At 42.5% G+C, this 223,677-nt stretch overlaps 17 protein-coding genes across 36 annotated transcripts; 7 read left to right on the top strand and 10 right to left on the bottom strand.

The window, feature by feature from the left end:
- The first annotated feature begins 7,189 nt into the window (after nt 1-7,189).
- Nucleotides 7,190-42,897, top strand: gcgra (glucagon receptor a). Its single transcript, XM_080486894.1, has 14 exons — nt 7,190-7,363; nt 31,221-31,369; nt 31,810-31,906; nt 33,767-33,874; nt 34,089-34,183; nt 34,284-34,378; nt 34,459-34,648; nt 36,197-36,356; nt 36,534-36,594; nt 36,990-37,059; nt 38,479-38,567; nt 38,664-38,808; nt 39,746-39,787; nt 39,876-42,897. The coding sequence occupies exons 2-14, from the start codon at nt 31,316-31,318 to the stop codon at nt 40,221-40,223; spliced, it is 1,554 nt and encodes a 517-aa protein (XP_080343020.1). The 5' UTR covers nt 7,190-7,363; nt 31,221-31,315; the 3' UTR covers nt 40,224-42,897.
- A 34,461-nt stretch (nt 42,898-77,358) lies between these two features.
- On the bottom strand, nt 77,359-87,287 carry slc25a10a (solute carrier family 25 member 10a). Of its 2 annotated transcripts, XM_080487109.1 has the most exons (11): nt 86,916-87,284; nt 86,331-86,450; nt 86,118-86,232; nt 85,935-85,983; nt 83,955-83,996; nt 83,802-83,845; nt 83,546-83,616; nt 79,402-79,494; nt 78,495-78,572; nt 78,265-78,321; nt 77,359-78,134 (listed from the first exon to the last, which is right to left on the bottom strand). In XM_080487109.1, the coding sequence occupies exons 1-11, from the start codon at nt 87,003-87,005 to the stop codon at nt 78,033-78,035; spliced, it is 861 nt and encodes a 286-aa protein (XP_080343235.1). In that variant the 5' UTR covers nt 87,006-87,284; the 3' UTR covers nt 77,359-78,032. The 2 variants fall into 2 exon arrangements, with proteins under 2 accessions (XP_080343235.1, XP_080343236.1); XM_080487110.1 differs by lacking the exon at nt 79,402-79,494 and having other exon boundaries at nt 86,916-87,287.
- On the bottom strand, nt 79,859-81,950 carry LOC308124211 (uncharacterized protein). The gene is made up of 2 exons (XM_080487111.1): nt 81,922-81,950; nt 79,859-80,938 (listed from the first exon to the last, which is right to left on the bottom strand). The coding sequence occupies exon 2, from the start codon at nt 80,927-80,929 to the stop codon at nt 80,075-80,077; it is 855 nt and encodes a 284-aa protein (XP_080343237.1). The 5' UTR covers nt 80,930-80,938; nt 81,922-81,950; the 3' UTR covers nt 79,859-80,074.
- Nucleotides 87,288-90,887: 3,600 nt separating the features above from the next.
- mrpl12 (mitochondrial ribosomal protein L12) lies at nt 90,888-94,869 on the bottom strand. The gene is made up of 5 exons (XM_080488211.1): nt 94,668-94,869; nt 93,139-93,337; nt 92,971-93,045; nt 92,696-92,833; nt 90,888-92,612 (listed from the first exon to the last, which is right to left on the bottom strand). The coding sequence occupies exons 1-5, from the start codon at nt 94,724-94,726 to the stop codon at nt 92,496-92,498; spliced, it is 588 nt and encodes a 195-aa protein (XP_080344337.1). The 5' UTR covers nt 94,727-94,869; the 3' UTR covers nt 90,888-92,495.
- Nucleotides 94,870-97,046: 2,177 nt separating this feature from the next.
- Nucleotides 97,047-101,295, top strand: LOC308124857 (cytochrome P450 2K1-like). The gene is made up of 9 exons (XM_080488210.1): nt 97,047-97,265; nt 98,069-98,225; nt 98,311-98,460; nt 98,542-98,702; nt 99,235-99,414; nt 99,497-99,638; nt 99,913-100,094; nt 100,740-100,881; nt 100,958-101,295. The coding sequence occupies exons 1-9, from the start codon at nt 97,089-97,091 to the stop codon at nt 101,143-101,145; spliced, it is 1,479 nt and encodes a 492-aa protein (XP_080344336.1). The 5' UTR covers nt 97,047-97,088; the 3' UTR covers nt 101,146-101,295.
- A 3,019-nt stretch (nt 101,296-104,314) lies between these two features.
- Nucleotides 104,315-114,704, top strand: LOC308125028 (methyltransferase-like 26 B). The gene is made up of 7 exons (XM_080488488.1): nt 104,315-104,436; nt 104,524-104,726; nt 105,741-105,903; nt 105,991-106,050; nt 106,129-106,196; nt 114,327-114,405; nt 114,483-114,704. Exons 2-7 carry the CDS (start codon nt 104,527-104,529, stop codon nt 114,528-114,530), a joined length of 618 nt encoding a protein of 205 aa, XP_080344614.1. The 5' UTR covers nt 104,315-104,436; nt 104,524-104,526; the 3' UTR covers nt 114,531-114,704.
- A 48-nt stretch (nt 114,705-114,752) lies between these two features.
- hgs (hepatocyte growth factor-regulated tyrosine kinase substrate) lies at nt 114,753-124,247 on the bottom strand. 4 transcript variants are annotated; one of them, XM_080488484.1, is made up of 20 exons: nt 124,127-124,247; nt 122,613-122,697; nt 122,450-122,525; nt 122,227-122,319; nt 120,753-120,870; nt 120,526-120,578; nt 120,303-120,371; nt 120,047-120,171; nt 118,711-118,822; nt 118,521-118,619; nt 118,336-118,431; nt 118,211-118,249; nt 117,961-118,125; nt 117,646-117,859; nt 117,294-117,466; nt 117,074-117,214; nt 116,722-116,905; nt 116,451-116,587; nt 116,187-116,369; nt 114,753-116,075 (listed from the first exon to the last, which is right to left on the bottom strand). In XM_080488484.1, exons 1-20 carry the CDS (start codon nt 124,161-124,163, stop codon nt 115,974-115,976), a joined length of 2,301 nt encoding a protein of 766 aa, XP_080344610.1. In that variant the 5' UTR covers nt 124,164-124,247; the 3' UTR covers nt 114,753-115,973. The 4 variants fall into 4 exon arrangements, with proteins under 4 accessions (XP_080344610.1, XP_080344611.1, XP_080344612.1 ...); XM_080488485.1 differs by having other exon boundaries at nt 117,646-117,856; XM_080488486.1 differs by having other exon boundaries at nt 118,521-118,607.
- Nucleotides 124,248-126,384: 2,137 nt separating this feature from the next.
- cldnk (claudin k) lies at nt 126,385-128,775 on the bottom strand. The gene is made up of 2 exons (XM_080487677.1): nt 128,295-128,775; nt 126,385-127,441 (listed from the first exon to the last, which is right to left on the bottom strand). The coding sequence occupies exon 2, from the start codon at nt 127,249-127,251 to the stop codon at nt 126,604-126,606; it is 648 nt and encodes a 215-aa protein (XP_080343803.1). The 5' UTR covers nt 127,252-127,441; nt 128,295-128,775; the 3' UTR covers nt 126,385-126,603.
- Nucleotides 128,776-129,003: 228 nt separating this feature from the next.
- btr02 (bloodthirsty-related gene family, member 2) lies at nt 129,004-132,949 on the bottom strand. 2 transcript variants are annotated; one of them, XM_080487674.1, is made up of 7 exons: nt 132,815-132,949; nt 131,347-131,619; nt 131,188-131,265; nt 130,842-131,090; nt 130,638-130,755; nt 130,531-130,557; nt 129,004-129,609 (listed from the first exon to the last, which is right to left on the bottom strand). In XM_080487674.1, the coding sequence occupies exons 2-7, from the start codon at nt 131,614-131,616 to the stop codon at nt 129,065-129,067; spliced, it is 1,287 nt and encodes a 428-aa protein (XP_080343800.1). In that variant the 5' UTR covers nt 131,617-131,619; nt 132,815-132,949; the 3' UTR covers nt 129,004-129,064. The 2 variants fall into 2 exon arrangements, with proteins under 2 accessions (XP_080343800.1, XP_080343801.1); XM_080487675.1 differs by having other exon boundaries at nt 129,005-129,609; nt 131,347-131,636; nt 132,815-132,928.
- LOC308124593 (GTPase IMAP family member 9) lies at nt 131,679-134,967 on the bottom strand. The gene is made up of 2 exons (XM_080487676.1): nt 134,799-134,967; nt 131,679-134,353 (listed from the first exon to the last, which is right to left on the bottom strand). Exons 1-2 carry the CDS (start codon nt 134,815-134,817, stop codon nt 133,329-133,331), a joined length of 1,044 nt encoding a protein of 347 aa, XP_080343802.1. The 5' UTR covers nt 134,818-134,967; the 3' UTR covers nt 131,679-133,328.
- Nucleotides 134,968-135,951: 984 nt separating this feature from the next.
- rsad1 (radical S-adenosyl methionine domain containing 1) lies at nt 135,952-139,249 on the top strand. 5 transcript variants are annotated; one of them, XR_013936307.1, is made up of 9 exons: nt 135,952-136,234; nt 136,328-136,461; nt 136,568-136,772; nt 136,845-137,210; nt 137,543-137,606; nt 137,684-137,831; nt 138,075-138,177; nt 138,291-138,463; nt 138,831-139,249. XR_013936307.1 is itself a non-coding variant. In XM_080487697.1 (9 exons), exons 1-9 carry the CDS (start codon nt 136,106-136,108, stop codon nt 138,982-138,984), a joined length of 1,359 nt encoding a protein of 452 aa, XP_080343823.1. In that variant the 5' UTR covers nt 135,952-136,105; the 3' UTR covers nt 138,985-139,249. The 5 variants fall into 5 exon arrangements, 4 of the variants coding, with proteins under 4 accessions (XP_080343823.1, XP_080343822.1, XP_080343825.1 ...); XM_080487697.1 differs by having other exon boundaries at nt 138,123-138,177; nt 138,360-138,463; XM_080487696.1 differs by having other exon boundaries at nt 138,360-138,463.
- Nucleotides 139,250-139,991: 742 nt separating this feature from the next.
- On the bottom strand, nt 139,992-141,340 carry rasd2a (RASD family member 2a). The gene is made up of 2 exons (XM_080487127.1): nt 140,765-141,340; nt 139,992-140,651 (listed from the first exon to the last, which is right to left on the bottom strand). The coding sequence occupies exons 1-2, from the start codon at nt 141,276-141,278 to the stop codon at nt 140,146-140,148; spliced, it is 1,020 nt and encodes a 339-aa protein (XP_080343253.1). The 5' UTR covers nt 141,279-141,340; the 3' UTR covers nt 139,992-140,145.
- Nucleotides 141,341-145,002: 3,662 nt separating this feature from the next.
- On the top strand, nt 145,003-157,255 carry epn3a (epsin 3a). 11 transcript variants are annotated; one of them, XM_080488278.1, is made up of 12 exons: nt 145,003-145,066; nt 145,923-146,193; nt 148,077-148,825; nt 150,972-151,090; nt 151,777-151,854; nt 152,267-152,362; nt 154,000-154,083; nt 154,288-154,417; nt 154,569-154,730; nt 154,831-154,914; nt 154,992-155,222; nt 156,067-157,062. In XM_080488278.1, exons 3-12 carry the CDS (start codon nt 148,237-148,239, stop codon nt 156,360-156,362), a joined length of 1,869 nt encoding a protein of 622 aa, XP_080344404.1. In that variant the 5' UTR covers nt 145,003-145,066; nt 145,923-146,193; nt 148,077-148,236; the 3' UTR covers nt 156,363-157,062. The 11 variants fall into 11 exon arrangements, with proteins under 11 accessions (XP_080344404.1, XP_080344409.1, XP_080344411.1 ...); XM_080488279.1 differs by lacking the exon at nt 145,003-145,066 and adding an exon at nt 146,298-146,396 and having other exon boundaries at nt 145,894-146,193; XM_080488283.1 differs by lacking the exon at nt 151,777-151,854.
- A 416-nt stretch (nt 157,256-157,671) lies between these two features.
- arl16 (ADP-ribosylation factor-like 16) lies at nt 157,672-159,162 on the bottom strand (the record flags this gene model as incomplete). The annotated part of the gene is made up of 5 exons (XM_080488286.1): nt 157,672-157,938; nt 158,081-158,196; nt 158,290-158,406; nt 158,493-158,546; nt 159,085-159,162. 5 exons carry the CDS (start codon nt 159,160-159,162, stop codon nt 157,773-157,775), a joined length of 531 nt encoding a protein of 176 aa, XP_080344412.1. The 3' UTR covers nt 157,672-157,772.
- Nucleotides 159,163-159,388: 226 nt separating this feature from the next.
- Nucleotides 159,389-161,738, top strand: fn3krp (fructosamine 3 kinase related protein). The gene is made up of 6 exons (XM_080488127.1): nt 159,389-159,607; nt 159,845-159,996; nt 160,073-160,164; nt 160,316-160,398; nt 160,526-160,648; nt 160,753-161,738. Exons 1-6 carry the CDS (start codon nt 159,467-159,469, stop codon nt 161,089-161,091), a joined length of 930 nt encoding a protein of 309 aa, XP_080344253.1. The 5' UTR covers nt 159,389-159,466; the 3' UTR covers nt 161,092-161,738.
- A 679-nt stretch (nt 161,739-162,417) lies between these two features.
- tbcd (tubulin folding cofactor D) lies at nt 162,418-185,758 on the top strand. Its single transcript, XM_080487865.1, has 39 exons — nt 162,418-162,926; nt 163,021-163,071; nt 163,154-163,251; nt 163,333-163,434; nt 163,569-163,715; nt 164,584-164,639; nt 165,057-165,189; nt 165,995-166,040; nt 166,251-166,383; nt 166,563-166,693; nt 166,780-166,840; nt 166,929-167,003; nt 167,369-167,463; nt 171,980-172,136; nt 174,594-174,651; nt 174,738-174,767; nt 175,157-175,242; nt 175,781-175,861; nt 175,934-176,007; nt 176,108-176,225; nt 176,423-176,483; nt 176,575-176,597; nt 176,681-176,712; nt 176,802-176,864; nt 176,951-177,027; nt 177,177-177,258; nt 177,494-177,612; nt 177,709-177,797; nt 178,068-178,208; nt 178,999-179,082; nt 180,471-180,629; nt 180,744-180,882; nt 182,612-182,733; nt 183,715-183,792; nt 183,891-183,977; nt 184,072-184,159; nt 185,193-185,302; nt 185,391-185,475; nt 185,556-185,758. Exons 1-39 carry the CDS (start codon nt 162,743-162,745, stop codon nt 185,565-185,567), a joined length of 3,567 nt encoding a protein of 1,188 aa, XP_080343991.1. The 5' UTR covers nt 162,418-162,742; the 3' UTR covers nt 185,568-185,758.
- On the bottom strand, nt 167,511-171,303 carry znf750 (zinc finger protein 750). Its single transcript, XM_080487866.1, has 3 exons — nt 171,164-171,303; nt 168,491-169,753; nt 167,511-168,388 (listed from the first exon to the last, which is right to left on the bottom strand). Exons 2-3 carry the CDS (start codon nt 169,735-169,737, stop codon nt 167,839-167,841), a joined length of 1,797 nt encoding a protein of 598 aa, XP_080343992.1. The 5' UTR covers nt 169,738-169,753; nt 171,164-171,303; the 3' UTR covers nt 167,511-167,838.
- Nucleotides 185,759-223,677: the final 37,919 nt, after the last annotated feature.

Here is a 223,677-nt window from a genome sequence, read left to right as displayed (position 1 = left end):
GTTAAAGTCAAAACCTGCTGGAACCGACTTTTTTTTCAGTTCCTCAGACAGAAATGTTTAAAGGCAAGTTTTCACTGGTCAGTAGTTGTGTGAATTTTAAGATAACACCATCAGATAGGTGGCTATTTTTATTCTCAGGGCCTCCGTCCAACTCCGTGACATTAGCTGCTGGGCTCCATTGTGCCTCTGGAGTGCACAGGAATAAACACCTGCTGCCGTTCTCAGAGTAATGATACACACCGCGGGAGCTGCCCCGTCACTGAATACACAACTCCGCATCAACAAGGAAACATTCTCTGGAGTCTGTACAGGGCGACTTTTTAAAAAAGTTTTGTTACAGTACGGTGGCTCATCGAGAAGATAGACGTAGAAACGAAAGAAAAAGCTTGCTTTATTGATCTCCTTGGGGAAATTACTCCTCTACATTTGAGTCATCCTATTCATAGTTGGCCTTAACTTTACTGCCACAGGTCAAGGGTCTTATTCAGGGACTGTCAGTGGTAACCTGTCCGCTGTGGGATTCAAACCAGTTAATCTCAGATGATCCCTATTTCACTCCTGCAACCTGTAGGCCTGCGCTGCTCACATCAGAGATTTGTGATATTTATGCTGTTCTGGTCCTGCAGGTTGGACTGAGTTTACTGTGCATTACTTTTAATTCTCTCTCTCATCAGAATGTCTTATTCGTGTGTAATTTCAGTTGAAGAGTCTGCACTGTGTCGGAGACCAACAACTAATTATTCTTATTAAGTTAAGCTGCTGGTCCACCGGTTGGTTGGAAGACCAACGTGGTGGTGAGCAAATATCATTTTGGTCGATTTGACTACTCATTATTAAAGTACATGTGCACTTTATTCAAATACAAGCTCGCCATTGCAAGTCATGCAAAACATTCTTATCCAAAATCGCAAAATCTGACCAAATGGTGCATTTTAAAGTGAAGATGATTCTTGTGTAGTTTGCTGCAGCATCTGTAACATTTGATAGATGACACAAGATCCAAAATAATTGTTTCTCCCGTTTCTTTCAAAGTTGAAACCTTGACAATGCTGATGGTTCAGATAAGAGAAAACCATGTTCTTGTATGGGATGTTGTTTCTAATGGCAGCAACATTTTCAGCTCCCCCTCCGTTCAAAAGTACATGACATCACACCGCCAAGCGGTTTCAGTCCTTGAAGTCTGGAACTGATTTAAATCCTGATGGATGAGCTGCGAGACGCCAAACACTTTATACAAGATGGCTAGATGTGATACATGCTGACAGAGTGTAGTGTGGTTGGAATTTTAAGTGTTTGTACACAGGTGATTTAAAAAGTCACACTCGCACACACACACACACATGCACACACATAATAATATTAACATTTTCTTAAAAAGTACATAGAAATTGGACATTTTAATCACAAGTTACAGACATTGCTCCATGAACCCAGGCTTCTCCTAGAGAAGCTCCTGGATCGCCACTTCACTCTGTGTAGGTGGAGTTGGCGTCTGATAAGAGGTACCTCTCACTCCGGTATCTGAAGAGGTCTCCCCATACAGACTCATACACCAGAGTCTGTCAGAGGGACCAGGGTGAGAACACAAACGATCGCCTTTCAACATGACCGTACATCCATCAGCTGTGCTCTGAACCGCCTGAGAGCACCGATGGAGTTCTGCTGAAGAACACTGACGTCAGCACAAGAGAGCACGGAGAGTTCTGAATGGAAACACATGATCACGGGCTGCTTGTGTTTCACCTCCATTTGTTCCAGATTTGGGGATATTGTTTCCCTCTTGGCCGTGCAGACGCCAAGGAAGATAACGCAAGACATGTCAGGACTTTATTGATCCTCAAATGAACCATCACAACACCTCGATTTGTACAGTTTGTACAGTCGGTTGTACTAAAGCACTTCGAAATATTATGACTGCTTGCACTGAGAAACATCCTCCCTCAAAATGTTTTTCAACAAGCACCTCTATAACGTTATGCAAGAATGTACTGCGGTATTGAAAATAGTCCAAGTATATATAGCGCTGTTATATATACTCAAATACTCACTACTCCTCAGTGTTAGTACCTTTATAACCATATTTGCATTGCACAGTTAATAACAGGAAATTTGATTTACACTCAAAATACAAGTAAATACTATTGACAACAATAAATGTGAACTGAATTATCCGACAATACTTGCTTGTATAAAAATATGCTCCAATCTGCACTTTGGGATCAGCGAGTGCTGCTTCATTAAAACTTCCTGTCACGACACACAGAAAGACCAATGTGAGCTGAACAGAGTTTTGTTTATATGCATTGAAAATGTAGAGTTATCTACCAATTAGTCAGGCACCATCTGTTACCAGTTTTAAAATACTTTTCCCCTTTCCCCCCCAGTTTGGATTACCATTCTCTTGAATCAATTTCATGCCTATCTAATTTGAACTTTTTATATGTCGTCGTCTATCTTTTGCATTACCCTGCTAGTCCTCATTTTGTTGTGTTTTTATTTTTTTATTATTTTTTTGTATTTAGTGTAAATTTGATTTACAACTGCAGTCAAGAAAGAAAAGTGAAATTTTTCTCATGTGTTTTATAATTTCATTGGATTCAGTCTACTTTTAAAGCTATCCCTCTTTCAATATTGAACTTATTCTATTCAGTCTTAATGTAGTTTTTCTCTTTTTGAAATTATGCAGCGCCCTATGCTGCATTTCATGTGTGAAGGGTTCCGTATTTTTCATATTAATAATAATTATTGTAGTAGTGCCTGCATTAGTTGTAGGAGTAGAAGTATTTCTCAATTACAGTCAGTATTTGTAATTCAAGACTTCTACTCTTCAGTTGTTATGACACAGTTGACCTTCTGTATAAACTACATTGACAGCTGATTATTGTATTGTTTATTTACAGTTCAACTGTGTTCACAGCCCTCATTGGTTGTGGTTCTATGAAAAGCAGTTACAACTTGTGTGGGAGGTAATGGAGAGGAACAAGGAGCGTTATTGTGTTGCCTTGCGTGACCCACATACCTCGCATGTCCACTAATTGGCTCAGAATGAAGCAGGACATGAAACAAGAACCATCAACAAAAACAAGTATGTCATGAAAAGCAGGTTCATAACTCTGAGAGAGGGTTTTTTTTGTATGCCCGTGCACTGATCTCATTGTCTGGTGTTGAAAATAGGACCCTGGCAACTGCCGGCTGAATGGCCAGAGCCAAAGAGCATGACCAGACTCTGCAAACAATCTTGTCTCTGCGGACGGGGCGGATTGGAGTCCAGGCTGTCTCTGACCCAAATAAACAGCACACTGCCAAGCACTCTCACCTGTCATCTGCCAGCATGATTCTTTTGGACATATTTTACTTCGCTTCATCACAATCCCTGCTCAGTTTTCATGGTAAAGATTTAGTGATTTCATATCTTATCTGAGCAAAGGTTTATCCTGAGAGCAGCATGTTCCTGAGGGCAAATCAATCTGCACATGCTTTCTTAACCTGATGTGGACAAAGACCTCTACAACACTTGTGAAATTATTTTTGCCTGAAGTGGTATGTACACTCAAACAGTTGCTGTCGCCGTATTAAACTGTGGAGCCAGTCTGTGATCAAACCTTAGTCTGTATTTATAACACAAGGTCAACTGACCGGTTCAATTCATTCAAATCACACTTTGCCGTGAGGCTAATCTCTGTCTCTAAATGTTTACTTTACATTGTTGCTGACAGGTTAAAACGTGAATGATTTCTCCTTGTATGACACATGTTCAAATATTTCATGGAGGTTTCTATTTGTCTCATGATTAAAGAGATGCGTCTTCTTAAGCCAGTGTCTCTTCACTGGCTCCCTCTGTTGGAGACTTTGGGGATTTTCAATTAGTGCATAAGTGACTATGTTTGAAGTGACATGCTAAATTGTATAGCGCCACACTATAACATTTATAGTTCAAGCTGGTTTGTAATGCACATCTATATCTGGGCTTTAAAATAGAAAAGAATAAACAATTAATCCACAAGTATCAGTGCAAAGTAAAATCAAAATAAAATAAAGAACAGATAGAATGCACAGAACATTAATATTATGTAAACACCAAAGTACTCATGACTGATTTTGCTTTAAAAACTGTTTTTTTTTATTCTGTGAAATGGTGTTTTAAAGCAACGAGCCTTCTGACAGGTGGGTCACAAGTTCTCATGATCGTTCAATTCTACTAAAACAAATCCTCATAAATGCGTACTTATGCATATTTATTAAAGTTGTTTCTTACATGACCTTCAATGCTTTAACAACATATTTTTTCCTCCTCTTTATATTCGAGATCAACTTGCCCAGAGTATCATTGCCGAATCTCAACATTTTGACAGTGAGTTCAGTTGGAGGGCAGCTGAATGATTTCTAAAACATGGGCACCACTTGGAAATTGGGAAATGTACCAATTTGCAGAATATTTAAATAAAAACCCCCAAAAAAAACAACATTTCTGCATGTTGAAAGCCACAGCTCTTTTTTAGAAGGGCTGTGTTGCGAACATATCCTTCTACAAATTTACAAAGTGCCTCTTAAAAAGACACAGTAACATAATTCCGTTAGTCTTTTTTTCTTTATTCAGTCAGAGAGATGCATCAGGGTAATTCGGATGTTACTGAGCCTCAAGGGGAGGGGGAGGGGGAGGGGGGGGGGGGTCAAGAGCTGCATCTGATTTGAAAAGCATTTCAATATAGAAACTCCGGCAGCTGGACACTGACGTTATATTTTGTGCGATGCCATAGCCTCAGGGGGCCCGGGGCAGTTTTAACGTCACACTCAGTCATGTCTTATTCTCGCACCGCCCGTGTTCCGCAGTGGGAGAACAACACTCAGGGAGGCCGCGGCCCCACGTTTCTTACCTCGTGCAAAGAGTGGCGTCTTCAACAAGAGTCACCGCTGCACATGGCTGATAAAATCTGTGTAGGTAGGGCAATTTGATCTGCTGACAGAGTTCACGTACTGTCAATGTACGTCTTTTCTTATCAGTGAGACAACAACAACAAAATAGCGATCACTTGGGAATACAGAAATAAAAGACAAAGGATAAAGGAGGTTAAAAAAAAAGTCAAAAGTAACTGTAGATATGATGAAGGTTGACAAAAGTGATGCAATTTGATGCATAAAGCATTCAACCTCATGGTGTTTACAAATATCACAGCGTTGTGTTTTTGATACTACGTTTGTGGCAGTAACACCAGATCAATGCTTGAGCTTTACAGAACTCATTGACACATGCCAAAGGTCTTCAAAGCTGCTTTCTGGACAAAGTTCAATTGTACTTGTGTGTTTTGCTTGGGGGGGGGGGGGGGGGGGGGGGGGGGGGGGGGGGGGGGGGGGGGGGAGAGAGAAAAGAAAATCGAAATTGTTTTCCACCCAGATTTACTTGTGCAGGAATCCTCTGGCTCTTTTCAATACAAATGTTGTTTGGAGGAAAATTAATTCACAATGGGATATACAATCAATCTCGGTGTAAGGCATTGCAAGTGAGTAAGTTAGTAAAGAGGACAAAAAAATTCCCCGGACTGTTAGAAAATATAAACTGTGACTTCTAAATAAATTCTGAAAATGTTGACGAGCCTTTTAATGTATGTTCAGGTGCTTGCTTAATCTCATTCTCTGTGAACACACAGTCTGTTTCCTATGGTTATGTGAGGGATTCTCTGCTTCAAAACACAGAGATTACTTCCCAAAGAGCAGAACCCAGAACGATCTGAAAGATAGAGGATTATTCACGCTTGGCATTTGCGTGGCAGTCACATCGCGTATAGCACTAATTTGTGGTTAAAATCCTTTTTAAAAGCTGTAATTTCCCCCAGCGATCGCAACAGTTCTACTCTGTAAAGCAAGTGAAATGGCGTTGTGGAGAAACGAGATGTCCAGAGGGAGTGGGGCAAAGGTCACACAGTGGATAAACACTTTATGAAATTGGAGTGAAGTTCATAAACCAAGGACACAAAGAAATTAATGCCAAAAATGTAGTAGTAAAAGAAAAGTCCTTGACGCACTTGCCTTGGAGGGCACATGTATTTATTTTCACTGTGTTGGTGATTAAAGCTCTGTGAGCAGGTGAAAAAAAACAACCCTAACTCTGGATATAACTGCAGCATTTTTTCACATGCTAAAATGTAATTTTTGGATAAAAAAATAGGAAACCTGGCTTTACATCTTTATATGAAACCTCTGCAACCATTGGCTCTGTTTCTCTTCTTGTATTTTCAGATAATGTGATCATGTTACCAAAATGTACCTTCCATTCAGTTCTTAAATGTATATTTTATACTCCACTTATTCTCTCCATTTCTGTGTGAAAGCGTTTCAAGCAAAACAATAGTTTCCCCTCGTTTCAATCATGATTTGAATAAACTATATCCCATTTTCTAATGTTTTCTAATGCACTTTCTTCATGTTAGAATTCATTCTTAGTTGTTTTTTTTTTACTTCATCTGCTCAACTGATGCATTGTGACAGTGTTGGTTCACTTCAATAACTGATACTAATTCACCATCACACGGCTTTGCTGGTCCTCTTCTTCATCACATTATTATACTCAGTTATATGTATTTTACTCACCAGCTTGAAATACTTTCACTCCATCCATCTTTGAGCGCCTTGTCTAGTAAAGGTTTGAAGGGAGCTGGAGCCGATCCCATGCAGAGGGATGTACACAAGTCACATGTCAATTGCAGGACGAAGAGAGAGACAGACAACTACTTTCAGAGCCAAAAGCCTCTCACAATATTACTTAATTGTAGTAATATCAGTATTGGTCACTTCAGCCCCTACAAATGTTATTATAATTATTTGGTTTTGTAATGAGCGTTGCACAGAAACGCATAATGAAAGAAATAGTTAATGGGTGAAAATTCAAGCCTGCCCCGTGTAGCTTAGAGTTTGTCAGGTTGCCAGAGGGAGCTGACCCGGGTTTACACCAGAAGCGGGTCACCAGGCGAAGCGGACCCGGGTTTAAACAGCCCTCCTCCCGCCCCGTGACGTCACGCGGGTACAAAGAGCGCACGAAAGAGTCGCTTGACTCGCGCTCACTTCAGTCATCGGCGCAATTCTGACACACACACTCTCTCACACACACGCACACCCACACACACACACACACACACGCACACAAACTCACACTCTGTCTTGTGCGCACTCCGCCGTGTGTGTGTGAGTGTTCCCTGCTCCTCCAGGAGTGAGGCTGCTGCTGCCGGACAGACGGACGAGTTGCCAGTGAGGTGAAATCTGAGGTGAAAGTTGGATTACAGCGCAGGATTGAGAGGAATTACGCTGCGCAGATGATGAGCAGCTCACACGGACACAGCTGTGAAATCTGCGGACTCCCGAGCTGTCAGCGGTAGGACCATTAACTGTTCTTTTTGTTTTAACGACACGCAGAACGATCCCACTGAACAGTTCTGCACAAATACCGGCTCAAATATGTGCTTTTACTGGAGTTATTCCCCGATCCGTCTTATAAACTCTGTGCACTGGAGTCTTGTTTTTTTTTTGTTTTTGTTTTTTTTCCAGTTAGTTTGCATGTTTGCACAGTTTAATTTTATTTTTGAATTCCAGCAAGCCATGCATGCTGTGACTTATCGCCTCTCTCTGAACCACCTTTTATTTTCAATTTGCCAGCATGCAAGTTTGTTTTCAAGAAACGGAGTGTTTGGAAATTATAAAGCTCAGCTTCCATTTCATAAAAAAAAAACCCATCTCTCAGTGTAACTTTCAGACACTGAAAAAACAACAACAACAACACACATCTGCAGGGGTTCTTGTTGACTGTGTGGTCCAGTGTTTTCAGTCATCTTCAACTTAATCAAAACAAAGTTATTCCAACACCAGAGTGAAATAACCTCAGGCTATGAAAGGGGTCCGACTGAATCTAACAGAATCTAGTAATTTATTGTCGATTGTGCAAGAAGATTCATAAATAAATACAAAATTACGACATTTTATTTAACTTCATTGTTGTAGGGGGGCAATATAAAGACAAAATCTCAATTTCAAAGACATTGCTTTGGACAATAATGCGAGGTCAGTTTGGAGTCCGCATTTTCTCCCTTTGAATGTGTTTTCTCCAGGTACTCTTGCTTCTTCCCGCTTTCCCCCCAAAAATACGCATTTGTGGTAATTTTTAGAAGGATAGAATAAAAAGTGGGCTCTGGACTAGATTATTCAAAAAACAAAAGATTGATTTATATTGACTTTGACATTTTAAGGCAGATGTGAATTAACCATGAGTGTCCTGATGAATATGTCTGCAGTGATTACATGCTCGTCAGTAGACATTCACTGGTGTTCCTGAATTATAGTACTTGCCTTGTTTTGGGAGATAATGTCCAAGATTGAGTCAGATCTCAATGAGACCCACTTTAGCAGCATCATGCCAGTGGGGGGGACAAAATGTGGACCCTTTGTCCGCTGTGCACGTTGTGTTAGACTGCACAGTGTGGCTAATAGGTGTAATTATTGTTAGTTAAACAGCTCTCACACATAACTACACAAACACTACAGCCACATCTGCTGCAGACCTGCACCAGAGAATCTGGCTTCTTGATGAGGAATAAAGCTCGCGTACACAAGTGCTCTCCACAAATGAGTGATGTCTCACTGTATGTTGTCTTTCGGGGTAATTTGCAAACATTAGCAGGCTGTACGGTTGGTTCAGCGCATACAGAATGCACATTAGCTGAATTTTGCAATGCAAAAGGGGAATCTTCTCCTCTGTCAGCGCTGCTACAATCAGCAGGGTGAAGTTTCCAGGGCCACTAGCGCCATTATGCATGCATATGTAAAATGCTGAATGATAATATGGGGTGAGCGGCTGCATTTGTTTACATGTACAGTTGAACCCTCATATGCATACATCACATTGTGTGTTTGAAAGTCTTCCAGTAAAATAAACTGTGATCTGGCCTCTGGGGGCTTTCAGTGCTTTCTTATCTGTTCAAACCCCTTCATGTTGTACGAGATTCAGACTGAGCAGGTTTGTCAGAAAAAGGCTTTTTTTCCCCTCTAAGATCACAAACAAGATCATTTATGAGAGAAACGCTGCCCTGATACTCCATTAACCTCACACTTTTTTTTCTTTCTTACACAGCCACAATGTGCTGCTAAGAATTAATGCTGTGTTGTGGTTTTGCACTTTGTGGTCAGTTCAGTTGTCTCAGCAGTCACAGAGATAAACAATAAAAAGCTGACTGCTGCATTTGTCAAACTTAACCTGAACATATGGCAGAACAGCAAGTCCATCCTTCCAGTCTTTTTTTTTTTTTTTAATCCTATGGTCATCAAGAGTTTTTTGTGTGGAGAAAATACTCGACTGGACAAATTATTGTGTTGGAATCTAATTTAAACAAAACATCAGATTTGGATTTATTTAAAAAAACAAACAACCTTGCATAGCTGGTTTAAGGTGCAGAACAGGGGTGTCCAAAGTTCAACCATAGATTTTATATGTCTCTGTCTCTTATTTCCTATTCTTAAGGCACAAACTAAATAAATAAATGCAACAAGCAATTTCTGTTTTTAATGCAACATGACTGTGTGCAGAGCAGCGTCTGCTTTGCATTACTTTCTATGTTATGCAAATAATTTCCTCAAGCAGAACACAGAGTTTGCTCACATATGGCTGAAGTGCAACACTTTGGTATAAAAACACTGAAAGGCTGTCGTCAGATATTAAGAGACAATCTGCGCTTCAGTTAAAAAGTACCTTGCAAAAAGTGTGCAGTGCATCTTCACCGAACAGTACTTGGTGCTTTTTACCTTGCCTTCTATTTTCAAGACAGAGTTTCAAGTGTTTGTCACTGGAAAGAACAAAGAAATCAGATATTTGTCAGGTTATGACGGAGGATGACTGCAGCTTAAAATATGGTAAATGGAAATTACACTTGATGCCTTAGAAATAATAATATGTCTTTATAGTTTCCTGAATCCGAGCTGTTTATCGAGATACGAGTGAATTAGAGAAGAGAATAGAGACAAAAGCTGAGAGAATCAGGAAAAAAGTCTAAGCGACAAACTTGAAACTACATAAATCCCAGAGTGGAAATGAAAACTTGGGGCTGTAAATAAGAAATATATAAAGTAACAACATGATGGGGGGGGGGGGGGGGAGTCCTCAGCTGGATGGTCCCCTGTGGAAATGCGATGGACAGCCTGTGTGCCTCTACAGTCTCCAATTGACTTGGATCCCCACAATGGGCCCAGGAGGACTAAGAATAGCTTCGACCACAAAGCGCTGTCACTCTGGATCGTAACAGAGAAGTGATAAGGTTTGATACTGCCGCCGGGCTCCTCTGAGCCTCCAGCACCCTGAGAGGCTTCAATCACAAGCACACACAGGTGGACAAACACAAAGTGCCCAAAAGACATAAATATACGGTCTTCATCCTGAACAGTCATCCTGTAGCTGAGAATTACTTTTCACTGTTCTGTTCATTTGGATGGTTTTGAACGATCTTTTTGTTTACATTAATAATGGAATAACAGCACAGTGGTGTAGTGATTAGATGTGGGCTTGAGTGCGCGTGGGCTTTCCCTATCTTTTCCTTCCCATGAAAACATTCACAAGATTTACACAAAATAAACCTTACGAACCCCAATTTGTTTTTTTTAATTCTAAAATCTTTTATTATAACTTTTATAACTTGTCTTCTTCTTCTTTGTGTTGTAATCATATACAAAGTACACAATATACAATATGTGCCCATTTTCTCTCACACACACACACACACACACACACACACACACACACACACACACACACACACACACACACACACACACACACACACACACACACACACACACACACACACACACACACACACACACACACAAACTGCCAATGGGATCATACTCATTGTTAGTTTACACAATTGAAAGAGAAAAATTAGAACCAATCTCTTCCTGTTAGCAGCAGGAAACATCTACCCGCTTATTGAATAAACATCGACTCCCATATGGCTTCGAGCCACCGCTTGATTGGTGATTTCGCTGTCTGACTTTCAGGCACGTGCAGAGTTAAACTGATAAATTAGGAGTTTATTAAATCTTCCAAAGTACACCTCTGCCAATGGCAGATCAACTCCGAGTTCCTTTAATGAATCCTCTTTGAAACAAGCGCTATTCCTGGAGGAAAATGCAATTTCTTATTTGGTTTGCGCAGAGAGAAATGGTGACTCTGTTACTATAGAAAGGGTGTCAAACATGTGGCACAGAATTGGCCCAAACGAGCAGTGAAAAAGCAATGGCATCACAGCCATACCATACGTGCAAAATGCTGCAGGAATTGAGAAAGTGAGAGGCTTTTCTAACATTATTGCACATTGAATATCTCTGTTTGTTTACAATAAAACAAATGAAATGTTCTCAGTTGTCGCTAATTATATGCTATGATGCTTTTTATTGTATTGGTCCGGCCCAGTTGGCATTAACTTGGTCTGTATGTGTCCCCTGGGCTAAAATGAGTTTGTCACCTCGGTGGATTACGAGACACCTTCTCACCTTTTGCTCGTGACTGGACTGATATGATTTGTCATGCTGGCACATTTCTCAAGTTACAGTGCAGAGCGGACAGTGTTCTTGTTTCTTATTACTTCATACTTAATGCCTTTGTCACAAAGCATTTCTCTCTCTGCCGGCCCTGCTGCTGATTTCTGGCCTCCGGGTGACGCCAGCTGCTCCCCCCCCCCCCACGTCGAGCCGAGACCAGTCCCATATAAAGTGCAGCGCATTTCATCACTTACTGTGTTTTGGGTGGCCGCCAGTTATTTACCTTCTTGCCCCTGTGAATAAATCAACATGATGTTTTCGGGTTGTCTGTTCTGTCATTGGAAAATAGCGAGAGTAATCAATCTTACATGCCAGCACGCCGCTCGTGGTCATACTGAATATTTCCTACAGCTTCGGTCAGAAGGGATCCGAGCTCTAAACCACTGAATGAAGCTCAACTGTTTTTCTTTTTCTTTTTTTTTTTAAAAATGTGTCAAGTATTGAATTTGTGCTTTATTGAGTGTGAGCCTCTTTCTCATGCGATGACGATACCAAACCTCTTACAACACAGCAAATACAGCAGAACCAGAGCTGCAGCTCTGAGAAACCCAATGCATCACTTTCCTGTTTCATCCTCAAGACACAGAGATTCACCGCATTCCTCCTGGAAATCGGCCAGACTTTGAAACTCTTAAATCACATTCTTCCCGTCTTCCTTCAATTAGCTCAACAAAGCCTCACAGGGAACGGTTAGAGGATAATGGCGCCCCGTGTGTAAGTGTAAGTTTCAAAGCCATCTAATAGCCGGAGTCAAGAGACTAATTTATAGATTGTTCTATATCGCGACTTGTTCTTTGGGTTTACTGTTGTCATTAAAAATGACCCCTTAAATCAGCCACTTTTTAAAAGAGTATGCTGACCTCTGAATGTTGAGCAGCTGTCACAGAAAATGTGTCTGCAGATGAGTAACTTTTTATGAAGTCAAATGAACGAACATCAATCTCGTATATTATGTTTCACCCTGGCCTTTGAGTGAGCATTTCACAATAATATTAGGCATTTATTATTAGTTTCTGTGACGTGCTGGTAACACATGCTTGACATCTGTCCCACAGCGGAGGTTTTGAAAGAGTGAAAGGTTTGGACGCCCTCACAGAACTTAAATCACATTTTTGGTTGAATGGCAGGCTTGGTAATGTTTTTTTTTTTTTTTTTTACATTATAAGATATTATTGTTAACAGCTGTTGGGGTCCATAAACAGAATTCCTCTCCTGATTTATTCACCAGGATTTGACTTTCTTGGCCAATGGGAACTTATCTTAGGTGACATGATCTCATAAACAGCAAATCTTCAAATGTCAGTTCTGAACTTTTTCGATCCTTTTATGGGCATTGTAACTTATGTTTAAAACAATTTCAGTGCCTGATCGCCCATTATGGAAACTACTTAACTGCCATTTGGATAATAAACATAGATGTCTCACCTAACGTAGCAACGCATTGCCATTTCTAACACATTGCAGCTTTGAAGTGGAAATGGAAATACAAAGTGGAAAAGCTGCAAAGGCAGAGGCTTCGCTGTTTTAATTGTGTAATGTCATCAGACTGTATCAAAGCTGAGTGGCTTTAAAAAAAAACAACCTCAAGAGACCCATGGGATTAATGTCAAGGTACAATAGAAAAGGTGAGTAAACATGAAGCAGTGGCGGATAAAGAAAAAATAATTCATCGAGTAGAGAATGAAATTTGACCATTGAGAGGAAATTAGGGAGATAATAGTCACAGAATTCAGTCATCTTTGGAACAACACTGCGATTCCTTTTTTTGTGATAGATAGATTCTGGCCAATAAACATCCCAAACGAGTTGATAAGCAGAACTAATTTAAAGAAAATAGTGGAGCATCTTTAACATTTGACCCAAAGATGTAAATGGGATGTTTACTTTTTCAATTATGAAATGTCCTGAAGAAACAGGCTGAAATTATGAGAAGCAACTAACAGAAATGCTTTCGTTCAGATAGATAGAAACATAAACTTTCTTTAAGTTTGTGTCAAGTGGTTGTCATGATGAAAAACAGGTGTATCCAGATGAAAGGCTTTTATCTTAATCTCATCGAACACTGCGTATTAAACTCCTGTGATTCTTGTAAATTTATAGTTTCCCACAAGTGATCTGCTTCATCCCATAAACATCCACTATTCTGAAGCCTCACATATTAACCTGTCATCAGCCTTGATTGTTTAACATGGATGGTTGATGTGTTTAAGGCAGCGAGAATGAGAATCCACCAGTCGTTGATATTTGAGCTCAACCGATAAACATCAGTGATATTTCAGGGCTCCCTCTCCATATGTTAAAAGATAACCTAACTTCTTAGGGGGTCTGGTGAATATAACACGACGGAATAATCAGCCCGTCCATTAAATTCAAGCAGAGCTCACACGCTGTAGATGGTCTGAGATATGTGCCCTGAGGCTCCGGAGGTCATGACTGCAATTATGTCTGCAGACTCGCATAAGTCACGCAGTCAGTGGGCTGTGATGATGGAAACACGTCACTTGTGCTCAAACATGAATCACAGAATCAGGCTCAGTGTGGCTGATGTGATTACCCTCTAATGAGCATCCTACATGGTCCAGTGTGGACCATGTAGGATGCTCATTAGAGGGTAATCACATCCTACATGGTCCAGTGTGGAACGAGCGTCGCCCATGTGCACACGACTTCTTGGGGGTCACTACGGGTCAAGTTGTGGATCGGATCTCAGCATTTGAGCGGTGGCAGTTGTGTACATGTCAGACTCACACTGCACTCAGTGGCGGAGATAACGCGGCTGTAAATTCCTCCTCGGTGAGCACGGAGGCATGTCCATGCAGCGTGGACGCGGCAGCAAAGACATTTATCATGGGAGAATCGATACCAGCAGAGGGGCAGCAACGGATGTGAAACGATCAAAGAACACTACAAGGTTTTACTTTTCTTTTAACCGCTTTGTGGTCCCCAAAGGAGGCAGCGGTATCGAGCCATATTCTGTTTTTTTTTCTCAGAGCCACGTTGGTGAGGTGCTAAAAATACCCTCTCCTCCCTCACAATGTGTATAGGTCTTGGGTCAAGTGTGACTGTTTTTGCCCCCCAACACAGCCTATTATCACAGTACAGAGCACAAACAGCAGTCACTCTATCTCATTGTCTGCTCAACTGGAAACTGTTGTAACCATGCCTGTGGTTTGGGCTTCAGGTTGCTCACAGTCCAATTTGACTCCTCCATCCACAAACAAAAGATCTTTGAATTCTGCTTCACTGATCATTTGAGAGGCAAACGTTTTCATCATGACTTGCACTCTTTATTCAATTGTCCATTTTACCCTTTTTAATAATATAATTAAATAACATATTTTTCTCCCGAAATGTTTAATGTGTAATTGCTTATTGATTTTATATCAGATTATTTTTTATATTAAGCCTCCTGCTTCATGGGATTAAACCAACCATGTTTGCTCATTTGTGTCACCACGTGGTGTGAAAAAAAAAGTTACTATAATGGTGTATTAAACACATTAGTTTCCAGCTAATTCTTTTCTCACGGATTTAAACAGATTTTCATCAACTGCCTTAAGGTATGTCAGATCACTGCAGTTCAGTGAAAATGTAATTGAGTTAATGTGTAAACAACACTGACGGCTTCTTTTAGACGAGCCAGTGCCTTGTGCATTTATTATTTTTCAAGATGATGTAAAAAGAGACACTGTCACTGGCTTTGTACATTGAACCTGGATTGTCATGTACTAATAACAGTAAACATTTTACAAATTACAATGACTAGGATCATTTTTCCTTCTTTCTGTAAATGAGGGCATAAAATCAACCCGTTATTGCAGTGACGTTTGCTTGAAAATGTAAAGAAAAAGATCTTTAACAACATGACTGCAGGAATAGCTGCTGATCATCGTAATAATCCACACCTACAAGATGTGCAGAGTTTTAAAATGACGAAACCAAACAGCGAGGGTTGTACGATTTCTCCTTTACAGCTTTGGGGAAAATTGAAAGTCTAAAGAAGATTTAAGATGAGAAAAGTCATAGATGTGACATATGTGGATGAGGATAGAGGATGTATTTCCCTTGACTGCACAGCGAAGGCATTTCATGTGTGATGAGCTCCTGCAGCATTCGGCATACTATTCCCACTACCCTTTTCTGAAAGTCATATACATAAAGAAAGATGTGTTAAATAAGCCAAATCGTATGAATTATTAATACACATCAAAATCCTCTTATATTCTCTTGACTGTTTAACAATGGCATGATGTGATATCGGATGCTTCACACACATGAAGAGGGAAACAAATACCTCACAAATACCACACAGCCAAATATCCTGAGGCGATTGTTGCTCGCTGTGTAAATTGGAATTGGCTTTCAGAAAGTGTCGGACTAATATCTTCCAGGGGAGCTTTTTTTTTCTTCCATACTCCATTTTAATGAATGAGGCCTTTATTGTGGGAATGTTTGTAAGTGGAGAGATGAAAAACAGCATCCCCCCATGCGTCACTGAAGAGAGTGCTGTTGTTTTGACCCACAGGGCTGGACATGGGCCTCCATATGCTGTGTACACAGCGGGACACGTTGACTCGTATCCAGATGTAACACACACTGTCACACACAGCCTGCTGAGCGCTGTCAGACCAGAGTAGAAAATAAACAGGTTTTAGTTAGAGTTGGTTTTTAAGGAATAAATCGGTTCTGTATAAATGTCAACCAACGAGCATCAGAATACTGCGTGGAAGACATGCTGCAAAATATCTTTGTATGTCTTTTTGTCACACCAAATAGAGCACTGTTACATCGTTGCACTGACGTCTCAGAGGAGGGAAGCAAGCTTGAATCCCACTCCAGCGGGGTCACTGTTGTGGGCCCATGAGCAAATCCCTAAACCCTTAATAGATAAACCTTGTGCCAAATCAAACTTGCAGATCACATGCTGCTCTGTGCAACCACTGGAAAAAGATTGGCATTTGTTTTGGCATCCATGTGCATGGTGCTGTCAGATCTCTGAAGTGTATTGCCTTCACGAAAGAAAAAACAATGCAGTTTTTTGAAACTGAGGCCTCAGTTATTTTCATATTATCAGAATTCTCCAAGTATCCTGCATTTTAAGCAATTTCCTGAACTTCTCATGTGTCACCACATACTGTAGTAAACTGCACAAATTGCTGGTGATTAACTCTTTAATAATGTCAATAAATTGTAATTTCAAAATAAAGGGACATCTTGAAAAAGCAACACATATTTTTTAGATATGGAGATAGTGTATGTCATTTAGAATTTATCCATTGCACATAGTTATTAATTCAAAAAGTTGATTCTTGCTCTTATCTTCTTCTTAACCTGGGCTGTTATAGTTTATTTGTTTTTGCAATCCAATCAAGCTGAATGAGGTAATTACCACTGAAGTTAAACCACCAGCCAAGTCATTTCATACATGTTCCATCATTCTAATTGCAGGAAGTGTGCGTGTGTTTGTTTTTCCTCTGTGGTCCTCCTCACCTGTCTGCAGCGGAGTGAGAGATGATTCATACCCCAGCTTTCCCGCTCTCTCCTGTCAAACCTCCTCTGCTTTAAAGCGCTGCCATTAGCTGTGCTCCCTTCTCCTCTCTGTGCCACGTTGTCACAGACTCAGCACATCAAATATTCATTTTACGCCACACGCCGCTGTGCTGGAGTAATACTTGAGCGCTGTATAGGCTGGGACTGAGCCACTGAAGTTCTTTTTAAAGCTCAGAGCAGCATCATGTCGCATCCATCTGATTGCTCTGTTCCCAGCAGAGGTCCTATATGTGCAAACATTCAAACAAATGCGAGAGATTACTTTTAATCTGTGTCTCTCACACTTGTAGTTTTTCCAGCCTGTTACACCGCCAGTGCTGCGGGATGGAGCATGTCTCCAGTGAATCTGTAGCAGCGATAAATTCATCCACAGCGGAGGAAGTGTGGTGCCATCTGTGCTTTATTATGTTCAGTGTGTGACATCTTCTGCTTTTTGTCAAAACCAGTTTAAGACTTCCGGAGTCAAAATACTTTTAGTGGGAACATATTTCTGGCCAGCTCCTAATTTTTCACAGAGAGAAGTTTGGATAAAACCCAATTCTTCTGTAAAATAAGGACGGAGTGAATGTACAGACTCACAGTGTGCACAGATGGGTCAGTGAATGAGGCGGAAATGTGGACAGCAAAGTGTCCCTGTAAAGGTAGAGAGACAAAAATGTGTGTTTGAGTAATTGTATGCGTGTGTGCGCGTGGTTGCGTGTGTCGTCATCTCTTTTACTGCTCAATTACTCTCTGTTTGCTGATTACATTACCTGTATTACATGGCCACCTAATCGCTGCTCACAGGCATGTTTTTGAAGCCTGATATAACTGCAGCTGTGACGCAGCCGTGGTCCGGCTCACTGTACACTGTACTCTTACACTAAAACATGTGATGTTATTGTCACTGTTACTGTCTATAGACACATCTTAGCGTAAACAGATGGAGACCTTTGTGGAGACCTGCTATCATGTGATTGTTTCCAGATTCTCAAACAGGTTTTTTTCTATCATTCACATACTTTGAAGCTGGGAATGCCTCTCGGCCTGCATTGGATGGATGGATCCTATACCAACAGCCCCTCAGTATACTCTGTCTGAAGCTTTTCTTCATCTGCTTTGCACCCTACAAGCTTATTTTCCTATCTTTCAGCGAACTAGCAGACTTATTGCATCACCTTCCTGTAATTTGACACCAGCCTCGTCATATCGCCAGCTGCTGCTGTGTCCAATAACTGACCATAAAAAGAAGTCAATGACATAAGCTTATCTGAACCGAGGTGTCACTACTATCTGAAGTGTGGACTTTGTCTTCAAACCTTTTAAACCTGAAACAAATGAACCTAAACAGCTGGTTAATCTCTTTATTGGACACTTTGGCTGTGTTTGATATAAGTCGCAATGACTGCAACAGGCTTTGTTTACAACTCTGAAATTCACCTGCCCTAAGAGAAATCCCTATCTTTATTGCTTGTGGTTAGATAAATGCTTTACGATTGTCATTTCCACTAATTTGTACGTACAGTCCTACAATACACTGCATGGCAGGGATGTCAAACATATGGCCTGCGGGCCACAGCTGGCACACAAGGGGGTCCATTAGGATGACATAGCATAGTGCAAAAAGTCACAGACGATTCATTTAATTCGACTCTTACGTGTTCAACATTGCATCATTTGAACATATATAAGATTACACACAGTGACTGTTACCTGTTTAAGATGAATAGTGGAAGAGGGTAAGGTGCTCGTAACGTAGCATAAGCATCAAAGCCACATTGTGTGGGTGAAAACATGCCTGCTGGAGGCACGACCTGGCGTCATCATAAAGAATGGTATAATGTAGAAATTGCATTTATTATTTGTTTAAATGTTACATTTGTTCAGATTTTGTACAAATATATTGTTGTATATGTTTTTTAACACTGCTCTAAAGGTTTATACTGTGCTGTATTACAGTGGCATGACTGCATTGCATGGAGAAAGGCTCCAGATTCTTTCATGGCGTTTGTGACCCATGTCACATCAGCAGTGGCTTTCCTCCCCTCGCTCGTTCCGCCGCTTGCTGTAGCGCGGCGTGTTGGTGTCTTGCTTGAGTTTTGCCACATTTTCTCATGACTGACTGGGGATGCTGGGGCTGCATGTCAGTGCTCACTGGTGAGAGGCAGGATGTGTTGTTTTACATTGCCGACGCACGGACATGGGAAATGATAACGCTGTTCGCTGCCTTATTAATTAAAGTGACTGCAGATGAACCCGGCTATATCTTTCGACGACAAAATGCACGGAGCAGCTTTTCCTCTTTGTTTGTACTGTTTTCTACGTCAGTTTGCAGATCAGTGGATCAGTTCTACCGAGACTGTAGGGTTGATTCATTCCTAAGAGGGGTCAATTGCAGTTGAGGAACCTAAAGCTCTTCGTGTGAGAGTAAGTGACACTTGAGGCCTGTTTATGTATCTGTGCAGCTGAGAGGAGAACCAAAGCATCGGCGTACCTGCATGATGAGCCTCCACACGCAGTGTTTGCATTGCAGATGGCTCTTCAAGGCTGAATAACCAACAAGGGCCATCTTTTGTTTGGTGGAGTTGACAACAATTGAAGGAAAGGCCATTGCCTCTCTGCAGGGCATTTTGAGCTAATTCTGGTATCTCGACAGAGCTCTTCAGTTTAGATTTACAGAGCAGAGTGGCAGAGCTTAATGTGTGACTGCATGGATGGAGGTGCAGACCAACAGCTTTGCCTTCTCTGCCAAGCGGTAATAAGGAATCAAGTTTGTTTGGACTGAGTATGACACAGATGCTGAGAAGGGAGACGTGTTGTGTGGCTACACAGACGATGGGCTAAGCGTACTGAGGGAAACAAGGTTCAGAAGTTGCAGGAGCCAAGCGAAGGCGTGACAAAATCATGGCTCACGACTATCTCTTCTATGCGACACTTCGGAACATGATTAAATCATCATCAATGAGCCGGACTGTCGCTCACTGTTGTGGACATCTGCAGCAAAGTTTTCCGGCTCTCGTAATGATTCACTACTCCACCTCCTGGGATGACGTTACTGTCGTCTCCGAGGAGCCTCAACGCCAGATATTTTAAGGAGTGTTGTCTTCAGGCTAGAAAGTAACCAGCTGAAAAAAGTCTTAGCCACGACGCAGCAAGCCATAATTCAAAGCTGCTTGATGGCTGCTGTTATTTTCTCTGTCATGATCAACACACACCACCATCAAAGCAGGGAAAAAAGGGATTTACTGTAAGTTGTTGATTTGTGCCTGTTAAGCCAAAAAACACACAAACATTTTTTAAATCTCTCCGCACTGACCAGATTATCTTTATTGTATCCGACCACAGGCACAAATAGCAAGGCTCTATCTCTCCTGTAAGAGTTTTAGATGTTGGAACACGATGAGTTTTTTTTCCAAACTGACATCAGATAAAGGTACTTCTGCAGTACTTGTGCTGGTTACAGTCTGGTGTGTGTGTTTAGTGTTGAGTACAACAGAACAAACAACACCAGCCTCACCGTCGCTAGTAAAATTGTATTTGAACCCACATTTGTTTCATAAGTACTTTTATGGGCTTTTTTAAGCTCCTGCAATGGTTATTTTGGTAATACTCTTAAAGCGGAGCGTACCTTCCTCCTGTTTCATATGGTTATGAAATTGTGTTTTTGCCTGCAAAAAAACAGAAAATTGGAGAAACATATGAAGCCATGATCTTTTTTTCAGTAATGAATGCTCAGCACGTCCACATATACATCCCTGGGTAAAGGTCAATCACCTCTTTTTAGATATTCAAGCTCTGTTTTTTTTTTGCCAAGCAGCACCTCAACACACATGGTGACCTTTTTCATCTGCAGCTTCTCTTTTATAAATGAATGTTGTTGTTTTTTTGTTTCATGGTTTGAGCTGAACCGCCTTGCTAAATAAGGTGTATCGACACTGTTTAGCTTGACAAACGTCCCTGTCCTGATGTGTCTGATGGATCCCAGGCTGATGGCGGAGTGACGGAGCACCGTAGAGGAGCTCAGAGGATTACTGCACATAAACAGTTTCCTGTTCGCAACCATAACAGCTCAAACTACGATTGATCCTTGTGGGTACGGTGTCGAGGAGACATAGCGTCGGGTTCATTTCAATGCTTTTATAAGTGGGTCTGTTTGGGGTTATAAACATTAAACAATATGGAGACTTGAGAGTTTATGTGTGCCGTATTTATGTACTTTATTTTTTTCTATTCACGAATATCTGCATTAGGTAGATTTTTTTTTCTCCCCTTTGCTTGCTCTTTAAATGTTGTCATTGATGTTATTTCCCAGTACAGATTTAGTCCCCATTGGACCCAATTAGGCTGGCTTATCATGTGGTCCTGGTTCAGATAACAGTGTTTATTTGTCAAACAGCTGCTTCTGTCCCTGAACTCAAGCTTTTATTAACCCTCAGCTAAGTTGCAAAGTTGCACAACGTTGAGTCACAAGATGCACAGATGTAAGGCAGCGTCACTGAATAAATCAGCAGTCCAGTGTTGTCACTGTTATGAGCAGATACAAAGCGGCTTATTTTTTCCACATAGATGGATGTTGACAGTGTAGACTGAACGTCCTCAGTGGAGTTTTTACCAGAGATAATGCTTTTAGTAAATGTCACAGACTTCTCACAGACAGCAGAAACAGTGTTTATCTTGTCATGCTATCTTGCAAGTCTTGACAGGTGAAACTTCTGCGTTGGCTTTGCTCCTTGCTCCCTTGTTTACACCAAACCTGAGACAATTGGCGCAAATGCCAAAGAAAGCTTTATTACGTATCCTGGTTTTTCTTCTTCTTCACTCCAAAAAGCTTTATTAGTTGTGGTGTGTGTGTTACTTTCTGCAAGGCAGTCACAACTTACTGGTTTTCATTTTCTGCCAGGGTGACTCCATCCACAGGGTTTTGACTGGCGCTCGGAGGTTCTGCCACGGCTGCAAAATACTCAAAAACCTCCTGATGCAATGTTTGCTGCAACATGGAGGGCTACGATCAATTCAGTGAATAAAAATCGAAACCCAACAGGTTTTTCAAGTGTTCCTTTTGATGTTCATGGCCTTCGTTTCTTTTAAAAGTGGAACAAATGTTTTGTTTAATGAAATGCATTGTGAAATTGTGATTGGAACAAGACAATTAAGAGCAATGATTCAAGACGCAGGACATTTTTTTAAAGGTTTTGAAGGCCACACGTCTGTGAAGACCAATTTAATCATGGATATCAAAAAGCTGCTAATTGTTTTTTTAATGTCAAAATAATTCAGATATATTTGCACTCAAACTTCTCTCTGTAAACACTACACATTTGTTGATGCACACAGTGTATATATAGGTGGTACTTCTTTGCCTCTTCTGGCTTCACAAACAGTTAATAAAGTTACCAAACATTGAAGACCGCCCCCAGCAGAGGACTTTGACTCCCTTTTAACTGAGTTACACGTTAGTTAGGTAAACTTGCACTATCTAATCTGTGTGCTGTTTTGGTCTGCCTTTATTTACGATCATGAGACGAACTCAATATCGCCGGCACCGTTGAGGACAATCACAGTCCATCGTCTGTGGATGTGAAAATGCTTAAACACTGGATCTGTTCCTTGGCATTACTTTGCGTTTATGGGTGGTTTTCCGCAGAAACAGTAAATGCAAAATCATAAATACCTTTGGCCACAAATTATATTGATATTTCTTCAAATATTTTTTCATTCCCTGCGCCAGCTAGGTCGCCGGATATCAGCTTGTACCCTGGCAGAGACAAACGATGTAAGTGCTGCTTGTGTTTGAAGCGCACAGCAGTATCCTGCCAAGTGGAAACCACGGACAGTGTCTCCAGGATGCTGTTTGGCAACGCTGCCGGCCTGTAATTACACTGTTGGTTCATTTTCAAGTGAGATGCTATAGCAGAGTTGGAAACTTTAAAGTAATAGAAAGTTACTGGCCTGGATCGGCTCTGTGTACGTGTTGTGGAAACGTTTTTCTCAGTCCTGGTTCCGCCACATAATAGGTCCTGGAATAGTTGTGCACAACAATCAATGAACAATCGGTGAAAAGAAGGCGAGAGAAAAACATAGTCTCTCCTTTTAATGGTTGTTTACACAGTTTTACTGTGAACGTATGTCATATGCAAAAGGGGACTGATTAACCACGGATGTAAATGATCATAGTTAATGTATTTATGTATTTTCTGTTGGATATTTATGATAAAAGCAAAGTTGGGGATTTTCTTGTAAGGAGGTGGAGTTCCTTCATCTTTTAGACAAAATCATGATCCAAAAATAAATATTATTTGTTTGTTTTAGTAAAATACAAACATTTAAGAATTGGTCAAACAGAGGAATTGAAATTATATTTCAAAGGCAAAAGTCAAAGAAAAAACACAGTTTTTACTTTGAAAGCAAATGCTTCAAACAAGCACCTGTCAGAATGTCCTCTTATTGCTGGACAATTAGAAAAAAAGGGTTCATGTATTCTGCACAGGAGTGTCACAAACAATGCGGTTGTTTCTAAACCTTACCAGCTGGTTTTGATGTCTGAACCCAGATAGACTATGATAGTAGGATATTTTTTGATATATTTTTTTTTCCCCTGTAATTAAGATGGAAAAATAATCCATATGAAATAATAATGTTATGCTAAGACATTTGTCCTCCTTGTGTAAACAACATTAAAGGCCACTGTAATCAGTGTGATGTATTATGTCATTTCATAATGAATTACCATCCTGTTTGAAATATAAACACTAAAAGGATTATGACTCTACAATCATTTTAAATATTTATTAAGATAATCTTGCTCTCAAAGATGGATTTACCTACAGGTACAGAGTACAAGTCGGTCGAACCACAAATAAAGCACAAAGCCTGTAGGATGGTGAGCGCTGCACGTGATAATCAAAGGCTCCCTGCAGGGTTGTTGTAGCTGTACAGCAGCCACAGTTCACAGGTCTGCTGCACCTCATGAAAGACTGTATGAAACAGCATCCAGCGGGCGCAAACCACTTCCCACACATGCACACGTAGATCACAGAGGAGCTTCGTACACTCGCGCTCTCACAATACAGGTGCATCTCAAATGTTGCACAACCGTTTGTCATAGTCTCTCGCCCACGTTCATCAGATGTGGCTTTTGAGTTGGACGTGTTTATCGAAACAAGTGAAGAATGGGCGAACAAAAGAGGCTCGGAGCGTCGCGGCTCTGTGTGGCTCCGGCCGTGCGCGCGTCCTCTCAGACGGGTCGCGCATCGAGCTGCTCTGCTGCTTTGCAAACAGGGTCAGTGACAGACGTTTTGAGCGGTTCGGAGGTTAAATGCAGTACGCCGCTGTGGGAGCCCGAGCTGCTGTTTGTCATCTCCTGTCCTGGTATTGTAACAGCCTCTTATCTATAGTCGCCTTTAAATAATGAAAGCTGTACTCAAGGCTGCTGGCCCGTAGAAAAACATTTTATATTCTAGAATACTGGTTGAGATGAATAATAAATCTTTTCTGTGACGTTACCATTGATGTTTTCTATTTGTTATTGTGGCTGCTAATGTTTGAAAAGATGAGATCATTTGTATTTGGCTGGATTATTTCTTTAACATTAACGCATAACAATGCCCCTTTCATATAAATCTTGTACTTCTGGAAATGCTGTCCACATTGCGACTGTGAATGGAGCTACATCCACAAGGTGTATGCATTTGTGGGATGAGCAGATGAGCTGATATGTGAGACGTACTGACCTCTTCCTGAAATGTCAAACACTTTATTCTGATAGTGCCTTTTTTGTCTTGATTCTAAAGAAACAAGACATCCTCAGCTCTGCTGCTCATCCCACAAATGCATGTTCCTGTGGCATACATGGCACAACTTCAATCTAAACAAAACAGTCCAGCAGCATAAGCTGGATTCCTCAGAGGATTACTACAAGACCATAATCTGAGAAACACAAATAGATCAGGAAAGCACATGCACAAGACACACATTATTATTCTTTAAATCTCTTAGATGTGAACTTACAAAAATTCTCCTGAGTTTTTGAGCTCACCTTTAAAACTCATGCTTGAGAAAGCAGCACGGGGTTGTGGAATATCTCATGAGGGCAGTGAATACAAAAAAAAAGAAGAAAAAAAAAGGACCCTTTCGCGACCCATTTCACCCAAATCATCAGATTCACCGAGGCATGGAGAAGGTAAAATGACGAGTGTGTTTAAAGTTGGGATGGAGCGCCGAGCGAAACCTTGACACATTTTCCAAACAGCATTCAGCAGATGAACACCAGCAGGCGGCACGGTGATAGCAGAGCATGTCATATCCTCCAACAAATCCTACGGGGCCGATAACAGGCTGACGACTGACCAAATTAGGCCGCGACCATGCAATGGATGGCACCTGAGTAAAGATCGTGTGTGCTACATTGGGGCTACTGCTCCTAGTGAACTGTGTGGGCACATATGGGGGTGGGGGGGGGGGTGGGGTGGGGGGGTGGAGACAGTATAAAAATACTTATTATAAGGATTGTCTTCCTGAAGAAAATACTCAGGTAGGAATTTCTTAATAATAGTCAATCACAGAACAAATCAATGGTTTAATTGAATTATTAATACACAGAGTTGATTGGTCAATAAATGATATTTGCATATATAACTCGCATTATTTACATCCATTCACTTTATGTAATCTAAGTACATCAAGTTGCTCCTATTTCAAGGCCTTTGTTGGGTTTCATTTAGCTGTTGTCATCTGATGATATTAGTATTGTTGCCTTTGCCATATCATTTTTGTTTGTAAAACCCAATTGCAAATTAATCCCACAGATTCTTGTCAAGTCCAAATTCAGATATATCATGACTGTTGACTTATCGCAAATAATAAGTTCTTATCTTGTGCATCACGTATTTTTTCCACAAAGAACGGCACAGTTGTTCCGCTTTTATTTCCCATCTGATATTTCCCTCAAATCCAGTCTTCTACAAATGTTTTCGTTAAATTCTGCTGCTGTGTTTGCGATGACTGGAGCACAGCTGCACTGCAGCTGGAGTCTAAGTCGTGTTTCAGCCAATCGTGGCGTTCACAGTTTCTGAGGTTTTGGCGGCGGTTTGATAAAATCACAGCACTTTTCGTCACAGTAAATTACAAATATTAATCACTCTTGACGAAACACCAGATCCAGGGTAGGAAGAGATGAGAACCTTTTGAATGATGGGACACACATTTCACCCCGGGATACTCTAGATTCTATTTCAAATGTTTGAGAATAAGCCAATGAAAGAAAACTACCCTCATGGTGTTGTTCCATTGATGATGATGATGATGTGGGCTTGGATACTATAACTAGCTAACCAGATAACCAAAGTCTCTGGTCTGTCCTCAGTCCAATGAAAAGTGGCAGGCTGATGAGTTGTTGCAAACTGACAATTAAAAAAACGAAGAAAAAATGTAACTTTAAAGAACTGGACTGGTGATTCACCACTGCAATCTAATACACACACGCGGTAAAATGGGTTCAAAGTACTGATTTAACGTCTTATCTCAAGTTACACACTATAACACCACAAGCTTTAAGATGTACTCAGTGTGAAAAGAGGACGCAGCTCTGGGACAGACATTTCTACCGGCCGTGTCTGTCCTTTGAGTCAACAACCTGAAGCATTTTTCTGAAATAAGGTCACGGGTGGTGAATTTCTTCTGCTCAGAATCTTCCTCGGTGATTTCAGTTTCACTCTCAGTGGTACAATTGCCATGAATGGTTTGATATTGATGAAACACTCTGCACCTCATGGTGCAGTTCAATCAGCCTGATGCTGATGGCTGATCTTACTCGCCGATTGACAAATTCACTTCGGACAAAAAGTCTGTTTTCTGTTACGTCCAATATGCATATCTGAATGAAAGCTGCTTCTTCATTTATTGTATCCATACACATCCTCACGTTTACCGAGCAATTCTGCCCACGACATGATATTCACGCACAGTGAGGAAAATATGTCTTCAATAAAATGAAAGATGAAATAATATTTTATGAACCTGCAATACTATATTTGTAGAAGAAGCAGTTTTGGACGAGAAAATCTTCTCAATGTGATTTTCTACTTTCTGTTAAGACAATCACAGTAAAGTTAGTGAAAGACCGATAACCCATTATTTAATAGGAGATGTCTTTAGATGAAGCCGGACCTCAGCTTCTTTTTTTAAATTCATAATTTAACTAAACAATTTTCACATCCATCTAAAATAAATGTCAGTTTTTTTATATTTCCATATTCATATAACTGGTGAAATGACAGTCAACAGAGTTATATCATTATATAATCATCATTCATAATTATTATCGATGGCCCTTCCATTATAACCTGTTCATTATAAAGAACTCAGACCAAAATGCCAATCGATGGGTCTCATGATAATTTGAATTGTGGACTCTTGATTCTAAATGTAGCAAAGTAGATAATGTGGAGTAAGTTATGGTTTATTATGAGTGACCTGTCCAGGGTCAACTGTAATATAAAGCGACATTAAAGTGGAAGGAAACGGTGAAATCAAGGACTCGCACACTATCCACTTTTAGTGAGGCGCAGCATGATGCCCATTTTGAAGCGAAGTCTCATCTTCGCTGCTGCAGCCAACATGCAGAGCGTGTTTCAGCATGAAGCTCCATCTTCTTCACCCTCTGCTTCACCCCGTTATCAGATAGAGCGGCACTCACCCCGCGCTGTCATGCTCAGTGTAACATCTGCAGCCTGAAGGCCCGAGCTTGTCACGTAAGGCTGCGACTCATTTAGTCAAAGCTTGAGAAGCAGGAATCGCACAAAGTTAAATCAGTAAATGGTTTAATTCATAAAGGGCAGGTAGATTTTGCTTAGATATATGATGTGGGTGGTTTGTGCTTTTCGCTCCCACTGAGACTTCAGAGCTGAATGATGGATTGTGGCTCAGGGGCATTTTCTGAGCCGGACAGTTATTGTCTTTTCAAAGAGGTTTGTTTTTAATCCTTACTGCTTCTCTCTGCCCCGCATTCATGTAGGCATACTCTCCTTTTCGTAATTGTATTTGTTTGACAGCGTAATCAAATAAAAGGTAAGTACTCTCCAGCAAACAACAGCAATTGTTATTGGCCATTGTATTAAGCTGTCCAATGTGCACTTGAACACAGAGCGGTTCTGATGTTGTTTGGGAGATTCAGGGTATTTGCGTCATTCACTTGAGATTTTTTTTTTTTAGAAAAACAAACATTAATAGACGATGAAGTATTATTTAAATGCTTTCTTTCCAAGGGAGTAGCAGCATTTCAGTATTTATCTGAAAAACTAAATTAATTGAGTGTACGTTCTGTCCAAGCATCATTAAACAAGTCCAAGGTAGATCACCAATACTGTCACATCTGTCCAAAAACATTGAATGTTACGTTATTCTCTCAGGTTGAACACACTCCCAGGCAGAGCCGAACCCTTTTGGCTTGTTACGTGATGTCGGTGACCCTCAGTCATTGTTCCAACTCTCCATCAAATGTACAACAATAATGAGAAAAGTTCCAGGTTGCTTCCTTTAGCAGAGGGAGCTGGTGGAGCCCAACACGTTCCAGAGGACCGTAATTGGTCTGTGGCCACAACAGACCGCGAGAGCTATGTGGGAGCCCAGAGCTGCCCTTCTGGCAGACTATCATTACGGCAAAATATACAAGCCTAATTAGCATAACACCTCGAAAACCATTAATTCCACACGATGTCACGGCAAATGGCTGATGTCATTCCTTTGGTCCTGAACAAAACTCATCCAAGCGGACATAATGTAGATGATGAATGTCAACAAATAAAGCGAAGGGCTTTATATACAAACATCCTCAGGGTGTGTCTTCCTTTACAACACATGTGCGCTTTTTAGTACATCATGATCAGAGATTGTTTATTTTAGGCTCTGACCTGCTATAGAACCCCCCCCCCCCCCCCCCCCCCCCCCCCCCCCCCACACACACACACACACACACACACACACACTTTTCCTGGAAAAATACAATCAAGACATGAATAAAATATTTAATTTAATCCATTAAAGTATTATCTTATCATGGTCTCTAAACAAGAAAATGGAATCTGCTTTATTTTTTTATTTACATATTTCACAAAAAGCCTTGATGCCGTTTTTCAGAGCTGTCAACGTTTTTAGCATTTTATCATCTGAACTGACAATCTTCATGTTCACACCTGTAGTTCACTTTACGGTCACAGGAGAATTCCCACAACTTGATCTGAAATCTGCATGTGGAGTAAAAATATAAGTCTTTTAAGACATGAATCAGTCTTAAAAAACACTTAATATCAGTGATATCCTTATGTTTTGTATATTTCCGTTATTTTTCTCCGTTTTTTGTGTGAGATTCATTTGGACACAGACCAGTTTGTGATGACCTCACAGCTTTGTAATGGCCGGTGTAATCTGTGTCAAGACGTGGAAACATAGTGAAGGACCTGGCTGTTGAACCCTTTTTTTTTTTTTTTTTTTCTCGTTCCCCTCGCCTCGACACACCCGTCACTTTCGTCATCCCTCTTCACAGCACTTCACCGAGACCTCACTTTGGTTAATCATTGTTGCCACACAGTGCTAAGTTGTAAAATGTGGCACAGACTGAATGAGGTGTTGGGGGGGGGGAGGTGTCTACATGTTTTTAGAGAGAGGGAGAGGGAGAGGGAGAGGGAGAGGGAGAGGGAGAGGGAGAGGGAGAACGAGAGAGGGAGAGAAGGGGGAAACCCTTGTAAAACTGTCTCACATGGCGTAACCTTTGTGCCATTAGGAAGAGCACGTTCTCACCCACATGTATGTCAACCTTCTTACTCTACCGGAATACATGTTTAAAAACATCATGACGCCCGATTTCTTTCCCTGGTAAGAACTTATTTCTCACATAGTTTAACTGTTTATTTCTTGCTATCCGTGCCACTTTTCCGTGAAGATATTTGGCATTCGCTCAGCTTCCTAATGACTTGTTTGTTTGTTTTCGGCCTCTGGTGTTCCTTTGGAGTTCTGAAAACAGAGTGGTGGGTTACGCTTACACCATGTCTGTTAGCTTGAAGGGTCCAGCCTCCAGAGTGATCTCAGCCTGATCGTTCCTGACCCCATGTCAGGCCAGACAAGAGTAGCTGTGATCCCTGAGGCGCCCGTGGCTATCAGCCAGTCTGTACCACTAATGTTAACTGAATCCAGTCATTATGACAATGAACAGGCCATTTACAAAGCATGGCTTTGAGGTTCAGATATCATCAAGACCTCCTTCCAGGAGATCTTTGAAATAGATGGCGACCAGAAACTGGTAGATGCTGTTTCAGCCCCGATTGTACAAACATATTCTTGCTGAAAACGTCTTTGATTCTACATCAAACTGTCTCGATGTAGAACATTATATATTGTCCATCTTTCATGAAACATTGTGCTCTTATCTCCTGGACAAACAACTGCCCCCACTAAAAAGAGGGAAAAAAAAAAAAGAATAAGAAACTCTAAGCACATCAACTTGAGTCCGTCCTCCCCTCCACCACAGGAGCAGACTAGAACAGAATGGAATTTGAAACGTTTTAGCCAAAAATGTTTCCATGGTCAAGGTGTTTTTTGCAGAAACGTTTCAGATTTCGTTCAGTTCTCCGGCTTCAGCCAAACCTGTCGGGAAGCTTGCGGCAGTCGAGGCTCAGGTGAGTGACCCCTGGCACACTCGGACACACTTCCTGAACTGGAGACTGACTGGCTTCCACGTGAAGGTGGCCTGCAGGCAACCGTGAGTCACTGAGGGGGAGTGCAGGTCTGGTGAGCAAACAGCTTTTCCTGGAGGTTTTCGACCGTGCGCTCGATGTTCTGGACAATGTGATTCTGGGTAATCCTTTATAAATATGATGGCGGACATCACCAGCCGCCACACCACTTCAGGCTAGTTTACGATACAGTTTAAACATTCATAGGACTTTCTCCTTGTTCTACCCTTTTTTAAATGGCTTCTAAATCTGTGGTAATTGTTTGTAATGTAATAGCTATGGCCCAGCCTTTTTCCTGTTTTGGTCCACTTACGCTGTACGGCCAAGCTGAGCCAAGTTAATGAGTAGTGTGTTCTCAATGAGCTTTGATGGATTGTGTGTTTCTGTGTCATCCAGGCTGTGTGGCGAGTGTAGATAAGCCCCCCTTATGAGGTGAAAACCCTTTCCCGTCCTGCAGTACCCCCTCCCAGCACCAACAGCAGGAATAAGGGATGTCACAGCTGTTCCTCTTTTTGGCAATTCTCATTGTCTCCTGCAGCATCCAGGTGGGTCCCAGGAGCATACACAGTCATGCACCCGTTTCTACATATGCAACACACTTTGCTCGGCGCAATCAGACCTCCAGGTTGCATGTAAAGAACAACCTCCTGAAACAAACCAGTAGGAAAGCTTAGTGACAAAGTGTCCATACAGTAGCACGAGCCCTCCCATACTGACACATATTAGAGTGGGACACATCATGATCTTGAGGAATCATATCCCCCGCATGAGGACAGCTTGTTTGGAGCTATTGTATACATTTTTTTTCTTTTCCAAGTGAAGTGAAACAAATGATTGCAAATGTGCCAGATGCTTTGTGCACAGTTTGCATTCTCTGCATTTCTCTCGCTCAGCCGCTTACACTACTGCAGGCCGTCCACACATAACAACGCTCCACATGATGTTTTTGTTGAGTTGACGTTGGTGCGCCTCACCGTTTCTTCAGGTGTCCCCTGCTGTCACCCTGGATAAGCTAAAGGAGAGCTGGAAATTGTACATGGAAGAGTGCGAACGCAACAACAGCCGAGACCCGCTGAGCTCTGGTGAGTTAAACCTAACGCTGAAACAGTGAGGAGGAAAAGCACAAATGACTTTTAAACATTTATACAGTGACTGTTGTGATGGTATCGAGTTGATTTAATATTAATCCAATGCCTTCACTGATTTAGCTCTGTTTTATTTTTGTGTAAATTTTTAGAGGCAGTTAATTTGCTTGTTAGGCCGAAGCAGGCAGTGTAAAGTGTGTTTAGTGAGAATGAACCAGAAGTGTAAAGCTCCATAAAGTTGATTTGTTTTGGAATTTCTTATGCCTGATGACGCTTCATATTTGGTAATAGGATCCACTATGTGAGCTCAGTGACTTTTCTTTTATTCTAAGCTCAGTCCTCAGTCTTTGCTCGACAGCCATCAAGCCTCAGTTGATCAGAATAAATTCGACAAAGAATTGCAAAACAGAGACTCTTATCATTGCACCTGATTTCCTTATCTCAAAGATCAAACAGTGTTTGTGGTCCCTGCATCTCTCAGTTAAGCCGAGCGTGTGTGACCTTTTCGTCAACTTAGGTAATCCTGTGTTTTTAGGTCATGTCAGGCCAGCCGACGTGTTGTTATCTAAGAACGGTTGGCTCCCTAAATCTGCTATCTCCTGCAAGGAAATGGAACTAAATTCTCTATTTATAATCCTGATTGAATTATTACAATCGCTTGTTTCTGTTTTAGCAAATCACAAATACGTCTTTAGTTGTCCCGAATGCTTCTTGACATTTAAAAAGACATTTTTGGAATTGTCGATTAAATCAATATCTCACGTCTTTGCTTTGTCCAGTTCAGGATTGTGAGTTGCTGGAGCTTTATTTGTAGTAAATATTTAATTTATTATTAATTTTTAATCACTACTTTTACACATTAAATTCTGAATGTAATGTAAAAAAGGTTGGATTGTAATAACTTTTCTGAGACTTTATAACACTTTGAGACTTTCTTTCTGTATTTGTTTTTGAATTCTATCTTCTCAAGGAGACTAGTTAACTTGTCTTGCAGTGTGTCTGGTTCAAAATTTGTATTTAAGAATTACTGATTACAACAACTTTAACTGAATTTGGTCATCAAACAGCCAAAATCATAGTTTCCTAGGTTGGTTTGTCATTATTCAAACGGTGCATTTTTATGGCAAAATTATTGCAAGAGATAAATGAGTAATGAGAAAGGAATTTTGAATATGTTTTTGCACGAAAAACTTTTTTTTTGCAATTCTTTTTTTTTTTTTTTTTCCTTTCGATCAACTTGTGGCACAGTTGTAGCTTTTTCTTCAGCGCTGCAGGTAATAACTCGCTTTCTTCAGACCCTTGCGTAAGCACCTTGTGCAGCAGCTCCCATTGTTGTATCTGCTGCGCCACACGCACGTCCTGCTCGCGCTGAGTGGAGGTGGCTCATCTACCCCCATTAACGAGGCGTCTAACTACATGAACGCTGCCCCTCAGCTACTTCAAACCCTGCTGGCATGTCGAACAGAGCAGGGAAAAGAAAGACCAAATCACTCCACTTTGTTCTTCTGCTCTTTAGCACTCGTACATCATGCCTCTTACTCCATATGTGTGAGAGCACATTTACCTGATGTTGGAGGGCACAGAAAGAATTACTTTACAGATATGCACTGTCCATACACTGACTCCCAGCAATGTTTAAAGGGTCCTGCTGGGAAGCATGATGAAAGCTGTCATATGAGTGTTAGATGAGTGAAGGGAGCTGATCTGTAATGAGAATAATCAGTGCCATAGTGGCTACCAGCATAAAGCCACAGTACTTATGTGCTGATATATAAGAGAAAAGTAGGATGTATTAGATATGAGTTACACCTAACGTTCTCCCCCATATGTAACCGTCTACTATATTTTCTACCCGAGGACTTGTATGCAACAGGACTTTCGACAAATATGCGTGTTGGCCCGACGGAGTCCCCAACACCACAGTCAGTGTGGTGTGCCCATGGTATTTGCCCTGGTACCATAAAGGTGAGCGCCGTGCCAGTTTGTAGATACACAATGATTAGTCACAGTTCACACAACTTATAATACACAGCAGGAAAAGACAGCTGTTTGGATTTTCCATTGTGTGTGTGTGTGTGTGTGTGTGTGTGTGTGTGTGTGTGTGTGTGTGTGTGTGTGTGTGTGTGTGTGTGTGTGTGTGTGTGTGTGTGTGTGCGTGTGTGTGTGTGTGTGTGTGTAGTTCAACATGGCATGGTGTACCAGGAATGCGATGCAAATGGACAGTGGGTCGCAACCAAGAACACCAGCGAGTGTGATTCTAATGACCCTGGTCAGGTGAGAAAACATCTCATCTCAGTGAAGTTATTTACAAATCCCATCAAACGAACGGAAGAGAATCCAGCCAATTGCCTATTTGTGTGTGATCTCTTTATAGCAGTACTATGGCCATATTCAGATCATGTACACCGTGGGCTATTCTTTATCCCTGGTGGCTCTGGTGTTGGCTCTTGGCATCCTGATATTCTTCAGGTAAAAATCATTCTTTTGTTGAATTGAATTGTAAAGATTTGAGCAAGTTTGTGGAAAATGTGTTGCTTTTTCTTTATCAGGAAGCTGCACTGCATGAGGAATAACATCCACATGAATCTGTTTGCGTCTTTCATCCTGCGAGCGCTGTCCATCCTCATCAAAGACGCTCTGCTCGAGGCCAACCACACATCACAGGACCTCAGCAGGGACCAGGACCAGGGATTCCCCCGCACGTCAATGCCTCCGGTGGAGTTGCTGGTCAACAACGAGGTCAGGGGTCATCTGCCAGCGTGTAGTGCGTTTCTGTATAGTAATGACATTTATATGTGCATACTTTGAGATTTGCACATGTGTATCTGTTGTGTGTGTGCACACTGAGGTTTGTAGACCTGTAAATGTCCTGAGCTCCACCTCAGGCCAAGCTCTCAGCAGATTTTTCCAAAAGGATTTCACTACTCTTCTGCCTTGACGGAGATTCGTCTCTAAAAAAAACACATTTTTGTGAAGTTCTTGTAAAGTGGTGTTGTACTTTGTCAGCTCTGCTCCAGTTGCACTCTGTGTTATGACGGGCTGCGGAGCCCCGACGACACTGTACAGACTAAAATGCTTTGCTGACGAAGGTGAGCGTGTCATCCTGTATCAAGGTCAAGGAAAGCAGAAAAGCAGCTAAATCCATTTGTAGTCACATGACGACCAACTGAGCGGACTGGAGGTGGAGACAGAGAATTGAGAGTATAATTCATTGTAGGAATGCACACGCCTCACAAGCCAATACATACACACACTTGCAAATTTTGACAAATCTGTGAAATCTAAGAACAAATCTCATTTCAAACCTTTCACACATATAACACACGTACACAAATCGAGATACACACATGCAACTGTCCACGATGATTGCTCCGTAGTTGCATCATGTTCTGTTTGTCTGTAATTCACGAGTTGATTGTTGTGAGTTCAGTGACCTTATCAATCAGATTTGTCTTTTCTTGCAAGTCCTTTGATTTTCTGTACGTTCAATAAATCACACTTGCCTTTGACGCACAGCCGCACGGCACACGTGTGTCTGGCCTGTAGAGTTTATGTTGAAGATCTATTTGGAGAGGGAAGCTATTAACACTGTCGTAGAACTGAAATGTCCCTGTAAACGAAGAGAAAACTTTTATACAAACTACTTGACTGGTTCGAAAAAAGAAACACTAAGCTGTCTTCTCAGATAACAGTACCTCCAGATATATGATGTCAAATTTACTTTCATGTGGCGAGTGCTGTGAACAGCACCAGTTTCTTTATTGTCTATTGTCTATTTTTCTTTTTCTCCTGCATTTCTCTCTGCTTTTTAGAGCTTTGTCGTCGCATTTATCGAAACAAACTAAACATGTGTTTGTTCCATTTTAATTCAATATCACAAACATAATGTTAATCCATTTTTGCAGCAACCAAAAGTATGTTTAATCTCAATACTGTTAATATACAGCCACACCACAAATTACTGTTGCCGCTGCTTGACAGAGCTCATTAATGGATTGTACACAGATTCTCAGCAATGAAAGGGTAAGAGCTGCAGAAATGATTGCAGGGAATAATTATCCGTTAAAAGGGGGGGTTGTTGGGTGTCTCAGCCGGCGGAGCCTGAGGTTGAGGTTGCTGCTGTACAGTGTGATCACTGGGGTCACATCGATTCATGCCTGGCAGCAAAATCTGCTTCCATATGCCGCACTGTTGATCCCACTCTTCACATTGAGCTTTGCGGTGTTGCACGTCGCACAGCGCGATAGGTCAGCATTCACTGAGGAAGCTCCTCTGCTTGTCCTGCAGACAACGGTGAGCTGTCGGGTGGCTGTGGTGATGATGCAGTACAGTATCATGGCCAACAGCTACTGGCTGCTGGTGGAAGGCATCTACCTGCACAACCTCCTGGTAATCACTGTGTTCACAGAGAGGAACTACTTCAAAATCTACCTGTGCATTGGCTGGGGTGAGTGACCCTGTGCATAATTCATACATATGTGTTTTCCAGGAATGCAAATTAATGATGTGCTCTAAAGTACTTTGTTGCTCTAATTAAAATGTATTCATCACCGATAAATTGCTATTGAGGGATGAGGAACTACTGTTTTGCATTTAGACGACCCTCTTTCTTTCTCCCCCACAGGTACCCCATTAATATTCCTTGTGCCGTGGGTGTTTGCAAAGTACTTATATGAAAATCAAGAGTGAGTTCCCACATTGATCTTTTTTTTTTTTTTTTAAACCATCTAGTTTACTTGTGTTGCTGTTCCACATCAGCCAGACACATTTCATAATCTCCTGCAGCATGCTGAATGGGGTCACGACTTTTGTTAGCATGCTCTTAATATTTCATACTCAGCAGACGTGTTTTGCTCCGTTCAGCCTCTTAGGGTCTAATGTACTCTCAAAAGAACTTGAAGGCCACACTTTGCAAAAACATTGTGTTGTTTTATAAAGCAATTGAAATGGTGGCAACACTGTCATCACCAGCCAGGGAGGAGAGTGTGAGCCTTGTTTACAAATGGTTTTATGTAAAACAAATGGAATACTTCAGCTTTTCTCTCCTTCATATCTCCTTCAATGCTTTTCTTGTTTTCAGATGCTGGGGGCAAAATATCAACATGAATTACTGGTGGATAATTCGCTCTCCAATACTGCTGGCCGTTGTGGTAACTTCCTCCTCACTCTCAGTATATTCCCCTATAATATTACGGCCCTCCCTCTTAATTAGAAGGTGTAAGGTTTTGTTTTTTTTGCATTGAACAAGTGTGTTCAGGCTAAACTCCCACTTGTCTAACTAGCTTTCTTGCATTTCCACAGTATTTTAACATTTTTCTCCAAGTCATACACCATGCGATATTAAACACACCTCATTTATTCATGACTTGTAAAAGGCAGGCTGTGCATTAAACCTTGCATATTTAAGAGACGAGATCTCTTAAGGTTTTTTGGATGGAATGAATATGATTATTTTGCACTCTCCTTAGCTCCAAAGTTTAGCCGAACTCAATCCCTCCTGTGAGCAGGCCTTTTCTGTAAAGGTCAGTTGGAGCATGTATGCAGGTCCAATTTGTCAAAGCTCTTGTGCAAAGCCAAACATCCTGGCATTTTCCATGCATTAATCGTCCTGCTAAGTGGCCTGTATCCCGCAGGAATTCCTGTGTTTGAGATCTTGTAGGAATAGGAGCGCTGGTTCCCATTTTGCCATTTCCTGTTATCCTGAATTCACTTTTTTTTTTAAGTTGCACATCAGAGTTGGAAAACTGCATGATGTAGTGCACAGTGTAATGTCTATAAATATGTGTGTGTGTTCGTGTGTTAATAATTCCCACCACTTCAATGAAATCTATGCAAATATGGAAATATATGCAAAGGCAAAATGCACTTTATAGTGTAGATTGTGGAATTAAATCCTCAAAAAGCCATTGAGGTTGAATGTGGGACGCAATAAGCCCGCAGCTGCGCTGCTAGCACACACAGGGGAATGGATTTGGCTGTGAATTGTAATTAAAGTAAATTCAGCTTTAAACATTCAGTATATGAGTGATTAGCTTTCATTTGTTACATTTTTGATTTGTATACACTGGGTTGAGGCTGAGTTGTAATATGCAGAGGATAATTACAAGGACAAATTAAATGCGACTTACTTTCTTCTTCCATGCACCTGCAAATTACCACTAACAGCGTCGTTGTAAATATTAAAAGGTCACATCACGAGTGATTTTTATTGGACAAACACCCGCTGCTTGTTGAAATGCCAACTGCTGATAAAGGGCCTCTTAATACCAATGTGCTTCTGTGTTCATTGAGGTTAAATAGCTGCTTTCTGCACAACTAATGGCATAAATTATTGTTGTGTTGTTGTTGTGACATAAATAGAAAAGTTTTTTTTGCAATTTTATTGGCTATATATTTTTTGATTTAATAACAAAAAGAAACAATACATAGTTATATTCTATTCTGGTCTGGTGATGCATCGGGTTGGTTTTCACACGTCTACTACCTGTTCACTGTGTATGAATTCGAGTAATTTGTTTTCATCTGTGTATAAAACCAATACAATACAAAACACTATCTGTTTCTCACAGATCAACTTTCTCATCTTCATCCATATCATCAAAATCCTCGTGTCAAAACTTCGAGCACATCAAATGCGATACACGGACTATAAGTTCAGGTGAGTTCGCCACTTAAAAGGATCCGTCTGTTGACTTTTCCTTTCTGTTAGTTCTGACTCTCCACTTATTCTGTGTGTTCCGTTTCTTTGTGTCAGGCTGGCAAAGTCCACCCTGACCCTGATCCCGCTGCTGGGCATCCATCAGGTGGTCTTCATCTTCGTGACCGATGAGTCCACGAAGGCCAGCATTGGTTTGCGCCTCACCAAACTCTTCACCGACCTCTTTTTTTCCTCCTTTCAGGTTTGATTCAGTCTTTTTTTAGTTAACCAGACAGAAACCACACTGTTTGTGAAGTGACTCAGCATCGTTGTCGAGTTGAGGGACAGACTGAAGTTACGCTTTCATCTTGCCTGGGCGTTCTTGTCTGCTTCCCTTTACTCCTCTGTTCTCGCCGATACAATCGGGAGTCCCTGTGTTGTTTACTCAAGTGTCAGAAAGGATTACATTACCATAAAACACTGTGTGTGCCGCTAAATGACTGTGTCACACTGTGACATGATGACAGTGACCTTTAAAGCTGAAGGGACACGGATGACAGATGAGCGGAGAGAGCGAGGGGAAGACGCAAAGAGAAAGTCAAAGTGGAAGCAGACAAGTGCAGCTGTGTAACTTTCATCCTCGGGCAGATGTTACTTGTGTACAGATGTTGTCAAGCTCTGGTTTATTTATAAAGTCGTGGCGCGTTTACACTGAAGGCTGACACACAGGATGCAATTCAAGGCAACGCCAGAGGTGGTGCTTCTCAGATGATGGAAGTTACTTTTAGAGATTAAGATGATGTCTATTTAATTAAAGGACACGTTCATGAGCAAAATGTAAAATGAATGTAATTGAGATAAACTACAATATTAAATAGGTTGTTGTACAAACCTACAAGTGAAACAACGTCAGTGGTTGGAAGCATTTATATAAAATACGTTTGCGCTAATGTCGCTTTCCATTTTGTTTGTTTTTTGTTTTTGATGAGTATCGCAATGAAGGACAAACTTTAAGAAACTTAAAAATAATTTACTGTTATGTATGCCGAATCCAGTATGCACAGAAATACCCCTCCTGAAGGCATTCTGTTGATACAACTCTGTTTCTGTGACTTCACACATAAAATGATATTACCAGTGAAAATGCTTGGAGTGATGGGTGAATGAAGGGACTGACGTTGTGTTGGATTTCTCCGCAGGGTCTCCTGGTAGCCATCTTGTACTGCTTTGTCAATAAAGAAGTAAGACTCCTCTGCTGCACAACACTAACCCACCAATTGTCCCTCATCGCTGTATCTTATATCAAATTCCATCTCGTTGCCTCCTCAGGTGCAGTCGGAGATTTTGAAGAAGTGGAAACGCTGGAAACTTGGCCGGAACATCGAGGAGGAGTATCGGCACACCTACAGCAATACGCCCAACACAAAGACAGCCAGCCTGTTGAATCACGTCTCTCGACTGCCTCACCTCCCAGACATTGCCAAAACCTCCACCCCGGTCTGCAACCCTGAAGAGAGGCGCATGCTTGTGGCCGGCTGCCATAACGGCGTGGACTGTCAGGGGGAGCAACTGCACGAGGGGACCGTCGGCAACTGCACCTTGGTGGAGGACATCAGCAGCTCGGACAAGGCAGAGTGCTATGAGACGCAGAGAGAGAGCATGGAGAGCCACTTGTGAGAGAGGTGTGGAGGAAGAAGAGGTCCCGATGAAGAAAGTTTGATGGCTTTGAGCTCTTATCTGGCTCTGACTGACTGCCCTGCTTGGCTGTGAAGAGCTGGTTGATAGAGTCGCTTGTCACAGCGGTCCTCCGAGATCACCGTCCCTGCAAGATGGAGCAGCACTCACAGCTCTCTACCCAGCATGAGAAAGGAGAGTGACATGTCAGACGTCCTCAGTGAGATGTCTAATGTGCTGTGAATCTAGTGACTGGATCTCTAGAGGTTTGTGGGACAGTATAAGAGGCTGCAGCGCTGTGGAACAATTCAGCTTTTTGAAGAAACCGTGTAAATGAATGATGGAAATACCCTAAAACCTCAGAACAGAAGCAAACTACAAAAAGACACAGGGTCCCCACCTGAGCCTCTGCTTTAATTTGTGCTATCTATCGGATGTGTGTTTTGTGGTACTGGAGGTTAAACACAAACTGGACATTGAACTGCGTACACAGAAAACACCAAACAAAGGAGACAAACGGAGACGGTAGAGACAGAGGGAATCGCTTTTTTACAAAAAAATGTTTAACTCTGATGTCTTCAAATGGTTTTCTTGTATGTACTGGGTTTGAGTGTACAGAAAAAAGAAGAAACATACTGTTGACTGTACCTCAGACAGGAAGGCGACCACAGTGTTGTTCAAGCGCCCTCATCCAGGGACCATGGGAAACTGGCAGCTGCTCTCCCCAGGTCCTTCCAGGCTTGAATATAGACATCCAAGGAGGTTCAAGAAACGTTGTGAATTATAAATAAGCTAACATGATCATCACTTTGTGTTAAAACAGAAACAGACCTTTTTTATATGGGTCATACCCTGAGCATGTCCAAGTGCTCGGACTGTAAGGTGTGTTAGCGGCGTTTACAGAGGTAGTAATTGAATTTTCTGGGCTACAAATCGTGTTTCTCTTTCCCCCTCACCACCAAGATGTTATCAGACACACAAGAGAAGGCACACAACCTTTACGCCGTACACTCAGGCCCCCCCATCTGTCCAAAGATCAAGGGTATTATACAGTGCATATGGCCTGACTTTGTAATTGCAGACATACTTAGTGTGATTCCAGCCTCATCAGTCAAAAAAAACAGTAACATGCCACTTCGGACACAACGGTGTTTTTTTTGTGATGTTACATATAGGCTGTCACGCATTGGCGATTATGCGAGTTTAAGCTATAAAATTGAGTGACTCAGTCTTTGAGGATGAGTGCTGCACATTGCCGTCACATTAGTGTCCAAAACAAAAAAAAGACGGATTGTGCTAATGACTGCTTGCTACTCTTTAGACCGTGTTTAATATGCAGCCTTAACCTGTGCCTACAGCAGATGTGGACACGTCGAACAAACCTCCCTATAAGAACAAAACGTATATGGGAAGCATTCGAACGACAAAGGACACTATGGAGGCAGTGATGCAAATCCTTCTGAACACACTGCATTTATCTTTAACGAAGGAAAGCCTCCTGCAGAGCATTAATTCATTCAACTGCGAAAACTTTCCGCGAGAGCTAACTGAACTTGACTTTGTATGTATGATGATTTGCACAATGTTAATTTATAATTGGTAAATACTGTGTGTGTGTATATATATCTATATGTGTTTATACAGGTGATTTTATTTGATTGCAGTCAATATATTTTTTGCATGTCTATGAGTGAGTGTGTGGGAGTGTGTGTTTGTGTGTGTGCATGCTCATATGTGTGTGTGTATCTATCTTTAGGGTATGAATGTGTGTGGTTTCAGTATTGCCGATTAGTGGATTTGTGGGGGGTGAATTGCTGTCACCAGAGGAGCAATGACTTGATGTGAAGCAGTGAATCTGGCTTCACAGAGGTCACAGGTCCTCATGAATCAGAGCGGACACGTACAGAATCACACCGCAGGATGTTCCCCTCTGCCATGTCTATATGAGGGAGACGCAGATGTCTGTTTGATTACAGGATATACAATGTGTGATTCCTCAGCCATTTTGTAGCTTCAGGCCAATTAGAACAGCAACATATCCATTTTTTTTATACATAGTTCTGCGCTTTCACACTTACGCTATTGTTACTGTTGAGTCAGAGAAACAAGGTGCAGGTCAAGGTCGTTTTAGTATTTGCAGAGGATTTTTTCAAGACAGCTTGTGTTTATCTTTTTCTTTTCTGTTTTTGGAAAGAAGGAAAAATATTTGGATACTTACACAGTATTAAAGGAATGTCATGCACTCTGAGTGAAGTAGTGTAGAAGTGTATTGGTAATTTCGTTTCAAACTGCATACCTGTACATTTGAAGCTGTGACCATAACCGTGTATGTGTTTGAAGCCAGCAGCTTGGGTCACTCCCGTTCTTGGACCAAAGTGGTTCTGTCTGAATGTATTCTTTCGAAGGCCCAAAATCAGTATGTTCCTTATTCCTTTTCTTCTCTCAGAGGTTTGTGTACAGTATATATGTGAAGAACCATTCAGGAAAAAAGTGACTGTGTTCAGGTGTATACAGATGATCTTATATTGTGTCCACGTTGTGCAAACAGTGAAAGAATAAATTACAGTGTATGTGAACGATGGTTTTAACTTGCAGTGGCTTTTGTATCTGTGAACATTCATGATGTGGAAATAAAAAGGAGGGAGCATGTGCAAACGGACCCTCTGGATTTGCTGGTAATGTCGGCTGCTGTGGCTGCTTCTTCCTTTTGCTCTGGATGTATTGACCTATTTAAACAGCTGTCTTCCATCTCGCGGTTATCTTGTATGTTCTTAGTATGGATGGGTGAAGATTCAGAGACAATCTTCTAGGACACTTTATCAGAATTAGGAAGGTGATAATTCACAAGGGAGGGATGGGTGTGAATATATAGCTGGCGGGTTCAGACGGCAAAGCAAAAGAAATGGTGATCAGCAGATCATCTTTTTTGAAAGCCTGTGACAAACCTGGAAGCAAAGTGTTGAAAGGAGGAAGCATTGGAACCACATTACTATGTCATGGGTGACTTTTAAATAAAAAAAGGAAAGTTTTGATTTGAGGCACTGAGTCCTGTAGATTTGAAACTCCCTCATTCAGATCACATCATCTTGTTTTCATTTCATGCCTGTGTGAGGACGGACAAGATGTAAATAAATGCGCCTAGAGAAAAAAAACAAACATGAGAATTTCTTGTGAGTTATCCGAGTACATATTTGCCTAAATCATTAGAAAAATAAATCATGCAGTGATGATTTCAAAGGAAAATAATATAAAGTGTAAATAAGTGTAAGTATTCCTGTGACGCAGCATGCACAACTAATGGGACACGTGAAGTCACAGTGACTTTCAAACTTCAGCCAAGAAAAGATTTAGCTGTAAAAATCGACAGCTGGTCCTGCTCTGTGCATTTCGCCTTTAAGTTGTTCCAGCTGTTGTGGTGTCAGAATGTAAACCCCCAATTTTCTCCAGTGTTTTGGAGATGGCTCTGTCAGTCTTAGACATAAGGACAAACTGAGTGCATGGTGCGGACATGGCGTCCAGGGATCCCTCTTCTTCGTCCCAGCAGCTTCTGTGGGTTAAATATGTCCACCATTCCCTCAGCAGCTCAGTCACTGTTTCTCACCCTTGCTACAGGTAAGAACGTTTTTGTCAGCATTTGAGGGAGAGTTTAATTGACCTTCTGTCAAGACCCTTTGTCGGTCTCGGCAACCATATCTCACCTCAGATCTTCATCTCACAAGGCTTCAATTTACAGAGCTGGATTACGTGTTGTTAAAATAGGTTTCTATCTTAGACACGCTTCAGCATAAACACCACTTCAACATACAGCATGAAAATTTGAAATATGTGGAATCCAAATCGTCTCTGACAATCTCAAAGAAAACAGAACATTATTACCTTTGTGAAGGCTGAAATGATGAAAGAACTGCTGCACACAAGATGACATGAGATCCATTTCGAAAGTGATAAATGTGCATAATTGACCATTGTAATGCTGCCAGAAAATTGTTTTCAAACCTCTTAACATGATTGTACCGTGACCTGGTGGGATACGTGTGTTTCACTGTTAAAAAAAGGTGCAGTACTTATAATAAAACACAAAAAAAAAATGTTGTTTCATAGGTTTTATCGGCTTTCTCATACTACAATTCTGTACTTGTTTAGTTTGCAGCAGAGGAATCTATTTAACTGCTTCCTTGGGAGTTTGCGATTTATGCAGGGTGAGCTTTTCTGGTATGGATGAGAAGGATTACACCCTCCCGCCAGTCTATGTATTGCATCTAAATTGTTTGTTTTTTTTCACCATGGGGAAGGATAAAATGTATGTCCTTTTCACTGTACTTAAAGCTAATTCACCAGCAAAACAGAAAAAAGAACTTAAAGCGAGGCTGCTAACTCTTACCTATCGACACTGAACCTTGACACTGGACATGTTATGAACAACTAAATGACCGAAGACAGACAATATTTTGTAAACCTTTGTATTAACAATCCAGTGTATAACCTTGTCATAATAAAGAGCATCAACCGAAGATCTGCTGTTTCCATTAGAAATTGAAAACATATCTTTGTTATCCTCCACAGCCAATTACATGCTGGAGATGGGCTGCCTGTAAAGAAAGACCTCCGGGACTCATTGATACTGGTAAACATCCTTTGGGTATAATGGGAAAGGTTTGATGGACGTCTTATGTGACCTCCCTCAGTGTTCTGGGAGTAAATATATTGGGGGTGAGGGTCAATGCATGCAGGGCTTGTGTTTTCTCCCTGAGGTCTGGGAACTGGGCTTGTGTCCTGATGTGGACAAACGGATTATGTGTGATTGTCCAATAAAGCCAGTGAGTTATTTTCCTCCCCCGGCTCTCTGACAAGCATTTGCGGCTCTCGTGCTATCATCGTTTTCCCAGCATCCTCGGAGTGGCACAGCTGGACAGGCTAAATACACGGAAGGTGTGCATTTATGAATTAATATTTAACGTCCAAACGGCTCGCTGAAGTGCAACTTTGATTCTCGGTGTCTAAAAGCAGAGCGCGCAGATATGTGAGCATCCTGTGAATGGCCATGTGAACTTACGACAACACAGGAAGACAAATGTGTCAACCTGGAAAAGACTTCTGTAGTAAACAATACAGACGGCGGTATTTGTGAATGCCAGGTTCTTTCTGAGTCTATAACTGTAAAAATGGAGTGATAATTTTACCTTTAATCTGCTTATCTGAGTAAAATAAGGATATTGTGTTAGCTCAGAGCACTAACAATTTCCTCTGTCTCATTATCTCTCTCTTTCAAGAGGAGAGAAAAATATAATTGCAAAGTTAAAGTAAGTAACCATTGACAACAGAAAACATGTGAAATGCGTGGTTTATCAAAACTTGACTTTGCCAACTTGGTTCAGAAAGTACCGGTTCTAAACTCTGCAGAGTCATCAGTTATAGTTGTCTTTAAGTACCATATAAATCCTTCAGGCTGCTCTCATCCATCAAAGTCTCCCTGCCCACTCTTGTGTACTTACAGAACTTTTATAGACTAAGAAAATGCAGAAATGGAAGAAGGCCTTTCAATAAAAATGCTTCTAAAACCGAAATTTGCTGTCATTTTTATTAAAATCAAAATATATGTTATACTGCTTGTCTGCTAGAAACGGCTACAAAATATGGAGGCTATTAAAAACATTTAGGGTGGTAGGCAACTATTGGAGCATGGACCTTTTAGGTTGCACACAATTCTTCTATGCTGTGCAGAACTGTGCATCTCCTCGCTTCACTTGCCCCAGACATAGCAGTATCTCTGATAAATGTGTTCTCGGGTGGATCAGGACAAGATTCAGCCTTCGCAAGCATTGCATAAACTGCTGCCTGGGGGAGGGTGCTTCCCTCTTTTAATCGGTTCAGTAGTCGAAACTATTTTGCAGCTGCTCCCTCCTCATGTTTTGCTTATCGGGCATCTGGGCAGGTTTCATGTTGTTCCATATCACAAAAGCCGTGATGTTATGGAAGATGACTCGGCGTGAGCGGGTGGTCAACCTCCTGCAGCTGTATAATTTGGTCTCTTGGTCCTGTTCCTTCATGTCACCTTCATTGTTTTCACTATAGTCCAGCATGGTGACTGGGTTTACGTCCTTGTAAGAGTCAGCTAAAAACCACTGTCTATTCAGGTTTGGGTGGGACTTTTGGGTGGAATCATAGTACATTTTATTTATAAGCACCTCTCAAGCCACTCAAAGACACTTTACATAATGAAATATTAAAAGAAAGTTAAAAACTTAACATTTGAAAATTAAATATTAAAAGGTTCACAGCAGACCAGCACCTTGTTTAAAAAGATATGATTTAAGGTGGAATGTAAAAGTGTCTGTGGATTGAAAGCATTGGGTATCGGGTGGGAGAGATTTCCATAAATGGCTGAAGACTCGAGACCCGATGGTAGTTGAGCTGATTGAGACTCATGAGAAAGTGACTCTGGAAGCAGATCTGAGAGTCCAGCTGGTTGAAAAAGTTTAAGTTTAGGGGTTTCACACAACCTAACGCGACAAATGAATTAACTGATTGCAAAGAAGTGCAGAGACATACTGGAGATAATGTTCTTGCAATACCCAAGCAGCCACAGAATTCATAAGAAAACAATTATACATTATTTCAAATGTCATACACCTCCTGGTACAAACTAAAGGGACATGTCCAAAAATCATTCATTTAAATTAGCCTATATAGGTACTATAAACTCAATGTCTTTTTTGGATTTCCTACAGGAAAAAAGCAACTTCAAGGTCCTTCGTATAGTTTTTGAGATTAACAACAGGCCTGATTTGCGTTCTTAATTTGATTTGCGTGCTTAATTGCGTTCATTATGGAGTGATCAGTTGGAATGTTGAATTACCACAAATGCCAAAATGTCATCCGGTGAAGATGAACTCATCGATGGAGAACATAATCAAACTTATATCAAAGCATTGTGAAGCTGATTTTGAAAATAAACCTCACCAGTGTCTTCTGCTTCAGTCGCGAATCAGTCATCTCCAGGGTTTTGTCTGCCCTCCATTTCCTGCCTGTTCACACCTGGATACCAGCTGATGCCACCTTTGGATCCCTTGACTTCCTGTTCTTCAACACCTCCAGTTTAACGCTGTTGAACCAGAGCTGCAGGATGTTGTTGGTGCATAAGGCAAATGATTGCATGTCTTCTCATGTTTTAAGGCTATAGATTACATCATACTGGGCTCTAGCTGTATTGTATTTTGCATGAATAGGCCTAGATTTTAAATATTTGAAGCATCTCTAACATAACTTGCCAGACTCTGATCCTTTGTCTGCTTTGGTGATTCTCTCATATTCGTTATTGCATTGTGCCAGGAGTCTTTACTGTGCCTATTTTATGAAATTGTTAGTGGCTTTAGGGGCCTATGCAGTCAATTTGCGATATCACCCTCCACTGTAAGTATAATCAGCTGCAATAAACTACATTTCATCCATGGAGAATGTCTAGTCATACTGTAGTTTTGCTGTTATTTTGGTGAAAGCAACTAAAAAGTAATGCAAAAGTATTGTAACACAGTACATTTTGGAGACAGTAATATTGTAATGTAACTAATTACTCTCAAATGACAGTAACTAGTGATATACAATGTGTTAGATTTCGCAAGTAACTTCTCAAACACTTGAGGAGTGTGGTGGAGTGTGTGTGACTGGGTGGAGAGCGTGAGGAGGCGGTTTGAGGGAGGTGCTTAGGAGAGAACCGACACACACACACCTGTGTCAGACTCTATTTAACTTCTACCTGACAGTAGTGGCTGGAAGGTATAAAATAGGAGGAGGAGAAGAGCTGCGAGAAAGGCTGGATAGACAGCAGCCGAATCAGAAGTTGTGCTCATGGGGATAGTCACCGCTGCACTCTGGTAACAGTTGAAATAAAATCTAAGTGGACAAATAACAGAATGAAAGCTGCAGTTCGCTCCTATCTGGTGAACAACCTGATATACGGGACCGATTGGACTGCGAGAGAAGCTGGACACAAAGGGGAAAAGAAGCTGCCAGGAGGCAAAGAAATGTTAAAAAAACCCAAGTTGACTCTGTGTCTGGCTTGTAAACATCGACTGACCAAACGCAAACCCAACAAAAGGTAGAGCCGATTTTTACACATTTAAACAGACATAATTTTAAACAACACAAACATTTTTAGATGTAGGAGATCTCAGTATGTGTTGTGCATTATTATATTAGCATCAGGAACACATGATACGGAATACACGTCCAATCGTCCAGATTTATGAAGACAAACGAGCTGAATAGATACCGTGGGTTTATTCTGCACGTCTGTCAGACTCGTCCTAAGTGCATCCTGTTAGTAGATCAGCTTCCACTGTGTGCGCATGTCAAACTCACACCTGTTTTCATACGTGTACCTTTTTAGTAGATCTGGCCCTGTGTGACCTGTTAACATACATTGTGTTGCAACGTGTCGAGGATTTCTATGAGTTTCAGTAACTCCTGCAGAGAGCTTTGATACAGTGCTGCCTATTTGTATGAAGCAGATAGTCTGTCTTCTTAGGCTTACTGTTCCAGAGACAACAGCTTTGCATTCCTCTGTGAGTTTTGCCGCCATTTTACCTTCAGTGATACTCAGAGACAATAACCTTTTAATATGTAAACATGGACCAAGGAGGTGTCTGCAACCTGAGGCTGGAGGCTTGAGCCCACCTTTGGAGAGAGGAGGGACTATTTGGAAGCGGACAAGCAGTCCTCTGCTGTGATTGGACTGGAGAGGACAGGAAGTGACCAAACGGTCACAGGAGGTGGTTCCCGGGAAAAATGGAATCAAACAGATTTATAAAGGTATATAAAGGTTACTGATTTGTTTGATTCTTTCTCTTCCTCCTGCCGTAAGAAGGAGGAGAGCACACCGGTGTCCTGTGCAAGTTGACCATGTGGTGAGAATGTTCTTGTTAAATAAATAATTGTGTAAACGCTTAACCATCTCAGGTCTGTCTGTGTTCCACAGCCAGCCACAGTTGTGGAACATGCAGAATAGAGATAAAATATCAAACACTATTCTTACAAAAAAACACCTTGATACACAAATTTTGCTCAACTACTTTAAGTTGATATTTGTGTTTAATACCTTTGGACCCTCTAACGACCTGCAGGCCACGTGTTTAAACTCAGTTCAATACGTACGTTTTCCCCTTCTTTCAATGCCAACAGCATTCATGGAAGTTACTGACAGGCTCTATGCTCCTTCATGATTCCCTCCTGTCCTGCTTTTTTGCATCTTCATTGGCACTGTATTATTTGGCTGTACTAATATGTCCAGGTTATACTGTGCCATTCACTCAACGTTATCTTAAATACTATCCCCTTGCAACAGAACTTTGGATTAAGATTGTGATCGGTTTCTAAGCTCAGTGAACAAAGCTTCCATTTTCCAGACTCACCGTCAGAGAAGTCAACAGTAAATTGGAAGTGCAAATATTTGGCACGTGAGTTCAGCCTGTGGAAGTGTGGCACGTAACTGGTGTGCAGTCTGCTGGCACAAAAAACATTTTACTCTTGTTTCAAGGATGACGTGCTACTTTGCTCAATTAGCATGATTTACTTTATTTCATTAGCACCATGGAAAGGAGAGAACGCACATTCATTGGTTTGGTTATCGCATAAAAGTCATTAGTCAGGTTGCAGGGGCTCATTAGCTGTATTTGAGAGGTCGCATTATTGTCTCTCCCAAGCAGAGCAGACTCCCATGGGTACACACACTCCAGGGCGAAATGACCCAATTTACCAAAGCTACTATATCCCCATGTAATATGAAGAAGACTTGACGCAAGCTCACGCTCACGCTCACGCTCACTCACACGCCGCACACACCGTCTCATCTAAGAGCCCCCCCCCACACGAGGCCCGATTGTCTGTCAGCACCCCTACACAGTCTGGTCACAAGCACGGCAAATTAAATCAACTAATCAGATTAGAGCCATCAAACATAGAATAAGCTGAATAAATCCAATATCTCAGACAGTGTGCTGGTTTATAGCGGAAGCATTGAGGCAAAATGACTATCATGGCTCTGGATAAATTCACTGACAAAGTCTGATAACCAAAAGCTTCCCTCAGATTAAAAGAAGAGCTTTCACCGCATGTTGCCATGCTTTGTTCAGCAGCGTGCTTCAAAATGGTGAGTGATATCATCAGGCAACATCAGACGTCCCACAGTTCAGATATCCTTGTATGACAGGACGGACGTCACTCTCCCACATGTAGGTTGGGGAAATTTTAAACTACCGCCAACACAAAGCTTTGTTTGATTTTGCGAGATGAAATGCGGCAGAGAAAAGCCTGCGTCTCTTTCCAAAAGTCACGAATTCTAATAAAAACATTAAACTAATGACAGTTTATATTTATCACCCATGTCCACATTGGGTTTTTTTTTGTTTTTTTTTAAAGAAACACCATAAGTGGTTATTTGCTGCTGCCAAAAATAATTGAAAATATATGCTATCAGCAGGATGTGCTGATGAGCTTCCTCTTTCTTCTAATTCTCTGCTTTTAATAAATCTGCTTCATCAGAATGCAGTTTGCATGTATTAGCAAAAAGCCTTATATGTGCGGTAACATCATAAAAGCACACATTCAGTCTAGATTAGTGAATGACAAGGGTAACATCAGACATACAGATTGCGAAACAAGGAGGCAAAAACAGTGCACAATATCTGACCTTGTATTTGACCAGTCTGGGATTAAGAGACACAACACCAATAAAGTGAATTAGAAAGACCTCTCGCTCAGTGCCTCACTCCTATGACCCCTCTCACCTTTTTGCACTTTTGCAGTACATGAGGAGCTACGAAAGGTGCAAAAGACTCAACAGTACAACAAATCTCTCGGGAGTCAACCTCCTCTCCATCTTATGTAACTTGTTTTCTTGCTGAGATGCCAAAATTGTTGAGAACATTGAGCCAAAGCTCTCCTATTGAAGGACGTCTTTAAACATTGTTGTCTGTTTCAAATGACTGGAGTGTCATATATCAAACTTCAAACACTGAAAACGGCAGAAGGTAGAGCAGGCAGTAAGAGCCTGATGGCCATTTGAACATATAACTCTTAAATCAGACATTATGTATGCTACCCCCTTCTGCATTTTCTCCACTTTACTGAGAAAGGTCTGCTTTTTATATGCAAGAAAAACAGCAATCTTACATGAACTTGAGATGTACTTTCTTTGACTGTGCCCAGTTCATGTAAATCTAACCAGCTTCGCCTTCGTAAAACAAATAAAAAGCCAGACCTGCATGATCACAAACTAAATGTGTATGAAAACAAATTAGGACCCTATTACTATAATAGGAGGCAAACCCCCAGAACAATACTGAAATCAAAATGCACATGGTAAAAGGAAATTGGTTGCTCCTCGCTCTCTTGCACTACTGAGCAGTGCACCGCTCCCCCATGTTGTACTTTAATGGTGGTGGCCTAGTAGCCTTCCCATGTTCCTTGTTTGGGGGTGAACCTTCCCCAAGTGAAGATGGATAGATGGATAAAATAATGTGGGAGGCTGGGCTGAAGATGACCGCGTGCCCATGAGGCAGTGCTACTCACCCTGAGTCCAGTTCACCTCAGTTTAACCGTGGGAGGCACAAACTCCACAACCAATTCTTCAAAGATGTGGTCTCTGATCGTCTTGGACATACACACTGAAATGGCGCTACATGTTGGGTCTGATGATATTTCAAGACTACAGACATGTCTAACTGCTTATACAATTTCTTTGATTCATTCGTATTCATTAGTCATCTAGTCACATGGCAAATCCATTGTCAGATGTTAATTCACTTGTCAGAAAGTGAATATATACATATTTTTGAACTTTCTGAAACGTCCAAAACAATCATTCTTAATTTCAGACGTCCTGTCAATTCAAACATGTGAGACACTCTGCTCCAGCACTCTGCTTGCTTACCATCTCACAAGGAGATTAAAGTGAAAATGGGCTGCCAGGCGCCTCACGGTAATTTACCAAATCAGGATGTAACTTCTGGTAATCTCACAAAGCCCCGACACTGACTGAGAGGCAATTCAATGCTTTCTATAAATGGTTTCTTCAATTGCTGCCGTCTGCTATTATTTAAAAGACACTAATTCACTTCTATTATGTGTCCAAAGTCCACATACAGTTTGACCAATTTGCTCCACGATGGTAAAAATGGCTTGATAACTTTGGATAAGAGCTCATGACAGAGGCTCATCTTACAGCTGATGACACAAGTAATTCAAGGATGTTTTTTTTTTAGCCACTCGCTAATTGATTCACTCCAACTGACAGGATGAATTAGATTGGCGCTGAAAAGACTCTGAAGAGAATAAAAAGACACGGACCAAGCAGATGTTGATGCAGATAATGATGTGAAGATGGCGTACGTAACGCGCCTCACAGCAACATAAATGCACATAAGAAGAAATAAACTCTGAGGTGGCTGCAGGGAACAGAGTGTATGTCAGCTGGAGGAGCTTCATGTTAAACGTGGATGAAGGGTTGAAACACGAGCATGCAACAAACACCCCGAGCTCTCAGTCTGACCAACGAAAAGACAAAGTGGAAGATGCATGCTGACAGGTGGGAAAGTCCTGACTTGCCGTGATGAGGATGTATTGTTTTAACATGCCTGCAGTTCAAAGTGACAGCAAAGCCTCCTGATGCTGAAACTGCCTCTCTGACTCCACATAACTGCCCCGAGTCAACCCTGTTCCTGTTTATCAGTCAACCTCTTGATATCAGCGAAGCTACACCCGAATGTAACAACTCAGGCTGAGGCACAGAGCAGTGGTTTTCCATCATCTGTGGAGGCTGCAAGGTTACAGCCTGCATACTTATTGACATTTGATCTTATAGACAGAATGAAACCAACACCATGATGTTTATTTAAACCAATGTGAAAATTCTAGTTCAAAGTTTTGTTTGATGATGTCGCCCTCTAATGCAAACGATTAAAACGCTGAACTCACACTGCACTGCACGCCATTGACTTCATCCCGAGAAGTGTTGTTGAGATGAAGATTGGATATCTGGCATTTTAAGTTTAAAAGATAGCATTCGTAATGATAAGCAGTTAATATTTGTTGATGGGTGTTAGCTTGAGGCTTTTACTTATTCTGAGAACTCACATCACAACTCCCACCCTGATCTCAGCTCATCAGTACGATCTGTAGCGTTAGTGTGTGTACCGGTGAGGGAAACAACCCGATGGCCAGGAGGTGCCAGACAGCAGAGTCGATGCATCCAGCTCTTTATATCAGGTCGTAGTAGGTGAGATCAGGATCTTGGTTCAGGTGCATCTCATCTGACAACCACACACTTTGCACTGCTCCTGTTCACTAAAAACAATCACCAGAGGGCTCAGACACAACCTGGGGGATCATAACAACATCTTGTTATTTCAGCAGGAGCTCCTCCTGTTTGGATAGATGAATGAAATTAAATCACATTGCTGTCACTGTGAGAGTTAATTTCACTTCATCAGATTGTCTAGTGCAGAAAATGAATGTTAGTTTATTTTTAATTTATTTGGGAAAACACTGAAGCATTAATAAAACGAGGCTGCTGTTTTCATCAGTAAGGCCGATTTTTTGGCAGCTTAGCTAAATACTTACTTAAATTTGAATTACGAAAGCCTTGCTGTGAGGAAATGAGCAATTAGAGTGTGTGGCAAATCTCCCACAGAGCTCGGGAAGCAACTAATGCTGCTGTTTTTCACACTTTAATGGCAGTGGCCATTATCAATTGGGCGGCTGAGCAGAGATTTCCTGGAGAGGCTCGTGTCAAATCTAATGCTGGTGGAGCTGCTTATCAACTGTTCAGCTCCATTCGGCCCCTTTGACTCAGCTTTTTTAGTTTTTATAATTCTCACAATGCCCCAAAGAAGTGTCTGTGCTGATCTCGTAGCTGTCAACATGATGATGAAAAGGTGCGTTGAAGGTGTTCCCACCTTTACATCACTCATGAAGCCATGTCATCTCCTCTATTCTCACCTGTGCTCCTGTCAGGAAGATTAATGTCCTGCAAAAATACAGATTCATGGCAAAGTGAACAGCAGAGTTTCCGCCCACGGTTGGGGTCTGGCGCTGTGCTCCATCGTGACTGGAGGCAAACAGCATAGTGAATCAGAGGCTGTGCAGATGCAGGGTACGGGGATTTTTGCATGGCCTTGAAGCCACATTAGTCTGAGTGCAGACTGAGTGAAAATGTATACGGAAAGACAAATCTTCCTAATTAGCTGGCAGAGGACTCGGTCTATCCAAGGTTTAACATAATATTGTAAGAGGATGTTTCACATTAAAAATGACTTAAGTCAAATGAATGGTTACCCATGGCTTGTCTGTGTAGACTTGCACCTGCAAATAATAACATTTTAGCTCAGGGAATGGACCATTCCACACTAGTCATTAAAATATGAACTGTTTAGGATTCACTAATATTAGAATAGCCTTTGACTATATGGGTACGATCATACGCTCTGTGATGTGATAAATAACACAGAGTAGTGGGAATTAACAAAATGGCCACTTGCCATTATCGCTTTGAAAAAGACTGAAAATGTGCCTATTATGGCTCAGCTGGCATATCATAGCACTCAGCATAGAAATCATGATTAAATATTTCTGCGAAATAGTGAGATAATTCCTGCTTTTATGGTTTACCCATTTGCCTTTGATAACACGAGTCACACCAGTCAGTGCACTTTATCAATTCATTGAATTTGGAATTATAAAAGAAAATAAGAAAAAAGTGTTTGAGCTCATAAAATGAATTCAAGTGTCCCTTTTCAAATATGCTTGTAGAAAGGCTTAGATAGAGTTCATTATTTGCAAATCATCCATACATTCACACAATGGTTCTCAACATTTTTTGGTTTTTACTAAATCATTTTCTGTACACACAGTGGTGAAATGTGTGGCTACTTTCTTCAGTTTGAACCCTTTTTATAAAATATAAATGGCACATAAGAGTGTGTCTCACACTTCAAAGTCCTGAAATATTCCTTAATCACATCGATTGAAACTGACTGTATTTTAATGGGTATGGAAACATTTTGACTGTATCGCCACTGGGACAAAATAGATTTGATATGTAAGAATAAAGTAAATAATTGCTTTGTGACTACTTCGGGTTAATCCTTGAAGTTTAGCCAGTACCATTGAGTCATTTGCAAATCATGTTGTGATTAGTATTTCAAACCAGGTCATACAATGATTCCTATACAAGCTGAGGCTGATGTAGGCTGAAGTTTGTCTGAAAATCAACCAGATTGAAAGTGACGCCATCATACCTGCTGGATATTGAACCTATTTTGTATCAGGATTAAGAGCAGCTTATTCAGTCATTCATTATCTGTATTGAATACGCTGATCTGGATGTTCTGAGGAGCTATGGGATAAAACTCCAAAACTGGGGGGCTTTGTGCTCTGAGGGTGAAAGGGTTTCTTTCACTTCGGAGATCAAAAAGCTTTGTGGAGACACGTGTGCAGCTTGACATCTGTGCGACCTTCCTGATGTGAGTCTCTAATCAGACTGTGACCTTTTGAAATCACCCTTTGCCTGAAGGACTAGTTGTAACTTCCTGTTTAAGGTCTCATGTGCACCTTGATTGGTTTACTAAGGAGGGGGAGGAACGTGTAATGACCATCCACGCTGTCGAGTGTGAGACTCAGCATCACACGGCTCTGCGATCCGCCTGAAGAAACGGGTCCAGAGAACAAGGACATTAGAGCTGCTTCCCGACTTCGCTGCATGTTCGTTTACTGGGTGGGAGAATACTGATGCACGAGGTAACACTGAAGCCACCTGCGGTCGGAGATGTAAACAAACAGGATCGTGATTATCCGTTGGATTATTTCTGTCTGCTAATCAGGAGGTTTCAGGCACAAAGCAGGGAATGCTTTCAATTCACGGCTCCACATTATTCTTCACCAATGTACCCCCTGTGCACAGGGCTGCTCGAAATCCCCACAGCCGGTGACTCCAGCAGGGCAGAGGAGTGTTTCAGAAAGCGATACCTTGACCATGATGCTGCACAGAGACTCAGAGCTCATGAACGTTGCATTTCAGTGTCTGGTCAAGCCGTATTTGCCCTGCTCACTTGAGTGGCAGTCACAGATAGAATGAGTCAGAAACAGTAGAAAGAAGGAGTAACATTTATCTGAATAAAGAAATCTCACTAAATGACCAATTTCAGTCTTTCTCTCCGAGGTGAGGTTCACACCAAAGGTCAGACCTGTCTTGATGCCTTATTAAGTGGACTGAAATATCTGGCACCCTACTGCAGTGGACCTGTTTATTTCGCTTTCACATGTTGCTTCCTACCAGAAAAGAAACGTTATCAGTGAATCCTCTGAAAGAAGCATGAAGCTTTCATCAGTGAAACTCTTTACATTTCAGAGAGCATAAGACCTCTGAAATTACACTCCACTGACCACAGAGCCACAACCACTGACCACAGATTCCTCCGTTTAGTTTAGTGTTCAAAATGTCTGTGCGGTCGATATGTGTAGTCTGACCACAGGTCTATGTAATCCAAGGAAGAGGAAGGATTAGGCTGCTCATCCGAGACGGCTTCAGTTTTATCCAACATCCCAGCTGCAGTTGCAACTGGATTCAAGAACACGTTACTCTCTATCAGCCTTTTGCGCTTGTTGTTATCTCCGCAGAGTTTGCTCCTCAGCCGCCACCTGTGTCATTACTGTTGTAATAAAATGGCTGTTTTCAGCCCAGTTGGACACAATAGCGACCTAACGGTAATCTATATTTCTCAGCTCAGCTCTTCCTGAACCTTGAGAAGGGCGGATGAAGGGAAACCAACGGACACGAGTCTCTCTCGTGTATCGGTTTCAGGCAACTTTCACCTCGGTGGTCTCAAAGCTCTTTACGCTTTCAATCACATTTCAGTTTCAATTAAAAGCGGCATGTCCCAGGGTCATAAACCAAGTGATGACATTTGCTTCTTGACTGCAGCATCAGGGGTTTCCCTTGAAGCCAAGCGTCATCTTCAAACCTCCAGAGGAAGATAAAGCCGCACGCTTCGGCCTGTCCTGAACCGGAGCCCCTTTTAATACAACAGCAGCCACTCAAATTATAATGTACACGTTAAAGTAAACGCACACAGCACAAGTCAAGACAAGTGTGTAGCAACGATGTAACTTAGTGTGAAATAAAATCTGCAGCATATCAAGACCATCAATTAACCAGGGAACCTTCAAAGGAGTGAAAATCTTTTCTTTCATCCATTTTTATTAGGAGTATTAATCTATAGACATTTCAGGAGGAGTTTTGTCATCACAGAGAAAGGCCATCAATCTACCAATATGAAAATTTGAAATGAAGCAGCCAGAGTTATGAAGCTAAATGATGGTACTTTTATTCATACCATATTTTTAAGGGCACTTAGAGAAAGCTTGAAAACGCCTTTTTTTTGTCACGAGGGCGGCTAATGGCAAGAAGGCTCATTGAGTATGTAACTACACGACAAATTACAGCACCATGTGTAAAGTTAAAACAGCTGTATATCTCCAGTAATATGACTCTTATTGCATATTCCCAAGCACCTCTTCTCTGGTTAATGACCCGCGTCCTCACCAAAGCCATGCTTGAGCACTTATCTTCATCTCTGCAGGTGTTCCAGCCCGAGAAGCACAAACAAGCAGGATCCCGGAGTGAAGCGTGAGTCGTTAGACTGTAAGTGGCAGCAGGAAAATGTGCCTGTAACAGGGGTGGGGGGGTGAGGGGGGTGTGGGGGGGTATGTAAGAGCGTATAAGGGACAGCTAAACTCATCTTACATAAGGAGCTTCTTTATTGCTACATCTACTTCAACCACACATTCCTTCATTGCTTGGCTTAAGTCTCACAGTGGTGGTGTGGTTTTAGCGGAGTCATCAAGATGGCTTTTAGGAGGAATCCATCCGCCGTCAACAGGCAGCAGTCACGCACCTTGATGGAGGAAAAGCAAAGCGTAGTAAATCTCCGCTGACAGATTCTCATTTGCTTCTTCACACTACACCATTAGAGCGTCATACATCAGTGAACACTGAATTTACTGAAACTGGAAAGGGAAAACAACAAGGCTCAGTTGTTGTTGAAAACAACACACATCTTGTCTCCTCATTTCAACAATTCATCAGACGTTTCTCTGCCCAAACCCATGAGCCAATTACGAGGGGAAATGCACTCATAGGATGAGATGCAGCGAAGCAACAGTTTGTAGTGAGAAACAATGGACCACAAATGTGTTCATAGTTGGAGTGAGGTTACACAGTTTAGGTCACATTCTCACTCCTATAGGGCCTCAAACAGTTTGTACCCTAGATTTTCTAATCAGTATAATGTTCCAGTGCTGTTTAATGCCACCATAGTCACTTGATTCACAAATTATCAGGACAAGGCCTCAAGATCCAGATCTGACTTTAGCTATTCATCCATCTCACTGATAAAGTCTGATACATTTTAAATGATCAATTATGGATGTGTATGCGTGGGGTTTTTTTTTTCCTCCACATGTCTCACTTTCCCATTCTTCCTCAAACTGTTATCAGATTTTCTCATAACTCTAAACTAATGTTCACTTATTACTGAAAAATGTCTCCTCCCAGGATGTTTAAAATATTCTGAATATGAATTATTGTCGTATGAATTACCGATCGGACACATCGTGGCTCTGGTTGAAGCACTGATCCAGCTTGTTGCCAGTTGTGTCTGTTGTTGTGGTTTAATAGTTGCTATGTTACTGAAAGTGGATTTCTCAAGGTTGAAGATGAAAATGTGTGAAGTGGTGAGAAAAAAAAAATCACAGCAGGGAATTTCACACAAGAATGTCAAAGCAATGAAACGGTGGAGATATTCTGTGCAGATCAAAGAAATGGTAGAATTGACTCTATTGTGAGTTGGTCAAAGCCTTTCGCTAAACACATTCATATTGTTTGGGTTGTTAACTTTTTATTCACATTGACTATATAGTTGGTTGTGTCCACATTTTCTACTGTTGCAGTGGTTTCATTTTCACACTTATTGTCATTTCTGTGATGAGGCACAGTACATAGCAACTGTGGAAAACGTTTAGTGTGAACAGAACATTCTGCATCTCAGTGACAAAGACCAAGGAGCTGGTGGTGAACCCTGAGGGGCAATATTCTGTGGACAATATGGAGGCGTACACATATTCTCGGGTAGACTCGGGTAGAAACACCAACAGCCTCTACAACAAGTGTCTGACTAGAAAGGCCAGTGACATGGTGGAGGTGGAGATGGTCCAAACTGAATTCCATCCTGAACAATGTCTCTCACTCCCTCCATGATGTCCTGGTCAACAGCAGGAGCTCCGTCAGCAACAGACTCATCTCTCCAAGGTGCAGCACAGAGTCACATGAGAGCCCTCACTTCTGCAGACATCAGACTCTATAATTCTTCTTTGTAAATACTATTTCTTTTTTTTCCTGCCAAACCGTTCTCTGTGTACTTATTACATGTATTTACTGTAAAACCTCCACTTGCATATACTGATATTTACTTATTTACTGTAAATTACTAATTCATTCATTTTGGCATGATGAGATATTTAACCCAGTGTTTCATAAAGTACATCTATTCTATTCTTTGTTTAGACTCCCCCTACAGCCCATAAAACATGTGTTTGAAGTATCAAATTTCCTGCATGTGTGATTTAGAGTGTGTATGATCGTCTCTCTCCATGCGTTCGCCATGTAATGGACCGTTGACCTGTTGGGTGTGTACCCTGCCTTCAGTCATCTTGCCTTGACCCTTTGATGGATAAAGCATTATCGAGATGAATGGATGTGTCTCTCCAGCATGAAGCATACGAACTGTGTCCCTATTGCGTTTTTCTCCTTTCCTTTGTGACCGCTCCACCTATCCAACACGTAGCCTAAATGAATGAGAACTATAGAGATGAATGCAGGCACAAATGCACGAAGCTGAAGTGTTCAGTGCCTGGAGTTGTGTCTGCTCTACAGAAGCCCCTGCACTGAGAGGGACTGTCATCACTGGGGCATTTCAAGAGCCATGGGAACCAGGACCACCGTAATGGAGTTGCTCTGATATGATGCATTTAGAGCACTTGATTGCAGACAGAATTAGGCCACTGTTTACCCCCTTCCCCTGACTCGGTTATCTCGCGGTCTCCTAAGCTCTGTTTGAGTGTATGGTTTAATGTTGTGCCCCGAGGTTAAGTATTTCCAATCTGCTCTGCTCCCAGGCGATACAGCATCCAGCAAACTTTGGAGATGCCCTGAAGCTCGTCTCTTACACACTCCAGTGTGCAGACTATCACACTGAGGATCAGTGACTTCAACCTCAGCTGGTGAAGATGGAATCAAAATGTAATTTACAAAAAAATAAAAAGGAGCTTGTGAGTTTACAATTTCTCAGAAATGTGATTGTAAAACAAAATAGGAAAAACCCTCAAGTAAAAAAAAGCAGATAAATGAATTAAATGTCTGAATTGGAGCCAAATTGGCCTCTTATGCTTTACATTCAAACCTTTCCAACATGAGCCATGGAGGTTTTGTTTAAAAGTTACTGTGGTAGAACAACTATTATTACAATCTATGTGTTTCATTATGATAACATTTCAATAAGTCATTCATTAAGAACAGTGTCCAGTGTGACTTCCATCTTTGCTTTATTCATGTGGCACTTTCCATTTCAGGAATAATCAATGATATGCACGCAAGCATACCATAGCTACATTATTTAAATGCAATTTATTCTATATTTAACCGGGACTGGATTGTATAGGGCATTGCAGTGGTGAAGTGGTAAACAGTAAGAATAAAACCCAAGTCTTCTACATGTGTTTTATTCAGAACTTGTGTGTTGAGTTTGCATGTCTCACTTCTGCATCTGTGCTGCATGTATGTAAATATTGATTATGACATGCTGTCATTTTTTAATAGATTGTATAAACGCAACAATGGAATTTAATCCGTTGAAGCGATGTTGAGAAGACTTACAGAGTGATAAGTATAAGATTAAGTCACACAGTTTACTACAAATCTTGTTTTACTTTAATATACTTGAAATCCAGCCAAACCACATCAGCCACAGGGCTCAGCAGTTGTGGAAGCAGATGCAAAGACTCTGCACTGGTGGGGATTTATTGTTTTAGCGAGTAGGACTGATGAGGGACATTGTGAAAAGCCAGCACATCCAAGAGTTTAGCTGTATTAACATGCGACCGAGTGACAGTTATCACTCATTAAAATGGCTTTGGGGGGGTTCTTGGCAATGAATGTGCTTAATGATCCCAAAACCATCATTAAAACAATCCAATGTCACTACACTTAAGGTTTATCAGTGGGTATCTTCAGCACTTTATTTTATTAATGGTTAACTATGGCAATTCTCATTATCTAAAAAAATTGTAATTGCATTTTAATGTAGCAAGAAAGACTCACACATCGGGAACCTTAATTGCAATGAAAGGGAATGATTTCATTAGGAAAATGGTGCATGGAAACAATAAAGGACTGTGCACGAGTGTGGTCGTGAAGATTTCAGGCTGGCAGACAAAATTTGTGTAACCAAAAATGTCAGCAAAGGTTAGAAGTTTAATCTGTCGGATTCCCATCATTAACACAATAATTATCGGTATTTCCCTCAAGTTTTAAACATTTGTGCGGACGAAAATGTGAGTCGCATCACTTTTGTTTGGAATGTGTCTAGAAAATCTTTCCCCTCTTTTCAAAGACTTGACTTTGTGTTTGAGCTGGTTTAAAAACTTCCAAATATAGCGATCAGAGGTGTGTGAGAAGAATGAGATTTTCAGTATGAAATGCTCAAAAATGTTAACAATTCCACGACACTATCCTAAACCCTGAACACAGCTTTTCTGCTCCACAGCTGTGCTTCACTGACATCAATCCTCTGACTTGTAACGTCTTTTCTCCTTGTTCTCTCTGTCAATCTTCTCTGCTCTCATCTGTCTATGTCCTCATAAAAACACAATAAATTGTTTTAGCCTATTTTGACTTTTATTTTCTTATTTTTAAGAAAATGTCTCCATACATGTTGTTTATTTTGTTGTTTATTACGGCGAAATCAGCAAGATCTCAGCCAAGTAAATGATCTTCCCTCACAAGGCCCGAACCACGTTGCAGCTCTAAACTATTACCCTGCACATACTTGATTTTGCACCAAATAGTGACTTCTTTTTTTTCACAACATAACAAATTATTGTGAACAGCTGTTGGGACGCAGAGGCAACATAAGGCATAATTCTCCCAGTGCTAGTTGCACAATCGTAGATTGAAATATCTGTTATATCTGTGTAGTATTCACATGTTGTAACTGTTAAAGGGATTGCTTAGTGCCTGGTGTAACGCCACATACACACATGGAGAATATGCAAAGGCCCCGGAATCTAAATTGTTTTGCTGTGAGGTTTGACTTCTCAACCAAGCAAATAACTCACCAATACGTTATCTCTTAAAACGTTTCTTTTAACAAGTAAATGATTGACTTATAGGATACAAGGCAATATAACAGCACTGTTCTAAATTCCTATCCAATACTATTCTTTTATGTGCAATACACATATGTTATTAATTTATTTTGTGCGATATTAACATCATCTCTGGAATATTACCAATCAATACCAACATCATGTCACAGTCATTGTCTTGATCATATACTTTTACTGTTATTATCGTTGTTATTGTTTTACATACTTAGCATTCATTGTTTGTATTCTTTCATTCAGACATATTTTTTTGCAATTCACATTATTTCCCCCCGCACAATCCAATTAAAAAAACAAAACATTAAATTATAGTAATTTTCAAGAAAACTGAATGCATTAAACACACACAAAAAAAAGGAAAAAGTAAGGTGTTGTGATCCTGCAGGACTGATCAAACATGCCACACAAAACATAAGTCAATGACATACAAAGAGCCACTTTGTTGCAGCAAAAATGCAAAAGAAATCAGAATTTTGATATGTGTTCGAGCGTCTGCTTCGTTTCTCGCTGATCCGAATCTTCTTGACTGTGTCAGTTCCCAGGAATCCTCATCCTTGCAAAACAACCATTTCCTCAGACTCTGTGGTTTCCATGCTCCAACATGAAGCTGACGGCAAAATGGCACACAGCTGTGACGGTTTGACTCTCCATCTTGGATCCTGTGTGGCATGTGAAAGCATTGTGGTGATGGGAACGAGACTGGAGGAGAGAAAGACAGCAGGAGGGTTATGTTTGGAAGGCAGAGTTGTAATATTCAGTGCCAGCACAGGGGTTGGTGCAGTTCGCGCTTTGCTGCAAAGCGAGGAGAAGCAGGTGAGCTGTCCAAGAAGTGTGCGTTGGAAAAGTGGAGAGAGGGATGATGCCCGGCAGCTGATCAAACATGCCCAGTCAGAAAATCAGGGAATGGAGTGCAAACAGATTCTATCAGACGCTGCCAATCTGCCTCAACATTTGTCGTGTAAGGCCCTTCTGACCACAGAAACACATTATACAACTGTGCATTTGTACATGCCATTCATCTAGCTCATATATAGTGCAGATTCAAGTTAGAGAATCGAGTTTAAAGCGCTTGAAGAAGTGATAAAAACAATCAGATCTGACGCAGACATACTGCAAGGGCTTATAAAAGCTGTCGGGATCAGCAGATTATGAGGTTAAGGAGGTTGTATGTTTAGTTTCTTTAAGATTTTCTTCAGGAGAAAGGGATTCCAGATGTGGCTTTGCTGAGACCTTTGTTGTCAATTTAAGCTTCTCCAGCTTGAGCCGACATCACACTTCTGCCCCATTGGGATCATAAATGTGGTTTGGCAGCTTTCTTGAATCAACATTCAAACCACAACTGCCAGTAGTGACAGAAATCCTAAGGAGGTGCTCCGTGCAAGTGTAAGTGCAAAGACCCTTCAAATCATTTGAATGCCAAAAGTTCTGTTTTCTTTCAATATGCAAAATGATGGCTCTCTACTCACCGTTGGTGCCGGGAAGCCACATGCATGCAAAAATAGGAATGTCAACTGCTCTCACAGTTTTGCAGCAAGGATAACTAGGACAGCAGAGTTCACACTCAACACCTCTGGCTGTTGCCACTTTTCCACTTCACACAGAATCAGAGGGCAGAACAATCTTACATAACACCACTTCAAACTTTGCATCGGACTCTTTCTGCCCTTGACATCGCTGAGAAAGAGTACAGTCTTGACAATCTTCCAAACATGATCGAAATGGAAACAAATCGGATTGAAGCATATAATATTTAATGAATCAAAAGAGCTTTGTATCAACAAGAATTGTGATTCACATTGTGAAGTGCATTGTCGCGTTAACATCAGTATGACACAGCAATATGTGTATTTTGATTGAAATCCAGTAGCAAATTCAAAGTAACAAAATATATTTGTCTACAGAAAGCATTACTTTATGTGTTTGTGGATGTATAGGGGCCTGCTCATTTCCAACACATCAGTAAGTAGCGGACGTCTTTTGTAGTTCTCTATACAATTTCCCCTCAAAGGCTTGATCCTGCGCGGTTCAGCTCCGAGTCAGCTTAAATTAGTACCAGAGACGACAAAGCTCTTTACAGACATGTTATATCATTTGTAGGATGGAGATGTCCAAGGCCACAGGGCAGCACTTCAAAGTCACAATGCTCCGACTAAAAGCTAAGTGCAGGACAAAACCAAAAGCAATAGGATGGAACACAAAATCTACAAAAGTAGTGAGTGTTTGAATAGCCTATAAGTCAGACTTGAACGTGGTGAAGGTGAAAGACTTGTTGAAGTAATGTACACACGCACATTTATAATTATCATGTATATCTTTAAATGAGTTTGCTGAGAAATAAATGAATGTTGACATTCATTTCAAAGAATAAACCTTCAGCTTCAGTGTGAAAACCTGCATGCTGGCCTCCTAATTGATCAGTTCATTTATAAGTAAAAAAAAAAAAAGGCTCAATCTTCACCTTTGGGGGCTCAAATTATTCTTCTTATTATTTTTTTTGTGTTTTATATTACTGTATATGTAAACTTCCTTGCATGCAACACATCAGGATTGTCAGAGTGCAGACTGGAGGACATACATACAGGAAGATCATTATTGAAGCTGGTCAATAAACAGTAACAGAACCCACTGTCCCAGCAGATCTAAAGATTGGTAACTGCACAGGCATTTGATAACGCTCGGTATAAATCAACCATCTTTTCACCACGCTTATGAGCTGAAGCTGCTTTATAGAAAGGCAGCCGAAACAAAATGTGATGGCTGAAGCGCTGCACCCTAATAACAGTTTACAGATTCCCAGAGAGGTCAAATGTTGGACCACGTCCACATTCTCTATTGCTCCACATAAATGTTACATCAGCATCTTAATTCTTGGTTAACGTATTGATGTCCTGGGGCATACTCAATATACAGGATAATGTTATTGTTGCATCATAGCTATCAACTTGACTCAGTGCAGAATTTACAATCTGCAGGCAAACTTACCGTCGTACCAAAGTACATGGAATCCAGTAAGTGTCAAAATCACTAAGCACTGAGCAACAAGACACTTCAGATGAGGGCAGAGACAGACACAGAGCATGAGCCCAACTAATTAAAAGAAAGACTTAACAGAGCAGACCAGTTGAGTAAAAATAGCGGACGTACCTTCAAAATATTATTGACGTTGACAAACAGCCAAGCGATAAAGACAAGACATGAAACAGCAAAAGTCAATGAATCAGATACATTAAAAAGAATAAAGTACTTAGATGCAAAACAGGACAGACTGTATCAAAAATATTTCAGGAACGTGACCAATAGATAGTTTGAATTTGTTGGGTTAGCGCTACAGAAATTATTTGTCCTGTTATTGTGTCACTAGGCAAATGACCATCCATGTCTGCTGCATTTCTTCAAATCTAAAAGTTAATGACATTCACAGAGTTCCTGACTTTTCTGAAAATAACACGTAGGATGGAAAGTCCAAACACGCAGAACACAGACTGAGACACTGGAGAGCTACCAACAACCAGAACAAACTGAACTGAGGCCACGTTTACAAGTACCCGAGTATTTGAAAACAACTGTGATATTTCTCCCTGTTTGGGCCACACAGTTACACATAAACGCAGCTCCGACTCACCACAAACGATGATTCCTGAAAACTCGGGCCACAGTGGAGATCTGGATAAAACTCATGTGTCTCCAGTTGAATCTAAAGCGAGGGAGGCGGATATTTACGTCGCAATTAGGAACGTCCTGTTTTTTCCCAGGATTCTGATCAGCTATCATAGCTTCATGCTTTTCGCTACACTGCCCCCTACAGGTTTGGCATGTTCATAGTAGGTCTGAACCAGGCGTATATGTGGTCTGTATCAGTGAAGATTTTTGTTTTCAACTTAGTGGGGGAACTATTTGATTTTATAAAAACCTGAGTAAGTGTAAACGTGGCCTGAAGCCCAACATATACCACAGCCACCACATGAAGACAATCACACAATCAAGCACAAGTAAAACACATCAGGAAAGGGAGCAGCTATCAGACACGGAGAAGGAAGTCAAGGAGCCTGGAAGCAGAGACCATCAAAATTTCAAAAAGAACACAAGAAATTATTTGTGATCCATGACATTTTCCTATTTATAATAAGTGAAATATGATATTTTCGTTAATTCTTCACAGTTTGGTGAAATGGTGAAATGACTTGTGGTGATGTCTCTAAAGGGAACTTGTTCTGTCAGAGTTCTAAAACTGATCAAGAATTCAATAAACACAAAGTAAAAGACAAAATGAAAAGCTTAATATTTCGTTTGTGAAATATTTTCATCCTATAACATTGAAAAAGTAAAAAAAAATATATTATCAGGTATTCTATAGATTAAAAGCTTCCAGCCACCCTCACACGGGGCACCAAATTTTTCTAAAGCACACGCTGTAAATAAGCGCAGCGAACATGCCTGTGAAATGTTAATCCGTCCACATCTCAACAGTGCTGTAAAGTGACCTTTTAATTCTCCCGTGACTACTTGCAGAACTGTTCAGGCTTTCTCATCTGCATTTCATAATGGAAAGGTCAGCTTCTGTGCTTTTTACAAACCTTTTCCCATTACCCCTCTTCAGGCCCTCCGAAGCCCCTTCCTTCAGGTTAAAAGGTTGTTAAAGCAATGTTTTCTCTGCGTTGTTCTGAGCGCTTGGGCTAGCCGTGCTTCTCGTGCCGTGGCACCAACATTATTCCTGATGAGATGATTGCCCTGTCAGCTAGACTACATTTGATTACGCACTTTCTATTCATTCAGCACCGTGCAGGCTGGCTGGCTCGGGGGGAATGTGGGGGTGCTGTTACGCTGTAATTAATCTTTTCTGCCATGCTCTGGTGTAAGGTAAACCTGCTTGGTCACCATTAAAAAGGAGTGCAGAATGATTAGTGAGGTACTGAAAGGCTTCATCCTTTTTATTCAAATGCAAACTGTGGAACGGAAGAGTGTTCTCCAAAAAAATGCACATATAAGTGCATTTTATTAATGATTACGCCAAAGCTAAGTGACACACTGGACTTTTGTTGTAATTTCAACACTGAATTAAATGAAGCATGGGAAAAATTTTCCATCTAGAGAACATTATGATCTCTTGCTGTGATTTAGTGACACATTGGGTGAAGCCAAAAACCCAAAAACAATTTGAAAAACCTGAAAATACAAATTTTCTGTCATCATACAAAGCAAAGCAGCTGTTTACTGGAGCTTCTAATCATGAAGGCTTCAGTGAAAGAAAAAGAACAAAAGCCAGCTATATCTTCGTTTACAATTCAGGAATGAAGCTAGTTTGAGAATACATTAATGATTTCAAGTGATATTTACAGGGAGCCAGCAGGACAATAGTAATAAAAGATGTAATTACAGTAACAATATCAGTAGGCTGAAGGTAAAATAGGAAAATACAGATAGGTACTAAATAATTAAGAAACCAAAAAAAGCAATGTAAAGCGAAAGTTGGTTTGAGCTGCAACCTTCAGGGAGAGCAACACAAAGTGCTTCACATCAGCTCTCGAAAAAGGTTTGTTCCCAAAATGCTCCAGGTTTTTCTGCAGGTCATTTCTGTTGCACTCCAAACAATCTACATGAAGAATTGTGTGCAGATTGGTGAAAAACAATTGTGGCAGGAAAATGGCTGACGGCCCTCAAAATGTCCGCCAAAATGTACAACAGCTCATTTTCTGAGCAGCATGATCCATAATGCGTGTTTCGTGGATATGTGAGGAAGCACTTTTCTGCTGCTGTTCATTCTGCCCACACATGCGGTCGCCACGTGGTGAAAAGTGAGCGATCCCACCTGCTTCTCTGCTCACTGGAGCCACACGGACTGTAAAATACACTGTACTGCGGTGCCTGATGGGAGTCATTATCCAGAGTTAGAAGTTGGAAGAGAGGGTCACCTGAAGTTGACATCCTGCACTCCCTTCACACACTTGCAGTCGACAGCTCTGCTCTGCTCTGGCAGGATATCGGGGAGCACAAGTGTCACATTCACGAGCGGAAGCTCTCGGCGGAGAGATAAGAGCCACTCACGCACACTTATACATATGCAAACAGCCTCCTGTTTGTGTTTTTAATATTTTCACTCATTTGCTGAACGAGCGTCCTTCGTGAGAGCGAATCTCGTCGAGGGTAATTAATCAATCAGGGTTTTTAAGAGGCTTGTTGTCCTCTGCCGGCCTGGATTAATGGGCTCTCTAATGCCATGATGAGGTTAGTGTTTTAACCGGCACTGCATAGAGACAGAATCACAATGAAATAGCGTCCAGACTGCAGTGTTTAAATCAGCCTGTTGTGCTGCGAGTCGGAGTAATCACATTTGACTGGACCTGATAAGTGTCCCCATTCAGGTTCTGTCAGATCTCACAGGTGCCATTTCCCTGGATCATTTACTGGCTCTGTTCTTTCCCCCCGAGATGTTTTCATCCGAGAACCACCGGGTACAAAACGTAAGTGCTGATGCTCGGCAGCAAAGGCAATCATACGTATCCTCCATTCCAACCATACTGTATCTGATTGACTGTCATCGAGAGCCCGCTGTGGGAAACACGCACACAGACTACATGCCTTCACCTTTTTTGGCCACATCTGGCTGCAACAGGAAGGACTTCTCATTAGTTAAGCTCACAAAATCAAACACGAGGCCTGGGTGCCGGATTATAAACCAAACACGGCAATGAATCAGTCCAGTCGCCACACGGAAGTGCATAAAACACACGTTTAGCTTGTTTTATTTCACTCGGATGCAGTGGAAGCTGTGGAGAGCTCGCTGTGTTTCTATGTGCAATAGAAAAACTGTGCGCCTGTGTCAGAGATGATGAATCTGTAAAATCAGTGAAGGAGGGAAAACGGATTCCCTTACAAGGTGAAACTCTTGAAACCTTTGCTCACTAAAAAGATGGAGGATGAAACATGTGTTGGGCTTCTGGGACCACATGTCTGACGTGGATACCCTGACCTTTGGAATCAAAGCTGCATGTCTGCACTTAAAACACGTCTTATTGGTCTGATTTCGTCCCCAATGTGGTTATATAGAAAGCCAAAATGCTCAAATTGAATCAATATCAAATATTCATGGCCATGACTGTATGTCGCGTTCTGGTGTTGAATATTATTGAGAACCTGCTGATTGGCCAGTGATGGTTTCCAGCTCGATAAGCCGGAGCGACCACACATTAGAAAAATGACCAAAAACACAAAATAACTACAAAGTGAATCAGGATGTTCATGTGAAGGCAATGTTTGTCATTTTCATTATATATTTTTTAGCATCTATTGTAAAATGTGTAAAGCAGCGAGGGGCACAGAATTTCATCCCATCAACCAAAGGCAGGTCGCATGAACCCATGTAGAGCAATGACATCAGAATTTGAGTTCCAAATGAACCGTTTACGTTTAACGAATCAGAATGCATGTGTTTGACATTTCCCACCTTGAAATGAATTCATCTGGACATATTTAAGGAATAATTACAAATGATTTTGGGTTCGTATGTGGTTGCGTTGACTTTCCTCTTTGCACAACCATTTTTGGAAACAAACTTGAGGATCACAAAAAAGGTCGGAAGCTGCCACTTGCCCACGTCTGCTTTACAGTGACGAGAAGTGAACTTCTGCTTCTGACCAGTAATATACAATGTACATTGTTTTGACTTGAGAGGTTTGTGATACCAACTACTTGTTAGTCAGTTACACCTTTCCAAATCAGCGTACATTAAAAGAATAGATTACAATGATATTTCTGTGCGTGCAGACAGCGACTAACTGAGTAAAACACCCTGAGATTGCTGAAGTCCTGATTGTTGCCTTGTTGTTGTTTGGTGGGGCTGCTGAGAGGAGTTCAGCTGCGACAAATTAATATGCAAGCTGAATGTTGACCGTATTGTTGGAGCGAGTGCATTATCACAAGAAAAACAAGTCAAATAGTGAAATGGATGCAGAAGAACGCCACAGTTGTATTAGCCGTCACCTTTACACGGCCTGTTGCGGCACACTGTGTCACCCACTCGCTGACCCGTCACTTTTCCCCCCAGAGAATATCCCGTTTTTCATCACTGACACATGGCTCCGCTAATCACCGACATCCGCCTCCCGCAGGATTGCTTCTTTATCAAAGGCCAAAGAGTGAGAAAAACAATATTCCCCTAACTCCGTTCTTTCGCGCTTTAATAGAGGGGGCCTATTAGTTTTGTAATGGTGAGTTTAAAAACATCCGCAACAAGCTGCTGTTTTGTGCCTTCAAAAGAGCGCATTCGCTATCACCTTGGTGTTATTTCCATCAATTGTTGGTGAATTTGCTGCTTATTTTAAAACAAGTCAATTTACCCTGAGGAGAAAAAAACATAAAATGAAAAGAACGGAAAGCGGTTGTTTTTCTATGGTGGTCACAAAATACCATTTGATTGTTTGGAAGACTTGTCTCCAGGTGCATTTGTACAAAGCGTACAGAGAGGGGAAGCCAGCAGATGAGACACTTGATTTTAGAAACACATTTGTAGTAAATGTAAAGCCAGGCGCAGTATTTAACATTAGGCATTATAATAGACGATGGTATTGAGCTACTGTATCACTCAACTCATTTGAATTTCTCTCATGTCTTTAGCAGTTAAAATGTCCAAGAACTCCAGAATCTGTTGCATTTAATTCTAAAAGATTTGCATTGGCTCGAGGAAATACTCCATGATAGATTCTTAAGACTGTACAGGTTTGGGGAAACTACCATAGCAATTCAAAGACAGCACATATAAATTGAATAATATTACAAATGTTGTTTTTTGTCATAAATGATGTTTAAATTAAAAATGTATCTCTAATGTACCCTCAAACAACTAATAATAGGGATTGTTTCCATCACTCAGAATAAAAGAGGCTGGTTGTATAACAACTGTGCATGTTGTTTTCCACGTCTCCGTCCAATTTACCATCGAATGTACTGACTTCACATTACTTAAAGAAGTTACTTCAGATAATAGAGTGGGACTTGGATTAGACTGTTTTTTCCATTGTGGCCATTCCTTCAGTTTAAGCCTTTAGAGTACATGGATAATTCATCTCTCTTTCTCATGCCTGTGTTTTAGTTGCATACTTGTGGCAGCTGAAGAGAAACATTTTGAAAAACCAGTTGAGGATACAAATCTACTAAAGCAGTTCCACATATTAATGGGAAAGGGGATCATGATGAAGCTCAATGTGGTGAAGATATTTGTCATGCTTTATGATTAAATGTTGAGAGGAGTTGAGCTGTTTCTCCCCCTTGTTTTTTTATTTCTGTCATTTTCTCTGCTTTATGAAATAAACTAAATGTAGTGAACAAATATTCACTACTTTTAATTGGTTTGAGTCATTTTCTATGTCAAATATCAGTAGTATGTTCACGCTGAATTACCGACTATTTCCACTTTTTTTTTAATCTATCTATTGTAGCTTGTTGAAGCAGCAGAGATGGTGATATGGTGAAAGTTGGGAGAATTTCTGAATACTACATCATGGAGATGCTCCAGAGAGTTTCAGACCGTTGCCACCGACTCTTATAGTAATGCTATATTCATGTTTCTTGTCAAATGCCTAAAAGATTCTAAAGTGGAAAGTGGTCTTTCGTTTGTGTCGGTGGTGAAAACAAGTATCCCTCAGCAGGAGAGAATTGCTCCTACCACCAAGTAACATGCACCATAATCAGATCTGATGCCGTTGAACTCTCCGGAAGTAACCAACCACTGGAATCAACTCATTTTCCCTCAGTGTCAACATTCGAGTATTGAGATCGTGCCATCAATTACCCCCCAAAAAAAAGCTTCATAAGTGAGGATTAAGAATCGGTTGTTAAGTGGACATAATTTCCTCTTAGATCAGCTGCATTAAAATCCCTGCAGAAAAAAAGCTGTAAAACATCTGCGAGGCGTCATGTGCAAGAATGTGTACGACTGTAAAGTAGTGGGAGATTATGGAGTTTAATTATGTTTAAGTGCTTCAGTGTGTAATGAGGCAGCAGCTGTTTTATATTTTGTTTTGCGGAATTTAATCAAAAAGAGAAGTCCTTTCGCCATTGCACACAAACAAACAACAACAATAAAAAAAAAGCAATGCTAAGTGTGTTCTCATTTTTAAGCAATTATATTGCCTTTTCTGGACAGCGGAGGAAATGTATGTGAGTTGTTGTGACCCTTTATATAATGGTCTGTGCCCTGAGGGAAAACAAGGAGTGAATAAAAAGCATACAGGCTTATTCAGAGGAATTACTTCTCTGCATGAGCGAACTTTCAGTTTTCACAAATTTCTGCTTAAGCTGAAGTGAAATGCAGAGAGAAACCAGTGGATTACCGCACTGCAATTAAGGGTGGTTTTGCTTTCATATTCCCATCGTCTCTAGAGAAAAGCTAAAGGTGGCAGCGTTCATTGCCACTAATTCTGTGCCCGTTTATATTGGGCAACAGCAATATGATCGCCATGGTCCTCTGCGTCCACTGATGTCATTAAGCAGCATGATAAATGCAAACCTCCACAGTTCATGCATTATTTTTGCTTTCCTTCCGAGCCGCATGAGCCAAAATGGACTGTAATTAAAGCAAACATAATATTTTCTGGCAGCGAAAACTCTGAACATTTGGATCTAGCGCCACATTTCTACGATACGGCATCTGCTGACATTTCGGATGTGGGAGTCGTGTCTGACCTCTGTGAGGAGATTGGATGACAGAATCCCAGGAATATCCTTTCCTGCGTTAGTTTCCTCGAAACAAAAACAGGAAAATCTACAGAGCGATCTTTGCTGTAAAACCAAAGCAACTTTGTTTCACAATCTATATCAGTGACATTTCAAAAGTTCTTCTGGAATCATCTCCCTCGACTCTCATGCCACACAGGCCTGAGAGTCGGACTTCTTTAGGTAGTTCAGATTATTTAACACAATTAGTAATGGTTGTTCAAATATTTTGGCAATAAAAACCTTGCCTCATCTTGACTAGTTGTATGTTTTCAAATAAGAAATCATTTGTGTATTTCTTCATGATATTGCATTTTATCATCACTCGACATTTAACTTTAAGTTAAATCAAGTAGCTTTTCATTCAATACACAGCATGTCAAGAGTCGATCATTTGTTTCACGCAAATTTCTTGATCTGGTCTCTGTGATGCCACAGCATGAAAACACTCATTCTTACCACCCTTTGCTCGTCTCCTTTGGCTTCAGCTCTTGTTTACGTGAAGCTCTTCGCTCCGGCTGGTTGCAGAGTACTGCGGGCTGCTGTGGACGGGATCAGAGGCATGTAGGCTGAGCTCCACCGTCAGACCTCCAGAGGAAAACCTGGCTGCCGTTCTGCACCCCACCAACTTTTCCATAATGTGAAACCATCGCTCATCCGATCAGGTCGGCTGTCATTCCAAACCAAGGACACGAGCACTGTTACCGTCCAACAGGAAACTGGCAGCAAAGGATCTAAAGAGACCGACCGTCAGGAGAAAACCAGAGAACAGACACGTTGGTACCGCTCCTTTGGAAATAAATATAAGTCCACAGATTAATGGCCACACTTTTTTAAACACACGCTAGACTCAAGTTGATGCAGGTGGTATCATGATCGGACCTCACATGCGCTACTAAATGCTCTGCTGACATGAAAATGGAATGAAAAGTAAAAAGATCCCCAAGGATACTGGGAATATTAGAGTACAGTTGAGGAAAGACACATTGTGAAGAGTCACAATGACGTTCATTTCACAACAGACTTCACTGATTGCTGTATCAGTTGTTATTATTGTTGTTATCACCGATTACACCGATTCAATAGCTTTTCAACAAAACAGCATGAAAGCCTTACACATGTAATCTATTACACCAGGTTTTTGTTTCTTTAATCTGGACACTCCTTCGCTACTTTTTTGAGGCAACATTTCATTAAGAGGCAAAGCCCTTATCAATGTTTACCTTTCTAAGAAACAGAACAGAAACTTTGTTGATGCTGCTGTCTCGGCGACGTTAAACTGAATGTCTCATCTCTGCATGTTCTTCATCAACGTCCACACTTTTTTTCGTCTCATATTTACAAGCAGACATTTCTCTCTGAGTTCACAAATATGCTTTGTTTGTAGACAGTCCGTGACTGTTTGTGTTTGTGTGAAGTGATCATCCAGCCAGAGAATAAAAGAATGCCTTAATTACTGAATGTGGATCCTTAATATTTGCATTCCCAAAGGTTTTCAAACCGTATCAGTGATGGAGAGTCTGATAAAGAAGAAACTCCAAACAGTGTCTGCATGCCTCTCTGGATAAATTCTATAAAAGGAGTCAGACACAGCAGTGCTCTTTTGCTACGGTTCATTATCTATCATTACCCCCCATGTCATCGCGTCACCTTTTTGGCGTGCTCCATGACAACCAGAGGTGAAAACGGCCTCGCTATCAGAAGACACAGGTTATGTAACCTGTCTATTAGCGACACACCTGCTCAGAATCGTTGGCAGCACTTCATGAAAATGACAGGTGAACCACTCATTTAACTCCTTTAACATCAGAATGCTCAATGAAATAAATGAAGACGATGAGTGCTGTATGAACGAACCTGACTGCTCAGATCCTGGGACTTCTTTTAATAGTCCCAAAATGTCGCGGATCTAAGGAAAACCAGACATGTTGAAACAGAAACTGTGGCAGAGAGTCTGATAAAGAAGAAGCTCCAAACAGCGTCTGCATGCCTCTCTGGCATCACGGCCACACAAACCTTAAAATACTTATATCACCTTGAATATTCCTTTATTATTTATATAAAATGTAAAAAGCTTCAGGCTGTGCCTGGAGTACCTGCAGTGCCTGATTGTGTCGCTTGCAGCCTGTAACAAACTACAACATCCACTAAAGCTCACAGGGCTTCAGTGAGCGACGACTGAGGAGGATACATTCACTCACTGGAAGAAAGGCAGAAGCCATGTCTGCTGAAGCTGCCGTTACGGTGCCACACAGCCTTTCTGGAGTCATGATTGATGGAACGGTGGAACCAGAGTCCAGGTCCCTGGGAATGCAGAGCCTCACCTCCTCACTACGATAAGAGCTGTATACATGAAGACATGGCTGTGGTTGTTTCATGTTCTTGGCTGCTTTGCTTGATACTATTCAGGTAGTGAGTGAAATTCCTTGTGGTATAGATGACTTGGATAATTAAGATTATTCAGATTGTTCGAGGTAAGAAAAGTGGGTTTTAGCTGAAGCACTTTAAACAGGACAACACATCACAATGAAACAACGAATGGTTATCAAAGAAAAGATGAGCTGATTTAAAGCAGGAATCAACTTCAATCCAACACAATCCCTCAGGATAAAGTTGAAATCTACTGCAGGAAGCGCTCGTATGCATTTTCATTTTGAACACAATTCAAGGGATCAGTATCAGAAACTCTGATGAAAGGAAGAGAATGCGATAACAGACGGTGAAATTAACAAATTAGAAATACATCACTGAAAGGAAATTGTATTTAAAGGTACTTTTCTGTATGTAATTTACCCCATTTTTTTATTAACTTAGATTAAATATGTCAGAAAGTACTTCCACAGTTTCGATTAATATTAAAACCTCTTTTTAATGAAGTATCTGCTTTATACTATTTGTTGACCCTTGTGGGATTTCTACTAACTGTGTGAGGAATCCGTGTACATTAAATGTAGATATTTCATACTGGTGAATTTAATCAAGCGCCTGTTATTGATAATGCAATTATATGTTTAACAAATAACATTAAGAGGTTTTGGAGTTGAGTACTTAGTGCATCTACCTAATCTTAGATAGAATTGTCCACAAAAACTGCAACAATAGTATACTTACTTTGCCTGTACTCTTTCTTCTTCTGGTTGTCACTGCAGGAGGTCTTGTAAGCTCATCTGCCAGTTCTTGGTTGTTGTTGTTTAGTCAAATTGTACAGTTCAATAAATAGGTTAGATAAAGGTGCACCAAATACATTCATTAGAAAATCATGGTAGCTTTCTCAGCAAGATATTATGAGAAACTTGAGAGTCCCTCCTCAACCTGTCACACGCGTGTCAAACGACTGGTTTAAGACTTACTCATCTATCTCCTCCTGGGGACGTCTCCTGTTTAGTACCTTGGACTGCAAAAAGAAACTTTATCTGCCTTTTTATATGACTGTTTACGTCAAAGAAAGAAATTTTAAAGCGAAGCTGTGGTGGGTTTGGCCCCGAAGACAATCATCATCACTCAAATAGTGACACTGAAAGAAGAAAACTGTTGGATGTAGAAACACATCTGTTAAAGCAGAATATGGACGATTGCACATGTTGGTTGAAGGTAATACTCAATAAAAATACCACATGGAAGATTTTTAACTAACATGAAGTGAGAACCCACGCACATCAAGACACAGGAATCTTTTCAGAAACCAAATAAAAGTTTCCCCACAGGGATCTACACTCCCGCTCTTTTAAAGACGTTTAATTGTCCTCAGCCGTGTTGCGTTCAAGTGCTCTTCTCTGGGAGCGATTGTTCCCTCTGGAGCAGGCTGAATCAGCCAGGTTAAGCATCCTTGCTGAAAAGATAGGAGGCCTCACACTATGTGCAACCATAAATAAAGGCGCTGTTTTTTTTTTTTTTTTAACAAAGTAGAGGACCACATACAGACAGAAGGTAAATGATTTCATTTCGAAGAATTAGTGGCAGACATTTATTGTCAGTGTATATTTTAGTTATGGATAGAAAAGAGTCTTCACTCTGAACATGACTACTGTTAACATGAAAATATACAACATACAGGCATTCACAAGCATGTCTAAAATAAATATACTCAAATTTGTATCCGCACAAATACACATAAAGTGGAATTAGACGGTGTGTTTTTCTGTGTAACAGTGTCCCCCAGAGGGCAAAGCCAGCCGAGTGTGAGTGTAACAGCCTGGTGTAAGACTTTACATGATTTATGTATTCATTCATGTTCAAGTAAAAGACAACTTTTCTTTTGAGGGAACATTACAGACAGATCTGTTAACTGTGTGTATAGTTTTACAGTTCATGGCACACACAAAGAAAAACTCCACAAGGATGACTGTAAAAAAAATAAAATAAAAGTTGCATCACACACACACACGTCACATTTACTTTTGTCCCACAGCTTTGAGCATTATTGCAAATGTCACTTTTATTCTGTGTTAAAAATCAAAAAACAGTTTGTGTTGTTGATTGGTTTTGTTTGTTTGTTTTGCAAATATTGGTGCATCATTTCATTTTCTAAGAACAGAGGTGCGGTCAATCTGTCTGACGGAGTGGAAACTGAAAAGAGGAACCACGTCTGCCTCGAAGTGTGGCTTTGTTTCGATGCTCTCAGGCGAGGACCACCTGACCGAAATGTTGCCTCAGCTGCTCGAGGAAGACGAAGGTGAAGACTGTGTGAGGGACGAGGCGGATAGCTGCAGGAACAAGGCCCTGCACACAAGAACAGAACATGTTTTTAGGACTATTTGATAGGCAGCGACATCAGAAATTAATGAGGGGATCCGTCGCGACCATATGAAAGTGTAATTTGGTGTAGTTTGAATTCTGGAGGTACATCCACCTTGTAGAAAGCCTTTGGGCCGAGCTTTGCTGTTTCCTTTAGACAGACAAACACGCTCTGCAACAGAGGGACAAAAAAACACAAGAGATACAGCAAACTGTGTTGTTCTTATGGCAAATGAATAAAACAGACATGTCAGCATGATGAAAGGGAAGTTTGGATTCTTCCAGTAACCTCAACCCTCCTTCACCAACAAATGACAAAAACCACGAAGACATCCAAACACTCACCCCATATTCCATTTTTGAGTTCATCAGCCTCGTCTTAACAACATCAAGTGGTTGGCACAGCACTGTGGCACAGCCGCCCTGTTACAGAGAGGAATGAAGGAGGAGGATTGTTCTAGAAAACGATGTGGCTTGTAAAAGTGTTCCTACCCCTGAAACGTATCCACACTTTGTCAGATTACAACCAGGAATGTAACTGTATTTTATTTTGGATTTAGCGTGACGGACCATTAGAGAAGATTTGTGAATGACATCATGAAGACCAAGCTATGTGGGGGACCAGTGTTGCCGCATTACTGATTACTAGTTACTCCTTTAAAAAGTAACTTAGTTACTTTACTGATTACGTGTGTGTGTGTGTGTGTGTGTGTGTGTTTGGAGGAAGGAGGACCCGGTTCTGTTTGATCATAAAGCGGCTTTGCAGACAAGAAACTCATCCTGCGAGACGCTACAATAGTAACGCACAGTGACTTGAAAAAGTGACTTTAATCTGATTACTGGTTTGGAAATAGTAACGCGTTAAGATTACTCGTTACTGAAAACAGTGGTCATACGAGAGTAACGCCTTACTAATTAACGCGTCACCGGCATCACTGGTGGGGAAACAGAGAACATGTGGAGGAAGGTGCTCTGGTCAGATGAGACCAAAACAGAACTTCTTGATCTCAATGCAAAATGTTATGTGTGGCAAAACGAGCACTGCACTTCACCCAGAGCTCACTAAACCCCCTGTGAAACACGGTGGTGGCAGCGTCATGCTGTGGGGATGCATTTCTTCATTTGGAGGCTGATGGGAATATGGATGGAGGCAAATTCGTGGAGATCTTAGAGGAAAACCTGTTAAAGTTTGCAAACGACTGGAGACTGGAGTGGAGGTTCACTCTACAGCAGGACGAGATGAATCACTTACTGCAAACACACTGGCCAGGACGTGAGTGAGGATGTTGTCGGTTAGGTAACCATTAGCCAGAAACAACTGCTTGGACTGGTCATAACACGATAACTGCAGGTGTAAAAGACATAAACATAGTACATTGAATAAATTGCTTAAATGAAAAAAAAAGAAAAAATCGAACCTGAAAAAATGCACAGTGTGCTGTTGGACTCAACGTATTATCACAAAGAAAGAGCATTGTTTTGGTTAATTGCAATGTGTATTGGAGCCGGGGTGTTAAATACACAGCCTGCAGGTCAGAACTGGCTCATCTGATGATGTGATGTGGCCCACGAGATGAGCTTATTTAATATAAAAATTACAAATAAAAACATCATTTTAGTGTGTGCTGTGTAGATGTCCACCACTATGTTATCATTCAATGTTTCACTGAAATGAAGTTGTGGAAATAACTAGATAAAATCATATTTCAGATGCAAACAAGAATTTTATTGACAAAGAGCAGAAAGTCATAAAAGCAATGTGATAAACATTTCATCCTGCGTGGAACATTTTGATTCGTGGCGTGATTGGAAGTTTGGTTCAAACATTTTTGAATCAGGAAGAAAAACTCATTGAATGAAGTGGCTAGAGAGGGATATTTTGGATTGGTTGGCGTGCAGGCTCAGCTCGGTCACCAGCGCAGCTCTCAGCGGTAGAAACACAGGTAGAAGGTATAACTTCCAGTGGAGCTGCTGGCGTGGCACATCTCCGTGGCGATGGCCCCAGCCTGCTGATATGGGATGAAAGCTTTGTCAATGATCAACCCCATGCCTTTGACGGGGTCATTCCCATCTTTGGTGAACCACAGGAACAGCGGGTCTCTTCCGGTCCCCATGTTCACATCCATGTCGACCTTGATGTAGCCCTTCTGATCCTGGCCGGAGAGCGTCAGATCCCCGATAGCCTTCTGGCTGTCGGTGGTATTGCGGTACCAGATGAAGACCCGCTCCTGGTCCATAAATTTGTTGGTGTATTCATCCATTCTGGTGTAACCATTCTGGAGGAGGTCATTATATCCGGACCAGGTGGAGGTGGCCTTGATGTCACTAATGAACACCGGGGATGCTCTCTCCACCCACAGGTAGGCCCAGACTCCTCCAGTGTTCTGGTTCAGATCACAGGTCAGCCTCTCCCAGTGCTTTTGAACCATCTTGGTTTCATCCGGTACACCGTTGGAGACGTGAAGACCTGTCATGGCCACATCAGCATCAGTGGAACCCTTGTAGCACCACACATAGATAGCGGATCCCTTTCCTCCAGTGTTGATGTTCTTCTGGACCTGTAGGTACGATGCTTTACGAAGGGCCTTTGCCATCTCTTTGCTGTATGAAAACTGAATCCTGGTGATGGCCTGGATACCAGTTTCATCTTTGTACCAGAGGTAGACCTTGTTGCCTCCGGGTAGTTGGTTCAGAGGGCCTTCGACCTTTTTGAACCCATCAGCAATGAGCTGATTCTCCTCATCTTCATTCAGGGAAACGTCAATCTGAGTGATGGGCATTTTGGGATTCTGCATCAAAACAAGTGAAAAGATTCATGAGTAAACATCAGGTCGTATAAAATGTGTGTTGACACGAGGAAACGTACAGTACATGATAAAAAAGGATCATTTTACATATCAAAGTTACAACACTGTGTGCCTTGTAGGAACCCTGTCGTTGTTATCCTGTGTGCTTGCATCTTTAAGAGTCGCGGTGGAAGGTTTACTATCCTACGCCCCGTTTAATCTAAATCTTTCTATTTTTCTTTCGCCAGATTTGTGGTGCGTAACTAGTCCAGCACCGTTGGGAGCACCGAGACAACGAGCACATCAAAACATGAAGAAAAATTCTGAACAGTGTGCTTTGAATTTTGTTCACGATTCAGCAAATCATTTCCGCAGAAATCGCAAAAACCAAAATTGCCAATGAAAGTGGATGGGATTTGGGTGAAAGACACCAGTCAGCTCAAGCGGCAGGCACACTCAAAGTCTCATCTGAAATGTTCTAGTTTATGTTTTCCTGCTGGCTGTACCACTTTGAACTTGTTGTGAACATACACACTATAAAAGATCAAGCTGTTTCACTATATAGCAGACAAGGATCCATTTTAAAAATGTCATGTCCCTGAGCAAGATCCTTGATGCTCATCATCTCCCTGGATGTGGCTGCCCAACAAATCCAAAAAAAGAATGAGTCAATGTAGGGGGAAAAGGAATTTCTTCAAGAGTATTAACAAAGCAGGATTCATTTAGTCAGTGAAAGGTTTGATTTGTAAGTGTTTCACTGATAACATCTATTTCCACAGTGTGCATTCTCTCTGAAACACCTGGAAAAATGCTTAAATATTTAGCCATGATAGACTCCTTGAAACATCAACCTTTAATATTTTGCATGAGAATTCTCAGTTGGTCGAGGAGCAGCAGTCAAATTGCATTGAAATGATGGTAAAGAGTATTTTTTTTTTTTAAGTCAGATAAAGAATAAAGTAAAAAGAAAGCAGTTGAACACTTACGTTTGTTGGTCTGAGGTCTGCTGGACGCTGCTGTCCTCTCAAACAATCGCCCGTCCTTATATACAGAACATATCGTTGATGTTGACGTTGAAATCAACAACCCGTATCCCCTTGATATTCTTGAGAAATTCCTGTGAACTGTCAATCATCAATCTTACACACCCATTCGTACTTCATTTATTCTTCCACAGAATCCATCTGTGGTTATACAGTGCCAGAAAGAAGTATCTGCTTCCTCGTTGGATTCTTATTTTTTGGAATATTTCCGCAAGACCATCAAAAATAATTCAATATTAGACGAAGATAACGCAAGCGAACGCAAAAAATGCTGAGTGTGGCCGGACCAGACACACCTTACAACCCACCGTTTCTCTTCGGCCTTTGACACAATGTGAGCTGTTGATGTTTTCACAGTATTTATGTTTTTTACCCATTTTACTCAGTCTTATATTGGCCATGTTCAATCATGGTCATCCATTTGATTTGTTTTAAGTGCATTTGTTTTATTGTGCTGTCTGTATCATTTATCTGTTTGATATGAACGTGTGAACTCTGCACTTTTACATCTTAAATATTCTTTCAATGGTACTTTGCTCCAGTGTGGCGTCACAAATGTTCTTTATAGATAAAGTTGAATTGCTTATTCGGTTCAGGGGGTAAATACTTTTTCACTCCACTTGTGTCTGAGTCAATTTCGCATTTAAGGAGTGGCGGCTCCTTTTCTGTTACTGCTGGACGCTGCTGTCCTCCGACGACTCACCCGTCTTTTTATACAGAACATATCGTTGATGTTGACGTTGAAATCAACAACCCATGTCCCCTTGATATTCTTAAGAAATTTCTGTAAACTCTGTCAATCATCAAGCTTACTCACCCATCCGTACCTAATCTATTCTTCCACAGAATCCATCTGTGTTTATACAGTGCCAGAAAGAAGTATCTGCTTCCTCGTTGGATTAAATTCAGAATTCAAGACCATCAAAAATAATTCAATATTAGACGAAGATAACGCAAGCGAATGCAAAAAAATACCGTTTTTAAATGATGATCTAATGTTTTAAGGGAAAAAAAGCTGCCCAAACTTACCAACCTTAACCAACCCATTTGTAAAGCTTTAGGGCTCCAGTCAACCACAGTGAGCGCCTTGATGCACAAATGGAAATACCTGTGGTGAACCCTCCCAGGGGTGGCTGGCTGACCAGAACTACCCCATGAGCACAACGACGACTCGCCCAGGAGGTCACCAAGGAACCCAGGACAGCGTCTGAAGGACTCTCTTGTCTCAGTTAAGGTCAGAGTTCATGACTCAGCAATAAAGAAGAGACTGGGCAAAAACGGCAGCCATGGCAAGTTAAAAGGTGAAAACCCACTGCTTGTTTGTTGGGTTTAGGGCCCATTACTTTTACAAACTGCATTTTTGGAGCAGTACAGAGATGGGTATTTGTGACGTAACTATGAGAATGACTGCTGAGTGTTGTTGAAATAGTGTGTATAAAGAAGCTGCTGGCTTTATTTAACATCCGTCTGGAGGATTTCAAACCACACAATCTTACCATTCTCACCTTTAAGTCTATGGAAGATGGAAAAACATTTTTCACCATTTCTTTCTCTGTTAGGACTTTACCTGTCCGACTGAGACCAGCGCACCTCGGCTGGAAGCCATTGTAGCACCAGAAAACATTTTCCTGATCCCCTCTACAACAGAAATTTCAGAATCAGGACATAATCTGAAGAATTAATTTCAAATTTTTCACCTTTTTTTTTTTAAATCTATTTTCTTTTACCTCTGACAAAATGTAAAATGTTGTATATTGTAATCTTACTGTCTAACAAACAAACATAATCATGTGAAGAATGTTTTTTTTTTTAATGAATCTTACCATTCTTCCAAACACGTAATAATCCATTGAACACATGAGCGTAACTGAGAGGAGAGAAGAAAAAAAAAATTAATCTTTGGAGCTGTTTTCACAGATTAACTTCAATGTCTTGCAATTACTACAGAAATGATTTTCATATTTCCATGTACTTACTTTCTTCTGAGCTTTGCGGGCAGCTTGACATCATTCTGCATTCTGCATTAGAAGCGGTTGAAAGATTGCAAAGTCAGTTCGATGTCAACACGAATGACCCGATTCTGAATTCAGAGAAAACTGGTCCACCAGATCGGAACAGTGAGCATGAAAAGCCTTCAGGGCATTTTGAGAGCTGTCGGACCACTTCACCTTTCTCTTATTTGTTTATGCTCCTTTTTGGACACAGCTTGGTTTGAATTTTCTTTTCTTTTCTTTTTTTATTGCTGTAACAGCTGCTGTGTGTCTTTCTGAACACATACTTTTCTAATAATTCTATCCAGGACATTAAAAGAGTTCAAAGACAAAGAAATGAAATGGGGAACACCATAACAAAATTCCAGATATTGAAACATTGCAGTTATTTGACCATATGTTTTCAATTATAGATTAGCACGAGCATCGGGGTAATCCTCAACATTACTATTTGGAAAAAAACTGTAAATTGTGAGAATGTGAAGGAGTGTGACATGTGATATTTTGTAAATGAACCAATATAATCAACCATATGTAACAAAATTACATCTTGGTATCGTGTCAAACACAATGTTATGATCCGCTTGCTCCAATTCTTGCAAGACACCACCAGATTTAACCACCAGATGGTGTATTGAGCTGTTAGTTGTTCTGTACTAAACTAGAGGTGTAGCCTACATTATAAGCATTTATACCCTACACCCACCAAAGAATTGCCCCAGATTACCATTTAACCACTGAGACGCTCTATAGCTTGAGAAGATTGAGTTCAGATGGCCAAACTAATGATAAAGCATCAGCTCGGGGACACCAGTTTGAGCCACATCACAATTTGACACATTGTCCCTTAATCTGGACAATGGCAACAACTAGAAAAACAATTAAATAGATTAAACATAATCATTGGCACTCTCAGTAGGCATACTGTTTAAAATCAGCCGTCATACATGGAAGCAGTTTCACAGGCAGTCACAGATCTGCACCACAAAACCGTATGTGGCTTGTCTTGTTGGGTTCGAGCGACAGCGTGAACTCCCACACCGCAGCATCTGACGTAGCCTCTGTATCGCATTTACCACGTATACCTTCATGTGACTGTAACGCCAAAAACCTCAAGTTAATGCACTGCAGCCCTCATGGATAGAGACGTTTGCCTTGGTGTCTCAGAAGAGTGTGGATGTGAATTTGACAGTGATGCTGAGGTACCGTGATTCATCTGGAGGATTTGTTTGTCTGTTACGAATGTTTGTTTTTTTGTTTTGTTCTGTGGTGATATAAGTAGATTCCTCACTGCCTTTTGGAGCTGACATATTAGCACGCCTGCCATATTGGATGAGGACCCGTTTTCCGCTAAGTGTATCTGCTTCTAATGCCAGAGGAAGTCTACTCAATTAAGATGGTCATAACTTATCAACAGCATGAGGAAATATCAAAAGGGGCGGGATAACTCACAAAATGTAAACCCATTTTCACCTGTTTTTTGTGTCTTAAAAATGGTTTTATTTTAGCGATATGGGCCACAAACATCTCTTAACATGAGCCGTTTCTCCACCTCAAATCCGGAGTACAATCAAGCTGTGTGAACAATGGTTGAAAATGAGGAAATTCTTTTATTTGATCATGTAATTGATATTATGTTGTAGTATAACTTAATAGCAAAAACTTGCCTGCATAATTTTTTTCTATTGTATTGTAACTTTTGTTGATTGATTCATAGCATTTCTGCTGAAACAAGGACTATTCAGTAAAACCTTCACTGGTATTTCTTTAAGATTATTACTTTTTAAGCTATGAAAGTCACTGAACACATCCAACTTAAAGAAAAAAACATGGATTTGTAACTATACCAATGTGAATATCTCATAAATACAACGTTTATTGGATTTTACTGGTAGGAAGAGAAAGGGTCATTGAAGGAAATGAGATTCTAAACAATGAAGTATATAATCAGAACAGCTTACTCACCGGACATTCACCAAGTCAGCTGGGGTTCCAATAAAGCCACCTGTAAATCCTGTTGGGGGAAATAACTCGTATCATGAATGAAATCTAACCAGTTTTATGCTTATTTCTCCAACGTGGGAGAAATATAAGAAATTTGTGTCTTGCTTTGTCTCGTAAAACAATCGAATAATGTCAAGATCAAACCTCCGAATGCGCCCAGCAGAACTTTCTGGTAGAAGGGCATGGGAGCCTTGTTTTTTCTGCACATCTTGTCCCTGACAGTCTCATAGATTGCAAACCGTGACATGGAATAAGTCATCTGGGTTAAAAGAAACCAAAAAAAGAAAGGAAAAAAAAAAAAGGATGTCATCACTTTGAAAGAGTGCACTGTAAATGTTTGGTTGTGTTGTTTTCCACCTGTCTGCAGAGGGAAGCACTGAGGCCGCTGTAGAGAGCCAGGTAACCTTCTCTCCTCACTACATTGACCGTCATCCCAATCATCCTCACCCTCACCTCCTGCTGCGTCTGTAAGTGCACCTGGATGTGGACAACGAAGAGGGTCAGTTGCACATGGAGTTCGATCTGCTACCAAATCCATGTGTGTGAAGAGACAGACAGAGTCTGGGCCTGACTTAATTAATTCAACTATTAGTAACTATCTAGCTCATAACTTCAGGGAAGCAATTCGACAACGGGATGATAGCTGTGCCACAGATGTTTCTTCCTTTTTTAAAGCGCCTTAAAGCTTTACAAAAAGCACAATGACAGTCGTTATCAGAGCGATTAAAGCGTATTATCGCCATGTGACAATGTGACAAGTGGGATATTATGAAATTGTTTGAACTGAATGACAGACATAAAAAGCTAGTCCAAATAGGATGATAAGAATACCCCCAGACATTATGGGAAACACTTGGAAAACACGTCATTGTGGACAGTCTGAATATGTTTTTAATGAAAATTGAGGGAAAATTGTAAATGTGAATTAGCTTTATCTTTTACCTTAATCAAATCCAGAGGGTGTGTTAAACAGGCCGCCGCGCTGGAGGACACTCCACCAAAATACCAGCGGGAAATGCGTTTCTGCTGCATGTTGCATGAGAAAAGAACTCCACAAGAAAATAAGGCAAAGGTTCAGCTCCTCGCGGGTCGCCGGAACAACTCTGTCCGAGGTTTGCTTTTCATCTTCTTCTGTCAGTGCTGCCGGAGATTTGGACCGCTGGTCATTGTAAAGTCAATGCAAATCACTTTGGTGTAAATCGGCAGTTTCCTTTCTTATTTACAGCCGGACATTTTAGAGAAAATAAAAAACCTTGAGGTTGAGCTGGTCCGGTCAAGTAAGTGCACTGCCTTCACGCTTGGTGTTCGTGTGCCAACATGCGGGGTGCAGCTGGTTTGAGAGAGGAAGAGTACGTGACCAATATAAAAATAGTAAGTCAGCTTGACTGCTGCTATAGTTTTGTGAATGTGGCATGCCAGCGTCTGAGGATTCAACTGACACTGATCAAAGGTCAGGAAATATATATTTGCCTTGATTCAACAACAGCTTTACCAATTAAAAACAAAACAAAAAAAGGATTTATACGAGGGGTCAAAAGGTCAGTGCCCCTAGATCATGATTGAATATTATTTTAGACAGAAAGAAAGAAAGAAAGAAAGAAAGAAAGAAAGAAAAAGAAAAAGATTATTTCACTCTGTAAAGCCCAAGTGACTTTCTGGCTTGTTGAGCATGACATGATTTTAAATGAGCGGTGCAGCAGTGGTATGAATGGGCAGCCTGGCACTGGAGCATGTGTGCTGACTCAGAGGCAGACCGAGTGGGAGGGACTCCTGACAGATGACAGAAACAGAAACTGGATACCCTCTGCAAGGCAGAGTGCAGGCAAAGACTGGAACAGACTCTCTGGAAATGCAGGATGTGACACTGAAGACACAAGTATTCATCAGTAACAAAAAAAAAAAGAAAAAGAAAAGTGATTGGTCTTGTATTCTGCCAGCACCAGAGATATTAGTTCAAATGCAATTATCATATTTTCCAGACATGAGTCCAGAAAAAAAAAAAAGAAGAAGAAAAAAAGTCACACTGATGTCACTGCACCATCAACCGTCCTCAAACAGCAGCTGCTGTTCGAGAACCATCTGTGATTTTGTTCCTGCAGCTCTGGCCGTCGTGCTTTTAGACTGCTGTGCACCATTTTCTTTCTCTTGACATTGTGCTTGCACTCTTGGTAAACTACGGTATTAATAAAGCAGCATTGTGTAGCCAAGCAGTAACATACCAGATGGTCTGTAAGTCGCTTTTTCATATAAATTGCATGACGCCCACGCCCCCTGCGACTTATAATCCAGAAAATACGATATATGATCAGTTTTCACCTCAATTGTCACCCAATAGAGGCACAACCATAAGGATAGAAAACAGATGCCTGAATAATGAATGCAGCCTCAGTGTGCCGGTTGTTTGAGCAACTTTCCACACAACTAACCTGAATCTATCAGTCCAGAGTGTGTGTGTGTCACCAACGTCTGACTCGCCCAGTTAGTGCAGCTGAAGTGAGATCAGTCAGTCGGAGGAAGTTTCTTTATAATCTGGATGTTAATGGTTCCTGGAGGAAAGAGATTCTTGAATTAATCACAATCAGAAGCAGCTGATGTCGATTCCATCCTGCTGATGCGTTATGGCTGCAGTGGATACGGGATAATGTTTATTGCAGCCTGCAATCTTTCATGTTGCTCAACATATTAAATTACCTTCAGTGATTGGTCAACAATTTTTGAAGGAATTGATTTTAAAATCTTAGTTGGGCTTTGCAGTCTTTTCATCATCACCCATCACCTTCATTACTATCCCTTTTCTTTCTTTCGTTATCCATGCATTCGCTCCAGCAAAACAGTTCACATGCGACAATAAGCCTTGTTCTTTGAAATCTAAACTCAAACGGTAGAAAGCTGAATGAAATAACTCTCATGCTCTTGTAGAAAAAAGTCTGAATCTGTGGCTGCTCTACCTGACTGCAGCCAGATTAGTGATGTCCACACTCCCTCTGGTGCTTAGTTTTATGAAAGACATTGATTGTCACGTTAGTTGTTTCTGTTCATTTCAGTTAGTGGAAAAAACTAAATGAATGGATTTTTTTAAAATTTTATTTATATGTACACTTGAATGCTTGAATCCATGGTAATCTGTATTTTACTGAGAATTGAGTGAGCGCATACAGGATTCCACTTTCTTTTTATTTTCTTCATGACAGTTTGGTTCATCATCTCCCTCGGTGGGTATTTTTCCAACACAGAGGTAGATGAAGGGGGTGTGTGTGCTCTGTTTAATAAAACTAATATTTTGAGCACAGCCTCCCAAAAGAAGTGTACATATTTGCTGTTTTGTTAAACAAACAAACAAAAAAAATCCTCAGTATCAGATTGACGATTGTAATTGCTGACGACATAAATCAAACACTGCCACACCAACCATTTCCCAACAAACCCAGTAGCTTGTGATTACCATCAGGACTCAATATCCTGATTATTGCTGCGCTGCTCCTTGATGGAGCATACCAGAGATAAACTGATCACATTATTATCTTTGTAATCGATCCATCAATAGCTGGAAAAATGAAAAGCGGTGTAAAATAAATCCTGTGGTAATTCATGTGCCATTGATGAAGCCGGCTGGGATTAATGTGTTTATAATCCCATTAGTCTTCCAAAAAAAAAAAAAGAGAGAAAGAGACGGAGCAAAGGCAGAAGCTATACAGAGATGATCTAAAAGAATCATGACCTTTAGCCAAATAGTTACTCCCAAAATAATATCCACAGCTTGGTTCTGGCTGTGGCTGCACATTGTTGTTCCTGCTCTCACCTCACAGTTAGAAAAACCCCTGGTTCAGTCAGTCTGCGCGTGGGTTTTCTCCTTGTGCTCAGTTAGTTTTCCCGCTGACAGACTAAAAACATGTGATCAAGACGAACTGATCTGACTGTGTCTCCCTGTGTTGGTCCAGGGTGCAAACCTGCCTTCACAGTCAAGCGTTTCCCCTTCCACAACATCAAAGATTAAACTGCAGACTCATGCACCACCCAGTGGCATCTATTTGTATTAATCATGTTCCTATTCCGAGAACACTGTCAATCTCACTACAGGGATATCCCCGGTTTGAGTAGTTCTATGCAGAGTTTTCATGTTCCTCCTCTCACGGGCCAACAACATGTGCCTGGGGTCTGAATCCTCAGTATGTGTGCTTGATAAAGCGGTAAAGACGAGGAATAGAAATCAACAAGAGTTGACGACACTGTTAAAACTCCTAGTTCTTATTTAAATGTTGTAATTGCACCCGTTTTTCAGAGCATCTCACCTCGGACTGCGTTGACGTTGAATAAATCTAATTATAATAATTTGTGTGCCTTTACACAGAATGAAATCTATGAAATCGCCCACATCGGGAAAAGAGGACCGACAGCAGACTGCTTGTGGGCTCCAGGGGAAAATGTGAGCTGCAGACTTTGTGAGGGGAAAAAAAAGAAGTGATATTAATCATTTGTATAAAGATATTAAAAAGGTGCGAGTGTTAGTGCATGTGGCAAAAGAGCTGGAGGAAGTTGTTGGTCTCTCCAGGAGCAAAAGATCACTTTAAGATTAAAACATGCACTTTGAGTGGGACATTTTTGTCCTTAAAAGACTTACAATAGAATACATTTTGAAAATGGATGTTTAAGTTAATTCATCCAAGTCCAAAGCTAATCCTTCAGATAACTGAAAGCATGTTATATAGAAAATAGCTAATTTTGTCGTGTGAATATTCTTGAATATAAGCATCACATAATCAAATGGGTATTAAAATGTAGGTTATTTCTCATTATTTACATGTTTTGATCAGGATTAAAGTCTAAAGAACACACAAACTAATCTGTACAATTTTTAATAGCACTTCTACAGAAAGGGTATTGATGACTCAAAGTACCTTTTTTTTTTTTTTTTTTGGAGATGCTACACAGAATCTAATGCATTAACTTGCATGGAAGATGCATTAACTTTATATATAGACAAGCCTTTGACAGAGCAAGACTGATTTAAAAACAAACAAAAAAAAACCCCCATGGTCATCCAAAATGTGTATAGAATTTTTTGTTTTGTGTAACTGGCATTTCAAGGGTGAAATTCATAAAATTAACTTTTTAAAAAAAATTAAGATATATATAGAAAAACCTAATTAAAAGAATCCGTTTTTATAGCAATTTTGGGGGGAAGGGGACATTTTTTAAAGTGGAGTTCAGTCACTGGTCTAGATTTGTTTCCCTGGTGGTCCTCATTTTAACAGCGTGTGTTACATCAGCTAATTTTACTTGTTTTTAATAGATCCGCAAATTGATCCAATTACCTGTGACGGCTGCCGTGAGCCAAGTATCGTTCATGGCCAAAGCGTGGCAGAATCGGTAGTCGATATGCAAGCGCCGTGTTTTTCAACAAGGAAAGCAGAAAAGGCGATTTAACATCAGAGTTTGGTTCAATACAACCGATTTGAAGTAAAAACACTGCAGTGCAGCCGAGTCGGCGTGAAAGCTAAACACTGGCAGAAGCAAGGAAGATTTGATCCGACTTCATCAATGCGGTTTTCTACAACACACAGGAACACTGATGCGTGGGCCGCGTTTAGTGCAGGTTCCACGGAGAGGAGCTTCAATCGCTCTGCAGAGCAACCCGAGTAGAAGCAAAAACATTCTCCATCTGTAACCGAGTAACCACGGTGCTTTTAATGCTTCTGGATTTGTTGTATGTCCGGTTATCTGGACAATATAATTCTCACACACACACACACACCGAGTGACTGGAGCTGTAAAGATTTGCATGTGGCAACGCAAACAGGTGATTCACAACAAGAAGTTACAGCAGGGCGACTGGAATGAATAGTTTAGGGATAAACAAATAAGTGTATGCCATTTGCAAGGCGACAATAATTAATGCATACTCGCTCCTGCAAAAGTTTCATACATGCTGTCCACACACTGAATTCTGAAAAATGGGTTGTGGACCCCAGAATTCTGATCGTGACGTCTCTACTTGCTTCCTCTGTACCAAAGTCCCACCACAAGATCAACGAGAAGACACGAGATGAAACATGGATATTTCAGCTTTAATCATAACACTTCTATCAACAATATAAGGACTCTGAGCTGGATACAGTATCTGATGTTCCTCATAATCTGCATCAGTCGGATGATCGTGCTCCTACACGGCAGGATTTCGTTCTGTGGAGTCTAACACACACACACACACATGCACGCATACACACAGAATTACCAACTGACTTACTTGGCACCCGGGCCAGTCTTTCTGAGACGTGTTTGCCACACGAGTACACAGGAACACACGAGTAGACAAACGGTGTGTGGCGGGCAACGGGGCGGCCATGTTCAGTCTTGGATGGACGGCCCCGCCCCTTTGCTGAGGAGACCGTAACAATGTCAGAAGGCATTCCTTTGTTTCCATTTCTCTTATGATCTTCTTTGTTGTCTTGTAAAAAATAAAATAAAATAACAGAATGAAGGATGAAGTGTGCTGGAGAGCAGGAGGCCACGAGGACACAGATGTTACTCCAACACCACGGTGCCGCCTGCTGCTTCCAGAGCTGCTTTGAGCTTCTCTGCCTCCTCTTTGGATACGTTGGCCCGGATTTCCTGTGGCAGAGACTCCACCAGTTTCTTCGCCTGTGTTGGTGAAGACAGGAAATGGGAGTTATTGAGTGACAAGTCACTGACATGGTGACAGACGCTGGTGAAAAGACTCTTACCTGCACCAGATTCAAGCCTTGGATGCAGTTCTTCACTTCCTTTATAAGCTTTACTTTTTCAGATGCACTTAATTCTGTCAGTTTGACAGTGAAGTGAGTCTTTTCTTTCTTAACTGGCTTCTCCTCTTCCTCCGCAGCCTGGTGTCAAAGGAAAGACAAATGGACGGTTGTAACAAGTCAGCAATCACAACCATCAGCGGCTGAATGACACTCTGAAAAAAAACCTCTAAAATTAGTGATTTAAAACGAGGATCAAGGGCTGATTTGATTCAAACCTGAGCTGCGGGTACAGCTGATCCGACCATCGCCCCCATCGGCATCATGCCCACATCCTGAATGTTCAGAGTTTTCTGTAAATAACCAAAACGAGAACATTACTCAACACCCCTCAAAAGATTCAGCGTGTGTTCATGTCTAGATTTGAAATATTCTTCTCCACAGACCTTCAGCAGCTCGTTGAGGTCCGACACCTCCAACAAGGTGAGGCTGGCTATATCGTTGACAAGCTGTTGGATTTTGGGGGAATACTGTTTGGGGGCCCCATCTAGCGGAGGGGTGGCGATGGCATCTGACGGCGTGGCAGCGCTGGTTTTCAGAAGTCTGAGGGCACAAGAGGCCGGCGTCGGTCGCTGAAGCTGTTGCCTGGAAAACAAGCATGAACTCTTCAGTGTCTTCAGTGAATTGAACTTTATAGGCTTAGTTGAAGTAACTCTCCCTCAGCTGTCACAGAGATCCTTTATTTAATCGCCACATCTGCATGCATCGCAAAGGTCTTGCCTGCGTCCCAAATTCGCACATTTGTAAGATATTTGATGTGGCCGTACTCGGGTTTGTGAATCAAGAACCTGTATATGTCCGTTTCACCTCCATCTTAAGTCGACTTCTCAGCCATTTGACCCCAACAGATGTCAAACCGCTGCTCCCTTTGAGTATACTGGCAACGTGTACTTTTGGTAGGCAATATGTCTACATAAATATATTACCTCAATAACACTCAGTAGCTCTGCGTTAGAATTCATTCATTTGAAACATGAACTTACAGGACCCAGTGACGAGTCTGCGGGTCTGGATCGAGGGAAAATGCAACAGAGTTCAAATATAAGCTGCAGTTAAGCCAGCAAGCCAAAACTATGTACCCACAAATACTACTGCTTATATCAGCCAAACTAAACTAATCATACTTTATAGATCCCCTTGGAGAAATTCCATTTTCCACATTTACCCATCCTACTTCTGGTGGGGGGATCTGGTGGGGAAATGATGGGGAATCCAAGGTTTTGGAGAAGGTGGGCTATACCATTATGATCACATGATGGTATAGCCCACCCAACATAGTGTGTTGTGAACTGCTGCTTAATATTCCCCCTATAAAAACCACCAATAATATGCAAACTCCCTCTTTCTTTTACAACATTTAATCTTTTTCTAGAGTAAAAAAGATTTTGACAGGTAATGCTTATGTGATTTATATTTCAGTGTGTGACAAAAAAAAAAAAAAAAAGATTTGGAAATCAGTCTCGTAAATCACAAATGCAAAACAAAGATTAATTCATTCTTCAGGACTTAACACACGTGATCCACCACCCAGTCAGTGACCTCTGAAGCAGCAACCATACAGCAGGATGGAGGCCACGAACTGTCAAGAGAATAACGACCAACACATTGTCCATTTTACTGGATTTCTGCTCCTTCTGCTGTGACCTTTCCTGCCCAGCATCCAGTCTCTACGACCACGTTTAAAGGGAAAAACTACACGAAGTCAAACTGCTGCAGGTCATCGAGGAAGCTGACGCTCCGTCACCGACATCTCTCTCAGCAGACCCACGGAGCCTCCAGCAGCAGCTGAAGTGGCAGCGTGATGTTCCTGCTTCTCCAGAAGAAGCCGGAGTCTGCCCTTGAAGAGCCCCACATTCACACTCACAGCGAGCGGCAGCTCCGCTGTTACGTGACCGGCGGGCTGCACGTTACGTACCGGTGCGTGCGGGCGGCGGTGCGCAGCGCGGTCCGGAGGCAGCGCGTGGTGCAGAACATGTTGGGGGGGAAGAATATAGCCGCGTGTCTCGGTGTCCTCTTGAATTCCAGCTAAAGGTTTGTCTCTGCTCCGGTCTCCTTCCACAGTCCCGCTGCTTCAAAAGCACATGGCGTCGTCCCCGGTCCTGACCTACCCACAATGCACCGCCTGAACTTTCAGAAGGTCTACGGCAGCCACAGAGGGACAATAGAGGTGAAAACGCCAATTGCTCAGACCCTGGTTCGATACCAATCATAGTTAATTTCAGTTTTGAGTTTGCGTGTTTTCCTTTTGTTTTTGTTTTGTTTAAGGTTGTTCTACACCAGACCTCGGCATCATAATGTCCGGGGGCCTGTACCTTTGCTTGACCGACCCTCAGTTTGGAATCAAACGACAATAACTGTCAATAAAATGGTCAAAGTTTGTGGTCAAAAGATGAGCAGATGTCTGCTCAGCATTATGTCCAATTTACCCCCCAAATTCCCAAACATATCTGTATTTTTTTTCTTAACAATAGGCTAATTCTTAAAATGATTATTATCCAAAGGTAGGTGATATATTATCATATTTTTATGAACACATGATTTTATACAAACACATATTCATCAATTTTCTATGCTGCTTTATTGATGTTAGGGGAGGTGACTAGAGCTGATGAGGAATTTTAAAAAAAATGTGGTGAATGGTATGGATGCAGAATCTATTGGAGTGTGTCACTGCTTTCCTTCCTAGCCAATTTATGTTTAGGCCTTCCTTTGCAAAATGACTGCTGTATATTTTATAATGTATGTGCTTTAATGTTTTTAATGTTTTTAACGTTTGTTACAATGTTTGTATATTTTTTCATGTTAAATGTAGTTGTAACTTGGTGCTGCTGTCATCTTAGCGAGGGCTCCTTTGAAAAAAGAGATCCTGCAATCTCAATGGGACTCACCTGGTTACATAAAGGTTAAATGGCAGGAGACACCCTGGACAGGTCGCTAGTCCATCATGGGGCAAACTCAGAGAGAAAGACAACCACACTGTGGATTTCAAATGAACACAATACACAGGGCCATTTCGAGCCTTGAGAGGCATCTTCATGTTCTTTGGAACAATGGATCCCAACCATGCAGAGATTGAGAAACAACATAGAGGAAGAGGAAGATGGAGAGGGAGAGACAACCACACAAGTTCCGGCCCAAAGGGGGGGCAGCATCACCATGTGTCGAGCCATTAGCAATTGTGGTATCTTCCACCGCCACCGCTTTTTCTGTAAGCATATTCCCCTTTTCTGAATCCAGTCGAGGAATGTTTCTCAGCATGGCGTTGGAGAATCTATGACCGCAACCCATACACACAGCACAATCTCCTGGAGGCAATGGTGAATCTATCCAGGGTTGGATACGACACACAAGTGGATATTTCCCACGCTGCCTGGCGAGAGAGAAATACTTTGAATGAACTCCATTCTTTACATTTTGGTGGCAGTGTGTTGAATAATCCCTCCATGTGTGTAAGAAACACTCCTGTAGTCTGTGTTTTGACAGCTTCTGTGTATTGTCCTAGGGTAAAACTGATTGGGACCCATAAGTTAGATGTTTGTACTGTTGGGTGTGCGGTTTTAAAGTTGTGTGTGAAGATTTGAGAAAATGGTGAGTTGTTCCAGGAACTGTGCTTAAGTAACTGAGGGAAAAACTGTAAAACGTACTTGCTGCAGTGGAACCACGCAACAGAGGTAAGTTTGGGTACACTTTGTCTTACCGTACCGGCACATAATGCGCGGCTTTGGGTGACATATTTGAACGCTTCTTTTTTTTTTTTCCACTTTAGTTTTTATTGATTTTTCTCTTCTTTTTTTCAAAACAAACAGAACCAATGTAATTAATACGGTGGCCCGGAAGGGCCAACAGCACAATGCAACGGCAAATTCCACAGGACAACAGCAAAAAGCCACGACACAACAGCAAAAGTCACTACACAAATGCAAAAAGCCACAACACAATGAACGGAACTGAAGGCTTTTTGAGATAAGGAGTCTTGAATTGAATGCGCAAAAAAACAAAACAAAACAAAAAAACAAAGACAGGAGCCATTCTCGGGTGCTCTTAGAGATTTATGTGCAGACATCACTATAATCTAACAGAGGTATGAAGCTGTTGTTTTTCTTTGTGTTGTTTAAGAAGAAGGTCATATCCCTCTGTAGCTGCGCACTGCATGCAGGTATTCAAGTGCACTGCGTAAAAGTCAACAGTAGGTGTCAGTCACATACCAACGTAAAGACTCTTATCTCAGGTAAGACCTCGTAAAACAAATTCCCATGACACCCTGAAGATAGATAACAGGGTGAGAGGCAGTGGCATTGCAAAAACCTCACTGCTATCCAAATGAATCTCTGTCAGCATGGAAGACACATCTTTCTCTCCTTGGCTCCTGTGCGTCATCCTTTTGGGTGTCACTTATGTCTTTGTTAAGGGCCAATTCTCTCAGAAGAAAGAGCCCCCTGGGCCCGGAGTACTTCAGTTCATCATGAATATGCTATTCAAGAGTCGACAATCACCTGAAAAACATCTAAAAGAAGTAAGATAAGGTTATGGAACTCTTGTTTCGTCTCATAAAGAATGATGTGTAATTTTGCAGTCTGTGTTCAAGGATGACCTGTATCAGCACTGTTCAAACATCTGTGCTGCTTTTGGCGTCCTTCAATGCAGTCTCAAAACAATTCCAGCCTTTAAGAAGGCACTGTCTGACTTCAGAGTTAGACAAACCCCTGGACAATCATGCAGAGGTTGTACTGTGACTTTGTCTCTTCTTGCAAGAATAATGTCTTGAACTTTCTCAAATCGCTCTCAGTCTGATTCCTATGTATTCTGTCTCCATGAGGTTTCCTTACTAGGAAAATTCTCCTGACGGATAATAAAGTTATGGATGGATTAGGAAGCTCCAGGATGGAGCAGCTGTGCCACAAATACCAAATTCTGTTGTCACAGTGTTTAAATGACTATCGTGAACAAGATACATACAAAGTTGTTCATGTATTTCTTTTCAGCAGGCTGGATTATTGTAATGCAGTGTTTACATGGCCTCTGTAAAAAGGTTGGTAAACAGCTGCAGCTCATCCAGAGAACTCTCGATTGAAACTGGGTTATTTAACCCAACAAAAATAGTATAATCTAAAGACTGATTTCAGTGCACTTTTCAGTGCGTCAAAGGAGGGATTGTAATCCACAAATAAGCAATATGATTACAAGGTTGTTTATGTTGTCAAGTCAACCATTTTTTTTTTCTTTATTTCTCTAAGATAATAGAAATCTCACTCTTAACAGTGGTGAAAAAAGAAAAAAAAAACGTCAAACTCAGTGAATTGGTCTGTTTTATTCCAGCTGTCCAGGAAGTATGGATCCGTATTCACAGTTTATTTGGGGCTCCAAAAGTTTGTGGTCGTGACAGGATGGAAGGCTGTCAAAGCAGCGCTCAATCAGGATGAATTATCAGACAAACACCAGTCTCCAATCATCCGAGACTTAAGCTTAACTCATGGTGAGGAACAAGACAGAAGTCATGTCTTCATATCAAATAAACCCCTCTGCTTATTCACCAGAAAAGCAAAATGTCTCATATCCAGGGATTGTTTTTGCCAATGGAGAGTCATGGAAAGACATGAGGAAATTCACTCTGACGAACCTGAAACAGTTCGGCATGGGGAAGAGCATGAGTCTAGAGAGGATAAGGGAGGAGGTGCAGAATCTGCTGGACGTTTTTGAAGAAAAACAAGGTGAAAAATCTTTGATAAAAATGATGTTTATTACCAAAGTTTTCTGGTAGTATTTGAAAAATACCTCTTTCTTTCTTTCAGGCCAAGCCTTCGACACTTCCTTTCCACTGAGCTTTGCTGTGTCAAATGTCATTTGTTCCATCATTTATGGCCTCAGATTTGAATGTGGTGATCAAAATTTCAAAGCTATGGTGGAAAGAATACACACGAATAGTCATCTCCTGGGCTCTCCTTCCATACAGGTATTACAACAACCACTCCGTTACCATGGAACCGTGATGTTACGGTGGTAACTTGCGTTGAGATAGTCATGAATGGAGGTCAGATCTCGGTCATTTTGCAACTTCTTTTACTAGTTTAAACTGTAAACTCTAAGAAATTTGTGAGGCAGCGACGGAACAGAATAAATAAAAATAGGGTCAGTGGAGGTCAGTTTGGAATTAGCCTACTGTTATCAGTTGTTGACCTTTGGATGTGCGTTTTTGGCTTACTTTCGGATTGCTGTTTAATGAGCTTCGGCAACGGCACAATGGCAGTCCTGAATCTGTGTTCTATTTGACATCTTGTCAAATATTACCTCAAGTACTAGGAAGAGGACACATTTTATACTAAAGTCAAACTACTGTCACATTACTTAATTCCTACTCAGAAATTAAATGATTGTTTCAGGAACATAATGCATTTCTAAATTTGAATTTATAAAACAGTTTTCCACTGATTTACCTACTTGAAGTGTTTATCCATGATTAAGCTTGTAATCTGTTATTTTTTCAGCTTTATAACGGCTTTCCAAAGCTGTTCAAGTATATCAAAGAGCGAAAGCAACTGATGAAGAGCTCGCTTGCCATCAGGATTTATGTGACAAAGATAATCAATCATTTAAAGGAAACTCTTGAGCCACACATGTGCAGAGGTCTGGTCGACGCCTTCCTGCTTAAAAAGAAGCAGCTTGAGGTATTCATGTCGGAACACAAAAAACTAACCCATGGAAAATAAACTACACTGACGACTGTTATTCTGTTTACATCATTTCAAGGAATCCGGTATTAGGGATTCTCACTTCCATGAAGACAATCTTGTTTCGGCCACTATCAACCTGCTGGCTGGTGGAACAGATAGTACATCATCTACACTCCAATACGGCTTACTGCTCATGGCCAAGTACCCAGATGTTCAAGGTAACATTATGTAACCATCCAAAAAAAGACCTGGAACACGAATATCAAAACCATTTACTCTTATCGACAGCCTACTCAAAGAGGGTGAAACCAGTCGTGGCCCAGTCATTGATGATTTGTACAGTGGTGTGACAAGTCCTACCTTCAAATGAACATGGCCAAAACAAAATATGTGATTACTGATTTTAGAAAGCAAGACGGGCATGGAGACACTTTTCAATTGAAGGTCGGAAAGTAGAGCAAGTGCAATCATCCTTTATAACACATGTCTCAGACCAGGTCCATGGGGAACTGGACAGGGTCGTGGGGGACCATCCAGTCCGAGCAGATGATGCAAAGTCCATGCCATTCACTCAGGCTGTCATTCACGAGACACAGAGACTGATGAATGTTTTCCCTCTGCTGTATCACTTTGCTTGCAAAGATGTGTCCTTCCAAGGCTATACCATCAAGAAGGTAAAACGATTCTCTCTCTCTCTCTCTGGTATAGACAAAAACGCATGAAAAACACATCTTAAATTACTGAAATCTATTCTGTGCAGAAAAATTGTATCCTGCATAACTCAGTTGCTTCCACTCTACCTTGCAGTTTAGTTTAACCCATCGATGGCACTCTTACTTTTCTCACGTCAAATGTTCTGAAGAGAGTCATCTCATTCAAACGGATTGGCATTACAGTCTGATTATTCTCCCTGTCAAGGTCATTTTTATTTGTATATACTTATATATAATGTTTAATGTATTAATTGTGGAGGCCAATCCTCGGGTGTGAATGGCGTGATGTTCCTGACGCGTGGCCATACAAACAGTCCAGTTCCAAGCATGTTTCTTTGGGTCGCGTTCCCATTTATTTGTCAAAAAGGTCAAACAGATTGTGGTCAAAAATGAACCAGACTAACAAATCTTAAACTAAAATGGGGCTAAAATGGCTGCAACATTAATGTTTAAGTGGTTAATGTTTACATTGACAAACCAATGCAACAGCAGAGGCATTAAATCAAAAGGGCTGTAACGAAGGTGAACTGTATTTGTGTGAGGAATCCTGTATTTGCAGTGTGTTTACTCACACGTCCCCCACCATCTCCTTCCTGTCTGTTTCAGGGAACCTCAATAATGATTCTGATGTCTAGTGTTTTTTGCGATGAAGACGAATGGGAAAAGCCCCATTCTTTTAATCCTGGACATTTTCTTGAGGACGATGGGAATCTAAAACGAAGAGATGCTTTTGTCCCATTTTCTGAGGGTAAATGTGGTTTTGATGATCTCCACGGCATCTGAAAAAATGACCTGATATTGACAGATTTCTGGCCTTGTTGCAGGACCAAGGAGTTGTGTGGGACAAAGTCTGGCCAAGGTGAATCTCTTCATCTTCTTTGCTTCTCTGCTCCAGCGTTTTCGGTTCACTCCTCCACCTGGAGTGAACAAGGAAGACCTGGACCTCACAAGGGTCCCGGGCCTTAGTGTTTCACCCTCACCTCATCAGCTCTGTGCTATTAAAAGGATTTAACCTGAGCATCCACCAGCCTACTCTGGCTGACTGTTACACCTATAGCGGCACGTGGAAGAAAGCAAAAGCATATTCCTATAAATCAATAAAAGACATTCAACCAAAGCAATGACTAATTGTCATACGTGATTTGATGAATAAACACGTTTCAAGAAAACTCCTGTTTAGTTTTTTTAATTGTGTTCAGTCTGTACCTAACTTACTTGTTATGGTGTGACGTAATTGGGACCCAAGCGCCGACTCAGACGCTGAAGTGGATGAAGAAAAAGTCTTATTTCAGAGTCAAAGCACACTGGAGTGGGTGGAGGGTGGGTGGGGGCCAGGCAGCTGGAGTGAAGGGCAGTTGAATCCACACACACTGAGATCTCTGCTGAACCGATAAGCTGCATAATAATTGTAACCTTGACTGGGTTAACAAATGCACAAGGATCAATACTAGGTTCGTAGGAGGGCTTACAAGAAATGCTAACAGTCACAGTGAATAAATGGAGCCACAACATAGTTTAAAATTGAACTATAACGAGCTTTATATGAAAAAATAAAATAAATTAAAGTTCAGTGCACAAACTTGCTCAGTTCAGAGTTTTCAACTCTTTAACAGATAACATAAGCACCATTCAATCCCAAATAATAAGTTGCAAAACAAAATAAAAGTTCTAACTGTGGTGGTATTTTCTTCCAAATGTTACTTTAAATGTTTCTTCTGCTCAAAGACACAGTAAGGACATTGTAACCAGCCCAAACCTGTGGCCACACCAAATTATGAAGCAAATACTGTTCATGATACTTTGTTTTCTATCACTATTAGATCTTTCCTATAGGCTTGGTTTCTTTCTTTCTTTCTTTCTTTCTTGTTAATGATCTTCATTAAGGATAAGGATCCAGGATAAGAGTAAAAGATGTCGCCTCTGTCAACCACATGTATTTATAAAATGTTCCCACGTGAAGTTTTCCTAATCTTTTCTTCCAGTGACACTATGTAACTGTTCTGAACATCGCGTACCTCCATGATCTGCCAGAAGTTTTGAAACACTGTTTTGGTCCAGGACCAGCACAAAAACATATTGTGCAATTGGATGCGTTCCCAAGGTCCAGTGGTTAAAGCTGCAGGCTGATGAACAATGGTGTTGTGTAAGTTGCTTTGAATTTGTTCTTGATCACAGTAATTCTTTAAAAATGTACTTTGGTCACTGAAATAACGACTGTAATAACACCTGAACATAGATTCTGTGATGGACTGACAACCTGTCCAGAGGCATGTTCTATGAAGCTGGAATTTCTCATATGAAGGTAACTTTGGGGGTCAGGTCAGGTCTCTGGACACGTTAATAGATACCCAGGAGGAGGAGGAGGAGGAGGAGGAGGAGGAGGAGGAGGAGGAGGAGGAGCCTGTTGTTTCTCTGGTTCAGTAGGTGGCTGATTTGTTCATGACATTATAGGATGATCTAAACTTTAAAACGGTAAAAATAGTTTGTACCTTTCCTGTCACATGCATGTTGTGTATCGTACCGTGTATAGTACAGTGCTGCTATTACTTCTCACCTCCTATACAGCCTTTACATTTCTATTAATCTCCTCGGAGCTCAGTAACACTAAAAGCAGCTGATCAGAAATGTCCTACTAATACAACAATTATTTTACTGTTTGTTTTACTGAAGGTCCCTGATGCATATTAAATGATTTAGACAGCATTCCACATGCGTGCCTGCTTGTTGTCATCCTTCTGGTCATGTAATTAATATGTACTGTATTACATTTGTCTAATATACATCCTACAGTTAAGCACACCAGGTGTTGTGACACTAGCCTTCAGGGTTTCCAGGGAGAGTGTCGTTATGTCGACACTAATGCTCCTGCTGGCCATCAGGGATTCCGCCGTGCTGCTGGGGCCGTTGACGGTGCCACGTCCTAATTCTTCCTCTTGCAGAGCCACAGAAAACTTTTCCCCTCTGTCGTAGTGCAGGTATTTGTGATACCGAAGGAGGTTTATTGATGTGTACATTGGCAACCGGGGGATCTGTGCATGATGCCCTAGTCTGGCGCAGATCCCCCATGTACCAACAAGTACTGGTACCAGCTGGATACTTTCCGCTGGGTGATGGAGGAAGTACTTGTATCCACCAGGTACTTTCTGCTGGGCTATGGAGGATACCCATGCATGCAGCACCCAGTTGTTATACAACCGTACCAGCAACCTGCTTTAATGTTGCTTTAAAGAAGAAATTACCTCGGGTGAATTTCAACAATTAAAATGTATTTACAAGTTTTTCAAAGAGAAAGTGAAATCTCTCAGTTCCTGCTGCAGTCTCTCTCTCTCTCTCTCTCTCTCTCTCTCTCTCTCTCTCTCCTTTTCCCTGCATTTGTTCTGTCCGTGTTACGTTTCTGCTAATGCAGGCGATCTAAAGCACAAGTAATTTGTTTAAAAGCAATCGCAAGAAGCATCTCTGGTGTAATTCAAAATAGAGAAACAGGTAAATTACCTTGTATTTGGCCTTGAGCCTTTGGGTGGAAGTCCCTCACTGGGTCCATGTTTACATTACAAAACCTATTATTGTCACGGTGAATCCCTGAGGCCAAAATGGCAGAGCAGCACATGAGAGAACGTTCATGTCAGAATAGTTCATCCATTCATCAATTTTCTCCCGCTTATACGTTTCCGGGTGGCAGTCTGAGCACCGTCACCCAGATCACATTGCACCGATTATGAACCTTTCCTGTGGGTGGTGAGCCCACGGGAAGGTGGCGCCCAGCGTGGGACATGAACCCACTACCTTGAGATTGTGAGTCTCATGCTCTACCAACTGAGCGAGCCGGGGGCCCAGAATAGTTCAACACAACAAAAAAGTGATGAGGCAAATTCCAAATGTATTTCTTTATGTGGCGAGTTTATAATTGTACTGACACCCTGCATTATATAATCTTTAAGTGTCTTGCTACACAACATTGGGACTCATATATATTACCTCTGTGTGTGTGTGTGTGTGTGTGTGTGTGTGTGTGTGTGTGTGTGTGTGTGTGTGTGTGTGTGTGTGTGTGTGTGTGTGTGTGTGTGTGTGTGTGTGTGTGTGTGTGTGTGTGTGTGTGTGTGTGTGTGTGTGTGTGTGTGTGTGTGTGTGTGTGTGTGTGTCCTTCCTGCATTGTGCCCGTGCTGGACACTTGGGAGGAGCAGGCCTGGAATCCTCTTAGCCAGATAATCTGTGCACCCATCTGCTGTTACAGTCAACCGCCACCTCCATTCTACAGTAACATGTTATTCTCCCTCAAAGCCTCTGAGATCCTGCATCTGTGACAGTAAGGGGGGGGGGGGGGGGGGGGTCATTGCATATGTTACTGGTTGTAGATGACCAGACGAAATGATGTGACTTTTCTGTCCTCCAGGTCATGCTGCTTTCTCCTCAGGCAGAGAGGAATTGGGAGGCTCTATGTTTGATGCTCGAGGACGTGTTGGAGGAGCAGTCCCACAGACAGCTGTTTGCCTTGGAGTTGGGCTCTGGAACCGGGCAGCATGTCATCCGATTCGCCCAGAAGTTGCCCTTTGTCACATGGCAGCCTTCAGACATCAAGGAGGAGTCCCGGGAAAGGTTTGTGTGTTCAAGGAAATTAATACCGTTTTGCTGTTATGTGTGGCTGAGTCACATCCAACGTCTCTTAGCGCCATTCAAACAAGCCGCCTTGTGAAGGTTTCAGTGACGTCAAGTCAAAAGTTTTCCCCATGACTGTAGGGGTTACAAACAACTATGAGGACATTAATAGAAACGATTCCTCATAAGCTTTAGGCAATAAGTATTTATATAACATAAAACACCTTGAAGTGTTAAAAGCTCACCTGTTAAAATTGAAATTTTCAACGAAGAAGAAATTGCACACTCACAAAACTGTATTTTTGATCAAATGTACTTTTTACTTATTACTTTTAAGAGTATCTTTTCATAGACACTTAACAATCAACCCTTAACTAGGCAAGTGACAATATTTGGTAAGTTCCTGGCATCTTATTGTCCAGCATTAGATTGTAATGTAGCAGTACTTAGTCTTTCACAGAAGTCCAGTCAGACACTGATATCCAATGCAGAATGTCTTAAGCTAGAAATGATGAGATCTTTCCGATTTTGGTCATTTTTAGACTTGACTGATTTTAAATATATAAAACGACGCATAGTAGTGTGTTTAAAGAGTGCTCTATAACGTGAAATAACCTTCAACAATACAATTTATAACAGGTAATAATTTACTTGGAGATTTTTTAACTAATATGTTTTAAGTTTGATTTATTCTTCTAACGTTTTTATTCCTGAATTTCGATTCAATTTAATCTCTGTTCCATCTAGTAGAGACAATTCCTGCCTTATGTGTGAATTTGTTTACAAAACAAATGTAGATGTATTATACAGGTTAATTGATTTAAATACCCTGCTTTTGACAAGCCAATCAGATGTGGTTAGAAAAATATAACACAAACTCTAATTATTATTTTGCCCTTTGCATATTAATCAATGGTAATTGTACATGTGCTCGAGTGCATGTATATTTTTCTGTACTCTCTCCACCATGTCAATCTGTGAATGTGAGATTAGCACTCCTAACCGTGTTTACAGTATCAAAGCGTATATTGCTGCGACTCAAGCGAAGACTGTGCTGCAACCTGTTGACCTGGACGCCGGCGAGCCGTGGGGGGAATGGGCAGGCCTCGGCCGCAGCTCCTGTGACGTCATTGTTGCCATCAACCTGCTGCAGTATAGCTCCTTCAAAACAGCACAGGTCGTGACGAAAGTACAACGGTAACGACAGGTATGACCGGCTTGTTTCCATATCCTCAATGACACGTTGTTCCTTTGGCTTCTGAAGGGTGTCTTCAGTGGAGCGGGTCAGATCCTCAAACAAAACGGCCTTCTGGTGACATATGGGGTACGTCATGCAATTGTGCAAGTGTGAGGGTTTAAAAGCCTGCCAACATCACAACTTCTAATGCAAAACATTTCCCAGGCCTATGCTGTTAATGGCATCATCGCTCCCAGCTGCAATGAACAGCTGGACGAGGAGCTTCGAAAAATGTGAGTCAACTGTAGATAATATAAGAGCTCTATTTGTGTACCTCATGAAATTCGTTTTTTACCGTCATGTATCATTCATGCGGCTTTATCCGACCGGAGCTGAACTCAGCTGACCATGAACAGGTCGCCAGTCCATCACAGAGCGAGCACAAAGACAGACAACCATACAGTCACGCCTATGGACAATCTTCAGTCTGAAATAGTCTTTAACCTGTTGCTAATAGAACACTGGTGCACTTGAATAGTAACCCACACGTAGAAACTTCTTACAATAAAAGTCCCCAAATGTGAAAATGAACCAGGGCGAGTTCACACTGTGAGGCAAGAGTGACATCTATTGCGACACTGTGCTGCAGTCAGAAGAAAACAATCAAGATGAACTCACCATTTTCATTAAAACCATATTGACTTTATCCTGCACATGAAATTCAACTGAAGCATTTAACCATCGTACACAGCGTGCGGAATGAAACTATTTTGATCAGATCTCCTCATTTCAGGTGACGTGTAGTGGTGTAATGTTTCGACAGAAACACATTGAGAAAAAATAAAAACGCTAATCATCAACAGCCAAATATGACTGAAAAGTCTGAGTGAAGCTACTAAGAAAACATTGTCCTCCAGTGCTGGAAAAATTCCAGACCTCGATTAATGTATTCTATCTAAAAGTACAACGTGTCCAGTGCTCTGAAACGGTTGAACTACCGCCACTGCAACTTCTGGGAGGACATTTAAACTGTGTGATTTCCTTTTTTTTTTTTTTTTTTTTTCTTTTTTTCTTTTTTTCTTCCCTTGTCCTGTTCGGCAGCTTGGGCCAACAATATGATGTGATTGTGAGCCTTCGGAGTCAGAACAGATTTTGGTCTTGCAACAGGGAGAGACCTGGAGTCTCCTCCTGTTGCCTTCTCCGTCAGAAGATGGCATGGCTGCCGTACACGACTGGGGGGGAACGCTCAAAGAGAGAGAGAAGAGAAAAGAGAGAAAAAGGTTGAGGGAGGAGGGGGGAGGGGGTAGGGGTATAACATACAATATCCTTGTTGTGCTACATATATTATTTGCAGTTATCACACTGATCCAAATATTTTCCAACTGTTTTTGGATTAAACCAGCCTGAGCTGCTCTATCTAGACAGTAAAATGATTTCTTAGATTAACCAGCCTGAGCAGCTCTATCTAGACAGCAACGTGAAGCAGGAACATGAATTAACAAAGAGGCGACAACAAAAGAGGAACATGACCTCCAAAGTTTGAGCAAATGATGACAGAGAACAAGCAACTTCAGAAGCACCTTTCGTGAGGAGTGGAAGTGTGTGTGTGTGTGTGTGTGTGTGTGTGTGTGTGTGTGTGTGTGTGTGTGTGTGTGTGTGTGTGTGTGTGTGTGTGTGTGTGTGCGTGTGGTTTGTCCACTGGGTGGGACCGGAACTGCTGTGGGGGGACCCGTGGCGAGACCCCGGGGTCCGAGGCCATCGGGCCCGGACACCGCCACCCCGGCAGACGGAAGCCCCCCAGGCCCGGGGAGACCCCAGCGAACCACCCCAGAGAGCCACGTCCCCGCCCAAAAAGCACCCGACGGAGAATGCAGAGAGGAATCCCCCCCAGACAAGAGGGGCCCACAAGAGAAGGATAAAGGGCACAGGGCCCCAGGCCCCGACCCAAGCCGCCAAGCCGAGAAAAGGCCGGAGCAGGGCCCCCGGGCCGAGCGGGTCGAGAGCCCCCCCAACCCCGGCGGCGAGTCCCGCCGCACCCCCGGGAACAGGCCCACCCACCGCCCCCCCCCAACCCGGCAAGGCAGAGACGGCCCCAGCCGCCGCGCCCCGGACTAGCCCCGCCCCCAGACCCAGGAAAGCGAAGGCCGGCGCAGGCCCCGGTCGGAGGACAGTCAACTCTACACCCCCAGGAGCCTCATATCCCACCCGCCCCATGACCCTCCCCCCGGGTTTTAATTGAAATACCCAACCCCTGACCCACCCCCCACAGACACCCACCCCTGACGCAGACGCAGACGCAGACGCACACACACACACACACACACACACACACACACACACACACACACACACACTCGGGACGGTGGGGGAGTGATGACTCTCGCCCCCCCAGGCCGCCGGCCGGGCCCCCACCCGGCCACCGCGGTGTCCCAACCTCCACTAATCCAACAGCAAATGGAGAAGGAGCACCGCGCCCCAGCCCCCCCACGAGCGCCATGCCCGAGGGAGCGCGCCCCCCGCATCCCAGCCGCACTCACCCCGGGCCGGGGCGGGACCCCAGCGGGAGGTGCTGGGGGGAGCCACGTCTCCCGCCCTTCCCCTGCCCTATATGTGTGTTGGATGTATGTAAGGGTGTGTCTTTGTGTTTTGAAGAGGTGGATGCAATGTGTGTGTCTATAGTGCGGTTTAAAATTGGGGGGTAGCGGGGCCCGGGCGTTCTACCGCTGACAAGCGGCAGAACCCCGAAAGCGGCTTACCCCCTCAAGACCCTGCGTGACTAAGTGTGGTTAAAATTGTGGGTGGTGCAAAGTCGGGGGAGGACCCAGACCGCAGTTAAGTAGCCCGGACCCCCCACCTAGGCACCGCCCCACTGTTCCCTATTGTGGAGTAATATAAGGTGAGGTAAGGCAGGGAGGGTTCTGAGGGAGGGGGTCCCCCCGTCGCTAGGACCTTGGCCCAGCTGGACCCCCCGCGCTGCCCCACCCCACCCCCGAGTGGCCGGCCTAGGACCCGGGGAGCCACACCCCCCCCAACAAGGCGCCGTAAGGGGACCTGGGCAGGGAGCCCCCACCCCACCCAACGGCCAGACAGCAGAGTCTGAGACCCGCAGGGCCCAGTGCGAGCCCAGCCGGAGGCCAGTGGTCAGGGCACCCCCCCTCATTCGCCCACACAGCCCCACCCCCCAACACACACACACACACACACACACACACACACACACACACACACCAGGCCCTGGAGGTCACTCTCAGTCAACCGTCCACCCAGAACCCGGAGCCCCCCCGCTCCCCCCCAATCCAGGAATGAGGCAGACCCGGAGCGCGGCAGCAGGGGCCAACCCGCCCCACCGGGGGAGGGGGCCAGAGGGAGGACCCACCCCCAGCGCCGCAGCGGGCACCCCCGCCGGAAAGGGGGAGGCCCCGCACCCCCAGGGCCCGGACGACCCGCCCCCAACCCCCCCCAGCCGACAGCCAAGCCGGGGCCCGACGCCCAGCCCCCCCACCCCACCCCAGCGGGCCCAACCCCCGCCCAGGGCAGAGCCCCCCCCACACCCCCGCCCAGGACTCCCCAGGCCAGGCCGCAGCCCCCCAGCATAGACGCTAGGACCCCCCCGAGCCCACAGAGCCACCAACCACCAAAGCCACGACGCCCCAACCACCAACGGTCCCCAGAGCCCCGGGGTGGAGCCACCACCCCCCCCACAGGGCTACATGGGGTATTTAATTATTGGAGACCATGTGGACTCAAATTGTGTCAAATGATTTTTCCTACAAGCAGACATTCTCTCCAATGTGATGTGGTCTAGAAGTAAGTTTTTAAATAACTTTATATTCAGATTACTTTTGGATTTCCAGTTCATGAGGATCGCCTTTTTTGCGACGCTTAGGGAAACCAGGAGCATGCAGGACTCATTTTTTTCTCTTTTAATTTCTGTGAGATCTCCTAACAAGCAAAGTGAAGGTGAGACCGGAATTGGGTAGCCCAGGCATAACGATAAATCTTCACAAATCTTTTGCCAGAAGGTTTGGACTGGCGTACACAGCCAAAGTGCGTGTAAATAGGTATCGGGGAGATCACCTGTGCAGTTTGAACATATGTTAGTGGGAGTGAGCCCCATCTTGAACATCCTTTGTCCTGTGTAATGAACTCTATGAAGGACCTTGTATTGTATGAGCTGTATATTGGGGTTTTTGCTCATTTTGAATGTATTTGTACAGATTTCTGACCAAAACGTTGGGTCTCTGTTGATGTTGAGATCTTCTTCCCATTTGAAGGTGGGAAGGGATATTGAGATATTTGAACCTGACAGGATTGAGATAATTTTAGAAAGAGGTTTAGGAGCTGAGATCTTCAGGAGATTTGTCACTGTCTGAGGTAAGTTCAGGTTAATCTGTTCTAGTTTGAACTTAGTTTGTATTATTGACTTAAGCTGAAGATATTCCAGATAGTTGCTTTGACTGATGCCATATATTTCTATTAGCTCATTAAATGGAATAAAAGAGTTATTGGAGATAAGTTGTTCTAAGTGTCTTATTCCTTTATTTTGCCATCTTGGGAAGTTTATTGGTTTCTTTCTTTGCAGGATGTCAGGATTGTTCCAGATGGGTGTGAGTTTGCAGGGAATGAGTGAAGATCCATTTATTTTAAGAAATTCCCACCAAGCTGTCAGCGATGTGTTTATATTGATGCTTTTAAAGCAGCTGTGCTTTTTAATGACAGGACTGAAGAAGGGAAGATCTCTGACTTGGAGATCTTCACAGAATGTTTTTTCAACGTCTAGCCAGCCTTCATCTAAGGGTTTCTGATTGATCCATTTTACAACATAAAGTAGTTTATTGGCCAGATAGTAATTATAAAAATTTGGGAGTTCTAAGCCACCTTGGTCCTTGGTGTTCTGTAGTGTTTTTAAACTTATACGTGATGGTTTATTTTTCCATAAGAATTTTGAGACATGAGAATCAAGAGTGTTAAACCAGGTTTTTGGTGGTTTTGCTGGGATCATTGAGAAGATGTAGTTAATTTTAGGCAAGACCATCATTTTGATTGTTGCTACTCTCCCCATAAGTGAAATTGGGAGTGTCCTCCATCGAATGAGGTCCTCCTCTATTGCTTTAATAAGGGGGGTGTAGTTTAAGTGTACCAAGTCTGAGAGTTTGCCTGAAACGTTAATGCCGAGATATTTGATGTTCCCTGGTTTTAGTGGGGTGTTCGGTGTGTGCTGAAATGTAGAGTTGATAGGCAAGACGACTGATTTGTTCCAATTTATAGAATATTCTGAGATTGAGGAGAATCTATCTATTAACCCTATTGTTTCTGGAAGAGAAGTCTGTGCGTTTTGCAGGAAAATTAGCACATCATCTGCATAGAGACATATTTTATGTGTTACATTTGCTGTTCGTATTCCTTTTATGTTATTGTTCTGTCTGATGGCTGCTGCTAGTGGTTCGATAAAGATTGCAAAGAGAGATGGTGAGAGTGGACACCCCTGTCGGGTGCCTCTCTCAAGATTGAACCTTGAGGACATTTGGTCATTGGTTTTAACACAGGCACTGGGTGAGGTATACAGTATTTTTATCCAGGAGAGGTAATTTTCTCTAAATCCAAATTTCCGTAGTGTAGCAAGTAGAAATTTCCAATTTACCCTATCAAAGGCTTTTTCTGCATCTAAGGAGGTGATAATGGCTTTTTGTTTATTGTGGTGGCAGTGGTCTATAAGATTAATTAATCTACGTGTATTGTTAGTGGAGTGTCGTCCTTTAATAAACCCAGTTTGATCTGGGTGTATGATGTGGGGTGTGATTTTTTCCAGTCTGCTTGCTAATGTTTTACTAATTATTTTAAGATCTACATTGATTAGTGATATCGGCCGATAGCTAGATGGTAGTGTGGGATCTTTATCCGGTTTTAGAAGAAGACTGATATTTGCACAGTTCATATGTTGGGGGAGAGTTGAAGATTCTTTAATTTCCTCAATTATTCTGAAAAAAATAGGTGAGAGTAAAGACCATAATTCTTTGTAAAATTCAGTGGGGTATCCATCAGGTCCTGGAGCTTTACCATCAGGCATGTGCTGGAGAGCTTCCTGCAGTTCTTCAATTGAGATGGAAGCTTCTAGACCTTGGATCTGTTCTTCTTTTAATTTTGGTAGGTCAACTGTGCTCAGAAAGCTCTCTATTTCAGATTGTGAAGGGTCAATTTGTGAAGAGTAAAGTTTTTTGTAGAATTCTCTGAAGGTATTGTTTATTTCTTGTGGGTTAAAGGTGATTTTACCATTTTGAGTTTGGACTGAGGGGATCGTACATTTTTCTTTATTTCGTTTTAACTGATTGGCTAAAAGTTTGCTGGATTTATTACCATGTTCAAAGTTCTCCCAGCGTAGTCTCTGCAGTTGAAATTGTGTTTTATGTTCGATTATTTTGTTTAACTCTATTTTAAATTTTCTTAGTTCCATTAATAGGCTGTCGTCTTTGCAGGCAGCATGAGCTGTCTCCATTGTTTTGATTTTACCTTCCAGTTCTTTCTCCTTTATTTTTTCCCTTTTGGTCTTGTATGAGGAATAAGAAATGATTTTACCTCTCATGACAACTTTAGCCGTCTCCCAGAGGACGCAGGGAGAGACACCAGGCAGGTCATTTGTTTCTAAAAAATTTGACCATTGTTTTTTAAAGAATGTGCGGAAGTCTGGATCCTTAAGCAGTGACGTGTTAAATCTCCACTGTCTAATAGGAGGGGTGATTGTTCTATTAGTAACTGTCATAGTGACAGGTGCATGGTCACTGATAGTAATGGGGTGAATCTGTGTGTCCAGGATGTCTTTAATCACTGATTTACTCACCAGAAAGTAATCTAAGCGCGAATAGGATTGGTGCACTGCTGAGTAGAAGGTGTACTCTTTAAGGGTGGGATGAGAGGTGCGCCAGGCGTCACAAAGACCATAGTCACTCATGTACTGCTGGACTATGTCTGTAGATTCCCAGTGTCGGGTGTTTGCTGCTTTACTAACTCTGTCTACTTGTGGATTGAGGGCGATGTTGAGGTCTCCTCCCACTATCAGTGTTTTATCAGAGTGTGTTGAGAGGGTGGTGAAGAAATTATGATAGAAGGAGGGGTCATCAACATTTGGGCCATAGATGTTTGCGATACACATCTCTATGTTCTGCAGAGAGATGTGAATAATTATAAATCTTCCCTCTGGATCTGTGATTGTGTCATTACAAGAGAATTGTATTTTATTGTTCATTAATATAGCTACGCCTCTCTGTTTGGAGTTAAAACAAGCTGAGTATGTGTGAGGGAATTGTGGTGATATCAATTTGTGATGTCCTGTTGTAGGTGTGTGTGTCTCTTGTAACAAGACAATGTCTGCCTGTAGTTTGTTTAAGTATTCAAAAACTTTTTGTCTTTTTATTTGCGTGCCCATTCCTCGTACATTCCAGGTGACAAACTTGAGCGTGTTCCCAGCTACACTCATCTTCTAGGTGGGTTCTCTAATGCTGTATGTGTGGGTGTGTGTGTCCGCGTGCGTGCGTGTACGGGTGTGTTTGTATGTGTGTGTGTGTGTGTGTGTGTGTGCATGCGTGAGTGTGTGCGTGTATATGTGTCCGCATGTGTGCGCGACTATGTGCATGCGTTTGTGGGCATGCGTGCATCTTTGAATGTGTCTGTCCGCATGTGTGTGTGTGAGTGTGTGTGGATGCATATATCTGTGCGTGTGTACTTAGGATCCCTAAGTCTGACTGGCTATTCAAACGTAGGAGTGTGTGTCTGCCAATATATGAGTGTGTGATATCGTAACAGTTGGATTGTGATGTTGAGGTTTTAATGTAGTGAAAACAGTGGAAATGTATTGTTATCTCAAACAAGGGAGGGGGTGTGGAAATAGAAAAGAAAAGTGAGAAACCAAAAACAGAAAAAGAACCAATTCAAACCCATAGGTGACATTTAGCGGTGACGTAACGAGTGCTTTTTTTTTTTTTTTTTAAATAATATCCCAGTGCTTTTTTTTTTTTTTTTTAATATCCCAGTGCTGACAGTGCAAGTCCATAATAATTATTACTACAGCAATATAGCAAACATCGTGTATATTAATGATGTAATATTAATTCGCTTCGCTTTAATATACGTTGTTCATGATGTTCACTGATGTTACTGTTAAACACTTACCTGGACCTGAGTAAACCTGTGAAGTGTGTGTGTTAGAGTGGTTATACTAAGCTTGTGAGGACCATCAGTACAGCCAGGGAGTGACGGCGGGGTCTCGGAACAGCTGGCCGTTGACATAGAGCCTGTCCACGGTGATGACGGCTCGGGATCCCTCAGCGATTAACTTCTTTCTTACCGGAAAAAGCAGGCGGCGGCGGTCCAGGATCTCCTTCGGGAACTGGTCGTTGACGCTGTAGTCCGAAACTGTGTGATTTCCACAGAAATCCAGAGTGGGGTCTCCCGGACCTCGACGTGCTCAGGCAGCTGGCCTTCGGGAACGGGATGCGCATGGAGAGGATAGTAAGTTATAATAGCTCCTTTCAATATGTCACTATATCAGTACCATCCTATTTATAACTGTGATTTTTATTTTTCAGATCGAGATGGAGAATTACTACAAAAGCCTCATCTTCAGAAAACTTTAATGAAGCCAAATCACTTAAAAGATGTATGATTTTTAAATGTGTAAATCAGTTGTACTTCAATCCTTATTTCAAAGGTTATGGCCTTTGCTCTTGTGGAGATTTTGACTTGTGAATGTGATGAATGTGAAATGGTAGTTATGCACATGAATAAAGACGTCAGACCTTTTGCTCTCCAATCTGTCGAATGTGTGTGAAGAAAACACACTCCAGCTGAAGCGAGTGGACAATAAGAACCAGATATTTATTAAATATAATTTTAAAATTACTTTAAAGTCAGACAGATCAGTATGATGGAATAAAGTAGTTCACAGATGGCAACAGAAGGGGTTACAGAGATCACCGATTAGGCGAGTTGGTACATACATGCAGCACGCCGTGTTCGCTCTGCGAGCGTTCCCACACTTCTGGAAGGTGACGTACACTTCAGAAACAGAGCCCACCTGTACAGACCCATGTAGCTCTTTCGTCATAACCATCACGACCACATGGACGTGGGTTGCAGGACCTGGAGTTTGCAGTTGATTACATGTTAAGTTCAGACGTCCTTTACTGAATGTTTGGCAACTCAGGTCACTTTACCAGGAAAACTAGTGAAGTTGCTGGGCTGCCTTCAGTTTGTCTATTTTCTGGCAGCTGGTAGTGAGTTTGAATTATTTTTCATCTATGAATGTAAAATCAGTGGGGATTAAACAACCTCTCACACTCCAATGTCCAAGCGGCACCACACGGATAAATGTCAAAACTTTGACGGCTGTTTGAGACGGGATGACCTGAAAACAACTGGAATGTTCGGCTGGGAACCTGATGAAGATGTGTGTTAATGCCGTTTGCTCTTGGCCTTTCACTTCTAGCATCTCTCGCTCTCTCTCAACATATCCAAAATGTGTCAACATCCGTACAGACGCTTGTCGATCACTCCCCGCACAGTTGGAATAGGCTGCAATTATTCACTTCCATTCCAGAAAAAGAACTTAAAGTTAACATGCAAAATTTGCTTTAGAAAAATATGAGACAAAGGATGGTTGTGTTTTCTTTTTTACTCCTAAATTATTATATTTTCTTATTTGCTTTAACTTTAATATCACTGACTATTTTCTGAGCATCAGTTATGCATTTAATAAGGAAATACTACATACATATCAGCTGTAAAGGAGGAAACAGAGGAGCAGGAGGAAGGTGAAGGGTGGTGGGACCCTCCATTGCGGGCTCTCCCCCATAGTGCCACGATGGTAGCAGTTGGGGGAGGCAAGAAGAGTAAGTTCTGCAACATCATCACAATATTTCACATTGCCACAACATCACAGCAAGGTGGAGGGTGAGAAGTACATCATTGTTTCCAGAGGGTGTCGTCAGAGTCCAGCGGGGGAGTGGGGGGGGGGGGGGGGGGCTGAAGAGACCAGGAGAGAGGGTGTAGTGTGTCAGACCTTGTAGCATTGTGAGCTTTTAGTCAAAGGAGATGAGTTGTGCCTCTGCGCTGCCTGGTGCAGCCTGAGGGATCTGCTGTGGTGCCTGCTGCTGCTGCGGGGGGCCACCAGGGGGAGCAACCTGACAAGGGAAGAAATTAAAACCATGATGTCCAAATAAAAAAGTAGACACATTTTCATGAGACTGCATAGGAAATGTGTTACAACTGGAGGTAAATACAAATGTACAAACCTGCTGGTACATGGGCTGCTGGCCGGGCATGTACTGCTGTTGGGGGGCCATATTGGGGTCCTGTCCTGGCAACGCTGTAATCATGTTCTGCATGTTGTATGGCTGGTAGCTCATGTAAGCCATACCGTTGGTGGGGGCCGCTTGGGACATGGGGGGCATACTCTGCGCCTGGGAGACCACATTCTGCATAAAACAACAACAGTTAGCAACAAAAATAGCTATCGTTGAGCAGATTTTCGCTAACTAAAGTAGAGTGATTCAGACCTGGTAGCCCTGTGTCGGTGTGGGTTGGTAGTTAGAGTAGGGTGGGCTAGTATTGGGAGGGGCCTGGCCAGGAGGAGGAGCGGGCTGCCCATTGGCGGCTGTAGCCTGGTACATGTACGCATTAACCATATTTGGATCTGGAAAAAAAACAATAAGACAGAAATGCGTTTTCATCCAAAACAAATCAAGCATCCACTGCAACAAGACAACCAAAAACACCCTATTTTTTCTGTTCTGAAGCCAACCAAGTCATCTGACAGCAGTTGCTTACCTGTGGCGGCACCGGGCATGGCCTGGTACTGTGGAGGAGCCGCCTGCCCGGGCTGGCTCATGTAGATGTTGTGCATCGGGGAACCTTCTACTGAACCAGCAGGGCTGAAGGTGCCTGGGTAGCTGGGCGGAGCACCGGGTTGGTACACCACCCCTCCCGCAACATTGGGGGGCAAAGACTGCATCTGCATAATGGCAAATATTGTTCATTAGATTTTCTCTAAAAGCGTTTCAGAAAGCCAGCGGGTACCACTAAATCATGCCTTAACCTGGCAGTTTTGTGTCTCGTTCATATCATTCTGAAATCACTGATAGTTTAGCTTGGCCCCCGATGGAGAAAATAAAGTGTGTACCTGAGCATAAGGCAGAGAGAAAGCAGGCATCTGCGCTCTCATCTGGACTGTGTGCTTCTGCTGCTCCAGACGCATCTGCCTCTCCTTCTCCTGCTCTTGGAGGCGCTGGATAGCCAGCTGTCTCTGCATCTCCAGATATTCCTGCAGATCAAACAAACACTCCTGAGCATGGAAAGTGACCCTAGAAGAGTACCGATGTGGATTCTGGCCATTTCGTCACCTGTTTCTTCTGCCTCATGATTTCTAGTTTTTGTGCCAGCTGGATCTGCCGCTGTCTCTCGGCCTCCTCCGCAGCGCGGCGCAGCTTCTCTCTGTGTTCGTCCCGCAGAGCGTTGAGGGCGGCCCGAGCGTCACGCACCTGTGCCAGCTTGTCCTGCAGCCCCTCGTAGTACACTGACGAGACAACACATATGGAAATCAGACAAGATGCGTCGGTAGAAACACATCCCAGCAAGATAATTACAGACTCGGCATGCTCAGGTGATCTTATTGTGACCTTCTCTTAACTTCTGAATGCACCTGTCCAACTGTTCAATGTTTCAGTGAGAGGCACACACTTGGGGGGCACTTACATCTTTTCTCATCGAGCTGGTTGAGGATGTCCAGCAGCTGTGGGTGCATGTTGTTGATGGACTGGAAGAGCGAGAGCACGGCACTGTCGTTGGTGATGCTGCGGCCACGCATGTGGTTGCTCTTCATGCGGTTGAGAAATGTGGTGACGGCGTTCTGCAGAGCCTTCAGGAACTGCTCGTGGTTCTCCTCTGACTCACCGTTCTGGTACTGCTGCTGAAAGTGGAGACGAGTGCTGATGAGGCATCTGTGTATTATCTTGATTGGTTCACCTAGAAAACGTTTTCACTTCTCGTGATCTCCAAGCTTCAGCATACCTCCACTATGTTGACAGGCTGAACAGTGACATGACTTTCGGCAGGCTGACTGATGGGTGGGAGGGGTTCAGCCATTGGCACGGGGGCGGGGGCTGATGGGGTGGGACTCTTACGAGCCTCTTCCTGTTTTTTCTCCCAGTACGTCCTGTTCAGGTAACGCGCCAACTGGAATGACAGAACAGAAGGATGTCCGTAACAAGAGCAAAAATGGATGTTGACTGTGATTTTAAGAGGATTGATAAACACACACCTCGGGATCGACATCTTCAGCTGATGGAGCAGAGGAGTTCTGTAATAAAACACATGAAAGTATTTATAAGAGACTAATCTTGAACCATGTTTGGGGGTTGTCAGCAAAAAAGAATGAAGTCCTACCACAGGGGAGGTGTAGAGGGTGCTGACAGGCGGTGCTGAGGAAGTCACCGGGGTGGGATCAGTTTTGGGATACATCGAGTACGAGCTCTTATGTCTCTGTAAGTGAACACGCAGCTCGGGGTCAGTTGTTGTTCTCTAAACAGGATGTGAAAACAACAAAGTGAAACGTCAGCTGTGAGACCCACCATCCGCTCCTTCTCCTCAGCCTCACTTTGGGAGAGGGCGATGGCCAGCTGCAACTCCTCCTCTTCCTGCAGGGCTGCCTCATCTCTCTTAGGGGGCATCTTGTGAGAGTTAATGAATAGTAACATTCACAAAGCAGAAATGAGGCAGGTAATCACCCACATATTGTTCTTATCGTTTCTGAATGTTTACCTGTGACTGTTGGGACAATGGGCTGGTTAGGTACTCGGGGGGCAGCTCAGCAGAACCGGTGGGAGGAGTTTTTCCTTCAGCCTTCCTCAGGGGTGGAGAAAGGGAGGGGTGGCTGGTAAGGGAAAGGGATCAGGGAGGAGAAACAACTTTGTAAATCAAAAGGAGAGCATGCAGTGTGAAACACCAAGAACTCTCCACAAACAACAGCAAAACATATTAATGAACATGTTAAGGACAATTACAGATAGACCTCTAAGACCACTGTACTCAGATTACTCACAGGAGTTTTAATCTCACCCAAACTATTCAAGTTCCTACACCAGGGTCGTTAAACTCCCAAATAATTCTATGGTAATTATCTACAAGCCATACTGAATGTTAAACGACATGCATGCAGGTTGCTATTTTAACCTTGACATTAAGCCAGTAATGCAGTATTTTAGAGTATTTTCTATTGATACTCGGACTTGAAATTACCATCATTTTACCAATCTGTCTGACTCTGAACTCTGGTTCTCCACTAAAGATAAAAAAAAAAAAAAAAGAACAGCACCTCAACATTAAATGCTTCCATCAAGAAAATAAACAGAAACGGGTCTGTGTGTTCTAAACTTTAAAAAGAAGAAAACAAACATCAATATACAGTGAAAACTGAAGAATTTGATTCAATTATTCCATTACGATCATTTCATGTCTGGATTTACATTTAACCACCAACCATGAAAGACATGAGGAAACAAGTTATTCCTCTAAAACAAGTTTCACTGATTAGAATAAACTTAATTAGCCATTTGAGCAAACTTGTTTCACAAGCATTTCTAGTTGAAACCGTATCCCATGTATAACAGCACTCAATATAATTCTGCTGAAGCCTTTTGGCACAATGGAGTACAGATTTTCACATCCATCATTCGTGAAAGTTTGACAAAAAATGGTTTTAATCCAGCTTTTTTCACATTTAATGAAACACAGTTTTAAGACAATCCAGTCTGCCTTAGGAGCATCACCGAGCTTAAAAACTAGTTTACAGTCCATGTCGATGTGTTCACCCCCTTTGAAAAGGCAACAGCTGAATATATGTAAACATAATATTTGAAACTACTATGAGCAGTAGAGACATTATGCTCACACAGCCTAGTTTGTAATTATGACTGAAAGACAGAAGTTACAAAACTCACGTCAGCCAGTAGTCGACTTTTTTTTTTTTTTAAACTACCAAGAGACAAAAATAGCTGCACCATTCAATCCCACTTAAAACTCTGCGTTTTGGTCTCACACTGACTATGTCATGTGCAGCATCATCATCATCATCATCATCATGATGTCTGGGACTCACTTGTTCAGCAGCTCAAAGCAGGGCTCGCACACACGCACTTCTTTCTCGATGCCAAACTTGGGGATGGTGGAGTACTTGGACGAACACTTGCCACAGAAAATCTGGCCACAAGCTCGACAGTGGTGCTGCAAAACCGCAGAACGCGAATCCAGGTCAATTTCTCCACGTGCTCCGAGCAGAAACCCCACATAAGCACTTGTGAGGAAATAAACCATACAATGTCTGAGTGGCCTAGTTACAGGAAATAGCAGCCTACCTTTCTTGTCATAACTCCAAACTGGACTCTGCACCGGTGGCACTCCTCAGCGTCGACCCAGTCTGGGGCCTGGATGAGGAAGACGTCACACATTACAACGCATGCCGTGCGGATAAGTGTGTGTATAGAGGGTTTCAGCCTCTCTCGTGGCGAACTTTCAACCAGAAAAAGAATGCAATGCTCAATAAATGTATCCCAGATAAAAGCAAGAAAAATATCTTACTCTCTCAGCAGCAAACATGGCATCGCTCTCTTTAAACTCGGGGAAAACATGACCTGTGGTGAAAAATGAAACCAAGTACATCCTCGTTTTAAAAACGTAAACATTACCAAAGAAAAATATGAATGCAAAGTTCTATGCATTTCTCATATATTTCAAAGTACATATAGTTAAAAAAAATGTTTTAATATATATTTTAGTGTTGTAAAACATGGTGTATGCACACTCACCTTCCACTTTCATGATCTGATAAGTGTCTTGAACCACCTTATATTTGGGTTCATTTCGGAAGGCGTGAGCCCAAGCCTGGATCAGATACAGGATCTTGTTTCTGACATTTGGTTCAGTCTGTTTCTGGTAGGAAAAAACCAACAATGAAGAAAAAAACCAAGAAGAAAAAGGCTTTCATTCCTTTTACTCTTTTTATATAATTAAAAGCACTCTCATCAGATGTCAGAAACTGGATTCAGCAGTGCTGTGTTTGATGACACAAAGTCAGGTGGGAAGTACAATCCTTTGGTATGAAAACATGCAGGTCACAAGACTGTGACGCTATCAGGAAGTGGAAAGCAACACAGGGTGCACAGCCTGAGTCACATGACGTAGCAAGGGACCAATGGAATCCTGCTAGCTCATGCTGCTTTGCAGGGGGAGGGCGGGAGAGAAGATAAGGCACCCGGCCAGTGTGTGTTAAAACAACTCAACCAGTCTGTACAGAGGAGAGGAAAAACAATCAATCCAAACTCAACAGGGAGAGATATTGTACTTTATGTAGGGCGATAGAAATCTAGATGCCATTCAACTTTGATCAGTTTATATCTATATATAGTTTATATGAGGTCTTTTAAAAATGCTAATTTCTGTTTCTTAAATACAAAGATCACAGGTGTATTTGCAGATTATTCATCTTAACATCACTAGAAATTATTTTGATTTGTGATTCTTGGGCACAATAAATTAGATGTGAATATATTACCCATGGCTTTCAGAAACTGTTATTGTTCACTTTTTGGCCTCTTGAGGAACAACACTGTAGTAATCAGTAAATGCAGCTTTACATGGAACTAATGTCTTGTAGGTTTCCAAAGATTTATTCTGATACCCTCCTGTTGACTCCAACCTCCAGCTGACTGTTGTTTTTCTCTCCACCAACATAAAAAAGCATGTTCTAAACTAATTGGCATCGGTGTCAGGGTTCATTCTTGCAGATACAAAGCTGGATGAATAAAAGAATGATTAAAAAAAAAGAAACAAGTTGCTCATAGGCGCATCATGAATTGCCATCCCTTTTCCGTGCCCATGTTGCCTTATTTATAGGATGTAAATACTTGAAAGTGGCAAATTAAGGTGTATTAAGGATATTTCAAATGTCACTTTTCACCCAAGATGTTTTAAAAGTTACAAAAGAAAAGAAAAACAACACTACCAGAGTGTACCATTAAACTGACCAAAGGCACTGACCTATATTGCGAGAAGAGGTTATAAAACCTTGTGTGCATGTTTGACACAGTATTCAGAGCGACTGGTCTAAAATCTGTGTAATTTTCACTGTTGTATCATGACTAAAGTGTTTGTCATCAACTCAAAATGGATCACTTGCCCAATAAAAGTTGAGAAAACTAGATTGGCCAAACTAGAGTCGAAAGACAATGAAGACAGCATTCTGAAACCTGAACTAGGGAGTATTAGGTAAGATAACGTCACCTTGAGTAGTTCCTTCAGTTCCTCCATGGTTTGTTTACTGGCCACCTCGTCATGCACCGTCTGCCCACAGTTCTTCACCACTGACTCCAGAACCTGCAGTAAAGGCAATACTTACTATATATGCTTACAAACATGACAGCTGATATTATATAAATGCTATTTAACATGCTTTACTGTCTTAGACCATCATCACTTAAGTAAACATGCACAGTGCATATCTTACCTCAAGTGCATAAAGAGCCACATGTGGATTTTTGTCATTTAACTTCTTCTTAATGGCCCCAATAGCATATTTAGCCCTGAAAGAACAAAAAACAAAAAAGATTTGTTAAGTGTTACCACCTGAGTGGAACGAGCACATCACACAGCTGAACCTGATCACTCACTGTGTGTCTCCCTGTCGAATGAGATCACAGATCTGCAGAATGGATTCCCAGTCAGTCTCCAGGAGCAGCTGGCTGGTGGCTTTATCTGAAATTAGTGCAATGTTTGTGAGTTCTAATGTATTTGGCAAGATATCCACTTCATAGATAACTGCGTTAAAAGTTCTTTAATATCACTTTTAATGACACATTTTTATTGAAGAGTGTCGTTCTAGTTGTTTTTTTATTGGTTGGGATAGGTTTTTTTTATATTTGCTGTTTTGTTTTGACTTGTTCTCTTTTTATGTTATAGGATACAAAATGTTTCTTGTTCAGCATGTTGAATGATTTTTTTTTTTTTTTTTTTTTTTTTTTAAATTGTCACCAGTGTTATCATTGGCTTTGAAGCCCAACCACACCTGCCAGGACAGAAGACATTCTCCTGTTTGTGTGAATGACATGGACAGGTGGGATGTTCATTAAGATCTAATTGCATATGCTTACATTACATTGTACCATAGAGAGAGTCATTTTTTCTCTCACATATACCACTTGTATTACAGTTTGACTTTTTCCTGGCAGATGCATTCATGGAAGTGGATCTGTTGTAGATCACATTGGATTGTAAGGCTGAATTCAAAGAGGTGCAACAAAAGGCGGTTACAACATAAAATCATTCAAGTGCTCTTAAGACCTGCTAAATGCAGCCAATCCTGTTTTACAAGATCCCAATGTCATACCCACATGTCGCAAAAGGCCACATGTTAGAGTTAGAAATTCAAGATTAAAGCACGATGTATCACAAACAGAGAGGTTGTAATATATTTTAATAAAAAGGTGTAAGGTACGTCTATCCATGGGCTTTCTGCTAGAATAATCTATCCAGTTGTGTCAGATCAATTTCGGCTAAGAAAGCTCTTCGTAACATGTCAACATTACTGATCTTTAGGGTCATTTTAACATGAGGAGCCTGTTTCAACTCAAGTGGTATGACACAGCTGTTTCTGTGGAGGTGTTGGAGGGGACCGATGAAACCTTCCCGGCGTGTCTAATTCAGGATACAGAAGATCCATACTGGGCTTACTAATTGCATTAGCAGTTCTATCTGTTTGACAACCATGTCATGGACCTCTCTCGATAAACGATCAAAATCCACCCTGAGAGATGACAAGCCTGTGTTATGCAGCCTGTTTAAAACATGTAAACAGTGAACACAGTAAAGATTACCACTATGTATACGAATCACTACTGCTATTACATTTATACGTGTGAAACTAACAGAAACACAGCTGAATGGAGCCATCAGGCTGGTTTACTCGGATTATCAGAGCAGTGGTGAGGAAAGTCGTTGTAATGAGGAGTTTTGTGAGCCCGTCTAGGCCTGCGAACAATAGCAGCGAACTGGTTAGCAGGCTACACAGCTAGCTGGCCCGACAGCCACAGCCCCAGTTTGTCAAAACAATATGCTGGAAATCCCCAAACCTCGATTCTGAGCTCACTAACGAGCTGTCAGCTTTAGAATCAGCCTGTTAACTCACCAAGGAGCCTTTCAAACGTGCCTCCACCTTTCCCCATGTCTGCCGAGAAGCGTCAGAGAGTCGAGACGTTTTGTTTTGTCCACTGAGCTTTAGCCTGTTAGCTCGTCCGCTAGCCTCGGAGCAGCACAGCTGTACGGTTCAGGCAGCAGCGGCTCTTCCTGCTTCCCTCTTCCGCCACACAAGCACCGACACAGGGAGGACCCCGCCGCCTAGTGACGGATCAACATCATTACAAGTTTAATTGAAGGAAAAAAACACCTAACTACAATAAAACTTCTTCTTCTTCTTCTTCTTCTTCTTTTTCTTCTTCTTCTTCTTCTTCTTCTTCTTCTTCTTCTTCTTCTTCTTCTTCTTCTTCTTCTGCTGCTGCTGCTAAAAGAAACATCAGTATACAACAGAAACCAGTCTTTTCCTAGTATTTTAACATGCTCTAAAAACTATTTCAACAATATTGCAGATGCAATTAAGGGTATAGTTTCTTAAGCATTTCTCGGCATATAGTTGTGTATATTATGAGAAAACATTGCACTGTAAAATGCAGTGTCAAGCTCAGCTTGTGTTCAGTCGAAGAAACTCGGACTGATAGGTGACCCTGTATATATTTTTGATTTATATATATATATATATACTTGGCTTAACTTTGATTAACATTTACATTTATGTAACGTACCTTTGATATAAGATTTAAGGCATTAGTAAATAAAATAGAAGGTATAATAGAAGGTAATATAAGGCGGAGATGTCTAAATGGGCAGTCTGAATAGTCTTGAACACATTAACCTGTGACTGGTTTTTGGGTTTTATGAATGACACTGATTATTCATACTTTCACTAAATGTAATTTCATAATTTCTATTGCCCTAGGGGTCTCAAACTCAAATCCTGATTGCAATGAGCGGCTCGTTATCTGGCTTTGTGATGAATGTGGTGATGAACCATCAGGTTAAAGAAGGGAGACATGGCAAGCATGAAGGGCTGCGGTCTTACAGGATCTAAGTTTGAGACCTCTGTGGGCCTAGATTAAGAACTGAGTTGACCCTATATTTTAAAGTTTATTTTAAAACACTGTGCTGATTATTTATAGTCTAAATGGTGCAATTGTGTCATTTCAAGTTTCTCCCCCATCACAATGGTACAGTAAAATAGCACAGACCTACAGTATTCATTGCATTACGCTACCAGCATTGGTATAGGCCTACTTAGGTCATGTATGAGTCACTATCTGGCGCTTGGTACACTGGTGGCCATTGTTATTGAGGTGCTGTAATGCTCTGTAAAGTGGCATTGTGTTGCTCTGTCCTCGGCTGTCTCAGACAATAAGCTAATGAAACAATGTATGCCCTCACAACAACAATAACAGATTCACAGTCTGCAGCAGATTCGTTTACATTTGCGCGCAGGAAATTCAAATGATGAACTAATATTTAAGTAAAAAAAGAAGTACAGAAGCAACAACCTTTCAAATATCTTAATTGGAAGGCTTTTGGAATTTCAAATCACAGAGACAGATTTTATTCACTGTTGATGGATAATTTCAAAGTAAAAGAATTCAAATATCTGTAGACTCTTGAACAATGTCTCATGAATAAATATGTCTTCACTGGTGCTTGTAACGTCCCACAGTACATGTTGATTGAGGCATGAGTACATACAGTACACACCCGCACATTCTGTCTGAGTGTTCTGTACCACAGTTATCACCTACCGTAGCCAAGATGTTGGACACCAATGTAGGCCAATGAATTCTTATAAGGTCATCTGTGAATGCAACTGGCATTATTTTCCTGTTTTCCTTCTTTTTTAATTATTATTATTACTTGTCATAAAAATAATTCCATGTTTGAAAAGAAACATGAAATGTTTTTGACTTTGTCCCTGCCTAGTAGATATGGAAAAAAGGAGATGGAACACACACACACACACACACACACACACACACACACACACACACACACACACACACACACACACACACACACACACACACACACACACTGACACACACACACACACACACACACACACACACACACACACACACACACACACACACACACACTGACACACCAATACAGACAAATGTACACAAATCCCCTTTGTTCTATTGTGTTCTCCATTCAGGAAAACCTCCAGTAGTGTTTACATAAATTATATATATTTTTTTTCATTTGAACCGTCTATACTTAGTGAATGCATACAGCTGAATGAATTTACTGTATGTGTCTGTACTTATAAAAATGTGAACACGCACCAGGTTCCTCAGTGGAGGATACAACTTTTATTGAATTTTACAGATGGAAAAAGAAAAAGGGTTATTATCAGATTCCCTAAGCAGCCTCCTGTGGCTTTTCAAAGAGAATAACCGGAGCATCATTAAATACAAAATAATTACAATATGAAAAATCAGGAGAATACACAGGGTTGATATATTGTGGGGTGAACTTGTGAAATGTGAAGCCATTTCGGCATTTCAGAGCTTAAACGTAACCTTTGACCTGTGAGGCAGGAGCCCTGCGAGGACTGCTCTCTCCACTGCTAAAGGTGGGGGAGCCTGGCATGCCGGGAGGGCTTGACCCCGCATAGAGCAGAGATCCCCCAATGAGGAGCAAGGCAGCTGCACCCCAGCCGATGTAGAGAGCGGGGCCGAGCTCACGCTTGTGCGGGGCTGCCACATGTGGGTCGTAGAAATCTCTGATGATGGAGTGGGCAGTCCAGCAGACAGGCACAAGGTACAGGAACCCTGCAATGGCAAAAAGGGCGCCAGAGATGCGAGCGATGCGGGCCTTGAGGCTGTTTATGCCAATGCATTTGGTGCACTTGACTCCGACGACCCCCAAAGCCAGGGCAAGGCCGCAGAGCAGGATGGAGAACACGGTGAGGCCGCGGGCAGCCTGCATGTCGCTGGGCAGAGCCAGTAAGCTGTCATACACCTTACACTGGATCTGACCTGTGCTCTGCACAATGCAATTCATCCATAGGCCTTCCCAAATGATCTGAGCCGTCACTATGTTGTTACCGATGAAGGCTGTGACCCTCCACAGGGGGATGGCACATACTACAGCCCCACCCACCCACCCCACTAGGGAGAGGATCAAACCCAGCAACTGCATGCCAGTGGTTGCCATGGTGAAAGCTGTTGTCTGATCTCACAATGATTTGTCTTGGTGTTATATCAGTCTCTGCACTACAGGACGAAGTTCAAAGTCCAACGAAGGAGAGAGACAGTCCGTGGTAGAAGATCTGCTTGATCCTCAGCTTCTGGACCACAGTAAAGATGTTGATGAGGTCAGCTCAGGTTAGACAAGAATTGATATCCTGAAAGTCAGAAAATGACAAGAAGGAATAACGAGTTATTCTCTCTCTCTTGCGCTCGCCATCTTTTTTTTTTTTTTTAAATGCAAACAATATCTTCAGCAAAACTTCCATGAACAAACTATATGTCAAACTCGAGCTGTTTACAACAGTAACCATGGTGTTAGCAAAGGACGAGGAGACTAATGGAGTATATATTTATCATAAATATTTGGAAAAAGGCTGTGAGGCCCATATTTAGTGGATTCCTCTAAGAAGCACAGAGAATAGCCTTCTTTGACACAGCTGTGGGTGTTGCGCTACGCCTTGTCGGGTGAGTGGATTATCTCAGAAAAACATGAGGAGACTCAGAACACAAGCAGCTTTCATGAAAGCTTGTAGAGTGGGCCTGGAGGACCTGTCTCATCTGTTTATCACAACTCTCATCATTCTGTGAATAAAGTCCAGCATGAACAAGATTGATCTGGTCCCAACATGAGTGCTGGAAATAAGATTGTAGCAGATCATAAGAAATGTGAAAGAGATAAAGTTACATTTTGTGAGATGAGAGGCAATGACGGGTCAAATGAATTGTCCAATTTGAAACGGTCATCCTCACAAAATTACAAAATATTGTATTTGAAAGTTTGTGTTTTGTTTTTTTCATCAGTTTGAAGCTACTGGAACTCTCCAACCTCTCCTGAGCTGCTCATGACCGTCCACATACCTGCCTACAGTATGTTTTCTCACAAAACTGCAGGAGAAAATATCACATACAAAACTAGTGTGACCACGTGACAAAAGATCTGCATCAGCTTGTAATCTGGAAAATTGGCAGATTTCAAGGCAGATTTTACAGCAAACGGAACATAATTACCTCAAAGGAAGTGCACAGGTTCACTGCTCCCCCTGAAGATGATCCACAGATTAGGGTTTGTTGGCTGGTCCGGGCTTGGCTTGTGTTGCTCAGCTGGAGATGCCTGCAGTGGTGAACGGCAGCCCTGAGAAGACACTTGGCTCAGCCGATGTTCCAGACACCAGGGGCAGGCTCAATCCCAGAGGCTGGGGTGGGGGATCTGCTGTGGTGATGGGCGATCAGCTCGGACACCCAGGACTGGACTGAAGATGGGGCTGCCCTCGGAGATGCCAGCGCGAGTCTGTGTGGCAGTGGGCAGAAGCATGCGCTTGTGTGCACGACTGTGTCAGTGTGTGAATGCGTGAATGTGTTTGAGTGTGTCTCCCAGTGCCTGGTGTACGGGCACAATGCCCTGCTGTTTTGCTGTGCCCTCCCTCCCCGCTCCTCGTCAACCTCTGTCCCAACCCTGCAGCCCCACACATCCATCCAACTCAGCAATCCCCTTTTTTTTTCTTTCTCTTCTTATTCCTCTTTGACTCACTTGTTCATTTATGAGAGCCTTCTGTTTTTTCTTGCTCCCTGCTTTTTCTTTTTCAGTCTGTTTATGAGTTTCATTGAACTTTTCAAGTGTTAGGAGTCCTTGTGCAACCTCATGTTCAACTCACTGACAAGGAGCATGTGGTTCATTGCAGATTTTCAAACACAATTTCTTTTTTTTTTTTTTTTTTTTAAATTAATAAATATATAATTATTTCTCAAAACATTTGCAACAATTGTGAGGTCCATGAGGTTCAAATGCTGCAAAAGTTTGACTCGATTATTAGAGGAGCTTCATTTTTACCTCCATGCAGTCGGCCGGGACTGAAGAATGGATGAAGTCTGTCTGTGAAGGTATCTGCGAAGGTATATATGTGAACTCCAGAATCCACGCAGTAGAAAGATACACGGCCTTCTGTGTAATCCACAAAGATGCCCACCTTCTTGGGTCGGACCTCTGGAGCCAGCAGAGTAGCAGGAGAGTCGTTTGCGATGTACTGACCTCCAGCCTTTAGGCTTAAAGTCCAAAACCCATTTGCTGGACACACAGTGAACTTTCCCTTCCTGTTTATGGACTGTCTGGCAACACCCAGATTCCATTCCATCTTTTCCCCAACTTCCACTTCCCAGTAGCACCTTCCGCTGCTGAAGCTCTCTTTGGCCAGAACGTTTGCCACACGGTCGAAGCGTTTGGGGTGATCGGGCACCTCTTGGAGTTTGTCCAGGTGCCTCACCTGTTTCCTGTCGTCTGAGACCAAGAGGAAGGGGTGTGCTGTTTTGGCACTGAGGTTGACGTCCACTATGAAGGAGGGAGGAAAAAATAATAGTAAAACTCAGAGAACGGGAAATCATTTGCACTTATAAGACAATATCAAAATGATCTTACTATGTTCCAGTATTCACTATGTTGGTATGTTGGTAGCATTCAATCCATAATTAAAACTAATGAAAATTATTAATCTAAGAGGATGTCTTGCCCAGTGTTGTAGTAGTAAGGAATAGTGAATGGTGTGAGTCTCGGTGGGGTTTGGTAGCGTCCTGTTTGGCATGCGTATGTTATTCGTGTGACAGTTCTTTTTGGTGATAATCTATTTTCTTCCCACAGTTCAAAAACATGTATTCTAAGTTAATTGGAATCTCTCAAATAAGATTAATGTGTTCAGGGTGTAACCTCCCTTTACCCACAGCTGTGTAAAGTAGTATGGAAAGAGAATATAAGGATGTCTTGGTAGCATAATACAGTGTCAAGTTTGGAAGGTATTGTTAATTCTTAATTTTGATTTACTTATCTTTTCTTGTGTATTTACCAATCTTTATATATGTAATTTTTAAACATTGTAAAATAAGTTTGAAGCTGCAGTAATATTCATTAATGACTGACTCATTTTAATTTGCCATTTGTTTTATCTTCAGTGTTCATAGTTTTATGAAAATGATAATTAGTGCACTTGTGTAATGCGAACACATTAGTGTTAAAAGTAGAATTACAGACTTCCAAGAAGTGTTTTTATAACCATAATGAGAGGTGTGTATTTATGATGGTTTGATCATCAAGGAATAAACATATAGGACTGCTGATGTAATTTTGGTTGCCCTCAACACATAAAATGATAACAACAGAAATGTGACCTTTTATATTTCCTTCACTATTTCTAATCCATCATCCTCAATCATATGTGTAGTTCTCAACATCTGGTATTTGCATGTGCAAATAACTTACCTGTGTACTTCTCTATCCTCTTTAGTTCTGAGGGAGAGTCAAGAGAAAACAATATGAGAAAACAAATGCAACATGCTAATTGAATTAAGAAGATTAAGATTACTCACCGGCTTTGGAGATTCTGTTAACTTCTGCATTTATTTTCTCCAGAATATCTGACAACGCTCTTCGGGTGACCCCAATACAAGGGTCAGTTTCTATGGCAACCCTGGTCCAGTCTTTCATCTGAGCGGGCGACATGGAAACAGTTTTTAGTCTGACATTAAAACAATAACATCATTATTTTGTCTGCACTGGATGAAGATGCTTACCAGGGAAACTTTCTTTGTGTCATCGCTTTGACCGATATTCTCAGAGACGTGAGGATCAGGTTCGATGGCCTCTCTCCTCAGCTCCTGGATCTCCTGCTCAATCTCTTTCACCAGCGTTTCTACTTTCCTCTCCTCCTCTCTCTGTCTCACCTCGATGGCCGCAACGACCGCTTTGTGGCTCTTCTCCATCGCGTTCACCAGGGTGGAGAAGGTCTTCTGGCTCTCTCGCACCTCTCTGAGATAGGAACTCTGATTTTTGACATGAACATCATTTGATCAGACATGATTTTAAGAATCAATATATTTTGATTAATTGATTTAGTAACTTATAAAGAGTTTACTTCACCTTCTGAAGCTGAAGCGAATGTTTCAGTCTCTCTATCTTCTGTAGCCTTTCCTGGATCAGTTGCTCAACATCTAAAGCCTGCACATGCGCAACATTGACTTTAGGATAAACAAATAAAGTATATGGGCACAATATCATAATACACAACACAAAACATACTTTTTTCTCATCTGGTGGCTTCGGTGGTCGAATCTTCTTGTAGTCGTCGGCGACCTCTGCCAGTATGTGGTTGACACTGAGGTCAGGCCTGTCGGGGAACACTCTCCTGCAGGTGGGGCAATACCTGGACTCATGTCGAGACCAGTAGTGGCAGAGGCAGGACAAGCAGAAGCTGTGTCCACATGGTGTGGTCACGGGGGTGGTGAAGATGTCTTTGCACAGAGGGCACAAAAAATGTTTTTCCGGGAGGAGACTGATGGTGGAGGCCATGTCCTGAAGAGAATAATATGCTAGGAATGAAGAGAAAAACAAAGCTTTTTTTTTTTTTTCTTGTCGTGGCTTTTTATTCAAAGTAGTTTAACACTGAGTTGACACTGGAAGCAGTGCTGTGTTTGAATGTTAAATAAGGGAACACAGAAAACAATGCAAAAGTGCTGCTTGTCATTTCACGAATATCAGAACTTTTTTTTAAATTATTCTGTCAAGGACAGCTTAAAAGAGAATTTTTGCTTTATAAAAGAATAATAACTGAATCTCCAGAAATATTGTAGGTACATTTGTATCAGGAGTAGTTTAGAAAGTATGAAGATCCCTTTCATTGAGGTGAAAATAGCTAAGATTCTAGATCTAGCACAGCGTCAGCAGCATTTATTTGATGCATGTGTAGTGTGTTTCAAACACGTGAGCCCCCTCCAAAGGTACACAAGGTAAAGCTAAGCGATCAAGAGATAATAAATGGGAAGAGTAGGAAGATTAAACAAATTTTTAAAGCTTAGTGAGAAAATGTAAAACATCTAATGCGTCATAATGTGACCATCTAATCTGAAATGTGTCCCATTTATCTTTCTATCACTCTATTTCGATAAGTATCCTTTGTTGAAAAGTTATAGCTGGTACGTCGAGGTAAAAATGCAGATTATGTCCTACCAGACTTAATGAAATACTTTTATATGCTGTGCTGTTAGACAAATGTACTCTGGCGCGCCATACCTCGGATTCCTGTAATTCTTTGTTGATTTGAGTACAAAAACACCACATACTCATGAATAGTCGACACCGTCCTCTAATGAAAGTGTCAAACATTGATTTTACTGGCACAAAGTACTTTTGATCTGATTATTTTCATGGCTGAGCAGTCTCACTGTCAAAGACATGTGGGCTCTTTGTAATGATGAACAGTACAGAGAACTGAAGCCGGTAAATATGCAGTCAAACAGGAAGCAACCAAATCCTCTGTTACATCACCAGGGAGATACCGCTCAACACAAAAGTTACACACTGAAGACTGCTGCTCACAACAGGTGTAAGTTCTTAGTTTTGACACCATTGCTGTCAGATAGAAAAAGTTCCATGTCACGCAGGATTTTCATAAATGACTCCTCAGATTGACGTCAAATGACAGTGGCGAACTTTAAAAATATTCAAACGAAAGATAATTAAGATCCTACTAATACAAATGTGGTCTTACCTGTTCCAGCTGGTCTCTGCCAGGTAACACTGCCGTGAGGCTTTACTCCTTCCTCACACAGTTTGAGGTGACAATATGGAAAGACGGCTGTGGTTTGCTTTCAGCAGGTGCACTGAGGTATGTGTGTTGTCATGAAAAGGGGCAGTACGTTACAACAATGGTGTGCTCAGTGTGAGACTCCACCCTGAATGTTATCTGAGCTGCTATACACATTGACTAGACAAAGACAAGCCATTGCTGGACCACGAATGTTGAAAGTGTTCAAAGTGCACAAAAATCGACTGAAACTACGATGTGAGAAAACTCTGTAGCTGTCTTTATTTATCATCAATTAAATCAGAGCCTAGTTTACAAAATGCACCTTACATGAATGTTGTAAAAATCAATTAGAAGGGGAAATAATTTTCACTGTAAAGTCAGTTCAACATTCAGACAGCTCAAAAGTTATGAACAATGAGCTCAAATATATATACTTTTTTTTTAAAGTTTGAAAAGGAGCCCATCAATCAGGCTGTCAAGCACGAGGAGCTGAAAAGAAGCGGTTGATGAAGATTGAGTTGAAGTTGAGTCTAGCAGGTGGTGCGGTTCTGTTGTCCATGTGCTCAATAGCCACCTGGGCGGTTCCCCCCGCTGATCCGCCAACCGCTCCACCTATAATACCATACAGAACCATCCCGCCTGGTCCCTCGATGGACCCTACCAGTGCTCCCATCACAGCCCCCACCACAATCCCCGTCCCCAGTCCTCTAGCCAAGGACGTTCTCAGCCACTCGTTGTCCACCTCAGCCTTGGCCCTGATCTCCGCGCTGACATTGGCAGTGAAAGCGTTCTTCTTGCAGCACAGCTCCTCCGCCACGTATTGCTTTTCCATCTCATTCCACATCTTCTCAATCTCTGCTGCCCTCTGCTTCCTCAGCCTCTTTTCCTCGTTCTTTACTGAGTCCTCCGCTTTCTGGAAAGTTCTGCTGGAAAAGTAACCCCCTCCTAAAGAGGCGACCATCAGCTCTATCTTCCTCAGCAGCTCTCTGTCCTGACTTCGATCTCTCCAGTTCTTGCTGAACACGTGAAAGCGTCCGCCGTACTTCTCAATCAGTTCCCGCAGGTGCCAGTCTGTCTTCAGCACTTTGTCTTCCAAGTCAAATCCATCCAGGTTTCCTTCGTAGGCCAGCAGGACCATGCAGTGTCTCAGACAGTGTCTCCCAAAGCGCTCCTTCATCAGTCTGGGGGTTTTCATGTCATTTGGCGAGATTTTCTCAATGTCAAAAGCAACAAGGAAAGCATGAGGGCCAGGTATACATAAGCACTTTGACTTTCTCAGCTCCATCTTCCTCTTGACACGAGATATATCCTTATCGTCGATGTTCGGTCCATTGACCACCGTCACTCGCCTGCCAGCCAGCTCTCCGGTGTTCTTCAAGCTGCTAGAAATGCTGGTGACATCCTTAGTAAACTCCTTCCTTCCAAGTATGGCGTTGGTTAGGAGAAACTGGGAAGGTCCACTGCTCCCGATCACCATAAGCCTCAGTTCAATAGCAGATCCTGAGAGAACATAAGAATACAGAAACTTAAGATGTACCACTTGCTCACAATTATTCTTGTTTTTAAGTATTACAAGGCTTTTCAACCAGAGGAATCAAGAACCGGAGGAAGGTTCTTAAATGCCTTTGTAATGTTTTAAATATGCAAATGCTGACTTTTTTTTTAGGTGTTATCATCAATAAATGCTGAGGTTTTTCCTTCAATGGCTAAACAACTTTTAGCTTTTAAAACTTGTTTTCTATTATTCTTTGGCATCTGAGCAGCATTACAGTTTGTTTATTGCAGAGAGTTCATTCAAATATATTGGCATTTCACAGTTACTTCAATTCCTAAGACATCAGTGTCGATGTATTCACACTCTTTTAAACAAGTTCAAACAGCACAAAAAGAATAGTTCCCACCCCAGTGTTTACATGCTATTACTGTCCTAGACTGAAAAGCTTACCTTTCTTCCTCTTTTCCATTGGTCAGATTTCAGCAGAGATTCAGCCGTGCGACAGGGTTTATCATAGAGTTGTGCTGTTTCGAACTGGACATGCACTTATTTTCAGGGAAAACGTATCTCTCTCTGTTCTCCCTGTCTGTCCTCTCCCTCGCTGTGTCCATCTACATCTGATGATTAGAGAATTTGGCACCAGGTTGAATATTAAGCGGAAAATGTCCCCAGGGCGAGCAGCTGGCAGCACGCACATGCACAAATATTGACATCTCTGGTGAAATCTTACTACTACTAAATTGATTACTTTGGTGACATTTGGGAATTAATAGGCTGCTGCTGCTGTGTGATCATTACTTGCATACAGACTCACAGCCATGGGTAATTTCTATATCTGGTCTTTGTTCACCAGAGAAACTGATTTATGGTTTGATTTCAATGTGTCAGAATTCTGTGTCCACTAAAAAAAAAGATGTCTTGCATACCTCACAAGGAATGAAGACTTCAAAATAACTGCAACCCCATTAAATAAAATTCTTACGTAATACACGTAGGATTTTGTTTTTACAAAACAAACAAAAATACTTTATGATTTTAAAGAGACTCTGCAAGGTTATATCACCACACCAGACTGTGTTTGGCCCAACATTCAGGCAAATCAATACCTCATTAAATATGTTTGATCATGTGTGAGTGGAGCTGAAATTTTATACAAAGATAGACTTGTATCTGTTTGTATCAGTGCAACAACAAACACAGTTTACAAAGACTGCTGGGATCTCAGCATTTATACATTAAATTCAGACAGTACATGCCTGCATGTGATCTGGAAAATATACTGAGGGTTACAGTTACTGCTTATTGCATAATAATGAGTAGATACAGTGAAAACAGGATTCCATATATCTAACAAAAATATGCTGATCATGATTTAACAAGAAAGAAAGAAAGAAAGAAAGAAAGAAAGAAAGAAAGAAAGAAAGAAAGAAAGAAAGAAAGAAAGAAAGAATGAGTTAAATTTTAGATCTTCAAATATTATATAATACAAACCCACAAAAGAAATCTTGTATATTTCTACTCAGGCTTTTGTTTTTATTTTTATGTAACAAAACAGCGCCCCCCTGTGGAAAGATAGACAAACAGGAAATCACAATACGTATTTCCTGTTAGTGACGTCACTGAAAGTCACTACAAACATGTCATGACATTCAGTGTAACTCTGCTCCGTCTTCACTTATACGACACGAATGAAAGACAGACGCGTGTGTCCACGTTGACGTGGAACTCGGAGCCTCCACCATGCTGTTGACACCAAGATGATCAAAGTGCCGCTCCGTGCTGCGCTCAGTAGCGTGCGCTGCTTTTCTACGCGCGAGCTCACAGAACATGGCTCTGACTGGGCACGAGCTGCTGAGCTCACAGAACGGGCGTCTCTCTATGTTCACGTGAGCTTGGTTCATCGTTCTTCACTTATTCCTAAAGGGATTTGCAGACATTAAAGAATAAAAGTGTTTCGTGGTGAATGTTCCTCTCCCCAGTGGCCTTATTGTCTCAGGAGGTGCACCTACTGTAATTTCAACAAGTACATCGCCAAAGAAAACAAAGACCAGCTCATGACCAGGTGCCTTCAGCAGGAGACGGAGACTTTGTTGCAGCTGAGTAAAGTCTCCAGGTGTTCAACTGTGATCTATTTTATATCCCATGAAACGCCAGTTCAGCTGTTTTTACTTTGAGGCGTTTAACAAGTGTCTCTACCGTCCATTTGATGTTATTTGCAGCGTCACCTCTGTCTTTTTCGGTGGGGGGACTCCGAGCTTGGCTCATCCCTCGACCATCGCCGCCGTCCTTCAGACCATTTCCAGCCGGGTCCATCTCTCAGACGAGGCGGAGGTCACGCTGGAGGTCAACCCGACTCCTGCAGGAAAGTCGAAGCTCGAGGATTACTGTAGTGCCGGCGTCAACCGTTTCTCCATTGGACTTCAGGTAACTTCAAATTCTTCTCATAAAAAGGCATTCTAGTTTTCAGTTTTGAAAGTGACATTGTCCTTTCTTCAGTCTCTGCAGGATGAGGACTTGAAAGTTCTGGGACGAGACCACAGTTGTGACGAGGCCTTACAAACCCTTGACGAGGCCCGCAGGCTGTGTCCTGGCCGGGTGTCGGTGGACGTGATGTTTGGGCGTCCAAACCAAACGCTTGAATCGTGGGAGAACGAGTTGAAGGAGCTGCTGGAGGTCTGCGATGACCACGTGTCTCTGTACCAGTTGACTCTGGAGCGAGGCACCGAGCTGTTCAAGCAGGTGCAGAGCGGCCGAGTGGCCGTGCCCGGCGAAGATGTGACGGCGGCGATGTACCAGTGTGCCAGGACAAAGCTCCAGCTGCGAGGCTTTCTGCAGTACGAGGTGTCTAATTTCGCACGCCATGTAAGTCGCCGGCAGGATTTCTCGACAATTACGCCGCTCTCCCGGTTTGTTTTCTCCTCGACCTTCAATACACCGGCTGCTTCACACAGACCAGAAGTCTCTGTGTTACAGTGGAGACAGTTTCTAGTTCATCCTGGCTTTTTTAAAATGGCAGCAAAGAACAAGTCGGCACTAAAAAGCGGGTTGACAATACCTCAAACCTCTTGAACTGATACAGACACATCTTAATATCTGGCTTATTGTGACATACAGTCCAGATGAACTGCTGAACATTAAAACGGGTAGGCTAATATATATATATATATATATTTTTTTTTTTTAACGCCGTGCAGGATTCAGTAAGTCTTCACAATCTGAGCTACTGGAAAGGAAGTCAGTACATCGGTGTCGGCCCAGGTAACGTTCTCTACAATGAAGTCCTAACTAATGTTCGGATGCGCGTGACTAAACAGTCGCTCTGTTGTCCTTTGAAGGAGCACACGGACGCTTCGTTCCCCTGGGGGACGGGGGCGCCGTCCGGGAGGCTCGGACCCAAACCCTGGAGCCTGACGTGTGGACGCGTGAAGTCCTGCGGAGGGGACATGGCACACGGAGGCGGATTCCACTCGGCCGCCATGAACTGTGAGCGCTGACACTTACAGGCAGTAGTGTTGTGTGCTCGTCATGAACATGTGTGGTGAAACCACAGGAAGGCAGCGTCAGCGTCCAACGACTTTCTGACCACGTGAGATCTGACGGCAGAGCACGAGCGTCCCGGGCGCCGTCCAGCACATAATGAATAACGGCCTTTTCAAACATTCTGTCCTCGAGAAATGCAACTGCCAGATTTAAATTTAGCCCCCTGACTCTGTTTTGTTCTTATAGATGTCTCACCAATGTGAACTTCATTCATGAGAAATGTTCATTTGACAGATTGGAGGAGGTGCTGGTGATGGGAATGAGAATGACCAAGGGCATTAATCACAAGGTGAAACAAACACAATAAACCGTCTCTACCTTTTATATGAAATGCACTAATCAGGGACATTCTGTTCATGTCAGGCAACCTCTATTAATATATAATTTTTTTTTTTTTTACAGAACATGCTTTTTCATTAGTCATTGTTCTCATGACAAGTGCTGATGTGTGGGTTGTATGGTATTTACTAGCACTGGAAGCGGTTCAGCCCTGAAATGAGCCTCCATCAGGTGTTTGGTGGATCTGCTGATGTGAAGGAGTTGCTGCAGAGCGGTCAGCTGATTCTTGATGACAGGTGATGCATCATTTTAACATTTTCTCTTCTTTCTGGGGAAATAAAAGCTATTTTATGAAGTCAAACTCAATCCCTCGGAAGTCAACTGCTCCGGCGCCCTGCAGTATGAACTTGCATAAATGTTAGAAGGAGATGACTTGTTTTAATAAATCTTTGAGTAGGAGATGAAAAGCCTCCTAGATAATCACAATCACAGCTTTGCCTGGTCTTAATTGAACTATAAATTGATTTCGTATCCTTACCATTATTAAAATCACAGCTGTTTGATATTTTGCCCATCGGCTCAGCAGTTAATTGAACATTCATTGCGTCTGGTTATTTGTTTTCGCAACCTCCTCTCATGTATTGTTGCGACTTCTCTGTACAGGGGCCTGCGCTGCTCCTGGGACGGACTGGCCATCCTGGACAGCTTACTTCCAACTCTGCTGGTGGAGCTGGAAAAACATGTTTCTCCAGGCCCACACAGGGACCATCCTGATTGTCGTGACGGACACACAGAGAGGACCGCAGGCCCTCGATGACACTGATATTTTTTGGACTGCTAACTTTGTAAAAAGGTTCGTTTATGGCTGAAAGACACATCAAAATCTGTGGATGTCTTCGGTGCTCATCCACAAATCTCCCCGTTTCATCCTCCTGCACAGAAGCTGTATCTCTGCACACCCTTTTCTTTTCATTGCATGTTGGAGCGCCTCGTCTTTATTATGGTGTTCATCTTTCACCTTGAGTTTAGCACAGCATGCTCAACAAATGTTCCTTTGACTAAAATAAAACACTCTGCACTGCATTTTCTTTTTAAATTCTCATTTCTGGATGAAATGTCGATGCTCTGATGGAATTACTGCAGCACATAAGTATTTTTAATTACACTCCTACGCCGTGATCATAACAAACATAATTATTACTCTGCCAATAGAGTGGAAATGGTTTGTGTTTATCGTGTTTTTTTTCTTTGGAAATTGGGTTTTAGTAGTAAATCTTTGACAGTTACTTAGAACTTTTAGGTTTGACCTTATAAACAATTCGTCAATGTTTCCATGTCATTTTCTAGATTATGTTTAAACGTAGTCTTTGTGTCATAGTAATAGTAAAAATGCTATTTTAAGGAGTGGGCTCTCGGCTCTCTCCATGGTGCTGATTTCATCCTCGCTCTCTCTCTCTCTCTCTCTTCTCGCCCACCACCTCCTCTTTAATAATTGATGTTCTTTTTTTTTGCTTACTTGAAATAGCCACTTACCATGGTGATGAGAGTGTGCAGACTGCTTATGTCACCCCCTCCCTGGTCCTTCTCGTCTTTTCTCATCAGAAACATGAACAATCAGTCGTGTCTGACAATAGATGATGACGTTCAATGAGGGTCGGTGTTTGAGTCATGCTCTCAGGTTGCTCGGTTCCCTCCCACATAATCTGTCCGGCTTTTTACATCATCAACTTCAACTGGCTGCTTACGTCAATGCGCGTTGTTTAAAGGGATACAGTGTCTTTGTCTAAAAGTGGTCGATGGACCAAGTAATGAGAAGACATAAATGACAATTAGAAATATTCAGCTTTTATTACAGGAAAATGACAGATATACAAAATAAGAGTGCACTGGACCAGCCAGGTGCCACAGAGTATAACTCTTGACTTGTATCACATTGCAGCATACTACTGCAATTTGTTTTGTCGGGAAGCCTCACGATTCATTGAATCTGACACTTCTCGGGTTTTGGTTTTTTGGTGCTTGATCCAAGCACCAGCCGGAGGTCGCTGGTGAAGCTCGGCCGGCGCGCCAGCGGGTCCACGGCGGCGCAGGGCGCGCGGCGGCTCCTCCTGCCGCGCTGCTGCTGGACGCACAGCGACTGGTAGGTGAGGATGGGGACGATCTGGTGCTGCGACGGGCTGGTCTCGTCCGGCAGCCCCCCCAAAGTGACCACGGCCCCGAACAGAGCCTCCAACCCAGCGCCGGTTTTGGCGGAGGTTTCGTAGAATGAGGCCCCCTCACCGAGGATCCTTCCCACGTCCGAGCGTCTGACCGCCCGCTGAGAGTCCAGGTCCGCTTTGTTCCCGCATATCACGACGGGAACTCTCGCTGGGGGTTTTAGTTTTTGTAACTTCGCCTTTGCAGCTTTGATTTCGTTGAGCAGTTCGTGGACTTCATTCAATGACTCTTTGTCATCCAAACTGAAGACGAGCAGAAAAATGTCACCTGGGAAGAAAGAAGAACGAGAATTAACTCAGGAAATCACTAAACATTTTATGCATTATAAATAATTAAAAAAAGGCGTGAGTAGTTATATCTAGTATTGTAACTTCCTTTACCTGTCAGTACGGTTAACCTCCGCTTTGCAGGGAAGTCCCTCTCACTTGATGCGTCCAGAAGATCTATTTGGTATGTCTCTCCTCCAATGTGAAACAGCTTTCGATGGAAGTCCTCCGTGGTGGGTTCATAGTTTTCTTCAAATTCTCTATCCAAGAACCGATGTAGGATGTTGGTTTTACCCACTTTTGGCGCACCAAGCACAACTATTCTGTGGCAGTTTTGCGGCTTGGTCAGACCCAGACCCAAGTGATCCACGGACCTTTTTGAGAGGCGATCAGTCGATACTTGCCGACTGCCGGAGCTTGATGATCTTCTCTCCCCCATTTTCTTATCTTGGTGTCTCCAGCACTTTTTGACCGTTTTGATAAGCCCCATGCCTTTCACTTTGGGGTGCTGGTGCTCGGGGGTGCGCGCAGCGTGCGCAACGCTGGACTTGTGATGATGCCCGGTGAGAGAGTTGAACATTACGAAGATGCCATCAACGGGAAAGTAAAACTTCTCAGTTGTGTTCATCTCTATGTTGTCTCCAGTCACCGACAGGCAATCGGAATCAGCCCATTTGCTTCACCGTGTGTGGACCGACACCGCCGAGTATCGTCTTTTATAGTCTGACACTGAACCCATTCTGTGCGTCACGAGTCTAATCAGAATACAGTCCTTTTATAGACACGTGAAGACCCGCACTCGTCTCTGCTGCTCGGACGTGGAGAGTAATCTAGTTACCTTCTGGAATATACTAGAGATAATTATAGAAATAAACGGTGCTTTGCAGTTTGGGATTTATAACTAAAATCTTATGTGTGATATTTTCAAATCGATGCAAAACAGAATTCACGTAACCTTCAGCAGTATAAACCAACATAAAAAAGGAGAGACAGACAGAATAAGACAGGTCTATTCAAACCTAATCAAATGTACCACTCTATTTTTAGAAAATAGTGTGCAAGTGTGTGGTGAGAGTTCAGATAATTGCACAAATCCATAATGAATTATGCTGGTGTGAAATGCAAATACTGTTAATTGGGCTCATTTTTTTCTCTCCTGCAGTGCTGCCATGGTGACAAGACTTATTTTGTGTATCTTTGGTTTCTGTGTCTTATGTACTTTTAAAGATCACACATTGTTTTCGCTGAGGACAGAAGCCACTTAATAAAACAGAAAGCACCACTTAGCCTGACTCAGTCCGTTGAGGAATTTAATATTCATGAAGCTTGTACACATTCTGCTTGCATATGAGCCCCTTCGATTCTGTGCAGCGCTCACGACTCGCTCAGTAATCGCACTGGAGACACGGCTCACCCTCTGCTCTATGATTCACAGATGAGTACTCTGCAGTACCTCCGACCTCCAAGATTTGGAGTTATTTTCCAATGTACAAGCACTGCAAAAACTCAATATTTGAATGTAGAATCAAGACTCAACAAAGGTGAATCAAGAGGTGTACAGTTATTTTTCCAGTGAAGGTTTAACAAGGGAATGCTAGATACTATTGAACAGCCTGTGCTTTGCACGTCAACTGCAGAGGAAAACACAAGTAACAAACTATTCTATTAAAAAACAAAACACCCAAGGGCACTCTGCCCACACAATATTTCTTCAAGGAAACCAGAAGAATTGGATGTGCAGGCATATAGAAACAACTAGCTGATCGCAATGGAGAGTGCAGTTTTATTTCAGCGGGTGCAGTGTGGTGCTGCAGCTGAAAAGATGGAGATGTTGATCGAGGCATCTACTTTTTGTTTTCGCCCAAATGTCAAATCAACAAACAGAAATGCAGAAATCTGTTTTTGGAAGGGATAGTTATTTGCAATACACACAACTCATCGTCTTAGATGAAATGCCTTTGTGTGTTTATTCACATGAGTGTTTCACCCTATTTCACCTTCTGAGAAGCAGTTTTGGGGGCAGCCCAATAGTGTAGCGGTGTAGACGCTGTGCTTCGCAGTGGCCAATCCTGGCTTCAAATGTGGCTACCGGAGCCTTACATATTCTCTGTGTACATGCATTATTTCTCTCCAGGTCTGCTCCCACTGACTCTTAAGTTTCCCGTATGCCTGTGTGTCTTTCTGTGCTGGGCTCGCACCCTGTCCACGGTGTGTCCTGCCTTCACCTATTGTGAGCTGAGATTGGCTCCAGCACCTTGTGACCCTGAGATGGAGCTGATGGAGATCCACCAGTAGAGATTGGAAGACAGTGGAAGTGGTTCGGACAAGCTGATATATGAAACCTCCACTTGACAGCCCTCTTTCAACAGCACGTCTGCTGATCGGGGTGTTGTTTTCTGCTTCAACTCCCTCTGTATCTATGATTAAGCTGCTTTTATATCTCCCAGTAAACAAAGCTGGATGTGTTGACCTGTTAATAGCGTGACACCTTTTGAGTGGTCTGATTTTGCTTTTGATAAACAGATTCAGTTCCAGCAAAACATTGTAACGTGCCATTCAATAACCCTTCACAAGCTTTTAGTCCCCTTGATTAAAATATCATTTTATCATATTTGTGAAAGTGCTGTTTGTCTTCAACTCAGGTGAACATTGTGTGTGAGTGCTGTCATTTGGTCCATCTCATAAAAATGGTCACGAATGCGCATATACAAATTATGCAGATTCTTATTGTTTGTTAAATTGTCAAAGTTAAATGCATTAATTGATGACATCTGTCACCCCTGTTTCACTAGACTCATCCACAGACTGTCCACATCAAGTATTTTCTTCTATAATATGACTTCCAAGTGCAGTAAGTTTCTCTCTGAAAACATTTAGCTTATCAAGAGGCAAAACATTGTCAGTTAATACCAAAACAACAATAAATAGCATATAGGCCATATAGGCATACCATTACAATCTGCACTAGCCAAATATGTGGAAGTTCCCCATTTAATTCATTGTGTATTATCAGAAAAGGAACCAGTAAAAAGATTTGTGTCTGTTCCAACGACAGTAGTTCATCTGTTGGATGAGAACACACACAGTTTGTCCTCATCATTTCTCTGCATGTTCTGGTTGCTGTTCACTGCTTTTCTTTTCCTCTGGGCACTTTTTTATAGACACTGATCACTGCTGACCAGAAACACCTCAGCTGCAGTTTGGGAGATGATCTGAGCAATCACAATTTGTCCTTTCTCCACTCCTTTCTTACATCACATCCAATTTGAGGACAAAATGTCTCTTTGCTGCCAGATATATCCTCCAACATTTGAAACAGTTTCCCCTTCAACTGTCAGTGACCATAATGTTACAGCTGATCAGTCTATAATATAAAGAATAATACCACTGCAGAGGGATATTCTGGTTTCCTCCCACAGTCCAAAAACATGCAAGGGAGGTAGATTGGTGACCCCAGTTGGTGTGAGTGTGAGTGTGTGTGGTGTTTCTAACTCTCTGCTCTGTGATGGACTGGTGACCTCTCCAGAGTGTACCCTGCCTTCACCCATAGTTGGCTGGGATTGGCTCGAGCGCCCTGCGACCCTGAACAGACAGAACAGTGGAGAAGATGATGGATCAGTAAGTTTTGCTGAACAATAGAGCAGGCAGAGTGTTATCACACACAACCACTAGAGGGCAGTGAAGGAAAGCAGATCAACTCATGTTTGTCTCAAATGATGCCTGAATAAACAGATCCTGGTGTGATTACTGTTTATAGTGCAACAGCCAGGTATTAGATATAACCATTAACCTTAACATTGAACACAAATGTTATATTGGTATCTGGACCGTTTTCTTTGTTCTCTCTCACTCTTAGTTTTAACTCAAACTTTTACATTTTCAGCTCCTCAGAGGGTGTAACATCTAGGCTACTTTTGTAAACTCTCTGGAATCTCTGTCATTCTAGGCTTAACCCACGTCATCACTCAAATCTATTACAAGTTTTTGCCCCTCAATGCAGACATGTCCACAACATTTGAGTCAAAAAAAGAATACCTCATATAACAAGTGAAATACAAGCTCTCACACACACAAACACACACACACACACACACACACCAGCATGCAGTTTTCCTCTTCTATGTGATGTCACCATACCCCCCTCAACCCCCCCCCCCCCCCCCCCCCCCCTCCCGTTTTCCCAGCTCTGGCCTGCATGACCCCCCAGTGCTGACCTCATCAGGCCTTTGTTGGGAAACAAAGAATGCTCAGGCATCTGTTTTCAGGAAAAATAAAAAAGTATAGGGTGCCAAGGCGGGGAGGAGGAGGATCGGAGGAGGTAATATATGAAGTTGGGCTTAAATAACCTGATCACAGTCAAATGAAAATGAAACAGCCAACACTCCCACAATCCAGAATGCACATCACAAATTTGCGGTAGGTTCAGAACCTACTAAAATGCCGGCATGCTCCTAAGAACCCGTTGGTTTCATGGATTTTTGGATTTCTGTGCACTTTACCCTCTTTTGTCGTCTTCTCGAGTGCATTTGTTGTTTCAAGGTGGAGCTGGTATTTCCTGTATATCCTGCTCAGTCAACCATGAGACCTACTGTTCTCTCCTGCTGCCTCAGTTATTATTCACTCAAGATCAGACACTGATCCTTGTTCTCTCCGATACTGACAGCTTCAATTCTCTTTGCAAATTTACTTGAATCTGAGCCAACCTCAATACAGAAAAGATTTAGGCAGTATATGAAGCATTAGGAGGTGACTTACAGACAACATCCCATTAGTGGTAATAAATAAGTAAAGAGCAGAGATGGAAGGATGGAGCTGCTGAAAAGGAAGTGACTTCCTGTGGGAAAACACATCGACTCACAAACTGTTCCAGCACAGATTCACCTTTATATCAGAGTGTTCAAGTGTCTTGCCGTGTTTGGGAACACATTGAAGATAATATAATAGTGAATTGTCTGTCAGGCTGTGTTAGAATTATTCTGCATGTTGGGGTAGTGTAGCCTATTACTTGCAGTTATTTGTGAACATTTACATTTTAAATAGAGAACCACTGTTGTCCTCCGGGACATGAGATACGAGAAAGTGGCATGCTGTAGTCTGAATAATGTGTGCGTAATTGTGATTCCTCAGATTCTGGGCTCAGACCACCTGCTTTGGCGGTCTGAGATCAGCAGTGAACGGGTTAAGTCTGACTCTGCATGCACCGAGCAGGCCTCCCTCCCTCCCTCTCTCCCTCCCTTCTCTTCACTCCATCCATTTTTTACTGTGTTTTCAGGGGGGCTGAGCCATCTGCAGGCTCTGCGCCTGGCTGGATTTGGGACGCGCACACACAACTTTAGTTTAATGACAAAAGTGCCGCGCTGCGCTTTAGTTTCGGATTGTTTCCGAGTACGCACGGTTCCCGGCGGATGCTTTCCATTTGTGCTTGAAATACCTCCCACCACACTTCTTGTTCGCACACGGGACATGTCGAGAGGCGGAGGCGTTTCTTCGTCCTCCCAAAGCCTCCCCAAGTTGGGACCCTGCTGACGCGCCAAGGCGTGAAGGTAAGACGGCGGAGAAATCCAGCGTCCCGATTTAGTGTTTCCTTTCCTTGTGTAGAGATTTTAACTTTCTTTTTTTTTTTTTTTTTTTAAACGGGGAAACGTAGCTGAGTCACGGTTACATACTTCACCGAGCCGATCATCCCATTTGACGCAATCATGGCCCCGGTCGTCCTGGTCCGGGACGTAAAGGACAAGTGAAACAAGTTGAGCCCACACCTCGTCCAGACCCTCTGGTGTTTATTTACACAGGATGTTGGGCTGTTTAAAACACACCGATCTTGAAGTGTTTTCGATTCATACCTTGGTTTTATGTGTTTAAACAGTGACTGTGCTTTTAATGGTAGTGGATTGTTTCATGGCACATTCATCCCAGGTGGATAGTTAAAGAGAAATAAGTCAAGGTCACAAGTTAAACCTTTCCAGAAAGCCATGTTTGCTTTGTGTGAACGTATGGTAGTAAAAAAAAAAAAGGGCTCTTCGCCATGTTTTGATTATTAGTGTGAGCACAAAAAAGACATTCAGTATAACATTGAACCCAGTGGGGGAGCTTTCTACTGACTCTTTGGTCCTACTGTAAAACCCCCTGCTTTCCCTGTTATTAGCTAATTAAAACTCTTCTCTTTACTTCTCCTACTTTCAAGTAACCGGTCTTAACAGGAAGAACACTTTGTCGGTTCCTGTCTGGTTATTCCTCATTAGACTCCCAGCTGAGAAATGTCAGGAATCTTGAAGGACATAATGAAGCTGGATCTGTCACTAGCAACGTGTGGTCTTCTGTACCACACTCTTTTAGACTTTCCCTAGCAATGTGTTTACGGTCTTCTCGCGGAACATAAACGTCCCTTATGTGTGTCACCATACAGAGTCCACCCACAGGTACACCTTTAGTCAGTTGTTCAGGGTATATGGTTAAAGTTTGATCAATGTTCCAGTCAGGGATTGTTACACCCGTCACACAGGCATTTTCTTTTGGTCTTATTCAATGTCTCCCTGGCTCACAGGGTAGATACATTTAACTTGTTGTCTCATCTGTGTTTAACTTTGGAAGTGCTTCCTTATGACACAGCATATTGATTTTGAAGGTAAGACATTGCTCCTCTGTGTTCGTGCAGCTGGGTGCTCACTGAGGCAGAGGCGATGGTTATCAGGTCGAATGACTCCACAAGACAAAGCAGAACAAAGTCCAAGGCAAAACCTTCGCTAGTCCACAGTGCACACACAATAATAACGCATGTTATGGTTGAGATAACCATTAAAAAAAAAAATCAAAGAAAACAATTAGTGGTGTCTTGACTGTGCATCTGTGTGTAATCTCGCTGTATAAGTACAGTTCTGTGACTTTTTAAATGCTTTGAAGCCCTTCTGCCGTTGTGGTGACGTAATCAGGTCAGAACAACACAATGAGGTAGAGCCCCTCCCGCTTCTGATGACTCTCAAAGGTAAAGCACAGATTTCGACACCAGCTGATTACAAAATCGCCCCTGCCTTGAATCTCGCTCAGAAACAAATATTTGCACTTGACTAGAGGAAACAGTATTTTTTCCTAGATTGATTTCAGAAACTAGTTGTCAAGCTGGTGAGGGCCTTCTGATCACCTCACTGTATGTGCCCACTCAGACCTCTTGGAAGTTGTTTGAAGGAAAACTGAGCCCGGGTGTTTGGTTTCACTGCATGGAGGCGCTGATGTTCCTCTTTTCTTCCCAGTACATTTAACGAATGAAAATGTGTGTGAGAGTTAGACAGTGGCCATTAAGGCTGCTGGTAAGAGCATATACAGAAGGCATGTGTTTGTTATATAAGAAACAAAACTGGTTTTCTAATAAAATGCTGTGTAGGAATATTAAAAACCTGAACTGACTCAGAGCATCTCTGTGTGTTTCCAGCTGCTGCACACTTGTGGACGTCATTGCAGTCTCCAAGAGGCCTGTACTTCATTGCTTTTTCTTCACTGGCCTGAGCAGGCTCTCTCTCGCCCGAGGCAGCATAGTGGGCAGACCCACTCTTAGACTTTCCATTTGCCAACCGTGACACCCTACCGCCAACATGCAGACTTCATCACTCCGCCGGCAGATGAAAAACATGGTCAACAACTACACGGAGGCCGAGATCAAGGTGCGGGAAGCCACCTCCAACGACCACTGGGGCCCGCCGAGCTCACTCATGTCTGAAATTGCAGACTTGACCTACAACGTGGTGGCTTTCGCTGAGGTTATGGGTATGATCTGGAGGAGGCTCAACGATCACGGGAAAAACTGGCGCCACGTTTACAAGGCGCTCACCCTCCTGGACTACCTGATCAAAACAGGCTCGGAACGTGTGGCGCAGGAGTGTTACAAGAACATATTCACCATTCAGACTCTGCGGGACTTCCAGTACATTGATCGCGACGGACGCGATCAGGGCATCAACGTCCGAGAGAAGGCCAAGCAGCTGGTGGCTCTATTGAAGGACGACGACAAGCTGAAGAGGGAGAGGACCCAGGCTCTGAAGACCAAGACGCGCATGGCGGGCGTCACCAGCAGCATAGGCTCGGCATCGATGCCCCCTCCGTACCCGGGACGCCAGTCTGGAGGTTCAGCGGTGATGTACGATGAGTTCGGCAGGTGCAGAGATTCGCCATCCTCTTTCCACTGTGAGTAACAGGAAATCCTAACGCTCTGTGCAGTAACTGGGCACCCCCTTTGCGACAAAGCAAGTGCAGTTGTCTTGAAATGCAACTCATTTTGTTCCGTGAAGTAGTCAGTGAGCTGAAGTACATGAATATTTCCTTGTCACATATGACTCGTCATTTCTCAGAATGACAGGTCATGAGTTATGTCAGATAATAATGAACTATCTGATACTGATAAGTTAATGAGGGATGTTTACTGTTATCATTGGAAGTTGGAAATATTTTCAAACTGGCGACAGAAGAGTGGAAAAACAGCCATTTGTCAGTGTCTTTCTCTGCTCTCCACTTTTGCATTAGATCACAGGATCTAATGCAGTTTAGTTTCCAACATCTAAACAACGATGAATAGGAATAAAATCCCTGGTATTTTTTTTTTTTTTGTTATAATAGAAAAAGTTTCCGTTTTCTGTGTTTTGATGGCTGGATGTCTGCATTCTTTTCATTCTCCTCTACAGTCACGTCAGCTCAACTGGATTTACAAAAGAGAGGAGGCCCTGTTTGTGGTGTTCTCTCTAATATGAAACTTCAGCAGGACTCTCTGTCTATTCACAGCGATACTGTCGGCAGTATTCTTGATTAATTTCAACTGAAAAACACATTTTGGAAGCACATAATGCAGCTGTGTGCATCGTTTGTGAAGTGGTTTGGGTGGCTTGTGCCGCTACCTCTGCCTTTATGTGGTCTTTGTGGTATTTATTCTGGGTGGCAGTCAGCAGTTGAGATGAGGTTTTTTTAAATACACAAACTACTCTGTTATATTCTGATGCCTTCAGACTGCTTCATGGAGGAAACAGTTCTATCCACAGATGTTATCTTGCTGATTTATTATCACTTCTCAGTAAAAAAGGCTTTTTGTCCAGCACATTTTCCACTTTAAAGGCATAACGTACATACTTTTCTGGGTCTGAATGAGCGCCAGTGGGAAACATGTGGACAGATATCAGCTCTAAGCTCTGGATTTGTGGGTGAGTAATGCTATAAGAGCTGATGGTGTATTAGACGGAGGCATGTTTCATACTATATACCCATATCAATATCCACTGTCGTCGATACATACTTTAATCCAGACTTGGGTTGAAGAGAGCTTGGGTGCATGTAGGAGTATCTAGAGAAAACCCACATAGGCTTATGGGGAACATGCAAACTCTCCATAGAAAGGCCCCGTCTGCCAGCAGGTTGGGAGACTTCTTGCTTTGAGGGATCAGCGCTAATTGCTGGATCACATTGCTCCCCCATATCAGTATTACCCGCCAGGAGTTACACCATGAGATTTGTCTAGATGGAAAAGTTTCCTAAAAGCCCTGCAAGATGAAAAGAAACCATTTGACTGATAAGCTGCAGATGTTTAAATAATTCAAATGAGGATGCAATATTTCTGTCAGTATCTGCACTCTGTGTGTGTGTGTGTGACTACACACATTAATGGCCTCAGTTCACTTCCTGTGGTCTAAGTGACTTCAGGGATTACAGGGCAGGGTAAGGTGTATCTCTTGGGGATTCCTGGACAGTAGAGCAGGAGGATGGTTCAGCAAAATGCTGATAAGTAGTGACTGTGTCGAAATGTTCATTGTCAATCGTGGGTTATTTCAGGGGAGACGATGAGAATTGATGGTTTCTGAGAACTGACTTTGCCCAAATGTAGCCAGCCCCCCTCCCAGCCTTTTATACCATTTGACCCACGACCTGGCACCCAGACTGGTTCAACCCCCCCCAACCCCAATTTCACTTCCCCAAACCTGGACCTGAGTCCTGCAATGCATCGAGAAGATTCGGGGTAATAAGGTGGGCCCCAATCCAATCTGTCAATTCCTCTCCCCCACCAGCAACCTAACTCCACACAGCCACGCCATTGTTCTCAGTGCCGGCCGAGTAAGGCAGACTGTGGCGAGCCATGCCAGCGAAGGCTTCGAACAACAGGCAATGGAAAATTAACATGCACAACAGTGCCAGCTCTTTTCTGACCTTAAAAATCAGCCTAAAGTGTTTCTTTGTGTTTTCCCATCTCCTCCCGTCCCCTCCATCTGTTAATCTTTCTTTCTCTTCGTCCCATTTGCTCGCCGTTCCTCCCTAAAATCCGCTCTTCTCTGCTGACTCTGCGTCCCTGCAGCGTCTTCTTCCTCTCCTCATCTTGCTCCAGACCTGGAACAAGCTCGGCCTGCGACCAGCGGCGAAGAGGAGCTGCAGCTGCAGCTGGCCCTGGCCATGAGCCGAGAAGAAAGTGAAAAGGTACCTCTAACCAAGATAACGTGCGCGTACACACACGCACACACTCCCACTGAGCACAAAGCTTCTCATCTTGCAGCACATGGGCCTGACGGGAAGAGGCTTCTCAGCTGCACTGTTGCTGACATGTACTGCGGTACTAAAGCAGTAGAAGATTCCCGACCAAACATTCTTGGATACCGTTGGTCATGGTGATGAAGCACGACTATTTTCCATGTCTTCTTGGCCACCATTTCCCAGAACCGTTAACAGAAAGTGATATCATCAACCCTATGCCTGATGTAATCAATAACAGCACTCTGACCAATCGGTGTGAGCAATGCTGATGAGCAAGGGAGCTGTGACTGAGAGACTGAGAAGGCAGACAGGATGTGTGCATTGATCCACTCCTGGGCATCCTCAGCCCGCCCTCGTCTCAGTGGCAAGGGCAGCTGCAGTCCTCGGACTTGCCCCTTCAGTTACTGTAGAAATATCACACTAGAGTGCAGTTTCGTCTTCTGGAATCAACTGTTATTTTAATGACAAATTGTTTTGTACTTGTATTCATCACTTTTGAATGAACTTTGATAGTTACGATCTTGTTTGAATTTGATTCTCGCAAAATCAAGCATGCTTTTAACAAAAAAAAAAGTCCCCTTCGACTGGTCTTACTAATAATTATCCTCATAACTGTTACTGCTTGACCCTAGCCACCCACCACAGTGGATATTGATGAACAGACACAGCTCCAGATCGCTATGAACCTCAGCAAGGAGGAGGCCCAGAAGGTACCAGTATGCTGGGAGAAGTAATGACCCTTCCTTTGCCTCCAGCACATCTCCTTCTCTGTGCAATAAAACTAACTTTACAGCTCCATCTTTTCCCTTCGGAGAAAAACAAATGCATGTACCAATCACTTTCTCCCATCCCCAGGTTTGACCTGTAACCTCCATTTTCTCATTTTCGAACGGCAAAATAACGTGTTGTTCTCCAGAGATTAACAGGCTGTGGCTTCATACATCCGTTTTACTAACCAATAGATTTCTCTTCTTAGACTGGGTGAGGTGTCAAGAAAAAAAACAAATGACTGACACATTTCTGACTCCATTGGTACTTATGAAATTGCATGTGAGAGAACTCTAGAAACCCCATTCTTACCATTGGCACCTTAATTGACCTTTAGCTGATTCACACTTGCAGCCAGCGCCACCACGTCCAGCAGCTGGCAACCCGGACATGGACGACGACACCCAGCTGCAGTTAGCCCTGAGCCTCAGCAAGGAGGAGCACCAGCAGGTAAAGTCTGGGGGCGGGGGCTGCATTTCTAATTCTGGAGCAAATGTGGTGTAATGCTGGAAGTTCTAGGCAAGTATCTTTGGAGCTGAGCACACCACCAGTCAGTATTATCTAAACTAGCCTCAATACTGACTACCTGGGGAGACAGGAGAGAGACGGCTGATTCTGCTTTATAGTGTCTATTATTTACTGATGACACTTAAAACCTGAAGAGCTGACTCATCTCTGTACAAAGTCATAACACGCATTTTAAAACAGCAGAGACAATAGAGAAGCTGTTGAACAACTTTTAAGATTTTGCAATAACACTTTTTCTATTCTATTCTAAACTGTACCTGTGAATTACCCACACAAATGCTTTATATCTTAAAAAAAAATGGTATAGTCAGAGGATTAAGTCAAAGAGCAGGAGCATTTTTGAATCTTAATCTGAGTTTGTATTTCTGTCGGTGGGGATTTTTATGGCATCTGTGTCTGTCTTTGGATCACTAAACAGAAAATCAATGGCGTGTTTACATAAACCTATACTGTGAGAGAGATTACACTTTGTCCAATGTTTGGAGAGAAAAAAACCATGTAGAGTGAAAATGATTATTCTAGCAGCAACTTTAAATGTATGTTTTATTAGCTTCTCACATTGTGTTGGAGAGTCGTGGTCCTCAAGCTTTAAACACTTTTTCCACTAGCGATGGATTAAAAAAAAGGATGAGTAAGTGTTTAAAAAGTAACTGTAACTTTCAATATCTGAAGGGTTTTCAGGATTAGTGTGTTTTTGATGGTACTGAGCAAATCATTTAACACATGGAGATGTTTAGACGAGTCTGACTGGCAGTCCACAATGGCTATTATATTGAAGCAAAGGTCAATTTTTTTTTTTAGTTTAGTTAACCAATTAGATACTGTTAGTTGTTTAGGTGCAATGGTTATGAGAAGTTTGCTTGCAAAATCTTGTTAGGAATGACAAATTGGTGAAAACACTTGCTGAGCAAGGTTTTGGAAATGGTTGACAAAACATTTAAAATAGCAAATAGCGTTAGTGGACTTTTCCACGGGCATTTCAGAGATAATCAATAAATAATCAAATTGAAGGGCACGTTGTGGGTTCGCTTCAACTGGTTGTCACATGTCTCATTTGAGATCATCCGGTGTTTCTGAGAATTTAAATTAAACAGAGATCGTAGACTGTTTTCAGTTGTTAGCCAACAGTTTTTCTTCTTTACTTTATTGTTTTTTTTGCTTTTTGTTATTGTAAAACATCACATTTCTTTCCCCCCAAAAAGCTGTATAAATGTCCTATTGTGGCATTATCTCTGCACCCTTTGTAATCCCCTTCCTGTTTCATTCTGGCACATTGTCTCTTCCCTCCCCATTTTCTCTTTATGCTAATATACAGTAGCACAAAAGAACTGCTCTGTTAGGGACCTCGGTGATGCTCTGCTCTCTCCTCTCTTTGACCGGAGAATTTTCTGGATTGTGCCAATTGCATGCATAGATAATGCATTGGAAGAATGCAAGCCGACTGGTTTCTCTCTGCTTGTCGCTTTGTCATAAATATAAAATGATGTGACAATATGTGAATTTAGCCAAAAGCCATTATGCCCAATGGCGTCTGTGTCCCTCCCCTTTTGTGTTGACAGGAGCAACTCAGTCGCAAGGGAGATGAATCTCTGCTCCAGAAGGCTTTGGATGAGAGCAAACGTGAAATGCAGTTGAAAGGCGGGGTACGAAACACCTCAACAGACACCCGAGAAGAAATAGATGCAAACATATACAAACACAGACAATCTATGCACTCCGACCACAGACACGTGTACACGCATGCAATATAAAAAAGAGATATACTCAGCTTTTATAGATGGACAGATATGAATGAAGTTAACCATATTGAACTATATACTGAAATAATCTGTTCTTTCTGTGTTCAGACGGCCTTCATGGACCTGGTAGATGTGTTTGCAGTGCCAGCAGAGACACCTCCGAGTGTCCACCGCTGGAATAATATTCAACACCAGGCAGCTGCTGCTGCTGGAGGCACGGACCCCTGGGACTCGCTGGGTGAGCCTTGAGCCCGAGCCAAGTGTCATAATGTGGAGTCTTTACTAGTCAGATGCACTGGAGAAAAGTACTTTCTAAACCAAAGTAACTATATCGTGTACGGTTTAAAAGATGTGGTTCTCGCTGTAAGTTTCTGCTTTTGCTATAAAAGAAGGAGGTGCCTACAACTCGAGAGCGGATTCTCCATGGATGGCACCTCCACCCTCAAACAGTCCTCCTCCGCCGTGGGAGCCGCCGGCTAACCCCTGGGATGCACCACAAAACAATGTCTCCAACCTCAACTCTGCAGGCGGGGCATGGGCCTCAAACACAGGTGAGCATATGTGCAAACATGCTCAGCTGAAAGTTACAGACATCATACCAATGCTCAGAAAGTATCAAAAGCTAAATGATGTAATTTCACATGTTTATAGCCTCTTCAGGGGTTGATCCATTCTCGGTTCCATCAGAAGGAACACCTTTCAGAGTACCTTCTCCACGAACTGGAAGCCCCTCAGGTAGATCGCAAAACGGTCACATTTTCACTCTGGGTTTGTGCAAACCACATATTAACAATCTCTTTTCCTGCTGCCAGACGGGGATCTGTTTGACGAGGCCATGGACGGCGGTATGCTGAATATGAACGGGCGCAGAGACGGTAGTCCTGAACTCTTCGACCTGTCCCGTCTAGGAGAAAGCCTGGCCGACCCCGCCCCTCGCACATGTCGGACCCCCGAAGCTTTCCTGGACCCCACAGCCGCCTCTTTGGTGAACCTGGACAGGTTGATTCCGGGAAACCCCCCAGCAAAGAACCCCTTTATGTCAGGTAATTGGTGTATTACTGACTCCAAATGCAACAGCCAATGAGTAACTAGTCTAAAGCTACATGGAAAAACTAGAACTGGAATGTAAAGGAGCCTCCTACATGCAAATGATGTGTACATTGTCATGAGGAAACTGTCTGTGTCTACTGTACAGTATAAATGACTTGCTTCCTACTTACCACTGTATGACACACATTTTGCTTTCAGAGACTGATGTAAAATGTAGATAGAATTTTAACCTTTTGGAATACTAATTGATTTTATTCACTCCAGCTACATGTAGTATTTTGTTTATAAAATGCCTTCAAAGTGCTCTACTTGTTTAAAAAAAACAAACTGTTGAAAAGACAAAGCAAAAGGCAACAAACACAGTTTAAGAATGACATCTAACAGTAAATGCACTGGTCTTTAGTTTGACTTTAAAACTCTCCACAGATGAGGCCTATCAGATATCCACAGGTAGACTATTCTAATGCTGACTTACTGATGGCCATTTTCCTGATTTCTAGAATATTTTAAAGACCTGTACACTGTACTCTCATTTTCTCCCAATGTTCTATTACAGCTTGTTTAAAGTTAAACGAATAAGACAAAAAGATTTTCTCCTATTTGCATCACATCCTTAAAAAATAAGGTCTTGGTACACTATTTCAAAAAAAGCTTTTGACAACCCTCTATTTTGATTTGCATTTGTCTTCAGACATCAGGAAACGGTGGTTTGTTCTGCTGAAAAAGAGAGAAACTGACGATCTTCTCTGGTTTAAAACTTTGTTTTAAGAATTGAAAGTGTTATTGGAAAGATGGTTCAAGTGGACTTTTAAAATTTTAAATTTTCTTTTAATTCAGGCCTGAATGCCCCCTCAATCACCAACCCATTCCAACTTGAGCAGCCAAAGCTAAGTCTGAATCAGATGGGCTCCACCTCCGCCACTGTGGCTCCTCAGGCCTTCTCCCTTCCGTACAGCACCTCCTTGCCCCTGCCGATGAGCCACCAGGGTGCCAGCCTCCCCTCGTCACTCACTCACCCCACGCAGCCCGGTCTGGACCTGCCGGGGCCGCTTCCGGAGCCCCTGCTGCCCTTCTCCACCTCCAGTACTCAGGGATCACAGTTGGCACAGAGCAGTCAGAACCCTTTCTTGTGAGGGTCGACGGAATTGGAGCAAACGTCTTTGAAAAGGGGAATGCCATCACGTTCTGCAGCATCCGAGGACTTGTACATTCTTAGGTGTTTTTATATACAATACGGTAACGTATCGATTCAAGATGGTTCTGCGTCTCACAGCTACAACATATCCTGCTTCTATTTTAATGAATGCAGTTGTGATGTGTCAACCAGATAACGATTTTTACCGAAAACTTTTACTATCATGTAAAACTGCTTCAAGACTATAACCTGTTAACTACTCACCACAACTACAAAAAAGCACAGATTACTTTGTTGTCAATAAATTCAGCCATAGAAAGTAGGCGTACATATGTGTGATGGGCTCAGTTGACCACTCTTTGCGAAATGTACCTGAATAGACAATTTGTTTATGGAAGTGAAAGGGAAAAAAAAGTTACTAAACACCTGTCCAGTGCCTGAATTGTGACTGCATCAACACCGTTAACTATGTGGAGTTCGGAACTGATGAAAAAAAATAACAGCATATATGCAATTTTACGATCAAGAAATCAATTGCTGAATGAAATTAAAGTTTGGGAGAGACTGTTATGTGCTTCTGAATTCGTAGTAAGTACAGTTGCATTGGAAAGTTATTGAATGTGAGTTTTATTCATTGCTTGTGAACCACTGATTCTCATCAAATACAATGGTATGATTATAACACTGTTTCAATCTTCACATTTTGTCATTTCTCTTGGTACCAATACATTTCATATGAAATCATCCCAAATGAAGCACACACCCAGCAACAGCTCCTGTGTTTGTTGTGCATGTTGCCCCCTGCTGGTGATACATCATCATACAGTTGTAGCTCCAAGCCTCCTTTCAATGGGACTCTTCACAAATTCCATTTAAACAAATGTGGCAGATTCCTTCTGTCCCCATAACAAACCCTGCTGGACTTCACGAATACACAAAAGCAGCAACGGGCCTGTACTAGATTATATCAACAATTGTATCACGGTTTCGCTTGACACGTGCAAATCTGATATTTACAATGGCAGAGCAGGAAAAGCTTTTTCTGCTTCTGTCAAAATATTTTCTCAGAGGAAGTTCTCTGACTTCCTCAACTGAAATTCCGTTTGCATTTCGTCAGACAATCGATAAATTTGTGTGATGTTATTTTAAACGGTCAGAAAAGCCACTATACCACCAGACACTACCATCCATACAATGCTTACACATCTCTAATCACCCAAATTAACAGTCATCATTTTCATACAGTACGATTATAGTCATGTTCTCTGCCACAGTGTTATACTGTCCAACACTAAGCACACTATTAAATCCTCTTAAAACTGTGTGAACTTTTGTTTTTTTAATGGATAATACTGACATAACTGAACAGAAGGCTTGAAAACATTTTCACAACTTTGTTAATAATACATTATTTGACGGCAACAGACTCCAACCAGCTTATCACCTCTTTAAGTCCCTCTCCTGATCGGGCGCTCATTTCCAGTACTGTGATTGGCTGAGTTGCAGATGCGATGATATCGTCCATCCTGAACAGCGACTTTATCTCTATAAGGCTCATAATGCAAGGCATGTCCCTAAAAAGAGTTGCAATGAAAAACGAATATCAGAAAACGCAAAAATATTAAGGATCACCTGTGGAAAACAATTCTTGTAACAATAAACTAATAATAAGGCAAACATATATTGACTGTCACTTCTTAAGTAAGCAAGCATCACCTCTTGTTGAAGAGAATAAGAACTGAGGCATTGTGCAGAGGCTCGGCAGAGAGGAGTGACAGTAACTGGATACAAGAAGAGGAGACCTGAGCCGTGTTGGCTGAATCCACCACAAACTAAGAATAGGAAAGAAAGAGATAATATTTTTAAAACAAACATTTCATTTACAGAAACAAGGCAAGATAGTTGTACAGACAAATAAGTCATACAATGACAGAGGAGCAGTCTTTGAAGTAGCTGGGCCATATGGGGCCCATGCAGCCTCCCAGTTCTCTCACGGTCACCTTCTTCTTCTTCAATGTCAGGTCTGTCAGATTGGTTCCAACCTGAGACAAAACATATATGAGGTGTTACAGCATGACTGAGCAGTAAACTCAGTAAAAGTTTAAAAATACAATCCACTCCTACTTACTGTAGGCAGAGTGGGAGGGGTTGACTCAAGTTCACCTGAACAGTTCCAACTAAACTGTGAATACAATCCATGAGGAAAAAAACAACCAACCATCACAACTTCAACTTGATAATGGTTTTGAATAAGCCAGATTTTAAGAAAGATTAAATGTAGATTGATGTGTTTGTGATTTTCATATGATGGTGTTGTACACATCCGTCTCTGCAGTTATTTGTGGCCACTCTTAAGATATTGTGCAGTAAATTTGTATTTTTTTGGACTTATGAAGTGAGTTTCTCCTAAGACATTTTACATTTTTGGGGTCATTTGTGTCGATTTGAAGTAGATTTCGGTACCGATGTAGCCACTTTGAACCATAGGCCAATGCTAAAAGCAACATTTACTGTTTTTCTTTTCATGATACGCCATTGCAAAGTGTCATATAGTATATAAAAATCTTTATATTCACACTGATACATCACACGTCGGGACTAAATTTCACCTTAAAATGTCTTAGCTTTTACCAGCAGTACATTAGCTGTCCATTTCAGCTACTTAGTGCGGATTACTTCTCCCCGTTGCCGATATAAACAATCGGACGTGTGCAAAGGATATTTTGTAGACGTTTGAGCAACAATGTCTTTCCAACGCCGGTCGCTCCGAGGAGTAAACACGTTTCTTTTCTGCTCATTTCGCCTCTCCACGGGAAAACATTGCAAAGGCTAATATTAGCCTGTTAGCATGAGTGGCCTCACTTGGTACCATGGTGACGCTCACGTGACCATAGCACTCCACAGCGATTGAGCAAGTGTCACGTCAATCATCATGAACTACATTCTGATTGGTTATATTTCAGCCATACAAATCTGACGCGGAGATAAGCAGACGCGAGACATCTTATTGGTTCCCGTGGCGGAAGCGCTGAAATGTCACGCCCAGTGTGAACCTGGTAGTGCGTCTGTAAAGTGTTTTGGGGGAAATTATTCAGAACATCCATGGAGGCAAAAATAAAGAAAGAGTTGGGGACAACCCTGCTGAAATCCACAGGTCACTCTGGAGGCGGATGCATCAGCGAGGGCCAGAGTTATGAAACTGACACCGGGAGAGTGTTCGTGAAGATAAATCACAAGAGCGAGGTATTAATTCTACGTATGTGTCACTGTGTGAGAACGCAGTGCCACTGGGTTGTTACTTTAGTCAGTCCAGCTGTGCAAATCTCGGTCTCCATTCAGTGTTATTTCTTACAGCAATGCAGTGATAGTCAGTGGACTTTGTGCAGTTGGTGTGACGCAGCTGTGTGTTTTTGACTTAGTAACTTTGCAGCTGCAACTATACTTCTCCTCACCGATTGTGCTTTTGTTGTTGCAATACAGGCCAAGTTGATGTTTGATGGTGAGATGGCCGGTTTGGATGCCATTCTTAAAACGCAAACTGTCAAAGTTCCCGGCCCTATTAAGGTGATTGAGCTGGACACAGGCGGATGCGTGTTTGTGATGGAACATGTGGACATGAGAGGTCTCACCAAGTAAGAGCCTGCAGTTCAGCTGTAGCCTCTTTATGTGTTTCCAATGAACTACTCAATGTTTAAATTCACTGAGCAGGTACTCAAAACACATTGGAGAGCAGCTGGCAGACCTACACCTCCACAACAAGACACTAATGGAGAAAGTGAATAAAGAGCAGCAGACTGTAGGTAAATAAGTTACACTTTGCATTAAGACATAGAAATATCAAATGCTGGACAAATGTAAGATTATTGTCATTGCTACTCATTGTAGTTTTGCATTCTGTTTTTAGATGATAGTTAACCACTTATTGATCAAGTTCTGTGTTTGACTGTCCAGGAAAAGGACATGGTCTGTCAGATATGGCTGTGGTCGAAAGATTTGGCTTCAGTGTAACTACATGTTGTGGATATTTACCACAGGTACGTATGTAAATACTGAAAGAAATACACATGTGCCATGCCATCTGTGTGCGCTCTCTTTGTGACTTTACAGCCATCCTCTGGAATATCACAGTCTGGTCTTTTTTTTTTTTCTGTGCCTTTCCAGGAAAATGACTGGCAGGATGACTGGGTGACATTTTACTCCCAGCAGAGGCTGCAACACCAGCTTAACATGGTGGAGAAATCGTACGGAGACAGGGAGGCTCGGGAGCTATGGTCCAAGCTACAGGTATACCTACTCTGCTATCCAGTCAGAAATGTTTCTACAGCTGTTGTTTTGTTTGCATCGTTCATCAAATTGGGTAACGCATATATTGTTGTTGTCATTTACAGCTCAAGATCCCTCAGTTTTTCAAAGATGTGGCTATTGTCCCAGCACTTCTCCATGGAGACTTATGGGGAGGCAATGTGGCAGAGTGCGCCGATGGCCCAGTCATCTTTGACCCTGCTTGCTTCTACGGTCATTCAGAGTATGAGTTAGGTATTGCTGGGATGTTTGGAGGATTCAACAGCTCTTTTTACTCTGCGTATCATGCAAAGATCCCTAAAGCACCAGGATTTGAAGAGAGGAATCAGCTTTACCAACTATTCCACTACCTGAATCACTGGAACCACTTTGGTGGGGGCTACAGAGGCTCTTCAGTCAGAATAATGAAGAACCTACTGAAATAACTTTGCTGATAGTCAGTAATAGCAAACCTTACAGTCTTATTACTGAGGACAGTATTATGTATATATTTCAAAGTTGACCAAAAACAGTGTAGCCTATTGCTAAAAATACCAAATATAGCATTTTAACATTAGAATGTCTGCTTTAGAGTATAATTAATTCAAATCAATATTGTATAAGCAACCTAATTTTGCTTGTTCACCTTACACCAGATACAGTTTTAGGAAAAGATTTGTTTTCTATCAGTCACTAACTGTTATTATGTTTCTTTGTTTTTACAGAGTGTCTCAATGAGTTACTAATTTGGGTACTTAATAAAACTGAAGTAGATACACAACACCATTTAAGATCATAAGGCTAGAAACCTGTATAAGGAAGTTGTACTTTTGTCCTTGTTCATCTGACCAGATTAATCTCTACAGCTGTGAAGAGGATGTTGATTTTTCGCAGTACTTCCAAAATATTGATGCCTGATTGTTTGCAAATCCTTGTTGTCCACAACTTAAGCAATAAATCCTGAGATGATCCAATGTGTTTTTCTAGAAGAGCAGTGCTTCTTTTTACTCATATTTATCTCGTATGACATTATGTAACCAGGCATACCTCTTATCATTCTCAAAAAATCATCATAAACCCAATGCTTTGTGATAACATTCTTGTCGACTTCGTCATCTTGCTATTTTGACCATTTTCACCATATGTTGTTCTCGGTTTCTGATGCACCTGAGGAAGTATTTTACACAAGAAATGTGAGACGCATACCCATCTCCAATCGGTTCCAGAGTGTGGACAGAAGAGTGATTTACTACAGTAACTTCTAATGTATTTAATACATTTTGGGAAATATAATGGCCTGAAACATGCTCCACTGCTTTGAACTGTTAAAATAATAACTTAGTTGTGTTAACACAATTAAGAACATACACATACAATACATTAAAACAAAGTGATTAAGAAAAGCATAAAAAGGAGAAGAAATAGAATACATTATTGTTTATTGGAAAGCCTGAGCAAATAAGTGTTTTTGAACCTGATTTAAAAGAAGTGAGTCGTCCTCGGGTTCTTTCTTTCTTTGAGCGGTGGTGACGAGCTGGAACCAGCAGATGGCGGTCGTGCAACTTCACGAATGCCAATAGCCGTTTCGCCCAGGTGAAGAGGAAGACGAAAGACAACAGTTACATTTACAGTTTCAGCAATCAACTTGTATTTTATTCTTGAAATGCAAACCTCTAGTTTTTATTATTTTCGGTGGAATGATTTCAACAGGAAATACTGAATTAATGTGTGTGTTTTGGTTTGTCACGTGACAGACGCTCCAGCTGGCCCTCGCCGGTTTCCGTACTGGGGCGTTCATTGCGCACTTCAAATCGAGTTAGCTCCATTAACACACCCATGACATGCATTTTCTTGTTTGTTTTTGTTCATTTCAATTTCAGTGAAGTAATTTTCCAAACCGATATCTTCCAGATCAGCTCCCTTTCCTAGCTACATGTTGCTTCTTTGAGATTTCTTTCGTCCGGATTTGTGTGTTTGTGGGACATACATGCTAATAATATTAGCATCCTCACTGGACCACCACTAACTTACTGGGGGAAAAAGAGCTGAACGTCCAGGAACCGAAACACTTTGTGTGGGGGAGAAAAGCGACCAGGGATGGCCTTGTCGGAGATGGAGAGCGGGTCCCTCGGTGGTGAAGGAGAAGAAGAGGACGCTATTGTCCAGACGTGTGTGTTGGGCGGCTTCAGTGAGAACGCAGATGCTCGAGCTCTGATCAGCAGCCTGCCGGGAGTTCACGGAGACCTGGTGCAGAGCGAGATGGCCACACAGACATTCTTACGTGAGACACACAGGCTGCAAAACCCCAAATAAAAAAGATAATTCGCGATATTGGTGTTGCTGGTGATATATCTCTCTCATCTCCCCCCCAACAGTGATTCTGAACAAATACCAGGAGCAACCTCGTCTCCTGGATCCTCATCTCGGTACACAACTATTAATACCAGCGTGCTGCATGTGTGATCAAGTGTTTTTCATTCATTTGTTTAACTGTCATATTTAATTTAGAGTGGATGCTAAACATGATATTGGACACGATTAAAAATGAACAGTCTCCACCATCATTGGTACATTTGGGATTCAAGTTTCTCTACATCATCTGTAAGGTCAGTCCTGAATAACCCAAAACACTGAATCTTATTCACTCTCCCTGCTTTGAATAACTTTTCTTGTTTACACTTGCATAGGTGAGAGGCTATAAAGTCTTCATGCAGCTTCTCCCTCACGAGGTGGCCGACTTACAACCAGTTTTGGACCTTTTGTCCAGACAGGATCCCAAAGACTCTGAGGTGAGGCTGTGGTTCTTTACTTTAAAAGGGAACTCTTCAAGTCAAGCATTTCGCAGCATAGTTTAACTTCATCATCCAGAGTTAGTGCTTTTTCTCAGATCTTGAGTTGTTCATCTATTTTTTTTTCTTTCCAGACTTGGGAGACTCGCTACATGCTGTTGTTATGGCTGACCGTGACGTGCCTCATTCCGTTTGATCTTTCTCGTCTGGACGGTCACATGGAGTCAGACAGTGGAAAGCCCAGGGAGACAACCATGGGCCGTATTCTAGCCATTGCAAAGGTAAGATAAGTATCAATGTCTTCAATGTGTCACACGTCCCGTCATGGGGCTATTGTTTTGTCTGCGTTTTCAACAACAAATGAAAGAACTGTTTAGGCTCCGTTCGCACAGCAGACAAATGTGATCCACTTCTGATTTTATGCTCACAAGTGAGCCATGTCCGATCTGTTTTGTGACAGTGTGAACGTTGCAATTCAGATATCTGCAACCCAGACTCAGGCCTTGATCGTATGTCATACCAAATCAGATGTGTAGCTGAAGTATGTGACTTCCACATAATAGACGTGAGACTGACGTCACAAATCTGTGCCTAAGGAAGCAGCACTACCAAAATGTGAGGGGGGGGGGGGGTGGACAAGGTACAAGGCAGACACCGGTGACGTGATTAGTCTTTGGAAAAATTGTGAGGTTTTGTTTCAGAGATTCTCCATCCATATTTACTTCTGTGAACAGTGTACTGGGAGTAATGTGGTTCAAACAGTGTTTGACACAAAGAAATACGATCTCAATAAGAAATCGTAATTGAGCGTCAAGACCTGCAATATGATCGGAGCCTAAAACGGGTATTCAACGTCAGGCCCCTGGACCAAAGCGTCAGAGGCTCCAATCTGACCTTCCAAACCACCAAGTGAATTGTAAACATTTCAAAGAAAACATACTTAAAAAAAATCCACATTTCTCAAGAGTAGCCGACACAAAACAACCGTAAATCTGTTCAAACTGAAGTGATCAGACAAAAGTTTATGTTAAGTTAATAACAACACACCAGCTTTGTATTTATTCCTTACAATGTCTGTGTATTTGTTTTTATGTACCAGCTTGTACATGTGTCACTCTATTTTGACAAATTTACAATTTTTTTTTACAGGATTATCTTGTCGTTGTTGACACTCCCAGAGATGCTGCCTCAATGCTGGTATCAAAGTAAGTGCTTCAGTATCTGACTGTATATGAACATCAATATAATATTTCCAGTCACGAGTTTATTTGCACATGGGAATATATAAAGTGTTGTCTCATGCAACTTGTTACTTACGTTAGTCGATAATTTCACAAAGCCAGTAAATAGAAATTATAGTCCCAATAATAGATTATGTGAATTTTTGTGCCATGTAGTGCTTAAATGTGGACAATCTCGTCTGGGGCCTTTCTGTTGAGTCTTTTACAGGTAATCTGGCTTCTCTCACGCCCCCCCAAAAAACCCTGTTAATCTGGTCAGATCTGAACCGGTCACATGTAGTTAGTTCTGTCGGCCAGCAGAGGGTAACATTGCCCTTTGGAATCTCTTTGCTTGTGTCTGTTAATTATTTGAAGGTATTCTCATTATGCATGACTGTGCAGGTTCTTGGCTCGCCCTGACGCGCAACAAAAGTGCCTGGGGGAGTTTTTGGACTGGAGTCTAACTACGATATCCCAGACGAAGGATGATTCAGTGAACAGCGTTAGCGTCCTGGACGGTGCTCTGCAGTCTCTGGTAAACACAGAAACCCTGGAGTCATGCATCGGTCTTGTTTGGACGCCCATTTGTGTGTGTGTGTGCGTGTGCGTGTGTGTGTGTGTGTTTTTTTAAGCCAGTATAATCTGCTGGCACTGTTGTATTAAAATATGCAGACGGTAGTTTGTGGAGTTTACAAGAGCTGACATGACTGGTATGTTTCCTCCAACATCCCATGGGATTTGAACAGGTGTGTAATGCACCTGCTGCGTTTGTGGGATCTGTTGCTTCAAGTTACTGATGTCAGTTTGTTCCAATGCTAAATGATTGACATGGAGGACTCTTAAGTACAATTATAAAACACATTTGCGCCACATAATGTCCCTATTTGCATTTGTTTGAAAATGATAGTGCATCTTTTCAGTTTGATTTGTGTAATCTAAGCTAATGTAATGCAGCCGTAGAGCGAGGACATTGTGCTCATAATGTTGACACATGCACTTGAATCACATGTTTAAAAAGTATTCGTTCACCCAATGTCTCGGATATGAACCCTGGCGCCTATGTGGTGCTTCAGGCATTCAAAACAGGCTCTGTGTGTTCCGTTCATCAGTGCTTGAGGACACCTACAAAAAAATCTAACTGTAGAAAGGGTGTGGTTTCTCAAAATAAAATACTTTTTTCTCAGTTATGACCTTACATTTATATGTGCGCTTCACAGAAAGAATATCCCAGTTTGATTTTAGGCTCTAGTGTCTTTTTGTTTGGACAAGTAGAAAGTGCATTGCTACCATGCCCACATTCTTCCTCACTTCACTTCAATAGTTTTGTTTATTTCTTACAGGCTAAGCTTTTCAAACATGGAAAGCGGGATGACCTCCTATTGCATGGTACGTTCCTCTTTTGTCTTTTATTCATCAGCAATGGTTTATTTAATGAAGACAACATGCAACAGACTCCCAAAAAAAGAGACTTTATTACCTTTGGGTTTCAACTCTCATGTAAATCTGGTTTGTTGTATTGTTTATTATTATATTTTATTGATACACTTTCACAAACTTTCTCAATGGAAATGGCTTATGGGTATTTTGCTCTCCAAGCTCCGACAGTGCTGCAGTGTCTGGAGCAGAGATGTCTTTCGGAGAGCAGTGAGGCCATGCTGAGGAAGCTCGACGTCAAACTCACCCAGAGGCTCGGCCTCACCTTCCTGAAGCCACGACTGGCCGGCTGGAGGTTAGACGCCACAATAAACAGTACACGCAAGGCCACACCTCAGTACCTAATGATTGTTTTGGCAGTGTCTCATATTGAGTTATAATTGCTACATAAAATCTTTGTGTTCGTTGATGCCTAACTGGATCTGAAAGAAGTGCATCAGGAAGCGTCAGAACAGTTGTGTTGCCTGTTTCCAGGTACCAGAGAGGCAGCCGGTCCCTTGCAGCAAACCTCTCCATGTCTCAGTCGGCTGCTGTGAGTCCGGACAAGGAAGTACAAGAACATGAGGAGGACTATGACATTCCTGAGGAAGTGGAGATGGTTATTGGTCAGTTTATGTCGCCACTAAATGACAAAACGTTCACATAATGTCGTGAAAGAAATAAAAACCTCAGATGGCTGTTGTTTTTACAGAGCATCTCCTGGTGGGACTGAAAGACAAGAAAACAATTGTGCGCTGGTCTGCAGCAAAGGGGTAACAGTTCAAATATTGCATGTTTCTACATGTTTTTGACATTTCTTTATATCCTCTGAAATATTTGTGTTTTTTTTTAACTCTTCAGCATTGGACGGTTGACTGGGAGGCTTCCCAAGGAGCTGGCTGATGAGGTGGTTGGATCGTTGCTGGACTGCTTCAGGTAGTTTTCATGCTGGAGGCTGGTTGCCACTTTCTTTGTCAATATGATAGTTTTTTTTTTTTTTTTTTGCTTACTTCTTTTTAAATAGCAGTCATACAGTCTTATTGAATACCCCAAAATGTTGCGATTGTGGGTGCCACTCGCCAACACTTTTAAGACAGGTGCTCAGATTACACAGGTTGTATGTCAGGCCAAGTAATTGTGCTGCATCATGTACACAAATTATATGACGCTTTAATTTCTCAGTGACCTTAAGTTGGCCGCGTCCAAGTGAAACCAAAGAGTTGCATGCGGCCTGCGGGCTGTGCAGTGCCCAGATCTTCTCTAACATGCTGTATGTTTCTACCCGTTTGTTGCTTTCAAAGCTTTCAGGAAACAGATAATGCTTGGCATGGAGGCTGCCTGGCATTGGCCGAACTGGGGAGAAGAGGTCTGCTGCTGCCCTCCAGACTGAAAGACGGTATGTTCGTTGAACATGGACGGACAATAATGAGACAGCTTTTCTTTCCAACATTTTTTTGTTTAATTCAACGTATTGACAACATATACAACATTACATCTTTTTTTGTCCATTTTCTACACTACAATAACAGTTTTACACTTCTGGAAAATTGATTCTACTGTTAACAAAGTCGACGAGGTGAGAGCAGGTGTTTAACCAACGTAATTTGAATGTATGTCCTTGTGGCAGTGCTGTTGGCATGTCACATCAACTCCTGCTAGGATAATGGAAACGTTCAGTGCGTCATGAAGGCAGTCGGGAATCTTTTGATGTCGTGGCTTGCAGCAATAAAGATGAGCTATTCAGTCCTTCACACCAGTCAAGGTGCAGCTGCTAACAGCAGCGAGGCCTCTTCCGCAGAGCCCTCCCGTGTGCCTTCACTCTCTTGTTTGGTTTGTGGCATTTGCTGTCAACATGGCCACTTTGTGCTCTTTTCAGGCCTCTTCCCTTAACCCTGCTCTTTTGCTTGGCGTTTTGTTTTGTGGCAGTGCTCGCGGCATCATTTGAGGGCCTACCCACAGAGCTGAAGTCACATGAAGAGGCAGCAGAGCTCGCGATGGCAAGCTGACAAAGTGCCAAAGCTGCAGTTTGCCTTTGGTCACAAGGTTCTTCCTGCAGCTCGTTGCCTGCTTCGCTCAGGGCGGAGCTGTGCACGGGGCTGCCGTAAGGAGCTCGAAGGCTCAGGTTCAGAGGCACCTCATTCTCCTTTAATCTCTCCGTGTCAGAGCCCCTCGATGCCTGATCGGGTTGCTTTGTTTTGTCGTGGTTCCTTGTCGAGAGGTTGAGGGGGGCCAGGTCGTCCGTGCTGTCCACGTAATCGTCTTGTGATTGAGTGTTAGGACCTGATTCAGAAACCGAGGAGTATTGTCTGCTCTCACTTGACCTGGAAAAGAAACGATAAAACCAAAAGTTAAACAAAATCTTTAAGTACAGATAATGAACAGATGTGGCAAATAAAATGAACAGAACTCAGGATTTCACGTACCCTTCATGCAACTGCAGTGAAGTTTCCACTGAGGGCTCCCCCCTCAGGTCATTTTTAAGCGGCTGCGCTGGCGCAGGTGTGTGTCCTTGTTGTGGAGGAGTCTGTGACTCACCCATTTGGGTGTACTGGGGGGCTTCTGGGTCTCTCTGGATGATGTGTGCTTGACTGGGTCTGTCAGGAGACCCCAGTGCGGAGCAGCCCTCTTTAGGGCTCAGCCTCGTCGCTTTGTCCTCACTTTGGCCAGGGTGGCTGTCTTCTGGTGGCGAAGTCTGTGGGTGGTTGTCAGTGGAACGTGAATGCATGTACAAGTCATAATCCTTAGGGCCGAGGGTTGGGCCGTACAAATCCAGAGAAAGATATCGAGGTCCTGCAATTGGCATGGGAAGCTCGTGGGGTCTGTATAACGTGTAGTGTAGCGGGTGAAGCGGTTGGCAGTATCTGTACGGGTAAGGGGGAAACGGGGCAGTGTGAGGTGGTGTCATGGGTTGTTGAACCACAGCCCTCTGATGTTTCAGAAACTCCGTGGGGTAGGAAGAAGAGTTAGTCTCATTAATGGGGTGGTTTCCTGGGAGGTAGTACGGTGGATACAGGGGCCGGTCAGGCAGGAGGTACGGAGGGTACTCGGGTACCATGAGAGGGGGGAGGGGTTTTAAGGGAATGGGTGGTGGAATCGGGCCCCAAGGGAAGCCTGGATGGTTGAAAGTCGGGACGGGGTTTTGTGAATCCTCTGCGCGTGGCACCGGCGGCTTGAAGACTTCTGCCCCGTCGCGGCTGGGTGTGACGGGGGAGAAGGCCGACTGCCGCGGCAGAGCCTTGTCCTCGTCACACTCCCCGTTCTCTCTGTCTGTGGCCGTATTTGATTTTGCCACACTCTCATTGTCCTTATTCACCGGACTGTCACGCCCAACATCAACTTCTTCCGTGTCATCTTGGCTCTCATCTTTGTTCTCCACTGCTTCTTGTTCCTCTGGACTGTTGGTCTGAGCTCCTGGGGATGTGTTTGTACAATCCTTAGGCCCGACTGGGGCTGCCTTAGCTACAGCTTTGATCTGTCGAGTTGTCTGTCCATTTTTTTGCGACATCAGGGAGATGGAGTTCTTGCACAGGTTGTACTTCATGTGGTTGAAGAGGTGAGACTTTTCATTGCAGGTGAACGGACACTGGAAACACTGATACTTGAAGGGTTTGCCGGGCGGTCGGGGAATGTAGTGGGGCCTTTTCGGCTTGCGTTCCTTAGCGGCTTCCATCGGAATGGCAAAGTTTCTGATAATGCAAAACATACAGCGGACGCGTTAGTAAATGTTTGAATGGGCTGACCTGAAAGATACAAGCAACCTGTGAATCATTGCACTTTTTTGCTTTAGATTGTCACTGAGCTGACAATACTGAGTCTGTTCAGAGTCGTCTGACTGGTTCAGGAGGATCAAACTTTCATTGGAAGGTTTCTCTCCCGAGTCCTGCTTCAGCTGCTTGGCAAAAAAAAATAAAAATCTTTTGCTGCAAAAACACTGCACCCTCAGGCTAATGTATTTCTGTAACTGTTGCTGTACACAGGGTTGTGTACCAAACAGCGGAGTGTTTAAATAGGAATACCTGTATGCAAAAAAGTCACTTGCTCATTTGCATAGGTGCAGTAGAATCTTGCTTTAATTCGGACTTGATTGGCAGCAGCCTGCAAACACCTCCGCTCGGTCTGCTTGTTCACCTGCCAGTCCGTTAGGGTATTGCTCGGCTCGTCTGTCCAGAGACGTTAAAAGCACTGCTAAGGCACCAGGCAGGCAGACTTTGCGCTCACTCGCACCGACCCCGGAGGGCATGCAGGGACTTGCTTTCCACCTCAACCTTACTAAACTCAGCGCTGTCGGCGTGGGAAACACCAGCCACCTGCTTCCCATGACTACACCTGCGGGATGCATTCAATCATTTGATGAGCTCACCGGCCGCGGAAATACAGAAAATGTTTAAAGTATCTGCCTAATATTATCAGTAACGCCATTCTCATCAAGCTGAAAGAGCCGAGTAATCGCTGCTGCAATAAGCCGTTTCAGTAGGAGGCGGCGATATGGCATCTGAAATACCTCGGGGCCCTCTTCTGAAATGAAGTATCACCTAAAGCTGTGTTTCTGGGTGTGCATGGAGGAACCTGATTGTCATGTGCTGTCGCAACAAGTTGTCACTCAAGTTTCTCTCCAACTGCTGTAGCAAGGCAAAGCCACTCCCCTCTTAAGAACATGAAATTCAGATGGAAATTCTCTTAAAACATTTTCTCAAACTGAATTATTGTTAAAAAAAACCCCATATTTTTCCCCCCCTAAAAATATTTCTGTATACTTTCAGCTCTATTGGCATGAACTGGTCATTTAGGAACATTGAAGCATAGTATTTCTTCCTTTGTGAGAAAGTATTTCGCAGTGCCTGATAGTTAGTGTTGGGGAGTCAGCTCAGGCGCTCCAGCAGCGGCTCATTAAGAAGCAGCGACAGGTGCACGCCGAGCCTCCACCTGCACATAAATACACTTTACAAACTAGTGAACGGAACCACTGCAAACGTCTCATCCGATAACACAGGAAGGCTTGGAAGGTGATCGACAGCACATAAATAAATCAGAATGTTGCTTCTTTAGTAGTAAATTAGAATAAAAATAGGAAGAAAAAAAAAAAACCAAACCATTACCTGCTCTTGTAGAAGGAGAAGCAGAAAAATGCTCTCCAGTTCACAACCGGTGTCGGAGCGTGGCGGCCCGTCTCAATATGAACTCTTGAGTTCACAGCTCGTTTGTGACTGATGTTACTTGTGTGGTGAGTTCCTCTCTCTGAGGTGTTGTCTCAGCCGTGGGCGGGGCTTCAGCCCAAACAGCAGCGCCCACGGGCAACGTTGATGTACCCGATATTAGTCAGGCCTCAAGCAATGATTTACATGAGGGGGGTGGGGGGTTGGGGGGGGGGGGGGGTGTTCTCCCTCATGGTTACTCTTTGTCGCTCCATCTTTGTCTTTTTTCTGGACTGGCCACTCTGTCCTCTGTCTGACTACAGTGTTTAAAGTTTCCCCTGAGGTGCAGACAACAACATATTTATACCTAATGTTAAACGTTGATCTTCAAGTGATGGAAATAAATTAACTGACTTTTTTGTGAAAATAATCCATTTTATTACCGTCATAAATTGTGTTCAGATTTCTTGATTTGAAATCAGAAACACGTATTACTGATGGTGTCGACAGTAGAAATTAGGCACCAGCTTGTGTTCATGATTCCTATATTGTGAGTAATTCATAATCAGCTTTTGACCTGCTTGATTAAAAAAATTTTATTTCTTCAATAGAAGAATTTCACAGTAGATTGATGACGATTTAAACAGCCACTTCATTCAAATTCAGAATCTAATTATTCTGAGTCGATAATGTTGTAGAGCATAATCTTTATCTTATTTTAAAAAAAAAAAATCTTTTTTGATGTCAATCAGCTCGTATCTCTGCTTGCTCTGTTTGCAGTTGTGCCGCTCATTGTCAAGTCACTGACCTACGAGGAAAAGAGGGGCGCGTGTAGCGTCGGTTCCAACGTGCGTGATGCCGCCTGTTATGTGTGCTGGTCTTTCGCCAGGGCGTACGAACCCAAGGAGCTTGTGTCTTTTGTCTCTGAGATTGCCAGGTAAACACCCTTCTTTTCTTTCTTTTGTTTGTAGTATTTGTTCTTCACTCTATCAAGAACCTATGTCTGCTGGCTTTTTCCTCTGTTCAGACAATTTGTTGATTTGAGGTGACGCATGCAGTAAGTTTTTTCGTTATTCCATTGAAAAGGCTTAAATAATCGCAGGTTTTTTGCAATTAATCTCACTTTTATTTCATATGTAAATATTTCAACTTTTGTCATTTTTGAATTTGAATGAGTTGCAGGAGATGGAAACACAGTTTCTCGCAGTCCAGTCAGTCTTTTGCAAACACAGCCTATCCTTTTACATGTTTCCAGCATATTTCACTCCCAATATATTTCTGAATAACTAATCCTGTAATCTGACTTCCTGGCTTTGGCCACTCTGAAAACACTGGTTGATGCGAATTTTTTTTTTTTTTTTACAATTAATGCGTCTGCACAACTCGCACAATATTATCTCATAAATATTTTTACCCAACAGCTGTTCAAGCTTTACTTGAATACAGAATCCACTTATTAAAACTTATTGCACATTTCTTACTGCATTGCTACTATCAAGAGATCAGAACGGGTAATACCCAGCCGATGGAAGAAGCAGGATTTTCTCTGTTTGCAGCTCGTTCTGAACGACACGGTCATTTACAATTTGCATGAGAGCTTCACAGTTCGCCTTCAATCTGCCGTTTACATCCTCAAACCAGTGTGTTTTTTTCCCCCCTGTGCCGCATGTCACATTTAAACTGCTTTAGACAAAACCTCCACGGGACCTGTGGGAGAGAGAACGATGGGTAGTAGTTAAAGATTGCATATGTGATAGAATTATCACCCACGTTAGTCCCGTACACCAGAAATACCTCAATGTTTGCCTAAAAGTGTGTGTCTGAAATTATGATAGATGGGACTAAAATCTAGGTTTTAAGATTTGTTATAAGGGAACTTTCCTTCAGACTATCCCAAAGGTGTGACGCTGACTTTCAGTAATTATTTTTCCTCTCCACGCCGGTCGCTTTGAAAATCAAAAGAAAGATTATAAAGCAAGCGGAACCAGTGCAAAGAAGTGCACCATCATCCACCGACCTCCGTTCGGTCTTTCTCAATAGTAACGGTTTGCCTCATCCAAATTCTCGGTCCTCCTGGCGTGCGTGTACGGACCTGCGGCTCCTAACTGTGCAGACCAGCTCTGCGGCGTCAGTTTGAACCCCAGCAAATTAGCATCAGCGGGCGCGACAACACCCTCCCTCTCCCCAGCCTGCAGGATTGCCGGGTTTCGCCTGCTGCTGTCGGTTTCGGTCGCCGTTTGGCAAGGAGCGCAAAAACAAGCTGGTTCCTGCTCTGTTCGTCACAGCTTGATGACATTAACAGAAAGCTCACTTTTGTGCATTTGGGACTAAGTGACTTGAGGACACACTTAGTCCTCAAGTCACCACACAGAGGTTCTCATTCTTAGCAGTTGAAGAGAAGTGAGAAAATGCTTCTCAGCATTTTTCAGGAAGTTACCAGGAGTGTTGTTGTTTTCAAGCTAATGAGGCAAATTCACTTAGTGACGGCTGGATAATGCTGTTTGAAAAAGTTGCAATCAAGAAATTAAAGAACTACAATTATAACCACTGACATTTTCTTCCCATTTGTAGCTGTCACACGCAAGAGAAATACACCAAATCCATGTTGTGCAATATAAAATTAAAACGCGCTTTCATGTTCATGGCTTTGGGGATCGAACCTGTGAACCGCTAATCTCAAGTTGGCCTCTATAACCTCTAGGCCACCGTTGCTCTTCATTTGACCTTTATCTAAATGTGCCTCCATCTGCAGGACGACTCCCTTTTGAAAAACTGTTTTGTTCAAGCAGAATTAGAAGTATTGGGTCCAGGGTGTGAAGCCTAACGTGTAAATCCCCGGCCTGTGTCTCCATTTGTATTGAGAGCCTGTGGAGGGATGTAAAGGTTGACGTGTGAGTAATCACAACCTGCGGCATTGCAGTGGAGTCATTGTTAATCACAGTGCGGCTGCTTTCACTGGGAACCTGCGTGTTTTAGTCGAAATCGACGCGGTGGTCATGATGCAATCCAAACTCAGACGCTGTTATTCTGACTCACCAATTCTCATCATGTTTATAAGCTGTCAGTACAGTGTTGGTGTGTGAGAAAAGTGCAGAAATAATGAGCTGTGGAAAGAAACGGGTGAAAAAAAGCCTCGCTCGCACAGGGATAACCTGCAAAATCCCACCGGGAACATTCTCAATGTGAGACAAGCGCGTTAGCCACTCCGCCTGGAGGTGTCTCAGTGGGTGGCTGAACCTCCCGACTCCTCAGACCAAAATAATATAATGTGGCAACAAGATTTTAATGAAGGCCTAATAGCCAAATTTACATGTAAATGATGAAAGTACAAAAAATAAATAATGAAATGATCGATAAAGGTCTCCTCGTCACTCTTGTGTTTTTGTGTTTGCAGAGCTTTACTGATCACTGCCGTGTTCGATCGGGACGTCAACTGCCGCAGAGCCGCTTCGGTAAGTTCTCCAGTCAACATCTCAGGCCCGTCTCTCCGAGGTTATGCAGTTTCCTGGATTTCATTTTATGTCTCATTTTGTCTCAGGCCGCCTTCCAGGAGAATGTCGGCAGACAGGTTTGTGACTTCTGTATTGATGACTTGCACGCCGGCGAACAGAATGACTGTGATTTTAAGCGTATTTGTTGCCAAATCTCCACCTCGTGCCCCAACTTGCCTTGTCGGGAAAAGCTTTCCAAGGAGAGGAATTAGTCTTCCTGTAGCGGATATCCAATTAGCCAATTGACCTTGAGCCATTACCCCTCAGAGTTCTGAACGCTTGATACATTTGGAACTAAATCACTTTTTTTTTTTTTTTTTTTAATGCCTCATGATTATTTGGTTTTGGTTCAAAAGTCCTGATTGTGTTTGAATATGATGCAACAAAAATATTTGTTTTTTTTCCCTCTTTTTTCCTTCAAACAAAAGAAAGAAAAGAACCCATTTATTTTCTTGTCTGTCAACAGGGGACGTTTCCTCACGGTATTGACATCGTGACAGCAGCAGATTATTATGCTGTTGGCAAACTCACCCACTGCTATCTGAACGTCAGGTGAGAAACAGTCTTTTTTATTTTTTATTTATAGTTATTTTTATATTTTCTTATTTCTGATCTTTCTTATCGGCACAGCAATAAAATGGATTCTTGTCTCGGCTTTTTGTCTCCAGTTGGTATGAAATGTCGCTGGTAGAAATCATTCTTGTTTCCTTGTGTGTCCCCAACCATCTCCTACAAGCTCGCTTTAGCTCGACGTACTTAGAATTGGCAGTAGATTTAGTGAACGAGGATTTTTTTTTTTTCTTTCGTGAAGTTTAAGTTTTTGCTGAGTCATACATGTCTGAAATGTGTGACTCGAAGCTAAAAGAGAAGCAATCCTCCTCTCTCACATGAATTGTTGCAGAGCCGATCATTAAGCAGGACACATGGAAGATGATCGCCTCGGGGTACGAAGGCATACTGAACTGCATGCGAGACCTAATTAATGCTGGCTCATAGGACTTTCCACAGGTTTAAGTGGTTCTGGCGCTGTGACCAAAGCCGGGACTGTTTCTGATGTTGCTAAAGCTTTTTTTTTTGTCTTTCCCCAAAGCGTCTACATAGCTGGTTTCAGCGAGTACACCAAGGCTATGATCGACCATTTAGTCACCATGAAGATCAACCACTGGGACGTGTGAGTGCTTCAATTGTGCTGCAGTTAATTTGCCTCACTGGCAAAGAAATAAAACTCTGAAATCTCCTGCAGTGTGATTCGAGAGCTCGCCACCAAAGCCCTCCACAACCTGACGCCTCAAGCGCCCGATTATATGGCAACCACGGGTAAACAATGTCACCTTACCTGTTTCCCCGTCAATGGCTGGAACAGATCATTAACATTTATGCGCATGCATTTAACTCCTTCTCCCTTGTTGGTTTTTAGTTTTGCCTCAGCTGCTCCCCTCGGCGGTGGGGATTGACCTCCATGGTCGACATGGAGCCATCCTGGCGTGTGGTGAGATCACCCACGCCCTGTACAAAGTGGGCCTTCAGACCAACAGGTAGACGACGTGAACAGGCGGAGTAACACGAGCGAGGCGTGGTTTACATTTGTCACATCATTATTTAAACCGAGTACTTAAAATAAAAAGGCAGCGATGATGATTGCTGATGACGGAGCCATTACAATAAACTAAATAATTTCAAATGAATAATTGTAAGTTAACCACATTTGTCTTATTGTTGTTTTTCCATAAAGGACTGTGGTGGACCTTATTTCTCCAGAATGTGTGGAAGCATTAAAGCTCATCCACCAGAAGGTAAGTGGAGCACGGCGCGACAGAATGAACAGAAAAGTTGATTTAAAGTGAAGAGAAAGTCCTGCTAATTTGCATCTGTTGACATTCTCAGCTCCACGACAAAAAACGATACAGGTAGGCAGAAATAGTCACTTTTGCTTTGTGCTGGCAGGATTTTGAAATAACAAACTAACGTTCATATTGAACCTTTTCCACAGGGGTTTTGGGGGCGAGCTCATGAGGCCAGCAAGTAAGTCTAGATTGAAAAAGATGCTGTTTACCCACAAAGCAGTGCGGCATGATTCCTTACTATGACTTTTCAATGTTTTTGTTTTGCAGTATGTAGCCTCATTGAAAAGCTGTCGCTGTCCAAACTGCCCTTTAAGAATGACCCTGTGATCAGTAAGTAATTCTTTTAAACAGCTGCTCTTGTTTTTCTGAGTTTCTTTTAATAAGACCAAAGCTAAGATGTGTCTGATGTGTTTCAGCCGGCTGGCAGGGAATCATCGACGACACCATCACGACTCTCCATCTGGTTTCTAGTAAAGCGAAGGACGCTATCATGGTAAACTCAGTAGTTCTTTATATACAAACAAAGCATTACCACGAACCAGAGAATGAAGATTTTTATTTCACATGGCAGTCGAGCCCTTTTTCCGTGTTCCACATGAGAGAGAAGATTTGTCTTTTCATGACTCGGCATTGTCTGTGCAGCTCGCGGTAGTATCGGCCCTGTCCGCCTTGTGCGAGGAGAACTACCAGACCCAGGAAGGTCAGGCTGACTCACAGATGCAAGGTGGGTTTCTTTAATTAAACTGTCACATATAAACAGTTGCGGCAACAACAAAATAGAATCCATTCAGAAGCAGGAAATATGTGTTGTTGAAGACAAAGTGAGTGTGTTTGGGGCATCGTAGTTGATACTATGCTGACCCAGCAGCTTGAGTTTGTTTTCTTAGATCTCTGATTTTACTCAAGTCGCCTCGGCGCGGCGCGGTTTCTGTTCACGGGCTGACTTTGTGTGCGTGTAGACGTCCTGGTGTCTCAGTACATCGAAGGCCTGCAGAATCCTCAGATGCTGACTCGGTGTGGATCTGCCCTCGCGCTCGGAGGCCTGCCGACGTTTATGATCCACGGCAAACTGAAGCAGGTGTGAACCGCGGGGACGTTCTCCGAGCAGCTTTTTCGTCTTACTGCCCCAGCGTTCACGCTCGACGTGCTTTGTTCGTCTGTGTATCTTTGCCAGATTCTTGAAGGCCTCCAGCAGCTGTGTGCCCTCACGCAGGAGGCGAGATTTCCTGAAGCCAGGAGGGATGCCGTGAGAGCCGTTGCTCAGTGAGAATTTATATATTTTACTTTTGATGCAGCGATGGTATGGCGTGAAGCTCCCTCTGCCCCCCCCCCCCCCCCCCCCCCCCCCCCCCCCCTGTTCTTTGTCTGTTAGTCTAAACTCACAGCTGTCTGGGCTAAAATAATACTAAAATAAACAATGGACTGACTCTACCTGCAGGACCTGAATGGCACGTCGGTCCATTTGGTTGATTGTTATTTCGTCTTTTTTCCTGGAAATAGTTTTTCAACTCCTGCATTTTTATCCCCCTTCAGGGTGTGTGTGAAGGCCGGCGTCGACGCACACGGCTCACCGACTTCCACGCTGTGCTCCGACAATGTCGCCCAGGTGTACGGCGTGCTGCTCAACAGCATGAGCGACTACACGACAGACAGCAGGGGGGACGTGGGGGCCTGGTGAGTGGACGTACACACACACACACACACTCTTTAGACTTGCCTCGGGGATTAAGAATGCTCCCCCGCCTGAGGCCTCTGATGTTTTTCTGTCCCTCTGCATCGGGCCATGACACACATGCCTGTCTCACTAGTAGCTCCAGGCCATGCTTACCGACTCGCCAGGAATGTCACCCGGCTTGTCACTTTTCCTCAGAATATGGGATGGGCTTCCCTTTCGCACACTCTCTGCTCACCTTTTCTTTCCTCCTCTCTTTCTCTTTCAAATCTGTGTTTTCACTTCATTTTCATTCACACCTTCTCCTCCACCATTCTATTCTTTACCACCACATACATTTCCATACCCACACAGCAAAGCAGTTATCTGTTGGTTTTTCCCTTTAGTGTGCAGACAATTGTAAGATTACATCTTTCTTTTCCCCCTTACAAACAGTCCCACATTTCTCTTTGAATTGAGCGCCACTGCGACAGTAATCAAGAGTTTCACTCGCTTCTTGTGAGTGTTTGTGTGCGACTTTTAGATGAATGCCCTCCTCAGTATTTCACACAAACGAATTGTGCCCAGAAGCTATGAAACCAAATGGATAATATAACTGCCAAAACTAGTGGCTTGACAAACTTCTATATATTTAAGCGCACCATGTTGTCATTCAAAGATTATTGTTTTTTAAACTCTTAACTTTCACGCGGCTGTTTAGTACTTGATGTCCCTGTATTGTGAGTACAAGCTGGATTCAAACCAGTGCCAGGAAAGGGTTATAATCTGTCCTCCGTTTGTCTCTTTCTGCAGGGTAAGAGAAGCTGCAATGACCGGTCTGATGGATGTAACGCTGCTCGTGGCCAGCAGTGCTCCGGAGATTCTTTCACCAGACCTGTGAGTCGTGATTTCATTTGTTGGTTGACTCATACTTCATAGTGATTGTACAGTCTGTACACAGTGTCACGTTTGGAGTTTGTATAATTTAGGGAGCTGTCGCTTTGTTAGTCGAAACCCTGAAGCCCACCAGTCAAGCAGACTTAGACCAATCTTTTTTGCTTTTTCTAGGAAATGCATTGAAATCTGAACCCTAGAGGTTCATTGAATTACACTTCAGGATCATTTAAATTCCGCAACTTTGATTAACACCATTCTGTGCATTTTTATAAAAGAAAGGCAAGGTGAGTTTATTTGTGTATCACCGTTCATACACAAGGCAATTCAAAGGGCTTTACAAAGGCAAAGACATTCATAAAATGACATTATAATCAAAGAAATAAAACAAGATATTTCGAACGGAAAAGTGGATTCATAAGGCAATTAAAATGAGGATAAATAGTAAAGAATTTAAAATGGAGCCAATAAAAATGCATCTGATTAAAAGGAGTATTGTATTAACATCATGAGAACGCTGCAGTGAACAATAATGTGTTCTGCCTTGATTTAAATAAGCCAACAGTTTTTATTTGCAGTGTTTATGTGTTCGAGAAGTTTGTTCCACAAGTCATGTGCCTAGAAACTGAAAGCTTCTTCACCCTTTTTGGTCAAATGCATTGCACAAATGTCAAACTAACAAAAGACACAGATTTTCGCCATAAATGGCAAAACATGCGATGGATTACTCAATGCATCCCTGTAAAATATTACCTACATATTGAGTTCTACTGTTCCACAACTAGATTTGTTATTTAGCACAAAGGAGTCTGAATACAGTCAGTTTCCTCAGAAGGAAACGCAGAAGTTACAAAGCATGACCACTTGGCCATTAAAGGGTTAAGCGGGTCTCAGTCTCCCTTTAAGCATTAAACTTTGATTTATTGTCGCTTGACTTTAGACCAAACACCGGATGTGAGAGGTGTCTGAACAGCGTGACCCAGAGGTTTTCTTGACTTTATCACTGATGGTGTGTCCATTTAAAGTTCTGTTACGTCCGGCTTAAGTCAACTAGGTAAACCACAATCGTCCTATTCAGCCAGGCTGCTGTCATGATTAATATTGAACTTGTGAAAATTAAAAACAACACTATTTGACTTTTTAGTCCATATTAGTCATAAATATAATTTTGAATTGTAAAGTTTATTTGTATTTGAGTGAATGTAGCCTACATCAATGCCATTGGAAATAATCATGGTGGTGTGACTGATTCCAAGAAAGGCTGTTGGTCCAAAACAACATGCAAACTCTTTACAGGAAGACCTGGCCCTGAGAGTGACGCCATGCATGTTATGTTCCATGTAGAGTAACTTTGTAGCACACATCTTTATCTCTCACCTCTCTGTATGCAGGGTAAAGCCCATGATGTGCTGCCTTGCTCAGCAGGCAGCAGAGAAGATTGATCGTTACAGAGCCCACGCAGGCAAAATATTCCTTTGCCTCCTGCACAGCTCAGAGCCTGCTGTACCGCACATCCCCCACCGGGAGGAGCTGTTGGATATTTTTCCTGTGTGAGTCTTGTGTTGCTGAATGCACTCAGAATGTGGTAGTTTGACGTGAAACAGTCGTTCTAATATGCAGCAGCTTTCGGTTACAGTTTGGCTCCTTTTGGTTTGTGTTTCAAGTGAGACCACCACCAGCCTGAACTGGAATGCTCCATCCCAGGCCTTCCAGTATATCGCCAAGCTGCTGGGACTGCCTGAGTATCAGTACCACACCCTGCTGGGGTTCACCGTGTCTGTGGGAGGGATCACCGAGTCCACAGTGAGTCCACTTGTAAAATATCATTGAATTGCAGCAGGGGGGTGTGCAGATTGATGACAGTTTGAAGGGAAAACACAGAAAATCAAGAGCAGACACACCCAGTGTGGATAGGACAGCTTTTATTCTTTATTTTTACAACTTAGCTTTCATTGTACTGGGATCCAAACAGGTTCAGTGGTTAGTGTCTTAGCCTTACAGTGAAAACATCTCCAGTTTGAGTCCAGTTCGGGGCCTCTGTAGGTAAAATTTGCATGTTTCCCCTGCGGATTCAGGGGTTATTTTTTCTTTTACTCTAGTTTCCTCCCACAGTGAAAAAACACGCATTTAAGCCTCATTGTTGTTTCTAAATGACACATTAGTGTGTATTTCAGTTGGTGTTGCCTTTGCTTTTGTTTGATAAACTAGTATAGAAGATAGACGGGTAGAAATGTCATTCAGGAAGCGTCTACACCAGCAGAGGGAGCCTTGTGTCTACTGTCAAATTCACTACAATTTGTCAGCCTGTGTGAAGCACCTGTCAAATATCAGACTGGGTAACTCCTCTCCACCCTGCCCGCGTTCGTTCGTCTGTGCCAGTCACCTCCAGTTGGAGCGCTGACTCCGACGTACTCGACAATTCCCCATCATAGTGAAATCTGCAGTCTTATCTTAAAAATACGCTTGCTCCTTTTCTCTCCCGACTCTGCTCCACATCATTCTGAGCCAGAGCCGCGAAACCGGAGTCGATCAGGTTCTCCCTCCTCCTCCTCCCCGAAGACCTAACCCCGGTCATTAAGAAGAGGACCTGCTCCCAAGCATTTGAGCGGCTTAGGCTATTTTTAACCTCCAATATTTAAAGTGTGTAATAAAGAAAATAATGTGCAAGCCTGTAACAGCAGCAGCGAGGCCAGTAAAGTTGAATTCCACTGCCAATAGAGGTTTGAGACCCGGTCCCTCTGAGACGTTTGAGCTCTCGTCTCGCTTTCAAGTTGCAGCACTCCGGCCTTTCTCCGCTCCAGATACGTCCGCAGAGACGAGAAAAACTTGTATGTTTGTACAGGGTTACATGAAGGAGCTGGAGCCAAGACTGCATCGGCCCACGGGCCAAGATTACTGTTCTCACACCACAGGCACACACACTCCGGCCAGGGAGAGTCGGGAGTGTTTACCAACTCTTGAGGAATTATCTCGGCATCGGTTGACCGTACACACACACACACACACACACACACACACACACACACACACACACACACACACACACACACACACACACACACACACACACACACACACACACACACACACACACACACACACACACACACACACACACACACACACACACACACACACACACACACACACACACACACTCGACTGGATTTATTGAAAGCAACTCAAAAGCAGCTGAGCACACATTGGCGTATTAGTATACAACCTGATATGTTTATTGTATCTTGTGTTGCAATGTTGTGTTTCTATGATCCAAATGTCAAAGTTTAACACTTCCTGCTGTCTCATGATATCACCAATCCCCTGTAGTTTGTTTTTTTTTCCCCCAGTGTTGCCCTGGCTCGAATATTCAGCTATAACTAGTTTAGTTTTCCAGTCAGATTTGAGATGTTTCTACTGTCATACTGTCATTACTTCATGCTGAGCACACACTTGTGTTTTTTTTTTTTTTTGATAATGTCTAAAGTCCAACTTATTTCCATTTTGACCTCTCATCATATCTTCTTTCATTCAGGTGAATTTTTCCTCCCGTTCCTTGTTTGACTATGTGAGAAGCATCCAGGAGGACAGCGCTGCTCTGGGACAGTTCGGAGAAACGTTGCTGAGGATCTTCAGAGGCAATCTTCGTAATGACCGGTACTCACTCAGCCCATTCCAGATATACACTGTATGCCAGCTTTTCTTTTGTAATCATTTCCCTAAAGCAGGGCTGTCGGCCAAAACCGGGACACGCAAGGTGCTGCAATCTGGCCCATCAAGCCCCCGCGCAAATTGTAAACCTTTTCAAAGAAAACCTTGATTTGTTTTTTTAAAAAGTGACACACGACAGTGAAACCCGAGCTCAGATATTGATGCTGCTGCCATGAAGGATAACTACCTCATTGCTGTCAGACTAGCCTCAAAGCCATGCTGTCAGGGGGAGTTTGTAAAAACATTCATAATGCAACAGCTATAGGATATGTTTATTGGACATTTCACTGTATTTTGCTCGAGGCGGTTAATTAAAATTGGTTTTAAGTTGAGACTGCCGTCTTTTTCTCTAGTAATTGTTTAGTTTTGTGAAAATATTGATATTTTTATCAGGTATATTTTGATCCACAACAAAGAAAAACTTTCAAGTTTGAATCTAAAGGTTATTATGGCACTATTTTACTGCTCTGCCCTCTCAAGGTGAAATTGGGCTGCATGTGGAACCTGAACTAAAACGTGTTTGACACCCCGGCCTTAAATTTTAAGCGTTTGGTTAAAGGGAATCGGGAAAGTTTATTTCTCGATCCCTTTAGAAAAATAGATCCCTCTGCATTGCCCCTTTCTTTCCTGAGCTCACCTCAGTCTCACGTAGTAGGAGCAGTTAAAGACTTTGAGACATTGCTCAAGGGCCCAAAGCAGGTGGGGACACGCATTTGCTTTCACTTTTCAAGGCATCTCTTACCGGGGATTTGAACCGGCCATCTCTCAGTCACAGTCTTGCTTCTCTATCGTTCAGGCCACCAATTAGCAAGTGTGTATTATTTCTTTGATGGAAGTGTGTTGTATTTGCGGCCTTTGTGAGTTTTGAAAAGTGATATGGGTCAGAGTGTTCAGAACTGTCCTTTCCCCATATTTCTCCTTCTTTAGGGTGTCGGTTCCTTTCCTGAAGATGTTCAATCAGATGCTCACCACCGGCTGCTTTGAAATCTTCACCACGCAGGAGAAGTGAGTTTAATCTCAGCTTGCCTTTAAAAAAAAAAAAAAGAATAGAAAAGATGTGGATCTCTGAGAAGACTGAAGTTTTTCTCTCTCTGTTTCCTCAGTCACCCTCTCTGTGTGGAACTGTTGGCCCTGTGCAAAGAGTTCAAAAAATCCAGAGATATTTCCAAACTGCAGGCCTGCATATTTGTGTAAGTCGCCAGCTCATTGATAAATGTGTGCGCGATGCGCAGCGCGAAAACAGCAACCGTCGAGTCTGACTTCGCCGCTTTCACGTTGTTGCAGTTTTTGTGGCCTGGTCCAGTTTCACGGGGATGTGAGGAAGAAAGTTTTGACCCAGCTGCTGCTGCTGCTCTGCCATTCATACCCTGTGGTAAGATAGGAGTACACACCAATCTGTACCAGATGTTCGCAAGACTTCTTCAACTATTCTGGAGCACGTACGCTCTCAAAATGATCAAGTGAAGCTTTGAGCTATCCTCATGTTCTTTAGCAAGACTGCCAGGATGCAAATCGTCGGTGCTGACACCGTCAGCCACTCCACCACTTCAATTCAGGTGGAAATATGTCAAAAACTGTTAGACGGCTTTTTTTCCCCCAGACATTTTGTGCGAATAGTCCTAACCATTGGAGCCGAGCTGGAGAATGCACGGCCCCGAGGACCACATGTGGCTCTTCGGTTGCTCTGGACTGAAAAATGAATTATACATCAAATGGAAAGAATCAGTTTCACATGACAAATTCACGACTATGAGAACAATGACAGAAAGCGTGTGCATGATACCAAAAATAATTAAGAAATCATGCAAAATGCAGTTTTGAACGAAATGTGAACATGTAAGTTCTGATTTACTGGAGCGAAAAGGTTGAAGCACAGTTTGTAGAAAACATTGAACCATTTAAATTAACATGAATTGACAAGACAAAACAACTTTACTGACGCAGAGTGGAATCCGTAGCCTGTACTTCCATATTACCTACAACCAGCTGTTTACGAAGCAATGCACTAATAATTATCTAGTTTGTTGACTTCTAAAGAGTCAACATCAGGGTGAAATGATATTTATAGGCGGCATTCAAAGCTCCGTTTCGCCCTACTTCACTGAAAGTCCTGAAAGCTTTGCTGTGGACGTGTGTGTTTCCCCCGCCATGACTTTTAGCAACTTGACTTTTTTTTGTTTAACGCCGTCATGAGGGCGTAATTACTCTAATCCTCTGTTTATACCTGCAAATCCCACGACGTTCCCACCAGGCACGGCGGTTCTTCTTGTTTATTACTGGTATGAGTGCGTATGGTAAACATACCTGGTTAACGTCAGGGTGATGTTCGCGGCCGCAGAGCTGCCGAGCAACGAGCGTGAACCGAGACTGAACCGCGACCGTTTTCCTCTCCGGCAACATGTTAGATAAGAAAAGTCACGGCCAGCGAGATGTACGAGATGCTCCTGACCTACGACGATGTGATCGAGCCGGACGTGTTGGGCGACGTGATGACGTCGCTGAGCGACACGAACTGGTCAGTGGCGAGGCCGCAGACTCTTGTGAAGTAGTTTTTAGTCCAGTTTCGTCTGTTAAATGTCGGCCGTGCTCCTTGTGGGTTGCAGGGAGAGTGACCTGGACACGGCAAAGACCCACAGAAACCAGCTGTGCGACTGGTTAGGGGTCCCCAGGCCACAGCTGGTAAACAAGGTAAACAGTTAACACTATTCGTTTAAACACAAATCAAGCAGAAAGGTTCTTTATTTACTTCCTTCTTTCTTTCTCTTCAGCGGGTTTCCTGATCAGCCATGAAAAGCTGCAGAAAAGGACAGAGGCATAATCCGGAGGTTAAAAATTACAAGGAGGAATTAATAGAGAACTTTGAAGGACGGTGACGTTGTCTCTTGTTATGATAGCTTCCTCCACATGAATACATAGAAACACCACAGTCTCACTTCAAATGAAAATAAAGGTTCAATTACATCAGTACTTTTACTTGTTTCCTTCTTACTGTTACCTTTGGCAGCTTAAGAAAGCATTTTGAACAATTTATTTGTTTGTGTTTTGTATCACTGCTTTGTTGCGACCGAAGCCGCTCCTGCATAGAAAGCTGGCATTGTCACTTCCTACGCTCCGGTCTTCCCTTACACGTCCCATTCAGGTCACAGTCTGGTGACACTTTGGAAGTCATTTCATTCGGCCTGTTTACTTGTAACCCGAACATCACCGATAGGTGAAACCCAAACTATGGCTTGCGTACACTCCGGGGAAATGGTTGGCCATTTAGCGGTTTTGGCACACAGCGTGGAATGCCGCTGAAGCCCCCCCCCCCCCCCCCCCCCCTCCCCCTGGTCCCGGGCAGACCTACTTTTTCTGCATTGGTGGAGGTGCCGGGAGCTGGAGGAGTCTCCGGCCTGTTAGTGGAGCCTGTGGGACAGAGCCTGTTGTGTCAGCGTAGGTCCAGACTCTCTCATTAGAGGCTGATAGTGGCCACATTGTCTCAGACAGCTTGACTGACAAAGATACGATTGTTTCATTATTTCAGAATTAGGTGGTGTTGTTTGCTCGTCAAACATGTCAGAAACTCCCCGCGCTGGTAATCACTAGATTGCATTACATTTCTCCGCTGAGTGTAATATCATTAATGTAACTCGATTATCTTTTCCTATGGAGAGTGAATTTTCGCTTCATAAATGTAACAAGATGTTTGCATCTGCAGTGTGTGTGTGTGTGTGTGTGTGTGTGTGTGTGTGTGTGTGTGTGTCAGCGGTGGTTAAAGAGTTCACACGCGCCTTGGTCATCTGTATTATTTGGGGCGACAACAGTCACAATGAAGCTCCTGGGTCAGTCTCAGAGAATCATGACATTCTTAGGTGAAGACATGTTTTGAGGTTACGGTCTGGCGAGTCGTCACAGCCGAGTTTAAAATAAGTCCGCAGGAAATGAGTGTAACTCAATCTAAAGTCTCTGGAAGTTGCGTAAACATAACGTGTCCGTGTGTTTCCCTCTCTTGTCATATTTGTGCAACACTCACTTTTTCTTTCATGCTGTTTTCTTAGAAATCATTGTGACAAATGCAGCTCTTTGTTGTTGTTTTGTCATGTTTACAGCAAACGTACAGCAAAATTTGTTTCCTGCGTTTAACTCGTCCCTGAGGAGCAGAGGACAGTCCCCCTGCGGCGCCCCATGGGTCGAGTGAGATTCAAATACAGATTACTCTTTACCCTGAACCACAGAAAGCAGAAACCATACCTCTGAGTCATGACGTTATCACATCAGGCCAGTCCTCCTTTTTTTTTTTATATATATGTTTATTGATTTTTAATAATACAATACAATCAACAATCTGGTTACATCAACCTGTACCAGAGGACATGAACAAAACAACACATGAGACGCACATTCATACATCCATCCACACACACACACACACTTAGTGAAGTTTGCACGCGAAAATAAACAATTTTAAATAGACCATTGTAGAGTACAACATAATGGTTTGGATACAGAAATATTAATGAGGAAGAACAAGAAACATCAACAAAAACAACAAAAAAAATCATAAAAAAAAGAACTAACTTGTTATGATGGTCATGTAAGGTTCCCATAACCTCTCAAAGTCTCTTTGTTTTCCTTTTGCAATATAAGTTAGTCTTTCTAGTCCGATGCATTCTGAAAGTTCTTTGATCCATTGTTGTGTTGAAGGAGCCTCCATCCTCTTCCAGTTTAACGCTATAGCTCTCCTGGCGTGTAGCAGCCCAAAATCCAGTAGTTTCTTTTGCTTCCTTGTTCTTGAAAAGTTTTCTGGGTATATGCCCAATATACAAAGTTTGGCAGAAAGGGGAATCTTCACTTCAAAAATTTCTGATAAGCATTTAAGCACATCCTTCCAAAATTGTAATATAGCTTTACACTCCCACATACAATGTATTAGTGTCCCTTTGTGATCACGACATTTGGTGCATGTGTCTGGATTATTGCTGGATCTGTGATGAAGTATTTCAGGTGTTATATACAGCGATGTTCAGAATAATAGCAGTCCAACATGACTAACCAGATAAATCACTGTTTTTGGTTTAACACATAATAATAAATGGAAAATAATTTACCAGCAGGTGTAGTAAAGTCAGAGGAACCAACAGACCCAACTTTGATAATATGAATGCTCCTGGGTCTGTGTAATTGACTAATTAAGTAAATGGGGCGTGTTCAAAAAAATAGCAGTGTGGAGTTCAATCAGTGAGATCATTCATTATGTGAAAGAAACAGGTGTCAATCAGGTTGCCCTTATTTAAGGATGAAGCCAGCACATGTTGTGCATGCAATTCTCTGTGAAAACTGATGAAAGATGGGTCGTGCCAAACATTGTTCAGAAGAAAAGCGTGCTTTGATTAAAAAGTTGATTGGAGAGGGGAAAACGTATAAAAAAGTGCAGGAAATTATCGGCTGCTCAGCTAAAATGATCTCCAATGCTTTAAAATGGAAAGACAAATGGAAGACTACCATTCGAATGGACCGAAGGATAGTCAGAATGGCAAAGACTAAGCCAAGGGTCTGCTCCAGGGAGATCAGAGACGGTCTGAAGGTACCTGTGAGTGCTGTGACAATTGGAAGACGCTTATGTGAGGCTAATCTACCAGCAAGAAGCCCCCGCAAAGTCCCACTGTTGCAAAAAAGACACGTGCTGAAGAGGATTGCATTTGCCAAACATCATGTCGACTGGCCTCTGGAGAAATGGAGAAACATTTTGTGGACTGATGAAAGTAAGATTGTTCTTTTTGGATCCAAGGGCCGCAGACAGTTTGTCAGACGACCCCCAAACACTGAATACAAGCCAGAGCACACTCTGAAGGCCGTGAGGCATGGTGGTGCAAGCATCATGATATGGGGCTGTTTCTCTTACCATGGTGTCGGGCCTTTATATCGCATACCAGGGATCATGGATCAATTTGGAAAAATCACAATACTTGAGGAGGTCATGCTGCCTTATGCCGAATGGGAAATGCCCCTGAAATGGGTGTTTCAACAGGACAATGACCCCAAACATACCAGGAAGCGAGCCAAATCTTGGTTCCAGACCAACAAAATTGAGGTTATGGAGTGGCCAGCCCAATCCCCGGACCTTAATCCAATTGAGCACTTGTGGTATGACCCAAAAATGCAGAGGAATTGTGGAAGGTTGTCCAATCTTCCTGGGCTGGCATACCTGTTCAGAGGTGTCAGAGGTTGGTTGACTCCATGCAGCACAGATGTGTAGCAGTTATCAAAAACAGGGGTTATTCAACAAAATATTAGTTAAGTAATTGTCAGGATTGCTAAACCTCGTGACATTAGTTGGGGGGTACCACAAGGCTCAATACTTGGACCAATTTTGTTTATATTATATATGAATGATTTACCAAAAGCATCAGCTGTTTTACAGAGCATCTTATTTGCTGACGACACAACGTTATTTTATTCTGGAAATAATATAGAAGAGTTAACAACAGTAATAAACAATGAACTCTCAAACATAAAAAATTGGTTGGACCAAAATAAATTAGCTCTAAATGTTAGAAAAAACCAATTATATGATATTCAACGATAAAAAGAAAAATCTTGACAATAGTGTATCAATAAAAATAGATGGGCTGGAAATTCAAAGGGTAAAGGAAGCAACATTTTTGGGAGTTATCATCGACGAGGATCTAAACTGGAAATCTCATATAAATTACACAAAAGGAAAATTAGCTAAAACAATTGGTGTGTTACATAAAGTAAAATACATTCTAAACCACGCAGCATTACTCACCCTATATAATACAATGATTATACCATACTTAACATATTGTGTAGAAATTTGGGGGACAACATTTAAAACATATACACAGCCAATTTTCATATTACAAAAAAGAGCACCGAGAATAGTAAACAATAAAAGATATCGAGATTCATCAAATCCTCTTTTTGTCAAGTGCAAGGTGTTAAAATTTTATGATATTGTGGATTATAATATTCATCAGATTTTGTATAAAGCAAATAGTAAAATATTACCAGGAAACATCCAAGAGAACTTTGAAAAAAGAGAAAGTCGGTATAATCTGAAAGGAACAGACATCTTTAAAAAACCCAGATTCAGAACCAAACTCATGGAACGAATCATTTCAGTGAAAGGAATTAATATGTGGAACGGACTTAAGAAAGAAATTAAAGAGTCAAAAAAAAATGTTTTTTAAGAAACAAATCAAAATATGATACTCAACAAATATGGGAGTGCCACTTGATAGGAGAATCCAGATGAAAGTTGATATTTTGTGTTTTGAAAAAATGAAAACTATATAAAATGTATTGTGTGTAATGTAGATAATATATGTATAAATAATGTAAATGTGGAAACTGACGACAAAATTTGTATATTTGTATAAACTGTAGAGACTTAAAAGAAGTAGAAATATTCTATGCTTATGTAAGTTCTGATTGCAAATTGAATCATTTGTAAAACTGTAAAAGAAACAAAAGACTGAAAATGTATAAAGGGGTAGGAAATATAAGTTTTACTTCAACCTACTCCTTTTCAAATTGTATGTACAGTATATTACTTTTTTTTATTTATTTTTTTTATTGCATTGTACAAATTCGAAATAAAGACTACTACTACTACTACTACTACTACTACTAAATGTTAATATTATTTCAGTTTATTTAGTAAATATTTGAGTTTGTAATGAGAAATGCCGACACTGCTATTTTTTTGAACACAGAAATATCACCTTTTCCTTCATATTCTGTAAAGTAATTAAATATTGATACTTTTTTCTTCATGATTTGTTGTGCAATACCATGTGCAGCGTTCCTAATGAAAGAAAATAAAAAAATATAAGGATTTTGAGCTTTATTCACTTTTTTAAAAACACTGCTATTATTTTGAACATAGCTGTATGTCCTTGTATTGAAGTAACTTCAGTCGTGTATTAATTGTTTCTTTTTGAGCTCGCAAACAAGCTTCATTCCAATCTGCTTCATCTATATGTTCATGTATGTCATTTCTCCAAGCATTTAGAATCCGGTGAATTCGACCTGAATAGATTATAATATTTTGACATCAAACCTTTTTGCTCCTGCTTTTTGAGAGAGATTTCTTCTACTAGTGATAAACTAGGAATGTGTATCATGTCTTCATACTTTGATGAAAGAAAACTTTTTAGTTGTAGGTATTTGAAGAAATGCTTTGTAGGGATTTGGAATTTATGGCACAGTTCACTAAATGTAAGTAATATCCCATCTTCATATAAATCGTTGACTGTTTGGACCCCCCTTTCTTTCCATAGTTTAAATCCTCCATCCTGTTTTCCAGGTGTGAAGTGTTCATTATTACACAGGGGAGTGAATTGGGATAAAGATAAAGGATTACCAATTTGTTTATGTGCACTGTGCCACACGATGATAGTGTTTTTTTAAGAGTTTTTAAATTGGCTGAGTAGACATAACTATTAAGGGGCAAATTTGGACTAGATTGTTGTTCAATAGTCACCCAAGTAGGGGGTGGGTTTGTGCAAAAATAGTGTGAAGCTGATGTTAATTGGGCAGCCATGTAATACCATCTAAGGTTTGGGAGTTGGAGGCCCCCCTCTTTCATAGGGCAAGTGTAGTAATTTAAAACGAAGCCTTGCTTTCCTATTGTTCCATACAAAATGACTGAATGTTTTATTGAGTTTATTAAAGAAGGATTGTGTCAAGGGCATGGGAAGTGTCTGGAAGTAGTACAAGAATTTGGGTAATATTGACATCTTCAGGATATTTATTCGTCCTATCATGGAGATGGGCAAGTTTGTCCAACGATTTAAAGTTTCTGTAACTTGATCCACAAGGGGGTCGTAATTAGTAGCAACTATTTTGTTCAAATCTGGAGTGATTTTGATGCCCAAGTAGTTAAATCCGTCTGTGGCAATTGTAAAGTTTGTTTGTATGGTTGGATTTTTTTCTGTCCTCTTCATTAAGAAACATAAGTATTGATTTACTGTTGTTAATTTTATATCCAGAGAACATTCCAAATTTTTCAATAAGGTTCACCAGGTTGGGAATGGTATTTTTTAAGTCCGTCAGAAAAAATATTATATCATCAGCAAATAACGATATAAGATGATTTATCCCCCCAATGCATACCCCATGACAGTCCTGCCTGAGTTCTCACTGCAATGGCTAAAGGTTCCAAAGCAAGAGTGAATAGAATTGGAGACAGCGGGCATCCTTGTCGTGTGGAACGTTGTAAATTGAAAGGTTCTGAGATGTTAGTTAGTTAAAACTTGGGCAGTAGGGTTTGTATATAGCAATTCAATCCATTTGATGAATTCCTCTCCTAGTCCGTATCTTGGAAGCAGTTTCAGAAGATAGGCCCACTCAATTCTATCAAATGCTTGGCATGCGTCTACAGCCAGCATTTCTGTATCCTTTGCATTTTCTTTTTCATACAGTATATTTAGAACACGTCTAATATTATGATAACCTTGTCTTTTTTGAACGAAACCTTGTTGATCATCTATTATTAGTTTTGGTACGAGTCTTTCTAAGCGTTTTGCCAGGATTTTACATACTATTTTCATATCACATCCCATAAGACCGATGAGCACTCGGTTTGAGGTTTATTAGGTTTTAATATTAGAGTGATTGTAGCTAATCTTAAGGATTCTGGGAGACTTCTGGTTTCATATGATTCTTTAAACATGTTCAGCAGTGGTTGGGCTAACTTGTTTTTAAACACCTTGTAAAATTCAATAGGTAGCCCATCAGGGCCTGGGGCTTTGCCGCTATTTATATTTCCTATAGCTTCCAATATACATTCTTTTTGTTAGTGGGTTATCCAGAGCTTCTTTATCCTCATCAGATAATGTTTGGAACGGTAATTTATCCAGAAATGCATTTTGAACTTCTTCATCCACATAACACTCTGATTCATATAGTTTTTTATAGAATTCTCTAAAACTTTTATTTATCTCTAATGGGTCGGAAGTCAGTTTATCAACATCTGATTTTATGCTGGGGATTGTTCTATCTGCCTGCATTTTTTTTAATTCTCCAGGCTAATAATTTTCCTGCCTTCTCTCCTTGATCATAAAATGTTTGTTTTGTCCACAACAAACTTTTTGCCACTTTGTCAGTCATTAATTTATCATATTTAGCTCTCAAAATAGTTAGATTTTTAATTTTTCCCAAGTTGTTGTTACTATAAATTTCATTTTCCAGTGTCTTAATTTGTTGTTCCATTAATATAATTTCTTGGTTATACTTTTTATTTTTAGCACTCGTGTAACTGATAATTTCTCCTCTTATATAAGCTTTAAAAGCTTCCCATCTGACACTGGCTGACGTTTCATCTTTATTAAATTCAAAATAATTGTCTATGCATTTTTCAATAACTTTAATGAAGACATTATCTTTTAATAAAAAGGCCTGTAATCTCCATCTTTTTTGGCCCTGTTCAACTTTATCCAAATTAACTTTAATTGAGACTGGAGCATGGTCGCTCATAACAATGCTACTGTACAAACATTCTTCCACCCTTAATTCTATGGATGTAAGAAAATAGTCTACTCGTGAGTGGCTTTTGTGACTACTTGAAAAACATGAATACTGTTTGTTAGTTGGATTTTTAACCCTCCATATGTCATGTAACCTAAGGTCTTTTATATAGTTATGTATTATTTTCCTGGTTTTTGTATGTGTATTGTCAGTTTGAGAGGACCTATCGAGGGTTGGATCAAGGGTGCAATTAAAGTCACCTCCCATAATATATATGCCATCTTGGGCAGATAGTGTCAAAAAGAGTTTGTCAAAGAAGGATGGGGAATCATCATTGGGGCCATATACATTAACCAAATTAAATTTCTGTGACATAATAATACCTTGTACAATAATGTATCTCCCACCTGGGTCTAAAATAAGTTTAGTTTTTTGAAATGGTACAGATTTGTGAATCAAAGTTACAACCCCTCTGGCATGACCAGTGAAAGGGGCATGAAATATCTGACCTGGCCATCTTTTAACTAGGATTTGCATATCTGGTGTTGTCATGTGTGATTCTTGTATAAAAACAATCTTTGAATTTAGGAGTTTTATTCTACTCAATACTTTTTTAACTTTTACCAATTTTCTCATTCCCCTGACATTCCAACTAGTAATCGTAATGTTAAAATTACTTCCCTGCTGTGTCCTTTCCATATATTTTTATAATGAACTTAAGGAGCATTAGAGCCAATAAGGTAAATAATAAAATAGTTAAATAAAAAAAGATAAAGTGCAAACTTACACAAGCACACATACACCATGCTACTTCACAGTTGTATTTACTTACCCTTATGAAATAGAACTATAACACATTTACACAAATATGAATTTAAATTTAACTGCCAACATTAACATTTAGAACAAATGATTATCAAGTGTCTTTTACCACCAGCCTCATTACAGCACGTGATGGAGCTTGTTCATGAGGAGCGAGTGTCCCCCGCTGTAGATGGGAGCTGTTGGTCCTCAGCTTCTTGTGGTGTGGGAAACAGGTGCATCTTGCCTCCATGCAGGACCCTGAGTTTACAGGGATTGTACTGAAATCCACGGAAAGCATTGATGTCGATGAAGCCTTTTATGACGGGGTGAAATCCTCTCCTCACGCGAACTGTTTCAGCTGAAAGGTCCTGTGCGAAAGTGATTTTTTTGCCCATCGTGAAGGATTTGCTGTTTTTTAGCTTCACGGAAAACGAGTTCCTTTTCTTGGAATCTCAGGAACCGGACCAGAACCGCTCTATTTTGTCCGGGCCTTCCTGTCGCCAGTGTACGATGGGCACGCTCGAGAGTGAACGCTTTTTGTGGTGGGAGACCGAGCCATGATGGTAGCATCTCAAGTTCAATGAGCGGCCGTCTCCCCTCTACCCCTTCACGTATACCAAAGATGCGCAGATTCTTCCTCCTGCCCCGGTTTTCAAGATCTTCTGTTTTCCCCTCCAGGAAAGCAATTCTCTTTAAAGCGGATTGTAGGGCTGTATCGGCAGTCTGCTGTAACTCCTCGATCATAACAATGCGGGTCTCAGCTAGCTCAATCCGGCTAGTATTAGCCGTAACTTCTTGGTTAGTGGCAGTTAGCTTACCCTCTAAAGTTGTGAGAGTGGTTGACATGCTCGTTAGTCTCTGGTCGATACCATCAAGTCTTCCTCCAAAGTCCGACCGCATTGCCCTGAGCTCTGATAGCACTTCTCCAATGCCATCCGTGTTAGCACTGTCCATGCTGTTAGCAGTCTGAGTGCCAGCTATGCTAACCCTCGTGTCATCCAGGAGGCTTACCGGGGTTTTTTTCGTGCTCGTCTTGCGTCTGCGGGTGAAGATTTCGCACTGTTGGTGTCTTTGACATGGCCTTTTTTTAAACTCGGCAGTTGGATAGGGTATTTCTCTTAAACGTGTAGCATGGTGTCGGAGCTTCTCGGCTAGACCTCCATCTTGGTCACGCTTCTCCCCGGAAAACCCCAGTCCTCCTTCTTAGTAATATTAACTGAATATAGTTTTCATACTTGGAAGTTCATTTTTATGTTAATTACCCTTCTGTTAATAATCCGTAGTGAACTATGGTAAATACTTGTAGCGCTTGGTGTGGAAATTGTAGTTTTTCTGTGGGATTTTCTCGTCAACATACTGAGAGAATCTGGCAATATAAAGTCAAGTTTGTGGTTGTTTAATTTTAAGAGCCTTCCTTCTTTGTGTTTTCTCCATTTGCATGCACTAAACCAGGGCTCTGCAGCATTTATGAACAAAATAGGCTTTCAGGATTTTTACACCAAATAAAATGTGTCCGGAGCCACAAAACAGGTTGATTATCTGAAACGAAGAAAGATTTTTTTTTTTAAATCAAAAAACAAAATTGCTACACATACAAAAACCGGTTGAATTCATAAAGTATCACAGGCTCAGTTCTGATATACTTTTTCTATATCTTAAAATCTTTTTTTCACTTTAGTCATTTAGGCATATAAAGAGCTACACGAGCAAATTGTTTTCAGTTTTCTATCATACTTCGACCGTTTTTTTTGGTTTTGTTTTGTTTTTTGAGTATTTGTAGCAGTTTTTTTTTTTTTTTTTTATCATTTTTTAACAATTCCATCTATTCTGGCTGTTTTACCTGCTGAAGCAGCCAGAATTAAAAAAAAAATGAAAACAGTGTTTATTTACAAATGATTTTATGAAAGCTTCGGGGAGCCACTACGGAGGAGCTTTTAGAGCCATGTGTGGCTCCAGAGCTGCGTACTTGCAGACCCCCCCCCCCCCCCCCCCCCCCCCCCCCCCCCCCCCCCCCCCCGGTGTAGGTACCAGATCTGTCCGGGCTACCAGATCTGTCCGGGGCGGGGTTTGCGCATGCGCCTGAGCTACCAGAGATGTTCAGGGCGGGGCTTGAACCCGCGCGCGGTGATGACGTTTCACATTATGATTGGCTATGATGGCGTTTCGCATTTTTACTAATTGAGTAATTGTGAGGTTTTAAAGATATAACAAGTTTAGTATGAGATGATGACGTCACGCAGACCCCCACATTGTCCAAATTGAACAAAAAAAGTTTGTAATGCTTCCTTTTCTGATCTTATACTAACCTCAAGTTGCCTTTTGGGAGAATACATGCATACATTCGTACATTTCATACTTGCCTGTAGAGAGGAGTTTATTAAAGCCTCATATAAAATCAACAGTAATGATAATAATATTATTAAAGCAAACAGAGTATCAGTATCGGCAGATATCCAAATTCAGGTATTGGGATCAGATCGGAAGTGAAAAAATACGGATAGATGGATTCCTAGGTCTCAGCAGAATCTAGACCAGTACTATTATTGTTCTGATACTTCAAGCTTCAACATTTACAACATTTTCTCTGACCGTTCTTGGCATTGTCTTGAGCTTTTCTATTTATTTTCTTTCATTTTCTTCCACATTGATCCTCCATCCTCTGCCTGTTTCCTCCTGTCTTCTCCTCCATTGCTGTTCTCTCTATCTGACCACACCTCTTTGGACTCCTTGTTTCTGCTTTATCCTGCATTTTGGACTTGTTTATTTGTTTGTGTGCTTGCTTGCCTACATCTCGGTGCCTCATTTTCAGTTGTTTCTGTGTTGCTTGTTTTAATGGCCTCATCCTCATTATCTTCACATTTTTTACCTCAAATGGCAGGAACAGCTGAGCATGGGCCCAGAGCTGCAGCTGCAGCCTCAGTATGAGGAGTGTCAGGATCTGGAGTGGCCCCAGCGCTTGGAGGAGCTTCAGATGCCGGAGGAGATTCAGCTGGTGGAGGTGCTTCAGGAGATGGAGCAGCTTCATCAGCTGGACGACCTTCAGGATCTGGAGTGGCCTCAGCACTTGGAGGAGCTTCAGATGCCGGAGGAGATTCAGCTGCTGGACGACCTTCAGGATCTGGAGTGGCCTCAGCGCTTGGAGGAGCTTCAGATGCCGGAGGAGATTCAGCTGGTGGAGGTGCTTCAGGAGATGGAGCAGCTCCAGCAGCTGGACGACCTTCAGGATCTGAAGTGGCCTCAGCGCTTGGAGGAGCTTCAGGTGCCGGAGGAGATTCAGCAGCTGGACGGCCTTCAAGGTCTGGAGGGGCTTGAGGAGCTGGAGGACCTTCAGGAGCTGGAGGTGTTTCAGCAGCTAGAGGTGCTTCAGGTTCCTCAGGAGCCGGAGAGGCCAGAGGTTCCACAAGAACCAGAGAGGCCAGAGGTTCCACAAGAACTGGAGAGGCCAGAGGTTCCACAAGAACCAGAGGGGCCAGAGGTGACACAAGAACCAGAGAGGCCAGTGGTTCCACAAGAACCAGAGAGGCCAGAGGTTCCACAAGAACCAGAGAGGCCAGAGGTTCCACAAGAACTGGAGAGGCCAGAGGTGACACAAGAACCAGAGAGGCCAGTGGTTCCACAAGAACTGGAGAGGCCAGAAGAGCCTCAGAGGCCAGAGGGGCCTCAGCACCTGGAGAGGACTCGATGGCTGGAAGACCCTCAGGAGCTGGAGGAGCTGGAGGAGCCAAAGCTCAGCCGGGGGACCCGGAGGAGAAAGAACAATATGCTCAAGCTCTTCCAGTTGCTGCAGAAGCCAGAGGATTGCCAGAAACCGGAGGTCCTGGTACAGAGTCAGCAGCTGGAAGAGCCAAAGCCCAGCCGGAGGAGCAAGAGAAAACAGAAGAAGAGGAATCCCAGCACCCTGAGCAACTGGGACTGCTGGGAATGATCTCTCATGATATGAAGAGCAGACAGGTGAAGCCCACAGTCGAAATCCTCTTTAAGATTTATTATCCAGAATGACATCGGCACAACCAAAGTGTCTCAGGAAGCCTGCATACAGGCAGATTTCCTAGCTAGAAATACTTGGTAGTAACTGTAACATGACATACGACCAAACAAACTAACATACCCAGACACACAATAGTTGGATCTAGAGAGACTTTTAGGCTCAAATTCAGGACCGAAGCTGGATTTGGGGAAACACACTTTGAATACCTGTAATGTTGTTGGACCTCTGTCACCCTGTGTGAAATTGTTGAGGATCTGTTCAATATTTGGCCTTTAAAAAGTCAATTTCTCACCGTGTGTTTGTGTGTTCCAGGCCCCTTCTCAGACACCTTCTTGGAGTGGGAAAGAGCAGACTGCAGGGAGACTCTCACAAGAACAAGCTGCGCCCGCCATAACATGGCGCCACAGAACATGGACATCCTGCAGGGGATGGGTCAGAGCAGACCTCAAATTCCAGAGAGGTCCCGCCCCCCCCAATAAAAGAATAAAAAAAAACCCAACATAAACAACAACAAAAAAGAGTTACATTACTACTTGTGGTCATTAAAAATGTCATCTGTGGCAACTGGACAAGTCGGGGCCTGAGCAATCATAATTAGGGACCGAGCACGAAAGGCCAGGACCAAAGGTCGGTAAGAATGTTGTAGAGAGCTCAAACCAAAACTCAATTGTTCATCTCATCAAGACCTACAAATCACGCACTGATACTCCGGACCTAAATCCAACAGGAAGTCCGCAATATATAAAGATAATAAAGAGGATGCAGCCATAACATTTGCAACACAGACAACCAGAAAGCGAGGCACAGAGATGTAAGCAAACATGCACACCAACAAATAAACAAACCCAACTATTTACGGACAATAATAATAATAATAATAATAATGATGATGATGATGATAATAATAATAGGTAGTAAATGCCTCACTTAGAATTTATTTTAGCTATGAAGAAAATGGGAAAAATACAGTTAAATAAAGAGATGAATGTTATTGACTGAAACAAGTTAAACATATTGATACATTACATTTAACATTACCAGCAGGTTGTAAAAAATAATAATCAGATTTTGTTATTTTACACAACAAATGTGATTTTTAAAATGAAAACTTGCACAAGCAAACTGAATGAGGATGTGTCAAATTATAATGTTACAGTGCTTGAAAGTGATGTGCAGTATTTGTATATGTTCTGTGAAAAATCAAAAAAGATTGTCTTTTTAAATAATCTATTTTCTATACTGTAATGTTTCGTGTTCCCAAGAACCACTCACTGATAGGCAGTAGATTAACCATTTATTTAAAACAGAAAACAGTCACTGTTGGCCGTGACTACGCCAATAACACTGAACAGCTCCGTGAAAAGCTAACGGTTCCCTCCAAATCCAATCGCTCCGGCACCTCCTCGGGCAGCCTCTCCCTCGCCCCGCCCCTCCTCCCAGGAGCCCGCTCATCCCATCACCATAACAACCACATCAACAAAACAGGGTCAATACAGATTATAAGTGTTTAACACAATAATGAACAATAAAGGACACTTAGGTCGTTACACTGCCCCCTCCCTACAAAGACCCTCGCCCCGAGGGGAAACAAACAAAATTCTGTAGGTAACGCGGCCGCTGTCTACGTCTACTGGGCCGTGTTTGAAGTGTCTAGGGAGCCTGCTCTCCCAAAACTGAACCTCTCTGTGGTCTCCCAAGCTCAGGTGGAACAGGCTGCGTCTCCGCCAATGTGGAAACAGCTGGTGACTCTGGGGGTGGGGCTGTCTGAGCCCTCTGTGGCGTTCCCCTAGGCGAGTGGTACTGGTTGGGGCTCGCATTGCCCCTGTATGGTGCTAATTTGTCTCGGTGGAGCACACTCTTTCTTCATCGGGGGGGTAACTGCACCCTGTAAACCACCTCACCCACCTTTTCCAAAACAGAACATGGTCCCACCCAGTGACAGTCCAATTTGGGGCACCGGCCTCTCTTTCTCTTTGGGTTGTACACCCACACCAGATCTCCAGCTTTAAAGTCCTGGCCCTTTGTTCACACATCATAATTTCTCTTCTGCCTCATACCTGCTTTCTCTAGCTGGTCCCGCGCAAAAGCATGTGCTGTGTCCATCCGATCCTGGAGCCTCCTCGCATACTCCGGACCTGGCGGAGCAGGTGGTGCATCTGGGGGCCGCCCAAATGCCATGTCCGCTGGCGTCCTCAGTTCTCGCCCCAACATGAGTAAGGCAGGTGTGCACAAGGTGGAGTCCTGAACTGCTGACCTGTAGGCCATTAAGACCAAGGGCAAGTGACAATCCCAGTCTCTCTGGTGTTCTGCGGTTAGGATGGCTAACTGTTTACCGAGTGTCCTGTTAAATCTCTCTACCAGTCCGTCACTTTGAGGATGCAATGGTGTCGTTCTCGTCTTGTGCGTCCCTAACCGCTCACACATAGCAGTAAACATACGTGATTCAAAGTTCCTTCCTTGGTCACTGTGGATCACCTCAGCTGCTCCGAACCGAGCAAACATGCCTTCTACCAAAGCATCCACGACTGTTTCTGCCACTTGAGCCGGTAAAGCATAAGCTTCTGGCCATTTGGTAAAGTAGTCCATTGCAGCCAACACGTAGCGGTTTCCCCTGTCGGTGCGAGGGAATGGGCCCATTACATCCACAGCTACGCGTTGCATTGGCGCTCCTACTGCCAACTGTTGCAGGGGGGTGTGAGATTGCCCCTGGGGACCTTTATAAGCTGAACAGAGATCACAGTGGCGACAAAAGTCATCTACGTCCCTTCTGAGTCTGCCCCAGTAATACCCCTGCCTGAGCCGTCTCAGGGTTTTTGAGACACCAAAATGCCCTGCCCCTGTGGTACCATGGGCTGTCTTCAACACCTTTTCTTGTAGCGCTCTAGGGACTACCAACTGCCACCTCTCTTCCCCACTAGTTGGCTCTTTCCACGCCCTCTGCAACACCCCGTCACTAAGCCGGAGGGTCTCAAACTTAGCCACCAGTCCCTTTGTAGCCAACGAGCACCCTGCGACCTCACTCCACTGTGGCTTCTGTCCTGACTCTACCCACTGCAGTACTGGAAGTAGGTCTGGGTCCTGTTCTTGCTGGTCTCTCCAATCCCCAGGGTCTAAAACCTGCAACTCCCTGCACGTGGGCTCTCTTTCTTCCTGTTCAGAGTTTCTCCCTCCCCCTTCATTGAGCTCAACCTCCGGGGAGTCTCTTTTCTCGCAATACTTGCACCCTGTCACCGCACAAGGCTGGCGGGACATGGCGTCCGCATTGGCATGGTGAACTCCTGCTCTGTACTCCACCGTGATCACGTATGGTGCTAGTTCTTCCAACCAACGTGCCATCTGTCCTTCCGGCTCTTTGAATGACATCAACCACTGGAGGGCAGCATGGTCAGTTCTGACTACAAAAGGTAAACCTCCTAAGAAGTACCAGAAGTGACGGATCGCCTGGACAATGGCAAGCAGCTCCCTACGTGTCACACAGTAGCGCTGTTCAGCTTTGTTAAATGTTTTGCTGAAGTACGCTACTACTCTCTCTCCTTCCTTCCCCACTTGGCTCAACACTGCCCCCGAACCACTGTCACTCGCATCTGTGTCAAGGATAAATGGCAGGTTAGGGTCTGGTGGTGTAAGGACAGGGGCCTCTATCAAAGCCTTTTTCAACGAGGAAAACGCTTGTTCACATTCCTGACTCCAAGAGAAATCCCGGTCCTTCTGTTGAAGACGGAACAAGGGTGAAGCAACACAAGAAAACCCCCGCACAACGCGTCTGTAATAGGATGCCAGGCCAAGAAAACTTTTGAGCTCCCTCACATTAGATGGTGTTGGCCAGTCTTTAACTGCTCGCACCTTCTCTTCCACAGTGCTAATCCCCTCCCCACTAACTCTGTGACCCAGAAACTCAAGTTCTCTTGTCATGAACTGACACTTGTCTGGATGGAGTTTTAGGTCTGCATCAGCTACTCTCTGCAGGACGCGCCGCAGGGCCTCCAAGGCGACCTGGAAGGAGCGACCGTGCACCCAGATGTCATCGAGGTAAACTAGGCACTCCTGTCTAGGTAGATCAGCCAACACTTTCTCCATGAGTCGTTCAAACGTGGCTGGGGCATTGCACAAACCAAAAGAGAGGACCTTAAACTGCCACAACCCCCTACCTGTACAGAAAGCAGTCTTGGGCCTTGCTGCTGGGCTAAGGGGTACCTGCCAATACCCGCTGCGCAGATCTAATGCAGAAAACCAGGATGAACCTGACACCAAGTCCAGCGACTCATCAATGCGTGGTATTGGGTAGGAGTCTTTTTTGGTCACGTTGTTTAGTGGTCTATAGTCAACACAAAACCTCATCTTTGAGCTATTTTTCTTGTTGACCATCACGACTCCTGAAGACCACGGGCTGTCAGAGGGTTCAATTACCCCTGATGTCAACATTTCTTCAATTGCCTCCTCTGCAGCCGCCTGGCGGGCAAGGGGCAGGCGGCGTGGGCGTGTCTTAATTGGCTGACCGTCCCCCGTGTCAATATCGTGCTGGACTAGGTGTGTCAACCCCACTTCCTCTTCTCTCAACGCAAAAATGTTCTTAAACTCAAGCAGCACCTGCCACAGCTCCTCCTGCTGACCAGAATCTAAACCCTCACAGTTGCGCCGCCATATTTCTCTAATTGTCTGTTGTGACTGGTTGATTGCTCGAAGGAATGTGAGAGGTGTGTGTACCAGGGGGACATGGTACCCCTGAACTGGCTGGTAGTAACAAGTCCATGTTCTGTGTCTCAACTCTCAGAGTCAGTGGGTGTTGTTTTGCAGCGGGTGAGGGGTACACCATTCCTACCTCAGGACCCCCAGGAAACAACAGCGTGTTTTTCCCTAAGTCTAACACACAGTGGGCAGCCCTCAGAAAGTCTAGTCCCAATATACATGAGTCCTGGACATCTGCCACCCACACCTTGAAGTTCACAGAAAACCCACCCACTGTAATAGCTACCACGCCCCTCCCAAGCATTGGAGCGAGTTCACCTGTCACTGTTCGCAGTTTAACTGTTGTTGGTTCAATCTGTGTTCCTGCTGGTACAACATTCGGCCTCATCAGTGTAGCAGTGGACCCTGTATCAATCAGGGCGATGCAGGAGGCCCCCGCCAGGGTGATGGAAACGTGGCAAAAGTCTCCGGCGTGTGTCCAGCCAACCACTCAAGAAGACTCAGTGTTGTCATCTGCTTCTGGGGGGGGTGGAGCCCCCGACTTCTCTGGTGGGCCCCAGCTGTCACTAGTGGGTGATGGTCATCGTCTGCTTCTGGGGGAAGAGGAACCGCTCTCCCCCATCCATACAGATGGGCTCCTTCTGCTGGTTGTGCAGTTGAGTGGGGCGTCTGGGTTTGGGCCTGCGTCGTCCCCTCTACACAGACCCCGCGCCGTTTCCCTGGCCACCAGCCAGCTTGGGGCACCGTCTCCGTATGTGTCCGGCCTGGCCACATTCCCAACACACCACAGGTCCCGGGTCAGGGCGTGTACCACCACGTGGTGACTGTAGTGACACGGCACGGAGGAGCTCAGTCTGGCCCATGGAGGCTTCTGTTGACCGAGGTCTTCTCTCCCCGCCACTCTCACAACAGGAGCGCTGAGCTCACAGCTGTTCTCCATCACACCAGCTCCAACAACCTCTCTCTCCAGGGCTATCTCCAGCGCTTCTTGCAGTGTATACGGGTGTGCCAGCTGTGTCTGAATGCGCAGCTCTCTTGGGGACAGGGATCTAATGAACTGGTCTCTGGCCAGTTCACTTTGCACATTGTCAGGCATGTGTGCATAGGCACGTCTGGTGAGGGATTCAATGTCATTAGCCAGCACACGCAGTGGTTGTCCTTCCCGTCTATGCCTACTGGCCAGTTCAGACCGCAGGACACCAGGTTGATAACATTGTCCAAAACGCCGTTGCAGAGATCCTACCAAAGCTCCATAGTTCTTTCTGTCCCCTGGGCTAAGTAACAGCAGGCATGCCAGAGCATCGTCAGTGAGACTCAGGGCCAACTGTAGTGCCTTTTCCTCCTCGGTCCACCCTGCTGCCCCAGCTAACAGTTCAAATTGGGCATGGTATGCCTCCCAGTCAGCTTTACCGGCATATTTAGGTGTTTTCACCTGCAGGCGGCCATCCGGCGGGCCACCGCCCGCGTGTCCGCTCCGCTGTGCATCCCCCCTGGTCCGTAACCTCTCGTCTGAGGCCGCATTGGAGCCTCCATCCTCCTGCAGCCCGCCGAATCCCGCGTCGGCCGCTAGCTGCCTCACGGACTCCCTCAGGCGAGCCCCACGTCTCGACGCCCTGGTAAGCTCTAATTCCTCCTCCGGGTCATACGCATAGTCACCTCCCGACGCCTCCACCTTGATATCCCGACGGGTCTTTGTTCCATCCGGCCGAACCGCCATAACGCCGAAGTCCAGAGGCTATTCCGCAAGTACGAGCTAATTGTAGCCACCCGACGCGACCAAGTCCGGTCTTTCACTTCTGACACCAGTGTAATGTTTCGAGTTCCCAAGAACCACTCACCGATAGGCAGTAGATTAACCGTTTATTTAAAACAGAAAACAGTCACTGTTGGCCGTGACTACGCCAATAACACTGAACAGCTCCGTGAAAAGCTAACGGTTCCCTCCAAATCCAATCGCTCCGGCACCTCCTCGGGCAGCCTCTCCCTCGCCCCGCCCCTCCTCCCAGGAGCCCGCTCATCCCATCACCATAACAACCACATCAACAAAACAGGGTCAATACAGATTATAAGTGTTTAACACAATAATGAACAATAAAGGACACTTAGGTCGTTACAATACGTTATCTTAAATAAAAAGATGATTTAAAAAAAGAAAGAAGGAAAGAAAGAAAAGTGACGCTCAGTGGACCAAGCACTGCTGCTTCAGCGGGCAGGAACATATCTTTGTCAATGTTTGTTTCACCTGGACAAAATAAATACGCGCACCATGGACTGTGTTGTGGATAGCAACGTGAAAGTCTCCAGAAAAAGTAAAAACGAGAAAAAAGTCCTGAAAAAACAAATTAAAGCCAGCCACACTTTGTTGAAGCATGAAGGAATCAGCACGACATCGCAGCCCACGAAGGTACGAGAAAAACTGCCTTTATCAGCCGGAAATATCCGTCCGCTCGCTGTCGTTTATAGACACTGAGCGCAGGGAAGTCATCAATCTGAAGTTAAATCACAATTTAGGAAAGACGACATTCGTATAACATCATTGTCGTTATATTGTCTGACGATAGGGAGTTCATTTTCTGCCCTGGAGTGACTGACAGGTTGTGTTTCCTAAAAACTGTACATGATGTTACACACTGAACACAGAAATCCAAACTTACTGTTTCAGTAAATGTACAGTTTCTGTACAATATTTAACAGAGGTTCACACAAATCAAAAGTAAAGCAGTCAAAACGTAAAATATCACAGTAGTTCACATTGTTAAGTATCATTTCATATGATCGATGTAGAGAAATACCCCAGAAGACTTGCAGCGAAAGGCTCTACAAAGCATTGACTCGGGAGTATTGCGTCCGTACTATTGCATTTGTGGTTGTAATGTGACTAAATGTGGAAACATTCAAGGAGTACGAATACATTTCCAAGCCACTGTGCCTTTCAAATTGTGATGAAATGTACCAGTAGGGCTGGCAACATCCTCAAACCATATGAATTAAAAATCTGAAGCTCCGCCTCCATCTGTCTGAGCCCATGAGCCCCTGGGGGGAATTGTTGTGTCACAGTAGCATATTGTAATTAATTGATTTAATTTTATTCTGATGAAACTTCTTTTTTTTAGGTTTGACTTACCAAAACTGTGTTACTGATCACACCATCCCCATCTCTTCTACTCTTGTGTTGCTTTTGCTCTCAAACTTTTACAATTTACAATGACTGCTACACAGCTGCGCCACAGAATTACACAACTCCTGATCACCACACACTCTATTAACGCAGTGTTTCAAGAAATCCTCTGGAGGGGCGAGGTTCTCCTTCTCTATCGTCTAGGACAGTGGTTCTCAAACTTTTTACACCAAGTACCACCCAGAAAATACTTGGCTCTCCAAGTACCACCATAATGACCAAGACTATACAGTAGCCTAGTAAGCCTAAGCATTCATCAAAAACAAGGCAGAGGTTTTACTCCTAAAGAAGTAAATTTAATATTGTCAGCCATTGTAACATTTTACACAGTTGGATTAGTAACACTACGCTTAAATATAGGAAAATAAAAGACTGTACTTAAATAATGATTCAATTAAAATATATTGCACAGAAAAGTTAAATAAACATCGTACTTAAATAAATGAAAAACAAACGAACAAAAAATTGTTCTTAAAGATTAAATAAAACTGTACTGTACTTAAACGGTAAGTAAAGAATGTACTGTACTTGATTAAAAAAAAATCAAAACAGGCTGCCTGAACTTCACACACTGCTGTATGGCTGCTTTCTGAAACAGAAACACACACACAAACACACACACACACACACACACACACACACACACACACACACACACACACACACACACACAGAGGAAGAACATTAAGATTAAGAATAAAACTATGATAAAAAAAGATGGTCAATGGATTGTAGTGAATTTCTCTCTATCATTCTACTATAGATCTGGGATCCCCTCTCCCTTCTCGTGTCACATTGCCCCCGCTTGAGCCAATCGAAAATGAAACATGGCTGTCATTTCAGGAATTTATGTTTTATTCAGGAACTGAGTGTTTCAGACGATAAACATTATGAAGTAGATAACGGCTTTAGAAGCGATCGAAGCAACTCATCTTCAATCGTCCAATTCATCCATATATGTAATCAGCGGGCAGCGTTACGGCAGTTGCGGCACTTCGTGTCACGATCGCCCGTAATGCTACGCTTAGCGACCCGCTAACCTCCAGGACTCGACGTGAAAAGTCATTTTACACACGAGAATCAGCTTAGATAGGCCTTTTCTCACAGAGCTGGCTAAATCCCGTGTTTTCAGGTGCAGTACGGACTAAGTTACGGGTATAAACGCTCCACCGTGGGTTGCCGTGATGCGAACCCAGAAATGAGGTCCCTTTGTCGGGGTCAGTCCAAAGAAAGCACCGCTGAATAACCGTTTTCACATAAAAACTATTTTTTATAAGAATTCGATTGTATATGTCGTTATTCATGGCACAGTGGAGGAATTCTTTGAAATTCATGTTCAGAAACGTTGTCCGGTGTAGGTACCAGATCTGTCCGGACTACCAGATCTGTCCGGGGCGGGGCTTGCGCATGCGCTCAGGCTACCAGATCGGTCCGGGGTGGAGTTCGTGCCTGCGCCTGTCAAAGACGTCACACACAATATTATCTACGGCAACGCCATATTAACAAACTACATTATGGGCTGGATCGATAGATAGATAGATAGATAGATAGATAGATAGATAGATAGATAGATAGATTGATAAACATTTTCCTAAGAATTCTACCTTTGTCGCTATGTCCAATATTATAATATTGTGTACGTAATTGGAAATATAATGAAAACAGTCACTAATCTCTACATGATATCTGTACATTCCTTCTCATTCATGTGGCCACAATATTTATCTTCAGTCTTGGAAAACACTCAGTTTATTGTTTCACCTGCTTGAGACATGAGAAACAGACTAAATGTCTCTGTCACCCATCACATGTCTTTACAGCATTAAGTGGGTAAAAAAAAGGACACTTCATAAAATCAGATGAAGCGCCACCAGACACGTTCTGCTTCTAAACTCTCCTGAAGTTAAACCAGACAGATCACTGCTGCTTCGGGACATTCAGAGATATAAAACCACTCGTAGCGTCCTGTTCACCTCACACAGTAACTGCTGAGTCAGTGTCCCTGACAAGCGGCTGAGCCTCTCGCTGGGCTCATTAACAAGGCCACATTCACTCCTGCTCTCCGTCGGTGTTGTGAATTTGTCCGGGTTGTCCAATATTGCCGCGGCCCATAATTCGACTTTAATTAATTCCCAGCCAGATGGAAATTCCTGTTTTTTTGCTAATGAAAGAAACGGTGTGTTTCTCTTAAGGCGGATTGATGGTAAAGCGAGCGGCTTTGCTACAGTGCTCGGGGTTGAGAGGAATGCTAATAATTCTAAAAGGCTTACAGTTCGCCGGCAGTATCCATGGCGATTCTGCACGCACAATGGTGGCCTTTTTGGAGGTTTGCAGAGGGGAGGGGAGGGGCGGGGGGGGGGGGGGGGGGGGGGGCTGCTCCTTCATGGACTCGGTTTGGCGTGATATTAGGAAGGACCTCCTTGCACTTTCCACTGTTCTGGTTATTATAGGCTTAAGTGGAGCTCAAAGCAGTTTGCCCAAGAGGACGAGGGGCAGTTTTTCAGAAGGGCAGATTTCTCTGTGAAGAAAAAGGTCTGAACATCGACAGACGACGACACCGTGTTTTTCATATTGAAGATTGAAAAAAGATGTATAGAATGAAATATACAATACCCCCCCCCCCCCCCAAAAAAAAAAATTTAAAATAAAATGTCATGGTAAACGAAAATAACCAGAGCGGGAAGTACTTCCCTTCACACTGTATTACTGGAAGTGAATTCCTTTTTTTATACTTAACAGTGCTGAGACCTTTTTTTTTTACATTTTGTTTGCCCAGATGAAGGTGGAAGACAAAGAAAGGTTTTTTTTTGGGGGGGGGGGGTCTTCAACCCCTCTGCAGCAGCTCCTGCAAGCTTTCACAACTTGCTCTCCAAGAGGAATTTTGTTTGGACACCAAACTATTAAATCTGTTCAAATAATTCTTATCTTGTTTTTCAGTGTGAGTCTTCCCCTTCACCTGATGAATGTTTCTGAATCCACCTGTTGGTAAGCCAGCCATGATTAAATCCAATTAAAGAACAAAGTACTACTGCTGGTGTACCTGTATGTTTGATTTGTGATTAGGAAAAACTAAAAGTTAGATTGGAAGCTCTTAAATGACTACGACCACAAGAAATAGTTAAAGAAATGTAAAACAACTCAAATGTCTACAAAGGCCCTGAAAGTAACTAAAATGGCAAAAAGAATTCTAAATTGTACTTATGAGTAAACCCAACATTAGTTCAGTGGGTTTTTTGTATATAACATGTATGTACAAGGTTATTCTTTGTAGTATCCTCATTTTAGAGGTTGAATATGGCTTTAATATGATGAATATGTTTTCTTAATTGGTGGAAAGTATGGAATTCGTCTCGTTTGGTCTTAAAGGGTGCAGACTCACGCTCTTGGTTTTCAAAGTGTGTGAAGATGAGCCCCCCTCACAGAGAATCAACCGAAGCTCTCAGGCAGTTTCTAATCCGTCCCAATACCGATGTTCCTCACGGTTTTCATATTGAAACATTTCATAGGAATTCAAAGGGAAAAACTATTTTCATAGTAGTTATATGCTTAATTTGTATTATCTGGTAAGTCTTTATAAATTATAAACAGTTTGACTCATGTTTGAAAACCAAAGTGACGTCAGTTCTAAAATATGTTTTGATGGGATAATCAACAGCTTTATTTCTTTTCTAATGATTTCGTATTCAGAATTAGGAAGAAAGCTGTAAAAGCCACAGCTCTAGATGATGGCAGCGTTTATCTAACAGCACACAGCAGATGACAGAATAATATGGGGAGAATGATTTCGATTATAGTTTGTGCTTGTGTTGTGCGTCACGTCGCTGGAGCCAGCCTGCAGCAGGACAGTGTACAGCTTTACTGTAAATAACGTCCGGCTCTGTTAGAGCACTTTGTTATGGTTATTGCTCAGAGAAAAACTGTGTGCTTCTAATTCTCCTCATGATCCGGTGATTGCTATCAACATGGCTGAAGCTCATTTAATCAAAATCACTTCCCGCTTCACCATCAATGACTTCGACTGTGGCGCAAATGTTACGCTCTTTGCCCTCAGGACAACCTTTTGTTTATTCATCCATTTTTTATTTGTTTTTTGCTCATGCACAGAGTTTTAGTCTGGGTTAGATGATGATAGTCCATATGAGAAAGCACAACACGATGCTCTTCAAGGCTCTCATGCACGTCTGCATGTCTGGAGATAGAAATGAGCATAAATAGACTTTAAATGAACAATGCAGGCTGACAATGTTGGAACCGTCTGCAACATGTAACTTGTGGTTAAGTCGACTCCCACCAAACGTCCTTGGACATCATTCGTTAGCAATTCTGCTTTGCAGTATTTAGTTGAATATGTACACGTTTTGCTTATAGTAGTTTAAATTGTCAACATGGGTGACCAGTGTACTTTTTTTTTTTATTACATTTAGCAGTGAAGTTACACTACTTGTCAAAAGATAAAGGAGTCAATGGTACGCACATTCTTTTATAATTGTGTTAAATAGGAGTGTGATGATTGTAGAATTACTAAGTCAACTCCCTTAGTGAAGCAAATAAAGTCTCCGTTCTGAAACGTATAGAAGCAATGTTATTTTTTTTTAAATCCATAAAAATAACATTTACTTCTTAGAGCATATTCTATTATATCCATAAAATTTACTCAACAGAAAACCTTGCATTAGCCTATATTGTTCACATCAAATCGTGGCCCAGAAGAAGGAGGGGCGGAGCCCGATGCACCCCAGGGCCAAAGGTTTGACAGTGGTGTCATGTGCAGATGCATGTGTGCACACTCACACACACAATATTACCTTTGTGTGTAAAACGGTGTTTGACACCATACATTGACCAGATTAATCAATGAAATTATCATAATTTAGCTTATAATTAACTTACTTTAGCTTTGTTTCTGGATATAAGCCTTGACCTCAAATTTGTATAATGCACTGAATTGTTACAAAGAATTATCATATGAAACAAAAAACACTTTTTAAAACCATTTTCCTATCTTACTTTTTGAATTGTAATGTTCCTGTCAATGACTAAATAATGACGACAGTGCAGTGATTGATCAACCTGTGTTCAATCTGCAGGGATTTTGGCATTCAAGCAGTTGAACTATGTCGTGGCACAAGTGTAGGAAGAGTGAATAGGCATCATTCCATGATTAAAAAGTCTGTTGTTCCTAGTATTGTAACCTAATTGTGGTTAAAGTGAACTGGCCGAGGTATTTATCTTCATTACTGTGTTTTCTTGGAGCTTGGAGCGTGTTTTCCTTGTGTTCGGGCCCAGAGCTGGAGCTGATGTCTGGATGGAGACTTTATTATTCCCAGGTGTGACTCCTGCCGGGACTTCCTGCTCACGGACTCGGCACCTGGTGTCGGAGCAGCAGGCCTCCCTCCTCCTGCCGGTTGCTCGGCTTCATTAGCAAAGCTCAGACTTTAATTGTCCTAAATTTATGGGGTGGAGTTGGTGGTGCGGAGCAGCCGCCACAACTTTGGCTTGGAGTTTCGGGACTTATGACAACTTTTATGAAGATCTTTTCCAGCACAACCGCTATTATGATTTGGAAAGGGAAGTTTTTGCAATCCTCGAATAACGGATTTACATCTGTCACGATCAAAGCGGCGTGCACTCAAAATAAGATGAAAAAGAAACGCGCAGCATCACGTAATCCGCCGAACTCCGCAAAAAGCCGTGGAAGCTGCACCAGTAGAAATGACCCAAAATGAAAATTACACGACTGATAGAAATAGCGGAGATACAATAATTATATGATTGATAGAAATAGCAGAAATGCTATAATTATGAATATGACAGCTGATGTGGTCTCCCTCCAGGAAACCACTGTCTTTATAAGTCTCCAAAAAGCCATAATCAGCAGCACACCAGGCATGTGTCCTCTGCCTCGGAAATTACCACGTTCTTTGAAATTATAGTCATTTGGACATGGAAGCAGCTGGATAAGTTTGGGAATGTGGGTTAATTGCGGAGCCCGTGTCCTTTTATAGACCGCAGGTTAATGTTCGGCTCACTTTCATATCAACAACACGTACAAATGCATAGAGATTATATGGCTAATTGGATGAAAGGGTATTATTTTCATTCTGTCTTGGAAAGCAGGGCTGCAGTTGTCTTTCTTTTAGAGCGTACCAGCAAAGATTAGACAAATCAAAGTATATCTCTCTTATAATTCTGAAGTGGACGTTTATTTCTGGCCTGACCGCGTTATTACATCACTTGTGACTTCATTCTCTTTAAGTTACTTTACCTTCTGTTTTTTTTTTTTTTTTTTTCCTGACCGTCCTTGTTAGAGAGTCTGCAGCACCTGATTATCCTTCCTTCCTTATCTCTGCTATTCTGGAGGAGTCCGACAGCCACTATCACCCACAGCACCTCCCAGATTCCTCAATCACATTTTGATGGATTTCTGGGTGCACTCATGCTTACCGTGCACTTATACCTGTCTGATCTGTTGTTTGAAGCAGGGGAGGAAAGTGTCAGTCGGCCAAAATGATACTGAGCGGCCCGCTGCTGCCTTCTGGGTAACGTCCTCCCCCGATGAAAGAAGCCCAGAGCTGCTTATTTAACGTCACTACAAACTGTCAAGGCTTTTGTGTTAGAAGAGATTTGTTAAGTTCACACAGAGAAACCTGGTCGGGGAGATGATAAGACTAAATTAACCCTGAAAGACAAGCAGCTTTCTTTGTTATAAGCCGCCTTTCTCCTCCATCAATGTGAAGTCACTTCTCTTCTCCACACCAGTGTCGTCTCTTTATGTTCGGTCTCTGTTCAGTAGTTGTTCATCCTCTTCCTGTCATCACTCTGGCCTTGGATGAACCTCCAGCATTTTTCATGACAGTGTTTATGAGCCCGTCTGCGGGAGTCCTGCTGCTGCTGAGGCTCTTTGTCAATGTGTGCTTGTGGAGTGACTTCGTGGAGACGGCTCCGACGTCAGGGGTCTGGCTCGCCTCTCATTTGGACGTTGGCCAGAATGAGCTCATCCATGATGATGCGTCCTGCCGCCCGGCCCTTAGGAGCGCTGTTCTTCCTCGACCCGTTCACCTGGCCCTGCGTCCAGGCCACGGCGGCGGCTGGTGCGAGGATTACTGTGAGTGTGACACGGTTCCCAGGAGCTCCGCCGCGGACTGACCACTGGCAGCCTGCCGCCCCCTCGGCGCCTGCTAAGCAGCACGGCCTCAGGCCTGCGCCGTTCCCCACGGAGAGGCCCAGTTTGTTCTGGACACACGCCAGCACTGAGCGGTGGGGGGCACGGCCGGGTCAGCTCTCAGGGGTGGTCTTGTAGTCCATGCGTGTGAATGTATGTGTGATGTGCTTGGAGCCATGATGATTAGCTTGTGTTTTGTTTTTGTGTGATTCTGTTGTTTCTGCTTTAGTGGTAAGCCTTCGGTCCTTAAGATCTCTCTGTCTTTGTCGAGCACCCAGCATGTCCTGGGAATAGAGAGGAGGACAGCTCACAAACGATTATTCATTCAGCTCTCTCCACTGAGATAAATGCTGATGAGGTTCTTGCGTCGGAGAAAAGCTTCCTCCGCTCGGGAACGACCAGCGCTGCTAGCTTCAGCAAACTGCTGCACATGCGGCGCTACCTGCCAAGTGCTGCACTATCAGTCACATCAGCATGACTTAGAGATCTCTGGAGCATATAAGGTATCAACAGCCCCGAAACGATGGCCCCTGAGGGGAGGATAGCTCCAGCGAGCAGTGTGCAGGACTCCGTCACTCAGTCTTCCACTGGGCTAACAGAGTCAATCTGGTCTCAATCTGTGGCAAAGCACACGAGCATGGGGGCAGCCAGAGGTCAGAACCTGAGAGGGAGTCATATCTCCTCCTCCTCCTCCTCCTGATCTCCTGCCCCCTCTGTGGCCTTCAACACTTCACCCGCTCCTGCCCAGGTTTACCATTTGGACTTCATTAGCCAATGTAATTGGACTTTTGTGATAATTAAAACGAGACGTTCTCCACCTTCTCCTTAAATTAACAACACTATCTGCACCCAGGGAGGTGGGAGCTCTCCAGACTGCAGGACCACGTGTGAGGTTGTTTCAGGCTTGTTTCTGCAAGAGATTGGGATTTCATGTGAGCACTGCTGAGAGGTGTTTATCCGGGGTATGATTTGGTGTATTTTCAGGTTGTGGTTTGCAAAAAAAGAAAAAGAAACTAAAAATAAAGAAAGAAAAAGCGATCAGAAGCATCTGTCATGCTGGGAAGGTCTTATTTTGATCCTGGAGGTCAACTCTGGGCCCATCTCGATCATTTAAAGAGCTCTTGGCTGCTCCATGCAGAGGTCAGAAACATAAAACACTGGTTGATTGTAGTTTCACCATCCATCTCCAAGAAGTGTACCTGGTCAGACTGAGTTCATCCCACGTCTTTCAAATAGTGTTTGACAATCCTGAGTAGGTCTTGGCTTAAATTGGTGTTTGCCTTTCTTTTTTTTTTTCTTAAATTTCCCAGTTGGTGAAAACGTCCAGTGATATTCCAGTATGTGTGCGCTGTGTGAGAAACAATCTAAAAGTAGCCAGCATTAACATAAAAAAAACATCCATAAAACAGTGATAAATGAAGCCACAAAGGAAAAGCTGTTCTAAAAAGATCTGCTCTGACGCAAATTCAATAGATATTTTAGAACATGCTGCAGTTAACCAGAAATTATTAGCACGACAGATGAATCACATCAGATAAGATCAGTTCACTGGAACTGTGTCGCTCACAGGTTTCAAGTGATATGAATCATTTCCCGCTCGTACGTCTTCAGTATCAGTCTGCACATTAGCTGGAAAGCCCTGAGGCCTCCAGCCTCCAATACATTTTTTATTTTTTTTTTCCGGCAAATTCTACATTTAGCAATTGAAAGTGTGAAAGCAGTCATAGGCAGATATTTGTTTGCTGCGGGGAGCATGTGATGAAGTTGTAGCAACGACTGTATCTGATGGCAGCGCAGCCAAAGACGCCGATGTCTCTGGGGAGGCGCGCGAACCGCGGCTGGTCGTGAACTTGTGACACGCATCGAGTCCGGCGCTTCACGACTGCAGGGCTTGAAGATCATCACAGGACTCCCAGATCAGATGATATACTGGTTGTTAAAGTCTTTTTTGTCATGTTGACAGCATTTTCCACTGTTGGAATCTTCGATCATGTGATGCAGGGGAGGCAGCCGCAATATTGCCAATATGTCTCTTATTTAAATCACAGATGCTTCCTGTAATTCTTGGGTTGTGGCGTGATGATGTTTTTTTTTTTTTTTAATGGTTTTCTAACTGTTTATTAAAGGTTACAAAACAAAAATCGTCAAGCTCTTTTTTTCACTGGGACGCGACAAATTGCCAACAGAACTCACAAAGGATTTTCCCAAATATATTGAAACATTTGTAAAGCCTCTTAGATTTTGAACCCGTTTTAAAAATATAGATTTTTTAAAATTTGTTTTGCAAACTAGTCTTGAATCTGTCACAGATGTTTTAAACCTGTGTGAAACGCTTTCTAATTTAGTTTAGTGAAGTGAGTCTTCAGCCTGTCCGTCTGGTCTTCCTGTCTGCTTTTACGAGATCTATTAATAAAAGAATTTAAAAAAAGAAATCTGTTCGTTGACACATTAAGCTGTAGTGTTCCGTCAAGAATTCGCGTGACTGTTCGTACTGTTGCACTTGCTCTATTATCTGGTGAATCTTAAGCTGATGATGTTTAAACGTCGAGCAAACGTTGTGTGACATGTCCAATTTGAGTTTGTTCATCATTTATGCAACTTTCACAAAAGCACCATTCCAGTGTGACTGCAGGTGAAAACTGTTTCAAATTGAAGGGTTTTCTCTCATTTCAGTGTCTCTCACTGGTCACGAGTCGCCGCAGCCCAGTGAGATGCTGAAGGGCGGATCAAAGCCGTTTCACAAATAAGATTTTTTTTCTGTGGTTGGGTGCATCTGCTGCACCATGCCATTAGAGGTACGATCAGAACTCAAATCTGGCTCAACAGGCGATCTTTACAAAAACCTTGAGTTTACATTTGGTGCGTTGAAGTGATACTATCCCAGTTCAGTCTTATTTGATTTTCTTTGAACTATAACATTGTAAATGTTGCTGCTTTTATTGACATCGATAATCCTCGCTTTAAAAATGTTTTCTTACTTTCCCCTTCTTTTTTTTTTCCTTTCTTGTATAGTGGTCCAGATTATAGGGCTGAAATCTGGTAGTTTCAGGTGTTTGCAGTGCACTCAGTCAGTATTGTTTCAGTTGAAAAGTTCCATGCCTCATTCTTAACCAGCTTTCAATGAGAACAATATCCAGAGCCGTTACGCTGAGCCAGACCTGTGTGAGTTATTAACATGATAGATATCATACGCCACCGCCAGTCACTCACAGTTGTGAATGGAGCCTTAAAACACATGTTTTATATAATCCAGCCCTATGAAATGAATGTGTAGTGACACAGGACTAAACGAAACATGACTCCCGAAGCCAGTGACTTTGTATTTGAACCTATAAGCGTATTGTCACATTTCTGTGTTTACATCTCAATGCCTCTGCTTTTTTTCTGAACATGACAAATGAACCACCAAGTTTCATCGCAAACAAAACAAAAAGAGTTTCAGCGTAGAAGCGAGGCCTTTGAGTCACTGATGACGTGACCCCCGCCCCCACGTAGATCGCCCCGCTGTTGTGGTTACGGGCAGTCATCAGTCTAATAAGAAATTGTTCCAATCAGTGGAATTCAGACATGAACCCCGACCAGCCGCCTTCCTCTCTCTCCCTCTATTTTAAGAGCCAGACCGCTGGGGGTGGAATTACAATCCAATATACCTAATCATTGCCATCAGTGATGTGGGAGACGGAGCAGCGGGGGATGAACTCCTCTGGTGCTCTTGTGCTGTTTCCCTGAGGCACATTTACTATCATCATTAATGTCCTCATTCATCTGAGGGGAGATCTCTGCACGACTCCCATTACTGGAAAAGCCTTTCAAATTGTCACTGAACCGCCACGCAATCCGACTTGTTCAGGCTCATTGTAGTGCTGAAGAGCAGACTTTGGGATGAGCCGACAGAGGAAGAAGGGACAGTGGATGCGGTCGCAGTGGTCTACCAGCTGCTGCCATCCTGAATGAGTGACTCAACTCCAGGAAGTGGCTTCTGACATACAGTCCAGAGAAAAGGAAGTGTGCACATTGCTCTTACTCCAGTAGTTTATCAGTTTCTTCCTCTTTGTGCTAAACTGCGTATCCCTGACCGACGTCTTCTTTACACCACATTTTTTTTCTTCTTGACCCCTTCTGTTATTCCGTTAACTTTATGATTCTTTTAGTGGGGCTCCTCAGAAAGACAAGACAGATAAAATTGCAGGATGTGGGATTCGCCCCCCGCCTCCATGAACTAATCCTCCTTCTTCCTGCTTGTCCTCTCATGTATGTGGTTAAAGGGGGAGCTGAGGAAGGAAAAAGCGTGTGCCGGAGCACGGGTGAGCACGCACGCCATTGGGAAGATCACAGAGACTTTGGCGGGAGGGCGGCTGTGATGTGGTGGGCTGCTGCACATGGGGACCGTTATGCCTCTGAGTGGTAACAGCAAAGCTCTGCTCGGCCGGAAATCCCCAACCCTCCTGATGGAAGAGTGTTGGAGCTGAGTCCGCTCTCCTCCACAGAGCTGTGTGAAGCTACTGACAACTGGAGGTGACACAACACAGCTCCATCACTTTATGACAAACTGGAGAACCGGGGTCTGAAACCTTTATGACAAATAGAACCATTTTTACCCTCTAAAATGTGCCTGAAGCCTCAGAATGTATTTAACCTTAAAGTGTTTTGATAAGCTTATCGCTTTATACAATATGTGATTTATATCACTTTAATTGAATTAAAGAACTACAATTAGGAACCACAGACATTTCAAAACCGTTTGCAGAGGCTGATTCCTTTTTCAGTAGCTTCTTTGACTTTAGTGGGTCATGTATTGTTTAAATGATAAATATGTCCCTAAACAATGGCTCAGTTCCCAGCTTTAAAAAAGAAAAGAAAGAAAAAGCTGTTATTGAATCACTATTGAAAGAAACATCATTGGACCAAATGACCTTTTGAAAAAGAAAAAAAATAATAGCTGAGCACCTTAACTAAGACCATTTTATTATAGAGAACCTTAACTTGGTTAAACAACATTTTTTTAAATGCTGTATTGCGTTTTTGTCCTATTGTGAAGTAGTTTGTGATTTTTATCGGTGAAAAATGCTACGTAAATAAAATACATTTACTTATAGCTCTTACAGATACAGAGATGTAACTCTACATTTTTTTGGTTTGGTGTATTTTATTACACATCAAACATCTAGTCGGTGAAATGAAAAGTAAGGACTGAGAAGCAGGTGGCATCGTACAATTGAATGGGTTGCACTGCAACAAGCTCAATCTTACAGCTTGCATGTTCTAGTTTCACTTGTGTGACCTCAAACAACGTTAGTGAATGAATAAATAAATAGTAAATGACATGTTTATTTACATGGCATTTCCAGAAGCTACAATTAACTGCTACAGTGGAATTTAAGGGGCTTCAGTCGGATGCAGCAGAGTGTCTTTATAGGTTAAATACTGGTGCTGATGATACAAATCACACACACAACACAGTGTTGCTGTAACCATTAATTAAACTCTGTCACTCCTATAAATCTGTAAGATCACGGCTGTTGTTCAGGTGCAGTCAGCCCGTCACAAGTTGTTGTGGCTTTCTCATCTTAATGCTGTCAGCTTAACCTCTCCTGCACACGCTCTATTAGTTGTGGTAAAAAGACAAGTCGCTGCATGTGAGAGGAACAACGGCTGCGTTCTGTGTTTGTTATGTTGGTGAGAAATCCATGAGGATGAAAATACAAACGCTTGTTCTCCTGTGTGGTCCTTCTGACTTTTTGTGTCTTTACTTCCTCATTTTTAGTGTAAACTTTGATATTGATGCTCTCTGACAACAAAAGGCGTTGGCTTCACTGAAACTTGATGACATCACAATGTGAGAAGTATTACTTCTAGGGAGTAATTCTCATCAGTGAGCAATGGAAGTTGAATTATATAACCTTTCATGCAAGTTTGTGTATTTCACAATGATAACAACACAAAACAAAGGACAAGAAAACACAAAGAATGGAAAAAGTAGATTCACAAAGGTGAAGAGTGGTCAGAGAAAACAAAGTCGGTTAAAAATATGTCTGAAGTGAAGTGACGGAAATGAAAGTGGGAAATGGGAAAAACGCTGACTGATTCTCAGGATGAATCAGTGTGAAAGTGAACACATTGTGTAGGTGGTAGGAAGCATCACCATGAGGGGAAGTGGGGGAAATTTATTGCAGCTCTGGACTGAATTACATGAGAATAAGTTTTGGCGTGATCCCAGGTTGGGCACAGCTTTTCTCCATTACTTTTTATCTTCGTGGTTATACGAGAGTTTGAGCAACCTTTGTTTGGTGAAATGATCCCTGCACACACGAGCATTGTGAACATCCTGAAACAATGAAAACTGGTGAGCACAGAGCCAAGTTCACCTCTGATACAGCATCAAAACACGCTTACAAGCTTACAATACAGTATGTTTATAATACAAAATTAAAGACAAATATTATAAAACTGATTTATTGATTTATGCATGCCCCACCCAAATTTGGTGATCAGAATCAAGAAGTTAAGAACTGATGTGAAATAATATATTAGCTGTTATTTAACTACCTCTTGATGAAAATGACACATCTAACTCTTAAAATATATTGTAAATTAAATGCATGAAACATATTCAAAATCACTTTTTTGTTCAGTTTGAATGACATGACATTATCTTATTATGACAGCTGCTGTTAGGCAATGAGGCTGGAGTCAAATTACAGGGAGTTCAGCATTCCTAATAAAGTGAAGCTGGTCCATCAAAACAAAGTGGGTTTTAAGTATTGAGAAGCTAAAGGCTAAATATTAGAGACTCAAATGACAATTAAAACCGTGATATTGATCATATTATTAGGTTTTTTTCTTTTCACAAGTTGTGGGTTTTTAAGCTATTTTAGTGAAGATAAGAAACATCCTGACCCAACTGGTTATGTCGATGAGCCGCTAAGTTGTGGAAGGAAATCAACCTTCAAGGCTTTAAATGGTATTTAATAAAGTGAATCATTTCAAAGGAACAATATTGCACAAAGATAGTCGAAAGGGCTTTAGTTGGAAATGTGAGTGATTAATAAGGAGTTCAGTGTGTGTTTTGTATCTCCTGAAAAGCAGTAGCCGCAATATGGCGACCCGGCTCTGCTGTTTACAGTCTGTGCTGGCCTTTGACTCCTCCCCTCCTCGCATGACCCCTCCACCAAATCCTGTATTTATTAAACAACCCCACCACCTGTCTGTGCATGAGGAATGTGTGTGCTGTCAGAGCCCAGAAACCGTTCCCCGCTCTCCCTGCCAGGTTTTTGGCCTCCATTTTGGAGAAGACAGGAGAGGGAGAGGCAGCGAAAGGTTAACCGCTGGACCGCTGCGGTTCCAGGCCTGCCTTACCGGACCGTGCAGCCTGCTGGTTCTCTCATTAGCCTCCCTCTCATTCCTGCCAAAATCTCTTTTTCCCCCTCAGTGCGCTGCGATGTGCCAGTGGGTTTCTGGAATACTGAAATAGCCTGTGTCTTGTTTTATTTGTCAGGCATTCAGTGAGAATTCCCCCTCCAACCCACAGCTGGCTCAGGAATGTCCTCCAACTCCCCTCTCAAGTCTCCACTCACTTCATCACCTCCCGATCCCCCACTCGCTCTTTATTTTTCCTCCCCTTTTGCACTGTCTCCTCATTCTCCCCCTCTCCCCACGTTGCTCCACATTTTATCTCTTCCCCTCATCATGTCCCCTCGATCTGTCCGCTCGTCTTTTCGGGGATGGTCGTTAGGAAAGGGGCTGACATGGGGAGACGAGTCGCTCGCTGCCAAAACTCACAAACGGCTCGCCGCTGACACAAAGAGTTGCTGTGGAGATCGGATCACATATGGCTAAATTGGATTTGCTCACTTTGTCTCCTGCGCTCACGTTGATTTTTTTTTTCTCTCTCTGTCTCTGCTTGTTGCTCTTCTTGAAGTCACTTTTCCTGCTCTGCACCACTGTGATTCTCCTATTTTCCACCATCCCCCACAAAGTATAAGCTTTTTTCCCCCCTAACAAACAGAAACCAAGACCAATTTATTGGTGAAAATATGGCTTGGACAAGACGGTAAACTCATGAAATTGGTGCAAGTTTTCCAAAATATACCCAATGCTTTTAGTCTTATGTACTTGCCATTCATTCATTCATTCATTCATTCATTCATTCATTCATGAAATGCACTCACCAATGGCTCCATCCAAACACTCCACAGGGAGTGTTGGCCTGTCGGCCAAAAGCAACACCGAAAGCTGTGAGACGAACCCAAAAACCGTAAACGTGTGATCCACAACAAGGGAACTTGAAAAGACACTATAAAGCTCTCTGAACCTGCAATGGCGGTTTTAGTATACTCAAGTTTTAATACATTTATCACAGCCATTTAAAGGATACATGAGTACTTAAAAAAAAGAAAGTTAAAATGCACATCCAGGAGGAGGAAAATTAATTGAATAACGTGCCTAATGTACAATTTGTCCTCAACCATTCATCCAGGCGATTATATCAGGAGATGTATGGCTGCACGTTTTGCCCTGAATCCTCAGCAGAGAGCTGCTTTGTGTGTTCAAATAAATACCTCTGACATGCCACGGGGGCGAGCATGTGCTCCCTGCCAGGCTACCTGCGTTCAGCTCATAGATGTTGCTCCTGGGGCTGATACTTGGTAAGTATAGCCGCAATAAACTACAACCCCAAACCTGTGACCCCCGTCTATTTGGAATGATTTACAGCATGGGACCACAGACTCCTCCGTTTTCCGCCCCTCGCATGGGGAACAAAGGGAGCGTTGTTCGGGACACGGAGAGTGTAGTAGAAGCAGGTTTATAGATGGGGTTAGGTCAATGTTAAGGTGGTTGGGTGGATGTGCCTGTAAGCTGCATGCGTGAAGTCTGTCGCTAGTGAGTTCCAGACCCATTTTTGATGTTGAAAGATGATTATCAGTCACATCTCGGTCCGCACAGGAAGTTTGTTTCCCTTCCACCACATGGTGCAGTGCCATAAAAAGTTTTATCATGCTGCAGTATCTCCCAACCACGCTCACTGTTTCCAGCTCCTCCTCATCCTCTCAAGCCATTTCTCAATGTCTAGAAATTCCCCTGGATGATTAATATGAATTCTTCCACAGAAAATCACTTAATGCAATTATGAATGGACTCTTCCAGTGAATAAAGGCTGGCTGTGGGCTTTTGTGGACTGGGCGCATTCTAATACTCCACCAGTATACGCCATGAATCTATTGTCCGGCTCTCTGTCTCCGCAACAAAACAGCAGAGTCGACCATCATGAATAATACTGCATCTAATGCCTCATGAAATATACATCAGCCGCAGCGCTTTCACAGCGATCTGCAAAGCTTTGTCGCACATCATCCTACATGATGTATGTGTGTGTGAGAGAGAGAGAGGGAGAGAGAGAGAGAGAGAGAGAGAGAGAGAGAGAGAGGGAGAGAGAGAGAGAGGAGCTCGTAGCAGCACAGCGGTGGTGGAAGCACTTGTTGATGCTGCAGCTAAAGTGAACCAGATGTACTGGATGGGACACGCTGCGTGGCTCTTCACTGAGGTAATCCCTGGGTCCTGTTTTGCAATGGTATATAATTTTCACACGGGTGTTGATGTAAACTTTGATGAGCAAATGAGGAAGTGTTTCCTGCAGGTGTTAAAAGACACTGGATCTTCCTATCAGTGTGGGGACATAAAGGTGTAAGAATGAAACAAGAAACACACAGAGGTTCCCCGAGATACACTTTGTGACGCCGGTACTGGCTCATTCGAGGTGGAGACATGAGAAAGCAGGTTTGGGTTTGCAATCATTCATCACAGGAATCAATATACTGTCGTCTTCCCTTCCAAAAACCCTCCACCACGTCCAAAAACCTGCCAGTCACAAACACCGCACAGTGCCACCGCTTCACTGAATGTGCAACATGAAGAGCATATTTGAAAAATGACTTATCTAAGATGTTGGACACAATATTGCTGGTGGGAATAGGGGTTGAGTAAAAGATGATGAATTGCAGAGTAGGACAGTGAAAGTCTCAAGAATGATTTCTCCTTCCTTTCCATCTTTAACCTCACAACTTTTCCGCTTCTCAAGCCAAAAGGCCTTCAGCCGTATTATCAAACATTACGATCCAATAGCATCAAGCAGAGATTAAGCTTTACTTGGAGAATTTGTTGGAAAAGGCTTTGAAGGGTCAAATCGTCATTATCATCAGGGCCGGTCTGTCCTCAGGTGCTGTAACGGTCTCAGACACAAGCGAGCGCTGCAGTTTGTTCTCTCGTGGTCTCCAGGAGGTAAACATGCAAAAGACCCCGAATCCCGATCCAGACTTCCAGATGAGTTTGAGCTGTTCTAGCCTGCCCCGTGCAGACATTATCAGTAAATGTAAAAACACACACACACACACACACACACACACACACACACACACACACACACACACACACACACACACACACACACACACACACTGGCATGTCGAGATAATAAACAGTGCTCGCAGCTCAGTGGTTCCTCTGTTGTTTTAAATGCAAACACTGTTCACGGCTGAGCTTTCCATATGTATCGTTTCCAAATAACTGTGCAGAGATTTTAAGATACGTATCACAGCCGAGGAC

The sequence above is a fragment of the Lipophrys pholis genome (assembly GCF_963383615.2).
Source record: "Lipophrys pholis genome assembly, chromosome: 19".
Classification (NCBI taxonomy): domain Eukaryota; kingdom Metazoa; phylum Chordata; class Actinopteri; order Blenniiformes; family Blenniidae; genus Lipophrys; species Lipophrys pholis.
The sequence above is the reverse complement of the archived record's forward strand: the minus strand, read 5'-3'. Positions and strand labels throughout refer to the sequence as shown.

Coding starts and splice junctions, on each gene's coding strand:
- btr02 (XM_080487674.1), bottom strand. CDS start 131,616: ATGGCCTCCACCATCAGTCTCCTCCCGGAAAAACATTTTTTGTGCCCT. Junction 131,266..131,346: donor AGCCACCAGATGAGAAAAAA/GTATGTTTTGTG, acceptor GCGCATGTGCAG/GCTTTAGATGTTGAGCAACT. Junction 130,756..130,841: donor ACACAAAGAAAGTTTCCCTG/GTAAGCATCTTC, acceptor TCGCCCGCTCAG/ATGAAAGACTGGACCAGGGT.
- rasd2a (XM_080487127.1), bottom strand. CDS start 141,278: ATGAACACAACTGAGAAGTTTTACTTTCCCGTTGATGGCATCTTCGTA. Junction 140,652..140,764: donor GAGGTTAACCGTACTGACAG/GTAAAGGAAGTT, acceptor CTTTCTTCCCAG/GTGACATTTTTCTGCTCGTC.
- slc25a10a (XM_080487109.1), bottom strand. CDS start 87,005: ATGCAGCAGAAACGCATTTCCCGCTGGTATTTTGGTGGAGTGTCCTCC. Junction 86,451..86,915: donor ACCCTCTGGATTTGATTAAG/GTAAAAGATAAA, acceptor GTCCACATCCAG/GTGCACTTACAGACGCAGCA. Junction 83,846..83,954: donor CCCGCAAAGCTCAGAAGAAA/GTAAGTACATGG, acceptor CTCTCCTCTCAG/TTACGCTCATGTGTTCAATG.
- LOC308124211 (XM_080487111.1), bottom strand. CDS start 80,929: ATGCCCATCACTCAGATTGACGTTTCCCTGAATGAAGATGAGGAGAAT.
- hgs (XM_080488484.1), bottom strand. CDS start 124,163: ATGGGGAAAGGTGGAGGCACGTTTGAAAGGCTCCTTG. Junction 118,432..118,520: donor CTGAGGAGAAGGAGCGGATG/GTGGGTCTCACA, acceptor GTTCACTTACAG/AGACATAAGAGCTCGTACTC. Junction 117,467..117,645: donor CCAGCTCGATGAGAAAAGAT/GTAAGTGCCCCC, acceptor TTGTCTCGTCAG/TGTACTACGAGGGGCTGCAG.
- LOC308125028 (XM_080488488.1), top strand. CDS start 104,527: ATGCTGCTTTCTCCTCAGGCAGAGAGGAATTGGGAGGCTCTATGTTTG. Junction 105,904..105,990: donor GCTCCTTCAAAACAGCACAG/GTCGTGACGAAA, acceptor TGGCTTCTGAAG/GGTGTCTTCAGTGGAGCGGG. Junction 106,051..106,128: donor GCCTTCTGGTGACATATGGG/GTACGTCATGCA, acceptor AACATTTCCCAG/GCCTATGCTGTTAATGGCAT.
- znf750 (XM_080487866.1), bottom strand. CDS start 169,737: ATGGAAGCCGCTAAGGAACGCAAGCCGAAAAGGCCCCACTACATTCCC. Junction 168,389..168,490: donor TCACTGCAGTTGCATGAAGG/GTACGTGAAATC, acceptor TTTCTTTTCCAG/GTCAAGTGAGAGCAGACAAT.
- cldnk (XM_080487677.1), bottom strand. CDS start 127,251: ATGGCAACCACTGGCATGCAGTTGCTGGGTTTGATCCTCTCCCTAGTG.
- epn3a (XM_080488275.1), top strand. CDS start 148,237: ATGCAGACTTCATCACTCCGCCGGCAGATGAAAAACATGGTCAACAAC. Junction 151,855..152,266: donor GCAAGGAGGAGGCCCAGAAG/GTACCAGTATGC, acceptor TCACACTTGCAG/CCAGCGCCACCACGTCCAGC. Junction 152,363..153,999: donor GCAAGGAGGAGCACCAGCAG/GTAAAGTCTGGG, acceptor TTGTGTTGACAG/GAGCAACTCAGTCGCAAGGG.
- fn3krp (XM_080488127.1), top strand. CDS start 159,467: ATGGAGGCAAAAATAAAGAAAGAGTTGGGGACAACCCTGCTGAAATCC. Junction 159,997..160,072: donor GACATGAGAGGTCTCACCAA/GTAAGAGCCTGC, acceptor TTCACTGAGCAG/GTACTCAAAACACATTGGAG. Junction 160,399..160,525: donor GTTGTGGATATTTACCACAG/GTACGTATGTAA, acceptor GTGCCTTTCCAG/GAAAATGACTGGCAGGATGA.
- rsad1 (XM_080487696.1), top strand. CDS start 136,106: ATGATCAAAGTGCCGCTCCGTGCTGCGCTCAGTAGCGTGCGCTGCTTT. Junction 137,832..138,074: donor CCACTCGGCCGCCATGAACT/GTGAGCGCTGAC, acceptor TTGTTCTTATAG/ATGTCTCACCAATGTGAACT. Junction 138,178..138,359: donor CCAAGGGCATTAATCACAAG/GTGAAACAAACA, acceptor GGTATTTACTAG/CACTGGAAGCGGTTCAGCCC.
- tbcd (XM_080487865.1), top strand. CDS start 162,743: ATGGCCTTGTCGGAGATGGAGAGCGGGTCCCTCGGTGGTGAAGGAGAA. Junction 178,209..178,998: donor AGGGGGGACGTGGGGGCCTG/GTGAGTGGACGT, acceptor CTCTTTCTGCAG/GGTAAGAGAAGCTGCAATGA. Junction 180,883..182,611: donor GAGGGATCACCGAGTCCACA/GTGAGTCCACTT, acceptor TCTTTCATTCAG/GTGAATTTTTCCTCCCGTTC.
- mrpl12 (XM_080488211.1), bottom strand. CDS start 94,726: ATGTTCTGCACCACGCGCTGCCTCCGGACCGCGCTGCGCACCGCCGCC. Junction 93,338..94,667: donor ACCGCCGCCCGCACGCACCG/GTACGTAACGTG, acceptor CTTGTTTTCCAG/GCAACAGCTTCAGCGACCGA. Junction 92,613..92,695: donor AAGGCTTGAATCTGGTGCAG/GTAAGAGTCTTT, acceptor TCACCAACACAG/GCGAAGAAACTGGTGGAGTC.
- gcgra (XM_080486894.1), top strand. CDS start 31,316: ATGTCACAGCTGTTCCTCTTTTTGGCAATTCTCATTGTCTCCTGCAGC. Junction 36,595..36,989: donor TACTTATATGAAAATCAAGA/GTGAGTTCCCAC, acceptor TCTTGTTTTCAG/ATGCTGGGGGCAAAATATCA. Junction 38,568..38,663: donor TACACGGACTATAAGTTCAG/GTGAGTTCGCCA, acceptor TCTTTGTGTCAG/GCTGGCAAAGTCCACCCTGA.
- LOC308124857 (XM_080488210.1), top strand. CDS start 97,089: ATGGAAGACACATCTTTCTCTCCTTGGCTCCTGTGCGTCATCCTTTTG. Junction 98,226..98,310: donor AGACTTAAGCTTAACTCATG/GTGAGGAACAAG, acceptor TCTCATATCCAG/GGATTGTTTTTGCCAATGGA. Junction 100,095..100,739: donor AAGGCTATACCATCAAGAAG/GTAAAACGATTC, acceptor TGTCTGTTTCAG/GGAACCTCAATAATGATTCT.